Source organism: Oryctolagus cuniculus, chromosome 5 (genome assembly GCF_051225735.1).
Source record: "Oryctolagus cuniculus isolate XC-2025 breed Fujian yellow rabbit chromosome 5, ASM5122573v1, whole genome shotgun sequence".
In the NCBI taxonomy this organism is placed as follows: domain Eukaryota; kingdom Metazoa; phylum Chordata; class Mammalia; order Lagomorpha; family Leporidae; genus Oryctolagus; species Oryctolagus cuniculus.
In genome coordinates this window covers 50,548,618-50,829,395 of record NC_142871.1, presented here as the reverse complement: position 1 = coordinate 50,829,395, position 280,778 = coordinate 50,548,618, and the positions used below count along the sequence as shown (strand labels likewise).

At 38.4% G+C, this 280,778-nt stretch overlaps 1 protein-coding gene and 1 long non-coding RNA gene across 7 annotated transcripts; one reads left to right on the top strand and one right to left on the bottom strand.

Annotated features, from left to right (window-relative positions):
- The first annotated feature begins 45,442 nt into the window (after positions 1–45,442).
- On the top strand, positions 45,443–170,341 carry LOC103349875 (uncharacterized). 5 transcript variants are annotated; one of them, XR_016234516.1, is made up of 7 exons: positions 45,443–45,929; positions 131,873–133,654; positions 135,436–135,557; positions 137,796–137,855; positions 167,436–167,560; positions 167,950–168,017; positions 170,114–170,341. It is a non-coding gene; the product is annotated as an uncharacterized LOC103349875 (long non-coding RNA). The 5 variants fall into 5 exon arrangements; XR_016234514.1 differs by lacking the exon at positions 167,436–167,560 and having other exon boundaries at positions 45,444–45,929; positions 135,383–135,557; XR_016234515.1 differs by lacking the exon at positions 167,436–167,560 and having other exon boundaries at positions 45,445–45,929; positions 135,483–135,557.
- LOC100355206 (acidic leucine-rich nuclear phosphoprotein 32 family member E) lies at positions 122,502–123,718 on the bottom strand. 2 transcript variants are annotated; one of them, XM_070073658.2, is made up of 2 exons: positions 123,221–123,718; positions 122,848–123,054 (listed from the first exon to the last, which is right to left on the bottom strand). In XM_070073658.2, the coding sequence occupies exons 1-2, from the start codon at positions 123,535–123,537 to the stop codon at positions 122,898–122,900; spliced, it is 474 nt and encodes a 157-aa protein (XP_069929759.2). In that variant the 5' UTR covers positions 123,538–123,718; the 3' UTR covers positions 122,848–122,897. The 2 variants fall into 2 exon arrangements, with proteins under 2 accessions (XP_069929758.2, XP_069929759.2); XM_070073657.2 differs by having other exon boundaries at positions 122,502–123,711.
- Positions 170,342–280,778: the final 110,437 nt, after the last annotated feature.

Genomic DNA, 280,778 nt, shown 5'->3' with positions numbered 1-280,778 from the left:
AGTTAAATTTTTTACACTGAAACTTGGAAATACACTGTTTTCTTTCTCCTCATGTCTCTGTTGTATGTTATTCTTCTGCTTGAAGAGATAATTTCACTTTCCAATTTTGGCTTTTAACTACCTAATAGATCAGTTCTACAAATTATAATATATTTACTCTGTATTACAAAAGCATTCTTCAGAATAAGTGATTGGATCTATGTTTATACACCTGGAGGGCCCTCCATACTGTAATGTTTAAGAGAAAGAAAATTGCAGAGTAATACAGAAAGATTTTATTTTTGTGAAAGAAAATAAAAGAAAGTCCTTTATGAAAGATGAATCAGTGTACAAGAATATTTCAAAAGGTTTGTTGATAATGGAAACAAAAGATAAGTTTGGAAGCAGGTGGTTGGTCTAGCAGTTAAGCTGCCTGCAACCCACATCAGATTCCAGGCTCTGGCTCTTGACTCCAGGGTTCTTAGTAATGCTGATACTAGGAGCCAGAAGTGATGCTCCAAGTAACCTGGATTGTGTTCTCAACTTCTGTCTCCAACCCAGGCCCAGCCCCTGCCATTATAGGCAAGTGGAGAGTGAAGCAGTGAATGGGAGATCTCTGTTTCTCTCTCAAATAAATAAAAATACTTTTAAAAGATATTTTTATTTATTTTGGAGCAAAATATTTTGAAATCCATGCGTAGTTTTTTCATAATACACATTTTCAGGAACTTTCTGAAGAAAGTTGCATGGATCTCAAAAATTTTTTGCGTTTATAAATATTTTTTATTCAACTTTTTTCATGAATGTTAAGTTCCCTTCTATATATTTGTGTGATTATGGAGAAGGATGTGAAATAATTTGCACAATCAGCATACTTTGCTATTAATGGGAATGGCAAAGAGTAGTTGTTTTCTCACCATTTCACAGTTACAATGAATGATTATTACTTTTATAATATCAATGAATTGGTACATTAAGGGAAAAAAACAACTTTATAATTTTTCTGTTTTGATACCTATTGACTGTAAAACCACTACTCTTATTTAGTCTTCAAATATATCTGCATGAATTATTACTTTAATATTTTAAAGATGAATACTACAATTTTAATTCAGTGAATTATAACATGTGTTTTAATATTTATCTTAGTAAGAGATACATATCTATTTTCTCATACATACACACTAGATATACTAGAAGCATGATCTTAATCTACAATTTCCTCATAGATTTGTTTTTGACATTTAAATGAACTAATATATACTAAAATATTAGGACAGTGACTGGTGTCTAGTTAACACTGAAAAAATGCTAGTTATTAGTGGTAAATGATGCAAGTTTATTCTGTTATAGGGCTTGGCAAGTTGTGAAAGATTGTGCTTCTCAGGAATGGTTTAAATGCTATTTATTAAGGAAGAAGAGGGATAAGATGAGACCCAGAGGTGATAAACCAGTTTTTCTGAAATGTAGCCCCAGGCTTTGTTTTACACATTCTCTATCTTCTTAAAAATTTAGATGACCTAAATTAAGGTTCTTCAAAAAGCCCTTTGAAAATGGAAATAATGATATGTTTATTTGTGTGCAAAAAAATTGAAATCCTACATACAAGGTGTTTTCACAAATTTCAAGGAAAATACACACTGTGAAAAAACATATGTATGGATTTCAAAACTTTTGGCCCACGGGTCAACATTTTAAAACCGTTTCTTGTAGACATACCCTGTACAATGTGATCCTGCCATCACTCCACCAAGAGGTATTCTATTTCTCTGTCTCTTCACCTGAATGAGTCCTGTAGCTGCTTTAAAGAACAGAATGTAGCAGGAGGAAGGTGCTGTGCCAGCTCTGAGAAGAGCCCTTGACTGATCTGACAGCTTCCATTTTCTGTCTTTTGGTAGGCTTGCTCTTGGAACATTCTCTTGGAAGTCAGGTATCCTTCTGTAAGAAGCTGAAGCTGTAGGAAGACCACATGTAGGTGCCCCAACTGAAAGCTTCAACAGAGCTAGGAGTGGACCGTCATCATCTACATGGTGGTGTTGTTAGGCATCATGGCTTACTAAATCAGCGGCTCCTCCAAGTAACTCTAGGCATAGCTACCACCTGACTGGGACTGCATAAGACATCCTAAGTGAGAATTGCCCGCTTGAGCTCAAATAATTTTCAGAACTCTGAGAGATAATGATAGATTTGCGTTTTAATCCTTTCAACCAAAGTTGTGTTCAAATGATCTTATCAAATATACTTTTTCTAACTATAATTTATCATTTTAAATGTAGTACACAGCTTTAAACATGCTTTTATATTATGATTGCAAAGCCTAGGAAGTATTTATTTAAAATTGATTTATTGAGAGATTTAAGAGTGCCATCTCATCAGCAGCTTTTTATTTTAGTGGGGGGAGCACAGAGAAACAGTGAGCAAGAGTAAGAATCAGAGAGAGAAAGAGAGAGAGAGAAACTCCCATTTTACTGGTTCACTCCACAAATGCTCCAAATGACCAGAAGCTGGGAGCCAGGAACTCAATCCAAATTTCCCATGTGGGTGATAAGAACCCAATAAACTGCTTGAGCTACCAATGCCAACTGCCAAGGTTTTCATCGGTGGAAAGCTGGAATCAGGAACTGGAGCCAGGAACCCAACCCAGGCACTCGGATGTGGGATGTGAGTGTCTTAATTGCTAGGCTAAACATCCGCCCCTCTTCTACCAACTTTTGAAACCAGCTATTTAACTTGGCATAGTATATTGTTATTTTAAATTAGTATAATGTCTTTAACAGAACAGACCTATCTTTTGCCTTTTACATGTACTCATTCCATAGTTCACAAAAAATGTAAAACTTTTATCCTTTTAATCAAATGTGGCTCCACTAGGAATTACGTTACCTTGAAAGATACATTCCAAAAGTCATTAACTACTAGAAGGGTTTCAACAAAAGAAATTTGATACTGAGCAGGTTTAAATCACTTTTCAACTTCTATTTTAATATAATTGGCTTGTTAATTTATAGTCCTGACCCCATCTCAGACAGGGAACACATTTCATCTTATAAATCTCTTCATGCCATAGATCTTACAGCTCAAAGAGAATATGCAAGAGCACTTCAAAAAGTTCATGGAAAATGGAATTAAAAGAGAAGTTTATTTGGGTGCAAAAGTTTTGAAATCCATGCCTAGCTTTTTAATAATACGTGTTTTCTTTGAATGTTTTGAAGACCTCTTGTATGCATGGTTTTCTATTTCTTTGAACGCCCCAAATTTATCATTTAATTTCATTTTCCATGAACTTTTGGAAGTACCCTTACACATAATCTAAGGCTTAAGAAAGTAGAAACTGTAAAACAAAGCTGTGAATTAGAACTCAGAAAAACTGGTTTCTAGTTCCAAGTGGAACTAGGTTTGGCCATTTCACCCATGGGTGTTGTCTTTCTTGCTCTACAGAAAGCTATTAGCTTTTTGTTAAGGTCATTTCCACTGGATTGCAAAGTAAGGTGTTTTTATTTCCAGGCGTGGTCTCTCTGCCTGCAATGCCTCCTCTGTCCCTGGCTTTTTAGATGAGGCCAAATTCTGTGGTCTGGAGTGAACTGATCTTCAACTTAGCTCCCAAAGTGAGCCAGGAATCTTTAGTTTCTCATTGATTATGATCATTAACTTCGAGAGGTGAGTTGTAAAAACTTAAGAAAAGTTTAAATAACACAGAATTGAGAAACTGTTACTGATGAATTTTAATTGTATTTATGTACATATATAATAATTTATAAAATATTATTCACAATTTTTCCAATATTGTATTTTCTTGGTGGAAAGAGATATATACATAGAAATGTCACAAGATAATAATATGATGTTCAAAAATAGATATATGCACATTCAGGTTCTTTATTTTCTTATAGTTGTTACAGGTATGCATAAACTTTAATTTGAGCCAACCATGAAAAACATGGTGACAATCTTGCTCGTGCATTTACAGAGCTGTGGCAAATATTTTAGGACAATGCAGCTACACATGTAGAATTCAGGCTTTGGTACAAGGTTTAATACATGTATAACAGCAGCACCAATTTTGAAACATTTTAAGAAAGGTCACTCCAGTTAGCATTTTTATAAAAAATACTGATTTTACAAAGAATAGTTTAAATATATAATGGCATTAATGGGTAAGTCTGTAAAATAGAAAAGAACAAATAGAATAAGTAGAAAAATGTTCACTTTTTTGAATACAGAGACAAAAGCAAATATATATATATATATAAATAAAGGAACATTGAGTCTCTGAAATGTGAATGTTCTTTTCTCTTGCTTATTGCCTTCTGGTTTATGGCTTTCACTTTTCCATTATTTATACCAATAAAAAATATAAACTACATCCAATGGTAGAGGAATTACTACGTAACTATATAGTAGATTTGTTCTGTGTAATGTTAAGTCCTTTTAAAACCAAAATTTAAAAAGGCTTTGAAATAGCATGGAACAATATTCCTTGATTAATGCTATAAACGTAAATAAAAACAGCATTAAGTAACGCGACTGACATTTCAAAAGATACTGGGAAAACGTGTGTTGTGTGTGCATGCGTGTGTGTGTGTGTGTGTGTGTATGTTTTAAATCTATATCTATAGGAGTGGGCATTTGGTCTTGGTCTCACAGATAAATCTCTCACCTCTCACATCAGAGTATCTGGTCAGTTCTCAGTTCTGGCTGCTGATTCTAGATTTTTGCTAATGCAGACCCTGGGAGGCAGTGGTGATGACTAAAGTAATTAGATTCCTGCCACCTACCTGAGAGACTTAGATGGTGATATTGGCTCTTAGATGGTGTTATTGGCTCCCAGCTTTGGTCTTGCCCCTGCCTTGGAGAGTGAACCAGCAGATGGGAGAACTCTCTTTTTCTTACAAATTACTAAAAAAATTAAAAATGTATCTGTGAGTTGAAAGTAAGGTATATAAAGGCAAAAAGAAAATGAAATCAGGAACCCAGGAAAGAAAGTACAGAAATGAAACTGAGGTATTTGTCTAACTTGGTGAACCTGAACTTTAATTTGCATTTTGGACATAGTGATCTTAAAGCATGGCTCAAGGGACCAGAAACAAAGGTTTATCCTGGGATGGGATAATGATTAAAAACAAACAAACAAACAAAAACAAACCAGCATTTAGCTGCAACAGCATTAAAAGGCTGTATATAACTCCGCTTGGGGGTGAAATAGGGACATTTCCGACAATATGAACTGAGAAAGCTTGCCACCTCCAAAGCGTAATTGAAGGAAATTAGAAAAGTTTATAATTCAGGAAGAAGGAAAGTGCTGGATAATCTGAGATCAACAAGAAATAAAAGAAATAAAGTGGTATATGTGAAGATAAATCTAAGCAAGCATTGATTATATTACAAAAACAAAACACCTGTAGAGTTAAGAAACTAAGATAAAAATAAAATGCTTGATAATAAAGTGTGAATTGGGAGGTATAGTACAGTGTCTTAGGATCCTTGTATTGGTCATGTAGAAGGAAAAGATCTTGTTCAATTTTAAATATTGCCATGTTGGCAATTCATATTGAAATTTCTAGAGTAACCACCATAGAAGAGACATAGAATATACAACTTCCTAATTAATAATAGTATAAAACTTTCTATAACCTAAAATGAGACAAGAAATAAGATAAAGAAAAAGACAGGAAAAGTAAGAAGGAAATTCTGGCAGGAAGAGATCCAAACAATAGTTAAATGCTCCAGTTAAAAAATTAAATACTGTTGGCCAGATTATAAGCAGCACAAAGTAAAATTGCGATGAGGGCTGTTTACAAGAGACACACTGAAGGCATAATGATACAAAAAAAGTTTAAAAGCAAAAGAAAAAAAACCAGATATTTTAGATAAATCCTAGCCAAAAGGTCTAGTGTAACATTATTCTTTGTACCAAATAAAATTGATTTTAAGGCTAAAAGTAGGCGATATAAGTAAGAGGACCAGTTGTTTTCAGATTTAAATATACCTTTCTCAATGGCTGACAAATACAGTAGAAGAAAAGTAAGATAAACACTATTGAATAGCATGATTTACAATATAATGATCATAATGTCTCACAATGAAAGTTTAAATATTTTTTGAAAACACACATGGGACAACTAAAAAATTTTTATATAATGGACCCCAGAGTAAGGGTCAATTTTCCAGAGGTTGGAATTTTGCAAATTGCTGCATTTCATCACAATAAAATTAAGCTAGAAAATTCTACTAAAAAGTTATATAACAAATAAAGAAATCTTGTAGATGGAAAAATGAAGACATATTTTAAGTAACCCAATTAGACTAATAACAAAAATTAGAAAGTATATAAAATTAAGTGATAACAAAATCGCTCTCTATTGGAATTTATGGGAAATAGCTTAAGCAATATAAGAAGAAACACATAACCTTCAGGACATAATAGAAAAACAGAAAGTGAGTTATGCATGCACCTCAACAAGTCAGAAAAGGAAGAAGTAAGTAAACTACAAGAAAATAGAAGGAACTAAACAATAGAAATAAGAAGAGATATTAGCGAAGAAGAAAAACAAACATAAACCAGAAAGGACCAAGGAAATCAATAACTGGTTCTTTGTTGGACTAATAAAATTGAAAAACCTTTGGAAAGTATACTCAAAAACAAATGGGAAAAAGAAAAACAATTTTTGAAATGAAAAATATCTTGAAGATACTAAGATGATGATACATTCTAAGCAACTTTATTTCAATATGTTGAAAAGCTGAAAGAAATGAACACATTCCTAGAAATATATCATCAACTGAAATGACTCAGGAGGATTCAGAAAACCTGAATATCCCATGCCCATGAAAGCTGGGATGGGCCGACTCTGGTGCACAGGATGAATTTGTGTAGCCTGAAAGCTGAGAATGGCTTTTACATTTTTAAAGTTTGTTGAAAGACAGAGAGGGAGAGGGAGAGGGAGGGGGAAAGTGAGGGGCAGGGAGAGGGAAGGGGGAGAGGGAGGGAAGGCAAAAAAGAGTATGTAACAGAGATTGTATATGGCTCACAAAGTCTTAAAATATTTACTAAATGTCCCTTAAGAGAAAAGGGTTGACTCTTGTATTAAAGTAATTGGATCACTATTTAAAAATCTTCCCTCAAATGAAACTCTAGGCATCAATAATACTTGAGGTGCATTCTACCAACTACCCAAAAATCAAACAACTGATGTGTTATACAAATGAGTCTAGATTGTATGAAAAGAATATTATCCAACTCATTTTAGAAATCAGCATAACCTTGATAACAAAACCTGAGAAAGAAAGAGAATATGGCGGGACATTTTCAATAATTGACACCAGTGAAGAATCTTGAAATTAATATTGGCAAATCAGGTCAGCAATATGTAAAATGTGCTTTAGGTATAGCCAAGAGTATACACCTCTGCCCCTTTCTGCTGGTTGAGTTGGGAGAAAGACCTGTGTGCACTACAGCAAGATTTCCTGTTTCCAAGTTTCTACAGTTTTCATAAACAGGGATGAAAATAGCAGCACACATCCCTACTGCTCTTTATCTCCTAAACTCACAGCGTGACCACAACTATTTACATAGAAGTCACCAGAACAAATTTTGTTATGCTTGCTGTCCTTTTATATGTTAGTTCCAAAAGAGACCTGATATTCCCAGGTCATCTCCATCGCCAACTCTCTCTTCCCCAACCTATTGAACATGTTGCTTCTTTTCTCTCCCACATTTTCTCAATATCTGCAAATTTCCAGAGCGCCTTCTGGAAGTAGCAGTAAGTCCTTAGCAAAAGTCCCTATGTCCTCAATCTTCTTGTCTGAATGTCTTCTCACCTTCTTGCTTTTCTGGACACCCGGATTTTTCCAGAGGACATTGCTCTCCAAGCATCCTTATCAAGTGGTGGCTTTCTTCTCCCTTCTACATCTGTCTCTACTACCAGGAATGGATCTTGAAATTCTCTACTGTTCCATGTCATTCTTCCTCTCTCCTCCTACCCTTCCCTTCACCAACATAAGCTCTAAATGTCAGGTTATCATCCCATACAACCTCTTATTTTTGCAGGCCTGAGCTATGCATCATTATTTCTTAAAATTTTAGCTCAGATCTCATGCTGAGGTGTAGCTTGGAAAGCTATATGGACACTAGTTGGAGTCTTGACTGCTGCACTTCTGATCCAGCTCTCTGCTGTTGCACCTGGGAAATTAGCAGAGGATGGCTCAAGTAGTGGGGGTCCTGCACCCGTGTGGGAGGCCAGATGAGGCTCCTATCTTCTGGTTTTGGCCTGGTCTGGTGCTTGCTATTGCAGCCAATTGGGGAGTGATTCAGTGGATAGAGGATCTCTCTCTTTGTCTCTCTCTCTCTCTCTTTTTCTATAACTTTGCCTTTCAAATAGATAAAATAAATTTAAAAAAATTTTAGCTCCTGGCTATGTCTTGTTCTCTCCAACATTTTTACTATTTTTATTATTTGCTATTTTGATACTGATATAAGTAAGATCTTAAGAGCATCTCATCTCAGCTTCTTGACCTCCTCTCTTTTAATCATAATGTTTCTTATCCTACCTTAGCCATGCACCCCCCAAGAATGTGCATTAGCACTCCTCAGTACCAATGTTAACACTTCCCAAATTCTCAGTTTCTGACCACTTTTTTATTTTTTAAAGATTTTTATTTATTTATTTGACGGAGTTACAGACAGTGAGAGAGACAGAGAGAAAAGTCTTCCTTCCGTTGGTTCACTCCCCAGATGGCTGCAACAGCCGGAGCTTCACCGATCCAAAGCCAGAAGCAAGGTGGTTTTTCCTGATCTCCCATGCGAGTGCAGAGGCCCAAGCACTTGGGCCATCCTCCACTGCCTTCCTGGGCCACAGCAGAGAGCTGGACTAGAAGAGGAGTAACCGGGACAACCAGGACTAGAACCCCAGTGACTACTTTTTACAACTTTCTTTCTGCAATGTTCTTACAAGGTTATTTATGTTAGTGCCTAAAGTATGCTTGGAACATTGGAAAGTGCATACTGTGAAACAAATGATCAGTTTGAGTTTATCCTAGGAATAAAAGTTAGTATAAATATAGAGAATGAATTGATGTACTTTGCCATATTAAGAGTCTAGAGGAGCACTGCCATATAATAATTTCAATAGGTATAAAATGACTATAATAAAATGAATACCATTCAAAATTTAAACAAACCTGAAATCTTCGTTAAATAAACTTGCCATAAAAAGTGACTTCCTTGACATAATGAGAGGATATCTATTAAAAAAAAAAACTACAGAAAACATTATTCATCATAAAAGCTTTCACTTTGAGATTGAGCCTAAAGATGTTCTCTCTCTTTACTTCTATTCATTATAATTATGGAGGGCCTGGACAATACAAAAAGAAAAGAAATGTATGCATATTAGAAAGAAGAAACACATTGTCACAGGTGGGCTTTTGGTTCAGTGGTTAAGATGCCAGTTGAGATGCCTGTATCCTTTATCAGAGTGTCTGGGTTCTAGTCCTGGACATACTCCCACTTCCTCTAATGTGTGCCCTGAGAGGAGGTGATGGCTTAAGTACTTGTGTTCCTGCCACTCATATGAGCGATCTGGATTATGTTTCTAGCTCCTGGCCTTGGCCTGGTCCAACTTTGGCTGTTGTGGGCATTTGGGAAGTAAGCCAGTGGGTAGTAGATCTCTTTGTCTTTCTGCCTTTCAAATAAGTAAAGTAAATAATAAAATTTAAAGAGAGACCTCTTAAAAATAGAAAACAGATTATCTCATTTTTAGAAAATTGAATTGAGAAAAAATGGAAAGGAACATACTAAACATTTAGTAGAACTAATACACTCACTTAGCAATATTCCTATATCTGAAAAATCATTATATAAATATTAGTTGGATTCCTAGACAGCATGGAAAATACCTAGAAAACAAAGTTTTAAAACAAGACCGTTTTTTGCAATATCATCAAAACATCAAGTATAAAGTAAATATAATTATATGAAAGTAAATTAAAAATGTTAATTCTTCCCCTGTTGATCTATGGGTGGGATGATGGTTCAAGGAAGTTCCAAAAAGGGTTTTGTTTGTGGATGAGGGAGGTTATTACAAACAGTAATGAGCTGATTTTAAATTTTATGTAGAATTGCTAAGGACCAAGAATAGCCAATATGCACTTGAATAAAGAGAATATGTGAAGGTATTTGCTTTGTTTAATATCCACATTTTATTATAAAGTCAGAGTATAAATAGAGTGAGATACTGGCTTAGTGATAAGCATATTAATGGTGGAGAATAAGAAACCTCAAAACAGACCACATAAATTAAGGAGATTTGATATATGATAGAAGTTTCATTACAGATAGGTGAGAAAATAATTACCTTTTCTAAAAATTGTATGGCATTTCTAAAAATTGTATGATTTTACAGATGAAATAAAAAGTGAAACATATTTTTCATTCAACACAGAATTAATTCCAGGTGGAATATAGATTGAAATATGAAAGGCAATATTTTAAACTTTTAGAATAATATATTTGCAAATGTCTTTATGAACCAGGGTTGAGAAGGATTTCTAAACAGACACCAAAGTCCAAAACTAATGAGAGATACTGATAAATCTGCCTCCATTAAAATTATTAAATTTTTGTTCATGAAAAAAGTGAAAGGTAAAAAACTAGAAGACTTTGCATCTCATACAACTGACAAGGATTAGTATTTAGGTTATATGAGGAACTTCTTTCTTTCGATACAGAAATAAATAATAACATGGCTGAAAATAATGATGCTTTTTATAGAAAAGGAAATCAAAATGAATAATTAGCATATGAAAATCTGTTCAACATTATTAGTAATCAAAAATATGTTAATAAAAATTGTAGTGGCTTACAGTTTTCAAACCCATTACATTAGGAACTTATAAAGTTTCATAATGGCAAATATTGGCAAAGAAGTTGAACAATAAGACTATTCTTTCTTCTTTTTTTAACTTTTATTTAATAAATATAAATTTCCAAAGTACAGCTTTTGGATTATAGCAGCTCCCCCCACCCCATAACCTCCCTCCCACCTGCAACCATCCCATCTCCCATTCCCCCTCCCATCCCATTCTTCATCAAGATTCATTTTCATTTACCTTTATTTATAGAAGAGCAACTTAGTATATACTAAGTAAAGATTTCAACAGTTTGCACCCACACAGAAACACAAAGTATAAAGTACTGTTTGAGTACTAGTTATACCGTTAATTCACATAGTACAACACATTAAGGACAGAGATTCTACATGGGGAGTAGGTGCACAGTGACTCCTGTTGTTGATTTAACAATTGACAGCTTATTTGACACTCTTATTTATGGCGTCAGTAATCTCCCAAGGCTCTTTTCATGAGCTACCAAGGCTATGGAAGCCTTGTTCTATTGAATTCTTCATTTCATTTGGATTTCTCTTCAATATCTCAATTTCATGTTCTAAATTCCTCATTTCATTTTGATTCCTCCTTAAGATTTCATTTTCACAAGAGAGATTTTCTGTCCTGTCCTGTATGGATTTCTGTAGTTCATGCATTTGTTTTTGATAACTTCTAAATGTTCTTATAATAAATTTTTTGAATTCCATTTCTTGCATTTCTTCTATCTCATCATCTTCATAATCTTGTATTGGAGTGTCATGTTCATTTGGGAGTGTCATGATGTCTTCCTTGTTCTTGTTTCCTTGGTTTCTGCATTTATTGTTTGGCATTGTGGAGATATTCTTTGGTTTCTTCTTTTCTTCTTCTTTTTTTTTCCCCTGCTGTGGTGGCTTTTCTCCTTATACTATGACTCTAGATTAAGTGGACTGTCTTCTTTTGGTGAATCTCTAGAGGCTTGTGGTGGGTGTGGCCAGAGAGCTCTTCAGTTCTTCAAGGTTAAGGGTGTGCCAAAGGTGACACACCCAGATTTGGCATGGTAAATCTTCTCTCTCTCTCTTTTTTTATTCAGAAGTGAAGTAATTCTGCTCAGCTGAGCTCTTCTCCTTGATGGCAATCAGTGCCTGAGCACTAGCCCCAGTGGGTATAATATTTGTTCTGTCCCAAGGACCGCATAAAGGATCTGTGCAGTCCTCAGTGTAAGCTCAGATTCCCCTGCAATGTTTCTCACCAGGTAGCCAAGGCTACCCAGTTTGTGGCTTCTCCCACTGAGACTACTCATGTCTCAGCCACACCGTGAGTTCTCCCATACACACTCATTTTTTTTTTTTTTTTACAGTCCTGGTTCATAAGCTCCACAAATTCACTAAGTCTTAGTCTCCTGTTACTACTCCCAACCAGAGTCAAGTTTTTCTATTTGGCTGAGGGTGGGCGTAGCCCCGAGCTGGCACAGCTGTTATGTATGTCCAAAATGGCACCTGCTCTATTGTCTCACATGCCTTTTTAAGGTGTGTGGAGAGAATCATGTCCATACTGTCCCTTTTATTTTTTTTTCTCTCCTCTAGTTAGTCTGGTGTACTTTCCTCCACGGGCCTTCGAACCTTGTTCCCTCTAGGCTCTTCCTGCTGCTTTTCCACTAGTATCTCAGGCTACTGCAGTTTCACTTCACCTCCCTTTCCAGCGCTGGTGCCAAGGAGAAGATTCTTGGCAGCTGAGCTCCCGAGCCGTGGGGTGCCCATGTCCTCCATGTAGATCCACTATATCCCTCTAATTCCAAAAGAGTTTCCTCTGCAGTTTTTTCCCTAACTCTTTCCTGAGACTTCACTATCTCCACTTTTATTAAACTATCATTTCCTGGACTATCAGTGAGCTCCCTCCCTATTCCATCATCTTGGAGCTCCTCTTCCTTTTTTTCTAGTGGGGAATATAATGACAAAAACATGATGGAAGGGTGTGATATTAACAAAGAATTGAACATGTTTATAAAGCATTTTAATGTAAACATGACTCAAGCTCCAACTTCATTAAATTGCTTAGAAATTTCTTCTACTGAAAATTTACTTTCATCTCTTGCAAGTTCTACCTTCCACAAAACACTAGAGCATGAACACAATTCAGACAAATTCCTTATAAGAATGATGACCTTCCAGTTTCTGATAGCACGTTTCCCATCTGCGACATCAGCAAAATGGGCTTTATTGTTTCTACCAACATTCTGTTCATGATTATCCATGTGATCGCTAAGAAGATGGAGCCTTTGTGTCCAATTCTTCGTTTTTCTTTCTAAACTCTCACCAGAATCACATTTAATGACCATGTATCTACCAACTAGTCCTTTATGGAAATCTCAGCTTTTTCCAGCATGCACTTCAAAACTTCTCCAGATGTTAAACACTACCCAGTTTCAATATCACTTTCTTATTATTTTGTATTTGTTACAGTAGCACCCTACTTCATGTTACCAAAACCTTAGTTTTCTGAGACTGCTGTAACAAAATGTCATAGACTGAGTGGCTTAACAAAAATCAATTTTCTTACAGTTCTGGACATTGGGAAATCCAAGATCAAGATTCTGGCTGGGTTTGATTTCTGGTGAGGGCTGTCTTCCTGGCTTGCAGAAGGCCACATTTTTTTCTTTGTCCTCACATTAAAACAGGAGTTGGGAAGGGGGGTGGAAAGAGAGAGAGAGAGTGAGAGAGAGAGAGAGAGGGAGAGGTCTTCCATCCACTGGTTCACTCCCCAATTTGCCGCAATGGCCATACCTGTGTCAGTCTGAAGCCAGGAGCCAGGAGCTTCTTCTGGGTCTCCCATGTGGGTGCAGGGGCCCAAGGGCATGGGCCATCTTCTACTGCTTTCCCAGGCCACAGCAGAAAGCTGGATTGGAAGTGGAACAGTTGGGACTTGAACTGGTGCCCATATGGGATACTGGCACTGCAGGTGGTGGCTTTACCAGCTACACCACAGCGCTGGCCCCAGATTTCTCTTTTTGCCTCTTTTGCCTTTGTGGGGCCTTGCTTCCCCTATGTCTTCGGGCAACCAACTCCATGCTTCCTGGCCTGCATGCTCCTCCACATGACTGGCTCCTCTTGCTTGGTATGAATCCAGATTTCTCCCTCTTTTTTAGATAGGGCCATCACTCTTCTATGCATTTCTTTCACTGAATAAAGAGCCTAAAACTTAAAAGGAGATAGCAACATACAGGTGGATTGTGCCACTAGTGGACTGAGGGCAGATAAGGTAAAAAAGCCCAAGACTAAATACCAGATTATACTAATATTAGATAAACCCTTTTTTGTGTGTCCAAAAGAAGACATGTAAAAGGTTATTCCTAGTAACATTGTTCAGAGCAGCAAAGACTTGCAGAGCACCCAAAGACCCATCAGCAGTAGAATGGATAAATAGGCTGTGGATTATTTGTAAGAGAATACTTTTCTGTAGTGATCATGAATTAAGTAGAGTAACATGCAACAACATACATAAATCTCAAAAACAAATATTGAGGGGGAAAACACCTCAAAAGAATGCATGAAGTATAATTTCACTTTTTAAGAAAATTAGGCAGAATTGAGTATTATCAGTAGTATTACACTTACTGATACATTGCCATTGAGCAAATCTATAATGAATATCAAGGAATGATGAATATCAATGTTGGAGTGAGTGATGCGGGTTGTGTTTACAGAGGGCCATTAAGGGGCTTATAAAAAATGTAGATCCGAAAAAGTGATCCAAAATTCAAACTCAGGCACTCAGCTATGGGCTGCAAGAGTTTTAAGGGGCATCTTAACCAATGCATCCAGTGCCCACTCATAGATTAATTTTTTTAATTAACAAAGGTAACTTAAAATGGTTTCATGGTCTTTTATTATGTTTTTAGTAAACTTGTCTGCTTACTTTAATTTCTCTAGTCTGTCCTTCCTGAACATTGGGTAGAAATTTTGGTTTAGACATCTGTTAAGTTGGTAACCTTGCCTAAGACTTGACTAAAGTATCATTCTTCAAGTCTTCTGGTTCCCCTTTATACCTCATAATGGTCTCATTCAAAAGATCAAACTACTGAATAGGTATCAGATGAAAATGTGAAAATAAATGTGGTTGGTCCTTAACTTGCCTCTTCAACATTTTGCTTTCTTGAAATTTTCCAAAAAACTGAATTTAAACAGGCACCTTTCCACTCTTATCTAGAAGAGGGTCCTAAGTCCCCTTTTTTTTAAGAATTCCTCATAGAGTGGAGCTGTCCTGGGTTTTCCATTCTGAGCAAACACTTGGAATTGGAGCAAAAGAGGTAGACTCCATTTTCACCTCTAAGAGCTCTGAATACATGGAGGGTTATCTGAGTAAAACTTACTTGTAGCCTGTGTTTCTAAACTCCTCACCAGGACTGGCGTCATGGGTTAGTGACCTATGCAGTCACATAGGGTACCGCATTTAGAAGAGCCATGCTCTTGTTTTAATACTGTGCTACACCATAATGGAAATTCCTTCTTTCCTTCCTTTCTCTCTCTCTCTCTCTTTCTTTCTTTCCTATCATCTATTTATATATTTAAGCAAAAGCCCTTTGTTTTCATTTTCTGCAAATTATGTAGCTAGTCTTGCTCTTCAGACCATTTGCCTCTGAATTACCTGGTGTTCATATATAAATCAGATTCTTACTGTATCAGATTCTCTAGGGCTAAAACCTCTGAATCAGCATTTTGGTAAACATCTGATGAACTTTTTTGCAAAGTTTGCAAAACTTGAGAACCACTGGGATAGAGAGTTAAGATATCAAGTTTTTGGGCATCATTGCTTGATGAAAGATTTAAAACAGAATTCTTGGCTTCTATTTCAAGTGAGGGAAGGAGAAAAAAGTATTCCAAATTTAAAGTGTTCTTTGTGAAATATAGTAGATGGTTTTGTCTTATCCTATTATAAATATTCAGAACTATGCCTATGTTGTTGATTTAAAGAGTCTCATTTTCTCATGGTGGCATTATTTATATATTTACATTAATTTTTATCCATGTCCCATTAAATCATGAAAATTCCCACTTATTTGTTAAGTAATTAAACCTTCTAAATGAGAGTAGTACTATTCCGAAAATAGTACAGGTTTCCTCCAATCCTTTCAATATTCTGAAAAATGAGAAAAGATGAAACCCATACATATTACTTGTAGGTTTTTGAGAAGGGCTACTTGACAGTCCTACAGGCACAAATATTTAGATTTTGTTCCAAACTAGTTCCAAGACGGGAAACATTGTCAGCCCCCTAGACTACTTCATTGACAGATGTTAATTTGTCTCTGGAAGGCAAGGATATGGACTAAGGGCATTGGGGCATCTTTTTTGGGATTCTGAACATGAAGATAATTAGTATTAGTTGCTCTAAGATTGTCTCATTAAATATTTAATCTGGGCTAAATCACCATAGATCCATTAGAAGGACACAGCCTTTCATTACAGTGTACAGGATAACATTTTCAAAACACACCAGAGATGAAAAACTCCACCAGAAGTCCTGAACTCATCTGATTGCAACACAATTTTATGTCTAACCTTGAAATCTTTTTCTTTCTGATCCTATCAAGCTCAATCTGTGAAGGTTAAACATTTGTCAAACCTGTATTCTCAGACTCTTGCAAGTCAATAGACTTTGAACTGATTACCTGTATCCTGAAAATAATATTTATTTATTGATATTTACTTATTTTTACTTCTTATGCAAATAGAATGATTTCAAGGCAGGAAATCCAGGAAGAAAAATCTTTGTATTTTTGGGTGAACATTTTAAGGCTTTTTGAAATTTCTTTTTGTTGAATCTATTTTACTTAATACCTTAAACTGTTTATAATGTATAGTTGTCGTCTGTTGACTCACACATATGAAAATTTGTAGAAGTTAATTAGAAGTGCTATAATTTAGACATCTTAAGATGATTTTTTTCTCATCGTGAGTTTCGATTTAAAATTAAAATTAAAATCTTTTAAGATGACTTCATCTTTAAAACAATAAAGTCTTTTAACCAGATTTTTAAAAAATATTTATGTATTTATTTATTTGAGAGGTAGAGTTACAGACAGTGAGAGAGAGAGAGAGAGAGAGACAGAGAGAAAGGTCTTCATTCCATTGGTTCACTCCCCAAATGGCCACAAAGGCCAGAGCTGTGCCAAGCCGAAGCCAGTAGCCAGGTGCTTTTTCCTGGTCTCCCACATGGGTGCAGGGGCCCACGCACTTGGGCCATCTTCTACTGCTTTCCCAGGCCATAGAAGAGAGCTGGATTGGAAGAGGAGGCTGGGAGTAGAACTGGTGCCCATATGGGATGCCAGCGCCGCAGGCAGAGTATTAACCTACTGTACCACAGTGCCAGCCCCTTAACAAGATTTTTTAAAACTTTTTTTGATAACTACATTTTTAGAGAGGAATAAGGAAATATACACATGTATGTCAGATGCTACAGATAGTAGTACAGTTTCCTGGAGCTCTTACCTTTTTGTGTTTCCCTCCTGATTCCTTGGGCTCTGAGACTGGGTGGTGGGTCAGCCACTCAGACCTGCTGCTAATCATCGGTTCTTAATAGCGGCTTCAGCTGAACTTCTCCCAGAATGGCATGTAGGCATTTGAGCTGCATTAATTGCCTCGATTGCTAACAAAGCAAACCTTAAGGACCTTAAAAAATTGGAAAAAAAAAAAAAAAGAGGACAGGCATTTAGCCTAGTCATTAAGATACTGGTTGAAAACCTGCGTCCCATGTAAGAGTACCTGAAATCCACATGTGGCTCCAGCTCCCAACTCCAGCTTCCTGTTAATGTGCATCCTGGGAGGTGGCAGCAGTGATGGCTCAAGTAATTGAGGTCCTGCATTTGAACCTGGCCCAGCCCTTGGTATTGTGGGCGTGAGGGGAGAGAACCAGCAGATGAGAGCTCTCCCTCCCACTCTCTCTGTCTCTCAAAAATGTTGAATCAACCTTAGAAAGAATTTTTAAGAACGCAAATACAATCTCACAAATAGATAAGAGTTTTTTTTTTTTTTTTTGGTTTGTTTTTGATGCTATTGTCCAGTTGAATAATTAAGTGATTTGTGCACATAATTGTTCTTAATTTTTGGGAGGCTCTTTCCTTTCCCTATAAGATCTGTCTGCTTATTTAGAATATAATATTCTCTGTAAACAGATATTATGTAGTTTATAAGTATTTGGTATATACAACTCAAGTTAAACACTAGCAGGATCTTCAAGAGATATTTACCCACCCATATTCACTGTAGGGTTACTCAGAATATCCAAAAGGTGGCAACAGCCAAAATATCCACCAGTGAATGAATGGATAAAAAAAATAGGAAGTATACATACAGTGAAACACTCTGCTTTAAAAGAAGGAAATTCTGTCCAGACTACAGCATTGATGAACTTTAAGGATGCAAAGGTTAGTGAAATAAGCAGTTAGAAAAATTCAATTATTGTATGATTCCACTTCTATGGGATATCTAAAGATGAATTCACAGAAACAGGAAGCAGATGGTGGTTTCTAGGTGCTCTGGGGTAGGGAAAAGGGGAGTGGTTCAGCAGGTACAGAATTTCAGTTTTGCAAGATGGAAAGGTTCTAGAGAGCTGCTACACAGCATTGTGAATATACTTAACGCTACTGAACTGTACAGTTAAAAATGGCTAAGATGATGAATTTCATGTTCTTACCATAATTAAACAGCAACAAGAAGATAAATGCTATATAATGGTTGATTAGCTCAATTAGAGCAGGCAACAGTCCTAAACTTAAACTTAATTTTAATCTGAAACTTAACATTGGTTGTCTTTTTTTTATTTTTATTTTTTTTTAACAGGAAGAGTGGACAGTGAGAGAGAGAGAGACAGAGAGAAAGGTCTTCCTTTCGCTGTTGGTTCACCCTCCAATGTCCGGCATGGCTGGTGCGCTGTGGCCGGCGCCCCACACTGATCTGAAGCCAGGAGCCAGGTGCTTCTCCTGGTCTCCTATGTGGGTGCAGGGCCCAAGGACTTGGGCGATCCTCCACTGCACTCCCTGGCCATAGCAGAGAGCTGGACTGGAAGAGGGGCAACCAAGACAGAATCTGGCGCCCCAGTGTGCCGGCCCCGCAGGTGGAGGATTAGCCTATTGAGCCACGGCGCTGGCCACCTTGGTTATCTTTCTTTGAGCTGGTAAACTCTCTCCAACATGGTTCTCATATTACATTGGTTAGGTTGGCCAGCTATTTTCTGAATGCTTAGTTTCTCATTGCATTGCTTCTGTGCTGAAAGTTTAAATGGCATGCCTTGGTAACACCTTTACAGACAAAAAGTATACCACATTTACTAAATACTCAATAATTACTCTTTTATGACATTAAAAAGCATAACTACTTAATTTTCTTAAGTTTAAAGATAAGAAAAAAGGTACAAATAATTTTCTCACTCCTCTTTCATTTTTGCTTTCAAATTTTTGAAACTGTTTTTAACTTTAAGAAAGTATCTTTCATTTATAAACACAACAACTGGGGAATTAAAAGAAAATTTTAGTTATAATTAAACATTTTGGTTAAACTGTGCATTAGTGTTCAGTAGATAAAGTTCATCAGCAGATTGCCCATTTTCCAATTACAAGTTCATTTCTATTATCAGGCCCTGCAGGATAATTGGATTATATTTGTAGACTTTCTGTTCACAAATCTAGTAGAGTTCTTATAAACATTAGAAAGAGGTCGTGGGTTAAATGTGTAAAAATGTTTTTCTAGTGACTAATCATTCACCTTTGTTAAATAAAAATGGTTTGAATTCATGTTTGAAATGGTCCAGGAACAGAAGTGCTTTGGAGGGGTAGTGCCAAGGTTGAGAGAGTGTATCTAACAGTAAGCTTTATTGGCACAGCTATATTATTTCGTACAGTATTGCTCTGACTGATCTTTTGTCATTCTCAGTAGCCCTATGTCCTTTATAGGAATGAAACACATTTTTCTTAAAAAAAAGTACTGAGCCAATTTATTACTTTGAGAAATCTGCAGCTCAATCTTTGTAGGTGATATTAATCTATAGTTCATTGCATTACATTCTCAATGAATTATTGGGAAATTTGCACCAAAAGTTTCTGCCCAGATTTGGTCATTACTTTTGGCTTAAGAATGTGATTCCACAGAAATTCAACTATTAGCCACATATGAAATACAGGTTTTTTTTTTATTACAATATTACTCACAGAGCATATTTCAATTACCTCAATTGTATATCACCTATATTCAATCTAAGATAAATTATTGAGGATTAAATTACTTTATTTTACCATTCCTTTTTGAATAATTGAAATAAAATTAAAATTAAATGAAAGGTTAAGGGAAAATATTACAAGTGGAGTTCTATTATAATACAGTTCTTTGTTGAGCATGTAGGTACATCGTGGTTACATGGTATACCCTCCAATGTAAAACCTAAATTTACAGTTTTCCTGTTAATATAGTTTTGGGTTTGTCTTCCAACACTAGTATTGTAATGGAATTTCACTTCTTGGGAGAGAATGGAATTTATGGTCCATGTGAACATAAAGTGAATGTATTAGGGTGAACAATTTTTTGTTTATTGCAATGGTGTTGCAATTTGCCTAATAGCACATTGTTAACTGTTTAGAGGATCCTTATGTACTGGTGATACTGGCAGGGAACAAAGATTCAAATGAAATTAATAAACAAAAGTTAGGAAATAAAAAGTTTCAACTCTTTCATTTTGACAAACATCTTTATTTGTGGAATTATTTTTTCTAGTATATTTACCAATAAACAAGCAAACATATCCATAACTATTTCAGACCTTTAACATTTTCCCCTTGTTCAGATCCTACCTGCTTCCCCGTCAATCTCAGCAGATGGCTTTTTTTTACCTCCTAAGTCCCAGAGAAGATCCAGTCTCCTAGCAGGCAACCTCTTTAACTTCCTTTTCCTCCTTCAGCTCTTTCTATTAACATAGTTCCACCTGGACCAAGACACAGCCTGCTCCTCTTTTTGAGAGGAATTGTTTGTCCCATGGTCGTTTAGTTTCAGTTGTTCTGTTGATCCCACCCCTCTTCCTGTCTTTCAGTGTTTTGTATCACTGGTTACTTCCTCTTTCCTACACCTCTGTTCTCTCTGCATTTCCTCCACAGCACACCTGCTGCACACCCTGCTTCAGACAAAACCGTATTCTCCAGTTATGCACTTCAAAAACATCTACTGACTCTGTACCCCTTCTACTTACTAGCTTATTTTTTTCATTCAGTTACAACTGAGGATCCAGGGTTGTGGTGCATTGGGTAAGGCCACTACATATGAGGCTGACATCCCATATGGGAGCTCTGGCTGCTGCAATTCTGATTCAGCTTCTTACACGTGGGAAAGCAGCAGAAGATGGCCTAAGTGCTTGGGACGCTGCTGCCCACATGGGAGACTTGGATGGAGCTTCAGGCTTCTGTCTTCATCCTGGACAGTCCTGACGATTGTGGCCATTTGGGGAAGGAACCAGAGGACAGAAGATCCCATTCTCTCTTTACCTTTGAAGTAAATAAGTAATTTTTTATTTTAACTTTTAATTAGTGTTTAACTGATTCAATGTGCTTTGTAGATACATTTCTAAGAACATAATAATATTCTCTCCCAACCTTTCCCTCCAATCCTCCTTCCTTCTCCTTTTCTTTTTTTTTTAAGTTTTTGAGGTAATATATTTTAAATTTACATGATATAAATAAACAAATTTTAAACATTCAGTTACAGTTGAAATCCTCGGAAGAAGACAACATTCGTCTTTCTCTCCTTTTTGCTTCAGAATGCCTGCAATCCATTCCTGTCACTTAACTTAAATTAAAATTTCAGATGTCATTATTTTGGACTAAGCTCTTGTGCTAGACCACAACAGATGGGACTGAAAATCAGAGAGGAGTCATTCACATCAAAATTCTACCTTGCCATGCTGAAAGTCAGCTGTTTCTGTGACCTCCCGAGAAAAATTGAGATTGCAGAGATAACAGACAAATTTCCCAAAAGGCCAGTATCAATTGGCAGGCCAATGAACTTCCCTCTACAAGTAACCTGATATTAGCCAACCAGGCACTTTTCTGTTAGTTTTTCTCTTTGTCTCTGCCTTGCAAGGAAAGTAACTGAAATGGCCAACCTGAGTTTTGTTTCCGATTCTGTGCTCTTCAACCCTCTTCTGTTTATTGTCTCAAACTCCTTTGCTTGGACTATCACACACTTATTCCATTTCAAGGAATTAAGTGTTGCCTGATTCTAGCATCAAAAATAAAGCCAATTAAGACCTTTAAACTGAGTTTTTATAATTTTCCTCTTTGACAAACTAAATATTTCCCCCCAAATCATCAAGGTGCTCATTGCAAAAATCTGGCATCTTTTAACCCTTTTCTTATTCCACTTCTCTCCATGTTTAGCATTATTGGCTATTTTGTCTGTGAAACCTTTTCATTACTTGTTTTCCATTATACTAACCTTTCATGGCTTCTGAGATATCTTCTGGGCTCTTTCTTCCTCACTCTTTCCTCTGAACATGGTTATTCCCTAGCAGCCTGTGCTCAGCCCTCTCTGCTTTATAATCCATTTACTTTCTGTGAAAGACCTTTCTTACTTTGCTGGCTTCAACTATGACTTGCAAGCTCACGGGACTCAGACCCACATTTACATTCCAGATTCACTTCCTGGGCTTTTGCCCTTGACAGTATCAGAGACAACCCAAACCAACAAATTCAAAACTGAACTTCTACTGGGTCAGATCCTCTTCTTCATGCATTCTTGTTCAGTAGACCAATGGATGGTCAGTTATTCAAGATAAACTGGAGGGTGGGAATTTGGCACATCAGTTAAGATGCCACTTAGTATGCCTACATCCCAAATTGAAGTACCAGTTTGAGTCCGACCTCCACTAATGATCCAACTTCCTGTTAATGCACATCCTTGATGCAGCGGATGATGCTTCAAGTACTTATATTCCTGCCATCCACAAGTGAAAACCAGACTGAGGCCTGGGCTCCTGCATTTTGTTTTTCCCAGTCCTGCTCGTAGTAGGCATTTTGCGAGTGAACCACTGCATGGAAAATCTCTGTCTGCCTTTCAAAAAAAAAAAAAAAAGTGAAAATAAGTAAATAGAAAATTTGAAAAAAATATAAGCTAGGCTGCAGTCCTGGTTTCAACTTCCTTCTTTCCATTGTGTCTACTGAGCTACAGAATACAGTCAATTTTACATTTTTAATAGCTTCTGAATTCATCCCCTTCTCTTGTCTATGGCTTAATTTAGAAAGTCATCCTACTACTTTTTTTACATTCAGCCCTGACCTCATTAAACCCATTCTGCACCTTAAAAATAGTTTTTATAAAATAAATTGTTATTCATTCTCCAGTTTGACACCTTTAATAGTCCTTCATTGCCTTTAGGAAAAAAAATCTGAACTCATTATCATAGTAGCAAAGGTTCTTTATAATTTGGTCCCTCTTTAACTCCCCATACTCATCTCTCAACACACATTGCCATTTATTTCTTGCAGTCTTTACGCAAATTGTATTAAACAACCCTTAGTTTGTAGAAAGGGATAGGTGCTCCGGGCTCTCCTACCTCTGTATCTCTGCACATTCTATACTGTTTGGTGCTTTTTGGTCCATCTTTCCTGTCTCTTTCATATCTGTGCATCTTTCAAAACTCAGCTTGGCATCAGCTCCTCAGAGAAGCAGTACAGCTTGGTTTTGTTGTCTATCTTATGAGCTCATTTTAAATCCAGTGCTTAGCTCTCGGTGCTGTTTCATTTCTATTGAAATTATTTTCCTCTTCAAACTCCTGGAGGGCAGGAACTTTTATCTTGATTTCTCAGTGACTGGAAACACAGTAACTGATGGAGTTGGTGTTCAATAAATGAAAAAGAATGAATGAAAATGGAAAGAAAATAAGCTGTTGCATTATAGCCAAAGAAAGAAACTTAGGGTCCTGTTATACTTCATATTGAGATTTGAGAGAGCCATTCAATTTTTTTAATCTAGAAGATAGAATCAATTGTGATGATTTATATTCTTCCTTCTGACAGGTTTTGACAATAGTTTCCTAAGTATAGAATGTTAGAATTAGAATATACTCTCATATACTCTACTAGCTTCTTACAGTTGAGATTTTATAATGTCAAATCTATGTCAACATTATTAAAAACAGGATGCGAAATCCTCTGATAATTACTCTTGAAGCCATTTTGTTTATTAAAATATTTTCAGTGGTGCAATATATATGAAAGTTGATTCCTAGTAATATACTTTTTCCTAAGACATTCTCCCAGAGAATTACTATTGTGTAAGTTCTTAATTACCAAAGAGCAAAATAAGAATTATTGTAACCATAAATTCAAAATTCAAGGAAGAAAGTATCCTTCTTTTCCTTTTATTTGAAATTATATACCCAAGAAAATAAGTTTCCATTGTCATTTTCATCTGTTCCCTACCTTGTTAAAAGTAAGTTGGAAAGTAAACTTATTCAGTCAACCAAGTATTTCGTCTACTCGACCTATGAGATGGGTTTGACTTTTTGCCTGCATTACTTGGAATTATGAGTAAAACAGCCTGTAATTTTGATAGTTTGAAATTAGAGGTTAAAAATAGGTTCCACAGTTGTATGTACTCACACATCTGTTCTTTAGATATTATTGTATCTTAATGAAATGGTAAGAAAAAAGTCTTACAGTTCAAAGCAAATTTGAAAATCAATTGCACAAACTATGTTTCATTATACTTTAATACAAAATATCAAAAGAAAACAAGTGACAAAATATTAAGTTATCCCAAAACTTATAAATACCTCTAAAATCCATTGCTAAAATATTTCTCTTGTTTATAAGAATTTCTGCCTGTAACCTGGTTTATTGGCTTTTGTCACACATGCTTGTGTAGGACTCCAGCCTCTTATAAGTTCCCTCTCCACAAAATGTCTAGAACTCCCCACACATATAAATATAAAATAAATCTCTTCAATAACTGAGTAGCCTCACACATGCTCTCACATTCCCTCTCCTGTCTGTTTTCCCTCCTGCCTCCAAGATTGCTTCCAAGATTGGTCTTCTCTGAGTCACTTTGGGAGACATCCTTTCTAATGGTGTTAGAAAATCAAAAAAGTATTACTGCCTTGGGTCCAGTTGGAGTTTAGGGCAATTGGCTTTTAAACCTTTGGAGATGAGGATAGGAAGAATGTCATATTGTCCTTAGAGGATGGGTAAAATGCAAGGCTCTCCATCTATCAGCAAATTATTGAACAAGCAAATCACATGTAACTTGAGGGTTGGTTTTTACAGCTAGTTTTTAAGGCAAAATCAGAATAATGTTTGGAAATCCTTTTAATTAGCTGTAAAAGATAGTGCACATGGTTTTAAAGTTACAATTCTGAGTGGTGATTCTTTAGAGCCACTGAAGTTGACTAAAAGGAGAAACAAAGGTCAAGGGTGCAGATATGTGTGCCTGACCTGTCTTCAAGGTGATTGTTCCATCCTGGGGTTAAACATGGTGAAGGGATTGGAAATGGTTCAGCTTGACTGCTTGTTTTTTCCTTCTTCTGTAATATTAAGCCTTTACACTTTAAAAAATATTTATTTATTTGAAGAGCACAGAGGCAGGAAGAGAGAGAGAGAGAGAGAGGGAGTGAGAGAGAGAGAGAGAAAGGTCTTCCATCCACTGGTTCACTCCCCAGATGGCCGCAACAGCTGGAGCTGGGCCAATCCAAAGCCAGGAGCCAGGAGCTTCTTCCAGGTCTCCCATGCGCGTGCAGGGTTCCAAGGACTTGAGACATCTTCTACTGCTTCCAGGCCATCAGCAGGGAGCTGGATCGGATGTGGAGCAGCCAGGACTAGAACCTGTACCCATATGGGATGCTGCCGGCCCTGCAGGTGGTGGCTTTACCTGCTACACCCCAGCACCGGCTCCCAAGACTTTACAATCTTAAAACACACATTGTTGGATTTCTCCTTGTGAGGATTAATGAAATAATATTTGGGCATGGACCTAGCTCAAACCCCACTGTGTGGTAGATGCACAAAAACTGCTGAATTTGAGGCTAAATCTTGCTTAGCCAAATGAACATATGCACTGTTTCTGAAATGGGCCACCTGTTTCCTGTTTTTCCAAGTTACTTTTCCTCTTCAAACAGCTGTTAGTTTCATGACCATTGAAATAGAGTCACAGCTTTCTTAAGGATTAAGATATCAAGTCAACCTTTCAGGTAAGAGTGTGTGTGGGTTTGTGTGTGTGCGTTTGTGTGTGTATGTGCTGCTCAATGTTCCTTTAACTCCCAGCCCAACCCACACTCCTCCGTACATTTCTCTACCCACACATCATCCACCCCCCCCATTGCCCTCACCTTTATTCCATTATCTAGAAGTCCTCTTTCTCTAGACTTGAGTAACAAGCTCTCTAGTGTTTGTCACTTTTTTTGACTCTTTTCTCCAATTCCTTTCTTATCTGACATCCAGCAGGGCACTCTGAGCCAGCATTTTTTTTGTTGATTCAGTTTTTTGTTAGTTTCTTTGTTTTCCTCCCATTTCATGTTTTTTAGAACCAGCAGTGGGGTGAATATCTTCATAGCTTCACAATGTTGTTTCCAGATCAGCATTCCTTCTCATTGGAATGTTGCACCTGTGAGACGAACCTTGCCCTCTCAGGTAATAACAGCAACTAACAGTTTATTGAACACTCCTGTTGACCACTTCTGTTGAGCCAGGCAGCAGGCTGATCACTTTGAGTGGATTGCTTCATGGGAGAGTCACAATGATCTTATCAGGTAGAAACTATCATATTATGGAGAGGTTAAGGAACTTGTTCTCACCTGTATCGTGTGAATTGAAGAGTGCCTCCTTTGTGAAGTATAAATAATTATGAAGTACTTAGTCAAAACCTTTGGCGTGTTTGCTGTGGATTTTGTCCAGAGGCTATGGAGAAAGTGGGGGAGCCGGTATTCACACCATGGCAAATTGGCACTAGAACACATTTCTGTACTCATGCATGGCCAGGTGACATTCTTCTGAACTCTCCCCATTCAGGAAAGTTCTCCCTGGATCACAACCTGCAAAGTCAGTTCAGGTCTAGCTCTCCTAGGCTGTTTTGTAGTGTCTGAGATGATTCGTTTCCCACCCTCAGTCTTACCTCCCAACCTCCTCTGCTACGATTAACTTCTACCTCACTGCCACAACACACCTTGCATCCTTCACCTGCTCTGAAATCTCTGACTAGGTCATTCGCTTCTTCCTCTGGACTCTCCAACCCCTTTGCTAGAATTAGTCATCCTCACTGGGAGCTCCACGCCATGAATGCCACAACAACTATCTTTCACTTCCTTCTTGTCTGGCTCTATTTTTAAAAGATTTTTAAATTTTTAAAATTTCATATATATACTTATTTATTTGAAAGGCAGAGATAAATAGAGAGAAGGCAGAGAGAGAAAGAGAGAGAGAGGGAGACAGAGATCTATATATCTTCCATCCACTGGTTCACTCCCTAAATGGCTTCAACAGCCAGGGCTGAGCCAGGATGAAGCCAGGAGCCAGGAGCTTCAACTGGGTCGCCCATGTGGGTCGCAAGGGCCCAGGCATTTAAGTCATCTTCCACAGCTTTTTCAGTGGAAAGATGGAATATAACAGGGAGATGGATCAGAAGTGGAGCAATCGGGACAATAACCGGCACCATATGGCATGCAGGTGACACAGATGGTGGCTTCCCTTCCCTTGCCTATAGTCCCAGTCATAGCCATATTCTTGTAGCTATTCTCAGTTCCCATACTTGTTTTCCTCACAGTAATTCTCACCTACAGAACTGCAGCACTGGCTAAGCCCTGCTATCTACCTTCTTTGTACCTACACCTGAACATTTGTGTATGACTTGAGAAAAACCAGTCACTTCATTGCCTGATTGTTACAGTAAGCTAATTCATTATCATATTTAAGTACCTTAAGTAGGTACTGGACATTGTCTGACAGTTTTTCCTATAATAAACATAATCACCATTCTCAAGAGAGCAAGCTTATACTTTCTCCCTCCCCTCACATCTTGTGCACTCTCACCTCACTTCTTACTTCATGAAGAAAATAGAAGTGCAGTATGAGATGGAGACTCCTTAGACTTCTCTTTGTCAGGCCACCATACCTTAGTTCCCTCCTTTGCTTCCATTACTATAGAGATGTGTTCATCTTCTTGCCAAAGACCAGCCTCAACATGTTTTCTAGATTTGAGTCTCTACTATTTTCATAAGGACTTCTCTGCATGTCTAAGCCTCCCTTTCTGAGGACAGGGAGGGGGTCCTCTCAGCACTCAGTAATGCACCAGGATGATCTATCCTAAACCAGAAATGCACCAGGATGATCTATCCTAAACACTCTCCTGCAGCTGCTCATAGCCCTTCAATTTTGAGTTAGCTTCGATCCTAAATGAACCATTATCTGCAGTGCATCTCCACTTCTTCACCCCAGTCACATTATCCTCATCTCATCAAGCTACTTCCATTTGGCATTGGTACCACCAGTCCACTGAAACCGCTTTTGCAAAGTTCACTGATTCGCTCCATGCTGCGAGACCCAAAGGATGCTCTCCAGTCTACAGCTGACTTGTTTACAGGATGGCTCCGTATCTACATTCAGAATCCCATCTCGTTTGAGAGGACTTCCTTGTTGACGCAATCTGAAATGCCCCCCCCCCCTTGTTTGCAATGACATCCCTGCTTTATTTTTTTCATAGCGCTTATTATTTGGCTTTATCTTATTCAATTATTTGTTCATTTTTTTGCACTGTGTGTCTCATGCCTCCACCTAGAGCAGTGCCTGGCACATCGCAGATGCTCAATAAGGATTCGTTGAGCAACAGACACAATGCTATCTTTAGAATCATCTTCACCCTTTGACAACTATGCTTTTGTTAATTGGATGAATTTCGTCTGCCTGATTTTCTCTGATATCAGGATAAGTTTGCTTCTTGGAACGACCTCATCTATCAGTCAAGGAGACTTCCTGGCTGATCCCTCTCATTTTTGGACGTCTCAAATCTCATGTGTAAGACTAGCCTTGTGGTGGATCTGAGTTTCCCCTCTCTCTTATCTTCCTTTTCTATCTTTGAACCTTCATTATTTTGGCTACACATTTCTAGTTTTTCTTTTTCAATATGAGCCTAAGTTGTAACATTCCTTCTTTTTTTTTCCCTAAATACTAATTACAGGTTGCCATGTTGTTAGTGATAGGTAGATACCTCTGAACCAGTTTAAGAATGTAGCAGTCTTGCTGTACAGTCTGCAAAACTTCCTGCTTTGGGGCCAGCTGGCTAAGTTCCAGATCTTGTCTCTAGTCTTCTGAAATCTTAAGTATCTGGCTCAGTTATTTGCAGACTTGACATTTGTTATCTAGCCATTAAACTATTGTTTTTATCTTGTGAAGCATACTGGTAGTGAAATTTAGGAGTGTCCCTATGAGAAGACCAATCTGTGTGTTTTTCTGGATGTATTTAGCCATTCTGACAGGGAAAAGCAGCAACAGTGCCCAAAACAATATCCAGTTTAAAAAGAATCACCCACTGCCAGCCAGACAATTTTCTTTCCACTCTTCTATTGTTTAGCAAACATGAAAATCAAAACAAATTCCTCTAAAGTATTATTGAGGAACATTTTGAGTTGTAATTTTATTGTATACTTCTTCTGAGCAGTCACAAATATCATTTTATTTTTTTAAAGATTTATTTATTTATTTGAAAGTCAGAGTTACACAGAGAGAGAAGGAGAGGCAGAGAGAGAGAGAGAGAGAGGTCTTCCATCCACTGGTTCACTCCCCAGTTGGCCTCAATGGCTGGAGCTGTACCCATCTGAAGCCAGGAGCCAGGAGTTTCCTCCAGGTCATCTCACATGGGTGCATCCACTGCTTTCCCAGGCCACAGCAGAGAGCTGGATTGGAAGTGGAGCAGCCAGGACTTGAACTGGCACCCATATGGGGTGCTGGAACAGCAAGAGCTTTACCTGCTACGCCACAGTGCTGGCCCCTGTAAATCTCTTTTTTTTTTTTTTTTTTTTTTTTTTTTTTTTTTTTATTTTTGACAGGCAGAGTGGACAGTGAGAGAGACAGACAGAGAGAGAAAGGTCTTCCTTTGCCGTTGGTTCACCCTCCAATGGCCGCCGCTGCAGCCGGCGCACCGCGCAGATCCGATGGCAGGAGCCAGGATCCAGGTGCTTTTTCCTGGTCTCCCATGGGGTGCAGGGCCCAAGCACCTGGGCCATCCTCCACTGCACTCCCTGGCCATAGCAGAGAGCTGGCCTGGAAGAGGGGCAACCGGGACAGAATCCGGCGCCCCGACCGGGACTAGAACCCGGTGTGCCGGCGCCGCAAGGTGGAGGATTAGCCTATTGAGCCACAGCGCCGGCTCTGTAAATCTCTTTTAATCATGATTTAGTGATGATAAAAATATACACACAGTAATAAACATCTCTTGTGGCCTGGACTGAGAATGGGTATACATTAGAAATCTAATATTGAAAAAAGTCTAAGGAAATCAAATAAAGGCCACTGGCTATTTAGTGTCAGTCCTTAGTCTGACCATATCAAATAGCTATATCAAGGGTGGACACTTAATTTGTTATCTGGGACACTGTTAATTATTATGTCAGAATAGCAAGAGTAAACCAGGACAGTGCTGATAAAATGGAGGCAATATGGTCAGTCTAACCGTACCTTAGTATGATGACTGGAGTTGTCCAGTCCTTGGCAAGTTCAACAAACGCTGTGCTCCCTGCTGCCCTTGTCCATGAGTTCTGAGATGTAGAGAAGACACCAGCTATGGATTGACTTAATTGTTGCAAGTGAATTTTATTAATCTCTTCTCAAGTTAGTGCTAACAAGGACTATATCTTTTTTGATATTTTCAGCTCTGCTTTCCACAAAATGCATCAAGCCTTTGATTAGTCACTTTTATATAGAAGGAACTGAGAGAGAGGTTTGAATGAACAAACTTCCCTTTTGCCAACTGTTTAATTCAATCCATGGACTGCTATGGCAAGGCAAAATCAAGCCCCCTTTGGAGAATGTCTTACTTGCAATGCATTTTATGTTCTTAGCAGAAGAAAAATATAAATTTATGTGTGTTTGTGAATGTATCACATGCTGTTAGATATGGTGAGGTATGTGGCAAAACACAATGGAGAAGAACTAAGGTTTGAATTAGAGCTAAATTTGTCTTTGCCCCTGCCCCCTCCCAAAAACCTCATGATACATGTATGAAAAATAATAGAAGAGACTCATGAAGCATGAAGTTTCTTAGGGAAAGGTTATTATGCTTTTGGCATATATATATATATATATATATACATATATACACACACATATATACACACATATATATACATATATATGTTTATATATATATATATATATGTTGCTTTTGGCATATATATATGCCAAAAGCAAACAAAGAATCAGTTTGATAATGCTTATATTCCAACAAGATTTTTTAAAAGGTCTGGGTACCAGATTACTTTCTGTCTTCAGGGTGACTCCTGGGAGCTGATGCTGGTTATGCTCCTTTAATCAAGATCCTAAGACTGACTCTGGGAAGTGCATCAATGCTACTTTCTGTAATGGCTCTAAGTTGTTTGGAGTCAAGTTTGGGAAAAAAAAAAAAAAACTGTGACTACTAGGAGGCATATTTGGAAGTAGAGAAACTCTTTTCTTTGGGGGCTGTTGGCATTTATCTCTTTCTGCATATGCCTTCTACACGTGTGAGGTCCCAGAGTCCATAGGTGGGCACACCCTTGAGGGTCATCCATGCCTACCTCCCTCCTATTGGCAGCCTTAAGTTTAAGGTTGCATACATTTGGGCATCTTCAGTGGTCATGAAAGTGTCATTTGTCTTTGGACAGCTTGGACTCTAACAGATTCTTTTCACTGATTGGAAATCTGTCATATCAGGTGGTCAACTCTTCTGGCTGGCTTGGAGTTGTCTTTTTTTTAACACTGCAAATGTTGCATCCTGGGTCATCCCTAGTCCTGGGAAAACCAGAGCAGTTGCTCACTCTGCCTCTAATTTTCTTCTGTTGGTCTTCATCTTCATATTTTCCTATGTAGAGAAGTGCTTTGTTATTATTTTTCCATATAACATTCACAATGGCATGGTTAAGCCACTTTCTCCTGCTCAAATCCTCTTTTACCTGACATGGCTTTAGACTGTTTAATTTCACACTTGTTCAGCTCAGAAGCTGCTGCCCCTCTCCAGGAAGAGCTTCCCCTTGCTGTCCAGATGTTCTTGTAGAGGAGGAGGCTTTCACTTCCTTCTCCATGGGAGGGTGCTTGAGTGTGAACACTTGTGCTTGTCCATCTGCTTTCTCCCTTGTGCCACTGAGGGGAAGAATTGCAGTTAACCTAATTTTTGAGAACCAGACATTCTTTGGGCCAAGGATTTCACAGAGATTGGGATTCTTTTATCCCAAAAGGGATCCAGGGGCTCTGTCTTGTATTTTTTCTTTGCTTGCTTTAGAGCCTTGGCTCCACACAAAGGACACATCATCTGTCTTTCCTCTCCCTGCTTCCAGGCAGTGACCATAGTCCAGGCAGGTGGGAGCCTGACTTCTAGGGGCAGCCAGAAAATTCTATGATTTTGCTCTGAATTCCAATTTCTCTGCTTCCTTGGTTAGTAGACCAGTTTAGCTTGATACATCTGTTTTTAACTTTGAGTGCGTGGGGAGGAAGCGCCCCCACCATTTTCTTCCATTTTTCTAGGGATTCCCAACAACTTGAAGGTACACTTAATATAACAATAAATTGAATTATTTGATTTCTGGCTGAATTCCTAAAGTCTTTTCTTTATCCTTTCCAAAAGTGGAGGAAGGGTGGAGTGAATCTTTGACCTTTAAAGTCCATTAGCCACTTTACAGTGAGTGCCCAGAACTGCGTACGATAATCCAGTCATGAGTACTTTCATTGTTGTAGATATAGCACTTCTTTAATCCCCAGCCTGTGATCGCATCAGTTCATTTAAAGACTTCATTCCCAACTCCTGATTTTCTTACTGATAAGTAAAATCCCTTCAAGGCAACTGTTTTCCCCCGTACTTCTGCATTGGTTGTTTGTACCCAAGTCCAAAGGTTTGATAACCTCTGTGCCTGCCTTTCACTTCTCATCTCACTACTGTGAGGCTCCTGGCTTTGAACACTCCAGGGCAAGAACTGCCAGTAAAGTTGCTGATGAAGACTTCCCGGGTGACAAAGATCTTTATCCTTGGTCTTCTGCCTCATCACTATTCACTTCCTTCAAACCAATGACTTTATCTACACCTATATGTTGATGATTCTCATATCGGTATCCATTGTCCAGACATCTCTAATAAGCTCCATATCCATGTATCCAGTTGCCAGTGGGGCAGCTCCTCCACTGATATTTTCCTTATATCTTAAGTTCAAAATACTCCAAGTTAAAGTCATTATCTTGATATATGGTTTTGGGTCTTCTCTATTAGTATTTCCTTTTTCAGAGACTGTACCAGTATTCACACAGTCTCCTAAACTATAAATCTGAATACTATTCTTAATTCTGCACTTTTTTATTCTGTATCTTCAGCTGGTCCATTAATCCAACATCTTTAATTTTTTTTTGCAATTATCTGTTGCTTTTCATCCTCATTGACACCACTTACTGTGTCCTTTCTCACTGGTATTATTTCAGTAGCTTCTGACCTATGTTCCCTGCCTCCAGTCCTGCCTGCCTCCTTTCTCTACATTGTTGCCAGAGCAACCTTTCTGAAAGGTAAATTGTACTGTTTTTAAATGCCTTGAATTGGCCTCCATATTTTCAAAATGTAGATCAGATGTCTTTCATGATGTGTTCTTTGACTATGCCTTAGCTTCATTTTCTACCATACGCCTTGCCTCTCATACTCTCCTTCCCACCATTTTTGATAACATGCAAGTCAGAGAGTGTTATACTGTTCCACGCACAGTAATGTTCCCACATACTGTTCCTTCTTCCTGGAGTAAATTCATCTTTTTCCCCACAGTGAGTCCCAACCCGCTTGCTCTGCAGGATCATATGAGGAGTTATTCTCATCTCCATTCCATCACCACCCAGTCTGCAGTTTTGATGCTTCTATTCGAATCTAATTAAAGCTTATGCATTAATGTTTGGACATTGCAACTTCCCACTGAGATGCTTAAAAGAATTTCCTGTGGAAATTTATTTATTTATTTGAAAGGCAGCGAGACACAGAGAGATATTTCATTTGCTGTTTCACTCCCAAATGCCCACAAGGCTGGGCCAGGCCAAAGTTAGGAACCAGTCACTCCATGCACCACAAACAAAATATCTGCACCATTAACAAAAACTAGTATATATCCAATGGATACAATATATACCAAATTATTTTCAAAGGATTTTCCACTTGCTTGTTATAGAGTGTTCTTAATAGCTTGCTCAAGAAACACTGGATTGGCAAAACCAAGCACCAGAGCTTCACAGTGGAACTGCTAAGGTCCTAAGTAACCACAAAGATTGTTTATTACATTGAATTATTGAATATAAACTAACTGAAAGAGGGAATAGCTGCCTAAAACAATGATTTTTAAGTTTGGAATTATTGGTCATAACCTATTCTTTCTAGCATTCAGATGTTGAACCAGTTGTCAATTGCTGCTATTCATTTGTGATAATAAGATTCATTCATCAAGGTATGAGAGGAATATTTTTTCTTTTTCTCAATATCTAGAGAATGGATTTTCAAATATCATTAACGAGGGCTGACATTGTGGTTCAGTTGGTTAAGTCACTGCTTGGGGTGCCAACATCCCATATACAAGGGAGTGCCTGGTACAAGTCTGCTGCTCTGTTTCTGATTTAGCTACCTGTTAATGCACACCATGAGAGGCTACAGTCCCTGCCATCTGTGTGGGATACCTGCATGGAGTGACTGGTCTGATATGGAGTGACAAGGCCCAGTCTTGGCTGTTGTGGGCATTTGGGGAATGAAACAGCAAATGGAAGATCTCTCTGTGTCTCTTTGCCTTTCAAATAAATAAATACATAAAATTTTAAAGCTATATATCCTAAAAGGATTTTATTCCATTAGAATCTGAATTTAAGAAAATCTAAATTATTAATTTTTCCACTGGGAAGCTCTCTGCAGACCCAATCCTAGTGGTAATGTTAAAGAGAAGTTTCTGTGTAAGAGTTGATGAGCTGGAGGGTATACAGAATAACCTAGAGCTTCCAGCCTGTGAGTTAAGAGCCAAGGAAGGGAAGATTACAAGTTCTATTCATGCTCTTTTAGCATAAACATTTTTAAAATATTCATTTATTTATTTGAAATGCAGAGTTTCAGAGAGAGAGAGAGAGAGAGAGAGAGAGGAGAGAATCTTTCATCCACTGGTCACTCCCCAAATGGCCACAATGGCTAGAGCTGGGCCTATCTGATACCAGGAGCCAGGAGCTTCTTCTGGGTCTCCCATGTGGATGCAGGGGCCCAAGGACTTGGGCTATCTTCTGCTTCATTCCCAGGCCATAACAGAGAGCTGGATCAGAAGTGGAGTAGCTGGGTCTTGAACCGGCATCCATATTGGATGCCAGCAGTACTGGTGGCAGCTTTACCTACTGTGTAACAGTGCTGGCCCCTAACATAAACATTTTTAAAGTTCACCAGTAGTGAGGGTTATATACAAAGAGGAGCAGAGTTCTGAATAAATAAAAGGTCATTTGTTTTTTACAAATGAGACAAATATTTCACAACCAGCTAGCCAGTATCACACCTAGATTTAATAAAGACTAACTAGTACGTTCTCAGGAACTGAAAATCACAAGTGAGAACAAACTAATCCCTTTCTTGAATACAGTTTATAAAACAGAGGAAATTAAGTCTCCTGGTGCCAGTTGGAACCTGAACTTCTGCAGGCTCTACCAGAATCATGCCATAGGTGAATCTATCCTCAATGATGCCTAAATGTTTAACATTTGATTAACTAAGGTCATAAAAATTGCATTTAAGAATATTTAATTAAAAATCCATATCAAAATGTATTTTTTGAAAAGATAAAATATTTAACTGAAAAGTCTTAACAAAAGCACATGCAAGGGCTGGCGCCGTGGCATAGTGGGCTAAGCGTCCACCTGCAGTGCCGGCATCCCATATGGGCACTGTTTCAAGTCCCGACTGCTCCTTTTCTGATCCAGCTCTCTGCTATGGTCTGGGAAAGTAGTGGAAGATGCCCAAGTGTGTGGGCCTCTGCACCTGCATGGGGAGACCTGGAAGAAGTTCCTGGCTCTTGGCTGTGGATCGGCTCACCTCTGGCTGTTACAGCCATCTGGGAGAGTGAACCAGTGCATGGAAGACCTTTCTCTCTGTCTCTCCTTCTCTGTAACTCTACCTGTCAAATAAATAGGTAAATAAAATCTCTCTTTTTTTTTAAAAAAAATCATATGCAGGGGCACTTCAAAAAGTTCATGGAAATGAAATGACAAGATGCCTATTTTGGCCCCAAAATATTTGCAATCCATTTTTTCCCATAACAGGAATTTCATTAATATTATGAAGATCTTTTGAATGTATGGATTTCAAAATTATTTTATGCCAAAATGAACTTAACTTTTCATTCTAGTTTCCATTAACTTTTTGAAGTACCTTCATGTAATATGATCTTAGTTGTAAGAGATGGTACACATGCCCAAAAAAGCCTTTAATTTTGAGGATTTAAAGTGAGGAGAAATTTCCAAAACCACTTGACCATGCTTCAAAATCCATTCTAAGCTAGAAGTGAGGTATGGTGTAGTCTTGAAGAACGCAGCTCTCTAAAGTGGATATGTGAATGCAACTTTCCTTAGGCATCGCTCATGTGCAAAATCAGTTTCTGTTTTTGAGGATTTCTGATAAGGAGTTTTCTACAGGACTGCCCACTGTTGATCCTAGAAGAATAGCACCAGAGGAGATGGCTCTCTGCCACACTGACCCTGGCAGAGCATGGTACTCTGTGGGTAATTAGTCTGCAACTGTACTGTGATTGTTTGTCTGTCTTCTTCACTGTACAGTTGTGCTCAGTATTTCCAGATGAGCATGTGTCTGGAGAAGCACAGGGCTTCTGGCTGCTTCGTGGGAGCAGCCAGATACTAGAATTGATACTAGAATTGGCTTTTGGGGTGAAATCATGACTTTTCTTTTGTGGCTGTCTCTGGTATGGGGGAGCGTGGAGGGAAGGGTGGACATTCTTGATGTTGCTGCCAGCATATGTTTATGAATTTATGTGTATGTGCCTGCTCATGGGTGCACTCAATGTGAAGACGATGGAGTGGTTTGGTATACAGAACTAGAGGGTTTGAATGGTGTGGCTGGACATTGCCCTCCATGATCTCGTGTAATGGAAATAAGAAAAGCAGCGTTTTGTTGTCTCAGGTAGAGGGGACTGATGGTGGGCTCATTTGAAGCTCTGTGTGCTGTCAGAAACCAGGCAGCACACGAGGCAGAGCAGGCCCAGGGCTGGCCCTGCCAGGTCATGAGTGAGTAAAGGAGTGGGGTTGTGTGTGTGTGCTTCCAGCTACTCTTGTGGGAAACCCTTGCTGACAGGACTGCAATAGGAAACTATTAGGGATTCTAGGCCAGTATCCTTTTTAGATGTGCACGAGGAGAACAACCTGGGGAATCCACAGTCAGCTGGCAGCAAGTTTCTCTTCTTGGCCAAATCAGACCTGGGTGAAAGCTTTACTGCACTGCACAGCACTTTGTAGCGCACAGCACTGTGCACACTTTCAGCTCAGCTTCGAGGCTTTGCCACGTTGCAGCTCTTTACATGGAAGCCGATTGTCATACGGACTGCAAACGTGTTTTTGAGGCTGAACTTTCCTATTTCTTCTTTACAATTTCTTGAAAAGACTTAAAAAGGTTAAACAGTTACTATATGACCACACAGTAAAAAGCCTAACACTGTTTAGGGTAAATAAGGGAGTCTTTATGAAAATACTATGATGCATATACAGTGGTTTCTGCATGAATCAAATTGCATGCTTTCAAAACATAATTGATATTCTTAGGTGGGATGATGGCTTGGTTCCATCAATACACTGAATGGACTATGCCAGCCAGTAAGAGATAATGATTAAATCGAAAGAATGACACCAGCAGAGGAGGACAAATACTCTGTATTAGAATACTGGCATGAACTTGAGTTTGGGAATTATTTAGAAACTTGAAACTCAAAAGGGATTGCTAGGGAGTGCATATGAACACATATAGACAATTTATCTCAGCATCTAATAGAAACTGCCTTGCACGGGTTTAGGTAGATGGTAATTCTTAGGCGGAATTGTGTATATCTGTTAGGAAGATTATGATAATTTTCCTGGTTTTGGAAATAGTGAATAAAAAAAGACCACAATTCATAAATGGAGGCTCTCTTTTTTCCCTTTCCCTTTTTCTTAGCATGTATTTTTTAAAAAGTAACTATTTCAGAAAGCACAATGGATACAATTTATTGATAGAGTGTGTGGCAGGAGAATATTTCTTTCTGAGTTTATAGTTCCTGTGGGAAGGAATGCAAAATTCTTCTAGCTATTGAAAAGCATTGGAGTGTGATGGCAGAGCTTAAATAACGTCCCGTTTTTCGTCAAGGAGGGGTTTCAATATGTCCCTTGTGTACCATGCTGAAAACAAATATACAAATACTTACATGACATTGGGCTGTCTTCCTCTAAATGTTTTTGTTCTGTCACTGGTGTGAATGAAAAAAAAAAAAACAAACCTCTGGTAATTCATGAAAATCACATTTCTCCATTTCTTTTCAAGTACAAGTTTTGTTCCAGAAACATATTCAAAGTGGAGAATAGGACAAAATATGCTTTATGTTCCCATTCATCTTTAAAATTACCTCTCGACACTGTTAACTGGAGAACGGACAATTACTTGGCACATCACCCATTCAGACACCAACCTTGAAAGAATTAGAGGAAATCCTCCTTCAAGGGTGAAGTGTTCTTGAACAATCATTGGAAGCATTAGATACACATCTATTTATTCCTGCTGTCACAGGCATGCCACCTCCTTGCTCACACACGCTCATGTGTTATAAATAGTTTTGCTGGTTTCGAGTTTCCTGTTTTATTTCCACCATCATTGCTTCTCTGTGACTTAGATTGGAGAAGCAGAAGAATGAGATATTCCACACACATGGAACTCAGGTCTCCTCAGAGCATTTTTCTTGTCTGTTTTAGAGCTTGGTTACATGACATCAGAGGTAACCAATATAATTCTTCAAATGTCTTAGGCTCTACTGAAGATAAAAGGCCTTGGTTTAGCTTAGTTTTCTCTTCTTGATGAGCAAAAGATATTTTCTGAGCATAGTTTATAGATATAAAGAATAGCATTTTGGGGCCAGTGCTGTGGCTTAGCGGTAGAGCTGCTGCCTGCTGTGCCTGCATCACATGTGGTGCCGGTCGAGTCCTGGCTGCTCCACTTCTGATCCAGATCCCTGTTGATGGCCTGAGAAAGCAGTGGAAGATGGCCCAAGTGCTTGGGCTCCTGAACCCACACGGGAGACTGGGAAGAAGCTCCTAGCTCCTGGCTTCAGATCGGCCCTGCTCTAGCCATTGCGGCCATTTGAAGAGTGGACCAGTGGATGGAAGACCTCTCTCTCTCTCTGTCTCTCCCCATCTCTCTGTAACTCTGCCTTTCAAATAAATAAATAAAATTTTTTAAAAAAAGAATAGCATTTCTTGCAGTTAAAATCTAGGCCTCACCTATGCTTAAGTGATAGAATGCATGCCTTGCTTATTTGGGGACACTATTAGTTGGCATTCTGGATTCTGAGGGGCCTGGTAGAAATATTGTTTTCAGTACACATATGGGTACATACACTGACTATCTACTAAGTGACAGTCTATTAGTGAGGAGAAGAATGGGTGCAGAATCCTGAAAGCTTCCTGAGAGTTTACACATTACATCCACACTCTCACACCCGTTCCCTGTCGCCTTGTGTCAAGGAACATCTGGGACTTGGTCCCCTGAACTTACTTTCTTGGACTTGCCTCTTCTCTGTCTTCTCCCTGGCCTTGGCCTTGGTGTTTAGTCCTCCTCTTGCCTCCCAGCATGTCCGTATTCAGCTTGATTGCTCCCCTTCAATTAGATGTCCTTCCACCCTGTGTGACCTTCACCTTGGCAAGGCCTCAGCTCTCACTTCTCCTTGCTCATCACTGGTGACTGCCCTTACTCATGGGGGCTGGGCCAGGGTCAGAGCTATGGGAAAGGGACGCTGTAGAGAAAATAACATATTTGTTCTTTTCCCTCCTTTGTTCTAATCTGTGAGCTGCATGTAGAATACTGGTGTTCTGTGGGTGCCTGGAGGGAAACAGATTTAGAAGGAAGGGATTTCTTACTGATTTACCTAGAGTTGAAACTCTCTTTCCTTTCACTCAAGGCTACCATGCACTTAATCTTTAGTGTGCCTCAGTGGCTTCTGTGTCTCAGTGACAATTTGAGAAATTGAAGTAAGATCTTGTTCCTCATTTGCTATCCATGACATGCTCAACATCAAAGGCATGGCCTACAGATTATCATCCCCAAAGCAAGCCAATGTGAAGGGGGGGGGGGGTCAGGAAAGGCTGCCCCCGAGAGATGTGCTCACAGGTGCTTGCTCTTTGCCAAAGCCTCTGGTGGTTTACACCGTACCCCACCATCCTCCTCTGAGGGACAGAGGTGTATGGGGAGGAGCGCTCTGGCAAACCAACTTAGGGCGCACTTGCTGTTATTACAAAAGTGGGTTTCAAAGCTTCACAGGATTTCCAGGTTTCAAAGAGTTAGATTTTAGCATTCTATCCCTTCAAAGATTATGAATGAGAATATCTTCTGAAATATTCTAATAAGCAAAAATCTTTTGAACATATTTTGCAGACTTGAACATAAATGATGATGGGGAGGTCATTGCCTTGACAGAGGTTTTTGTTTGGAGTCTGAGAATTGTTAGGGTGTTGTGTAGTTCACATAAGTATTGAATCCACTCATTTTTGTAGCACAAGAAACAAACAAAAAAAATCCACTAATGCCTTCTTAAAGGCTCACACCAATAATTTTATTCAAGGTGAGAATACATTTAATTGTGTCATCTAAAGTTTCAGATTAATTTTGCTTTGCAAATATCTTTCAAAAGAATATTTGTTTGTTTGAAGCTTCTGGTTGATTCAAAACTCATTTTGTTATAATTTCAAAGGAGCTATCATTTTTTATTTTTTACCTTACCTGTGGCACCAAAGATATTAGCATTCCTGTGCAGTGATAGTAATGCCGGGTTTCTAGTGTGAGAAGCATACTTATGCATGATGCAGGTCCTTTCCTTCAGCTCTAGTTGTAGGATTACTTAGCAGTATGGAAACTGCTGTTTAACTATAAACTGATGCAACTCTAAAAGAGGACGGCCCCCTGCCAAAGGGTACGCTCTGCTTTGGTGTCCTCAACATGGTGAACCACACCCATGCTGGTCCAGACTTTTTACTGTAATCTAAATTTCTTTAAAGATATTTATTTATTTGAAAGGTAGAGTTAGAGAGAGAGACAGAGCAATGGGGAGAGACAGAAAGAGAGATCTTCCAACTGCTGATTCACTCCCCAAATGGGTGCAATGACTAGGGCTAAGTCAGGTTGAAATTAGAAGTCAGGTGCTTCTTCTGGGTCTCCCATGTGGGTGCAGGGACCCAAGCACTAGGATCATCATCCACTGCATTCCCAGGCACATTAGCAGGGAGCTGGATAGGAAGAGAAGCAGCCAGGCAATGAACCAGTGCCCATATGGGATGCTGGCTCTGCAGGAGTCATCCAGAAAGGGAGAAGGTAAGAGGGCGGTAGAGAAAATGAGGGAGAGAGGAAAGGAATAGCATTATGTTCTTAGAATTATATCCACAAATCACATTGAATCTGTTAAAAACTAATTAAAACTAAAGTTCAAAAAACAAAAAAGAATAAATGATATAAAGTTTAATACTATTCAACCATTAAAAAGAATGAAATCCTGTCTTCTGCAATAAAATGGATGCAACTGGAGACCATTATGCTTAGTGAAATAAACCAGACCCAAAAAGACAAATATCATATGTTTTTTTAATTGGTTGTAACTAATATATAGAGTAAAAAAATAATAAAAATTGACAATACTGATGTTTCAATGATTCCCTACTAATTTCATGGAAACTTACTATGTGATACAGGCTGTGCTAACTTCAAGAGACAGAGAAATGAACAAAAATATTAGAAACTGCACATGGGTGTTGGGTTGAGTTCCAGCTGCTCCATTTCTGATCCAGTTCCCTGCTAACACACCTGGGAAAGAAGTAGAAGGTTGACCAAGTACTTGGGCCCCTGTACCCATGTGGGAGACTCAGATGAAGCTCCTGGCTTTGGCCCGGCCCAACCCTGGTCCTTGTGGCCATTTGGGGAGTGAACCAGAGAATGAAATATGTCTTTCTTTCTATTATTTTCTCTCTGTAACTCTGCCTTTCAAGCAAATAAATAAAACAACTGCTTTTATGAACCTGTAAAACAACCATTGAGAGGAGTCAAAGCCAAGAATCAAAATCAACTGTTGATTTGCTCCACATATATCTGTATTTTCTGTTTTTCCCCAATGAACTTCTGGTTCCACATGAAAACACTGGCTCTCACCATCTGGGCCCCCTGTCATGTTTGATGCTTTTCCAAACTCTGGTCCAGGCACTCAGAGTTTCACATGCCTTACCACTTTCAGTTTTGCTCTCTTCCTTGTCTTCTGAGTCCTCCATTGCTTCAGGCTGCAACTTCATGCTGGTGACCCTGGCCCCTCAAAACCTGCACATTCTTCTGTTCCCATGTCCTGACAATCTGAGACCCATGCAAAAGTCTTGGGATGTTGCCTGTTTGGCCACAGCTTCTGTGATCAGACTCTGCTTGGAAGTGTTGTGAGAATTTTTATTTTTGTGATCTCAGGAGGGGTAATTATATGGAAAACTTTTGGGAGAGTTTTGCTGAAATATCATGATGGATATTCAAAATTGAAGAGTCAATAACCCAGGATAATAGAATGGCAGAAGAAGATCTGAAAAATGTTTGATTTGTTCTCCTGACGGTTTCATTTCTTAGAAATCAAAAGGGGAACTGCCACCCTAGACTTAATTCTGATGACGAGGGGAAGCTAACTGCTAAAGCGGAAATGACTATATTATATGTAATAGCCAGGGGGAAAACCCTGTATCTAGGAAGAGGCAGAGTTTTGTAATTTTCAAACATAAGATTCTAGAGGGGATCCAAGAAGTCTGAGTGGCTGTCAAAAATAAAATCAAATAAGGCCTGCGCTGTGGCTCACTTGGTTAGTCCTCCTGCGGCGCCGGCATCCCATGTGGGCACTGGGTTCTAGTCTCAGTTGCTCCTCTTCCAGCCCCACTCTCTGCTGTGGCCTGTGAAGGCAGTGGAGCATGGCCCAAGTGCTTGGGCCCCTGCACCTGCGTGGGAGACCAGAAGGAAATACCTGGCTCCTGGCTTTGGATTAGTGCAGCGCTGGCTGTGGTGGCCATTTGGGGAGTGAACCAATGGAGGGAATACTTTTCTCTCTGTATCTCTCTCACTGTCTATAATTTTACCTGTCAAATAAATTAAAAAAAATCAAATCAAATAAACTGAACTGAAATAAAGTTTTGATATTTTTGTGACAAATGATTCTTCTAATCATCTGCAGAAGTATGGAGCTCTCAAGTAAGCGCATATTTCAAAAATATGTGATCCAAAAGCACTGTATAAATCGATGCCTGAAATCTAAAGGGTTGATCACAAGTAGTTGTTTCATCACACAGTACCTTCTCCAATCACCTCTGTTCTGTTTCCCTTATTTGCTCTTTAATACTTCCTCTGGCTTTTGCAACCCTTCCACCTGTGAATTCACCCATGCCTTTTAGCTCCTGTATTTGTTTCTTGGAGGTTGTCTTATTGGATTTCAACCTATTTCAAACCTATATTTGCATGTGGGCTCTTCCTCCCTCATGGCCCAAGTGTACTCCTGGCTCTACACATGGACCACTTTACTTTCTTCTTCCTCTTCCCTGACCCTCCTTCCCAATTATGGTGGTCAAGAGCCTCCCTAGCAAGACTGCAACCTTGGTAGAAGTTAGAATAAACCCTCCCAAAGCTTTCTGTAGTGGTGACTTCTTCCCATCAATTCCTATCGCTCAAGCCCCAGATTTTAAAAGAAATGATGAGAGAGAGAGAGAGAGAGAGAGAGAGAGAGAGAGAGAGAGAGAAAGTTGGATTTTCCTTCTGCTGGTTCACTTCCCGAATGCCTGCAGTAGCAGAGCAAAGTCAGGAGTCTGGGACATCCATGTGGGTGGCCGAGAAACAGGTATTTGAACAGTTAGCTGCTGTCTCCAGCAGGAAGCTGGCTTGGACATTGAGTAGGGACTCAAACGCACACTCTGACATGGTATGTGCTGTTCCAAGGGGCATCTAAACCACTGAGCCATGATCCCACCCCTGCCCCAGATTTTTAACCTTAGCAGAACACTTATTTTATTTTAAAGGTTTATTTATTTACTTGAAAGTCAGAGTTATTTACCTGAAAGTCGAGGCAGAGAGAGAGAGAGGTCTTCCATTTGCTGGTTCACTCCCCAACTGACAGCAATGGCCGGAGCTGTGCCAATCCAAAGCCAGGAGCCAGGAGCTTCCTCTGGGTCGCCCATGTAGGTGCAGGGGCTCAAGGATTTGGGCCATCTTCTACTGCTTTCCCAGGCGATAGCAGAGAGCTGGATCAGAAGTGGAGCAGCCGGGACCTGAACCAGCACCGATATGGGATGCCGGCACTGCAGGCGGTGGCTTTATCTGCTATGCCACAGCGCCAGCCCCAGAACACTTACTTTAAAATTAAAAGTTACTGTTCAGGAGTGAATTCACTCACTTTACAAAGTACAGAGGGATCAGAGTCTCTTTAGGTATCATCTTCTCAAGTGTTTGTTTACAGATCATTAAATATTTAACTTAGTGAGAAACTAAAAGCTGAAATGTTCCAAACCACTGCTGATTAAATAGCAATCTGGAATTAAGATAAGGCAAATCTCAAACGCAAATAACAATAAATTCTAAATGTTCATGTTATCAGAAAATAAGTTAAAATACCTGACTATCTGGCTCGGCAGCCAAGGTCTTGCCTTTTTTGGCATCAGAGAAAAGTGTTGCACCATTTGCTAGGACCTCCCCAGGTTAGGGAATGCCTGCTCCATTCTCACACTGGCTTCGCTTCCTGTGCACTTCCAAGTTCTCATTCCTTCTTTTGTGTCTGGATACAGAAGATTGAAGGAGGAGCTCATTACCAAAGATGAATATTACTAAAGTGGTTAAAATATAATTAGCAAGTCTAAACCTCACCGTGATAAAAAAGCTAAAGACATTAGAAAATGACATTGAAAACTTTAAGTTAGAGAATCAGGAAGAGATAAGGCTTGATGGTGTACAAATGGGTGGTATCTTACTCAATGACTGAGAAAACAGAACAAGTCTACTTTTAATTTCAGCTTTGTCTTCTCTGTCTAGAATGATCTTTAAACTACAAAGAGCAGAGCAAATACAGTTAAAGAAGAACAGAAACCCTAGATAAGGGAAGTGATAGTGAAAAAATGCTTCACTGCCTCAAAGTTGTTCAAGTCTCTGGGTTAACTATATTTAAACAGAATTACAGTGCTTACTAGTGTGACTGTTGGTGCTACTCCTGATAATTTTGGAGGACTGACGAAGAGAGATACACAAATCCTGGGATAGGCAAATGTGCTGTTTATAATTAAAGGGAGAAAGCAGATTTCAGACACTAAATACTTGTGAAATTGAAGTCAAGATCTAGAAAGGCAAGTGATGACTCTGAGTAGCAGCGTGGGTATGGAAAGTAATTGACTTCCTTTTTTACACGTATTTAATTTCTTTTTATGGCAGTTACTAGACAATCTGCCATTATTTTTTTTTGATCCATGTGTTCAATAAACACATACCTATTTAGTATTTACTTGGCTCTGAGGCTGAGTATGGGAGATCAGAGATAATCAGACCCTGCTTCTGACCCTGAGAGTTCCAACTTTATTTGGGAACACACATGGAATTGAGAAAGAGGAACAGCTCTGGGTGAGTAGACAATGAGTTTGGTCTTTGGCTATGATGATTTTGAGTGTCACGGGTCTTCCAAGATGGGATATCTAGTGATCATTTGGAGATATTTGGAGCTTTCTTGGGGAATTTAGGTGGTAGTAAGTAAGACTGTGGTCATGGGTGGGTAGGAATGTGGAGGATTGAAAGGGAAGTGTACCCTAAAGGCATTCGGATCTGGCTGAAAAGCCCATGAGAGTATTTCAGGCATGGAAAGCCAAGACACTGTGGCAAAAAATCTCTGTGAGTGAGATCCCAGTGGAAAGAACAGGTCTTCAAAGTAGGAGGTACCTTTCTCTGAAGGGAGGAGAGAACCTCCACTTTGTTTTTTTTTTTTTTTTTTTTTTTTTTTTTTAACTTTTATTTAATGAATATACGTTTCCAAAGTACGAATAATGGATTACTATGGCTTCCCCCCCATACCGTCCCTCCCACCCACAACCCTCCCCTTTCCCACTCCCTCTCCCCTTCCATTCACATCAAGATTCATTTTCGATTATCTTAATATACAGAAGATCAGCTTAGTATACATTAAGTAAGGCTTTCAACAGTTTGCTCCCACACAGAAACATAAAGTGAAAAATAATAGATGATTTTTTTTAATGATGATGAAATCAGATCAGACCTATTGTCATGTTTAATCCCAGTGAGAGTCAAGTTGGGAGTTGATAGTTTCTTTTCTTTTCTTTTTTTTTTTTTTTTTTTTTTTTTTTTTTTTTTTTTTTTACAGAGGATCAGTTTAGTATGCATTAAGTAAAGATTTCAACAGTTTGCACCCCCATAGAAACACAAAGTGAAATATATTATTTGAGTACTCATTATAGCATTAAATCTCAATGCACAGCACATTAAGGACAGAGATCCTACATGAGGAGTAAGTGCACAGTGACTCCTGTTGTTGACTTTACCAATTGACACTCCTGTCTATGGCATCAGTAATCTCCCTGTGCTCCAGTCATGAGTTTCCAAGGCTATGGAAGCTCCTTGAGTTCTCCGACTCTTATCTTGTTTAGACAAGGTCATAGTCAAAGTGGAGGTTCTCTCCTCCCTTCAGAGAAAGGTACCTCCTTCTTTGAAGACCTGTTCTTTCCACTGAGATCTCACTCACAGAGATCTTTTGCCAGAGTGTCTTGGCTTTCCATGCCTGAAATACTCTCATGGGCTTTTCAGCCAGATCCGAGTGCCTTTAGGGCTGATTCTGAGGCCAGAGTGCTATTTAGGGCATCTGCCCTAAAGAGAACCTCCACTTTGACTATGACCTTGTCTAAACAAGATAAGAGTCGGAGAACTCAAGGGGCTTCCATAGCCTTGGAAACTCATGACTGGAGCATAGGGTGATTACTGATGCCATAAACAGGAGTGTCAATTTGTAAAGTCAACAACAGGAGTCACTGTGCACTTACTCCTCATGTAGGATCTCTATCCTTAATGTGCTGTACATTGAGGCTTAATGCTATAACGAGTACTCAAACAGTATATTTCACTTTGTGTTTCTATGGGGGTGCAAACTGTTGAAATCTTTACTTAATGCATACTAAACTGATCCTCTGTAAAAAAAAAAAAAAAGAAATTATCAATTCCCAACTTGACTCTCACTGGGATTAAACATGACAATAGGTCTGATCTGATTTCATCATCATTTAAAAAAAAATCATCTATTATTTTTCACTTTATGTTTCTGTGTGGGAGCAAACTGTTGAAATCCTTACTTAATGTATACTAAGCTGATCTTCTGTATATTAAGATAATCGAAAATGAATCTTGATGTGAATGGAAGGGGAGAGGGAGTGGGAAAGGGGAGGGTTGTGGGTGGGAGGGACGGTATGGGGGGGAAGCCATTGTAATCCATAAGCCAAACTTTGGAAATTTATATTCATTAAATAAAAGATAAAAAAAAAATATATATCCCTAACCATTTCAAATTCAATCTACTTGACTTATTATTCTTCTTAGGAGTATGTTCTGTTCCCACAATTATGTAAGAAATGCAGTTAATAAAACAGTACTGTTTACTTAAAAATAAAAAAAAACAATAAAAAAAAAAAAGAAAGGGAAGTGTAGGGGAGAGACCCATTCATGGGACTGAGACAGTATTAGCAGGAAGGTGGGAGAAAGACCTTGCAAGGGAAGTGAGACTGTCATGAAGGCAAAAAGCACAGCTGTTACAAAGATGGGACCTGCGAAGTCCTCTATTGTCAAAAATAGATCATAGGGCCGGCGCCGTGGCTCATTTGGCTAATCCTCCACCTGGCGCCAGCACCTCGGGTTCTAGTTCCGGTTGGGGCACCGGGTTCTAGTCCCAGGTGCTCCTCTTCCAGTCCAGCTCTCTGCTGTGGCCCGGGAGTGCAGTGGAGGATGGCCCAAGTGCTTGGGCCCTGCACCCCATGGGAGACCAGGATAAGTACCTGGCTCCTGGCTTTGGATCGGCACAGCGCCAGCCGTTAGGGCCATTAGGGGAGTGAACCAACAGAAGGAAGACCTTTCTCTCTGTCTCTCTCTCACTGTCTATAACTCTCTCCCTGTCTCTCTCTCTCTCACAGTCTAACTTTGCTTGTAAAAAAAAATAGATCATTGACAATTTTAGCAAAGCCAGGTCATTAGAGTGGTCAGGACAGTAGTCAAATGCAGCAAATTGAAGTGCAATGAGATGTGGTAAAGCAGAATAGTGGAAAAACATTTCTTACGGGCTTGGCTATGAAAGTTAGGATGGGACATAGAGGAAGAGTCTGTTTATGACGATAGAGATTTAAGCATTCATAGTAGATTGAGTATTTAAATATAAGTCCCTTTTTAATATTTAGGTGATGGCCGGCACTGCGGCTCAATAGGCTAATCCTCCACCTGCAGCGCCGGCACACTGGGTTCTAGTCCCAGTCTGGCCGCTGGATTCTGTCCCGGTTGCCCCTCTTCTAGTCCAGCTCTCTGCTGTGGCCTGGGAGTGCAGTGGAGGATGGCTCAAGTCCTTGGGCCCTGCGCCTGCATGGGAGACCAGAGGAGGCACCTGGCTCCTGGCTTCGGATCAGTGCGGTGCGCCGGCCAGAGCGGCCATTGGAGGGTGAACCAATGGTAAAGGAAGACCTTTCTCTCTGTCTGTCTCTCTCACTGTCCACTCTGCCTGTAAAAAAAAAAAAAAAAAAGAAAGAAAGAAAAAATATTTAGGTGAGGTACTTGGTACTTTAAATACATTATGTTATTTAACCTCCATGACCATTCACAAAGGAAGGTATTGTCATTGACAGCTTATAGGTCAAAATACTGAAGCTTTGGGAGATGGTAAGTCGTTGCCACACAATGAGAAGAACTCAACAGAGATCCAAATAGACTTCTTTGGCTGCAAAGCTCTGTTTGTGCTCAGTATGCTGAACAGTGGTTCTCAGGTTTTAGCAAGTATGAGAATTCCTGGGAGAGTTTGTGAATTCACAGGTTGCTGGATCCACCAAATTTCTGATTGAGTCACTCTGGAGTCAGGTCTGAGACTGTACATGGCTAACTAGTTTCAGGTGACACTGATGCTACTGGTCTGATGACCACATTTTGGGAACTGCTGGAATTTGTTAGAAAGGAAAATTCTTGGGTCCAAGTCCTTTGTATTTTAACTCACCTCACAGTTGACTGATGCATGCTGAAGTTTGAGAACCAAGATGCTAGGAGGAGGTAGGAAATGAGGCACAGGGCAAAGGTGATGCATTAAGGACCTAGAGGAGATGAGAAGTTTTGGGACTCGTGGCACAGGTGGATCTTGGCAGAAGGAATGATTCTGATTCTCAGTGGAGGAGGAGGATGGGGATGAAGGGTGGAAGAGGGGGCATAGTGAGCATGTGTATATGAGAAAGGACTGAACTGTGGAAAATTGAGAGTGGTGGTATGGCTTTCTGTGTTTGTGTGTTAACAAGACATTTTCTTGCATTTCTCTTTTTTAAAAACATTTACTTATTTATCTGAAAGGTAACAGAGAGATAGAGGGAGATAGTGTGTGTGTGTATGTATGTATGTGTATGTCTTTTACCCCCTGACTCACTTCCCAAATGCCCACATCAACCCGGGCTGAGTCAGGCCAAAGCCAGGAAACCACTGCAAGTCTCCTACGGGATGGCAGCAACTCAAGGACTTGAGCCATCATCAGCTGCCCTCTGGGTGTATTAATAGGATGTTGGTTCAGAAACAAGAGTAGCTGGGACTGGATCCCAGGCACTCTGATATGGGATATATGTGTCTCAAGCAAGGACTTAACCCACTTGTACCATAATACCCACTCCATTGCGGCCTCTATTGTAGGATGGTGAAGAAATGGGACTCAGTGAGATTGTATTAAGTTACTTTGAAGCTGGCTATCTTCTCTCTAAGGAGTATGCCTCAGCATTCTGTCATACTTTTATCAACCAGTAGCAAAAAACAGGAAGCACACTCATCACATCCGAAGATGACATGAAGCTGGGAGCAACAACTAATTACTTGGATGACAGAGTCAAGACTCAGAAAGCTACTGACAGAGTGGGATGATGGGCCAAAAGAAGCAAGATGAAATTTAATGGGTATAAATATAACCTCCTCCATTTAAGCTTTAAAAATATGAAAATTACTAGTAGAGGGGAAATTTCTGAAACTGGAGGCCAAAAGCTCAGGCAGCTCAGCATGTATTAGCATTATGGCTATCTAGTTTAGTCCTTAAGTTTGGATTTGATAACAAGATTATTGCCTTACACCAGTTGTATCCTGGTAAACTACCTCTGGTGACACACCTCTGGATTTGTCCCTGTCCTCAGGCTCCTGAGCTTGCTTTTTTCTGTCTCTAAGTTTCTCTGCAATTAGGGTCAGGCTTTACCCTTACCTGTTTTTCCTGAGCTCACAGTCTTGGCCTGGACTCCAGTGCCACACCTGTCCAGGATACCCGCACCTGATCATGGTTGACTTTCTGTATACTCTCCACACATCTCCAAGTCTTGATGTGTTACCTCTCTGTGATGCACCATGACTGTTAGCAAAATTAACTAGGGTCACTGACATTTGGGAGTACTTCTGATGCCACCTGTGCTTGTCTGATACCACTTCCTCATGTCTTCTGCTGTTCGATCTACCCCAACGGTGCACGAAAAAAAAAAATACAACTGTAGAGAATTTTAACAAAGTTTCATCTTGAATGAGAAAGCTTTAGTTTCAATTTATGTATTATTGCTGACAAAAATATAATCTTGTACCCATATTACCCTGTAAAATTTATGAAGTACTTTCATGTACTTTTTTTTTCATTTAAATTTGACCATAATCCTATAGATAGGTTTTGGAATCTTGGTTTTATAGCCGAGGAAATGGAAGTTGAGAGTGGTGAAATAACTTGCCTGTAGCCATACAGCTACTAATTGGAAGAACCGAGATGAAAATGCAGGTCTTCTGATGCCAGCTACCCTCTCCCAGCTGCACCTGTTCATCAACTTATATACAAACTCATGTTTTCTCTCAATTATTAGCCCTTTCTCCAGAAATATATTATGAGGATGTCAAAGACATAATGGCTCCAGTACATTCAAGCACTGCAAGGCTTTGAGAAGGGACTATTATGTGTAATATATCAGTTTTTCATTATTAAACACATTAGCAACTATATCACTACTTAAAACTTCTAAGTAACTTAAATAGATAATTGTCTTAAGGAAACAGAAATGTAGCTGAGTCAGCGTGGGGACATCATTTCTGTTTCTTTTATCTTTGATTGAGCCCTCATTTGTTCATCCTTAGACTCTTGTGTCAATGACTAGCTGGTGCACCTGGTTGCCTTCACTCTCCAATTCTAGTTCATTCTGTGTCATAGTAGGAAGTGATTCTGTTAAAAATTGCTTGTATTCTTGTAGCACTTTGGATCAAATGCTTACATTGGCTTCCTCTTTCCTGTAGCATTAAGTTTAAACTCCTTCCCTTGGCTCTCAGTGCCCTTTGCAATTTGACCATATCCAACTTGGAAAACAAATTCCTCAGTAGACTTGCCTCTTCTTCTATTTTACCCATGCTGGTTACTCTTCATGTTTCCTGAACTCCTGGGATATAATCTGTTTCTTCACGCATTTTTATTATCTACCAGAGGGAGCACATTGTGCTCAGCACTGCATACTTAAGTGCATATAGTGGCTGATTTAGCTATAAAAGCATTTGCCACCCAAAACAAGTTAACTGCTGTGCAAAGTCAGATTCTTGAGCATGACCTGAGAAATTTTCTTTGAAAGAGCACAGATGTGGAGGTTAAAACCAATAATAATAATAATAATAATAATAATGAAAGAACCCAATGCAGAAGAGGATATTGTTTGAAGTTTATAAAAATTGTGCCATTACAGAGATCATGGAGCTTCTTTATTCTAGATTTTGCAGGGATATGAAGTCAATTATTTTAGGTAAGAAATATAGTATAGTAGAAAGAACAGGGGTTTGGTATTAAAACATCATGTCTAAAATTTAATAATCTGTTATTGGATCGATTTTTGCCTCCCCAAACACTCGTTGATATCATCTCTGGAGTTGGAATAATGATACTTACTTAGATGTTCAGTTGTTGAAAGGAGTAGCGAGTGGAGGGAATTACCCATGTGTGTACAATATTCACCAATAGTGTGTTGCTTAATCAAGACAACTGTTATTGTAAGGAAATGCACTTCAAAATGTTCACGGAAAAATAGACTTCAAATATAAAAATAAGAAAAAATCCTTTACTTTTCAACATAAAGCTTCATCAACATACTTTTGTAAGTGATGATATCAGCTAACTGTGCATACCTAAAAACTGAGGGTTCTGGGAACTGAGCCATGCTGATTTTTATCACAACTAACTGAAGAAAAATGGATCTTCTTTTTTTATTTTCTTTTTTTAATTTTATTTAAGGTATACAGGATTCATGCATTTCATATATTCAGATTTAGGAACATAGTGATACTTCCTACCCTACCTTCCCACCTGCTCACACTCCCACCCTTCCTCCTCCTCCCTCTCCCCTTCCCACTCTTAATTTTTTTTAAAGATTATTTACTTATTTGATAGGCAGACAGTGAGAGAGAAAGAGAGAGAGAGAGAAAGTGAGAGAGAGAGAGAGAGAGAGAGAGAGGTCTTCCTTCTATTGGTTCACTCTCCAAATGGCTGCGATGGACGGAGCTGTGCCGATCCGAAGCCAGGAGCCAGGTGCCTCTTCCCGGTTTCCCACATGGGTGCAGGGTCCAAGCACCTGGGCCATCCTCCACTGCTTTCCCAGGCCACAGCAGAGAGCTGGACTGGAAGAGGAGCAACCGGGACTAGAACTGGCACCCATATGGGATGCCGGCACTGCAGGCGGAGGATTAATCTAGTGCGCCAGGGTGCCGGCCCCATCCCACTTTTAATTTTTTACAAAGGTGTACTTTCAGTTTACTTAATGATCATAAAGTTAACCCTACACTAAATAAAAGAGTTCAACAAATAGTATGAAGAAAAAAAAAAAAACAACTGTTCCTCAGCAGAAGAGACAGGGCTATAAACAATCATCTCAGAATGTCCATTCTACTCCAATACATTACAGTTTAGGCACTCTATCAGTTACCTTGGGTCAGGGAAAACATGATATGTTTTTTCAGGACTGACTTATTTCACTAAGTATAATGGTTTCCAATTACATCCATTTTGTTGCAAATGACAAGATTGCACTTTTTTTTTTTATTTTTATTTTTTTTACAGCTGAGAGTATTCCATAGTGTATATATAACATAATTTCTTTATCCAGTGAATAGCTGATGGACATCTGGGTTGATTCCATATCTTAGCTATTGTGAATTGTGTTGCAATGAACATGGGGGTACAGATAATTCTTTCATTTGCTGATTTCTTTTGGTTTGGGTAAATTCCAAGGAGTGGGATGACTGGGTCATATTCAGATTTTTGAGGTGTCTCCACACTGTCTTCCACAATGGCTGCACCAGTTTACATTCCCACCAACAGTGGATTAGGGTACATTTTTCCCTATATCCTCACCAGCATTTGTTGTTTATTGATTTATGTATGACAGCCATTCTCACTGGGGTGAGGTGAAACCTCATTGTCCTTTTGATTTGCGTTTCCCTGATGGCTTGTGATCCTGAGCATTTTTTCAAGCGTCTGTTGGGCATTTGAATTTCCTCTCTTGAAAAATATCTGTTTAAGCCCCTTCCTTTTAAACTGATGTGGATGGCCTGTCACTACAGGCATCGTGTTCATCATCATCTTGTTCCTTCTAAAAATGACTTATCTACTTGTAAACTGTCGGTTTCTTTGGTGCAATTCCCTTATAAACTTTGGGTAAAGCACTTATGATTTTACCACTCTTCCATCCCAGGTTCATCATAAGTTTGATGCTCTTATTTCATTTTTAGCATCTGTGTTGGTCATATAGGAGCTATTTTCTAACTGATGCCTTATCCTTTTTATTGCTCAGACTAGAGCCTTTTTAGAGATATTATAATAAAACAAATTCATTTTTCTGCAAAAAATTTTTGAAATCCACACATTGTTTTTCATAATAAACATTTTCCATGAATTTTCTGAAGACCCCTCATACAATTTCAGATGTTGTGGTATTTGAGAATTCAAATCCGCAGCTATTTAATCTTGTTTTTCCTTTAAGAAATATTATATAAAACAAATGACTCCCAAAATAAACACACATGGCCATTGCCTTCAAAACCCACATTCTGGCCTTTCTTTGGGAGTTCTAAGTCCTTTCCCTTAGGCAACAAGGAAGAGACCAAAGAAAGGGATTTTCCTTAATATGGGCAAATCTTTAATCTGCTAAATACACTACCCTTCCACCTTCAGTGCGGTTCTCCTTGGGCCGATGTGAGGTGAACAGGGGCAGGGCAGTGGAAGTCTCCTGGCCTGGGTGAGAGAGCTTCTAGCTTCCCTAGACCCTGCTGGTATTAACTTTTTCACAAACTTAAATTGCATAATTTTCCTTTGATTTCAAGGAAGAAATAATCAGCCTTTCTTGGGAACAGAACTTCAAACAATTTCATGTGGAATCTGTTAATCCCGTTTTTATTTATTTGAAAGCAGAATTATAGAGAGGAACCACACACATTCACATACACACACACAGAGAGAGAGAGAGAGAGAGAGAGAGAGGCCGGCGCCGTGGCTCACTAGGCTAATCCTCTGCCTACGGCGCCGGCACCCCGGGTTCTAGTCCTGGTTGAGGCACCGGTTCTGTCCCGGTTGCTCCTCTTCCAGTCCAGCTCTCTGCTGTGGCCTGGGAAGGCAGTGGAGGATGGCCCAAGTGCTTGGGCCCAGCACCCACATGGGAGACCAGGAGGAAGCACCTGGCTCCTGGCTTCGGATCATAGCGACCACTTGGGGGGTGAACCAACAGAAAAAGGAAGACCTTTCTCTCTGTCTCTCTCTCTCTCTAACTCTGCATGTAAAAAGATAGAGAGAGAGAGATAGAGAGAGAGAGAGAGAGAATCTTCCATCCATTGGTTCACTTCCCAAATGGCCGCAATGGCTGGGACAGGGCCAGACTGAAGCTAGGAGTCTGGAACTCCATCTTAGCCTCCCGCATGTGTGCAGGGGCCCAGATACTTGGGCCACCTTCTGCTGCTTTCCCAGGTGCATTACCAGGCACTGGATCTGAATGGAGCTGCAGAGACTTGAACTGGTGCTCAAATTGGATGCCAGTGTCACAGGTGGTGACTTAACCCACTGCCCCACAACACTGGCCCTGGAATCTGTTTATCTTTGAAGAATTATTGATTTGTAGATTAAAAATAATAATTTTGGGTCATAGTTATATAAAAATTTTAAAAATAAACTTTATATCCTTTTTAAGAGGACATTGTAATTGCTTAATTCTTGCAAAAATTAGAATATACTACTTATTGAATAAAACAATTGGAAATTATATGTTACAGCCTCTTTGAGAAAGAGTGAAAGGAATGAGAGAAGAAGTGAGAAAACAAGGAGACAAGGTAATGGAGAAAAGAAAGAAGTTGGGAGGGAAGAAAAAGAAGGAGAAAGAATGGAGGCCTAGAAGAGAGAGATGAGATTTGGTGGACAGGAGTGCTGGCCTGTGGGGCACAAGTGGGCAGAGTGCAGGCTGATATCTTCTTCTGCATTTTCTGTTTTAGGCAGGTTGCACTCCAACCATAAAGTGTTGTTTCTTGGCAGTTGGACTGCTGTACAGAGAACACTTCTTGTTGTGTGTAGAAACACTTTTAGCTCTTTTCTTCATCCTTGTCCACAGGTCCTAAGGTCACTGTCATATCTTTCTGACCCTTCATTCCATCATAATTTTGTCCCATTGACACCAAGGCAAGCCACCCCGGTGAAGTGCCAAAACCAGACGGCTTCTCCAGGAGACAGTTACAAGGCACATCTGCCATAGGGGAGGGTGCTGAGGTGGAGGGCGGGGTTTGTCTGGAGTACTGTGTGCTCTCTGAGGTATGGAGACTACTGGGTTTGATGAACCTTCTTGCAGCATATTAGATGTTCAACTGACAATTTTAGGGAAATTCTATGGACCCAATTAAATTAGCACAGGCTTCATCTGGCTGAGAGGTTCCACAGCCTGTCCAAGATCAGTAAGTGCACAAGTCTTTCCTGAAGTGTCAGGCTGTTCCTGGGAGCACAATGAATGGGCAGATGGCAGAGAAATTCCTGAGCCCAGAGTGGAAATCCTAGATCTGTTGCCACTATTTTGCAGCAAGACTTGGAGAAAGTGGTTTTAAATTATTCATGGCCTTGGGTTTTTTTCTTAAATTCCTTTATCTGATTAGAAAACTGGACTAGGTTATTTCTAAAATTCTGTTCAACTGTAGAATTCTATGAGATTTGATAAGTTGATTTCTTCTTTCTTACTGTAATCATTTTGGTGATACTCTATGAAGTGATTGCTTAGTCTTACTGACATCCGGGTAGAGAGAGTTCATTGTAATATGTTAACTGAGAAGACTTTCCTGCCCCATGACAGGCTAGAAAGAGCAGAGGAAGTCATAGGTCTAGAGAGAAGAGCAAAAGAAGGTGTGACTGTGACCTGCATGAAAGTGACCTGTGGGGTCTGCTGACCAAAGACCCCAGGAAATGAATGCAGGGCATTTCAGCTGGTACTCAGATGACTAGACAACATCCCAAGGGGAGAGACCTGCATTGAAAGGAATTTGAAAGCCAGCACTAGAATAAATGGGAGAATTCAAAACAGATGTAAAGTTATAGGAAAACAAAGGAAAGTGCATTGCTTTACATTCAACTTTGGGGCTTAAGAATTTGAATCCTCAATGTAATAAGTAAACATTATTAGACAACTTCCTTAAATGCACCTGTAGTCAATTGAATGACAACCCTCCAAAACATAGCTGTGTTGGGTCCACACAACACATCCCTGGACCCTGTGATGTTAATCTACTTGGGAAAAAGGGTCTTTTCAGATGTAATTAAGTTAAGAATTTAAAGGTATGGGAGATCATCCTGATTGTGTGGGCCCAATGTTCGAAGACCAAGCCTCCTTAGGAAGGGCATATGTAGGCAAGAAAGAGAAAATAGTGTCCTTGTGAAGGCACAAGTGTAAATGGCTACAAGTCCAGAAATGCAGAGATCTGGCTGAAGCTGGAATAAACAAGGGTTAGAATCTCTCCTTGAACTGCTGGAGGATGTGTGCCCCTACTGACATCTTAATTTTGGATTTCTGGTTTCTAGAACTGTGAAGGAATAGATTTCTGTTGTGTTAAGCAACCAAGTTTGTGTTAATATGTTTCAGCAGCCATAAGAAACTAATACAATGCCCAAATTCGTTTCCATAAAGATTTGTCTCTCTGAACAACCCTGTGCAAACACTCTTTGTTATACCCAAAGGTGAATGTTCTTCACATATTTGAAGGTTGACTTAGAATGACAGAATTTTAAAATAATGCAAGGTCTTTGAGATGGTCCAGTTAGTTTCCACATGAGGAAATTGAGGTCCTTGGTTTCAGGTGGGCAAACATGTCCTGCCCAGACAAAGAGGGGGATCTGTCGTCTGTGCTTCCAGGTCAGTGTTCTTTAGTCTGCCCTATGCTGCCTTCTTGTAAGGGCAAAGCTGTGCCTCACATTGCCATTCCATACAATCATCTGCCAATTACATGTTCACCACAAGCTATGGGCACTGATTGAGGTGCTAAATATATGATAAAGATGTATTCTTTTGTTTTTAGTCTATTTTAATATATGTAGGTGGTAGGGATGCTAGAAATAGGAGAAAGCTTAAAACAATTTTTTTTTGACGGGCAGAGTGGACAGTGAGAGAGAGACAAGAGAGAAAGGTTTTCCTTTTTCATTGGTTCACCCTCCAAAGGCCGCTATGGCCGGTGCGCTGTGGCCGGCGCACCACGCTGATCCGAAGCCAGGAGCCAGGATCCAGGTGCTTTTTCCTGGTCTCCCATGGGGTGCAGGGCCCAAGGACCTGAGCCATCCTCCACTGCCCTCCTGGGCCACAGCAGAGAGTTGGACAGGAAGAGGAGCAACCGGGACAGAATCCGGTGCCCCGACCAGGACTAGAACCCGGGGTGCCGGCACCGCAGGCGGAGGATTAGCCTAGTGAGCCGTGGCGCCGGCTTCAAAACAAATTTTTAAACGGAATGAAAAGCCATCTAAATCCAAGCACAGTTACCTACCTAGAGTAGGTGCTCAGATATTTGTTTATTACTACTATTAAGTTATTTCTTCATAAACTATTTTCTGAAAACTCCAAGATCCTTTTCAAGTGTAAGAAGTAAATTCTACAGCTCCCAAATCCTAACAACATTTCCTTGATGACTGACTGATTTCTTAAGAATGATTTCTTTAAAAATAATATTTATATTACACCTTAAAAATGTAGCACTGGCATTTTAAAGTCCAAAGACAGATGTAGCCTCTTTGGACTCACCCTTCATAACAACAATGATTAAGTTATCAATGTAGAAATTATGCCACACGCATGCTTGGTAAAGTAATATCCTTAACCAGATTGCAAACCAGTTGGAAATAGTCTGAATCATATGTTCCTAGGATGTACTGAATTTTAAGTCTTCTATGGTGATTAAATATTATCTCATATGTTATGTTTTATATCATGGTCATTTTTAACAGACTTCAATTGTGTGGGGTCTTGCTAACTAAATAGAAAACATTTCAGCTTTCTTAATACCACATCTAATAAAATTGTCATTTAACCTATTTATATGTGTCATTAACGCACTTCACAGTTTATTTTTGTTTTATAGCAGAGTTATCTTAGTATTCCTAGTAACAGTTGAGTCCACTGAAAGGCCATTAAAATGACTTAGACAAGGAAACTGACTATATTTCTTTTGTAGACAAATAATGAGATACCAGGAACACTAAAGGCAAAGATCCAGGCTGTAAATGCATAACTACCAAATGCCTAAATGAAAATTGAATATCAAGTTAATTTCCAGTTACCCAAATGCTTGCTAGCTTTTGGACAATATTATGTTTAATAGAATTTTAAAATGTTCTATTAAAAGCCTTTCTATTTTATAGACTGAGTATCATGAAAGCAAATCATTAAGTTTTGTCTGTGTGACTTTGGTTACTTATTCTCTTTGTGTCTCAGTTTCCCTATTTTTTAAAAAGGATTTATTATTGTATTCAAAAGGCAAATATACAGAGAGAGAAAGAGGGAGTAATCTTCCATCTGCTGGTTCATCCCCCAAATGGCCTTTCTTCCAAGAAGAAAAAGAGGAACAGTATCTGGATGAACTTCCTGCACTGGGCTGAAATAGAGAGAGTGACAACACCATTAAATCAGGAAGTGTTCCAGAAAAATAATTCCATGACTGGTTATGAAAGAGCAGTTGTGGCAGAACATGCTGCTGTGAGAGCAGCTAGAAAATCTGGGTAAATCTATTTTATAGACTGTGAGAATGCTGTGAACAAAAATCATCAGTTTTATGGTACTGGATAGTCATCCGGGTGGTCAAGAATTGGGCAGCAGAGCACAGAAAGAAGGGAAATAAACTGAGGCGAGCACAATGTTAGAAGCCAAAAAGAAAGTGGTAATGGAGAGGTCATGACACCAGCAGAACTTAAGGAGTTGCATAAGGATGCAAATAAAAACTTAGAATATTTACTACTATAGCGGAGTTTGAAAGCTCAAGATCCCAGAGAGAAGCAGTGCACAGAGAGACCAGAACTTGAGACACTTCTGATTAAATTGAGCAGGGCAAGAAGTTAAGCAATTAAGGAGAAACAGACAAGCAAAAAACCAGAGGAACATACAGCCTCATATTGTGGAGTGACAAAAAATTGGAGTGCAGTATTGACAAGGAGAAGGGCCCTAAGGTACAAATCTGGATATTGGAGTTTTAAATACAGACTCTAAAACAGCTGAGGGTAAAATATTCGGAAAAATAGATGACAAAATGGAGAATTTCACTGTAGAAAAGGAATTCTGTCAAAAGTCAAGTGGAAATTCTCAGACAAGAAATATAATATCAAACATGCAAGAAATATTAATAGAGATGTATTTCAGCAGAGATGGGATATGGCTGAAGAGAGAGTGACGAGGCCGAAATAGAAAGGTTTTTGGCAGAAAATGGTTAAAAGTAAAAATGGTGAAAAGCATAGAAATGTGTGTAAGAAAGTTATAGGACATGGCTTACCGTATGTATTGTTGGTGTCCTAGCAGGGTAGTAGAGAGAGAGTAGAAGCAATACAGACTTCAACAGAAGAAGCATTAATGACTAAGAAAATTAAAAAAAAAAAAAATGAAAGACATCAAGTCACAAAATCAAAAACACTCAGCCCAAAGCAGGATAGGTACAAAGAAACCACAGATAGATGCATCACGAGAAAGCTGTCAAAAACCAGAGATAGAGAAAATAATGTTAACATCCAGAGGAGAGGAAGCACATTATCTTCAAAAGAGTAATTACATCACTGACAGCTGGCTTCTTAACAGAAGCATCAGAAGCTGGGAGAAAACACCTGCCAACTTCGAATTCTTTACCCGCAGAAATATCCTTCATAAGTGGAGATGAAATAAAGATATTTCCAAAGTAAAGGAAATCATTTCACCAGCAGGGAAAAAAAACCCAAAAGAAATATGTAGTAACTACAGAGAGTTTTCCAAGGCAGAAGGAATCCCAGCACAAACAAAACAAAAACAAATGTAAAAGGGAGGAATGGTAACAGAAATTGTAAATATAGCCAATTCTGTTTTAATATTTCTAAAAATCACCAAACTGTGCAAACCATGTAATGAAAACCAGCAGCCTTACAGGGAAAATGGGGTTAGGTACACAGCACACAAACATTTCATTGCTGACATGCACAAAAACTAGTTAGAAACCTAGTAAAAATGGAGAAGTTGACACTTGTTTAATGCCAAAACAAAAATACACAAATTGTACCATAAAATAGCATTTTACTTTAAAAAAGCCTGGAATTCTTTTGTGGGAAGGGGTGTCAGAAGGGTTTCCTCTAGCAAATCATTGTGAAGCAGTGAAAGAAGTTTCTCTGATGTTGGACAGAAAGTTTTAGTACCAGATGTTCATGGGCGTGGCTCATACCACACAGGGAGGGCTGATAGCTGACAGATGTCTGAGATGACTGCCTGTGTGTGTTTTGCATATTTCTATGTTGTTCAGTTAAACTGAGGGTAGATTTGCATTCACCTGCATTTCTTATGATGAAATTGAGCAAAAGCAAATGCAAAATTTACATTATATGAAAATCGTTCTCTAGTATATCAATTGAAATGGAACAAATTCACATTTTTCAAAGAAAGCAATATGGAGTATCTGACATATGCATAAAAACCTAAATAAATATTAATGACACAGAACCATAAGACTGAATTTTATGACAATATGATCATAAAAAATTAGAGGAAGCAAATGATACATTGTTTTATATAAAATAAGGCCTAGGAAATGAAACTAGTACCGATTTATATTAGATTCTAATAACCCAAATGCATGCTATAATCTCTAGGAATAAATGAAGTTATAGGGTAGAAGCTAACAGAGGCTAATAAGTGAAATTATATGAATGAAAAAAAAAACCTGATTAAATCCAAAGAAAAGCAAGAAATGAAAGACTAGAAAAAAACAGATGTAACCCAGAAAATGATCGCTATAAGCTTAAACACATCAGTAACCATAGCAATGAAAGGGATCTAGATACTCCAATCACAGGACAGAGACTGTCAGACTGTATTATAAAAACCGCCATCATAAGAGATGTAACTGAGCTACAAGGATGCACAAAGAAAGACTGCGAATAAAAGAATCAAGATGACATATTAAGGGCATTATTTTTCTATTGGTGTTCTAATAAGCTGTCCAAAACACGAGTCAAAACAACATAAATTTATAGTCTTACAATTCTTCAGACAAAAACTTTGAAATGGATTTTAAAGGCCTAAAGTAGAACTATGTTCCATTTAGAAGCTCTAGGAGAGAATCCCTTCTTGCCTTTTGCAGCTTCTATAGGTGGCCTGCATTTTTTGGTCTGTGGCCCTATTTCGGCTATAAGTCACCCCCACCTTGGCTTCTCGTCATTTTCCTTTTTCTGATATTTCTATTCACCATATAGTGTCAATGCCCTCAACGTTGACACTCATATTGTTTTTTTTTTCTTTTTTTTTTTATCTTTTATTTAATGAATATAAATTTCCAAAGTACGACTCATGGGTTACAATGGCTTCCCCCCCCCATACCGTCCCTCCCACCCACAACCCTCCCCTTTCCCACTCCCTCTCCCCTTCCATTCACATCAAGATTCATTTTCGATTATCTTAATATACAGAAGATCAGCTTAGTATACCTTAAGTAAGGATTTCAACAGTTTGCTCCCACACAGAAACATAAAGTGAAAAATAATTGTTTTCAAATGCATATGAAACTAACTAAAATTGAATGTATGGTATGACATAAAGCTACAACATATTGAAGGACTTATTTCATTGAGAGTACAGCATTTGATCACATTGTAATTAAACATGAAATCAATATAAGTCCAATAAAAATCTCCCAAATATTTGGAAACAGTACCTGTCTAAAGGAGGAAATAACAATAACAATCAAAAATACTTTGAGGTGAATAATTCTGAAAATATAATATGTTAAAATTTGTGTTTTGGTGGGGGTCAGCATTGTGACATAGCAGGTAAATCCCCTGCCTGTGACACCAGCATTGTATATGGGTGCCTATTTGGGTCCCAGATGCTCCACTTCCTAAGAAAGCAGCAGAAAATGGCCCAAGTCCCTGGGCTGCTGCACCTATGTTGTCTAAAGAATTGTAAGAGAATAAGTTTGTGTTGTTTTGACTCATGTTTTGGATGGTTTATTAGAATACTGATAGACGCTGAAGAAGCTCCTGGCTCCTGGCTTTGGCCTGGCCCACCCCCGACAGTTGTGGCCATTTTGAAAGTGAACCAGCAGATGGAAGATCTCTGGTCCTCCCTCTCTCTCTCTCTAACTCTGCCTTTTGATAAGTAAAACATAAATCTTTTAGAAGAAGTTACAAAATGAAAAGGAATTAAAAATAAAATAGATTAAACTAGATAAGACTAGAAATTAGTAAATAAAATATAGAAAAATCACCAGTCAAAATACAGTTTTTTGAAACATTAGTAAACTTGATAAACCAATTTTTTTTTTTTGACAGGCAGAGTGGATAGTGAGAGAGAGAGAGAGAAAGGTCTTCCTATTTGCCGTTGGTTCACCCTCCAATGGCCGCCACAGCTGGCGCGCTGCAGCCGGCACACTGCGCTGATCCAAAGGCAGGAGCCAGTTGCTCATCCTGGTCTCCCATGGGGTGCAGGGCCCAAGCACTTGGGCCATCCTCCACTGCCTTCCCGGGCCACAGCAGAGAGCTGGCCTGGAAGAGGGGCAACCGGGACAGAATCCGGTGCCCCGACTGGGACTAGAACCTGGTGTGCTGGCGCCGCTAGGTGGAGGATTAGCCTATTGAGCCGCGGCACTGGCGATAAACCACTTTTAATATTATCAAGCAAAAAAGAGGATATAGATGATTAAAACTAGGCATGAAAGGACATAAAGATATTTCTGAGGATATTTATAAGATAGTGAAACGGTATCATGTTGTCAATATATTTGATAGTATGGATGAAATTTAGATTCAAAATTTTGCTAAAGATTGCACCAAATAGATGAAAATATTAATAGTCTCATATCTATTTATACATAAATATCTTCCCAAAGAAAAATATCCAGGCCCAGAGATTTCATTAATGAAACTGAAACATTTAAAATAAAGAACAAAAATATCACATAATCACTTCAACAGATGAAGAATAAAAAATATCAAAAGTATCAAAAGAAATGAAATCCTGTCTTTTGCAACAAAAGTAAATGGAGACTTGCTCCATGTCAGTGGAAAACAAGTTTTGGTATCACAAACATGTTGAATTCTCATGTGACATTAACCAATTTTCAATTGGTCTTTGAGTTTAATGAAAACCTAATAGATGACAATGCAGACATAGCATTGAAGAAAGACAACAATGGTTACTTCAATAAATGGAATGTTTTTTGGCTTTTCATATGGAAAAAAAGTGAATCTTAGTCTTTGCCACATCACACAAAAATCAAATTCACACATACTGCGTATCTAAAGGTAAAACATAAAACCATGTAATGCCAGTGTTGAGGAACAGAGACATAGGTACCAATTGGGACACTGGTCTCCCATATGGCTGCTGAATTGAGTCCTGGCTGCTCCATTTCAATCCAGCACCCTGCTATTGTGGCAGAGAAAGCAGCAGAAGATGATGTAAGTCCTTGAGCCCCTGCATCCATGTGGGAGACCTGGATGGAACTCCAGGTCTTGAATAACTTGAATAACAAGCCATGGCTGTGGTGGACCTTTGGGGAGTGAACCAGTGGATGGAAGATACTCTCTCTCTCTCTTCCCCTCTCTGTAGTTCTACCTTTAAAGTACATAAATAAATCTTAAAAAATGAAAGTTTTTCCACCCGCTGGTTTATTCCCCAAATGGCTGCAATGGCCAGGGCTGGGTCAAGCTGAAATCAGGAGCTTCTTTTGGGACTCCTACATGGGTGGTAGGGACCCAAAAACTTGGGCCATCATTCACAGTTTTTCCCTGGCCATTAGCAGGGAGCTGGATCAGAAGTGTAGTTGAATTGATGCCCATATGGGATGCTGGTGCTGCAGTTTGCAGCTTAACTCACCATACCACAATGCTGGCCCCAACAAATTAATGTTTAAAACAAGAGAAAAAGTAAAACAATGAAGCTCACAGAAGACAACATAGTATACAATCATGACTTTTGAGTTGGCCCTGATCCCTCAGGACAGCAGGGCAACTGCTCATGGGGATAGGAGGGGAGAAGCACATATTTCTCCATTCTCCCTGCTACAACAGTGACCTACAGCCAGTGTGTGGGAAGGCTGGCACCACTTTTGGACACAGGCAGGTAGTGGCTGCTCCAGCTTGTGTGCGTCTACCCAGCAATTATTTGGCTGGTCCTCCACCCAGTCGGCAAAGCAACCACAGCAGTTCAAGAGCAACCAACTGCACCCACCTGGCATCTGGAGGGGAGAGGGGAGCCATCCCTATGGAAGAGAAGTGCTGTCTGCAGGACTCTCCTATGCACCCAGCACAATTGTGAAGCCAGTGGCACTGTGGCTGGTGGGTATTTTACATACCTGTGATCCAGAAATCTTATTAGAGAGAAAAACCCTCATTCCCCACTGATAAAGAATCTGGTTGGAAGGACTGGACTCAACCCAGCGGACTGGAACACACATGGACAGTGGCTCTGGGAACACCTCTGTCTTCTTGCAGATGGAATGGGCTAGCAGGGAGGAGTAGCCCCCTGGCACTCTTTGACTCTGACAGTCCTGTGATCTGAAACTGAGAAAACACAGTGACTGTGTGAGAGAATTCAGGGTATAGCTGTGTTCTGAGCAAATCACAGATTGCTGCTATACACTCTCAGAGCTTCTTGGTTGCCTGGAGCAGCTCATAGCAGAGGGAACTGTGCTCACAGGAAGGACTGCAGATCATGTGTGTGGTTCATACAGCAGTGTGGATGAATGTAGACACACTGGAGGCTAGGGCATTCCTCAGCTCAGGGAAGGGGTGGTCGCACCAATAGAGGTGACCATTCCTCTTCTTCCAATTAATTAGAGGAAAGCTACCATGCCAAGCTTGAGTGTTACCCTGGATATTTGCCCCACCCTGGAGCACTGACCAGAGCTCCCTGGCCATACCCACCACACACCTCTTGGTATTCACTGAAAGTGTGAACATTCCATTAAGCCACAGAAGAATAGCTCAAAAATAAAAGCCATTAGAGGAAAAAAAAAACATTCTCCAAATGCCTAAAAATAGATACAGAAATTCAAGAAACAAGAATAAGGAAGATACTGTAAGTCCCCCTCCCAAAAGGAAAATAACATTTCAATATTAAAATGTGAAGAAGAAAAGATTGAGGAAATGCCAGAAATGGAATTCAAAGAACTAATCTTAGGATTACTCAAAAGTAATCAGAAGCAAATCCACAAACTAAAAAAAACCATACAGGATATGAATGAAAATTTTTCCCTTGAAATGGAGATTTTAAGGAGAAATCAAAATGAAATATTAGAACTGAAGAATTCAATAGATCAATTAAAAATGCAGTGGAAAGCCTTAAAAATAGAGTTGATGAGGCAGAAGAAAGAATGTCTGAGCTAGAAGACAAATCTCTAGAAATTTTACAGTCATACCAAAAATAATAAGAAATTAGAAGACGTAAAAATGGTGTTGGGGGGCCTGCGCCATGGCTCATTTGGCTAATCCTCCGCCTGCAGCGCCGGCATACCATATGGACACCAGGTTCTAGTCCTGGTTGTTCTTCTTCCAGTCCAGCTCTCTGCTGTGGCCCACGAAGGCAGTGGAAGATGGCCCAAGTGCTTGGGCACCTGCACCCATGTGGGAGACCAGGAGGAAGCACCTGGCTCCTGGCTTCAGATCGGCGCAGTGCCAGCCGTAGCGGCCATTTGGGGAGTGAACCAACGGAAGGAAAATCTCTCTCTCTCTCTCTCTTTCACTGTCTTAACTCTGCCTTCCAAAAAAATTAAATGGTGTTGGATATATATGGGATACTATCAAATGACCCAACATATGGGTTTTAGGAGTGTCTGATGGTATGGAAAAAGAGAAGGGACTAGAAGGCCAACTCAGTGAAATAATTACAGAATACTTCCCTAATTTGGAGAAAGAAAGGAATGTCCAAGTACAGGAAGTACATAGAACTCCTTCATCATGACACATTGTAGTCAAACTTTACACAGTAAAACATAAAGAAAAGATTCTAAAATGTGCACAAGAGAAATGCCAGATTCCTTTCAGAGGATCTCCAATAGGACTCACAGTGGACTTCTCATCAGAAACCCTACAGGCTGAAAGATGATGGCAAGATATAATCCAAGTTTTAAGAGAAAAAAAACTGTCAACCCAGAATACTATACCCTGCAAAGCCTTCATTTATGTACAAAGGTGAAATAAAGACCTTCCATATCAAACAGAAATTGAAAGAATTTGTTACCATACATCCAGAATTACCAAAGATGCTTAAAGATATGCTACACACAGAAACACAGAAAGCAAGCTATCATCATGAAAGAATGCTAAGACAGCAAATCTCCCACCAAAAGTACAAAAGAAATTCAAAGTAAATGATAAGAATATTCATGGAAAAATGGCAGGACCAACTAGTTACTTATCAATTGTTACCTTGAATGTAAATGGCCTCAGCTCTCTAGTTAAAAGATTCAGACTGGCTGAATGGATTAAAAAACAAGACCCATCTGTTGGCTGCCTACAAGAAGTACACCTCACCAACAAAGACACATGTTTACTGAAAGTGAAAGGATGGGAAAACATATTCAATGCTAATGGAAAAAAGGGGCAGGTGTAGCCATTCTAATGTCAGGCAAAATAGATTTTAACACAAAATTGTTAAAAGAGACAAAGAAGGACTTTATGTAAGATTAAGGGATTGATACAACAGGAAGATTTGACTATAACAAATCTATATGCACTAAATTACAGGGCACCTGGATATTTAAAAGAACTGTTGATGGATCTGAATGGAGACATAAATTCCAATACAATAGTAATGGGGGACTTCAACACCCCACTTTCATCAATAGAAAGATCATCCGGATAGAAAATCAACAAACAACAGAGGTAATTGTCACTATGGACCAAATGGATCTGACATATCTACAGAACTTTTCATCCCACAGTGGCAGAATGCACATTCTTTTCAGCAGTACACAGAACTTTCTCTAGGAAAGACCATATACTAAACCATAAAGCAAATCTCAGAAAATTCAAAAGAATCGAAATCATACCATGCACCTTCTCTGATCACAATGGATTAAAGGTTGAAACCAACAACTCAAGAATCTCAAAAACATATGCAAACACATGGAGACTGAAGAACATGCTCCTAAATGAACAGTGTTATCATAGAAGAAATCAAAAGAGAAATTAAAAAAATGTCTAAAATGAATGAAGATGACAATATCTCATATCAAAACTTATGAGATACAGCAAAAGTAGTGTAAAGGGGGAAGTTTATAGTAATTAGTGCCTACATGAAGAAACTGGAAAATAACCAAATAAATGAACTGTCAATGCATCTCAAGGACCTAGAAAAAGAACAACCAGCTGAACCCCATGTTAGTAGTAGAAAAGAAATAATTAAAATTAAGGAAAAAAATAACAAAACTGAAAACAAAAAAAAGAAAGATCAATTAAACAGACTTAGTTTTTTTGGAAAAAACAATTGACATACCAACTTGGTTAGTTGTCCCAACTAACCAAGTAAAAAGAGAGGGAAGACCCAAATCAACAGAATCAGAGATGAAAAGGGAAACATAACAACAGATACCACAGAAATAAAAAGAATCATCAGAATAATTAAAGAGAACTGTATGCCAATGTTTCTGGAAACCTAGAAGAAATATATAGATTACTGAATACTTGCAACCTATCTAAATTGAGTCATGAAGACATAGAACACCTAAACAGACCAATAACCAAGATGGAGATTGAATCAGTAATAAAGATCTCTCCAAGAAAGAAAAGCTCAGGTCCAACAACTTCACTGCTGAATCTACCAGACAAAAGAACTAATCCAATTCTTCTTAAGCAATTCAAGACAATTGAAAGACAGAACATCCTTCCAAACTTCTTCTAAGAAGCCTGCATCATCTTAATTCCTAAGCCAAAAAAAGATACGGCAGGGAAAGACCAATTACCCACAATGAACATAGATACAAAAATCATCAACATACTAGTCAATCGATTCCAACAACATATCAGAAAGATCATTCACCCGGACCAAGTGGGATTTATCCCTGGTATTTAGGGATGGTTCAATATCCAAAAATCAATAAATGTTTTAAACCACATTAACAGACTGAAAACCAAAAACCGTGTTATTATCTCAATAGATGCAGAGAAAGCATTTGACAAAATTCAACACCCTTTAATGATGAAAACCTTAAGCAAAATGGGTATAAAAAACATTCCTCAACATAATCAAAGTGATTTATAATTTAACATCCAGCATGCTACTGAATGGGGAAAATTGGAGGCATTCCCATTAAGACCTGGAACGAGAGAAGGATGCCTGCTTTCACCATTGCTATTTATTATAGTCCTGGAACTTTTAGCCAGAGTCATTAGGCAAGAAAAAAAATCAAAGGGATACAAATAGGGAAGGAAGAAGTAAAACTATCCCTGTTTGTTGATGACATGGTTCTCTTATATAGGGAACCCAAATGACTCTATGAAGAGACTATTGGAATTCATAAAAGAGTTTTTTGAGTGGTAGCACATAAAAATATATAGCCTTTGTAAACACAAATGATGCCATAGCTGAGAAAGAACTTCTAAGATCAATCCCATTCACAGTAGCTACAAAAATTTAAATAACTTGGAATAAATTTAATGAAGGATGTCAAAAAACTCTATGAAGAAAATTACAAAACATTAAAGAAAGAAATTGAAGAAGACATAAAATGTAGAAAAATCTTTCATGTTCATGTATTGGAAGAATCAACATCTTCAAAATGTCCATACTATGAAAAACAATTTACAGATTCAACATGATATCAATCAAAATACCAAAGATATTCTTCTCAGATATAGAAAAAATGAAACTAAAATTCATATGGAAACACAAGAGATCCTGAACAGCCAAAGCGATCTTAAACAAGAAAAGCAAAGCTGGAGGCATCACAATACCAGACCTCAAGACATGCTACAGGACAGATATAATCAAAACAGCCTGGTACTAGCACAAAAACAGACATGTAGACCAATGGAGCAGAATAGAGACTCCATAAATTAATCTACATATCTATAACCAACTTACCTTTGACAAAAGAGCAAAAATCAACCACTGGAGCCAAGACAGTCTCTTCACCAAATGGTGCTGGAAAACTGGATCTCTGCATGAAGAAGCACAAACAAGACCCCTGTCTTACAACTTCTACAAAAATTCACTCAAAATGGATCAGAGATTTAAATCTATGATGTAATACCATCAAATGACTAGAGAACATTGGGTAAACCATACAAGACATTGGCACAAGTAAAGACTTCTTGGAAAAGACCCCAGAAGCACAGGAAATCAATGCCAAAATTAACAAGGGGGATTACATCACACTGAGAATCTTCTACATTGCAAAAGAAACATTTAGCAAAATGAAGAGGCAACTGACAAAATGGTAGACAGTATTCGCAAACTATGCAATTGACAAGGATTAACTCCCAGAATATATAAAGAGCTCAAGAAACTCAACAATTATGAAACAAACAATCCAGTTAAGAAATGGGCAAAGGAGCTGAACAGATATTTTTCAAGAGAGGAAATTCAAATGGCCAAAAGACAAATGAAAAAATGCTTAGGATCCCTAGTCATCAGGGAAATGTAAATCAAAAACACAATGAGGTTTCACCTCACCCATGTTAGAATGTTTGTTGATTTCATACAGAACTCAAGAAACATCAAATGCTGGCAAGGATGTGAGGAGAAGAGTACCTTGATCCACTGTTGGATGGAATGTAAACTGGTACAGCCACTGTGGAAGACAATATGAAGATATCTCAGAAAGCTGAATATAGACCCACCAGCCATCCCACTCCTGGGAATTAATCCAAGGGAAATGAAATCAGCACATGAAAGAGTGATCTGGACCCCCAAGTTCATTTCAGCTCAATTTACTATACACACACACACACACACACACACACATATATGTACACATACTATGGATTACTACACAGTGGTAAAAAAGAAATCCTATCATTTGCCACAAAATGCATGCAACTGGATGCCATTGTACTTAGTGAAATAAGCCAGTCATCAAAAGACAAATGCCATATGGTCTCTCTGGTCTGTGGTAACTAATAAAGTACCTAAGATGTAATCTATGGAAGTGAAACTGACACTTTGAGATGTGAGGATTATGAACAGCCTGACACCCTGATATTGAGGAACAATTGTTTCTCATTTTTTTGGTTTTGTTCTTTTCTTTTTTATTCTTCATACTTATTGGTGAAATCTCTACTTAGAGTAGGATTAATCTTATGAGTAGAAAAATTAACTGTATATTGATCTTTGTAAAAAATAAGAATGAAAAAGGAAGAGAGAGGAGGAAGAAAGGTGGGAGAATGGGTGGGAGGGAGGAAGAGAGGGGAGAGTCATCATGTTCCCAATCTGTATATATTAAATTCATGAAATTATATTCCTTAAACAAAATAACAAAAAAGCCATTAGCCATAAAGGGAAAGACTGATAAACAGGAATTCATTAACATAAGCAGTTCCTCAGTAAAATACTGTTAAGAGAATGAGAAGGCAAACCATGGTAGTAGAGCTTTTTATAATATGTATGCTCAACAATGACTCATATCTTCAGCATAAAACCAACACACAAATTGATAAGCAAATGGACAAAACACAATTAGAAATGCACATAGCTTGAACTTGCATTTGAAAAAAGATCATATTTAAATAAGTTAACAATGGACAAACCCATCAGAATATTTTTATTTTTTTTAAAGATTTATTTTTATTTATTTGAAAGACAGAGTTACAGAGAGAGGTAGAAACAGAGGGAGAGGTCTCCCATCCGCTGGTTCACTCCCCAGATGGCTGCAAAGGCCAGAGCTGCGTCGATCCAAAGCCAGGAGCCAGGAGCTTCTTCTGGGTCTCCCATGCGGGTGCAGGGACTCAAGGACTTGGGCCATATTCCACTGCTTTCCCAGGCCATAGCAGAGAGCTGGGTCAGAAAAGGAGCAGCTGGGATGAGAAACAGCGCCCATATTGGATGCTGGTGCTTCAGGCCAGGTCTTTAACCCACTGTACCACAGCGCTGGCTCCCATCATAGAATATTTATAAAATGGTTAATATCTAGCAATGAGATTAAAGGAGTTACTGCTACCTACAGTACTGATGAATTTCACAAATATGTTTCTTGGAAGAAGCCAAACAAAGCTAACAGTCTGTGAGTTCATTTACACAAAATTCAAAAGTATGCAGAAACAACGGATGGTAACTGGCATTTGAATAATGTTCACCTAGGCATACTGATGGGGAGGTAGCATAAGGCAAGGTTCCTAGATGATGGTAATATTTCATATCTTAATCTGGAGGGTAGTTACACAAATGTGTTCACTTAGTAAAATTTAATGGAGTTGGAGGCATTATTTGTTACACTTTTCTGCTTAAATGTTACAATTCAATAAAAACAAGAAATAGTGATAAATTATCAAATAAAAGTTGAACTTAGATTTGATCTTGATGATATGTTTTTGGGATCTTTTGAGAATTTGAAAACTATCTAGATGCTAGATGATACTAAAATACTTATTACTCTTTTTTTTTTTAGAAAACTTTTACTTTTAACTACAGACTTCATAGTTACAGCTTTTGGAATAAAATGGTTCCTCCCCCCAGATCCACCCTCCCACCTGACTCTGCCCCGCATCCTACTCCCTCTCTCATCCCATTCTTCATTAAGATTCATTTTTAATTATCCTTATATACAGAAGATCAACTCTATACTAAGTAAAGATTTCAACAGTTTTCACCCACTCAAACACACAAAATATAAAATATTGTTTGAAGACTAGTTTTACTGTTAATTCTCATAATACAACTCATTAAGGGCAGAAGGCCTACACCTGGAGCAAGTACACAGTGACTCCCGTTGTTGATTTAACAATTGACACTCTTATTTATGATGTCAGGGATAACCTGACGCACTTGTCATAGGCTATGGAAGTCTTCTGAGTCCACAAAATCTGACATTATTTAGACAAGGCCATAATAAAAGTGGAAGTTCTCTCCTCCCTTCAGAGAAAGGTAACCTCCTTCTTTGATGGTCCCTTCTTTCCAATGGGATCTCATTCACAGAGATCTTACATTTAGGCCATTTTTTTCCCCACAGTTTCTTGGCTTTCCATGCCTGAAATGCTCTCATATGATTTTTAGCCAGATCTGAATGCTTTAAGGGCTGATTCTGAGGCCAGAGTGCTGTTTAGGGAGCTTGCCATCTATGAGTCTGCTGTGTGGCCTGCTTCCCATGTTGGATCATTCTTCCCTTTTTAATTATACCTATTGTTATTAGCAGACACCTGGTCTTATTTATGTGATTCTTTTGACACTTATTCCTATCTTTATGATCAGTTATGCACTTAAAATGATCACTTTAACAAGTAAGATGGAATTAGCACCTGACAACTTAATGGGATTTGGAGTCCCATGGCAAGTTTTGAGCTTTACCCTTAGGGTTATGTCCGAGAGAGCATGTGCTGAACTTTACATCTCCTCCCTCTCTTATTCCTACTCTATTTTTTAACAGGGATCAATTTTTCAATTGGATTTAAACACCTAAGAATAATTCTGTGTTAAGTAAAGAGTTCAACCGATGATATTAAGTAGAAAAAGAAAATACTAAAAAGAACAAAATAGTTAGCTGTTCCTTGACAGTTAGGACAAGGGCTGATCAAGTCATTGCTTCTTATAGTGTTAATTTGACTTCTACAGGTTTCTTTCAGGTGCTCAGTTGCCACAGATCAGGGAGAATATACAATATTTGTCCCTTTGGGCCTGGCTTATTTCACTAAGTATTATGTTTTCCAGACTAATCCATTTTGTTGCAAACGACCGGATTTCATTTTTTTTGTTTACCTCTGTGTTGTATTCCATAGAATACATATCCCATAATTTCTTTATCCAGTCTTTATCAATGTACATGGAAGATTTTTTGATTTCTTTGTATATTCTTCTATTTCTTCCTTTAATGTTTTATAATTCTCATCCTAGAAATCTTTGACAACCTTGGTTAAGTTTATTCCTATGTATTTGTTTTTCTTTGTAGCTATTGTGAATGGGATTGATCTTAGAAGTTCTTTCTCAGTCATGGCACTCTCTGTGTATACAAGGGCTGTTGATTTTTGTGTATTGATTTTACATCCTGCTACTTTACCAAACTTCTCTATTAGTTCCAATAGTCTCTTAGAGAGTTCTTTGGGTACCCTACATAATGTCATCTGCAAATAGGGGTAGTTTTACTTCTTCCTTCCCAGTTTGTATCCCTTTGATTTCTTTTTCTTGCCTAATAGCTCTGACTAAAACTTCCAGTACTATATTGAATAGCAATTATGAGAGTGGGCATAATCTGGTACTGGGATCAGTAGGAATGCTTCCAATTTTTCCTCATTTCTTGATGTAGGCACCTATGGCTATAAACTTTCTTCTTAACACTGCTTTTGTTGTATCCTGTAAGTTTCGACATGTTGTGTTGTATTTTCATTTGCTTCCAGAATGTTTCTGATTTCTCTTTTGATTTCTTCTATGATCCACTATTCATTCAGGAGCATGTTGTTCAGTCTCAATGTGTTTGCATATGCTCTAGAGATTCCTGAGTTGCTGATTTCCAGCTTCAATCCATTGTGATCAGAGAAAGGTGCATAGTATGGTTTTGATTCTTTAGAATTTGCTGAATTTGCTTTATGGCTTAGTATGTGGTCAATCCTAGAGAAAGTTCCATGCACTGGTGAGAAGAATGTGTTTTCTGCAACTGTAGGATGAAAAGTTCTGTAGATATCTGTTAGGTAAATTTGGTCTATAGTGTTGATTAAATCTGCTGTTTCCTTGTTGATTTTCTGTCTGATTGATTTGCCCATTGCTGAAAGTGGAATATTGAAGTCCCCCAATACTATTGTATTGGCATCCAAGTCTCCCTTTAAATCCCTTAACATTTCTTTTAAATAGCCATGTGCCCTGTAATTAGGTGCTTATACATTTATAATAGTTATAGATTTCTGTTGAATTGATTCCTTAATCATTATATAGTGTCCTTCTTTGTCTCTTTTAACAGTTCTTGTATTAAAGTATATTTTGTCTGATATTAAGATGGCTACACCAGCTCTTTTTTGGTTTCTGTTGGCATGGAATATCTTTTTCCAATCTCTCACTTTTAGTCTACATGCATCTTTGTTGGTGAGATGTGTCTCTTGTAGGCAGAAAATAGATGTTTTTGTTTTTTAATACATTCAGCCACTCTGTGTCTTTTTACTGGAGAGTTGAGGCCGTTTACATTCAAAGTGGGTATTGAGAAGTTATGACTTTGCCCTGCCATTTATCCAAAGATATTCCTAATTTATACTTTGAACTTCCTTTGATCTCTTACTGAGAGATTTTCTTCCTTTACCTTTTTTCATATTGATGACCTTGTTTCTGTGTTTTTGTGTGTAACACATCCTTAAGCATATTTTGCAGGGCTGAATGGGTAGTGACAAATTCTTTCAATTTGTATTTCTTATGGAAGATCTTTATTCCACCTTTATTCACAATTGAGAGCTTAGAGCTTTGCAGGGTATAATATTCTGGGATGACAATTTTTTTTCTCTTAAGACTTGGACTGTATCTCATCATTCTCTCCTGTCCTGTAGGGTTTCTGATGAGACATCCATTGTGATTCTAATTGGAGATCTCTGAATGTAATCTGGTGTTTCTTTCATGCACATTTTAGAATCTTCTCTTTATGTTTCACTGGGTGAGTTTGAATACAATGTGTCATGGCGAGGATCTTTTCTGGTCATGTATATTGGGAGTTCTGTGTGCTTCCTGTACTTGGATGTCCTTTTCTTTCTCCAAACCTTGGACGTTCTCTGCCTTCTAATCATTTCTCTCTTTCCATGCCTTCAAGAACTCCTAGAACCTGTATGCTTTTTATTTTTATAGTATCTTGTAGATTTCCTAAGTGGTTTTTAGTTTTCTAATTTCCTCTTCTTGTCTTTGGTTTAACTGTATACTTTCCTGTGCTTTGTCTTCTAAGTCCAATATTCTCTCTTCTGCTTCACAAATTCTGTTTTTAAGGCTCTACACTACATTTTTTATTTGTTTTATTTTTTTCATTACATTTTGATTTCTCTTTAAGATCTCAATTTCATGTTCTATTGAATTCTTCATTTCATTTTGATTCCTCTTTAAGATCTCAATTTTGTCTGGCGCCGTGGCTCAATAGGCTAATCCTCTGCCTGTGGCACCAGCACACTGGGTTCTAGTCCCGGTCAGGGCACCAGATTCTGTCCCGATTGCCCCCTTCCAGGCCAGCTCTCTGCTGTGGCCCGGGAGTGAAGTGGAGGATGGCCCAAGTGCGTGGGCCCTACACCCCATGGGAGACCAGGATGAGCACCTGGCTCCTGCCTTTGGATCAGCGCGGTGTGCTGGCCGCAGCGCGCTGGCCGCAGTGGCCATTGGAGGGTGAACCAATGGCAAAGGAAGACCTTTCTCTCCATCTCTCTCTGTCACTGTCCACTCTGCCTGTCAAAAAAAAATCTCAATTTCATGGGAGAGATTTTCTTTCATGTCCTGCATGGATTTTAGTAGTTCATGCATTTGCTTTTGATTAATTCTATGTAATCTTATGATCATATTTCTGAGGTCCATTTATTGCATTTCTTCTATCTCATCATCTTCATCATCTAGTATTAAAATGTCATGGTCTTTTGGGAGCATCATGTTGTCTTCCTTATTTTTGTTTCTTGGTTTATTTTATTTGTTGTTTGGCTTTTGTAGAGATACCTGTTGGTTGTTTCTTCTTCTTCTTCTTCTTCTTCTTCTTCTTCTTCTTCTTCTTCTTCTTCTTCTTCTTCTTCTTCTCCTCTTATTTTTCTTTTCCTCCTCCTCCTCTTCTCCTTTGCCTCCTTCTCCTTCTTCCTCCTGTGGAAGCTTTTATTGTTGTACTATTACTCTGTAGATAAATGCAATGTCTGTTTTCAGTTCATCTCTAGAGGCTTGTAGTGGGTTCGGCTAGAGAGCTCTGTTCAGTTCTCCAGGGTTAGGGGTGTGCCTAAATTGACACTTTTTTTTTTTAATCAGAAGGGAGGTATATTCTGCTCAGCTGAGCTTCTCTCCTCAATGGAGACCAGTGCCTAAGTGCTAGCCCCAGTGGTTATATTTGCTCAGTCCCCAGAACCACTCAAAGGATCTGTGCAGTCCTCAGTGTAAGTTCAGATTCTCCAGCAATGTCTCTCACCAGGTAGCCAGGAACCGTTGAGTTTGTGGAGTCTCCCACTGAGGCTGCTCAATGTCCCAGTCACACTGCGAGTCCTCCCACACATCCACAGTTTTTTCCACAGTCCCAGTTCAGAAGTTTCTTATAGTCACAAGCTCCTAGCCCTCTGTTATTTCTCCCCACCAGCATCAGGAGTCTCTCCTTGGCTGGTTGCTGGGTGCAGACACGAGCTGGTGCAGCTGTTACATATGTCCAAAATGGTGTCCGCTCTATTGGTTTGATACAGTATGCCTTTGTAAAGTGATCGGAGAGAGAGAAATGTCTGTGCCATCCTTTTTTTTTTTTCTCCTCTAGTTTGGCTGGTGCATTTTTCCCCAGGGGGCTCCAAGCCTGGTTCCCTCTAGGCTCTTCCTACTGCTTTTTCACCAGTGGCTTGGGCTGCTGTGGTCTGGTCTCATCTCACTTTCCAGCACTGGTGCGTAGGTTCTTGGCTGTTGGAGTCCCAAGCTGTGGGTGCCCATGCCCTCCATGCAGGTCCACTGTGTCCCTCTAATTTCTGTAGAGTTTTCTCTGCCATCTTTTCCCCTAACTCTTCCCTGAGACTACACTGTCTCCACTTTTTTTAAACTATCGTCTCCTGGGCTAGAACATTAAACTCCCTCTTTACTCCGCCATTTTGGAACCTCTGTTTTATTCTACTTATTTTCCTTTTAAGGTATAGGTGTTTTGTAGTCATTAAGGAGATTATCTTTGTTTTTAGTAGAGGTGAGGTAAAGAGATTAGTAGTAAAGTGTCATGATGTTGACAATACAGTTTCAAATGCTTCAGTGAAACAGGTATATATACATGCACACACAGAAAAAACAAATACAGTAAAATGTCAGGAATAAGTGTTTGTCCAGATTGTCAAATTTAGATAGAAGAATACAAATGACCAATATGGTAATCCTTCAACATTTCTGTATGTTTAAAAATAGTGAGTTGCTGGGGGGAGGGGTAATCCTAAAACATTAGAGTTGGTATTAAGTTGCTTGTGGCTTGTGTTCCTGGAGTTTGTACAATGACTATATTGAGCCAGAATTATGTGTACTGTTGTTCTGCCTGTTTCTTCCAAATCTGGGTCAGCTCATTTCACATTCCCTGGAGTGAGGAGACAAGGCCCAGTCCTGCTGCTGCCTCACTTGGTGATTCACATGACCAGATGTCAGGCTGCCCTTGGAGGACTTCTCACTGGGCAGCCTCTCTCTTTTTCTTTTCTGCCTTTCTTAGATATTGCTTTCCTTTTCCTCAATGACGTCTCATAGTACCAAATAATTCAGCTCCATTATTTGGGAACAAGGAAAAGATAATCAAAGTTATAAAGTAAATATATCACCCCAATTTACTAGAGGAGGCTCTACTGAGCAAAATTAGAACAATTTCTCTGTAGCCTGCACCACAGCAGGGGCTGGGCTCTCCAACACTTGAGAAACATAATTTCTGTGTGCAAATATTTTCATATTGCTTTGTTAAAGAAACTCAAGCAGAGTCACACGTTGTCCAGATGTATTAGCTCAGAAGAATGAAGGTGTGAAAGGTCAGAGATGCTAGTCTGCAAAAGAGAGAATATCTTGATGACTTATAAAGGGCAGGGTGGGTATTATATACACGAAACAGATACAAACAGATTCCCCCCAGAAAATTAAAGGAGCATTGCCGGGTGCAAGCAGAAAACATGCAGTTCCATGTAAAGTGGCTTGGCAAAAAGAAGAAAGGTTTTTTATAAAGCTATCCTGTAATATAAGAACTAGAGCCCCCCATGTATGAGATTATTCATTAATCCTAAATTCCTCTATGCATATGACTGAGGAGTACAAGAAAAAAATAGTTCAATGAAAATAACATTTTGTATCTGCCCCTCAGTCATTTTATTTTATTATGGTTTTTTATTAAAAAAATTTAAAGGCTTATTTATTTATTTCAAAGTCAGAGTTACAAGAGAGAGAGTGAGAGAGTGAGAGAGAGAATGATCTTCCACCTGCTGGTTCACTCCCAAGATGGCCACAAAGGCCAGGGCTGGTCCAGGCTGCAGCCAGGAAGCAGGAGCTTCATCTGGGTCTCCTACAGAGGTGGCAGGAGCCCCAGCACATGGACCATCCTCTAGTGCTTTTTCCCAGGTCATTAGCAGGGAGCTGGATCAGAAGTAGAGCAGCTCGGACATGAAGCAGTGTTGTTATGGGATGCCAGCATTGCAATGGTGGTCTTAGCTGCTATGCCACAATGCCAGCCCCTCTCATTCACTTAAAAATTTCAAGATGGACCTTGGAACCAGATTGCCTACGTTTGTAATTTGGACTCTACTGATTATGTGTTAATAGTGTGACCTTGGGCAAACTAATTATCCCTGAATATAGTTTCTCATTTATAAAGTAAGGATATTATCACTATGTACATTATGAGCTTCTTTGTTAGAGTTAAATCAGTTATTAGATGTAAAGCCTTGGAAAGATGCCTGGGAAAAATTAAAGAACATCTCCTTGTAAACTTTGATGATAGTGTTGGTGTCAGGATGATGATGGTGATGATGGTGAGGAAGATGGTGCTGGTGAGGCTGATGGTGATGGTGTTAGTAAGGGTGATGGTGTTGGTGAGGGTTATGATATTGATGGTGATGGTGAGAGCTATGATGGTGATAATGATAGTGATAGTGAGGGTGGTGACTGGTTGGAGGTGATGGTGATGATGAAGAAATTCTACAGGAGGAGGACTTCATAGACATTATTTTTTAAAAAGATTTATTTTATTTATTATTTGAAAGAGTTATACAGAGAGAAGAGAGGCAGAGAGAGAGGGATAGAGAGAGAGGTTTTCAATCTGCTGGTTCACTCTCCAATTGGCCGCAACAACTGGAGCAGTGCTGATCTGAAGCCAGGAGCCAGGAGCTTCTTGCCAGTCTCCCAGGTGGGTGCAGGGGCCCAAGGACTTGGGCCACCTTCTACTGCTTTCCCAAGCCATAGCAGAGAGATGGAACGGAAGTGAGCAGCTGGGTCTTGAACTGGCACCCATATGGGATGTCTGTGCTTCAGGCCAGGGCATTAACCTACTGCGCCACAGCACTGGCCCCCAGACATTATCTTTTCAACAGTCTTTATATATCAACCTTTATTGCAGAAACTGTCATTTCAGCTACAGATCCCAACTCTTGGAGTCATTGTTGATTTATTTTTCTCTAAGATTCTAACACTCAAATCTGTTTGAAAACCTCAGTAGATTTGATCTTTTGTGTTTATTGTTTTTCTTGTCCCATATCATCATCAATAACGTCAATGTAAGTTTACTTCTTACTTGAAAAATTGACAAGGACTTCATGGTTTTGTTGTCCCTCTAATCCCCTCCATGCCACAGTGTGTCTGCAGGGCTGTTAAAAACCTTCAGTGGCTGCCTCTTGCCTGTTAACTAAGCAGAAGCCTTTAAGCCAGCATTTGGGGTTTTGGGCAATTCTGACCTGCATTTCTAGACTTGCCTCTATTTCTTGATCTACAGTGAATATTCTATCTATGCTAGTTTTCTTCCAGATACCTGAAGCTTTTTTCAGTTTCAGGTTGTGCTGATTTAAGCTAAATGGTCCTAGGCAGTTAACCAGAATTTCAGTTTCCTTTTCTGTATAATGGAGATAATAATAGACTTTCTAGTTTGGTTGTGAAGATTATAGGACTTAATGTGTAAAGGATTTAGCACAGTGCCTAGCATTAGGTACTCAGTAAATATCACTTATCATGAGGGTTATTGTTTATGCTGTTCCTTTATATAAGTAAAAACTTTCATAATCTGTTTCCTTTTAAGAAAACACACGCCACCCTTCAAGTATGCAATCTTTTGTCAAACCTCCTGATTCGTAAAGTGCTTTCTTTCTCCATCCAAACATATGCCTTCTCTTTCTTCTCTAAACTGCAATGTGTTTCCCTTTCTTTTGTAAATAATATTCCCTCATATTCTACAACTATTTGTGCACTTAAAAAATCCTTGCAGAGGCTGGCACTGTGGCACAGAAGATTAAAGCCATGGCCTATGGTACCAGTCCCCGATTTGGGGATGGGATCAATTCCGGGCTGCTTCAGTTCTGATCCAGCTCCCTGCTAATGCACCTGGGAAAACAGTGAAGGATGGCCAAATTCCTTGGGCCCCTCAACCCACATGGGAGACCCAGACAAAACTCCTGGCTCCTGGCTCTGGATCGGCTCATCCTGGTCATTGCAGGCATTTGGGGAGTGAACCAGTAGATGGAAGATCACTCTGTAACTCTGCCTTTCAAATAAATAAATAAATCTTAAAAAAAAAATCCTGCAGCCATTGTCAACTTAAAAATCACATAAAAATTTTCCAAAGAGTCAATAAAGCTCTTGAATGGAGGGACTACTGATTTTTTCATCTTTGCATCATCTGCAATATCCAGGATGACCACATGGAAGACATTAATGTCTCTTTAAATGATTATTTAATTTTAATGGATAAGTATGTCACTAATGTTAATTAATAAATATACTTTGCTGGGTTACCTGCCATACTTCCCAGAAACCTTACATTTTGAGGAGATAGCCAGAGAATGAAGTGTTCAATACTTAATCAGAAAGCCTGTCTGTGTAACAATCATAAAACTGTGTCATCCTAACTTCTTTGGGAAAAGTTTCATAGTTAATACATCAATGTTAAGAAATCAAAATCAAGAGAAAGAACTGTGCCATTTTTTGCTGAGTTTAGGGTTAAATTTCTTCAACTGATGTTATTTTTCCCTCTTTCCTGTTTCTTCCCCAGTAGAGAATTTTGTTCAGGCTTATCACTGATCCTTCCTTCATTCTTCTATATCCACCTGTTTTCCACTTGCATGTGGAATAATGGTGGGAAGTTTAGGAATGAAAAGGATCCCATCTCATGAGAAGATTCTCCAAGCAATTCCATATATCCCTTCTATATGCTCCCTTTTATGATAGCCACCTGCACTCTGAAAATGTCTTAGCTGCAGAAAACCACTGATTTCAGGCTCAGCGGAAAACCAACAGGCTTCCCTAAATCAAATCTGGGATTGTTTCTTTTTTTCTTTTTCTTTTCTTTTCGTTTCGTTTCGTTTCTTTTCTTTCTTTCTTTTTTTTTTTTTTTTGACAGGCAGAGTTAGACAGTGAGAGAGAGAAACAGAGAGAAAGGTCTTCCTTTTCCATTGGTTCACCCCCCAATGGCTGCTGTGGCTGGTGCGCTGTGCCAATCTGAAGCTAGGAGCCAGGTGCTTCCTCCTGGTCTCCCATGCGGGTGCAGGGCCCAAGCACTTGGGCCATCCTCCTCTGCCTTCCCGGCCACAGCAGAGAGCTGAACTGGAAGAGGAGCAACTGGGACAGAACCGATGCCCTAACTGGGACTAGAACCTCGTGTGCAGGTGCCGTAGGCAGAGGACTAGCCTAGTGAGCCGCGGTGCCGGCCTCGGATTGTTTCTGAATGGGCTGTTACACCTGGACACCAGGGTGTCAAGTGAACCTACCTGAAAGTGAATCAGAATACCTTAGCAACATTTTGTAAAGAGAAAGTGGTGAGCTGATGGTGATATATTTATATTCAGGTTCATATGTTTTCTGATATGTAAATGTCTATCCAAGATTCTGCAAATGGATGAGGACAAATGTAGTTCAACCTAAGGAAGTGATTATAGATTCCAGGAATAATGATTAGAAACTCTTCAGATTAGGGCAAAAGCGTGGCTTAATGTGTATTGCTACTGCTAAAAGGCCAGGTCACAGTAACTCTCGCCTGTATCTGCTGTAGACTCATGATTGAAAACTGCTGACTTCCAGAGGTAATAGAATCTCTTTAAAGGTATCTCTCTAATGTATTTATTTTCCAGACAGCCAAATGCCAGGTTGGTAACAGATGAGTTGTTTGTACTTTAAAAGTTTACTGTTCCAGTTAGGACATTCTTGATGGCATTTTATATTCTCTTTGCAGTGCAGCCAGCTGATTCATGCTGTATTCTGAAGGTTATGAGTCTCCATGTGAAGTTAAGAACTATATGTCTGAACCATTAAAGAAGAAGTGTATAAAACTCAGGGCTGCTCAGTGGAAGTATATGAACCAGAAGTATTTCATTTTATGTCATGGATCTAGTTATATTTGTAGTATTTGAGAACTGGTAGTTCTACTTTCCTTCACTTTTGGAGTTATAGCTATCTTCTCTGTCCAAAAACATAGAGCAAGGTTGTTCCCAGATAAGCTCTTTATATTTATTATGAGTGCTTTCAATTCAACTTAGAAATGTCACTATTTACTGAGTTCCTGCTATATGTAAGGTCTTCTGCTGTATGCCAACAAGGCTACCAAGACAATTAAGGCACGGTGGCTGCTCTTTGGAAACTTGTAAGTACACTCATATCTGAAATGCATGGCAGAATGCATTAGAAATTATTAGGAGAGTGCAAAGCATTGGAAGGATTCAAGAAAGGTAGAGACACATTTACTTGAGAAATCTGGAAAAACTGCATAAAATATATGCAAAGATATGTACGGAAATGAGTAGGATTTGAACAGATTGAGGTTGTTTGAGGTAAAGGAATTTCAGGAAAAAGATCATTGATTCACATCTTAAATCTAGGAAAGCATGAAGTGAAGTGAAAGAATGATAACTAGTCATGACTGACACATGGGGGATTGTAGAGGTGTCTCGCTGTTTCTTGCTCCCCTCTCTAATGTATCAATATTGTCGCTAAGGAGTGATGAAATAGACACAGAAGTGATTGGTTGTTTGCAAGTCTCACTTGCTAGTCAGATATTGATTCGTGAGGTGACTTTGAGAGCCTCATACTGACATTGGTACACTCTCTACACAGCAGCTGAATAACTTGGAAGCTGAATAACTGAATGGCATAGAGCACTCCCTACCTTCCTCTCCTATTCTAAATTGAGAAAAAAAAGTACCCTTTCCCGGTATTAAGCCACTAAAATGTGGATTTTCATAAATCAGCTGGTGTTTACCTTAACTTAGGTTTTAGTTAAAAGATAATTGTAGACATGGCATATGGTTTTGATCCAGGATGACACAGAGGAAACAACTCTATACTAGAAGACATGGATATTACTTATTCATTTATTCACTTGGTCATTTATTTGCTCATTAATTCATTTCCTATTTATTGAGATTTTACAGTCTTTTGAATCCTGAGCTAAATGTTAGCAATACTCTGATTAGTAATGTATAGTTCATGACCCTATGGTGCTTAAAGTGGAGTGAAGGAGCATGCACTACAATACAGTTATGATGATATACCATAATTCTTTTATGTTCTGAAGTGCGGTCCTCCAACAAGAGCATCAGCATTACTTAGGAGTTTGATAGAAACAGAGTATCTGGACCAGTTCTCAAATCATCAGAATCATAATCTACATTTACACAAGATACTATGGTTATTTGTGTGAGCACTAAAACTTGAGAGGCACTGGTAAAATCAGTGTCAAGGTCTGAAGAACAATGGGAGCAATGGGACCCAAAGGAAGGCACTTAGTCACAACTTGAGAGTTTTCCAGAGGCTTCCTAGACTGGATGATGGCAAAGCTGATGTATGAGCCCCATGTTTTAGTCATAACAGTTGTGTGAGTTTGGGTAAGCCACACTCTGTTTTGGACCCCTTCTCTATATAGATAGGGATTTTATCCCAGGGCTGTTTTGAGCCTCAATGTCTTCCAAGGTTGTTCTGAGACTCAACTGTGTGTAAAAGTACTTTGAATGCTTAATAGTCATATTTAAATGGAAAACTTTTTTCAAAATATAGACATTGGGGAGGGCTTGGTTTACAACCAGGTGAAGCATATATCCCTTGGCAAAAACGAAAACATAGAATTGAGTTTATTCAGAATTAATAGAACTGTATAAGGTTAATAAAAATAAATAAAAACATAATAATTAATGATGTTATTGATCCAGTAAGATAATACCCACATAGAGCTTCCTCACTACTTACGAATGCTTTTAGTGTTTATTATGTTTCAGGCAGGCACTAGTGGCCAAGATCTCATTACACAATGTGCTCTATTCTATTATGCCTCTGTAATTTTGCCTAGAATGTTCTCTTTTATTGGAAACCTTAGAGCACTTGATGATTTCCTTAAAGGCTGGTTAAGGTGGTGTGAAGCCTTTATTGCCTAAAGCAGGCCATTGCGTTTCTCTGAAGTTCCATGCAGGACAAAAAGACTATATTGAGTTATACAATCTTCATCCATTCATGTGTCTAAATCACATGTGCTACTGTGAAAGCCTGAAGATTGAAGTGGGTCTTACTCATTTCCTACCCCTAGGTTCTGGCATGGTGCCCAGTACATAGCAGGTCTTAAATAAACATTTGAGGGATGAGCAGGAGAAAGGCCAGAGACTTTAATAATAAAATATATGGAGTGGATGTTTGGCACAGTGAGTAAGATATGGCTTGGGATGGGATACCATTTAGAGTGCCTGGGTTTGAGTCTTGGCTCTGTTTGCAATTCCATCCTCCTGATAATACATACCCTGGGAGTAAGTCCATTCCACGCGCATGAGATACCTGGATTGAGCTCTGGGCTGCTTGCTTTGGCGTGGCTTAGTCCTGGCTGTTGTGGGCATTTAGAGAGTAAACCAACAGAAAGAAGATCTCTGCTGTCTCCTTCTATGTCTTTCAAAAATAAATAAATAAATATTTAAAAAGAATGAATAAGTAAACAAAAACTTTCATACTTATACCAATGGATGCTTATTTAACTTGCTATGTCTTTAAGAAAGGGAAGTCTGTCAAATAATAGTCTATTATATATATAAGAGGTAGTTTTTCAGAGATCACAGATATTATATCTAAAACATACTAGGTATTTATATGCACATAACATTAAAATTCTTTAACATGGAAATTCAGCTTTAAGGAAATTAATAATGTGTGCAAAGACCTAGCTACAGAGTGTTCACTTTATTTTGTTTAAAATAACAAAAAATGTAGATGAGACATATGGCCAACATGGTATAAAATTAAAGTGCTGATGTAAAAAGTATTTATTGATTTGGAAAGATATTCATATTATAAAATAGGTAAAATAGTATATTCACTAAGTTGTCATTTTATGAAAAAGAAAAATGTAGATGCCTAAGATAGGTAGGGAAAAGATATACACTGAGATGCTAATAGAGATGTTCTCTGGTTGGTGAAATTAGGTGTCATTTGATTTTTGTTATGTTTAGCTACAATTTTTGTTCCACATTCTCACACTAAAGTGTATTAGTTAGATAATCTTTAAATTATAAGAGGAACCATAAACATTTTTGGAATAAGCCAGCCTCTACACCTTCTGTAAAGCCACTTATCTTTTAGTGTTCCTCATGTTCTTTTCCTTCACAAGTCCTCCTACTCTAGTGTATTTTCTAGAATATTCCAGGCTGTTGATGGCAGAGGATTTAAATAGGGACTAGAGAGTGAAAGAAGCTAACTTACAATACCCAGAATTAGCTGCTGAATTTAGCCAACAAAGATAGTGTTTGGGTTGGATGGTTGTCCTTTTGACAGCAGGACTTGTGGTGGAGAGGAAGGTACAAGCCAGGTATCAATGACACTGCCAAATACAGGTGTATGTGATGCAGTTTGTAGATATGACAAGGAGCAGAAGTAGTTGGTAGAACAGCAAAAACTCATGTTCTTTTAGGCTGGCCTTATGACATGCTGCTTGGGATTCTGGCATACCATAGCAGAGTGTCGGTCTCAGCCCTTGCTGCTCTGCTACTGATCCAACTGCCTGCAATAAGCCTAGGGGACTGCGAATGATGGCCCAACTGGTTGGGCCCCTGCCACGCATGTGAGAGATCTGGATGAATTCCAGTGTGCTAGCTTTGGCCTGGCCCAAACCTGGCTATTTTGTGAGTGAACCAGCAAGTGGAAGCTCTGTTTCTCTGTCTCCCCCTCTCTCTTGACACTCTGCATTATAAATAAATAAATGTCTTTTAAAAATCCCTATGTTCTTTAAAGCAACATGGATTTTCTCAAGAGGATGAGGGAGTATGAATCTCAAAGCAGCCACGAGGAACAAGACAGACACCAACCACATTTTTAGAATCTCATGAAGTGTGAGGGAGTAAGCAGATACCTATAGAGAAGGCCATGAGCTACATGGAGTCCTGGAAAAGCCAGGTTTTAGTTAAGTCAGGGGATGTTGTTGGTGTCAGGTCATAGTAGTCTTACACATCAAGGTCAAGTAGTGGTGGCTATACTAGGGATTGCAGACTTAGATGTGTAGCTTAGAGAGTTAGGCATTCTTGTGGAAAAATGCCTGCAAAGGATGCGACATAATTCCTGGATTTAGATAACTTACTCCAGCTAGGCAGCCATACATATCTACCAAACGTAAAACACCAAGAAAACATTCTGATGTTGAATCGCAGCAATTGGCTGTCAGCCCTGGCCTTCAAAACCAGTCCAGCTGGATAAAAGTTTTGAACTCATTACCCTTGAAGACAACTCCTGCCCCTCAATCCTTCCTACTCTCTTGACTAATATCTGACCCAGCAAGCTGAAATTCCATGTAATAAAAGAGGAGTCAGACTGTGACTCTCATAAAACAAGGTTTAGAGAACAGATCAGAGTGTCAGGAAGAACTGGAATGGAGATGATGCATGAAGTTGAGTTAATCACCTTTTAAAAGATGAATAAAGTTTACCTTACAGAGACTGAGAACAGCAAGAGAAAAGCAGGAGTAAGCATAATATGAATATTCTCACGTGATTTTTGTGCAATAAAATTGCTGCTGATTTTCAAAGCCCACATTTTAAAATTAAGTCTACTGAATTGTGATTTATATACAAGATTCACTCTTTTAAGTGTATGCAAGGCTGCTTAAAAAAGCCTGTGGTAATATTAAAAGTATGAGTTTATGTTGGTGTAAAAGATTTGAAATTCAGACAATTCATGCACATTTTTTCACAATACATATTTACTATATTTAATACACATTTTTGAGAGAGAGAGCAAGTGGGAGTGAGTGCACACGTGCATGCAAGAGATTGCTTTATGGTTGAGGGGTTGTGGGGCTCCTCATGGAGCTCAGTCTTTGAGACCCACTCACATTATGGGGGATAATCAGCTTTACTCAAAGTCTACTGATTTAAATGTTAATCATATCTCAAAGCTTACCTACTCATATTTTTGATTAAGCAATTCCACTTCTGGGGACATGCCCCAAAGAATCAGAGGCAAGGTCTTAAAAAGATAATCATACACCCATTTGCACAACAGCATTACTTATAGTAGGTAAAAGATGAAAGCAATTCCAATGTCCACTGAGAAATGAATGAACAAAAAAATGTGGCATTTACCCATAATAGACTATTGACAGCCTGAAGAAGGGATAATTTATGACATATTCTACATATAGATGATCCTTGAGGCCATCATGCTGAGTAAAATTAACAAATACAAAAAGCCAAATACTGTACGAAACTACTTACATGAAGCACCTAGAACAATCAAATTCATAGAGATGGAAGGTAAAGGTGATTCCTAGAGGTTGGTGGGGAAGAGAAAGGATAGTTACAGGCAATGAGTGGCGAAATGGAAAAAATTCTGGAGATTGGACATGAAGAACCTGAGTGTACTTAACACTACCAACCTATACACTTGAAAATGCTTAAGATGGGAAATCCTTATATCACATGTATTGTGTCACAATTAAAGAAACATCTCCACAGCCACATGAAGATTGATGCTTGACTAAAAGTAGGTACCATGGTCTAGCCAAGCTGATGCATAAAATTAATCATCACACTATAGTACTCTCCTTTCTAGAATGTCAGATAAATGGAATCATAAAGTATGCAGCTTTCTGTGGCTGACTTCTTTCACTTAGCCTAATGTGTTTGAGATTTATCCTTGTTGTTGGATGTATTGGGAGTGAATTGCTTTTTATTACTAATATTTCATTGCATGAATGTACTATAATTCCCTTATCTGTGCATGGCTGTTTGGATTGTCTCTACTTTTTGGCTGTTATTAGCAAGGTTGTTATGTACATTCATTCACTTTGTAGGTCTTTGTTCCCACTTTGTTTTAAAACTGGCTGCTTGTAACAGAAAAACCACCTCAAATCGACTTAAAATAAAATAAAGGAATGCATTCTATCATTAGCAAAATCTGAAAGATTTTAGGGTGATTAATTCAACTGGTAAACAGCAGTACCAGACTCAGATCATTGCTCTCTTTCTAGGCCTTCAATCTTCTATGTATTGCTGTTATCCTTGAGCTAATGTCACTCTCAGTCACATGATAGCTGTGTTAATCTGTTTTGTGTTGCTGTCACAAAATACCTGAGGCTGAGAACTTTGTAAAGAAAAGAGGTTTACTTAGCTCACGGTTTTGGAGGCTGCAAGTCTCCTGTGTGATCGATCAGTGCAGAGAGCCTTCCGACTGCATCGCAGCACGGCAGGGAAGCAAAACAGGAACTGACTACATGCAGAAGGTGCCAGCCCTGTGGCGTGGGCTTGTTTTACAACAACCTGCTCTCATGAGATACGCGATGTTGGATATCCTTCCAACAGGGTGGTGCCTCCCTTGCTTCCTCACTTGGTACCAGGCCCCACTTTTTAAAGATCCACTTCCTCTCAACATCATTACACTGGGGACCAACCTTCTGGCACAGGCACATTTAGAAGACATGCTCAAACTATAGCGAAACCATAGCAATAGATGTGACAGTGTCGGGTATTAGATTCAGATGGGAGAAAGTAGAGAGGAACAGGATGGAACTGTCTTTTCCTCATGTTTGATTTTTAAAGGTTGCAGAATCTTTCCCTGCAGTCTCCCAATGGACTCCCTTCTAATTGGTTAGAATTGTACCAATTGGCAAGAATTGCATCCGATGACTAAAGCAATTGATGGCAAGGACAAGGGGGACTACCTTAGTTACTTAGAGTTCTCAGAACCCATTCCTTAGGGATGAGGCTTATATAACTGCCGAAAGCCACAACTGTGCAGAGGAGTGGACACTTGGAGTTTTCGGGGTGGGGGGGGATGCCAGGTTGTTTTCCAAAGTCCTTTCACATCTGTTATTCCATTTCGACTAAAACGAGAACAAAAACCAAAAGAAGCCACAGTCTCTTCCTTTAGAATAGGTACATGAAAACTGCACTTGTTCCTCCTTCAAACTCTGTTCCAAATCATTTCAATCATTTATTCAGCAGTCATCTGCTGCACCCTTATTTCATGGGAGGCAAAAGAAGGAGGGACAAAATTAAAACTTCTTGTTCTTATCACTTTACAATGCAGTTTAGAAGACAAATGCAAAGTGATAAGCTAAATAACCACAGAAGATATAAACAGTGGTTCTACATAACTGTGCAGAGCTGGCACCAGCAGGACAATGATTAATGGGTGGATGACAGTAAGTACCGTAGCAGTTCAGAGGAGGACAAGGTAACTGCAGGCTGGAATGGGCTATGAGAGCTCTCCAGAAGAGGAGGGATTATAGATGGGTCTTGACAGATAGACTTGCGGAGGCAGGCTGGAGGGAGAGGGCCCTGCTGCAGCACCAGGAGCTGTCTGAACAGAGTGGTGGAGCAGCACAATACTTGCTTGTGTCCAGGATATAGAGCAGGCTGTTTAAAGAGATTTTCTTCTCACTCATTCATTAGATAAATTTTTTTTTGGTGTGTGCCTATTATGCTTTAGGCCAAAGGGAATACTGCAGGCACAAGGGGATACTGCAGGAAACCAAACAGGTAAAAACTCTCGTCCTCATATAGGCTGTGTTTCATTGGGGGAAGATCAGCCACCATGTAAATAAGAAAAGGGTTTCTAATGTCAACTATCATAGAGGAAAGTCAGGAAGAGGGAAAGGCAGTATGATGGGGGAGCATTGAGGTTCCAGGAATGATTCTAGAGCTGGGGATCTGCATTAGCTTTTCTGACATTTCTGTGCAAAGATACAGGGCAGGGTGAGATCAGCCTCAAATATTTCAAGGTAGATGGTGGCGACAGAGCTGAAGGTGATAGGAGAGAATGGGGTGGAGGTCTTGCCAAGAATGTGCAAAGGTTGAGGGTCCCTCCATCCTTTCATCTTGCCAGTGGTGAGAAGGAGTCTGGTGGAAAGCTCAGACTTATCTTGAGTTCTTGGAATGTCCAGATGTTGTTTGTACTTATGCCATGAGAGAGGGGCAGGAGGGAGGGGGACCTTACTCTTATGAACAGTGGAAATTAAGGCTGGAAAGACTGGTTGGCGACAGGTTGTTGAGGGCATTAAAAACTGGGGTAAAGAGGTTAGATGTGGTATTAATGAGCTAGGAAGTTGCACAGATCCTGTTGGTTTGCGTCTTTGTCAGCATGAAAAAATAACTGTAAAGAATGGATCCTTGTAAGTACCCCTTACGGAACTTTAAAAGGTTCTGAAGCTCCTAGTATATTACAAAGCAGAAGACAATCAGAAACAGGCTAACAAAAAGTGGTAGTCTATTTAAAATGTTTACATTTAATACATGAATGTTTTTGACAGATGATAATACAATTGTACTGTTTGTGAGATGTTACAAGATTTATTAAAAAATTATGCCCTTCAAAGTGCACTTTTGATCATACCTTCAATCACCAAGCTGTTCTTTAGAGTTGTGTGACAAGTGCTTTCTTTCAATCATGTCAGCACATTCTGCATCTCTGTGTGTAACATTATTTGGGCATAATAGCCCTCAACTTTGGGCTAACCCTGAACTTTTGCTGGTTTGGTATTTGCTCCTTGTTGGGCCTTTTATCATTCTCTGTCCTCCGCTGTCAGTGTCCTTTTGACTTTTGCTTTTATTTGTGCAATGACTTCTGACTAACCCTTTTGCCGTTGTGACCCTCATGTTTTGTCTGTATCCCAATTTCTGGGTTCTGGCTCTTTGCCTGGTTGCCTTGACCTGTTGCCATTCACAGCCTGGTGTGACAGATGGCCATAGGCTAATGGCAAGGGCACTCCGTCAGAGTCTTGGCACTGTAGTCACGAAAGACACGTGACAGGCAGCAGAAAGGAAAACATGAGCAGGCAGCGTGATGCATTCCACACCTCCTGTATGGTGCCAATTTTTGGATGGATTGCTTGTTGTTCACCCAAACGAATCACTGTCACTGAGACGTGGGCTAAACAGAGCCTCCCTTTGGGCCATGCTATGCATCATTTTAATTCAGTGCATGCTTTTTAAAGGCCAGTTGTTCACTAAGCTGTGCTGGGTACTATGGAGGATACAAAATGACATGATACTGTTACTGCCTTCAAGGAACGTACAGTCCAAGAAAGGAGATGCCCCTGTAAATCAAGATGGACAAAGTCCTATGGCAGACACCCAAAGCCTAAGGAAGCAGACAGGACAATCTATGGACTTTGGTAGATTGTAGTCCTAGTGAGTGAGGGAAAGGGAGAGACAGATCTTCCGTCCGCTGCTTTACTCTTTAAATGGCTTTAACAGCCAGGTCTGGACCAGGTTGAAGATAGGAGCTAGGAGCTCCATCCTAATCTTCTTCATGGGTGGGATGGGGCCAGGTTTTGTCAGTCTTCCAGTGTCTTCCCAGGTGCATTAACAGGAAGCTGGATGAGAACCAGAGCAGCTGAGGCTCGAACTGGCACTCCATCATGGAATGCCTGTGTTGCAAATGACAGCTTAACCCTCTATACCACAATGCTAGACCTTGTAGTTCTACTTTTGATAGGTGCATTTCTGGCTTGTAGGAACCACATACGTGACAATCAGTTTTTGCTGATTGTTTTGAATAATTTATCAGCATTTTGATGTCAACTTTAGACATGATTGCTAAAATGAGGAGTTTATTCCATAGATGAGATTCAAAACTGAGTCATATTTATAGAAAGGAGATTACAATGTAGAAAGAGCAAAAAAGAAGCAGGTTATTATGGTAAAATCATGGCACATTAATCAATAACTGCTAATGTCCAAGGTCTAACAGTAGGTAGACTATTTTGACCATTCCATTACTATGGACGCATTATGTCAAACTTCAATAGTCATTTGTCATTTAACTAGTTTAAGCTATAACTTTTTCACTGAAAAACAAAATTATCTTTTACTTATTATATGTGACCAATATGGATCCAGAAAGTCTTCAAAATGCTTCGAAGTTATGGAAAAAGATTTTGCTCTTTGGAAGTAGACTATTTGAATGTTCCAACTGATATTAATAAAGCTTATCTTAAAATAACATTTATCAGAACAAACCACCTTGCCTTTTTGATGAAAACAAACAAAAAATAATGACAATTTTAATTTCACAGGAAAATGTACAGAAAGTTTTTTTTTTAAAGTATAGGTTTTTTAAATACCAGTTTGTATTTTCCTTATCAATATTTGCCCAGAGAAATGTGGCACATACATGAATTCATGTAGGTAGGCATATGCATGTATCATGTGTTAGCTTGTTGAGCATACTTATGGGAAAAATCATCTTCCTGCATTTTATGAACTTGAAGATGAACCCAAGCATACAGATTAGGGTATGCGAGACATAGAGCTTTATTTTCCCAAAACTGTACTTGCACCCCATGGGAGACCAGGATAAGTACCTGGCTCCTGCCATCGGATCAGCGCGGTGCACCGGCCACAGTGCGCTGGCTGCGGCGGCCATTGGAGGGTGAACCAACGGCAAAGGAAGACCTTTCTCTCTGTCTCTCTCTCTCTCTCACTGTCCATTCTGCCTGTCAAAAAAAAAAAAAATAAGAAAGTCTCCGGTTTCAGATCTGTTCTCTCAGATGACAGCCACAAGGGGTACCTCAGGAAACTGCCAATCAAAATCCTTGCTGGCATATTGAGCTTTATGAATGGCAAAAATTTGTTACTTGTCTGGAGTGGCATCATTTTTAAGTTTTATAAGCACAGGAAGGAATTATTTGAGTTAGATATATACTTTTATATGTTAACTTGCAAATAGTTCAGTGATTTTTTTTAAATACAGGAAAATGCAAACTTTGTAGCTTTTTTTTTTTTTTTTGACAGGCAGAGTGGACAGTGGGAGAGCGAGACTGAGAGAAAGGTCTTCCTTTGCCGTTGAGGGACATGCTCAATCGGACTTGCCCCAAATGGTGGAGTTAGAAACATGCCAAGGGACTCCAATACAATCCCATCAAGGTGGCATGTATCAATGCCATCTCACTAGTCAAAGTGATCAGTTTCAATTCACAATTGATCACACTGATAGGTCTAAGAGTCAAAGGGATCACACAAACAAGACTAGTGTCTGCGAATACTAAGTGACAGAATCAAAAAGGGAGAGAATGAACGATCCATCATGGGAAGCGGGATACACAGCAGTCTCATAGAATGGCAGATGTCCTAAATAAGCACTCTGGCCTCAGAATCAGCCCTTAACACATTCAGATCTGGCTGAAGAGCCCATGAGAGTTTTTAGGCATGGAAAGCCAAGACACTCTGGCAAAACAAAAACAAAAACAAAAACAAAAACAAAACACACCTAAATGAAAGATCTCTGCGAGTGAGATCCCAGTGGAAAGAATGGGGCCATCAAAGAAGGAGGTACCTTTCTCTGAAGGGAGGAGAGAACTTCCACTCTGACTATGACCCTGTTGGAATAAGATCGAAGTCGGTGAACTCAAAAGGCTTCCATAGCCTTGGCAACTCATGACTAGAGCCTAGGGAGATTACTGACACTATAAACAAGAGTGTCAAATTGTTAAGTCAACAACACAAGTCACTGTGTACTTCCTTCTCATGTGGGATCTGTCCTTAATGTGTTGTCCAATGTGAAGTAATGCTATAACTAGTACTGAAACAGTATTTTACACTTTGTGTTTCTGTGTGGGTGTAAACTGATGAAATCTTTACTTAATATATACTGAATCAATCTTCTGTATATAAAGAGAATTGAAAATGAATCTTGATGTGAATGGAAGGGGAGAGAGAGCGGGAGATGGGAGGGGTGCGAGTGGGAGGGAAATTATGGGGGAGGGGGAAAGCCATTGTAATTCAAAAGTTGTACTTTGGAAATTTATATTTACTAAATAAAAATTAAAAATAAAAATACAGGAAAATGCAGAGGATAATTCTTAATCATATATCCACCATACAGAATTAACAAAGGCTGGCATTCTGTCATGCTTTCTTCCAGTCTTTTTGTTGGGATTGGGAGGATTGAGGTTTAACTTACATATAGTAAGATACATAGATTTTAGGTGTACAGTGTGAGGGATTTTGCTAATTATATAAAACCACTTAACAACCACACAAAGCATGAGGTACAACCATTCCAGGAGTCCAAAAAGTTTTCTCATTTTAGTCTCTGATTTTTCTATCATCATAGATCAGTTTTGCCTGATTTGGACTTCATAGAAATTAAATTATCTGGTGTATATTCTTTTGTGTCCAGCTTGTGCTTTTTTTTTTTTTTTCTTAGCTTCTGAAAGCCATCCAAATTGGTATCTATTCTAGTAATTTATCTCTTTTCATTTAGGAATAACATTTTGTTGTATTTGATTGTTCATTACCTCTGTTGATGTGTGACATTTGGGTTGTTTCCAGTTACGGCTAGTTTGAAGATTCTTGTACAAATCCTCTGGTGGAACTTTGTTTTGTTTTTGTTTTGGGGGGTTGAGTGGTGGCTGTGTAAATACCTAGAAGTGGTGCTGCTGGGTCAGAGAGTAGGTATATGCAAAACTTTATAGGAAAATGCTCAGCTGTTATGCAAAGTGGCAGCAGCATTTTACATCCCCAGCAGTAATATGTGGGCGTTCTCATTGGTTTCCATCCTCCTCAACATTTGCTACTGTCAATCTTTGCAATTATAGCCCTTCTAGGGGTTTTAATTTGCATTTTTCTGATGACTAAACATGCTCAATACTTTTTCTGTGCTTATCGGACACTTGTATAGCTTCTGTTTTGAAATGTCTGTTCAAGCCTTCTTTTCCCTTTTTGTTGTGGTTTTGCTGCAATTGTCTTTTTATTACTGAGTTGTGGGAGTTCTTTATATACTGGATGCAAAGCCTTTGTCAGATATATGTTTTGCAAATATTTCTCCCAGTCTATGACTTGACATTTTTGTTTTTGTCTATACTGATTCATAAAGATATTCTCCAATGTCTTCACTTAAAAAGTTTGAAGTTTTAGCTTTTACTTTTAGAAGTGATTCATCTTGAATTAATTTTGTGTGTAGTTTTAAGGTGTTTTTTTCCTCCAGTATCTTGTGATCTTGGAACCACTTATTGAGAATCTTTTACTGTTAATTTGCTTTGGTGTTTTCACTGAAAATCAATTTATTTAAGAGTAATCTATTTCCAAATGCTCTGCTCTGTTACATTGATCGATTTGTCTCTCTTTATACCAATATGGTACCACTCTGTCTGGATTACTGCAGCATGTTATTAAGTCTTGAAATTAAATGGCCTAAGTCCTTCAACTTTGTGCTTATGCATTTATGATTGTTAGGCTATTGAGGACCATTGTATTTGTAAGTGGAGTTTAGAATTGGCTTATGCAGTTCTGTAAGAAGATCTTCTAGGACCATGTTTAGCATTCAATTGAATCTATAAATTGATTAAGGGAGAATTTAATCTTAATAATGTTGAGTCTTGCCATCTACCACCATCATATATCTCTTCATGTATTTATATCTTTTCAATATTTTCTCACAATTATTTGTTGTTGTCAATGTAGAGATTATTTTTGGTGCTATTATGAATGAAATTATTATTTAAATTTCACTTACTGTTTGCTGATCATGTAGAGAAGTATATTTGAATTTTTCATATTGATCTTGTGTTTTATGAACTTGCTAACTTCCCCTAGTAGTTTCAGTAGTAATTTTTTAGATATTTTAAGAAGTTTTATTAGTCAAACATTTCATTGGAAATTAATACAATTCCACAGAATCCTGTTCAATCACAATGTATTTCTTTATTGCACAAATGGCGTAACTTCATTATACTGCTTCAGGTCTTTTTATTTTTTTTCCTTTTCATTTATACACACTAACTCTTACACCTTGCTTATTCCCAAATTATGTATTTTTTCTACCCCCAAAACTCTTCTCATTATTAAGGTGCCCACATCCACATTTCTCTTTGTAGGTTAGTGATATTCTCATTTATAACCAATTAACATTTTCAAGTTTCATGTTGATGCAGCTCAATGAGGTGCCCTTTCAACTATGACTAATAGGAGAAAATTAAAACACACATTTTTTTAGGGAGGGCTGTACCTCACAGCCAGGAAATAGCAAAATTCTAAGTGGTGAGTGAATTCTAAAGCAGGGAATTTAGTAGAAAATTACCTGAACAAATAAATTGCAAATAAACCCAGAAGTGACTATTTATTACTCAGAATTACCAGGCTATTTCTAAGGACACCTTGACATTGCCTAATTGTGAAGATTTAGAAGTCCTATAAATTACAAGTCATTGAGATAACGGTTTTATTTGGTTCATTTAAAATGATACATTGACATAAAAATTTTATTCATTGCAGCAGATGCTCCCTCATATTACAGCAATTATAAAAAAGACCTCTCCGTTCCCACTCAAAAAATTACAAGTTGATCACCACATAAAACTTGTAATCATGATTTTACCTTAAAATTTAAAAAAGATTTAGTTAATCAGTTCAGGTTTGAAGTGATCCTTTTCCTAAATTAATATAACTTTAGTATAGAAACGAGACCATTGAAATTGTTTTACCCACATGTTGTTCATGAAACAAATAGAAATCTCTTTGCTGAGAAGAAAAGCCTGCTAAACTGCTGAGAGCTCATCAGTTTTATGAGCCTGTATCCCTATCCATCTATTTGCTTATCTGACAGTCCACATTTAACACATAAATTAATAGAAGTATAAATGTGGTAATTTTGAACCTTTAGATCACATTACTTTCATATCTTAAAAATTAATGGGTAATAATGAAAACTTTGTTTCAAAGGAAAATACATTCTACGTCTTAATATCTGGTACTAATACTGAATTGTTAATTATATTGACAGTGCTCAAACTGAGGATCTGGGACCCTTCATATATAACATATAACCTCCAGGACAAAGATTTCTATTATCAACCCCACATTAGATTTATCTGTGGTGCTTCCAAATGACTTGATGTCCATGCCACACTTTCTCTTCCCCTATGAATCCATGTCATTTATCTATGTTAAAACCTCTCCCTCCTGATTACTGTCACCACCATATTAGTGTTTTATTGCTACAAGACTTAGTGGCTTAAAACAACATCTATTTAGTAGGCCCTAATTCTGTAGGCCTCACTGTGGGTGGGCTTGATTATGTTGTCTTCTCAGTGTTTCTTAAGGTCAAAATCAATGTGTCACTGGGCTGGACTCATTTTTTAAAGGTTTGGCAGGAAAAATATCTGCTTTCAGTCTCATTTTGTTGTTAGCCAAATTTGCTTCTTTGCAGATGTAGGCCTGTGGTCCCTATTTCCCACTGGCTGTTGGAAAGAGCTTGATCTCACCTCAGAGGATCTGTGTTCTGGTCCTTTCCATGTGCCTCCCTCTTACTTCAAACAAGCAACGGAACACTTCCCATGCACTGAACACTTTTTGTGTTTCTATTCTCTGACTTTCTCTTCTGCAGGCAACTGGAGAAAAGTCTCAGTTTTTGAAGGCACCATGTGGTTAGGTTTGGCCCACCCAGTTAATCTCTCTGTTTTAAGATTGACTGATTGACAAGCTAAAATACAATTGGTAGATGTGTTATTCTATGTAATATAAAATAACCATGGGAGCAACAGCTGGGGTTAGATCATGGGGGATCATTTTAGAATTCTGTTTACCTCACCCACCCACTTCTAGGCCATATCTCTGTACCCACTGACAACTTGTGTATCAAGCTCATTGTCTTCCGCTCTATCACAAATATTACAGGGGAGCCAGAATTCATGCAGGGCACTTACTTGTACATTTACTTCCAGGTTCCTCGACTCTGCTGAAAATAGTCATCTCCAGAACTTACTGTTTTTATTCAGAAATACTGTGTGTTTGGAATCTGAAGCTTGTCTTCCGCTTTGGAACAATGATTTTCTCTTAATCTTTTTGTTAGGATCCATCCTGACATTACCACGAGAAAAAGCACAAAGGAAAAGCAGGAAGTTCATCATAGGAGGAGCCAGGGCTGTGGACACTGACTTTGCAGGCATGATGGAGGATTTAGGTAGCCGGTCATATGTAATGTTCAAGGAAGCAAGGCTTGGTGTTGATAGCTTAGAATTTTAACCACTGGCTGGGGCCCAACAGTTGAGTTTCTGGTTTCAATGATAGTGAGACCAGTGAGGTGGTCATCTTTAGCCTGGAGGGTCCATATGGATTGAAGCAGGATCCTAGGCCAGCCTGGTGACAACATTGCAAGCCACTCCCACACTGGGTAAGAGAGGATGCTCAGGGATCAGACATGTTTTTTCTTTATAGAAAGCTTTTATTTAATAAATATGAATTTCATAATTACAAATTTTGGATTATAGCTGTTCTTCCCCCCCTACCCACCCTCCCACCCCCACACCATGTCATTGTTAGCATTGCTGGCAGTTCTTTGGCCATAGGGCATGTCTCCACTTCCAGTTTGCAACCTGCTGAGGAGATTGAGGTACAAAACTGAGCAGTCATGGGATAGTTGGTGGAGGGCTGAGGCTGAGATGAATGTGGAGTATTGGCTTTAAGTAGCAAACTCACTACAAATCCCATGTGCTGGAGTGATGAGGCTTCTCATACTTTTGAACTGAAAGGCTACACAGAGTTAAGGTGCACTCTCTGAATTTTAAATTCCTGGCTGGACGGGGTTAATGAAGGCAGGATCAGTATCTTCTGGCTCTCCTGGTCTCACTGAACTTCTTGCTCTGTAGCCTCCTCCCAAGCACTTTCTTCAAGGAGGAAGTGGAGAAGTCTCCTCTTCCTGTTGGTCCATTGGACTCAATGGGATGTGAAGTCCTGGATGTCTTTCCCCTGGTCGTTTTTTTTTAACTTTTATTTAATGAATATAAATTTCCAAAGTACAGCTTATGGATTACAATGGCTTCCCCCCCATAACGTCCCTCCCACCTGCAACCCTCCCCTTTCCCACTCCTTCTCCCCTTCCATTCACATCAAGATTCATTTTCGTTTCTCTTTATATACAGAAGATCAGTTTAGCATACATTAAGTAAAGATTTCAACAGTTTGCTCCCACACAGAAACATAAAGTGAAAAATACTGTTTGAGTACTAGTTATAGCATTAAATCTCAATGTACAGCACACTAAGGACAGAGCTCCTACATGAGGAGTAAGTGCACAGTGACTCCTGTTGTTGACTTTACCAATTGACACTCATTTTTATGGCATCAGTAATCACCCTAGGCTCTTGTCATGAGCTGCCAAGGCTATGGAGGCCCCCTGAGTTCACCGACTCTGATCATATTTAGACAAGGCCATAGTCAAAGTGGAAGTTCTCTCCTCCCTTCAGAGAAAGGTACCTCCTTCTTTGATGACCTGTTCTTTCCACTGGGATCTCACTCACAGAGATCTTTCCTTTAGGTCCCCCCCCCCCCCCCCAGAGTGTCTTGGCTTTCCATGCCTGAAATACTCTCATGGGTTTTTCAGCTGGATCCGCATGCCTTAAGGGCTGATTCTGAGGCCAGAGTGCTGTTTAGGACATCTGCCATTCTATGGGTCTGCTGTGTATCTCACTTCCCATGTTGGATCATTCTCTCCTTTTTTTATTCTATCAGCTAGTATTTGCAGACACTATTCTTGTTTATGTGATCCCTTTGGTTCTTAGTCCTATCATTATGATCAGTTGTGAACAGAAATTGATCACTGGGACTAGTGAGATGGCATTGGTACATGCCACCTTGATGGGATTGAATTGGAATCCCCTGGTATGTTTCTAACTCTACCATTTGAGGTAAGTCAGCTTGAGCATGTCCCAGATTGCATATCTCTTCCCTCTCTTATTACCACTCTTATATTTAACAGCGATCACTTTTCAGTTAAGTTTCAGCACTTAAGAATAATTGTGTATTGATTACAGTATTCAACCAAAAGTATTAAGTAGAACAAACCAAAAAAATACTAAGAGGGATAACATATTAAGTTGTTCATCAACAGTCAGGGCGAGGGCTGATCAAGTCACCATTTCTCATAGTGTTCATTTCACTTTAACAGGTTTGTTTTGTAGGGGATAAGCAGGTGGGTGACTAGTCAGGTCCTCAGGTCCTCAAGTAGGCAATTCTGAAACTCCAACACAGGGAGTGAATCCAAACTTAAAGGCTTATCAAGAGGAGTTAGCAGAACAACAGTATCTGGGGCACAGGAAATGAAAGGGTTAAAGAGAAACAGGACAGCAGGAGAATGGGAGGGAGGTAGAAGGTTAAAATGCAGGCCAATTCTTTCATTCATTTCTCCCCACCTTCGCCTTCTGCCTCTTTCTTTTTTAAAAATTTTATGTAAGTTAAACAAGTTTCATGTATTTCATACATACAGATTTAGGAACATAGTGATACTTCCCACCCTACCCTCCCTCCCACCCTATCCATCTTTCTTATATTGTCAGTTCATTTTAGCATGAGCCAGCCAGAATGGGTGGGCACATCTTTCCATTTTACTCTGTTCTGAAGCACTTTGTATATACTGTGTTCTCTAGTGCCTAGAACAGTTGTTTTTTGTTTTGTTTTCTTTTTGAGTACTTAAAGGTGATGCTAACTTAAATAAAGAAGATAAAAGTACAATGAAATTGAGAAACAAAGATCTGGTTTACAACCATGGCAGAAACATTATGCTAGCCTTGAATGGCTAAGATTTTACCACCAACGTCTTGAAAAATGGCCTCTAACAATAGGCCAAAATTACCATGGGTCTTATTTGTACTTAGCTTTGTGAAGTCATAATTGAGAGTGAATAATGCTAAATATAGCCAATTTATTCTACTGCAATGATGAAAAAATTGTAGTGCATCTGGGTCTTGTTCTTACAGAATTTCAAGATAAAGAAATGTGCCTTAAACCTTGTCAGAGAATGCTCTAACAGACAGAGCCCAGCTGATTGTTGTGGTGTCTCTCTTGACCTCCAGAGCAGTCAATCCTCTCCCTTCAGGGTCAGACTTTGGAGATGTCCATGAAGTAAGAGTCACAAGATTGTTCTATGCACCTTTAGAACTAAATGAGGTTTTAGGTCATTGGTAATGCCCAGTCATGCTATGCCCCATAGGGCACTTAATGTTCCATTAAGGGTATTAGAAGGTTTAAAGAGCTGTCCAGGTTGGACCAGTCAATTAATGTTTATTGAAGGCTTTGTTGTTACTTTTTTTTTGTAGAACAGATTATTATTTTTCTAGAGACCTACATGTGACTTAGGGCTCATAGCTTCAGTGCCCTGCTACGCTGGATGCTTGCTTGAACCTGGCCAGGTCAGGAGAGCTAGTGTGAGAGCACAGTGGCATTTAGCGCCACTGTCAGGTAGTTGCATGTCATCAGTTCTCTAATAATTCTTGAGAGACTGGTGCATTTCTGCAGAGAAGCCTGATTTACATGGTATGACTCCAAATTAAAAAGATAGATTTTGTTCTGCCTTGTTGAAATCACTCTTGAGAGACAGTATTTGAAACAAAACTGATCAAATGGTCTGTGGTCTGCTTACTTCTAGATATTAATCTCTGCCTACACTGCTGTGAGGCTCTTTTCCTAGTGAAAAAAATTCCTTTCTTGTGAATTTAGTCCATTCATGTGGAGTCAACCTTATAAGACTATTATTGCCTTCGCTTTTTTGAGGGAATAGGATGAGGAAAAAAAAAAAGAAGAAAAAAAGGCATTGGTAACTCATTGTGTGGCTCGGTTCATAGAAAGAGAGACGGATTATCTTTTCTCATTCTTTAAAAATATACAAAGCTCTACTAAAATAGAACTTTATATTGCAGGTTGCAGTTATTAACTTAGGAGGTAATGGGGTTTCTACTTTCTCATGATAAAAGCTTCCTATGCTAACACCACCTACTGAATAATGTCTTGGCATGATGTACAGAACTTTCTTTGTGATGTAGTTAGTGAATGATAACTTTTCCCTCATGCGTTCCAATTTTTAGGCAAAGATAACTCCATGCGTTCTAAGAATGCAAGCTTGTGCTCTCTTTACAAATAGTGAGGCAGTAAAACAGAAACTATATTTAGATTCCTTGTTAATTTCCTGTTTTATTATATACTACGCACACATTATTCAGAAAACTTTCCTAAAACACGAACACGAATAAATGCTATAATTCTTTACCACCCACCTAATATTTCTAGAAAAATATATGGGGGAAAAAGAGATTTGGCATACAGTTCTTTTGCCTTTCTTCTCAATCCTCCTGACTCCATACTTGCGATTTCCACAAACCTGGAACTTCACTTAGAGCCTGTTACCTGTTCGCTTGGGAAGATGGAAAAAATGGATGTGAACAAGGGGTCCCATGTTTTTGGAGGCTCCCAAAACTTCATGTACTGGTGGAGGGAGGGAGTGCCGAGGAAAGGAAATGTCTCTTTAGTGTGGGAATTAGTTTGAATTATGGATGTGAAACCCAGGAATTTGTTCTTAATGTTTAATAATAGAGACTTAAAATTTGTGCATAGTGTCACATTCTTTTCTTTGGCAATCTGATGTTGGTTCCTATGAAGGATAAGATCTCACACCTGATGGTACAAATTCTTCCCATCTGTCTTGAATTATCTACTTAGGGATGATGGATTGACAGGGCCTAAGAGTAGTGGCAAATTATTTCCAATATACTAGTTCGCTGTGATTTGAGATCCAAGAAGGAATTACAGGATAACTAGATTTCCAAAACAATTTGAGTGTTTTAAGTAGTGAGAAGTTTTCTGAATTTTTAGAATTTTCAGATTTATGTTGTATATTAAGTTAGACTTATGGAAATATTGTGTTAACTTAAAAGCCTAAGATTTAGTTTGAATCCATTTAATGTAGAATCACAGATCCCTGAGATTCAGATATCATAGAATAATAAACTATGTTTTTACCTTTAAAATATGGGAGCCATATTCCATTCTGTTTGTTATAGAGTAAATGGAAGGAGAAAACACTGAGAAAATTATGAAGTCTGTGTTTCTAACAGGACACTGTTCAGAATACTGATTGTCATCCACATTTTATGTATATGAAACAATATGAGTTTTATAAAATTACTAAGTTTATGAGAGGATTAAGCAGGTTTTACTTTTATAGTCATAACGTGTTCAAATGCATTTGCATCAAATGGTAGATATAATTTTTCTTTGTAATTGAAATTTAAATCCCAGCATAAATATAGTGCTTAGAAACCTATTTTATGAGCTTTTCTTTTATAAGGATGCTGTACAGAAAGAAGGTTACACAGCTGGAGGTTGTTTAGAGACAATTAAGACTTATTGGTTTTTCAGCTGGTGATAAAGGCAGGGCTCTGACTCTTGGAATCTTGAAATTGTCACCCAGGTGAATTTTCTTTTCAACATTAAGCTCTTTAGTATTGTCAAAAAATTGTTTAGCAGCAGAGACTTAAAGGATGATCTATTGGAGTTTAAGCCTGTGATAGATGCAAAGTATGCATAGGTCTTTAACATGAATCATGCGGGGTGAACCTGAGCCCCTTGCCATCTTTTCAAGACTATTACTTATTTCTTTCCCTGAGTAAAATATTGAAGTACAACTTTAATATTTTAGCACGCTTTGCCTTCTGTGAGAGGACTTCAAAAAGTTTGTGGAAGATGAATTAAAAGATGTTTATTTTGGGGCATAAAATTTAGAAATACATGTGTAATTTTTCATAATACAAAATAAAGATATATTTTAGTGTCATTTTCCTTGAAGTTTTTGAAATATTCCTTCATTACTTGTCCCTCTGAAGTGGGACCCCAGCAGATTTTAACATCTACTTTCCTCCCTCCTCTTCCCATGTCTGCAAAAGAGGCTACCTGAACCTACCATACTAATAAGTAAATGATTTGTTATGATATCTGAAATACTGGGGATAAGGGCCAGGACTTTGCAGGTGACTCTTCTTACTACGAAGGAGTTCTCAAAATCTGTTGGTAAAATGTTTTTCATTGAATGGACCTTTTGGCTCACAAATCAGGCCACATATGGAATACTTACTTTATGAATAAATTTGCCTATTTTTCACAGAAACACCAGAGGATATCATCTTTCATAGTTAAACATTTTAAGTCAGTGACTGGCTTAATTCACTTTTTAGCCAAATCACAGTGGTTGCAACACTCAGAAATGAGTAGATAATTTGAAGTGATCAATGTTTTGAGTCCTTTCATTTATTTAACTAGTAGGAAATTGGCTTGACTAAGTTTCATTAATGTGAAGGTGGAGATTACACATGTAAGGATGATTCTACGGTACAGAAGTTTGATTTTCAAATTGAGATTTTTACCCTTTTTTGACTTAAATATCTATATTTTATATGACAAAATTTATTTCTTGATACATGTTTCAAGACAGACTAAACTGTGAATTAATTTGTCCTGTTTTACTAGTACTATCTGTTAACTTTCAGGGTGGTCATATTGAATTTGTCTTTGATTCACTGTTTCATGCAGAAACGAATGATGGTGTCACAAATGCTTCCATCTCTGTACTTCACTTCTGCTTGGCATGGTTTTGTTCTTTTTGACAGACATTCAGTGGTAAAAAGTAGGGTAATTATTAATTTCCCACTTGACATTGTGAAGATTTCAACGTTAAGTTAACAGGTAAAAATGTCACAATCCATTTCTTTTTTTTTAACTTTTATTTAATGAATATAAATTTCCAAAGTACAACTTATAGATTACAATGGCTTCCCTCCCCATAACTTCCCTCCCACCCGCAACCCTCTCCTTTCCCGCTCCCTCTCCACTTCCATTCACATCAAGATTCATTTTCAATTCTCTTTATATACAGAAGATCAGTTTAGCATATATTAAGTAAAGATTTCAACAGTTTGCACCCACATAGAAACACAAAGTGAAAAATACTGTTTGAGTACTAGCTATAGCATTAAATCACAATGTACAGCACATACAATCCATTTCTAATATATCTAGCCACTGAACTTCAAAGGGTTCCAGCAATTCATTTTTGAACCAGAAAGAAGACTGTGCATGCAGCTACCAGATAAAATTAACTTTGTTTATAGTACTTGACCTTCCTCAATTATATATAAAATATAAAAATAAAATACCCAATTATGTCACATACTTTCTTTATGATGGTAGTTGAAAAAAATTAACATACATCATTTTATATTGCTTGTGTTAACTTGACAGAAATTATTGTAGCAGCAGATATACATTGGTCCCTCACACACTGAGCAAACACTACTCTCTGGAGCTATAATAACTGCCAAGCTACAGTAGGTACAGGGAAATACCGGTCTACTTTATTGAAATGATGGATGGTATGGGACAATTGCTTCTTCCAAATGAACTACTGATTAATTGGATACTGTGCCATCCCATTAATTTGGATGTTACTGCAGTAGTGAGGAGCACTGGGCACAGAGGCATGTATGGGGTTCCTACTTTTAAGACTGTGATTAATCTTACGCTATGTTCAATAAAATATAACACTTGCTGCAATAAAAAAAATTCTAGGACCCATCTAAATATTCTGCACTACAGGGTGTGATAATTTTTTATAATATATTTGATTTGATCCAATATAGACAGAATATATGTATTCTGCACTCTACACTAGCCATTTCTCCACTGCTGTATAACCACCTTTGGTTGTTGTTTATCTTATTGACAAGCATAGCTTCAAGGAATATGGAGCTTCAAGGTATTTGAGTTGTCAACTCTGCAAAACTTACTCTCTAAGCCAAATCTAATGTTCCTGGAAGAAATATTGAAGTATTTACTACACATTATAAATATTGTATTTAATCTTTTAGTGACAATTCTAGCTATTATTTAATTATTTGTGATCTAGATGGAAAAAATGATTTATTGGAATCAGCTAGGTGGTTGAAAGGGTCATGGGACAATAGTTAGACAACTCTTATTTGTGAGAGTCATTTACCAGTGATAGGGATGATTCAGACTAACCTGACTAGGATGTAATTTCATTATCCAGAAAGTAGAAATCTTAAAATCTATCATAGTACCATGTGTAGGTAGGCATTTGAAAGGACTTTAAAAAATTAATTATATGAGGTTTGCCTTTGGATTAGGGTTAAGATGTCCGTGTCTCACATGGGCATACTTAACTTTGGTCTTTGGCTCTAGTGCCTAACTCCAGCTTCCTGCTATTGCAGGCCTTGAAAGGTAGTATTGATTCAAGTAATTGGGTTCCTGCTAAGCAGCTGGGAGATCTGCACTGAGCTGCTGACATTTGGAGAGTAACTAGCATATTGGAGCTCTCTCTCCGCCTCTTTCCCCCTCAAATAAATAAATAATTAAAAAGAAAATTGTAAAGATCTAAGTAATAAGTTATATTTTTTGGACTAAAATTATTTAAGAATTGTTAAAGTAATCCTTTGGGGAACCTAGACTGATGGATCCATGCTTGAATCTGTAGAATTCTTTGTTATGAAGCTACTTTGTGTCTTTGATTCCTGACTCAATTGCTTCTTTAAACTTCTGAATCAATCCCCACTACACTTCAAATCATTTATTTTAATTTTTGTAAAAATATTCTGTTTACCTGATATAAATATTGGATTGAATACTTTGAAGGCATTATCTTGTTTAATCCTTATGACAACTCTATAGATTTTGCTTTATTTTATGGAAAAGATTGAAGCACAGAGAAAGCATGTAACTTGCTCTGCTGAAAGTAAAATGCCATTTTTGTCCTTTGAATCAGGCCATTCAAATGCAGAGCTCAAGTATTTGTGCAATACCCATTGCAGTTGCTGATGTAGTGTGCTCCTAAGTCATAGTAGGCTGGACATTGTTGGTTAAGTCTTGGTAAACTTTTTAGCAAATGGTGTCCCCACTTAAAAATAATTTATTTTTTATTTATTTGAAAGGCAGAGAGGGCAAGTGAAAGAGAGAGAGAGAGAGAGAGATGGAGAGAGATCTTTACCCATTGGATCATTTTCCAAATGCCTACAATAGCCAAAGCTGGGTCAGCTTGAAGCCAGCAACCTAGAACTCCATTTGGGTCTCCCAAGTGAGTGGCAGGGAGTGGCCCTAGCCTGATGTCTCCCAGGGTGTGCATTAGCAGGAAGTTGGATGGGAAGCAGAGCAGGGACTTGCACCCAGGCATTCTGATAAGGAATTCAAATGTCTTAACTACTGAGCCTAATACCTTCCACATAGTGATAAACTTTTGAGTCAAATTTTATCATACTTTTGTGTTTTTGTAATGGGGGCATGGATAACAAGATTGTTTGCAATACCATACAAATGACTGGAGATTTTCACAAGGTTAGTAAAGACCATCTATAGAGAATGAAGGAAAATTCTATATGTCATTGAAATATTTGAAGAGAGAAGGCTTTTCTAAGATTTCTTTAGGGACTTGTCAAGTTACAGCCAAAGTGAAGTTTTTAGAGATATAGTAAGATTGAAATTATGGTTGTTGAAATGTCCATGAAAAACAATATTTGCAGAAAGTATGGATGTGGGTGGTAGATGTGAGTTTAAGACAGAGTGAGGAGGAAAAAGCAAGGCTTCAGGATATATTGTTGTCTAGCTGATATGTATAGAATAAAATTAAATTAACATTTATTAATTACACACACTTTTTAGTGATCTATTGGGTATACTTATGTGACAATATCCAGGCACTTCCTATCTTAACTAGGGAACTAAAACACTACATGAAAATCCAGACAATGCAGAAAGGAATAAAAGATGTGAGATAGGATTCTTAGCTAAATGGGAGTTAGGCAATTTTTCTGTAGTCAGGATGAGGTGAGAGTGTTTAGCTGGGAGTATAGTGGTAGGGACCACAGTGGCACCTGGGAAAGATGAGAACCAGAGTGATGGTGTATGGTTGGAAAGTCAACAAGGAAAGGAGAAGCAGCTCAGAAGCATAAGAATATATGTGACTGAATGTTTCCCTATTTTAAAAGTGTGATAAAATTCACATAAGAAACTTGCCATCTTAACCAGTTTTTATACAGTTCAGGGGTATTAAATAAATCTTGTGCAATTGTTACCACCATCCATCTCTATGACTTTATTCTTTTGAAAACTGAAGCTGTATACTCATTAAATAGTTACTCCTCATTTCTCCCAAGCTCTGATACCAGCATTCTATTTGTGTGAATTTGACTGCTCTAGATATCTCATATAGGTGGAATCTTGCAGTATTTGTCTTTTTGTGGCTGTTTCTTTCACTTAGCAGTGTCTTCCTGGTTCAGCTGTGTTGCAGTATTACAGTTGACTTACACTGTTATGTTTCAATTAGGGCATGGGAAGGAAGGCAGAGGAGAGATAACTGATCTGTGTGATCACTTAAACTTTTTTTTTTTTTTTGACAGGCAGAGTGGACAGTGAAAGAGAGAGAGAGAGACAGAGAGAAAGGTCTTCCTTGCCATTGGTTCACCCTCCAATGGCCGCCGCGGCTGGTGCGCTGCGGCCGGCGCACCGCACTGATCCGATGGCAGGAGCCAGGAGCCAGGAGCCAGGAGCCAGGTGCTTCTCCTGGTCTCCCATGGGGTGCAGGGCCCAAGCACTTGGGCCATCCTCCACTGCACTCCCTGGCCACAGCAGAGAGCTGGCCTGGAAGAGGGGCAACTGGGACAGAATCTGGCGCCCCGACCGGGACTAGAACCCGGTGTGCCGGTGCCACAAGGTGGAGGATTAGCCTAGTGAGCCACGGCGCCAGCCCACTTAAACTTTTATAACTAACATGACTCAAATGCCTCCAAATGCCCTGGCTGCTCCTCTTCTGTTCCAGCTCTCTGCTATGGCCTGGAAAAGCAGTGGAAAATGGCCCAAGTCCTTTGGCCCCTGCACATGCAGTTGAGACCAGGAAGAAGCTCCAGGCTCTTAGCTTTGGATGGGCCCAGCTCTGGCTGTTGCGGCCATCTGGGGCATGAACCAGCAGATGCAAACCTTTTTTCTCTGTCTTTCCTTCTCTCTGTCTGTAACTCTACCTCTCAAATAAATTAATAAAATCTTTAAAAAAATAGAAAGAAATGACCCTTGTCATTAAAACATGCCCTTGGTAGGATGTGAAAATATTGAGGGCATGCTGAGGCACAATGACGTTATTGGCCTTGTTGATCTCCATGCCCTCCTCGTGCAGTGATTAAACGTTCTGAGATGAGTAATCTCCATGGCTATCTTCACCTGGAACTCTTCCAGTTGCTGTTTTCTGGTTTTCCCCATTGGTGTGTTAGTTTTAGTGCATATACTTGTCACAAATTGAAAGCTCAGTAAAATATAAGAAGTGATTGAGGTTGCAGATTATAGATAGACAAACTTTATTTCACAAGCCCAAGGGGATAATTTACTTTTCATCTCCTCCCTCTCTCTCAAGATAAAGAGCCTCCAACAAATGGTATATAAAGGAAAACAGAGCAAACAGAAGAGGGAAACTTTGCAATTTATTAACTCAAGCATGAAAGTACAGAAAATAAGCAGGGCTCAACTTATTTGGAAAAATAAGTCTGGACCTATTGCATTAAAACATGGTGTTGCGTTAATCTAATGAGTTTTCCGGCAAATGAGGCATGAAACATTGCCAAAATATAAAGTCAGTAAAATATCCAAATTACCCTTTAATGCTATTATATGTTTTATATTATTGGGAACTGGTAAAGAATAGATTATTACTAAATCTGCATTCCTAGCAAAATAAATGAGATTATTTTAACAAGAATTTATTCTTGTTGATAAGTGGTAGATCAAAGGCAACTGAAATTCCAACAAAAGACACACACAAGCCTAATTCATAAGAAAGCATTAACAAAACAGAGCACATTTTTACTTGAATTATTTAGTCCCTAGGAATTCAAGAAAATACTGTAGGAGATGAAAGACAGTAATATATAAGCAATCTTGAGGCTAGCAGGAAATAAATAAGGAATGCAATATAATTTTCTTTTAATCAAAGAATAAGGAAAATATCTTTATCTTATTCTACTACATTCTGAATATGGTTGAGTACAGCATTTCCCCTGGCTGAGCAGGATTAGTGAGAAACTTTGGATTGTGATTTCAGTAGTAAAAAAATGGAAATGATTTATTCTAGAAACCCTGATTGTATTATAGTGCTGTCAAATTATTAAAATATTGCCAAATTATGTACAGTTTTGTAAGGGCTGGCAGCTCATGAATTATTAAAATCCTTATTTATGTGGTTGTTTGAATCTATGTACCATTGTAAATATTTCTACTGATTAGTAATATAGGCTATTATGGGACAAAACCTTTTTCAGAGAGAAGCCTTATAAAGGACTTAATCTTGTGTAGATTCCGCCAGGTAAGACAGGACTAGCTTCACACTCTTTATGCTTGCCAGCTTTACCTCATCCGGAGGGTATTGACACACGCTTGTTTGGTTTCGAATGATGCCAAAAGATTCTCCACATTTGTGTCGCTGTGCTTATCTGTGAATCAGCAGGAATTTTGTGTCCTTGTTTTCATCACATTGTGCTCTGGAATCACATGACAGGGAGGCTGTGAGAAAAAGGAGCCAGACTAACAAGAAAGAGAATTCGGAGTTCTGACTGGAGTGAGTAGTCGCTCATTTGGTCACCATACAGCCAGGCGCCCAACCAGAAACTCCTTTATCTCCTGCAGTTCTTCCTCACTCCTACAACCAGGCAATACTTACCTGATCTTTTGTATTTGTTCGCTTGTCTGAATACTCACAGGAAATTTCGGAACCTTGTTCTTCTTGGCTTGCCCTACTGAGTTTTGCACTTTGGTGTCTTGTCAAATCGAGATTTTCTCATGTTCTGAATGAATTGTATCGTTTCCTACATCTTTTCCCAAGACAAAGCTAATGCCAATGCAGAGCATGCATTCCATCTGACCACTCAACCTTTAAAGATAAAATTTCCAATTGATCACCTCCAATAAATTACCATCCCATTAACATACAACTAAGAACATAACTTGAATAGAAAAGAATTGTGCCTGGACTTCTTCAAAGACTGCTACAATTTTTGGTACTGGTGCATAGAATTTAATTTGCCATTCAGTCTCCATGACAAGAGACTGGGTGAAACTACATAAAAATCTCTAGTCTATGTCTGCACTGCATGCTTCCCTTACTGGTACTAAGGGCAAATTGCCTTGATGCTGGCTAATAAACATGGGAAGAACAAAACAAATCTATTCCTGTGCAAAGAAGTTTGTTTGTTTAGGTGTTATACTAAATTAAGCAGATTTATTTACTGATACTATTCTTAGGTGTTAATACACTTGTGAATCTGCAAGAGGAAAACTTTATTAGGCAGAGTTTCCTAAGCTTGTGTGACCATGCATATCTCTTCTCAGAATAGTCTGTGAAACGCTGCTCTACCAAGAGGCTGGTTCTGGGGCTTGTCATTTTGTCTAACGCATGGTAAACCATAAGCTCTGTCTTCCTAATCTTTAATTGTCTGTTGTGCCAGATCAAATATCCATAAGAGTATAAATGATACCAAAGTACATCCTGTGTCATCAAAGCTTCCTTACTGTAATTCACTTTCCTATCCTGCTGAAAAGAAGGCTTCTCCCCAATTAATGATGTCATAATCATCAGGAAAGGCGCACCCACTTTGCATTACTATAAAGTGGTGTATTTTCCCACTGCTTTGGGGGAGAAGCAGGGGTTGGGGGCTCTTACTAGATAATTTGTTAGTTATGTAACGGGTTCTTTCCTTTACAAATGTTGTTCCCTCAGCCTTTAATGCTATAATTCAGGGTTCTTGGCAGAGACTCGACTCGGAAAAACCGGGGGAGAGAAAAGGAGAGCATTTATTGGCTCATATAAAATTGAGCAAACCAGGGAAGGGCAGGAATACAACTGGAACCCTGCCTTGAATATAGCAAGAACTCTCCCCAGATACCTCTGATCTCTGCTTTTGTCTGCCTGTTGGCTGCATTCTTCTTTCTACAGCTCCACTTTTTTTTCCCACATGGCCTTGAAAGTGGCTGCCAATAGATTATTGCCTGACATTTTCCTTGCTTTGCCACTAGAGAGTTAAAGACTCTATTCTCTTTTTCTAATTCAGAAAAAATCATGAAGGATGATCAGCGGCCCATTTTGGATCACTTACCACCTGGACCAACCACTACAGCAGGAAGAGCCAGACCATTTAGGAAGATGGCAAATCTTTGCTTGAGCATCCCTATTACAGTCAGAACCCTGCTCTGTAAGGCACAGGGTACACTTCGCCTCTCTTTGCTGGCAAAGCCCGCCTCATTTCCTGGTCTCATCTCAGGGAATGTGGCTTCTGTGAACCTTCCCCAGGCTCTATGCAGCCCCAGCCCTTGCACTATAAACCTTTAGAGATTTCAGTGAGTGAAGGGGAAAGAAAGGGCATGGAAAGGATAAACAGAGAAAAGAATATTTATTTCATTTACATACGTTAGGTTGGCTATGTCTTGGGCAGCCTCCTGTACAGTGTTGGTGTGTGTAAAATAGGAAAACATCTGTCATTTAATCTTGCTACTTGCAAGGGAATCAGTTTACCAGGGATGATTTGTGTCTGTCTGAGATGATTTCTTAAATCTTTTCCAGTCCAGTGATTCTGATAATTGTCCTTGTGTCTGATGTCCTAACATTTGTGACATTCAAGCTCAGTTCCAAATTAGTCTCTTCGGGCTGCTTCTGGAAGAACGAAGAGGAGAAGGGGGCGGAGGGATGAAGTTTCTGTGTCTTTTCTTCTGTCTTAACATTGCCAGTGGATCTCTCTAATTTTATTGAAATTTTGAGCATTATGCTTCTGCTATCACTAATTTTTTTAGTCTTACCTAATGTTTGTGGGTAGACAAGAACTTTACAATTATGGTAGATTTAAAAATGAAATTCTGCTATCCAGCTGTTATGTTGAATTCAAATTAACACACAAATCAGATAGTTTTTACATGTTAATTCTACTAATACATGCAGCATGATGATTTTCAATGAATATTTCATAATGTCAGAGTGTTAGGGGTAGGTAGAAATTTAGAAATCACCCAAATCAATACTGTCTTGTTTGAAGATGAGACAATAGATGCCCGAGCAAGTGAGACAGAGGGGCTAGTTGTGGAAGTAGTTATTTTGACTGTCTTCAAGCCAAGGACTTTCTACTTTATATTTATGCCTATTAAATTTTAAATCAAACAGGTAATCAGAAAACTTATGTTTTATCAATTTATTTAGATTAGCTGGTATAGAGAAGTATTGATTCCTGAGCTCCAAATTATGTAAATGTAGAGAGTATTAAAAGAATTTTCTTTTGAAATTACTTATTAAAATCATTTTTATTTTTCTCTTCTTTATTCCCCTCCTTCTTCTATAATTATTATTTTATTTTATTTTCAATTTTTATTTACACAAGGTGAGCGAATTTCCTGTATTTCATATATACAGACTTGGGAGCAGAGTGATACTTCCCACACCCCCTCCTGCCTGTGCTCCCACTCTCCCTTCTCCTCCCGTTCTAATTCTTTCTTTTAATTTTTACAATGGTATACTTTCAGTTTATTTTATAATCATAAGCTTAACCCTCTACTAAGTAATAATTCAACAAATAGTGAGAAGAAAAAAAACATTGTTCCTCAACAAGGGCTGTAAACAATAATCAAATCTCAAAATGTAATGTCAATCTCATTCATATACATTACATTTTTTTGTTCTCCATGTAGTAAGTATACATCTCGGTGTCCAGTTGCCTGGAATTAAACATGTTTCCCAGGAAATTTATTTTTATTATAAGGAAGAATGTTGTTTGATTTAGGAAAAACAAAATAAATTCACTAAGCAAGATTTGTCAATAATGGATGAAAATCACAGAAACCTGACATGAAAACTTCTCTCATAATTCATTCCAAAGCTGTAATGGATTTTTTGAGGACTAGCGCTTACATTTTTTTTTTTTTTTTTTGACAGGCAGAGTGGACAGTGAGAGAGACAGAGAGAAAGGTCTTCCTTTTGCCGTTGGTTCACCCTCCAATGGCCGCCACGGCCGGCGCGCTGCGGCCGGCGCACCGCGCTGATCCGATGGCAGGAGCCAGGAGCCAGGTGCTTTTCCTGGTCTCCCATGGGGTGCAGGGCCCAAGCACCTGGGCCATCCTCCACTGCACTCCCTGGCCATAGCAGAGGGCTGGCTTGGAAGAGGGACAACCGGGACAGAATCCGGTGCCCCGACCGGGACTAGAACCCGGTGTGCCGGCGCCGCTAGGCGGAGGATTAGCCTAGTGAGCCGCGGCGCCGGCCGACTAGCGCTTACATTTTTTATAGGGCCTTTTATAGATGGCAAAACCCTTTCATACGTACATGATCTTATTTAATTAGAGTTTCCAGGTTTAGAAGAAAATAGAACTCTCAGTTAAATTTGAAGCCTAGCTATATAACAAATATTTTCTAGTGCCGATATGTTCCCAATGTTGCTTAAGACATGTTTATACTAAAAATTTTCATTGCATATCTGGAATTTAAATTTAATTGGCCATTTTGCATTTTATTGACAATCCTGTAAAGTTGATAGGACAGTGTCCCCATTGTACAGATGAGGACATTGCTCTGAGTGTCTTCCTATGCACCAGCTGGGTCCTGGGCTGTTCTTGAGCATGGCGTGATTCATAAATTGTGGTTCTTTCCCTCAAGGTTATTACAGCCAAGTTGCCAGGAAACCACTCATCAGTTTAATGCATGCAATGATATGGAAAGGTACCATAGAGTCCTATAAAAAGGACACCTCATCCAACACTGGCAAATTGGAAGGTTTCCCAAGGTGGTGACATCTATGCTGAATTCTGACTGTTGAGAATTAACTCTAAAAGAAAGGAAGAGGAGAAAAATTATTCTGGTATCCTTCCAGGCACCGGGTATTGGTCTGCATGATTGGGAAGAGGGTGTAATATGAGTGGGGAGTGCTGATAGGTGAAACTGGAGAGGTGAGCAGGGTGTACTTTTGCTCTAATATGCCAGTTACTCTTCAGTGTTACATGAAATGATTCAATCTGACCTTTAGTATGACCACTGTGTCACATTTTAGGGAATGAATTGAAAGAGAAAATTAATTTATTGAAGAAATTTTTATTGAGTACTAACTCTTAAGTAGGCACAAATTGGATACCTCCAGTAATTCAGGTGACAAATGAAGGTATTTAAAATTAAGACGATGACTGCAGAGATGGAGAGAAGTGGATCTCTGGAGAGACAGTTCAGGAGATGAATCAACAGTAATTGGTTATTAACAGGATTTGGTACCTGAAAAGAAGTGAAGTGGAATGGATGAGTGACATTTTTTGCTGATGCAGGAAAAAAGGTCCCATGGAGAAGGGAAGAAAATACTTTTCAGTTTTGGATTCAGTTTGATGGGCCTGTGGGCTTCCAAGGAGAGATATTAAGGGAGGCAGTTTATATAAACATCAAGCCTTGCCAAAGGATCTGAGCTGAACAATCTTCATGATTTATAAGCTATGAGCATATTAGAGCTGATTGTAGAAATAACAGAAGAGAATGAACACACGGGTATTATTTGAAATCAAAGCCTTTGCCAGAATCCCCAGGGAAAATCTGTATTTAAGGAGCAGAATGGACAGATGAAGCTAACCAGGCAGCAACCAATGAAAAGGAGGCTAAATGAGAAAACGGAAAAGAACCAAAGAGGCCCTTTTCAAAGATGCAGTGGTCCAACTTGTCAGAAGCTTAGGACAGAGATGAGGGCTAAAATAAAAATTGCTTCATGGGGATGGTATGTAGCATAGCAGATAAAGCTGCCTACGACACCAGCAACCTATAATGACCACTGGTTTGTGTCCCAGCTGCCCTGCTTCTAATCCAGCTCCCTGCCAAGGACCTGGAAAAAGCAGCTGAAGATGGTCCCAGTCCTTGGGCCCCTGCACCCATTGTGGGAGATTTGCAAGAAGCTCCTGGTTCCTGTCTTGGCCTGGCCCGACAATGGCTGTTGCAGCCATTTGGGAGTGAGCTAGCAGATGGAAGATTCTCTCTCTCTCTCTCTCTCTCTTTTCTGTCTGTGTAACTATTTGAAATAAATAAGTAAATCTTTCAAAAAAATTACTCCAAAATTTAGCATATGACAAAGGTTGTTGACAATTTTTGGCTTAATGAGAACTCGTTTGGGGAATAAGGTGTTATCATGTTTTGTGTTGCTACGACATAATACCACACACTGAGAAATTTATAAAGAAAAGATTTATTTTTCATAGTTCTGGAGACTGGAAAATTGAATATCAAGATGCCAGTAGTAGTTGAGAGCCTTCTCACCTTCATCACATGATGAAATGTGAGAGGGTGAGAAGGAGGAATGGAGAGAGAAGGAAAGAGAAGAGAAGAGAAGAGAAGAGAAGAGAAGAGAAGAGAAGAGAAGAGAAGAGAAGAGAAGAGAAGAGGAGAGGAGAGGGGAGGAGAGGTGAGAGAGAGAGAGAGAGAGAGAGAGAGAGAGAGAGAGAGAAGGAAGGGAGCTGAACCTGTGCATTTATTAAAAAACTTCCTCCCAGGATAAGGGCATTAATTCATTCATGAGGGCAGAGTTCTCATGACCCACTCACCTCTTAACACTGTTACATTGGTAATTAAGATTTTACCACATGTGTTTTGGGGACACATTCAAACTCTAGCATGAGATGAACTGTTCCCACAGGCAGGGCCTGCCTGTGAACAAAGTTGGGAGTTTAGTAAGATCACCATAGGTCACAGAGCTTGCCTGCTCCATTCCTTGGAGCACTAATACAGTGAGGAACTTCTTTAAAAAATTGAAACAAAAAAACCTAAATGAAAGATCTCCGTGAGTGAGATCCCAGTGGAAAGAATGGGTCATCAAAGAAGGAGGTACCTTTCTCTGAAGGGAGGAGAGAACTTCCACTTTGACCATGGCCTTGTCTAAAAATGATCAGAGTCAATGAACTCAGGGGACTTCCATAGCCTTGGCAGCTCATGACAAGAGCCTAGGGTGATTACTCATGCCATAAACAAGAGTGTCAATTGGTAAAGTCAACAACAGGAGTCACTGTGCACTTACTCCTCATGTGGGATCTTTGTCCTTAGTGTGCTGTACATTGAGATTTAATGCTATAACTAGTACTCAAACAGTATTTTTCACTTTATGTTTCTGTGTGGGAGCAAACTGTTGAAATCTTTACTTAATGTATGCTAAACTGATCTTCTGTATATAAAGAGAATCGAAAATGAATCTTGATGTGAATGGAAGGGGAGAGGGAGTGGGAAAGGGGAGGGTTGCGGGTGGGAGAGACGTTATGGGGGGGAAGCCATTGTAATCCATAAGCTGTACTTTGGAAATTTATATTCATTAAATAAAAGTTAAAAAAAAAACTGAAAAAAAATTGAAACAAAATAAAATTAGGAAATATAATATATTGTGTTAGCATATTTAATATTCTGAGAAGTTCTGATGTCATAAAACTTGCTTGATTTTTAATTATTCTATTATTTCATATATATAAAATAAAAATGTCAAGAAACATAGTTTAAGAAATTGCAGACTAGCAGAAATGAGTGAATGGATGTTAAAAAAGATGTAATACTAGACATAGGCTTTTAGCTATGGCTGTTTTGGCAAGGATTCATTTTGACAATTTCTGCAAATTAACCGATGAAGTGATCTCCACAACCCCAATGAAACTTCAAAGAGCAAAATAACAATATGACAAAATACACTTAAAAAGAACAGTATTTTCATTTTAAGTATAAAGGAGTCAGACAATGTCATGAATTATTTATAGAGAAAATAAGAATTACCTATAACCCTACCACACAGATAATAGTCATTGTTAATACATCTTATAAATGTATACATAAAAAAATCAAAAAAAGTGAGAACACACCATTCATATCACTTGATGATCTAGATTCTGCATCCTCATCAGCTAAGGCCTCATGGCCAGGATTCCCTTGTAGAGACCAGAATTGCCTTTCCGGCCCTTAGTCATGTGATCATTGTGCTACTTTTGGAAAGCTTTGGCTGATGAACTGATTCTCCTGTTTCTGGATGTTGGCCATCACTGTTTTATTTTGTGAGATATTTTATATAAATTACAAATTGGGATGGTATCAGAAACAAGAAGTATTTTTGCAGACTCTATTATCTCTTGTACTCTGTCCTAGAAACTTTTGGAAGCTTACTATATTGTAACTTTTCTTTTGGAAAGTTGCAGTGACTTGACTTCCCATGAAGTTTAGCTTTAGGGTTAAACTTTACTGATATTAATAGAAGTATATACTGATATAGTATATATATATATATAATAGAAGTATATACTGATATTAATAGAAGTAAATCATTTTGATAAAAATGAGTCTAAATGCTAGAAGAATGGAAAAATACCTGCTCTGAATCCTGATCTCACCATCATTTGTAAATTTAAAAAAATAGTTGAAGTAGGCAAAGAAAAAGCCAACATTACCTAAAAATACATGGGCATCTTTTTAAGTCTGCATACAGCAACAGCATCATCAATCAAATTTCTAGGATATCCAGGTTAGAGAATGATTTTAACTTAATCAATTCCTTGTTATTTAGACATTTACAGAGGGGTAATTATTCAGTATTATACATAAGCAATCCCTAAAAACTTTTACACATTGTACATGGGAAAATAGAGTTAAAATTTAAAATCATACATATTGCCAAATGCCTTTCCTGGACGGCTGTACCAGTCTAGTTTCTAAGAGCAGGCAAATGTTATTAAGTATTTTAATATCTGCCAATGCAAGTAAATGAAATATTGTTCAATTTTTATTTATTTGATTACTAATGAGTCTTAACATATCTTCATGTGCCAATAGACTATATTTATTTCTTTTGGAATTATCTTTAAATATTATTTGATCATTTTCTATTACTATATTTGTCATTTTCCTATTGATTTGTGCAACCTCTTATATTAAAAACACAACTCTTCTGTCCATGATATATGATTCAAATACTTTTTTAATTTTCCATTTTCTTCTAACTTTATCTATGGTAATTTTTTGTTGCAATGGTTGAATCTTTAAATCTTTGTAATTTTTGGCTTTCATATTTTGCTTTAAAATATTGATATTCCAAGTTCATAGCTTTGGAAATATTTACCTGCCTTTCCTTATAGTTATTTTATTTCTTATGTGTAACCATTGAGTCTTGTACAGATGAGACACTATGAATTCATTCTGACACTTCACCCATTGCCCGGGTTAACCAAGAGCAAAGTTGGCAGATGGGATAAAACCCAGAAGCATCCTTTTCACTTAACACTGAGAAAAACAAAGCATGTAACTGTTTTTGCTTCCATTGGTTATCACTTTAGTGCAGGCAACTCAAAATATCCATGTTTCAAAAGGTAAGTCAGGGAATAAGGTTTGGCATAGCAATTAAACACTGGAACACTCACATCCTATATCTGAGTGCCTGGGTTCAAGTCCCAGTTCTACTTCTGATTTCATTTTCCTGGTAATGTGCTCTGTGGGGTACAGCCATGTTGCTCAAGCAGTTACGTACTTCACATCCACATTGGAGATCTGGACTGATGTCAGCTCCAGCTAGGCCCCGTCCCAGCCCTGGCTCTTGTGGGCATTTGGGGGATGAACCACTGTGTGAGGTAACTCTGACTGTCTTCTGTCCCTGTCTCTCTCTCTGTTACTCTGCCCTTCAAAATAAATTTCAAACAATTTTAAAAGATAGTGTGGTTCAATTTTCAAGGTGTGTTGTTTTGGGATGAATGGGGATGTTTTTCCAAAGGAAATTTTACAATTCATAATAGCAAGTTAATTACACAGTAGGCATAATCTCTCCCTAAATCCTATATTTGAATTTTTCAAATGGCTTTCAGTTTTCTTGAAGGTCCACAGCATTAATATTTTGTACTGCTATACCAGAAAAGACTTGAAATACACATTCTCTTTGCCAGAAAACCTCTGCTGAGTCCATGGGTAGAATTAGCTACAATGTGTGATGACAAAGGTTAACAGCTGTTGTTTTGGCTTGCTCACCATTTCTTTCTCCCTTAGTACCACTGCACTGGTTCTTTTGGGAAATATCCTCTCCTCCACTCTGTGCAGTCTGTGAGAGCTGGGTGTTAGGAGGCACTGTTCTTTGCTCTAGGTTGCATTCAAGGCCACAATGACCAACTGGATCACATGTTCCTTCTATGGGTTTTAGTAATTCAATCATGTGCACACATGATCCAAACCTGGGGTGATAAATTTTCCCTAAAATTTGAGACATCAGCCCTCAGGGGTGATAAACTATTGAAAATGGCAGTTGGAGCTTGTTGAAGTCATGTTTTTTGTTTCTTCTGTAAAGGAGATTGAGGTCAATTTGTAAAGCAGCAGAAGAAAAGATCAGGAGTAAAAAAACCCAAATCTAGCTGAACTTGATGTCAGTACTAAGCCCTCTGGTTTTAGATACTTATTTAATAAATCAATTACTCCTCATGTTTTAAAAGCTAGTTCAATAATTATTTTTGATCACTTGAACCTAACAGATGCTTGATTAATACCTCAATATAGCCACAGCCTTACAAAGGCTAAGATTATTATTACTGGGTAGAGATGCGACTCTTCCTTCAAAGATAAAATCTTATCAGTCCCAACAAACCCACGGACTACATTATTGAACAGAACCTCCACACAACCCATGAACTGGACTGCTGAGTAGAACCTTTACTATTCTGCTCCTCCTTTCCAAGTTACTCTTGTGACAGAGAAAGCACCCAAATGTCCTTAGCCCAAAAACAAGCCATTTCCTTCAGCTGAAGATCTCTGGATCACCTCTAAAAAATAACCAGCTTATTCAAACAACGATTGTTATTTCATATTACAACTGACTGTAATCTTAGTTAATTTATAAATAACTTTAAAACCTTATGAATGAAATGCACCAAACTACACCTGTGTAAAAGCGATCATGTTTTAATTATGAGCTAAAAATGACTAATACTGTGAGCCTGAATTAGAGAAATTAAGATTCTAAATAAACTGCTAGGGAATTTCACAATGGGGGCCAATGAAAATTATTCTCTACATACAATAAGATCATTAACATACTAGTAACTCTTATTTGGAATGATAAGGCAAAAATAGTAAAACCAAACTTCTCCTATAAAAAGTTACACAATCTCTTCTGAAGGGGCAGCTATTGTACACAGAGAAACAGAGGAAGAAGTGATCACTCCATTGCACACCCAGGAACATTAGGGCCTCCGTCTCAGAATGATCTAGTCATCTTCTTCCTCTCCATCGTCTTCAGCATCTCGTTTCCTCTTCTCCCCTCGAAGACACTCTTCTTCTTCATCTTCCTCTTCTTCCCCTTCTTCGACATAGTCATCATCATCTTCTTCATCCTGAATTTCATCTTTCATTAAGTATGAGAGGCCCACTTCTTCTCCCTCTCCCACTTCTGAGCCTGCTTCATCCTCATCCTCATCCTCATCCTCCTCTTCTTCTTCCTCCTCTTCCTCAAATCCTTCAGGTGGACCGGCTTCATCTTCTTCTTCATCATCATCTTCATTACCATGCTTGTCATCCTCTTCTTCAGAGTCTGGGGCTTCGTTATCCTCCTGATCAAACCCATCCAAGTATGTGGTTTGCTGCAGCAGTTCAAAAATGCTTCCTCTGTAATCTTCCAGGTTTGTGATCTCACAGTTAAACAAGTCAAGACTTTTCAAATTTTTAAGATTTTGCAGAGCTTCAACCGTACTGAGATCTTTGATTTTGTTTCCACTCAGATTGAGGTAGGTAAGATTTGGGCATTTCTCTGCCAGGACTTCCAAGCCTCCAGAAATTATATTGTCCAGCTTTCGAAGTTTATTTAAACTGGGAAGCTGGGCCAAAGAACTGAGTTCCACATTAGCCATACTCAGAAACTCCAGTTCTTTAAAAGTATCATTCAGACCTTCAATCTCCCCATTGACACAAAGGCAGTTATCAAGGACTAACTCTGTCACCTCCTCCGGGGCTCTGTTCCTTAACTCCAGGTTAATCCTCTTCTTCATCTCCATGTCCTTCTCCTGCTCTTCTGCGACTACTCTCCTCCCTACCCCTTTCCTGCCTTTCCCACTACCCCCAACCCTAAAAAATTTTTAAAGATTTGGAAATGAATGAAAAGAAATGCAAATATAAATGCCTACTACCACCAGATAGGTGTGAAGGAGAAAGAAAAGTTCAGCAAATGGAGTCCAAGGAGTTGGGACTCTAACTCAGCTGCCCCCACCTCCTTGTCCACACACCCGCGCGCGCACACACACGCTCCCACACATACACACATACACACACACACACGCACACACATGGAGCTGCAGTTCCTTCCCCTTCAATGGCTGCTCAGAGACTCTTCCCTTGTTCTTACCTGAACCTGTATGATTCTTGCTTTTCTAATCTAAGTTTCTCTCTGATGGTTCCCAGACTTATTGTTTTCTCTTCATTTCCAGATGCTTTGATTCTACTCTCATGAATTTTTATATATTCTTCTGTTCATGTTCTGTAATTACAGGATATACACATACATTCATAATTAGTAGACAGCATGTTTTTGGGTACATATGAGGGTCCTTCATAAAGTTCAAAAGGGGCAGCTGTTTGACCCAGTGGTTAAGAAGCCCATGTCTGGAAAGCCAAGACACTCTGGCAAAAAAAAAAAAAAATATGACCTAAATGAAAAATCTCTGTGAGTGAGATCCCAGTGGAAAGAACGGGGCCATCAAAGAAGAAGGTACCTTTCTCTGAAGGGAGGAGAGAACTTCCACTTTGACTATGACCTTGTCGAAATAAGATCGGAGTTGGCGAACTCAAAAGGCCTCCATAGCATTGGTAACTCGTGACAAGAGCCTAGGGTGATTACTGACGCCATAAACAAGAGTGTCAATTGTTAAATCAACAACAGGAGTCACTGTACACTTACTCATCATGTAGGATCTCTGTCCTTAATGTGTTGTCCAATGTGAAGTAATGCTATAACTAGTACTCAAACAGTACTTTACACTTTGTGTTTCTGTGTGGGTGCAAACTGTTGAAATCTTTACTTAATATATACTAAATTGATCTTCTGTATATAAAGATAATTGAAAATGAATCTTGATGTGAATGGGATGGGAGAGGGAGCGGGAGATGGGATGGTTGAAGGTGGGAGGGAGGTTATGGGGGGGAAAAGCCACTGTAATCCAAAAGTTGTACTTTGGAAATTTATATTTATTAAATAAAAGTTAAAAAAAAGAAGCCCATGTCCATAATGGAGCACCTGCCTCTTGGCTTTGCTCTTGATGTCAGTTTCCTGTGAATGTGTACCCTGGTAAGCAACAGGTGGGTCCTTGCTACCCACAATGGAGATCCACAGTGAGTTCCCTGCTCCTGGCTGCAGCCTCAGTGAACTGGCAGTGAGAGAGAGAGAAACAGAGAGAAAGGTCTTCCTTCCATTGGTTCACGCACCAAATGGCTGCTATGGCTGGAACTGCAGCGATCTGAAGCCAGGAGCCGGGTGCTTCTTGCTGGTCTCCCACGCGGGTGCAGGGGCCCAATCATGTGAGCCTCCCGGGCCACATCAGAGAGCTGGACTGGAAGAGGAGCAGCTGGGACTAGAACCTGGCGCCCATATGAGATGCCGGCGCTGCAGGCGGAAGATTAATCAAGTGAGCCACGGTGCTGGCCCTCCATAGATACAATTCTAAGATTATAATGATACTTCCCTGTTTACTTGTTTTTGAGTAAAATATGTTATATATAAACTTTTTAAAGACCTCTCATATCTATGAATTCTAAAATTTTCTCATAAATAGCAACATGGTGTAAATATTGTTATGCGATATTTTCCCCCATTAATGATTACATTTTGGGGATATTTGCTTTGGTGCATATATGCCTTGTTCATCATTGCTTTTACGAAGTCTAGGGTATGCCATTACATAAATATGCCGTACACATGCATCTGTTTTTCTAACAAGATTTGATTGCTTTAAAGTTTTCACAGCTGTTCATCACCTACAAAACTTAATCGATTAGCTCTCCTCCTTGCCTTACATTGTGTTTCCCTATAGAAGATGGTTAATCCATTCTTCCTCTTTGAACTGTGCACACTGCTGGCTTCCTCAAAGAATATTTTACAAAGCAAAATCCAGTCTGGGACAATACTCTCTTCTCACCCTCTTCACACTAAGTCTATATCAACTCTCTTTCCGTCTGGTTGCACTGGAACAAGTGTACCACCTCCAACTGCCTCGAAAAAGCTCTTGTTCTCATTTTTTTCCTTCTCTGTCAAGACACTGCTTCTTTTAGAATGCCTTTCTTAGAAATATATGCCAGAATACAATAAATCACCTAATTTTTTTCCTTCTCATGATTCTGTTTACATGAAGTATAAAATCAAGCAAACTATTGAAATCTTTTTTTTAACTTTTATTTAATGAATATAAATTTCCAAAGTACAGCTTATGGATTACAATGGCTTTTCCCCCATAACGTCCCTCCCACCCGCAACCCTCCCCTTTCCCACTCCCTCTCCCCTTCCATTCACATCAAGATTCATTTTCGTTTCTCTTTATATACAGATCAGTTTAGCATACATTAAGTAAAGATTTCAACAGTTTGCTCCCATACAGAAACATAAAGTGAAAAATACTGTTTGAGTACTAGTTATAGCATTAAATCTGAATGTACAGCACACTAAGGACAAAGATCCTACATGAGGAGTAAGTGCACAGTGACTCCTGTTGTTGACTTAACAAATTGACACTCTTGTTTATGGCATGAGTAATCACCCTAGGCTCTTGTCATGAGTTGCCAAGGCTATGGAAGCCCCCTGAGTTCACTGACTCTGATAATTTTTAGACAAGGCCATGGTCAAAGTGGAAGTTCTTTCCTCCCTTCAGAGAAAGGTACCTCCTTCTTTGATGACCCATTCTTACATAGTATATATTAAATTGATCTTCTGTATATAAAAATAATTGAAAATGAATCTTGATGTGAATGGAATGGGAGAGGGAGTGGGAGATGGGAGGGTTGAAGGTGGGAGGGAGGTTATGGGGGTGAGGAAAGCCACTGTAATCCATAAACTGTACTTTGGAAATTTATATTTGTTAAATAAAAGCTAAAAAAAATCAAACAAAACTAAACTGAGTCTGGAGATTGGGGGTGGAAGGGAAGTCAAGAGTACCCCAGGATAATGGGTGTTCTTGTTTTCCACCTGGCCAACACTTGCTCTGTGATGACATATGGGGTCTACATTTGGGCTGTGTGCATACTTCTCTGTATGGCTTACGCTTCACTAAATGTTACACTCAAATTTCATTTTCAAGAGCAGTGGATGGAAGATTTCCGTCTCCTCTCTCTGCCTTTCACAGATGAAAATATAAGTACATAAGCATTTAAAAAAAGAGTTTTTGAAGAATTGTCAGCACATTCCATCTGTACTTCCTTCCTTCTTGTTCACTATTTGTCCCTCTCAACTGAAAGGTCTGTTTAAGGCTAAGGATACCAAGGCTCTCAGCTCTGCTTTTTCTTATTTTGAGATGATCCTCTCTGTTTCCACATTATAAATAGTGCCTCAACTTTCATAACTTCTGAATGTACTGTTGTGACTTAGACCTCTGAGTTCAAATTATGTCTGACCATCTACCTGACCTCTTCATTTGGCTATCTCGTAAGCATGGCACCCTCGTTTGTATCAGAATTCCTATGTTCCATTCCACCATAAAGCTGGAAATCAAATCCCATTCCTTCCTTGTTTGAAACATTTTAACTTTTCCAATTACACTTAAGGTAAAAGTAAGTCTCCTTAAGATGACCTAAAAGTCCCTGCCTGGCGAACCTCTCTAATCTCTTCTTATTCTGCTCTACCTTAAGTTTCTAGGATTTGGAAATTTGGAAGCCTAATCATTCTTTTACTTCCTATTTTCCTCTGTTGCCTTCCCTTCCCTTCCCTTCCCTTCCCTTCCCTTCCCTTCCCTTCCCTTCCCTTGTGTTCCTCCTCCACCTCTCTCCTTTCCTCCTTCCCAACCTCATGGCATACTTAAAATATCCAGGAAAATTGTAAGAAATTTATGACAAACCTGTATATACTTCTCATGTAGATTTTTTTGATGCTGTCTACTTTTTGTGCAAAACATGACAAACTCATTGCTGAACTCTCATTGGTCTTTCTCCTGTATGGAAAGATTTTCTTGGCTCTTTACGAGGGTCATTGTTAACTCAAAAACCTCAGTTACAAAATATCCTGGTTCCTGTAAACCCCACACACAATATGGAAATAAATACCCCAATAGCATTATCCTTTACACCACAGTCTGCTGATTTCCTTCATAGCAGTGATTATACTCTGTAATCATAGCAATCATTTGTCTGATTCCTTGTTTATTATTTTCCCCTAAATTTTTTATTTAATCAACATCTGGCATATAGTTAGCATTCATCAAATATTAATGAAATAAATATATTTAAACAACATTTAGTTTAAGGATGAAAGAATGCATATTCAGTGAAAAATTTGTAACTGACATAATTAATATATTTCTTTACTACCCACTTTTTGCAATGGTAAGATTTAATATTTACTTTTGCTTTCGCTGTGTCAGAAAGTTCTCCTAAGTCCTTCATAGACATTATTACATTAAAACATATATTTTGAGTATGTTTGTCTACAACGCAATTTGTGATGACTGAATGGTATATATTTTAAGAATCTATCATACATTATTTAATAATGTTCCATTGTTTTAAAAAAGGTTATTTATTTTTATTTATTTGAAAAACATAGTGCCAAAGAGAGAGGGGTGGGGTGGGGAGAGGTTGCATCTAGCAGTTTACTTTCCAAATGACCACAACAGTTGGGGCTGGGACAGGCTCAATCCAGGAGCCAGGAACTTCTAGGTCTCCCACATGATTGGTAGTGACTCAAGTACTTGAGTTATCATCTGGTACCTCCCAGAATGCATTTTAGCAGGCAGCTGTATCAGAAGCAGAGGTAGTACTCTGCTAAGGGATGTGAGCATCCCAAGTTATAGCTCAACCTGCTAAGCCACAATGCTCACCCATTTTTAATTTTAAATAATTTTTGCTCTCTTTTTCTCCATCTCCTGATCTCTCTGTCTGTCTGTCTGTCTCTTGATCTCTCTCTAGATCTCTTTGTTACACTCTCCTTCTCCCTCTTTTTCCTTCTTTGCCCCTTCCCTCTGGTCTGTCGGAATTCCTCCAATAAACCCTTTCCCTTAAAAAAATAAATAATTTTGAAATAATTTTCCACTCTTGAACATTAGCTTGTTTCCAGTCCCCCCCCCCCTTTTTTAATGTTTTAACATGTACATTGCCTCATATACTTATGCTTTTTCTAGGGAGAACATTTAAAATCTATTCCCTTTTAGCAATTTAAAAACACAATATATTGTTATTAACTACTCACAATTTAAGTGTACTTAAATTTTTACTTCGTTAAGTAACAAATCAAAAAAATTCCATATATGAGGGCACTTCACAAAGGTCTGTAGAAAATTGAGTTAAAGGATGATTTTTTTGGATGAACTGTTTTAAGACCCCTATAACTTTGATGGTTTCTTTAGGGTAAAGAACTAGAGCTATAGGGTCAATGAAGTGTTCACATTTTTAGCTTTCAAGTTTGTTTGCCAAAATAAACTTCAGAAAGTTTTAATACTTTGGAATTTTCACCAGTAGAATAGGAGCTGCCTTAAGACAAAGAAATAGATTTGTCTGGATGTAGAGAATAACATTTTCACACAATATCTATTCCAGCAGATGTTGAGTGAACATCTGTCAGGAGTGCTAGAAAGGGAACTCAATTGGGTAACAGTTGGTTTATAAATTTTAATGACCTTTTCAACTCTCCAATTTGTAAAGATACTATTTCCTGTTTCTCATTCCTTACTGCTGAATTCTCTCAAAACAGCATTATAATAAAGACTTGTTGATCTTAATGCCAGGATTACCTTCTGGTTTCTATTTACAATTCTCATTAGGTCTTATGTTTGCATTTCCAAGTAAACAAAACGATATCTCTTCATTATTTTCTTCATGAGTAATCTCTTCCTAAAACAAGCAAAGAAGCATCAGCATTGCGTCTATAACAATAATCTTATGGGGGGAATTCTTTTTTAAATTCCGTGTTTGCACCTTGATAAAACCGTTTTTCTCGTGTGTGTGTGTGTGTGTGTGTGTGCTGGGAGGTGGAATACATGGAGTTAATACTTTATCCCTATGAAAGTAAAATCTTTGTGAGAAAGTTTTCTCATGTGTTCATAGTGGGAATAAAATAGCTTTATAAAAATTACAAGGTAATATGCTTAAGTGAACTTTATATTTTCACTGTGCTTTTAGATTACAGACTTCCAAGACCAGCATGATTATTTATATTTTAGGCTAATGCAAGATAAAATGTTTCATCAGAGGATTGATTATTTCATAATTAAATTGTCATTGAACACAGTGGTGCTGAAGTTCATTTGGGGAAAATTATTGACATGGATATTGTGCCACAATATCATGCATATATAAAAAGCACACCAACATAAGTTCTTTGTCTGAACACTGTACAATCAATATTCTATTACCACAATGCTGGTTTTGCTGCATTGTAGCTAAATTAGTCTGTCAGGTATAGAGATGGTTAAATCAGACACTCAAGTAACCAGGATAACACAAGAATTCTAATTATTTTCTAACCTCACAACCTCACATACATCTCTCAAAATTTCTCCCAGTGCATTTCAGAAATACCTCTCAATTTGAATGGCATTAAGATATTTACAAATACCTAACGGAATATGTTAATTTGTATTATTATCCAGGAAATTATGTGACAAAAACCACCTTTCAGTAATGATGATAATAACATTTGTATGAGTCCTCACAGTTAATATCCAGTGGCTAATAGCTTTTGACTTGGTATAAATGTAATTAAAACCTTAAAAGTATGAAAATGTAAGCTATTTCAAAAACGTAAATGGAGTGTGGAAATGTTCCTGAAATACTAATAAATTTCCACAGTGAGAGTAAAGTATCTAATGTGTATGTTATATGTATAATCTTTTAACTGGAAATTTATTAGGAGAAAGAGAAATATAATCCACATACATATGTTATGACAAAATGTAACATTGCTATCTTCAGAAAGGCATAGAAACTAAGAAATATTTTGACCTTATCCTAAGTGGTCTTACACCATTTTGATGTTTTTATTAAATAAAATCCAAATTCCTAATGGCTACTGGTCTTCACGTTAAAAAAGTTTTATTTACTTATTGGAGAAACAGAAAGAGACAGAGAGAGAGAGAGAGAGAGAGAGAGAAAGAGAGAGAGAGAGAGAGACAGAGATCTCCGATTTGCTGGTGCACTTCCTAAATGCAAGCAAAGCCAGGGCCTGGGCTAGGCTGATGCCTGGAGTGGGGAACCCAGTCCAGGTTTCACATGGGTGGCAGGAACCCAGTTACTTGAGTTGTCACTGCTGCCTCCCAGTCTGTGCATTAGCAGGAATCTGTAGTCAAAAGCCGGAGCCAGAACTCTAACCTATGCACACCTAGGGACATGGGCATCTTCCAGCCCAAACACCAACCTCTTGTGTCTTCTTTTTTATTTATAAATGGGAATTGATGAGCTTGTGTATATTGTCATGATAGATTTCTTAACATCTTCAAGACTTACTTGCAATTTTGTCTACTTTTTTTGAGATTTTAATTTTTATTTCATTCTGTGATTTTAGAATAACCTTAGGAATTAAGGTGTGTGTGTGTGCGCAGGTGTGTGTGCATTTATGAAAAACAGGACTGGGTTGAGAATAGCAAATTATTTTTTAAAGATTTATTTTATTTATTTGAAAGAGTTACAGAGAGAGGTAGAGACACAGAGACAGGATTCCATCCACTGGTTCTCTCCCCAGATGGCTGCAATGGCTGGAGCTGAACTGATCCAAAGCCAGGAGGCAGGAGCTTCTTCCTGGTCTTCCACGTGGGTGCAGGGGCCCAAGGACTTGGGCCATCTTCTACTGCTATCCGAGGCCATAGCAGAGAGCTGGATTGGAAGAGGAGCAGCTGGGACTAGAACCAGCACCCATATGGGATGCCGGAGCTTCAGGTCAGGTCTATAACCTTCTGCACCACAGCGCTGGCCCCGAGAATAGCAAATTTAACATATGTTTTTGCGCAACTGTAAAGTAAAGCTGGCATTCTGTTTTTCTTTTTGTTATAAATCATGATTGAATTAGTGTGGCTGAATGGTGGCACATTAGTTTCAAAAATTCCTGAAAAGATTCGAAGTATTTAATCTAAATTGGTTGAAACATATTTTGCAATGTCTCCACAAATTACAGACTGTATTATACAAATTATACATTTGTTTTTGTAGATCTGCAAGTAGATCTGTGAGGACAGCTTTGGATGCATTTGTGGAAAAATGCCTGGTTGTTCTTCAGGAGCTGCTTTTCTTTCAAGCTAAGTAGCGTAACAATGTTTTGGTTCTTTTTCTTAATTTGTGTGTGTGTGTGTGTGTGTGTGTGTGTGTTTATGGTTGCAAAGAATAGAGATTTGACTTGTCCCCACTCTTGGTAATTCAGAGTAAAATTGTGAGGGCACAAACCGTAAGAAAAAGCCAAGCAATTAACGTTACAGAAGGTGAAATTTCCAGAAGGTTGCTGAGGCTTCAACCACAGAATCAGGGAGGTTTGCTCTGGTCTTGCCCTTTTAGCATGACCGGGCTACTCCCCAAATGCTTGCTTTTCTCTTTACCATTTGGTTTTCAAATCTCGCATTTTATTATGTCCCTCCTGATTTCTTCTTCTCTTCTTGAAATTTGACTTGAGAAATCGACAGAGTGAGATCTTCAGTCGTCTGGTCGCCTGGTGTCCCTCCCCCTAGCCCCGCAATGCCCATAACATTCAGGGCTGTGTCAGGCCTAAACCAGAAGCTGGAAACTGAATCCAAGTCTCCCCTGTGGTTGGCAGGGACCGAAGAATCTGTGGCATCACCTGCTGACTCTCACGGTGCACATTAACAGAAAGCTAGAATTGGGAGCAGAGCGGGGACTTGAACTTGGGCACTCTGAAATGGGAGGCAGGCATCTCGACGAGTATCTTAGCTGTTAGGCTGAACATCCTCCTCCTAATTTCTATACCTCATGATATTGAGTTTTATACAGAGGAGTCTATACAACCTCACAGGTGTATGGGGGGAAACACAACATGTCACCAGCACTGAGACTGAGAGGGTTGATATGCCAAAAGGGGACACACGACCAGGACAAGAAATGCTATAGGTGATAACCAGACAATGAAAGACCAGAAATGACAAGGTACCCTGACTTGGTAAGATTTAGCAAAAATAGGTGCCTGTGAGGTACTCAAAGTTTAATCATAAACATGTGAGCAAATGAACATTTCATGACACTTGAGTTTTGAGACTGAGTAAAATTCAAACCAGCTACACAGGAAAATCATCTAAAATGGGAGTTCTCTGTCTATCATACCTACTTGTCTCAGAGAGGGCCATCCACGCTAAGCCAAGTCTCAAGTATTCATTTATTTATAAGAATTCATGGGACTCTAGCATAGTGTGAAAGCATGTTAAATCCCAATTTCTGCTTTCAATTAATAAGTAAAGTTGTCTGCTTAATAATGGATTTTGTTTTCTATCAGAGAATCTGTGGCTTGGACACATTTTCTTTTGGCAGCTTCCAAAATACATTCTCTTCTCCTCAGTTCCAAAATGTCCGACACTTCGATTAACTCTTATTGATCTCTCCTACTGAATCTCCAGGATTATTATTATTTGGTGGAGAGATAACATAATCTTTAGGGGCTCACTTGCTTCTCAAAGATAAAAATTAAAGCAATTTATGGCTTCTCTTAAAAATAAAATAAATATGATATTTTACAATTATAGCCAGTGAACACAAAAACTTTAAAGAGTAAAAATGTCCTTTACTGGAGGTGAGAGGTTAAGAGTAGAGTTGAGTCAGAGACATGGCTCACATGAGTTTCTTGGCAATAAAAAGCGTGTTTTACATTTTTACACACTGCGGTGATGGATGACATGTCATCGACATGACTACATCAAAATAGAAATGCCAGACTCTTCCCATCGGGAGGTTGCTGGAGGAACACGGGAGTCCAGAGGCTGACCTGTCGAGAACGTGAGTCCATTGTACAACTGTGATTTCCTTTAACAGCAAGGCATCAAGCGAGTAAATAAACCTTTCAAAATAGATTATGTATATTTGAGACTATGCAGTTCTGCTTTGTGGCAAATGGTATCCAAATGGCTGGCACAATATATCAGCACCTTTTCAAAAATCATTTTCTGCAGTGGTGTCAATATATTCTCTCAAATTAACATTTTCATTTGTCATCTTAGATTCCGTGTGAACACGGTTACTGTGTAAGTACAGATAGGGAGGGAGAGGGGAGTGGGAGAAACATTTGCAGTTTACCAAATCTTGAGTTTATGAAGTACTGAATGTCACCCATTTGTGACCACCTTCTGACACCCAACTTATAATCCTGCCCTGAAAAATTATTCCAACCTTCATTAATCATGAAAGGAGGAGGAAAGATGAAACGAATTAGCAAAGCAGACTCTGATTTTAAGTGGGGTAAAAAATTATTTGACACATGTAACACGATCCTCAGCAAAGGGCAAAGCAATTTTCAGTCTGCAACCAAGCTGTGCCAGTGTGCAGTGAGTAAGAGGATCACATAGGCAGCCCCCTCTCCTCCTCGATCCTGCTCTAGGGAATCCTCAGGCCGTTCTGCTATAAAATTAAATTAGCACTTTCGGATAGGAAGAAAGTTGGGTTCGAATTTTCTTTATGATGAATACTTTGAGGGATTTGCTCTGTGAGAAAGCTTAATTACTTTTTTTCCCATAAAAATGTCTCTCTCGTGTTCTAGCTCCAGGGAGAGAACTTTAAAAAGGAGGGAGACTTTCTAGAAGGTGTAGTAGGTCCCTCAAATATAGGTACTGAATAGCTGAGGGAAGAACACCCTTTTCCCTCCTGGTTAAAAAGCAACAGTGTTCTTTTTACTGAATGCTGATGACAACTGATGGCTTGCTGTGGTTAAATTCCTTTATTGTGCCAACTCAGCTCTATACTCTCTATGTCACGGATATATAATCATGACGGGGCTCCGTCTGTGTTTCTCATTGTTTTAGGACTGCAGGTGGCAGGAGAAGGGAAAATAATGTTGAAGAAAAGCCTAGGTACATGTCTAGATTTTACCATTCATTGGCTGGTGAATTAAAGGAAGAGTGGAAACCCTTCTGAGTCTCATTTTCTACATGTCTCAATATGGAGAGAGCAATGTGTACTAGAGAAGTCTCTTTTGTGATATATAAGAGAGTTTGATAAACTATAAATGCCATTTAATAATTATTGTAGAAATGAAATAATGATGTGGACTCAGAGCTCTTTGTTAGGTGTTTAGAGTTAGGAACAGTGACACAAGAAGTCCCCAAACAGCATGGGTTTCAGGGATTAAAACCTGAAGCCTTTTGAAACATAATTCTAAATATCGTAAAAATTCCCCGTAAATATTCACTGTGCTATTAAAATAAAAGGTAAATGTTTTCTTTTTAATAAAACTGAAACCTTAGATGGACATCAAATTATCTCAAGATTTCAAAACAAATTATATGATTGCTCAAATTGTTAATTTTGTTTGGTTTTGTTGTTATTCAGAGTAGATAAAGCATAGGTGCATATTAATGTTGGCTTTAAGGAAGTTTACACAATCTTTCTAGAAAGGAACCTATAATAAATAGTTATTATAGGAGTGGAGTGCTCACCATTTGAGAGCACTAGGAAAATACTCTTTCTAGCAAGAGCAACAGTAATGTTTATTAGGTGCTTTCTCTCCAACAGGCCATGCTTCGTTTTACATGTGTTAATGCATTTTTTTCTTGCATTAATCCTAGGATGTTGGCACTATGAGATTTTGTTGTTGCTGTTGTTGTTGTTCTAGAGATGAAACTGAAACATCCGGAATCTAAGTCAAGATCACACAATTAGTCATTGGTCAAATGTGAATTCAAACCAGGTAGATTTTTTAATCATTATGCCTTATGAAAATTATATATCACCTAATCTTCTTAGTACTTCACCTTATGAAGTATCATCCCTGCTCTGCAGATGAAGCCATAGAATCCCAGAGAGGGCAAATAATAAGCCCAAGGATATATATATATATTGCATACTTCTGATGGAAGCAGGGTTCCACCCATAATATGTCTGGGTTTAAAACTTCACGCTTTTAAACAGGATGCTATTAGCATAACATTAAGAGTTCTAAAATGTTAAAGCATTTTGACCTAGTAATTGAACATTTCTAACTTTTTATTGAGGAATGACCAGAAATTTTGATAAACTTGAATGGACAGAAATTTTTTAAAGATTTATTTTGCTTATTCTGAAGGTAGATCTGTATATATATATACATATATATATATATACACACATTACATGTAATGTGTGTATATATATATGTATAGAAGGAGGGGACAGAGAAGGGGGAAGAGAGAGAGAGAGAGGGGAGAGAGAGAGGGGAGAGAGAGAGAGAGAGAGAATCTTCCATCCACAGGTTCACTTCTCAAATGGCTGCAATGGCTAGGGCTGGGCCAAGCTGAAGCCAGGAGCCAGGAGCTTCTTCAGGGTTTCCCATGTGAGTGTAGGAACCCAAGAACTTGAGCTATCTTCTGCTGTTTTCCCAAGTGCATTAACAGGGAGCTGGATAAAAAGTGGAGTAGTTGGAACTCTAACCAGTACTGGCATCCCATTATGCCAGCAGGCAATGGCTTAACCCATTATGCCACCATGCTGGCCCATGAACAAAAGATTTGTATAAAAAATAAACTATTGGTAGTATTCTAACTGACCATGGTTAAAGAAATTATGTACATCCATATAATATTATGGCATTATTGAGGTCATGTTCACAGAGTTTTAAATTATATTTAGAGTGACCATGTTATAATGATGTATTGGAAGAACACCATGATATAAAATTAAATTGTTATGTATTATAAATACTTTCAAAAGTCAGTAGAGAAAAAAAAAATGGAACATCAAAATGTTAATGAGTAATGCAAAATTTGGATGGTTAGATTATGAACATTTTGATGTTCTGAGTTTTACATGCCAATTTTAATTTTCCTTTGAATTTTCCAAGTTATTAGAAACTTTGATTTAAATATGTAAAGATCAATGTCAAGTTCGCTTTTTTCTGTTTGCTTCAGTACAAATTTCTCTCAAAAGTGCAGCTCTTTACTAGAAGTTTAAAAAATATTTACTATCAGTACATTCATACTAGGTGAGCCAAAATACAGCAAATTATTCAAGTTTGCTTGTTACAGCATTTTTAGTAGTTAAATACAATTCTTTCCATGTTGATCTTCTGATGGAAGCAAATTAAATTTGGTATGTGACCTGTGTACTTTAATAACATATGTTCTACAGCTGACCAAATAGAAAGCATAACCTCTTTTGTTTAGAGACAAAATAAGTTGAATTCTATCCTGCATCAATTGTATATATAAATTTGCTTCACCCCAAGTCTGGAAGATGATGGGTCTTGCTTCAAACCCTAGTGATTGATAAAAGCAAACAGCTGTCAGATTTCCTCTCTTAGTCCGAGGCAGTGCCTGCCCCTGTCCTGTATTCAACACCGGAATCACAGAAGCAAATTTTAGGGAAACATCTCCAATTCCAAAACACATTGCTTGACAATTTCTGGTTACATGTTTACTTGCATTTTGTGATTATGGGCATATCAGTTGCTTTTGAGAGTTTAATGTGTATGTAAGGTTTGTTTGAAGAATAATACTACACAAGACAATATAGTAGGACCATTGTGCACCTCAAGTTTGGACTAAAGTCATTTAGTACAAAGATAAAGATATTGAAGACATAGTCTATCCTGAACTAACCTGGGGAGAAACATCACTGGAGGAATTCTCCTTGAGTGAACACATGAAATAACTGTGGAAAGACAGGATCAGGAGGCAGGACGGGGCTAGCAGGGCCCCCTGCCATCTCTGCCACTTGTATAATTATGACATTTCATTTCATTGAATGCGTGATACACTACCTTAAAATTTTAAAAAAAGTTTTTTGATTATTTGTAAAATGTTCCAGAAATGAATCATATGGCATCTGGGAAAGTGCCTCTAGGGGCTTTAAACAAATCCTCCATTAGTCATGAGCAATAGGCTGAGTTATAAAATCACATCTGGAGAATTACATTTCAAAAGACTCATCCTTTCCCTTTTTATATCACCAGGTGCTGAGCCAGGTGTTCTACATAAATTATCTCATTTGTTTTCTCTGACAACATAATAAGGTAAGTGTTATGAATCCCATTCTATAGATGAGGGAATGAAGGCGCAAACAGTTGACCAGTGTTGGTGAACTCAGGATGCAATTTGGCACTGGATCTGCCCAAACACCACCACCTTTGCTCTCTCTAATCACTCAAGGGAAGGCAGGTCACTCTATTTCAAGGTGCATAGAACATGAAAGGCAAGTGGCAATGAACTTACACAGGGTAGTTATTATGTGACCAGAGAATAGAGAATATGCAATAGATTATATACTAGGATCAATTTATGGTAATGTCGTACAACAAAGAGGTGAAACCATGTTGCGGGTGTGTATGGGGATGAAATTGCCTAGGCAAAGTTATAGAAGAGACCAGGAGGTTCAAAAGCAATCCAAATAGTCCCAGGTGAATTACAAGATCTTGGAAGATTATAGGTGTGGTTTAAGGGCCTTTTTTTCTGGCCCAATTACTTTCTGATGGATGTAGTTTCAAGTACATGCAGGTTTAAAATAATTTAGCTTTGATTACCTGTGGATGGATGTGAGTTGTGGAGAAACAAAATATATTTTCTTTCCTCTTGGGAGTTTTGTGCATTGCATCAAATAGCCTAAATTAAAGGAATTTCATTGGCTTGTACATGTTGATAAAATTACTACTTAAAGCAAGCAGAGGACTTCAATTTTTTAGAAGAAGAGGGAATTAGAGAGGAAATCAGTAAGCTGTGACACCTACACAGAAGTCTTGTTTGAAGTTCAAAAAGGAAATAAGCTATGTAAAAACTTGTTTTTTTTTTTTTCCCTCAAGATCTGAAATATTCCAGTACTATAGTCTAAGTCATTAGAAGCAGGAATGTGAAGATCTAATTAAGTAACATGGTAGTTTCCATACAGTACAGTTTTCAGGAAGGAAAGAGACATTTTACAGGAATGTTAACCATATGGTGATTCAGACAAATGAATTTAGAAATATAGGACAACACGGAGCAGAGATGACTCCTATTGAGGGCTCAAAATTAGCTAGGCAGGGACAAGTGCATTATGGGGTTTTATGCTTCTCTTCGAAGGGAATGTTGAGCTCCTTGGATGTTGATGAGAAGAGTTGTGGCAGAATATTTGCAAATTTCAGATGCAGCTTGATGTTAACTGTTCCTCTGGAGACTGCCGGGGCATGGAATCTGGAAGGTACTCTGCGACCGGCAGCTTGTACCAGATGGACCAGGCCAATAGAGGCATATCAGTCAGAAACCACTCCAGCTAGTTTAAGATAAAGGATTAATTACAGTAATTACAATTACTACATTGATTATAGGATCAGTGGGAAAATAGAGAAAACAGAAAATTAAGCATCCAGAGATTACTTTGAGCTCATGTTACAGAGCCAGCAAAAAGAGCTACCACCTTTCCTATGATCAATTCAGTCGCCATGATCAGGGAACAGCCACGCATGATCTGGAATACCAAGAGAAGCCGTGGAGCTACAGCTTCGTTTTCAGTTCTTCCTTTTAATTACTACACAAGTGGAACCTGTGACTGGAGCCTCTGTGCTCTGTGGAGCACAGAGATGTGCTCTGACTTCAGGAAAGCGTATCAGAAGGAAGCTGCGGGCGCCGCGGCTCACTAGGCTAATCCTCCGCCTTGCGGCGCCGGCACACCGGGTTCTAGTCCTGGTCGGGGCGCCGGATTCTGTCCCAGTTGCCCCTCTTCCAGGCCAGCTCTCTGCTGTGGCCAGGGAGTGCAGTGGAGGATGGCCCAGGTTCTTGGGCCCTGCACCCCATGGGAGACCAGGATAAGTACCTGGCTCCTGCCATCGGATCAGCGCTGTGTGCTGGCCGCGGCAGCCATTGCCAATGGAAAAGGAAGACCATTCTGTCTCTCTGTCCACTCTGCCTTTCAAAAAAAAAAAAAAAAAAAAAAAAAAAAAGGAAGCTGGATGGATTATGCACTGGTTCACCACATCAAGCACAAGAACTATCACGTGTTTGGAGGCACCACCTCTGGTTGGGATCAGATAGTTCCTGGAGATGGTTCTCCTCATCTCTAATTATCTCTAATTCTTTTTATAAGCTTTTTTCTTGACAGAAAGCTTGTTATGTCCACATGATCAAATAGCCAAAAGAACTTAGTTGTTGGATTTACAATTTATGTAACCAAAAGATCAATTCCATTTTCCCCTTCTCTGGAAGAAAAGATATGACACTGGGTTCCTTTCGGTAAGGGTCATACAAGGAGGAGTGCACCTTGCCGTTTCCTTTAGAGGGGTTAGTCCAAATTCTCTACTCTAGCTGGATGGTTCTTTAGCTGTTGATTGCCCAGAGAAAGTGTGCTCTGATTCAGGTCATGGAAGCAGAGCCACACAGAAGATATGCTGTCTGAATAAAGGGAGGAGTTCTTTTGATCTAGGCAGTTTTCTATTTTATATAATGTCCACATCTTTCCTTCACAGAAGATTCTTAGGAACCAGGGTTGCAGACATTACTTGAAATCTGCTTATACATGCAGAAAACCACATGTGTTCTTTGTTTCCTGAACTCTATTCAGGAGAAGTAATCTATGTACCTTACATATATTTTTAGATGAATATAATTTTATCATAATTTTATATTATTGCAAAAGATGTTCCTTTTGGAGGGTTGTTATTGATATTTTAGAAAAAATGTTACATCACTTTGTAAACTGTATCTAATATAATCTAAAGAGAAGAACAAAATAACTTCAGAAAAATCTTATGGAATTTTTGAAATGCTCTGAGTTAATGCTCAGGATCTACAAATTCTGTTCTCCTCCCTGGCCCCCTTTCTGTGATGCTGTTGGGTGGGGGTTAAGCATGTGTGGAATGGGGGTGACTCATTCAATCTCCTGGCAGAGAGGTGGAGTCATTTCCCAGAAGGCCAGTTGGTGAGAGGGGAAGATAGCACCCTGCCTCTCATGGATATTAACATACTTCCTCTCTGAGTAGGTCCAGTAATGCTGAAGGGGCGGAAATCAGGACAGGGCTGGCTGTTTTACACTTTTTACACCAAAAAAAAAAAGACATTTTTTTCTTTCCTGTCATATCCTACCACAGAGCTATATCTTTTAGAGCTCAGCTGTGATGATTTTCTGCTTTAAAAAGTCTTTTAATTTTTCACTTGAATGACCTCAAAATGATTTTCAAAATCTATAAATGTTATTGTACATTTCCAAGTTAGTTCCTAAAATGTATCATTCTAACTTTAATAGCTGTAAAGGTATAATTTCTGGCATATGGTAAGTATTGGTATATTTAAAGAACTTGTTAAAACACTTAAAAATGTTCCCAATAGAATCTAAATATTATTGTGACTTGCCTTTGTTAACATGCAGTTAAAAAATATGGGCAAGCGCCTTTTAAACAATTTTTCAGTGCTTTTTTCCCATTAATTTGTATTTCTATGCAGTTTATCCTACCAGATTTTACTCCACTCTTGAGGGTAAAAATGTTTAAGCTTACTATTATAACTTTATCACATATTATTATAAGAATATAATATTATACATAAAATGCTACATTTATAATCAAATATATAACTTGAAATTTATTTTATTTCCTAAGAACTGAAGTTTCATTTTGATATTGTTTTATTATCAGTGTAACACTGGACTTTATGGAATGAGTTTTCCTTCCTAGTTTTGGAATTAGACCATTAACTTTTAAAACAATTATTTGAAATGATTAAAGTCTACCATTGTATTATTTATTTCTGTCCCCTTTGTCTTTTGATTCTCAGTTATTACTCACATCACATGTGAGTTTCTGTCTTATTTTAGATAACTTGAACATTAAGTTTTTGATTATATAGCTTCAAGCTACATTTCAGTGATTTTAAGGATTACAACATAAATGTAAACTTTCATAGTCTACCATGATTAATATTATGCGAGCTCATGTGAAACACAGAAAACTTGCAAACATAGTTCTTTTCAACTGTCTTGTCTCTTTTGTTTGTTATCATATGTATGACAGATGTACTTTGAAAATCTCAGTACAGCATATTATAATTTTTGCTTTCAGCAGACCTTAAAAGGAAAAAGTAATCTTGTTTGTTTAGCTAGGTATCTATCTTTTCTATTGTTCTTTTATTTCTAAAGAGTCAAGTTTTCTTGTTATTTTTCCCTTTTGGTTTGAAAAATTCTAGTCTGTTATTTCTTACAGATCACATCCATTGATGATGAATTTTACTAGCTTTCCTTCATCTGAGAATATTGTTTCTCATACATTTTTGAAGGAAACTTTTTTTCTGGATAAGGAATTCTCAGTTGATAATTCTTTTATTGTAGCAATTTAAAGGTACTATTCCACTGACTTCCAATCTCCATAATTTCTATTCCAAAATCCATGATGATTCAAATTGTTCTACAGGTATATAGCTATGTCATTTCATTTCCTGTATGTTCTTCAGTAGTTTTGTTCAGAATTTAGGTTATAGGGAGTTCAGGATTTACTTTAAGTTATCTTATTTGGAGAATTGTGAAGGATCTGAGATTTTTACCCTACTTGGAGGCTGATTTGTTAGTTTCTATAGTTTAGCAGATGCTGGGAAGAGATGTGATGCTACTCCTAGATGAGATAAATGACTTTATTACTCATGGCACTGCAGGTAATATGAGTCTTATATTCACATTGGTTTACCTTTCTCTCGTATCTCATGGTACAATGTCCAGAAAAGTGCTGTATTAGGTTTGAACCATTGCTTTTGGATAACCCATATTTTAAATGGACTGAGAGGAATTGTTGTCATACATTTTGCCTGAAAGGACACATTATCTTTTTATATAATGATCAGGAAACAAATCTGCCTTCTGTCTTAAAAAAAGTTATTATCTCCATCACCCCAGATTTTTTTCCTAGACAAATATGCTTGAATACATAATCTAGAAGAAAAGCTGTTGTAAAATGTCATAAATGTCATTGAGAATTGTCCTCTAATAAGGAAATGCTGGACTTCTTGAAATCTGCTAACACCTAACCTTTAAGATTTAAATAATGCTTTGCCAACTTTTTTTTTAAAGATTTTTGTTTAAATTTATTTGTAAGATAAAGTCACAGAGAAAGAAGAGAGACAGAGAGAGATATTCCATCTGCTGGTTCACTCCCCAAGTGGCGGCCAAAATGGTCTGGTCCAGGCTGAAGCCAAGAGCCAAGAGATTCTTCTGGGTCTCCCATATGGGTGCAGGAGCCCAAGGACTTGGACCATCCTTCACTGCCTTCCCAGGCACATTAGCAGTGAGTTGGATGGGAAATGGAGCAGCTGGGACTTCAACCAGCACACACATGGGATGCTGGTGCTGTAGGCTGTGGCTTTAATGTACTGTGCCACAAAGCCAGTCCCCTTCCCAACATTTTTTCAAATACACCAATCTTTTTCTACTCTCTTTTTGGGACTCTAATGTCATGTATGCAGAAGTTTTGGTAATGTCCCATGGGACTAAGGCTCTGCTAATTTTTGAGAATATTTTTTATGTATTTTATTCAGATTGAATACTTTCTATTAATTTAGCTCCAGTTTCGTTGAGGTTTTCTCTGTCATCTCCAATTTCCTATTTGGTCCATTTAACAGATTATTATTTTAGATATTGCTTTTTTCAGTTCAAAAATTTCCATTTGGTTAATTTTTTTTTTGATGTGCATTCATCTATTGATCTAAAAATGCTTATCCTTTCATTCATTTCAAATATGTTCCTCTTTAGTTCACAATGTATAGCTATGATAGCTGCTTTAAATTCTTCGCCTGGTTATTTCCAACACTTAGGATATCTTGGGAATGTCATCTTTTAATCATATCTTAAAAATTGGTCATATTTCCTGTTTGCAAGAATATTATATTGTATTGGCTCTGGATCCAGTTATGATCTTCTGAAGGATGTCAATGTTTAGAGGGCAAATAACTTGAGTTGGCTAGCACCAAGTGTTCTTTCTTGTCTTTTTGTGGTTTATGTCTCAGTTCCATTTTCAAAGCACTTTTATTGCTAGATTAAATTGATTCTCCACATGAGTAATTCAGGTGTTAGTCTGAGATATGGGCTGTGGTTTAAGTGTCAGTTACTTCTCAAAGCCTTTACTCTGCTGGTTTGGGTCTGTTCCACACATGTACATATGAAAATAAAGGGGGAACCATCTCCCAGTTTCTTTTCCAAGTTTCCACTGCTCCCTGCAGTCTGCTTGGTTTCATTTACTTTTCAGAGCCCTCAGTACTTTTTTGTGGAGTTCTCAGTTGACAACAGATTTTTTGCTGTAGTTGACTACAGGAATGAACTGTGAAATGTTTATATCTAGTGCTGCTTCCAGAACTGCTCCCATCTCTTAGTTGTTTCAGAGAGGATGATTATTTTCCCTGAATGCTGTCCTGAGATGGAATGTCTAATATCAGTCTTAGCAAACATAGTGATTCTTTGCTTTTTTTTCTGTTTTTTTTTTTTTTTTTTCTTTCTCTTACCCCAGAGCCTCTCTTCTCCTAAAATACACAATTTCCTCATGTTCACTCTTGGCTTTCTAGTGCTGCTATCAATAATTTTAGGCCAGTTCTCATTGCTTAGTTTCTCAACTCTTAAAAATCTCATTTTCTCAGTAACCTACTGGATCCTGGTTATCAGGTGAAACTCATTTGATAAACTAATTCTCTTTAAGGTTCTATTGTCTGATAATGGTTATCTTTCTACTCAGCATTCCAGTATCTACTTTATTTTTTTTTTAAAGATTTATTTTATTTATTTGAAAGACAGAGTTACAGAGAGAGTAGAGACAGAGAGAGAGGTCTTCCATCTGCTGGTTCACTCTCCAGATGGCAGCAACGGCCAGAGCTGTGCCGATCTGAAGCCAGGAGCCCGGAGCTTCTTCCGAGTCTCCCACATGGGCGCAGGGGTCCAAGCACTTGGGCCATCTTCCACTGCTTTTTCAGGCCATAGTAGTGAGCTGGATCGGAAGTGGAGCAGCCAGGACTAGAACTGGCGCTGCAGGACAGGGCTTTAATCTACTGCGCCACAGCACCTGTCCCCCAGTATCCACTTTAAAGTGTTTTTGGAAGGTGACTTTGTACTAAATCTAAAGTTGCATCTCTATTAGTAGAATTCTGCTTGGTTATCAAGTAATTATAGAGGTACTCTCATAAGGATAAATACCAAAATATTAGAGTAGTTATGATTGGTTAGTTATATGAGATAATTCTTGGGTTCGTATTTTATAATAGGAACTCATATGGTAAATTAAAAATCATATTAATAAGAATATGTAATTATTAATTAATAATTTAGTTTTTTTCTATAATTTTTTCAACAAAAAAATAGAAAACCACTCAGGAACAGCTGGGATTATCTTTTTGTTATTACCCTCATGATGACCTTTAAGATGTCATTAAATAATTTTTATAAATGAAAGGAAAATGGTAAATATAATGAACTGTGAAAAATAGATAAGGTTTAAATGTAAGTTTTAAAATAGTAAAAGCTACATAGATATATTTTCTACCCTTCCTTCTCTCAAGCTGCACATACCTGCCTGAGATATTTGTAGAATTTAAACCTAATCTTATAAGTCTTCTTCATACTGCCTAAAAGTAATGTACGAAACATTGCTCAATAATACAGGATTTGGGCAAAATAATTGATAGCCTTCAAAATTTAGTCTAGGCATCATATGCTTTATAGAGTTTCCCTGATTCTTACCAAAAGAATGAGCACTTTACTTATCATATTGTGTTCTCATGGCTTAATTGATAGTCTCCCTCAGTGGATTCTGAGTCTTCAAGTCAGAAACTCTATGTTCTTCCATCTTTGCTTCTTCAGAGATATAATAAATACTCATATGATATCTACTTAAATGGAGCATGGAAAGTTAATAAAGAAAATAACAAAAGAAAGAGGATGGCTCCCACTAAGGTTGTTATGATCCAGAAATGACAGGCGTGGATTAGACAAGTGTCAAACATGCAAGTAATTGGTCAAAGTTAGAGGCAAAAAATCCAGAGTTCCAAAGTTCTATTACACGGGTAAGAGGAACCCAGTGCATTTGTGGTTACTTTGGGTTAATTTATAGAGGATTCATCCAATCAGAGAGGCAAGATAGGCCAGGAATGAATCTGCCGTGGCCCAGCGTAACCAACTGGGGTAAGGTCCCAGTGGTCAGAGCTCAGAGGTGAGCCAGGCATTCGATAATGACGGCAAACAATCAAAATGAAGAAACTTTGATTTCAAGAGCATAACCTAACCTGATACAGTAGTTGAGGAGGAGGAGCGATGGCCACAAGCATCTTTTCTTTGGTGCTGTTTCACAAACAGCCTTTAAAATGTCATTTCACCCCTATTCTTGAGGTATTTGGAAGCTTTAGGACAATAAACCACATAAAACAATAAAGTACTTATTAAGTTCCCATTGTGCACAGATACCTATGCAAGGTGCTACCTTCTGTGCTAAGGGAACGCTCGGTAAAGAATTTGCTTTAGGCCAAAGCAATATGAACTGTGTGTGTATGTGTGTTTGTGTGTGACTTCAACTGGGCTGAAATAATGTGTTTCAAGCTTGGCCTTGCAGAAATCCATACTGTGAAAAAGCCCTAAATAATATTAGGGGAAAATTCAACAAAGACTTGAAAATCAATTAAGATTTATAGGTTAGGGTAGGTGAAGCATTTTTCCCTTGTGTTTTACACTTTTTTTTCTTTTATCCATCAAGATACTGGGCTACATTCTCCTATGTAATAAATAGAAGTTCATTAACCCCATTTGGGAAACTGGTCATTCCAACACCTGAGTTAAATAAGTACTTTTAGATACCCTTCACGTATTCAGTGCTTTGCTAAATGCTATTGAGGACAAAAGAGAGTTCTTGGCATTATTGTGCCTTTGAAAGTTTATTAGAGATGACAAATGGAGCAGTATGGGAAGATAATAAGAAGGCTTACAGCAAAGATCTTGAATGCATTTAACAAGAAAATCATCAATATGTTTTCTCCTTTGGATTCCTCAGATTATACCAATCATGGGGATAGTGAAGGACTTGGAAGACCACTTCAATTACTTTTGAGTCTAGGTCCCTGGTTGGCTTTGATCATGTTCTTGCCATTCTTTTCTTTCCCCTGGGTACCCTTGGCTAATTTGGTATCCTTCTGTAGTTTTTATACTGGTGCTCTGGGTATGGCAGAACTGTAGGCAGTCTTGGGCTAGAATTCCTACTCTCTAATTGGCAATATGAAAAGAACAGAGCAGCTAATAAGCACTATGTGAGTACATTTGAAATAGCTGGAATGGGCATAGGGAGGAAGCACAGACTTTGTAGCTTGTATAAGGCTGTTATAATTGATTCTGTTTCTCTTGAATTTGAGAGGAGACAGGTTTGCCTGATCCACTGGCAGCTCTTATGGTCAACCTTAGGTCTTATTTTAGGTGACTTCAGCTTGGTGCTTGAATTCACAGTAAGTGCTACCAAATAACCTAGAACATATCCTTCAGAGATAGTGTACCAGACTTTTGATTGCAAGGGACAAAGCTAGCTCAGTGAAAGGAAATTTATTTAATAGAATAAACTTGTAAATAAGCTGGGCCTTTTCAGAAGGGAGTTGGAAACTGGAAAACCGATAGGAATGGAGGCAGCTATTCTGTACTCTGTGGGTTTCTGGGTTTTGCTTTTCTTTTTTCTTTTTCTTTTTTCTTTTTTTTTTTTTTTGACAGGCAGAGTGGACAGTGAGAGAGAGAGACAGAGAGAAAGGTCTTCCTTTGCCATTGGTTCACCCTCCAATGGCCGCCACGGTCGGCGCACCGCATCAGCACCGCATCAGCACCGTGCTGATCTGATGGCAGGAGCCAGGTACTTCTCCTGGTCTCCCATGGGGTGCAGGGCCCAAGCACTTGGGCCATCCTCCACTGTACTCCCTGGCCACAGCAGAGAGCTGGCCTGGAAGAGGGGCGACTGGGACAGAATCTGGCGCCCCGACCGGGACTAGAACCGGGTGTGCCGGCGCCGCAAGGCAGAGGATTAGCCTAGTGAGCCGTGGCACCGGCCTGGTTTTGCTTTTCTTGCACATCTGTTTCAGCCCCTTGTTTCTCTGTAAATTTTGACTTTTTCCAAGGCATTTTAATTCTGTAAATCTCTTTCTCTCTTTTTAATTTAAAATAATTTTAAAGGAAGAGAGAGAGAGCGAGAGCGAGAGAGTGAACGAGAGAGAGCGACAGAGAGATAGGAGATCTCATCTGCTGGTTCACCCCTCAAAGGCCCATAACAGCCACAGTCAGGTCAAACCAGGAGACTGGAACTCCATGCCAGATCTCCACGTCAGTGACAGGGACCCAAGTAATTGAGCTATCACACTCTGCCTTTCAGGATGCATATTTGCAGGAAGCAAGAACGGAAAACAGAGCAGGGACTCAAACCCAGGTTCTCTGATATCATACATGGGTATCTCAAGTGGCAGCTTAACCACCACACCAAATGCCTGCCTCGGCTTGGATGGAGGGAGTATGGACTGTCTTGGCTCAAAATCTCAGGGAAGGAGCTGTGCTGGAAACTGGTGACCACATTTTACTCAATCACTGTGGCTATAGGAGCAGAGTCAAGTGGTAACTATGGGGTCACCAAGCCTGCCTCCATAGTATTTTCTGTGCTACAATAAAATATGACATCAATTTTGCAGGAATCCCCAACTTACCTACAAAAGTACCTATGAGTGGCATCCACCCACTATGCAATCTTTCTTTGCCAGAGTCAAATCACTTTCCTAGTTTTTAGGGAAACAGGATGATTCACTGCTTTTCCAGAGTCCAGAGAGTCTGAGAGCTCTCCCTGCTCCAGGGCCTAAGGGATACACCTGCCAAATCGAAATAGTTACCATTTGTGTTTCCTTAAATAAATGTTCAGGGAAATGCGCTGTCATATGCAAGAAGCTCTGGTGGCCTGCCTGGGTAGCCCAGATTTCTGAATTGAACACCAGCATTATGTGATTTGGACACTAGTGTTTTCCTGATCACACACAGTATGGGTGAGTAAAAGGGGGAAGAGACTAAAATGCCAAATTGAATGGGGAAGGATTTTCAGTAGGGAAGATTTCTTCATGTGATCATTCTCCTTTCAGAAAGCAAATTATTTGGTGCACACTAAAATATCAGAAACTAGGGAATCATTTTTATTTCAATCATTCAGTGACTATTCTCTGTTTGGATTCTGTGCACCCAACACTGTATTACTTGGCTTTTCATATGCACAATAGCTACAAAATTTAAAGCATCCAAAGTAAAATCAAAAGGCAGGTTGCTTCCATCAAAAATTCTTTAAGATTTTCAAGATGGTGACTAGAACATGAAACCAAGTGTCTTACCCTTCTAAGTGTGAGGCCCTGTGCCAGATGCAGCTTGTCTGTTCCCGAAGCCAGCTCTGACTTATGTGCCTGGGAAGCTCCCTTTTAATTCTTTCCCTGATCATTTCACGATAAAAACAGGGGGAACCTTATTTACTTTTCATATGTCTTGTTTTGTTGTTGTTTTTGTTTTTGACAGGCAGAGTGGACAGTGAGAGAGAGAGAGAGACAAGCAGAAAGGTCTTTCTTTGCCGTTGGTTCACCCTCCAATGGCCGCCGCGGCCAGCGCGCTGCGGCCGGTGCACCACGCTGATCCGAAGGCAGGAACCAGGTGCTTCTCCTGGTCTCCCATGGGGTGCAGGGCCCAAGAACCTGGGCCATCCTCCACTGCACTCCTGGGCCACAGCAGAGAGCTGGCCTGGAAGAGGGGCAACCGGGACTAGAACCCGGTGTGCCAGCGCCACTAGGCGGAGGATTAGCCTAGTGAGCCGCGGCGCCGGCTTTTCATATGTCTTATGGAACAGTTCTATGAAGGAATTTCAAAAAGCCTATGGAAAATAGAATTAAAAATAAATTTATTTTGATGGAATAAAATTTGAACTTCATGTATAATGTTCTTGAAATGCACATTTCCAAGAACTTTTTTTTTCAAGATTTATTTATTTATTTGAAAGTCAGATACACAGAGAGAGAAGAAGAGGCAGAGAGAGAGAGAGAGAGAGAGAGAGATCTTCCATCTGCTGTTTCACTCCCCAAATGGCTAAAACGGCCAGAGCTGTGCCGATCCGGCGCAGGAGCCAGGAGTTTCTTCTGGGTCTCCCATATGGGTGCAGGGGCCCAAGGACTTGGGCCATCTTCTACTGCTTTTCTAGGCCATAGCAGAGAGCTGTATTGGAAATGGAGCAGCCAGGATACAAACTGGTGCACATATGGGATGCTGACACCGCAGGCGAAGGATTAACTTACTGCGCCACAGTGCCAGGCCCTCCAAGAACTTTTTGAACATCCTCAGGGTAGGTAGCCCTGGTGATTCTTCCCTGATATTCCTTCCCTAGACTGTTATTGAGCCACAGGTAAAACAGCTCACAGTTTGCACTTTTTTCAAAGAAGAAAATTCATTACTTTTAATAATATGTTATAATGTAGTTATAATATTGGATAGTCTGCAGTCATTAAGTAATTAGTTAATTATAAAGGTATTTCCCATAATGATTTCCATGTTAAAATTTTCCTTTTTCCTGTGTTTTCTTATTATTGTTTCAAACTTTCAGCTGGTAAGTTTATAAATTCTTTTGTAATAGATGTTGCATGCAGTTAATTTTGACTTAATTTGCGTCCTGGATTATAATCATCTACAACATAGCAATTCAATGTACTTAAGCTGAGGAAGACAATTGGCTGGTAGTGTTTCAAAGGGATACAGTGATTTTTACAATGCCTGAATTTGAGAATTGCAAGTATTTATTATGCAAAACCAGAGGGAATTGGTTTATCCTGAGGGGAAAATGGCAGTTTTCTACAGGCTGTATAATGTACCTTAAAATAATTTAAGTAATAAGTTTCATCCCAGCATTTTCATTAACTCAAGCAACATGTATTATAAAATACTTCAGGCTGATGAATCATAAAAATTCTATTTTTTTTAAGAAAGAGGAACTTACATAAAATATTTAAATGGAAAATGTTCTATAGAGAGAATAAAGATTTCTGAGAATTATTTGTAAAAATTATCCTTTATAGCATCAATACTTTGTCTGAAATTTAATGTATGATTACACTGTGAAGGTCATCTCTTTTTCAAGAATAAATGTCTGAAGTGATTTGTCTTCCTTTGTGGATTCCTTTTCCCACTTTGGTGTTCCCGTGGACCAGACTCCTCTGCAGGGCTGTCTCTCACTCTCCCATTTGCAGGTGTCACTGTGTCAAGTACAGGGACAGCCCTGTGCCAGGTGCAGGCGGCCACTGCTGCTCTGGACTTACAGGCTGCCATCCACAGGCTTGCTCAGGGGCACTTGGTTCTTGAACCAGTAGAAATCTGACTGGCAATACACTGAAGCTTCATTTCTCACCAGTGGGAATGATTAGATAGTCTATTACTCCGCACTCATTATCTGGTAGTAAGTGGAGATCTGCATCTTTACCTCTACTTACCTTGCGGTCTTCTTATTAGGTACAGCCAGTCTTCCGTAAGCTTGATGCACTCTGGTTTCCATGCTAGCTTTTTCCTGGAAATGAATAATGGGTGATTGAGTTGGCTGATACTGAATCTTCTGTCCATGTTGCTACTGGGTGCTTCTCTCTGGGCTGTATCTTACTTCAAAGATACTTGAAGAGAGACTTGAATGTCTACCAAGCATAATTTTTTCTTTAAGATTTATTTATTTGAAAGAGTCAGAGTTACACAGAGAGAAGGAGAGGAAAAAAGAGAGAGAAAGAGAAAGAGAGAGAGAGAGAGAGAGAGGTCTTCTATCCGCTGGTTCACTCTCCAATTGGCCGCATCGGCTGGAATTATGTCGATCCAAAGCCAGAAACAAGGAGCTTCTTCTGGGTCCTCCAAGTGGGTGCAGGGGCCCAAGGACTTGGTCCATCTTCTACTGCTTTTCCAGGCCATAGCAGAGAGCTGGATTGGAAGTGGAGCAGCCGGGACTCGAACTGGCACCCATATGGGATGCTGGCACTGTAGGCAGAGGCTTTATCCGCTACACCACAGCACCGGCCCCTATCAAGCATAATTTTACTCTGCTTTCCACTTCACTAGACAACTCTTCCATGGACTGGACAAGCTTCTGAGGAAACATGCATCATTTTTCCAAGGATTGCTTTTTAGAAGTAATTATACATATTTGTGTCATACAGTGTTATGTTTTGATCAGAAATGCATACTTTAAAAAGGAGAGCTAATATTATTATGTGATTTTATTTATATATCTACGAATCTATATTTACATCTAGGACCAAAGGAAGCTATTTATGACAGAAGTTTATTTTGGTTCACAGTTTTGGAGGTTCACAGTCCAAGTTTGGGCAGTCCCCTTGGTCTGGTTTCTGAAGAGGGTGGTGGATGGTGGAATGTATGTAGAGAGAGGATCACATAGTGAGTCAGGAGCACCAAGCACAGCTGGGCTTGCCTCAGGCCAATCAACCTTCTCATGAGAACTACCTTGAGACAGCATGTCCTCAACAACCTGAAAAAACTTTCCTCTTGTCCCACCTCCTAGCCACCACAACTGAACAACCAAATGGTAGCTACCTGCTTCTGAAATTGTGCAAGTAATAAATTGAGCCCTCAAGCTACACTGCTATCCTTTAGTGAAGTCACTTTGGCTTTGAAGCCTGTGTACAAAGCAGTCATTGTTGGTAGCTATTTGTGACTGATCTTGATTTTGTTTCTTTAGCACTTATTTTGTACTTCAAGGTGGTCACACAGACATATTTGTTGTTATCCTAAAGACTGATAGATGCATTCTCTACATGGGTTTAATGACATAGCCAGATAGGCATTCTTTTAGTTATCAAAGAAACTCTGAGTGAAAAGTTAATTTTGGCAACTTTAAAGTTATTTTCTGCTTGCTTTCCATTAAGATGTGAATACTTCATTGAAGATTTCTTTGTTTATAGTACTTTTCTTCTTCCAATACCAAATAAGATGTTGTTAGTAGGATTTTCTGTTAGAATACATTTTAATCTGTGTACATGCATATCTCTTCTAGGAAAAGACAAAAAAATATTCATTCATTATAGTCCAGGGATACATGAAAATGAGGAAAAGGCTCTCATCTAAAAGATAGTAAGATATTAATATCATAGAGTATCAGGCAATATGTAGAAATAAAAATCAATAGTATTCTGCCACTATTTAATTTTTATTGTATTTATGATGAGCTGTTAAATATAGTCAACCATGAAGTAAGAATTCAAAGAACTTAGACTTTCAGAAGTATTTTACTTGGGGGTAAAAATAACTTAGCAATAGGTATGATTTCCTTTGGTCCTCGAGTGCTTATGTAACTGTGCCCACCTGTGTAAGCACACAGTTCTGAACAGATAACCACAGCTGTGACATTCCTGACTGTTCTGCCCAGAAATTGTTTCTGATATTTTCTGTACTCTTTCTAGACCTGCTGCTTCCTGCAGTCATGTTTTGGGTGGCCCCTAACTTTACCTGTCTGTTCCAGGCACCTACCTTAACAGTACTTGTTCTTATGGAAAAGTTATTCAATCTTTATCTCACCACCAGATACAATATTTTCTTATTTACCTGCTGCATTCATTATAGCAGTAAGAAAGAAGTTATTCCGTTCCTCAGTTAAAAAAAAAACCTTAAAAATGTAGCTGTCTTACCTAAGTAAGTAGAGTGCATATAAGAAGCATCCCTAGCACCCATTTTATTGAGTTATTATTATCTTCAGAGCATACAGGTGAAAACTGTAGGTTTCTAACATACCTGTCCTTCTTTTGATGTTTCACACTCCATTTAGAGGAGAATTATGGAACAGGAATGTTCATCATATATTTAGAGACAAGCTATAAAGGACAAATGTTCCAGGAATATAAGAAGTTCACCCTAAGTCCTACATGACTGATCCTGATCTTTTTTCTAATTATCTGGTTGGTAATGAGTGGAGAGAGGGAGGGAAGGATGGAAGGGGGGGGGAGAGAGAGAGAGAGAGAGAGAGAGAGAGAGAGAGAGAGAATAGTTTCCATCTGCAGGTTTACTCCCCAGATGGCTACAACAACTTAGACTGGGGCAGGATTAAAGCTAGGAGTCAGGAGCTTTGTCCTGATCTGCCACATAGGTGCAGGGGCCCAAACACTTGGGTTGTCTTTTGCTGCTTTCCCAGGAGCATTAGCTGGGAACTAGATTGGAAGTGAAGCAGCTGGGATTTAAATGGGTGTTCATATGGGTTGCTGGCATGGTAAGCAGTGGCTTAATCCACTACACCACAGCTCTGGCCACTTTTGGCTTTAGAAGAAAATGTAAAGGCAATGAGGAAAGGGGATTTGGGATGGCATGGGGAAGCTACAAACCAAGAGGCTGAGAAGCAACAAAGATTTGATCTACTTCAACAAGGTCCTGAAATCAGCTCTGCACTGATCACAAGTAGGCTTGGGACTGCACTTCTCATTACTTGCCCTCTTTGGCTAAAATGATTGAAAGTGAACTGTATGTGCAGATTTGGGAGTAAACTCTAAAGATCAAAGTGTGTAAGATTCTGTCCAGTAGTCAGTCTGCAGTGTGCTGTAGGCACCAGTGAGTCCCGATTTCCTTCCCAGTCTCATCTCTGGCCCTCTTTTGTCTTGGTGTTCCTCTTCTCAGTAAATGGTATCTTTGTTTACTTTGGTTCTATATTCTTCTATCTTTGGTCATCTTTGGTTCTATCTTCTATTTCTCTCAGGCTATAGGGACACCATAAAATGCAAATTCATTCCCATAGCCTACTGGCCTATAGGACCTGGCTGCTGGCTAATCCTTGACTTCATCTCCTTTATCCTCCCTTTCCACATTTTCCATGTGGCACCCAAATGTCATTAACTCTTTGCTGTTCCTGAAATACATACACATGTTTCACCTCAGAGCCTTTGCACATGTGGGTCTCTCAGCCTATAGTCCTCTCTTTTTGCATATCTGTTATCCATTCGGTTCACCTCATTCAAATCTCTGCCTATGTAGCACTGCATTAGGGGGCCTTCCCTGGACGTGTTGTATAACGTCACACTTCCCATTATTGTATATCCTGCATTATTTTTTCCATTTTAGCGCTTAAATGTCATGATATAATAATATGTACTATTATGTTATGCTATGTATATATATATATGTATTGATTTATTATATATCTTCCCCACTAAAGTATGCTGTATTCATTTTCTTGTATCTATTATTTTTCTTTCTGCTATTCTAGATTTTCTTTTATCTATTATCTAAAGATTTGTTGAATCGATAAGTAAATCAGTGAACAAGCAGGTGAACTTCTTAGGAAGTATCCATAACTTGGAACCATGTACAATAAAATAATTTTATGGCTAAGGCAAAGGGAAATAGCTACTGTGAACTATATGCCCATCTTTTAGAGAAGTGCCTTGACTATGTGGCACTGTAACTCTGTTGGCTGGAATGTCTTACACTTTTTTGTGTGATCTGGTGAAACTGATCTCTATTTTATGGCAGGCACCTCCCCTGCCTTTCTAGAAGAGTAAGAGCTTCATTTTCTTTGCTTCATTGGTGTTGTCATTCGTTTACAACATCACTGTGCCACTTTGACCCACTGTGGTACTTTCTAGACCTGCTCCCCTGATAGCTTGAGATTTTTCATAAAGACAAGTGTTGCTTTATTCATTCCTGTCTTGGTGTGGCACAGAGTAGATTTTTCTGAAAATGTCTCCATCTGTACATGATCTTTCTACTGCTCCAATTTTAAAGTAACCTTTGTTTCTATCTGCTTTTTTTTTGGTACATCTTCCTGCTGCGTTATCAATGTGTAGCATCTTAGAACATCTTAGAACTATGTGGGAGGCCCTTGTACCACAATAGCTTGTGCTTAGGGAATGCTCAGATATAATTTTTAAGTTGCACTGAAGAACACATTGTCTTAGGCTTCTAAATGAAGACTTCTTATTATTTAAGTGAGAAATTGCCTGCATGTGATGACTGTTCAGCATTGGTTTAGAGATCAGAATATGATGTCTAACTTATTTCCCAATGATTATATAATTAAAAATGGATTACGTTTGTATCTTCAAAGAGGGAGGAATAAATGCCATGACTTACATGTTCGCTTATGTCCTATTCAAAATCTAGTACATTTCCTATAGTTTCATATGTAATTTTCAAAATCATCTTACTTGATCATTTTAAGTATGCAAATCCAAATCTACATGTGAAATTTTGCAAGAAGAGAAATTCAGGAATGCCTAAGTATATTACAACCACAACATGATGGGCCACAAAAGACCACAGTACATTAAAAACCAAAATCCTATAAGATTCAAGAGACTGAATTGCTAATAGTGGCATCTGTGGCACTTAGGATTAAGTGGATAGGTTTGATGGTGAGACTACTTTCTGGACTAGTAGGAAGGAATCCGATTATGCCATCTTTCTTTACATGAGATGAAAGTGCTTTCTTTGGGAGGAATCATGACTAACCTAAGAAAATGTAGAGCAAACTGTGGAGTCTCTTCTGAATTCTTGCCTGCTCTATTTTTTACTCATCACAAGTCACTCAGTCACTCTTACTATATGGTTATATTATGGGCTCTGCTCCTCTCTGTAAGTGAATTTAATTTTTTAATTTTTATTTCATTCTAATTTTAGACTAATGTTATAGCAGGACAGACTTTGCAACTGGAAGAATGTGAAATACAAGTTTCATGTGTGTGGGGCCATTGAGAAATCCCCTCCTATTCCTCATGTGGTGAATGGTTTACTTGAAGTGAAAAGAAAGTCAAGGAAAATCTCCCCTTGGTTATTCATTTTGTGAAAATCTGAATCAATGCGGCTAAAGTTTCTCGCTTTATTTTGTAGCTCATATAAATGTTCTTTTCCTCTTAGTCCCATTTGGCACATACTCTTTAAGATATTATATGTATTGTCCGTGATTGAAGGCAATATCCAGTATTTCTTCAGGGGAGAAACAACATTGACTTTTTTGTTAGTTCTTTCAAGTGGAGGTTTAAGACACTTCAGTATTTTGGAATTATATGAACTATAAACCAGGGCTTCCTCGAGGCTGTTCTTATTTTAAGGAGATTATTTTTGTTTTTGCAGATAGTAGATTCTAAATTAGTTAGCTGGCAGAGAAAATATTGCAGAAATAGATTCATTTTGGAGTAGCAAGATGAGCTTTCTATTCTGTAGAGGGCTCTGTTTACTAATCAGTCTGAGTTCCATAGTTTTACTGAAAAAAGATTGTTTGAGGGAAGAATTTAGCCTAGCAGTTAAGACACCCATGTCCTATACTAGACTACCTGGGTTCAATACCCAGTTCTAGCTTCTGACCCTAGATTTCTGCTAATGCATGCAGACTCGGGGAGACAGCAGTGATGGCTCAAGTATTTGGACCTCTGCCACCAAGTGGTAGACCTGGATTGAGTTCTTGGCTTCTGTTTTTGGCTTGATTCATACCCAGCAGTTTCAAGAGTTTGCGGAATGAATCAGCAAATGGTAACTCTCTCTCTCTCCCTTTCCTCCTTCTCTTTCTTGCTTTTTCTCTCCCTCTCTGTCTCCCTCTCTATCTTCCTCTCTCTCCCTCTATCTCTCTCCCCCTCTGTTGTTCTGACTCTTAAATAATAAGTAAACAAGTTTTGTTAAGAACTGTGCTAAATTGTAACTCAGATTCCTTTCATTGAAATAAAACTACTCTGGAAACAACAGGATGATTCCAATCTTTGCTTATTCTGTATCTCCATAGAAAGTTCATGAACTATGGGAAGGAAAATTAGAATATAAGCTTATATTCTAATATAACAGGTTATATTGTTCTTATTGTTTTTCCAAGAGTCTAAAATAGCTTGCAGCATAAATATAAATTTAATAAGTTCTCATTAAATGAATGAAGATTAGTGGGTTTTGCATTTATAATCTTATTCTTTATGTTGAAGATGTCCCTTGCAGCTCTAAAACACAATGATTAAGAACAAGCGTTTTGGCAACAAGGAGTCCTGGATTAACTATTGATTTTGGCGAAGTTACTATATATTCCTTTAGGCCTCAATCTCTTTATCCAAAAAGTTGATAAATGGAGTGCTGTATATAAAGCCCTGTGGAGTATTTGGCAAATAATAAGTTATTGATAGATGGGCTTTATTATGAATAGTGGATTTTGTAGGACATTTGCTTGTAGTGAAGAGAACAAAAAATCTACTTCAACTAAATAGAAAGGATTTAAATGACAAGTCAGAATTTTTTTATCCTGACTTTTTATGTTCCCTGCCTGAACCAGAGCTATAGCTTATTCTTGACTTGAGGCCTCTCTTTATTTGTCTGGAGAACTGAGTTAGGATATTAGGGGTCTATAATGTGAGTACTTAATGTTTTTGCAAAAGATAGAATTGAAAAAAGTTCATATGGGGGCAAAAAGTTTTGAAATCCATATATAGATTATTTTTTCACAATATGCATTCTCCATGAACTTTGGAAGTATTCTCATTAAAGATAGTGATTGCAGGCAAGGTTGGGGGGAAAGGTAACCATGAACACAGTTGGTAGGAATGTAAATTTGGAAGGCAGTTCACTGCAACGTTAAATACATAAAAATCTTATGATCCTGAAACCCACATCTGTATATGTATCTGAAGGTAGTGAAATCAGGATCTTGAAGATGTATCTGCACTCTTATATTCATTGCAGCATTATTGATGATAGCCAAGATACAGAAACAACCTAAGTACCTGTTTGTGGATGAATGGATAAATAAGATATGATACATGCACACACACACACGCACATATACACATGAGAATACTACAGGAATTCATGTAGAAGTAAAAGACAAATTAATTTTGGTGCAAATGTTTTTTCATAACATACAATTTCCAAGAACTTTTTTTTTTAAAGATTTATTTATTTATTTATTTGAAAGTAGAGTTACACAGAGAGAGGAGAGGGAGAGAGAGAGAGAGAGAAAGAGAGAGGGAGATCTTCCATCCGATGGTTCACTCCCCAGTTGGCTGCAAAGGCTGGAGCTGTGCCGTTCTGAGGGCAGGAGCCAGGAGCCTCCTCTGGGTCTCCCAAGCGGGTGCAGGGACCCAAGGACCTGGCCATCTTCTACTGCTATCCCAGGCCACAGCGAAGAGCTGGATCAGAAGAGGAGCAGCTGGGACTAGAACTGGTGCCCATAGGGGATGCCAGCATTCCAGGCCAGGGCTGTGCCACAGCACTGGCCCCATCCGGGAATTTTTTGAAGACTCCTTATATTTATCAGGCACGATTGTGCTTCCTGGAAAGGGCCATCATGGTAAAAGAGAAAACTTGAGGCATATTGCCTTTGTCAAAGTCAAAAGTAAAAGAAGGTCATGTTGAGTATGCTGCGTATAGCAGGTCAGTTAACTCTGAGATTGAGTTTTAGTATAGAGATCTTAAATAAGAGTGGAAAGGTACTAATATAAGCTAAAAATGAACACCAGAAACACCATTTAACTAAAATACTCTTCAGTCTTTGAAAACTTATGCTATCATTAGCATCATTGGTTTTAACAGCCCTGGTAGTTGCAGTGATAAGAAGATGACTTGGGCAAAGATATCAGTAGCAGGACACAGGATGCCTGGCTAGCCACAACCAGCAACCTTAATAGACATATCTTCAGCATCTTTAGTCCACTTGGCTCCCTTGGTTGCACTGTTAGCATTGCCACAGCTGTTTGCAATTACCAATGGTCTCAAGAGATTAAGTAAATGACATTGAGATGGACAAGAGAGGAAAATGTTGGTGTCCAGCCACGTGCTACCAAATTACATCTGATGGGTTCCCAAACATATTTGTGAGAAATTTGAGGGGAACTCATTCTCATACCATTGTAAGTAAATACAGATAAAATAGAGTTTTGGAATTGTTAATATAATTTTATTTTATTTTATTATTATTTTTTACAGGCAGAGTGGACAGTGAGAGAGAGATAGAGAAAGGTCTTCCTTTTGCCGTTGGTTCACCCTCCAATGGCCGCCGCGGCTGGCGTGCTGCGGCCGGGGCACCATGCTGATCTGAAGCCAGGAGCCAGGTGCTTCTCCTGGTCTCCCATGGGGTGCAGGGCCCAAGCACTTGGGCCATCCTCCACTGCACTCCCGGGCCACAGCAGAGAGCTGGCCTGGAAGAGGGGCAACCGGGACAGAATCTGGCACCCCGACCGGGACTAGAACCAGGTGTGCCGGCACCGCTAGGTGGAGGATTAGCCTAGTGAACCGCGGTGCCAGCCCAGCTTTATTTATTTATTTTTTTTTTTTGACAGGCAGAGTGGACAGTGAGAGAGAGAGACAGAGAGAAAGGTCTTCCTTTGCCGTTGGTTCACCCTCCAATGGCCGCCGCGGCCGGCGCGCTGCGGCCGGCGCACCGCGCTGATCCGATGGCAGGAGCCAGGAGCCAGGTGCTTTTCCTGGTCTCCCATGGGGTGCAGGGCCCAAGCACCTGGGCCATCCTCCACTGCACTCCCTGGCCACAGCAGAGGGCTGGCCTGGAAGAGAGGCAACCGGGACAGAATCCGGCGCCCCGACCGGGACTAGAACCCGGTGTGCCGGCGCCGCTAGGCGGAGGATTAGCCTAGTGAGCCGCGGCGCCGGCCGCCCAGCTTTATTTTTTGACTGTAGACTGCGAAGGGTGGTCTACTTTGAGAAGAAATATGTCAACATTTGCATTGTTGTTACAGAAAGCTCAGAAGATGATGTTCACTTGATAGAAATTCATTGTTATATGAATTTCTGCATCTAAAGAAAGTGCTTGATTATCATTCCTGAAAAGATATTATTTTGGAAGAAAACAAGATTCATATTTTGGGAATTTCTATGTATTTCTGATTTTTCTGTAGAATCATTATAAAACTCCTTTTGAGAGTTATCCAATAGAAATCTGATCTCTCATTTTAGAAGGAGGAAGGAAATTATACATCAACTACACTTAGTGTTGCTCTATTTCCTCTTAGGATTATCTTTACTAGACAATGCATATGAAGAATGAATTAAAGTGTGTTGGTCCTAAGGATGGGAAAAAAGATGACATTATGCCATACTTTTTTTCTCTTTTCAAAGTTTAGAAAATATAATGGCATGTGTGTTTTTATTTTATTAGATTTTTTCTATCAGTGAATATGTTCATTACTATTATTATTGCATTTCACAAGCTATATTTTATATTTTGATTTAATACAATAGCAACTCAGTATATTTATTTAAAAAGAAAGTTGCTAAGTGTCAGTTCTATCTAAACTGAATGAATCTGAATAAAATGACTAGGGTTATTTGTTTTGTAATGTATTGTGAGCCTGGCAGCCACAAGTCCTGATCCCTTCATACACTTGACTAGTATAATTCTAGATAACTCTCTGTGTAAATATATATGCAATGATAGAAATAATTTTAGAAATACAGAAGTGGTTACATATATGACTTCAAAAATGAAAAGATTGTTAAATCTAATGTTGAAAATTTAATTTTACAGAACTAAAACAGTGATATAATTATTACCTAATTCCAGATTAATCTTTATTTGTTAGATATATTGGCTCCTGAGAGGTCTCTCAAAAATTTAAATATTTGTTTGATGTTTATATCACAAATTTTTAAATATATATTTCAAATTTATAAAATATGCATTGATTCATTTTAAGGGAGATGGGGGGTTAGATTATAATTGAAGATTTAGATTGTTGAATGCAGAGAGAGAGAAAGAGAAGGAGAAATTGACTATGAGTCAGATATTTGGTGCAGAGATTAAATTGCAGCTTGAGATCCCTGCATTTTCTATTGGAGTCCCTGAGTTCAAGTCTTAGCCCTACTTCTGATTGAGCTTTCTGGTAATGTACACCCTAAGAGGCAGAAGGGGATGGTTCAAGTGCTTGGATCCTGGCTATCCTTGTGGGAGAGCCAGATGAGTTCTAGGATCCTGGCTTTGACCTGGCACAGGCCTGAACATTGTAGGCATTTTTAGAGTCAACTAGCATACTCTTTAGCAATCTTTCCCCACTGTCTCTGCCCTGTAAATAAATAGATAAGTAAAAAATAGTAATAGAATACATGGACACTGTTTAATAGATGTAGTTACCACAGACCTAGAAGTGATAGAAAGACCTGACATTACCCCTCTGATCTTCCTAATAGAGGGTAATCTTATATTAGTTGGCTACTGATGTGCAAAACCATCTAAAAGTTAATAATTTAAACAATAGTTAGTGTTCATGAACTTGTAGTTCAGATGGATGATTTTCTGAACTGCATAGGGTTTGTCTGATCTTAGTTGAGCTCACTCATGCCTCTACTGTCAGCTGGCACATCTGACATGTTTGGGGTCCAATAGATTACTGTCTAAAATGACAGGAATGGCTAGGCTAATCTAGAGGGATATCTCTCTAGAGGGGTAACTCCAGCTTCTTTTTGTAGAAGCTTGGGAGGAAGCTAGACATGGAGGGGAGTGGAGAGGAGGCTATTACTGCATAATAAACCAGACCAAAAGGTAGTACTAAAAGCTCTTTTACTTTGTTATTTTTCATGAATCTAGGGGTTGCCTTGTCAGTTTTTATCTTAGCTGGGCTTGCACATGTCTGAGTCACTTAGCTGAATGGTTGGGTTCTTCCTGGAATAGGATATCAGGAGGTTGGTTGCTTTTGGCCAGCTGAGTGGCTTATTATTCCGCAGACTAGTTTGGATTTGTTCTCATAATTCTGGACCAAGTTTCAAGAGACAGAAAGTAGAAATGTTTAAGACTTTGAATATCACAGCTTAGAAGTGGCACTCTGCCACTTCTGCCCATTCTATCAGCCATATCAAATCATAAGAGCAACCAATTTCATTACTTCCTGAAAGACACTACAAATTCATATTACAAAGGCATGGATAAAGGTTGCCGGCGCCGCGGCTCAATAGGCTAATCCTCTGTCTGGCGGCACTGGCACACCGGGTTCTAGTCCCGGTCGGGGTGCCAGATTCTGTTCCGGTTGCCCCTCTTCCAGGCCAGCTCTCTGCTGTGGCCCGGGAATGCAGTGGAGGATGGCCCAAGTGCTTGGGCCCTGCACCCCATGGGAGACCAGGAGAAGCACCTGGCTCCTGGCTTTGGATCAGCATGGTGCCCCGGCCGCAGCACGCCAGTCGCGGCGGCCATTGGAGGGTGAACCAACGGCAAAAGGAAGACCTTTCTCTCTGTCTCTCTCCCTCACTGTCCACTCTGCCTGTAGAATAAATAAATAAATAAATAAAAAATAAAGGCATGGATAAAGGGAAGGGTGGAGAAATGGGGACATTTTTCACATAAATATTCCACAATCTAAAACCCTGAGTAACTGGTTTCTTAACAATAGTAGAGATGGCCTTTGGGGTTTTGTGGAGTCAGTTCTGTGGATTATCGGCTGAGGCCTTACTTCTTCCATCTTCTCATGAAGGGAGCATACTGGTACTCAAGGCATGTATTAGAATGTGGCTGATGACAACATTGGATAATTCCTAAAATACACTGGACTTTATCTCCATTGCTGCCCCCTACAATTCCAATATTTAGGATAGATTCATCTCCTTGAAGCATTGTCCAATGCTTTGCTAACCCTGCATCTTCTGTAAAATTTGCCAGTCCAGCAAATTGAAGTCAAGGTGTGGTGTGGTATAACCCTTTCTGGTATTTCAGGAAGAATGTGGGCTAGGTATTACAGATTTACTATTTTAGTGGTATAGTATTTTGGCATATTAACCAATGTTTCTTTTTCTTATACTACTGCTTGGCTTCCCTGTTCCTTTCTCCTCATTTTTCCTAATCCACTCTGTACAGGGCTAGGGATTACATACAACAACAACAACAACAAAAAAATCAATTCTTAGCATTTTAAACTTAAGAGGGATGGAGGACCTTATTACATCTTGAAAAGCCATGAGTGTGGCGTAAATGGTAGGTTATTTTTACTACTTAGCCAGATTATCCTGCCTTTGGAAATAAAGAGAATGTCAGTCAGATTGAGGGAAGGAGTGAAACTGAGGAAAGGGAAGAGTAAGTGGGTTTCTGTGAGTTCCTGAGAAAGGGGTACGTACCTGGTTTATCTGTAGGGTTGAAGCCCTCTGTGTTAAGGGAGCACTAGAAATGCTGAAAAGTTTGAGGTCTTTATGAGAAGAGACACTGATGCTTTACTATCCAAATTATAATCAGGAGAAACTAGATTCCCTTGAGAGAAATGGGTCTAACATGGAGCCAGAGCTGGATCATGATCCTAGATTAGGGTGATATATAAACAGGCGGGTCCTATATCTCACTGTAAGGCAGGAAAATGGGTAGATGTGTCTCAGGTTCCTTAGTCATGGTCACAAGGGCTGGCAAATCTGTAGACACCGCGGCCTTCTGGTCATGCTGCACAAAGAATACATTGGCCAGGACAATAGAAGTCTTGGAGTGTCTACTGATGTCCACAGCAGATTGGCTTCATCTCAGCCCCCCCCCCCAATACTTGTGCTGTGACCTAAAAAAAGATGACTGTGGTATTCCCTCTTATCAAATTAAGGCAGCAGCCCCTCACCTCTGAACTATCTGCAAGATAATTCTGAATTTGTTGAGCATTAACCCAAATGAGACTAAATTAAATTCAGAAAAGACAGTTTATTTCTACCTGGCAAGATTAATGTTTCTGTTAGTATTAAACAGGGTTTGAGAGTTAAATACACTTATAGAAATACCTCACTTCATTGATTCCAAGACATTCACTTTTTCATATTTTAACATCTGAAATTGAGCTGTAGCTCACAAACTATGGCACATCATAGTTTAGTTGGCAGTGATTTTTCTTTCTTAATGGTACATAAAACAATAGTGCATCTTACAAATGGTGTCTTAAATTTAGTGAAATATGGTATAATGAAAGCTATATCTTTGCATACTTAGGATTTGTAAATGCCAGTAATTCAAGACCTACAACTCATTACTTCTTGACACTTCTCTCTTCCTTTATGTACAATGACACCTTTACTTACAATCCTACTTCAAAATTACGTTGAGAACTTAAAATTGTGATGGCAAATAAAATGGAATGAGCTGGTAGCTGTTGCTCAGAGTTGAGCTGAATGTCATTTCAAAACAGAGTGACAATGACATGGTACCATAGGTCTGTTTCCCAACTGTCATTAGCATTGTCATATTTTATTAAGGGGTTTTCTGCCATTCACCAGCACATGTGGTTCTTCTCTGCATGGGTAGCAGACGGTAGGAGAGCATCCCTGGTGGGCCTGTTCTCGAACACCATGAAAAATCCCAGGGTCTGCTGACCCTTGAAAAATCCAATGACAACTTTATTGAAAGCTAGTGTTCTCTGGAGTACAGGGGTAGAACAATGCCTCCTTAATATTCTCCCATGCATTGAAATTTCCTTTCTTCAGAGATTAGCCTAAAAATTCATTCAGTACTGCAAATCTCAACTTTCTTGTTCTAAGTTTTGTTCCCCCAGAGTGACCCTATGTTTCTTTTTTTAAGTTTCTAATCTTATTTTTTTAACTTTTATTTAATAATTATAAATTTCCAAAGTACAGCTTTTGGATTATAGTGGCTTTTTCCCCCCATAACCTCCCTCCCACCCACAACCATCCCATCTGCTGCTCCCTCTCCCATCCCATTCACATTAAGATTCATTTTCAGTTATCTTTATACACAGAAGATCAATTTAGTATATACTAAGTAAAGATTTCAACAGTTTGCACCCACACAGAAACACAAAGTATAAAGTACTGTTTGAGTTCTAGTTATGCCGTTAATTCACATAGTGTAATACATTAAGGACAGAGATCCTACATGGGGAGTAAGTGCACAGTGACTCCTGTTGTTGATTTAACAATTGACACTCTTATTTATGGTGTCAGACCCTATGCTTTCTTCATGTCTGTCTCCACCAAGTTGTTTTCCCTCTGCATAGGCACTCTTGTCAGCAGGCTTGACCAAGCTGAATGCACGCCCATCCAAAAGTGACACCTTTGGAAGTATAGCTTCCATGGTGGAGTGTCCTAGAATCTGCTTTGTGTTGTGATTCTATTTGAACTTTGTCAGCCACTGTCTATATCTCAATAATTCTGGATATTAAATCTTCATAGCCACATACAGCCATATATGTAATCATACATCTGTCTCATACATGTATGTAATCATACCCACAACATCCCAAAGAAGGTGCAGATATATCCATTGCCAGAGAAATAAAATAAGACTACTAAACAATCATGAATAAATGGGGAGCAAGAGGAGGAAGCAAGACATTAATATTTGCATTGAGTTGTCTTTAAATTGGGAGACTGTACCTCTGGGTGATGCCCTGGTGCACTTTCATTGTAGGAGCATGACATTAAGTTCTCAACGTTCTCAGGGTTTCTCCCAGGACTATTCTGGAAACTTAATATCAGAACCTTACCATGAAGAACTAGAAGAAGTTTTAGAACCTTCAGAGTTTCCAAAGTGAAGGATATGCAAATAAAAACATAATTTTTTTGATAATATTGCCTGTCTCTTTAGAATACTAATCAGATTCTTAGGCTATACAAGTATCTAAATGTTACTGTGTTTTACCCAAGAGTGCCCCCAAACCATCTGATAGGACCAAGAAGAGTGTGGGCTTGAGTGCAAAAAATCCTTTTAGAAAGTTATTCAAATTTGCTTGTGATAAGCATAGTACCACCACATCTTTTTATCTCCTTACCCAGGAAAAATATTTTAAATATTATAAATAACCTTCCTCTGTAACTCGTGGTTTTTGTTCATTGGTTTCTACAAAGAAAATACATTTGATTAGATTAGAATTGCATTATAAATTATTCACACTACAGAAAATTAGCCATGGAATTTTCCTCTTCCAAGGACTCCAAAAAACAACAGAATTTTACAATAGTACTTCGTCTACACTTGGTTGGATTTAGCATAAAAGTGGTGTGTCATAGACCTCTTCAAAGAGGCCTAGCTACTGAGAATTCCAAAGGACCTTGTTCTCACAAAACTGCTTCACCTATAAGTATGGTCCTCTCTCACAGGCTCTAAGGTTAATATTAAAGTAAAAAAAAAGACCACATAAGCTGACAGAATAAAAAGTTATGGGATATGTATTTCTGGTGCAAGAGTTGCTACAATAGTTTTACAAAATTCGGCAATATATATTAAAATCCTTAAATATATCCATAGCTCTTGTATTAATTATAGGAATTTTTCCTAAAGAAATCACTAACTAGTACACATAGAGTTTCTTATACCAAGGTACACTAAAAGGTTCATAGGAAAATGGAATTAAAAGATGAATTTATTTTGGTATAAAATAATACACATTTGACTTGAAGTTTGTGAAGACCCCTTGTGGAAGATGGCTTCTCACTACATTATATTTATTTGCAAAGATCTGAAAACCACATGGATGTTTGACAAGAAGTATCACATCTTTCTGGGACTCACAAATTCTTTGCAGCATCTCCCACAAAAAAGTGAAAGCCATTTTTCCACCCCTTGAATATCACCTGTCTTTGTGAATTGATTTGACCAATAGAATGAAGCATCGATGACACATAAGTTCCATGTGTAGATGTCAAGAGAACTTCTGGCTTCTGTTCTCTCTCTTATGTCCTGCTGCCATGTGAACAAGTCTGTACTAACCTCTTGACCCTGCAGGTGTCTGACATGTCAGTGGATCCAGCTGACACTACATGGAGCCTTACAGACATCCATACTGTTCGTCCACAGAATTCTGAGCAAGTCTTGGGACAGGTTGCTGTTCATCAGAAACTAAATGATATGTAGGAGCATTTTAACTCAATGGGTCCTACAGTATGCTGTAAAATTTACTAGTATCTCACAAGGCATCAATAGAGATTTGGGAATATACTATATAATAATGATCAAATAGGTATATAATCTAATATAGAGCTATGATAAATAATTTGTATACTAATATATTATAAAATAACAAGAGAAATCATGAAAAAGAATACTATCATTAAATAAGCATTGGAAAACTTATAATTACCACTCCTGCTTAAAATGCAGTCATACATATTAACATATTAAAAATGAGCAATTATGCAGTAAATAAAATTTTGAAGAAGATCTTTTCATTTTTACATGTTTATTTTTATTTATTTGAAAATTGGAAAAGATAGCTTCTGTCTATTGGTTCACTCCCCAGATGCTCACAACAACCGGACTTTGGCCAGGATAAAACTAGGAGTCTACAGCTCCATTGTGATCTCCCAGGTGGGTGGCAGGAACTCAAGTGCTTGAACCATCACCTGCTGCCTCCCAGGATGTGCATTAGCAGGAAGCTGAATCAGATGCAACACAACCAGGACTCAAACCAGGCACTTGATCAGCTCTTGTCCTGACGGTTGATGTACAATGTAATACTTTATCCATTTTAGTATTTTTTTTGTTTTAGTACCATTGGTTGAACTCTGTAATTAACACACAATTATTCTTAGGTGTTTAAATTTTAACTGAAAAGTGATCCCTGTTAGGAATTTGGAAAACATTATGCTGAGTGAAATAAGCCAATCCCAAAGGGACAAATACCACTTGTTCTCCCTGATAGGTGACAACTAACTGAGCACCAAAAAGGAAACCTGTTAAAGTGAAATGAACACTATGAGAAACGGTGACTTGATCAGCCCTCACCCTGACTGTTGATGAGCAACTTAATATGTTATCCCTCTTAGTATTTTTTTTGTTTGTTCTACTTAATACCTTTGGTTGAATACTGTAATCAATACACAATTCTTCTTAAGTGCTGAAACTTAACTGAAAAATGATCGCTGTTAAATATAAGAGTGGGAATAAGAGAGGGAAGAGATGTGCAATTCGGGACATGCTCAAGCTGACTTACCTCAAACGGTAGAGTTAGAAACATACCAGGGGATTCCAATTCAACCCCATCAAGGTGGCATGTACCAATGCCATCTCACTAGTCCCAGTGATCAATTTTGATATAATATGCAGGTATTCCAAGCAGTAGCTTTACCTGCTGTGTCCCATTGCCAGCCCCAGCAAATTTTACAAATAGTGTTTCTCATATATTTTTTATAAAGACTACTTTCTTTTCCCCTGTAAATCCTTGGATAGCAGACCAGATGCTACTGCTCCAAGGAACACAGTAGAGGAGAAGCAGTTTAGTATTTACACTTTACACCATTAACCATTATTTCATATTTGCAAAGTTTGTACTAAAAGCAAATGTTTTTATAGGACATAAACCATGACTTCACTTTGTAAAATACATTTCACATTATATATGCTATACATACTGAAACAGTTTGGAAATTAATTTTGATAGGTATATATATTGGGATAGTATGAGTGTGACTTATTTTAATTTTTTAACTTTTATTTAATGAATATAAATTTCCAAAGTACAGCTTATGAATTACAATGGCTTCCCCCCCATAACTTCCCTACCACCCTTTCCCATTCCCTCTCCCCTTCCATTCACATCAAGATTCATTTTCAATTCTCTTTATATACAGAAGATCAGTTTAGCATACATTAAGTAAAGATTTCAACAGTTTGCACCCACACAGAAACATAAAGTGAAAAATACTGTTTGAGTAGTCGTTATAGTGTTAAATCACAATGTACAGCAGATTAAGGACAGAGATCCTACATGAGGAGTAAGTGCACAGTGACTCCTGTTGTTGACTTAACAAATTGACACTTTTGTTTATGGCATGAGTAATCACCCTAGGCTCTTGTCATGAGTTGCCAAGGTTATGGAAGCATTTTGAGTTCACCGACTCTGATCATATTTAGACAAGTTGATAGTCAAAGTTCTCTCCTCCCTTCAGAGAAAGGTACCTCCTTCTTTGATGACCTGTTCTTTCCACTGGGATTTAAAAAAATTAACTTTAAAAAAATTAACTTTTAATTAAACTTTTAATTAAAAAATAAACTTTTAATTAAAAAATTAACTTTTAAATAAAGGGAACAGATTTTATACATACAATTCAAGAGCATCCACCATACTCCCCCTCCTCTTTCTTTTCTTATTTTAATTTTCACAACAACATACTTTTAATTTTCTTCATAATCATAGGCTTAATCATCCACTAAATAAAGAATTGAGCATGTAGTAAGTAGAAGAAACACTGTTCTTCAAGACTATAGACAAGGGCTATGGCTTTTTTTTTTTTTATAATTCTCTGTTTAAAAAATTTAGAATGAATATATTATTTCATAATTTGTTTAAAAATGATGGTTTTAGGGGTCAGCACTGTGGTGCAGTGGGTTAAAGCCCTGGCTTGAAGTGCCAGCATCCCATACGGGTGCTGCTTCTAGTAACGGCTACTCCTCTTCCCACACAGCTCTCTGCTACGGCCTAAGAAAGCAGTGGAAGGTGGCCTAAGTCTCGGGCCTCTGGACCCACGTGGGAAACCCGGAAGATGCTCCTGGCTCCTGACTTTGAATTGGCTCAGCTCTGGCCATTGCAGCCATCTAGGGAGTGGACCAGTGGATAGAAGACCTCTTTCTTTCTCTACCTCTCTCTGTAACTCTGTCTTTCAAATAAATAAATAAAATAAATCTTTAGAAAATGATAGTTTTAAAAGTACAATGCCAAGGTCTTATGGAAAATTTCCAAGTTACTGCTGCCATTGCATGGAGCACTGACAGAGTCTTGCACATTCTTTGCACTGCTTATGCCTTTAGCGTTTCATGAGCCATTCCTTTAGAGAGCTCACGTGCAAATACTATTTATTTCATTCTTATTATTCTTTAACATCTCTAAAGCACAGCCTAAGTGCTAGTTAATCGGTCAGCCAAATAGTGGAGTCCCTTTTAAGAAATTGAAAACATACCTCTAGAGAATATACTGGGCATCACAATATTATTATGTAATTTGTTCTATAATTTTAGTAATTGAAATCTCAGAATACTAAGCATATTACATCTAAAATAGGATTTACTTCCTTTGAGCCCAGCTAATTACTTTGCGTTATAGGTTGTTTAATTCTTGATCAATAAATTACAAAATTCTAGACAAGCCCTTATAAAATACTGTCTGATTAACCATGTTTGTAAAATTTCAGGGTGAAGGATTACATGCACCTTCAAATCTATGTTTCACAGTGTTCATGCTTTTATTATTGTCTTCTCACGTGCTATATATTCACTAAGCTATTACTGAACAACGTGCAATGTCTAAACTAAAACTCCACGCCATAAAATAGCATTATACATTATGCCATAATGCTGGAATTTTATGCCCCCATAAAATTGTTTTAGGAAATGATTTTTGCGTCCAAGCTTTAGGCCTTTTTCCCTTGAGCACATCTCATTTTTAAAGCAGTTTAGCTGGCATTTATTTTTCTTAAAAATCAAACACCATGAAACATGATAGAATATTGATCACTAACACTTACTGTTTTCAGAATCCATTATCTCTGTTATGACAGAGAACTGCATGGTTTGCTAGCTCATGATTCACGGGAAAATTTCAGCAGAGGTCTCCCGCAGTGCACAAGATGGCATCGAAGGCCCAGAGAAGTCCTTGGAGCCCTCTCTGAACCCCAGCTCTTCTTTGCTTAGAGGATGACTTTAGAGTCAAGGTTTTGGCCTGCTCCTAAATACAAACAGCTGTGATGACTAGCAATAACTTTCTTAACCTTCTTTCTCCACATACGACAGTGACATTTTACATTCATGAACTGGAATTTATTTATGATATTTGGAGATTTCCCTGAAGCTGTTGAGGAGAATAAAAAGCATCAAGCAAACAAAATGATAAATCACACAAATCATGTGTTGGTATATTATTAATGCTAGCTTTAACCCAAACAACTCCTCCTCGAAGAGCTCAAAGGGTATAACAAAACAAGGGGAAAACTTGGTATCTTTATAAGAAAAAAAATTAAAGACTATCTTGTTTTTCTCTAAATTTCTAATTAACAAATAATATACATAAGGATAGACCAGAAATATATGCTCCATATATTACTGAAAAAAAAAGCAAGAATATACTTTACAATTTAAGTCTTCTTAAAAATTGAAGAGAGGTGAGATTTCATGAAAATTGACTTTTGTAGTTCAAAGTATACCATTGATAAAATGAAAAAATGACTTATGGAACTGGGGAAAATATTTGTGAATCATATACCCAACAACTTGATTGCATCTAGAATTTATAATGTACAATGAATCTTAAAATTCAATTATAAAATAACCAACAGCCCAACTAAAAACTAAAATTTTTAGCCCAACTAAAAATTGAGCAAAGGATCTGAGTAGACATCTCTCCAAAATATGCATACATTTCCAATAAATACATGAAAAGATGCTTAATATTGTTAGCCCTCAGGGACAAGAAAATCAAAACAGTACCCACTAGGATGACTATAATAATAAAAAAGTCAGATAATAGCTGGTATAGGAAAGGATGTGGAGTAACTGCAAGGTTTTATGCCATTGGTGGGAATGTAACATGGTAAAACCACTTCTGAAAGCTGTCTGGCAGTACCACCAAAGAAGAATAACAGAGTTATTATGAGACCCAGCACTTCTCCTAGGTACAACTCAGGGAAATGAAACCAGGAGTAGGCGTTGTGGCACAGCAGATTCAAACACTGCTGGATGCCTGCATCCCATATCAGAGTGTCTGGATTGAGTCCTGCCTCCACTTCTGATTCAGCTTTCTGCTGATGCTCCTGGAAGGCAGTGGACAATGGCCTAATTGCTTGGATTCCTGCCACTCATGTGGGAGACCCAGATGGAGTTCCTGATTCCAGGGTTTAGCCTGGCCTGTCCCTGACTGTTGCAGGAAGTGAGGAATGAACCAGCGGATGGATGATCTCTCTTTTTGCCTTGCCCTCATTCTCTGTTGCTCTATCTTTCAAAAACAGAAGTGTTAAAAATTAGTAAATAACAATGTTTTAAAAAGAAAAATAAAAACATGTCTGCACAAAACAAACATGGGAATAAATGTTCTTACTATTATTATTCATAAAAACCAAAAAATAGAAACCCTTCATATGTCCTTCAACTGATGAATGCATAAAATATATCCATACAATACATTTTAATTTACATGTATTAGGGAATGGAATACTGATACATACTACACCATGGATGACACTTGAAAACATTATGCTAAATGAAAGCAGCCAGTAACTGAAGACTGAGTTGTGTCACTGCCTTCACATAGAATGTCTAGCATATACAAATCTATTGAGACAAAAAATAGATTAGTGGAAGTCTAGAGCTAGGGAGATTGGGAGAAAAGGGAGGGTGGCCACACACACACACACACACACACACGGTTTCTTCTTTGAGATGATGAAAGTATATTAAATTATATTTGGTATAAAGTGTTACATGCCATATAAAGCACTGGAAGACAGGATCTGGAAGGGTCTGATCAGAAAGAAAATATAAGAAAATGGAAAGCTAGTTGCCTGTTTTGATCAGCTTATGGTACGTATGATTTCTTATTTATATAAAGGGAACAAATTTCATGTATTTCATATGTGCAATTTTGTAAGAGCATAATAGTACTTCTTACCCTACCCTCCCTCCCTCCATTACTCCTTCTTCCTATCTTGTTTTTCTTTTTAATTTTTATAATTACATACTTTCAATTTACTTTATAGTTGCAAGCTTAACCAACCACTAAATAATGAAATCAACAAGTAGTAAATAGGAAAACCACTGTTCCTCAAAAGTATATACAAGGGCTATGAAGAATAGTCAGATCTCAAAATGCCAATTTTTCTCATATACACTACTTTTTTATATTCTGTTTATTATATACCCCAAATCAGAGAAAACGTGATACTTGTCTTTTTGGGATTGGCTTATTTCACTAAGTACAACGGTCTCCAATTGTTGTGAAAGGCAGGATTTATTCTGTTTACAGCTAAGTAGTACTCCATAGTGTATATATACCACAATTTCTTTATCCAGTCATCAGTTGATGGACATCTAGGTTCATTCCATATCTTAGTTATTGTGAGTTATGATGTGTATTTTTTGAAATACTTAACTGTCCTCCATAAAATGTAGAAAAATTACATATTAATAAATAAATTTTAAAAATAATAGAAACCTATTGTGATAGTTGTCTATTTCTGTGACTATACTAAAAGTTTTTAAATCATGCACTTTTAATGAATGAATTAAGTGAGGTATGAATTATATCTTAGTAAAGCTGTAAATAAAGAGAAGTTAAAGGAAATGCTCTTGGTTTTGCCAAAAGTGATTCCCTGTTCTACTAAAAATAAAATAGTCCCACCATTCCTCTCATATTCTCCTTACTGATAAAAACTGTAGCTATAATTCAGCAACAAGCAGAGGAGTGCTCTGAACAGTGGACATAAGAAGGCAGGAAACCTACAGATCACAGGACTGGAAGAGAGAAGTGGTGGTGAGTTCTCCAGTTTTCCTTATTGTCTTCCAATATGTCTGATACATAGCACTACAGGAGTCTCCCACATGGACTGGCAACACACACTTACAGACAAAAAAAAAGGTGAAGAAAATATTTGCTCTTTAGGCAAAGGATCAAATATATGGGGTCTAACAGCAAAAAACCTGTCTAACAATACCTGCCCTACTCCAGCCAAACACCTTTGGAAAAGTCATTTCCCGCCCCCCACCCACACTGCCTTCTCTTTCAGCTGTACCCAGCGGAAGTTAATTTTTTCACCACCCCTCCCATTATCTGCCCCAAGGAAGAAGGCAGCATACTGTGAATCCCACATTGTGCTGGTAGGACCCAATTGGGAGTTGTTTTTCCATCTCTTGCTCAGCAGAGGCAGACAGAAGTTATTTGATTTCCCTGCTGATGCATTATCAGCAGAATGGAGGGAGGGAGCTGGTGTTCCATACCCTACCTGGCAGAAGCAGGCAATCCTCTGATTGTTCTGCCAGAGCAGAATTGAAGAGGCTGTGGGAAATGGATCATGTTTTCTCACATGGTGGAAGCATATTATGCACAGATTCCCCCTGTCAAGTTAACGTTGAGAGCATCTAGTGCTGAGCTGAACCCCCAGACCCCGCTCTGCAGAGATAAGCCTTATAGTGCAGTGCAAGATGAGGCTACTTGGCATGAAACTAAGCTTCAGCACCTGCCATGATATGCCAGCAAGACCTTCTAGGGAGCAGAGATGATACTCCTACCTGGAATTAGGAGGTAGAAAGATTTGGTGGGAGGTAGAGTAGTTGAGACCCTGCTTTGCCATCTCCTCCCCTGGTGTCAGTGGTATCCAATAGGGAGCTGAGTTTCTGACTCTACCATGTAGCACAAGCACATATAAATCAGCTCACATACTTTCTCTTTAGTGACAGTGGAGCCCAAAGGGGAGGTGATCTTATAACCCCCCTCAGGTCCAACAAGGTACTGAAAGTCAATGGTAGGGCTCAGAAGAAAGCTGATCGCACACACTCATCCATTCCTATTCCTGTAGCTGAAAAGGTGGACTAGATGCTGAAAAAAGATTCAATATGATATATCATTTCATAATATATCCAAAATGTTCAATGTATAATAGCATTAGTCACCATACCAAAAAACAAGGAAGATAATAACACGAATGGGAAAAGGAAATCTAGACATCAGTACTGTATTGAACTTATCTAACAAGTTAAAGCAGCCATAATAAACATGCTTCAATAAGCAATCATGGATTCTTGCAAAAATTGAAAATAGAAAACAGAAATTCTCAGTGAAAACCTAGAAATTATAAGAAACTGAAAAATACAGGAATCAAAGTGATAAAACTTTCTGGACAGTCGCAGTAGTTGAGTGGAGATGACAGAGATTAGAATCAGTGAGCTTGAGTAGAGATCAATAGAACTTAGCTAATCTGAAGATCAGAGGGAAAAAGAACTAAAAGTAAATGAACAGTCTCAGAGACTAGTGAAATAATAACAAGAAAGCTGACATTCATACTATCAGATTCTCAGAAGGAGATGAGAGAGCGAGTCTGAAACATTGGTTGAAGAAATATACACTGAAACCTTCCCAACTTGACAAAGATGTAGCCTAAGGGGGAAAAATAAATACCAAATTTATTAAGCCCAAACAAACTACAGATCCACCAATGGATCTTATACATATTTTTACTTATGAAAACTAAAGACATAAACAAAAATAAATCTCAAAAGTAACCCAAGATAAATAATACATTATTTGTAAGGTGATACCAATTTGAATGACAGTGTGTTTCACATCTGATATCATGGAGACCAGTAGAAAGTAGCCTAACTGTTTTTCAAGGACAGAAAGAAAATGAATGTCATTCATGAATTCTATATTCAGGAAAAATATTTTTTATAAATAGAGAGTAAAGATTCTTAAATGAAGGGAACCTAAGGTGATTTCTTTTTAAATTTGACAGGTAGAGTTACAGACAGTGAGAGACAGAGAGAAAGGTCTTCCTTCCATTGCTTCACACCCCAAATGGCTGCTGTGGCCGGCGCTGCACCTATCCAAAGCCAGGAGCCAGGTGCTTCTTCCTGGCCTTTCATGTAAGTGCAGAGGGGCAGGCAGCCTTTGGACAAGTTAAGGCCAATCTTGGCTTGTGGAATTTCGGAGATAAGAAAGTCACATACTCCCATCCTGAAGGAGGATGTTAATAAAGAACGCCCTGTTAAAATTATCTGTGCTACCAGAGGCCCCAATAAGTTGCTTACATATGTTGTTATCTTTTGTGCTTCTTTGTTCTGCAGCTGGTTATGTATAAATACTGCTGGGACTTTAGAATAAATGAGCCTTGATCAGCCTTGTTGTCTTGGCTCCATTCTCTGTGCTCTTGTCCCTCTTTTCATTCCCACTCCCTCCTTCAGGTTCTGTTCGACTGGTACGGCTGGCCCGCACACAGAGGCCCAAGCACTTGGGCCATCCTCCGCTGCCCTCCTGGGCCAAGGCAGAGAGCTGGACTGGAAGAGGAGCAACTGGGACTAGAATCTGGCGCCCATATGGGATGCCGGCAGAGGATTAACCCACTGCGCCACAGTGCAGGCCCCAGACTTATCTTTAAGAATGACTAAAGAAAATTTTTTCAATAGAAAGGAAATGATTAGAGAGGGTTCGAAGCTTCCAAAAGGAATGAAGAACATCAGGATGTGTAAAAATAGAGGTAAATATGAGTACAGTTCGCAATCCGATTTCTCTTTCTTACAGGAATTTATTAACACAATAGATTCTCAGGATCACAGCACATGTATTATAACTGCCAAAACACAACTTGATATGGGCAGGCAGATAGGATAAAATCCATTAGGTTTGTGAGCTGGAAGACTGTGCCCCCTGTGTGATCTCATGCCCCTACCTGACCCCACCCGTACACCCACTTGCCAACCAGACTATGTAACCACTTGCCCTTTGGGAGTAAATAAAAGGCCTGGAGCATGGTGGGCACTCCCCTTGTTGCCTCCTGAGTACATGGCCTTTGGGCTGCCCACTCTCTGCTTTCCTGCCTGCATACTTGCTCCATATGGCTTGTGGCCTGCTCTCTGCCTGGTATGGATCCAATGTAACTTCTAGACCTCTTTTTCTCTCCTAATTAAAGTCCTCACTTTCCTGTGTATTCCTTGCACTGAATAAAATCTTAAAACTTACCATGTTACTTGAGCCAATATTCAAAATTCTTCTCTGAATAAGTGGCAAGAACCCAGAGGGTTATTAATATTTAAAATTATTAATAAACAGGCCAATATCAAACTCTAATCTGTTCTTTTAGTATTTGTATCACATTATCATGAATTTCTTAAATCATACATGATGCTCTTAAATCAATGTTCTTTTGATGCTCAGTATTTGTGGAAGCAATTATGAAAGTTGTATGAAAAACATAGGGAGGCAAAGGGACCTAAAAATAAGTTTCCTATTCTTCACATGAAATGGTTAAATGTTGATATAAGTAAACTGTGACAAATTATGTCTGAGGGTACCTCAAAGTTCAGGGACAAACAGTATTAAAAATAATGTTTATTTTGTGTAAAAAATCTTAAAATAATAAATATTTTTCATGATATGCATTTTCTATAAACTTTTCAAGGGTTCCTTTTATGTATGGATTTCAATTTTTTTACACCAAGGTAAGCTTCTTTTTCTGTTCCATTTTCCATGAAGTTTTGGAACTACTTTGTATAACGCAATACCCAGAGCAGTGACTAAGAAAACTAAACAAAGTAATGTAAATTAAAAGTTATAAATAAATCAAAATGTAATCCTGAAATATGTTCAAATAACCCACTGAAAGATAAAAAGGAAACAAATAGGATACAAATAATTAAATGACAAAATCCTAACATGTGCCTGATTACTGCTATAGATTGAGTACCTCCCCCCTTTGTATGCTGAAGGTACAATGTGATGGTATTTGTAGGTGGGGCCTTTTGGAAGTAATTAGGTCTTGAGGGTAGAGATCCATGCTGGGATTAGCATCCTAAGAAAAAGGGGAAATAGGCAGAGTTACAGAGAGGCAGAGGCAGAGAGAGAGAGAGAGAGGGAAACTTCCATCCGCTGGTTCACTCCCCAGATGGCCACAATGGCCAGAACTGTGCCAATCCAAAGCCAGGAAACAGGAGCTCTTCCAGGTCTCCCACACAAGTATAGAGGCCAAGGATTTAAGCCATCTTCTACTACTTTTCCAGGCCATACCAAAGAGCTGGATTGGAAGTGGAGCAGCCAGGACTTGAACTGGTGACCATATGGGATGGCAGCACTGCAGGTTGTGGCTTTTCCTACTACACCACAGTGTTGGCACTAGGAAAATAGGCTTTCCCCCTTCTTTGTCATGTGAGAATACAATGAGTACAATGAGAAGATGGCCATCTATCGTCCAGAAAGAGTGTTCTCACCAGTCACTAGATTTCCAGCATCTTCTTTGATTTTCTATCATCTAGCACTTTGAAATATTAGTGTTTGCTGTTTAAACTACTCAGCTATGATAGTTTTGTTACAGCAGCCTGCACTGTTTGAGACAACTACCATAGGTATAAACATTCTAAATATAGACTCCTGTTATCTGCATTTTCATTTTCCATGGTTTTCATGGTGGTTAATCATAGACTGAAAATATTAAATGAGAAATTTCAGAAATAACAATTACATAGTTTTTTTTTTTTTATTTGACAGGTAGAGTTATAGACAGTGAGAGAGACAGAAAGAAAGGTCTTCCTTCCTTTGGCTCACTCCCCAAATGGCTGCCACAGCCAGCGCTGTACCAATCTGAAGCCAGGAGCCAGGTGCTCCTTCCTGGTCTCCCGTGCAGGTTCAGGGGCCCAAGCACTTGGCCCATCCTCCATTGCCCTCCCGGGCCACTGCGGAGAGCCAGACTGGAAGAGGAGCAACCAGGACTAGAACCTGGCACTCATATGGGATGCCGGCACTACAGGCGGAGGATTAACCACGTGAGCCATGGTGCCGGCCCCTCCATAGGTTTTAAATAGCATAATGTTCTGAGTGTTATGACTGACATTTCATATTGCTCTGTTTAGTTTTGGCTTGGTTGTGAATCACCTTTTGGTCCAGTGTATCCATGCTATATATATTACCCCCTCATTAGTCACTTAGTAGTAAACTTGATTATTAAATGAACACTTGCAGAATTGCACTTCTTCTACAGGAAAACACTGCACATATTTAGGGTTCTGTACTATCTGAAATTTCAGGTATTTGAGGTCTTGGAGCTTATTCACCAAAAAATAAAAGGGGTCTATTATATAATTAAAAACTATAAATTACCACAATTGATTAAAAAACAAAACCTTATGTACCATATGTGAACAAAAAATATATTTCCAGGATCTCCACATCAAGTACAACCATAGTAGATAGGTTGAAATGAAAGGTTATGGGGCCAATGCTGTTTTGCAGTGGGTTGGGTTATTGCTTGTGATACCAGCTCCACATATCAGAGCACCAGTTTGAATCCCAGCTCTCCTCTTCCAGTCTAGCTCCATGCTAATGTACTGGGAAATGCAACAGAAGATGGCTCAAGTTCTTTGTTCCTTGCCACCCACATAGGAGACACAGTTGGAGTTCCAGGTTCCTGCCTGGTCCAGCCTCTACCAAATCAGCATTTGGGGAATAAACCAGTAGATGGGATATTTCACTCCCTCTGTCTCTCTCTCTTGATGCCCCCACATACTCTCTCTCTCTCTCTTCTTTTCAAATAAATACATAAATCTTTCTTATTTATCTGAAAGAGTTTCAGAGAGTGACACACACACACACACACACACACACAGCTCTTTCATCTCCTGCTTCATTCTGCAGATGGTTGCAACAACCATGAAAGGGTAAAACTGAAGCTAGAAGCCAGGAACATTATCTGGGTCACCCATGTGGGTGGCAGGAGCTCAGATACTTGAGTTATCTTCCATTGATTTTCCCTAGCCATTAGCAGGTGCTCTGCTTCTGATGGGAACCAGCACCTATATGGGATGCCAGAATTGCAGGTGGCGGCTTTGCCTGCTTAAAAGAATGGGAGACTCAATAGAGGGGCTCACTAGAGGAATGGCTTCTGCTTTGCCAGCTTGATGGGTTAGACATAGTCTAACCATCTGGGAGAGAATGAAAGTGGGTCTTGAGCTGGTGGATGCCATAGCTTTTCTATTGGCTCAGCACAGAGAACAGATGAAATATCCTAGCTCTCAGCTTCCCCTTCATCCTGTGTCCAATGGCGCAGCCTTTATTGAGCTACTGAGAACTGGCATCTGTATTGCCAGGATTATGGTTCTGATTGGTGTGGAATAGTCTAACTGATGTTGCAGTAATGGGCTGGTAAATGCCATGCATAGTTTCTCCTCCCATAACAGCACACACCAAAGTTGCAAAACTTGTAGTTATCTGCTTCTCTCTGGGAAAGAAAGAATTTTCCAAGCATCCAATACACAAATAACCTAGAGGCTTCTGAGAAGACTGATTTCTGACTTGTCTACCTTTGGGTGCTAACAGAACCTGAAACAATCTAGCCACCTGGAGGAAAGTTATAACCAAGGTGGACATTTGGAGTGGCAGTCATTACAGACCTCTTCTTAGTTTAGCATTTAGAAAAGGTGGGGACAAAAAGAACACAGCTCTCAACCTCTCTCTGGGGAAGAAAAGAGCTGGGAGAGTATCCAATAATTCATATTTTCTGGGAACAGTCCAAGGGTGCCACTTATTCTGATGAACTGACAGAAGCCAGCAGAGGACAAAAGAAGTGGGATGGACTACTATGAAAGTTTGAGAAGCCTATGAAATCTATAGCTGTGGTGGTTGGTAAGGGTCATCTTTATTAAAGCAGGCCAGGAAAAGTGACTGCTTTGTCTAATGCATAGACCCCAACACAGAGTTGAGAGAAATAAAAACGTCAGTCAAAGATGTACCAAAAAAGGGAAAAGAAATTTCCAGAAGCAAATCCTAATGCAGTTGTATGCTATATTTGACAGAGAGTTCAAAATATCTGTCACAAAGGTGCTCACCATGTTCAAGAGGATACTGGGGCTGGTGCCATGGTGCAGTAGGTTAGTCCTCCGCCTGTGGCACCAGCATCCCATGTGGGCAATGGGTTCTAGATCCGGTTGCTCCTCTTCCAGTCCAGCTCTCTGCTGTGGCCTGGGATAGCAGTGGAGGATGGCCCAGGTCCCACCCGTGTGGGAGACCAGGAAGGGGCACATGGCTCCTGGCTTTGGATCAGCGTAGCTCCGGCCGTTGGGGCCATTTGGGGGGTGAACCATTGGATGGAAGACCTTTCTCTCTGTCTTTCTCTCTCACTATCTGTAACTCTACCTGTCAAATAAATAAATAAAAATCTATAAAAAAAGGAGGGCACTGCATGGACAAACTGGGAATTTCAAGGAAAAGATGGCAAATATAAAACGTACCTATCAGAAATTATAGATGTTAAAAAAATGCAATTCTCAAGAACCCTGAAAATTTCACAAAAAAGAGTTCAATGGCAGATTATATCAGTTAGGAGAACTCAAAGACAGCCTACTGTAAATAATTCAGTCAAAAAAAGGAAAAAAAAAGAGAAAACTTAAGGAACTTATGGAATATTATCAGGTGGACCAATATATACATTATGAGAATTTCAGGAGAGGAGGATAAAAGACCAGAAAGCCTATTTTAAAAAATAATCTCTTAATAGATCTGAAATCTGGAGAAAAGAAGTGAGCATTAAGATTCAGGAAGACTAAAGGGTACTAAATAAGATGAACCTAAAAAATTTACACTGGGACATAACATAACCAAACCTAAAAATCAAAGGCTAAGAGACAATTTTGAGAGCAGCAAGAGGAAAGTGACTTGTCTTGTACAATGGAACTCCTATAAAGCAATCAATGCCAGAAGGAAGTGTGATAACACATTTAAATACTGAAAGTAAAAAACCTGCCAACAATAATATATCTTGTAAAGCTGTTCTTTCTAAATGAAGGAAAGAAAGATTTCTCAGACAAACGAAAGTTGAGGAAGTTTATTACTGCTAGGCTTGACGTGCAATAAATGCTAAAGGAAGTTTTTCAAGTTGAAATAAAAGGACAATAACATAAGAATGTATAAAAGTCATTGGAAAAGGTAAATATATCATAAGAAATAGATGAATACAGAAAAATGTATTAATGTAATGGTGGTGGGTAAATTACTTTTTATGATGAAAATATGTTAAAGAAATTCAATATGTGTAGATGTAAATTGTATCTACAGTACAAACTGTATATGAGGGGAAGAATATAAAGTGTAGTTCTATTGCAAGTGATTTAATTTGTCTGCTTAAAAGAAACTTATACCCATAAGACATTTTATGTAAAACTCAATGTGATCCCACACATAAAGAAAAACTATAAAAATCAAGCACACAAGTAAAGGAAGGATTTAAAGCATATCAATGTAAAAACAAATCAACAAGACAGAAAAGAAGACAGCAAGAGAGAAAAAGAGACAAAAAACTCCAAGACTGATATAAAAAAATAAATAGAGGGTTTCCAAGATGGCAGAATAGCAATGGGTGGCACATGAGGCAAAATTAATAATCAAAAAAAGGATAGAAACTACATGACTGAGATAAAGCATGGGGAATTTGCAGTGGGAAACCTAGTGAGAATAACAGAAACAGTCAAGGTCCACTCCAAAAGAGCAAATAAGGAAAAAAAAAAAAGAGTGGAGGTTCAGACCCCAAGAGGAGAGCACTTCCCCAGTTGGACCACATGAGAGGAGAATTGTGGGTCCACAGAGCTGTGAATATCAGTGGGAGGGAATGCTTGAAATGCTTTTGAAGTTCCATATGGGGGAAAAGGTAAATGAACAATTATGGAGGTGGCACCTCCTACCCTCTTTCTCTACCTTCCAGGGACCAGTAGCTGGCCGGCCTGGAGAAACTGCTCTTTTGGTTTTTTTTTTTTTTTTACTTCCAATTTTTGGATGCAGGCAGGTGGCATATGGCAAGGGGAAGCCCTGCCGATTGAAAGCTTGTGGCATCCCACAACCATTGAGAAGTGAACTGGGCTCCAGTATGTGGGGGCTCCACACACACACCTGTGACCCACAGACCTATAGCAGCTCATAACAGAGGGATCCATGCTCACGAGAAAGACTTCACAGATCAACCATGCAGTTTATTAAGCAGTGCATACTAATGCTGACAACACCTGGGACTAACACAAGGGCATCCCCCAGCTGTGAGGAGAAGGGTGGTCACATCAACTGAAGTGAACACCCTCCTCCATCCAGATAACCAGAGGAGAGCTACAAAGCCATATGGGGGCCTCACCTTGGATACTTGCTCCATCTTGGAATACTGAACAGTGTATGCAGGCCACACCCAGCACACACCTCTTGGTACACACTGAAAGTATAGACATCCCGCTAAGCCACAAAGACATAAAACAAAGATAAAAGCTACCAGACAAAAAAAAAAAAAAAAAAAAAAAAAAAAAAAAAAAAAAAAAAAAAACCACACACACACAAATGCCAAAAAAACAAATGAACAAACTTAAAGAATAAGGAAGACACTATGAGCCCCCAAAAGGAACTTTACAGCTCTTCAATAGTAGAAGGTGAAGATGAAGAGATTGAGTATATGCCAGAAATGGAATTCAGAAAATTAATCATCAGATTACTCAGAAGCAAATTCATGAACTAATGAAAATTTTTCTCATGAAATTGAAATATTAAAGAGAAATCAGAATGAAATAATAGAAAGGAAAAAATCAATAGATCGAATAAAAATGCAGTGGAAAGTCTTAACCACAGAGTAGGGGAGACAGAAGAAAGAATATCAGAACTAGAAGACAAAGTTTTGGAAATTTTATAGTCAGTGGAACAAAAAGAAGCAGAAATTAGAAAACTAAAAAACACTGTTGGAGATCTACAAGATACTATTAAATGACCCAACAAATGGGTCCTAGGAGTTCCTGAATGTGTGGAAAGAGAAGAAGGGTTAACAGTCATTTTTTTGAATAATAGCAGAAAACTTCTCTAATTTGAAGAAAGAAAGGGACATCCAAGTACATGAAGCATGCAGAACTCCTAATAGACATGACCAGAAAAGATCTTCACCATGACACATTGTAGTAAAACTCTCCACTGTAAAACGTCAATAAAATATTCTAAAATGTGCATTAGAGAGACACAGGATCACATTCAGAGGAACCCCAATTAGAATCACAGTGGACTTCTCAGAAACCCTAAATGCTAGGAGACATTGCTGAGATATATTCCAAGCCTTGAGGGGAAAAACTGTCAACCCAGAGTACTATACCCTAAAAAGCTTTCATATATGAATAAAGGTGAAATAAAGATTTTCCATAACAAACAGAAATTGAAAGAATTTGTAACTACCCACCCAGCTTTAAAAAAGATTCTCAAGTATGTGCTATGCAAAGAAATGCGGAAACATGAGCAGCTCTATGAAAGAAGGTGAAAACAGAAAATTGCCCAGTAAAAATACAAATGAAAGCCAAAGTAAAAAATGGGACTATTAATGGAAACATGGCAAGGCAAAGTTATTATTTAATAATAGTCACCCTGAATGTAAATGATCTCAATTTGGCAGTTAAAAGACACATTTTGGATGAATGGATTTAAAAAGAAAACCCAACTATTTGCTGCTTACAGAAACATATCTCACCAACAAAGATGCATGCAGACTGAAACTGAAAGGATGGAAAAAGATAAGCCATTCCAACAAAAACCAAAAAAGAAATGGTGTAGCCATCTTAATTTCAGATAAAACAGACTTTAACACAAAAACTATTAAAATATACAAAGAAGAGCTTATATAATGACTAAAGGATCAATTCAACAGGAAGATGTGACTATTATAAATGTATATGCACCTAATTACAGGGCACCTGGCTATTTAAAAGAAATGATAATGGATTTTAAGGGAGACATAGACTCAAATACAATAATAATGGGGGACTTCAATAACCCACTTTCGGCAATGGACAGATCAACCAGACATCAGCAAAGAGATAACAGACTTAATTGACACTATAGACCAAATAGACATAACATATAACTACAGAGCTTTCCACCCTACCACTACAGAATATACATTCTTTTCACCTGTGCATGGAACTTTATCTAGGATTGACCATGTGTTAGGCCAGAAAGCAAGTCTAAGCAAACTTAAAAAAACTGAAACCATACCATTCGTATTCTCTGACCACAATGGAATGAAGTTGGTAATCAGCAACTCAGTAATCTCCAGAACATATGCAAACACATGGAGACTGAACAATATGCTCCTGACTGACTGGTGGGTCATTGAAGAAATCAAAAGAGAAATCAAAAAATCTCTGGAAAAAAATGAAGATGACAATACAACATATCAAAACTTATGGGATACAGCAAAAGCAATGATAAGAAGAAAGTTTATAACAGTTGGAGTCTATATAAAAAAATTGGAAAGGCACCAAATGCAAAACAAACCCAAACCTAGTAAGAGAAAAGAAATAATTAAATTAGACAAAACAACAAAATCAAACATCAACAAAATCAAAACCCATAAAACAATACAAAAGAACAGTAAAATGAAGAGCTGCTTTTTTGAAAAAAAAAAATAAACAAAATTGACACACCATTGCCCCAAGTAACCAAAAAAAAAAAAAAAAAAGAGGGAGAAAATGCAAAATAACAAAATCAGAGATGAAGAAGTAAATGTAACAACAGACACAACAGAAATAAAAAGAATCATAAGAAATTACTACAAAGAACTGTACTGCAACAAAACAGAAAATCTAGAAGAAATGGATAGATTCCTGAACACATATGGCCTACTTAAATTGAGCCATGAAGACATATAAAACCTAAACAGATCAATAACTGGCTGGCGCTGTGGCTCAGTGGGCTAATCCTCCACCTTGCGGCGCTGGCACACTGGGCTCTAGTTCCGGTCAGGGTATCGGATTCTGTCCTGGTTGCCCCTCTTCCAGGCCAGCTCTCTGCTGTGGCCAGGGAGTGCAATGGAGGATGGCCCAAGTACTTGGGCCCAGCACCCCATGGGAGACCAGGAGAAGCACCTGGCTCCTGCCTTCAGATCAGCGCGGTGTGCTGGCCGCAATGCGCCAGCTGCGGCGGCCATTGGGGGGTGAACCTACGGCAAAGGAAGACCTTTCTCTCTGTCTCTCTCACTGTCCACTCTGCCTGTAAAAAAAAAAAATCAATAGCCAAGAAAGAATTTGAATCAATAGTATAGATTCTTCCAACAAAGAAAAATGCGGGACCAGATGACTTCACAACTGAGTTCTACCTGCCATTTAAAGAACTAGAACCAATTTTTCTGAAGCTCTCAAGCTTTTCAAAACAATAAAAAAGGAGGGAATCTTCCCAAATTCTTTCTATGTGAAGCCAGCATCACCTTAATTCCTAAACCTGAAAATGATGCAACAGAGAAAGAGAACTACAGACCAATCTCTCTGATGAATATAGATGCAAAAATCCTCAACAAAATACTAGCCAATCAAATCCAACAACACATCAGAAAGAACATCCACCTTTTCCAAGCGGGATTTATTCCTGGTTTGCAGAGATGGTAACATTCTGACCTCAAAATCAGTCCTAAAGGCATTCCAATCTAGTTGGAAATCACAGGAGGATCATTTGAAGCATGGAAAGCCAGGACACTCTGAAAAAAAAAAAAAAAACAGATCCTACATAAAGGACCCCTGTTGGTGAGATCCCAGTGGAAAGAAATGGCCACCAAAGAAGTATTTACTTTTCTCTGAAGTGAGGAGAGAACTTCTACTTTGCTTATGGCCTTGTTGGGCCAGTGGATACATAAAGCTTCCATAGCTGAGGTAGCTCATGTCAAGACCCTTGGGTGATCACTGATGTCATGCATAAGAGTGTTATTTGTTAAATAAACACCAAGAGTCACTCTGCACTAACTTCCTATGCAGGACCTCTGTCCCTAAAGAATTGTATCCTGAGACTTAATAGTAAAACTTGTTCTCAAGAATCACTTCCATTTAGTGTATTACATGGAAGATAATATTATATTGCATAAGTTAAAGTTATGTCTAAGAGCTCACAAGAGATGTACCATCCTTGGGTTCTTTTTTAAAGATGATTAAGCTTCTAAAAGGAAAGAAGGGGAAGAAAGAAGGGAAAATAAGAAGGGGAAAAAAAGTGAAATCATCTTTGAGAAGCAATAACATAAAACAGCCCTTGTCTAGACTGTTGAGGAACAGTTCTCTTAGTTTTTTTTATTCCATTCATTCTTTTTTTCATTTTTTCTGCTTCTTTTTCTTCCTTGGGAGTTGGTGGGAGGGCATGTAGGGTGGGAAGAATTACCATGTTCCTAATTTTCTAACTTTGTATTTATGAGATACACACAAACGAAAAAACTCAACCAATTTAAAATAAAAGTAAACAAAATGGCAATAGTAAATCTTTCCCTATCAATGATAATTTTAAATGTAAATGAATTATCCCCCCAATAAAAAGAAATGGAGTAGGAGAATGAATGCCAAAAAGAAGACCCAATTTTATACTGTTAATAAAAGATAGTTTTTAGATTTAAGTATACACATAGGCTGAAACTGGAGGTGTAGAATATATACTACACAAAAATGGTGACTAATAGATATGGATGGCTATAGTTACATCAAACAAAGTAGATTTAAGTCAAAATATCATGAGACAAAGAAAGATATGACTTAATGAATAAAGGGTCAATCCACCCAGAAGATATGACAATTATAAGAGTGAATGCACCCAACATCGGGGTATCTAAATATATAAAGCAAAAACCAGAACTGAAGGAAGAAATAAACAGAAATACAATAACAATATGAGACTTCAGTACTTCACTTTACATAATGGTTATGACATCCAGACAAGAATCAATAAGGAAAGAATGTACAGAACAGCTCATTAGACCAAGTGGGCTCAATAGCATATATAGAAAATTCTATCCACCAGTTTGTAGATAATACATTCTTCTCAAAAGCTCAGAGTAATTCATCCCAGATAGACTAGATGTAGGTTACAAAATGAGACTTTACAAGCTTAAGAAAATTGAAATCATGGGGCTGGTGCTGTGGCATAGTGAGTAAAACCACCACCTGTGGTGCCAGCATCCCATATGGGAAAGCAGTAGAAGATGGCCCAACTCCTTGGTCCCCTGTGTGGGAGATCTGGAAGAAGCTCCTGGCCTCAGATTGGCACAGCTCTGGCCAATGCAGCCAATTAGGGAGTGAATCAGCAGATGGAAGACCTCTCTCTCTCCGCCTCTCCTTCTGTCTCTGTGTAACTTTGGCTTTCAAATAAATAAATAAATAAATTTTTATAAAAAAGAAAATTGAAATCATACTAAGTTCCTTTTCTGAATGAAACTAGAAATCAACAGAAGGAAAACTGAAAAATTCATAAATACATGGAAACTGAACAACACATTTTTGAACACCTGTTGAGTCAGAGAAGAAATAAAAATAGTTTAGAATATACCCCAAAACAAACAAAAGAAAACACACTCTACCAATACTTATAGGATATACCAAAAACAATATTAAATGAGAGATTTATTAGGATAAAAGCTTACATTAAAAAATAAGATTGGATACAACCTAACATTATACTTTAAGGAGCTGTAAATAGAACAAACTAAATCTAATGTTAGCAGAAACAAGGAAGTAATAAGAATTACACCAGAAAGAAATGAGATAGCAAGTAAAAACAATAGAAAAGATCAACCAAACTGTTTTTCAAAAGTAAACCAAACTGATAAACCTTATGTAGACTATATTAAACATTCAGAGGACTCAAATAAAATCAGAAATGAAAGAGCAGACATTACAACTTATGCCACAAAAGTAAAAAGGATCATAAAGGACTGTTATGAATGTTTTAATTATACACTAACACACTGGATAATACAGAAGAAGTAGATAACATCCTAGAAGCATACAATCTAACAAGATTGAATCACAAAAATGTGGAATGGCTGAACAAACCTATAACTAACATGAAGATTTAATCAGTAATCAAAAGCTTCTCAACAAAGAAAATCCCTACCCTGGACCAGATGGCTTCATTGGTCAATTCTACCAAACATTGAAAGAATTAAAGCTAATCCTTTCAAATGCTTCCAAAAAACTGAAGAGAAAGGATCATTTCCAATCTCGTTTTATGAGGTCAGTACCCTGAGGCAGATACCACAAGAAAACTACCCTTCATCCCATGGTCTGTGGGGGGATTGGTTCCAGGTTCTGCCCCTGAGGATAACAGCATCCAAGTCCCTAACATATAATGCCATAGTATTTTCAAATAACTTGTGTGTCTTTCTGTATAATTTAAATAATATCCAAATCACTTATAATAACTAATACAAAGTAAATAGTTGGTATATGGTGTTGCTTAAGGAATAATGAGAAGAAAAAATTGTAAATACTCAGTACAGACTCAATCATCATAGACCTAACTACATAGTACATGAATAAGACATGAGTCAAAAAATGAGTGCTTATAGAAACTGAAGATCACTGAAAAGGTGAGTGTTTATGGCAGAGTATGCACACACATTGCTACATTCATGGAGATTGAGCATAGTTTTCAGATTGTGGCTGGTCCAAGTTTTGTTTTTTGGAAGTTTTAGATTAAAAACAGTATTTTCTTTAGCTTTGCTTAATATATACTATTAAGCTTTACTTATTATATGCTTAATATATGCTAAATTGATATTCTGTATATAAAGATAATTGAAAATGAATCTTGATGTGAATGGAAGGGGAGAGGGAGCAGGAGAGGGGAGGGTTGTGGGTGGGAGGGAAGTTATTGGGGGGGGGAAGCCATTGTAATCCATAAGCTGTACTTTGGAAATTTATATTCATTAAATAAAAGTTAAAAAAAAAACCAGTATTTTCGACTGGTGGTTGGTTGAATACATGGATGTGGAACCCATGAATAAAGAGGGACAAATTTACAGGCCAATATTCTTGATGAATATAGATAAAAAAAGAAAGCCACAACAAAATAATAGCAAACAAAATCCAGCAGCATATTCTAGGTACATACACCAAGATATATGGGGATGTATATTTAAGATGAAAAGATTCTTCAACAAATGAAAATCAGTTCATAAGATAAATCACAGTAACAGAATGGAAGTTAAAATCCACATGATTGGTTCAGTAGATATAGAAAAATGTTTGAAAAAATTAAATATCCTTTTATGTTAGAAACTCTCAATAAATTAGTAATTGAAAGAAATCTCCTCAACATAATAAAGGCTGTGTATGGGAAACTCACAGCTAACATAATACTCAATGGTGAAAAATTGAAATCTTATAAGATAAAGAGCAATACATGTAGTTGACACACAATTATTCTTAGGTGTTTGAATTTTGACTGAAAGGTGATCCCTGTTGGGAATTTGGAAAACATTGTGCTGAGTGAAATGGGCCAATCCCAGAGGGACAAATACCACTTGTTCTCCCTGATAGGTGACAGCTAACTGAGCACCAAAAAGGAAACCTGTTAAAGTGAAATGAACACTATGAGAAACGGTGACTTGATCAGCCCTCACCCTGACTGTTGATGAGCAACTTAATATGTTATCCCTCTTAGTATTTTTTTTGTTTGTTCTACTTAATACTTTTGGATGAATACTGTAATCAATACATAATTCTTCTTAAGTGCTGAAACTTAACTGAAAAGTGATCGCTGTTAAATATAAGAGTGGGAATAAGAGAGGGAAGAGATGTGCAATTCGGGACATGCTCAAGCTGACTTACCTCAAATGGTAGAGTTAGAAACATACCAGGGGATTCCAATTCAATCCCATCAAGGTGGCATGTACCAATGCCATCTCACTAGTCCAAGTGATCAATTTCTGTTCACAACTGATCATAATGATAGGACTAAGAACCAAAGGGATCACATAAACAAGAATAGTGTCTGCAAATACTAGCTGATAGAATGCAAAAGGGAGAGAACGATCCAACATGGGAAGTGAGATACACAGCAGACCCATAGAATGGCAGATGTCCTGAACGGCACTCTGGCCTCAGAATCAGCCCTTAAGGCATGTGGATCCGGCTGAAATGCCCATGAGAGTATTTCAGGCATGGAAAGCCAAGACACCCTGGGAGAAAAAAAAACCTAAATGAAAGATCTCTGCGAGTGAGATCCCAGTGGAAAGAACGGATCATCAAAGAAGGAGGTATGTTTCTCCGAAGGGAGGAGAGAAGCTCCACTTTGACCATGGCCTTGTCTAAATATGATCAGAGTCGGTGAACCCAGGGGGCTTCCATAGCCTTGGCAGCTCATGACAAGAGCCTAGGGTGATTACTCATGCCATAAACAAGAGTGTCAATTTGGTAAGTCAACAACAGGAATCACTGTGCCCTTACTCCTCATGTAGGATCTTTGTCCCTAGTGTGCTGTACATTGAGATTTAATGCTATAACTAGTACTCAAACAGTATTTTTCACTTTGTGTTTCTATGTGGGAGCAAACTGTTGAAATCTTTACTTAATGTATGCTAAACTGATCTTCTGTATATAAAGAGATTCAAAAATGAATCTTGATGTGAATGGAAGGGGAGAGGGAGTGGGAAAGGGGAGGGTTGTGGGTTGAGGGACTGTGGGGAGCAACTCGGACTATAATGTTACTGGAATTAAGACTTATTCTATGCATCTGCTTTCCCACAATATGGCGCTGAGAAGGGAGAAACAGCTTCTACACAGCTGCCTCCAGTTCAACCAATAAACTGTAGGACCTACTCCTGATTGGAGGAGAGCAGCGTACTCGGCGTGTGGGTAGCAGAGTTGGGATTGGTGGAAGAGGACTATAAAGGAGGAGAGAGACAATATGCATGAGGAACATCTAAGGGGAACACCTGTGCAGCCCCCGAGAGAGCCGGCCAGCGGTGTGCCGCTCCCCCGCGGAAGTGGGGAAAAGCGGCAGGGGGAACCGCCCTTCCACGGAGGTGGAAGGGACAGTAGCCAACCTGGGAAGAACCAGCAGCAAACCCGGGAAGGGCCGAGCAGACGAAAGAACAGCGCAAGGTCCTGTGTTGTTCCTCCACGAAGACGGGGAGCGACAAGGGACGTTATCGGGGGGGAAGCCATTGTAATCCATAAGCTGTACTTTGGAAATTTATATTCATTAAATAAAAGTTAAAAAAAAGAGCAATACAAAGGTGTCATTCTTGATATTTCTGTTCAACATAATACTGGAAATCCTAGAAAGAACAATTAGGCATGAAAAAACTAACAAAAAAAATCCCCAAAAATCCATTTTGGAGAGGAAGAAGTAAAATTGTTTTTTTATGTAGATGACATGATATTATATGTAGAATATCCTGAAGTCTCTACATTAAAAAAGTTTATGACAAAAATAAATTTTGTAAAGTTTCAGGATAAAAAATTAGCATACAAAAATAATATGCATTTGTATATACTAATAATGAACTATCTGAAATGAAAATTATGAAAAGGATCCCATGCACTAAAAGTAACGAAGTGCCTAGCACTAAATTTTAAATAAGGAGGTAAGAGTTGTATAGTGAACAACATAAAACATTGAAGACAGAAATTAGGAGAACACAATTGGCAAGATACCCCGTGTTCATGGATTCTAAGATTTACTATTGTTAAAATGTCCATAGTAGCCAAAGAAATGTATATATCCAGTACAACTCCTATCAAAATTTCAGTAGCAGTTTTTATAGAAATACAAAAAAATCCTAAAATTTATGTAGATCCCCAAAAGATCACAAATTGACAAGTTGCTCTTGATAAAGAAAAACAAATCTGGATATTTCATAATTTCTGATTTCAAACTACATTCCAATGTTACAAGAATCAAAGTAGTATAATACTGGCAAAAAAAGACAGACATGTAGGCCAATGGAACAGCATAGAGAGCCCAGAAAAAAATATGTGTGAGGAATTCATGATGAGGTAAGGAAAGTGTCAGGATCTCCCCCTTCGGGAACTGGCCGGGTTACCGCGAAGGAAGAGTGGAGGAGACTGAGGAAGGTCAAGCTAAACACACTTTATTGATACTCTAGGTGACTAGGAGGAGAGATGGCTCAAGCCTACTCCTGCGGGCACTAGGCACTACGGACCAGGGAGAGAGGCTGAGCAACGTCTGGTTTACAGCCTCTGAGTGTCCCCTTATATACAGTTGCTAGAGGCTAGCTCTGTCCACATTCTGACCCCCCAGGGTCCCGTCATCATGGCAACGACAATTTGTGGTTAGGCAGGCTAGTTAGGCCTTTGGTTTTCAAATCTTACCAGCTAGGGTGGTTACCACTCTACTTTTCTTTCTAGCTGCCTGCTACTGCGACTGCCCAATTACTTTCTTTCAAAGGGTGCTACAGTTACTTTGTTTCAAACGGCGCTACAATTACTTTCTCCATGAATGGCTCCCTAACAGAAAGTATGTTCAAAAAAGCTAAAATTGTGTTGGGCAAGTAGGATATACACATACAAAAGAACTCAATTGGACTCTTGTCTTATACCCCACACAGAATCTATTCTGAGTTTAAAGTAAAGCCCCAAATGGCAAAACTTGAGATAGTGCTTTATAGCATTGAATTGGCCATTATTTCACAGCTGTAAGACCAAGGCATTGAAAACTGAAAGCATAAATAGATAAGTGAGACTACATGAAACTACAAAGCTTTTGCACAGCAAGGGAAACAAACAACACCTCCAAAAAAATGAAAAAAAAAATAAAAAGCAATCTATGCAATGTGAGAAAATATTTGAAAACTATGTAACTGATTAGGAGATAATCTCTTATACCTATAAGGAACTTAAACAAATTGCTAATATAAAAAAGGTAATAACATTAATGAAAAATGAGCTAAAGACCTAGAAATTTTTCCAAAGAGGAGATACAAATGGATAGCAGGTATGTTACATCAATGAAATGCAAATCGAAAACAAAACACATCACTTCAAACCTTTTAGGATGTCTATTATAATAAAACAAAAGATAATGAGTATAGGCAAGGATGTGGAGAAACTAGGACTCTCAGAACCCAGTTGTTGGGAATACAAAATAGTACAGCCAGCATTGAAAACATTATGGAGGTTCCTCAAAATATTAGAAAGTAGAACTTCTACAAGATCTAGCAATCTAACCTCTGGGTATTTATTGAAAAGATTCGAAATGTGGATTTCAGAGTTATTAGCATTCCCATTATTGATGATAGGATGTTGTGAACAACCTACATGTCCATTGACAGGTTCATGGATATGGAAAACATGGCATAAGTATACTTTTAAACATTATTCAGTCATGAAAAAGTTAGAAATTCTACAATATTTGACAGCCTAAATGCACCTTCAGGTCATTATGCTAAGTGAAATAAGATAGTGACAAAAAGATAACTGCCACATGAGTCCTTCTATATGAGTGTAGAAGAATGGTGATTACCAGGGCCTGGGCAGGAAAGGAAATGGGAGTTACTGTACAGGGGCATACAATTTTAGCTAGGCAAGATGAGTGAGTTCTAGAGGTCTGCTATACAACACTTACTATGGTCAGCGATGCTGTATAGTATATTTAAAAATTTATTGAGAAGATGAATTTCATGTTAAATATTCTAACCACAATAAATTAAAATTAATAAAACAGAAAACTAAAACCACAACAATTCCAAGAATAAATAAACAAAAGTCTAAACTATAAAAAGCAGAATTTATTCCAGGAATACAAGATTAGTTCAACATTTGAAAATCAATCCATATAATCTAATATATTTAGAGTTCAAGTTTTGCCAACTTAGAGTGACTTTCTATTGAAACAAAAGCTAATCATACCTGAAAAGTCAAGGGCAAATCAAATAAAGACATAGCTAAAAAAAAAATCCTAAAACCAAGTCTCCACCATCCTAAAGTGATCTCTCAGTATTTTAGTACCTGCCAGAACAAAGTAAAAAAGACAAATCTTACAAATATATCAAGCAGTAAATAAAAATTATTTGACAATACCAAATAAGCCTTCAGGATAAAGATTCTCAGCCATCTAAGAATAGAGAGGAACCTTGAGAGGTAGCAAGTTATGACTTAAATATTTGAATTCCTGGCAGGCATGTTGGATTGAGCTCCAGGCTCTTGGCTGCAGCTTGACCTAGTGCTGGCTGTTACAGGTATTTGGGGAGTGAACCAGTGGATCAAAGATTCATCTCTTATTTTCTCTTTCTTTCTTTCAAATAAAATGAAGATAAGTAAAATTTTAAAATGTGGAAACATGCAGTTCTTAGTATAACAAACATATCTTCAAATAGAATAATAATATGGGATAAATCCTTACACCTAATATTAAGGCCTACTATTTAGAAGCCCCAATCATGATTTCATGGTTTTGGGCTATGGCTGGACACATGGATGAGTGGAAAAGAATAAAGAATACAGAATTCAGAAGTAGAGATACAAAAATATTCAATTTTTTTGACAAAGCTATGAAATCAATCCCATGAAGGAAAGATAACTTTTAACAAATGGCACTGCAATTACTGGAAATCTTCAAAACAAAAAAACAAAAACCCCTAAAAATCTCAGCCTGAATCTTATGCTTTTTCGATACTTTTATCAATTTTTATATCAGGGCAAAGCTCATTTGACAAAATAATAAATCTTGATAAGTCTTCCTCATCTTTTTCTTTTCTGAGGTAATATAAGATTGGGTTTCTTTCTTAAAAGTATAATATAGCTCACCAAAATCGTCACCTGGCCCCGAATCTTCATGGGATAGCTTTGCTTTATGAATAAATTGCTGAAGTTATATGAGACTGTTTAGGTTTATTATTTCTTTTTTTATTAATTTTGATAATTTATTTTCCAAGAAATTTGCCCATTTAACTAAGTTGTTGAGTTTAATTTTCATATTTTTTCTTTATGATATTTTAATGTTTCATTGGTTCATCAATGACATACTCACTTTCATTTTTGGTAGATAATTTGTATCAATTATTTTGGTCTTTTTTTACTTTAGAGATTTGGCTATGGATTTATGAAATATATATGATTTTGTTAGAACTAATAATGACTTTCTTGAATTTCTGTTTACTAATATGTTATTGATTTGATCTTTTTAGCTTTACTAATTTCTTCATCTTACTTTGAAATTATACATTTTACATACTCTAGACAGCATTATCTTTCTCTGACTAGTACTGAGCTTTGTTCTGACAGGTACTAAATACTGAGAGAGCATGGTGGAGACTTGGCTTTAGGATTTGTTAGGTATGTCTTTATTTGATTTGCTCTTGACTTTTCAGGCATTGTTAGCTTTTGTTTCAATAGAAAGTCACTCTAAGTTCATGAAACCTGAACTCTACATCTGTTTCTGATGCTATGGGAAGCTTCAGAGATTTCTGTTCAGCTTTTTCAGGTTCTCAGGTGTTGCTTGGAGTAATGTTGCACTGTGTGTTGTTTTGGAGTTAACTGGATTAGAGGGGAGTATCTATACAGATTTTGTTATTCCCCATTTTGAGTATCTCAATTTTTATTGGCTTTCACTTTGCCAACATATGTCCTTTTACCTCCTGGGGCAATCAGAGTGCAACTTTCTTTTTGATCTCTATTATGTCTTCCACTGGGGAACATCCTTAGGGAAAAGCTAAATGATCTCATTTAATCTGTTTACTTTTTCTCAAAGGGTGAATTCCTCCAATTTTAATCTCCTATTGGTTGGTTTCCAGTGCCTTTACACAGTTGCACTTTATACTTTTAGTATACTTTGCATGGGCAAGAGAATCAATCTGATAGCAAACTGTTCTGCCATAACCCTTATTCAGAACATAATAAACCTCATTAATTAACATTACACTAGAAAATTTGCCAATTTTTTATTTGTAAATTGTTGTTATTGTGAACATTATTATTATTGCCAGTTTCACTTCCAAATCTTCTTCATCATCACTTTGTCTTTGATTTTGTCAATGTAATATGCTTTTATCAAGAGCAGTGTTTTGGCATCATTCTTAATTGGGTGCAAACCAGATATAAATTTATTATAGACAGTTTATTCAACCATTATTTTCCTTGATAAAGTTTAATCCATGAGTAAGATAAAAAAAACCATCAGAAGTAAAAATTCCAGAACTCAGAAGCATTTAATACCTATATTATTAATGCATATCCGTGACTTGATAGCTGTCAAATAATGGTACTTATATAGTATCTCCCAATGTGGTCAAGAAGCGTTGCATATGAAGATGTCATCATGAGAGATTATACTGGGTTTTCATTTTGTTTGCCCTTTTTTTTTTTTGCTTTGACTCCATATGCCCATCTCTACAACTGATTAAAAAATTTTTTTGTCTTCAGTGCTTCAGTGAATTCTGTTAATAAGTAAGTGAACAATGGAGGAAGAATGAGGGGTAAATTAGGAGGTCATAGAGGAGGAGGGAGTCTATTCTTGGACAATTATAAATTGCTCATGGGCAATGGTTGAATATATATTAGTGTGCTTGACTTTTGGCAACACATTTACTGAGAAAATAGCTCCTATTACTCTACAATGAGAGTGTTCAACAAGTTAACAGCTCAGAGCTCCACTTCATTTTCTTTTCAAATTAATTTCCTCAATTCTTTCTTCAAGAATCCATTAGTAGGTCAGGAGGCCTAGCATCAGATTTGTTCTCTACTATTCTTTTTTTCTCAAGGCTTTTTTCTCCCCCTCTCCTTGACTTTGTTTTTCCTTATCCATTTAGAACCTATAAAATATATGAGATAATTTTTTCCTTCAACTTAGAATTCAGAGAATTAGAAATTATACACATCTACTACTTAGCAATGACATGATCATCTTTTATTGGAAAAGTTATTTATAAAGTAAAAAGCAATGTTAATAACTTACATATGGATTTTGTAAGTAATCCAGGGCATTTGCTGGTATAAATGCAAATATTTTCAATTGAGAAAAATATTTGCAGGAAATGTAAATTTTCAAACCACTGCTTCTCCATCAGAGTTGTAATTTTTTCTAGACCTGTTGAAAAATTAACAGGTGTAAGATGCGGCACTCTAACTTTTTAAGTTCTGTGCACATGGGCTGTACTTTTGATCCATTTGAAAAACTGAACAATAAAAGCCATATGATTATCTCAATAGATACAGAGAAAGCATTTGATGAAATATATTTCATGACAAAAACTTTAAGCAAGTTACAGAAGGAACATATCTCAATAAAATCAAAGTAACATATGAAAAACCCACAGCCAACATCATATTGTAAAGGGAAAAGCTGGAAGCATTTCCACTAAGATCCAAAACCAGACAAGGATGTTGTTCACTTTCACTGTTGCTATTCAATACAGTTCTGGAAGTTTTAGTCAGAGCCACTAGGCAAGAAAAAGAAATCAAGGGGACACAAATTGAAAAGATATGATCCTATATATAGGGAAACAAAAGCTGCATTGGGAGACTACTGGAAGTCATAAGAGAGCAGCACAGTTGCAGGTTATAAAATCAACAAAAAAAATCAATAGCCTTTGTATACACAAACAATGCAATGGTAGAAATAACTTGTAAAATCAGTACTATTCACAATAGCTACAATATAATTTAAATACTTTGGAATAAAGTTAACCAAGGATGTGAAAGATCTCTACAAGGAAAATCACAAAACATTAAGGAAAGAAATAGAACACACACACTCACACACACAAACACAAACACAACATGGAAAAATCTTCCATGTTTATGTATTGGAAGAATTGATATCATTAAAATGTCCATACTACACAAAGCAATTTGCAGATTCAATTTGATTCCAATCCAAATACCAACAACATTCTTCTCAGATCTGGAGAAAAAGATGCTAAAATTCATATGGAAAGACAAGAGACTCCAAATAGCTAAAGCATTCTTATATACCAGAAACATAACAATACCGAATTTCAATACATATTACAGGGTGCTTGTAATCAAAACAGCCTGGTGGGGCTGGTGCTGTGGTGTAGTGGGTAAAACCTCTGCCTGCACTGCTGGCATCCCATATGGGTGGCAGTTCAAGTCCCAGCTGCTCCACTTCCAATCCAGCTCTCTGTTATGGCCTGGGAAAGCAGTGGAAGATAGCCCAGGGAGACCTGGAGGAAGCTCCTGGTTTCTGGTTTTGGATTGGCACAACTCTGGCCATTGTGGCCATCTGGGGAGTGAACAAGCAGATGGAAGACCTCTCCCTCTCTTTCTCTGCCTCTGCCTCTCTGTAATTCTGACTTTCAAATAAATAAATAAATTCATAAAAGAAGCCTGGGGTTGGCACAGAAATGGGCACATAGACCAAAACAGAATAGAAACCCAGAAATTAATCCACAGATCTACAACCAACTAATCTTTGACACACAAGCTAAAATCAATCCCTCAAGAAAGGATGGTATCTTCAACAAATAGTTCTGGGAAAATTGGATCTCTGCATGAAGATGTATGAAACAGGACCCCTCTCTTACACCCCATATAAAAATCAATGCACAATGAATCAAGGATCTAAATCTAAAACCTGATACCATCAAATTACTAGAAGAAAACATTGAGGAAACACTGCAAGACATTCATTGGCATAGGTAAAACTTCTTGGAAAAGACCCCTGAAACACAGACAGGAAAGCAAAAATAGACAAATGGGATTACATAAAGCTAAAAAGCTTCTGTACAGAAAAGGAAACACTCAATGAAGTGAAGAGGCAACTGAAAAAATGGGAGAAAATATTTGCAAATACACTGTTGGTGGGAATATAAACTAGTACAATTATTATAAGTGACAGTATGGAATTTCCCCCAAAATCTGAAAATAGATCTATTATATGACCCAGTCATCCCACTCCTGAGAATTTACCCAAAGGAAATGAAACCAACACATAAAAGAATTATCTGTTCTTCCAGGTTTATTGCAGCTCAATGTACAATAGCTAAGATATGGAGTCAACCCAGATGTCCATCAACTGATGAGTGGATAAAGAAAAAGTGGTATATACACAATAAAATAATACTCAGCCATAAAAAAAATGAGATCTTATTTTTTGCAACAAAATGGATTCAACTGGAGATGATTATGTTTTGTGAAATAAGTCAATCCCCCAAAGACAAATATCATATCTTTTCTCTGTTATGTGGTATTTAATATAGGATGTAAACAAGGTATAAAAATCAATTTGACATCTTTTGACTTGATTTTTTTTAGCTCTTGTCTATATTCGCATGGAACAGTGGTCTTTCTACCTTTTACTTGTTGAACACTACAGTTAGTGATACATTAAGCTTTGGACAATAAAGTAAATCTAATTATATTATTGCACAATTAAAGGGAAAAATGGTAAGAAAGAGGAAAGAAGCCATGATTATGTTTTTTTTCAAATTGTATCTATGAAATCTATTCTCATTACATTAATAAAAATTGCAAAAAAGACCTTATATTAAAGATGAAATGTGAATGATAGCAAAGAAAGAAAAAAACTGAACAGTATTTAAATGTTACTGTGGAAAAATACTGCATTTAATAGTTTGTAAAAGCTGTAAGGCAAATCCTCTATTAATCTCCTAATGTTTCCTACCTAATATTTACCATCTGTCAATAAATATAAATAGGAAAAAAAATAAATATTTGTTGATATAAAAGAAGGCTAGATATTATTGTATGTACAGTTGCAAAGATGTGACCCAGAGTTTTATACCTTGAGATATGCTCTACAATGAGAATGTAAGTGAAAGAAAGAACTCTTCTCAGAAACTAAATGACAGACCCAATAAAAATGTGAATATCTACACAGCCAAATAAAAAGCATCAGCAAAGAGGCTAGCTCGGTCTATTGGCAGATTCTTTATGCTTTACTGTCATGCCTCAGTGGTTTGTACTAAAAGAGGAAACAATTCCTTAGATGATTTGATCTGTAACTGAATATATAATATTCTAGTTTTTATAATTGCTCTGTTAATATTAATATTTTATACTAACACAAAATAATTTGTAACCTTTTTTTATTTATTTGACAGATAGAGTTAGACAGTGAGAGAAAGAGACAGAGAGAAAGGTCTTCCTTCCGTTGGTTCACCCCCAAAGTGGCTGCTACGGCCGGAGCTACACCGATTTGAAGCCAGGAGCCAGGTACTTCCTCCTGATCTCCCATGTGGGTGCAAGTGCCCAAGCACCTGGGCCATTCTCCACTGCCTTCCTGGGCTACAGCAGAGATCTGGGCTGGAAGAGGAGAAACTGGGACTAGAACCGGATGCCCATATGGAATGCCAGCACCGCAGGCGGAGGATTAACCAAGTGAGCCATGGCGCTAGCCCCTGTAACCATTATTTCTAAGGAATCATAAATAACTAAAGGTGATGCGGCTGCTACTGTGCCAAACCCATGGATATACCTTTGATTGATTCTCCTTTGTGCCAGGCTTCCTCCCTCACTAGTCCCTGTGGATTTCTCCCATAGAAGTAAATTTAAGTGCAGATGACTACCTTTCAGAGAGTTTCTTTCATGAATGATATGTGGGTAATTGTGCTTTATTGCTAGACTCTCAAAGATAGCACAGCATACTTAGTTTTCTAGTTACTAAAATTGAAATGATTTTTTTTAGCAACATAAGGTGAAACTTAGTTTTATGTAACAGCTAAAATTTGAAATTGTAATGAGGTGACGAATTCACCAGCAAGCTCTCACCAGAATGTCTCCTGAGAAAGTAGTGGTACCAAGTAAAGTGAGGCATGAGGATGTAACAGGAAAACATAAGGTAAGAGGCACCTGTAGTCACCCTCAGCAGCTGGCAGGCAGGAAATGGTAGCCCTTGGTCTCTTCTTCTGGAAATGTTGTTAATTGAAATAGGAGAAAGTCCAGGAGGGATAAGACATAGAAGGGCAGGGGGCTGGGAAATGTTAGTAATGTCCTTCAAAGTTTTCTGGATTGGTAAATGGGGGAATAGAGAATGAAAGAGGAGAAAAGGATAATTTTTATAATACTGTAGTGGGTGACAAATTAAGTCACTTAAAATTTTATTTGATATGCAAGCAAAGACTTCAATTCTTCTAAAATTACTTTTAGTTATTCAGTTGTGCTGCCCTGAATGTGACTTTGGGATGAGGCTGAGCAACGCGGAGTCCTCAATTTATCTTGTTCACAAGAATTCATGGTTTCTAAGTGAGAAAAGCTACATTAAAAGCTGATTTATCTTTTAGAACAAGAGACACAAAACCTGGAATAGAAAGAACAACAGACTCCTCCAGTTCTTACCCTTGATCTCCCAAAAATTATCTGTATGACTTCAGAGAATTTTGAACTGTTCTGGGCTACATTCTTTTTATTTGCAAAATAAAAGATTAGATGAAATAATTGAAAGATTAACTTTCAGCTCTGAATATCTATGTCCCTTGAGTTAAAAATGTCAGTATGAGTAAATATAATTATTTTATTACTAATGGCTTTTAGAATATTTATAAAGTGATATTGCCAGTGATAATACTGGAGGAGCCTTAGTGAACCCGTTCTTCCTGTCAGGACTTACCTGTGTATCATTGAACTATGTCACAAACAGTCCTTCAAGGTAACTATTATTATTCTCACTTTATAGTTGAGGAAATGGATACTTGGGAGTTAAATTGACTGAGATCTGGAAGTTTCACCTACCTGATGCTAGATGTCTCCCTGATTCTGAGGCCAGGCTCTCCCACAACTAATGGATGTATGAATATGTCTACAAGTTAAAGACTCGACTCCTCGTCTGAGTATTGGAAATAACAATCAACAAAGAGCATCAGGGTAATTTTCTAGCATTCCCAGATCAGAGCATTTTACGGAACTAATATCATTCAATCAGCTAGAACCCTAGAGTGCCATCCAACCTGGAATTTTTTATGTTTACAGTATTCACTGGTGAATAATTGTTCATGTTTGCTTCCTTCATTGAAAACACCACTACCCATTTTCAACGCGTGCCTGCTCAGAAGTTTCTGTGCCAAGTTAGGGACCAACAAATTCTGGGTTCTATACGGAGAAGTATACAAGGGCATTCTGACAGGCAGCAGGCTGCTTTTGTGTGTGTGTGTGTGTGTGTGTGTGTGTTTTAATTTTAACCTCAGGGCTAAATCATCTCTGCTTGTGCCTATAGCTACGCTTTAAAGTTCTTATTGGGTTTTACTATTACCTCTTGCTTAGAATATCAGTAAGCATCTTAGGAAAGACAATTCTGAGAGTCTGGTGCTCTTTCTTTTTAAATATAATTTAAAATCAATTCACTTGCCACATAGCCTACACATAAATTATGATCCACTTCAGCTTTCCTCTGCCCTCTCTCTTTTCTGAGGCAAACACACTTCCCTATTTTCTTTACCAAACCCAAGCTCAAGTGAAAATCTAAGTCTTCCTAGGATGGGGAAGAGGAGTAAAGAATCATTTGCATCTATTTTAGGCAGCCAAATTCCACCTTCCAGCCAAACCAAATTTTTGGAGAAAATATATTCAGCTGGGTCCTAGACACAAATAACTTGTTTTGACGTCTAAATCAGGTCATGAAATTTTAGGCAATGCATCACAATCTTCTTCCACGTAAATTTTTATGCATAATTATGATCTTTCAAGGTAAGAAGAATTAATTGCTTCCTCTTCTGTGGACCTAGACCCTATTTATTTGTAACCTTATTACAGTGTAGATCTTAGATTTTTTTGCATCCTTGTGACTTATGTATATGCCTTATCTCTGTTCCTAGTTTGTAAACTTCTTTTAAGCTCATCTAATATATTTATAAGTATGAACTGAATATATAAATTTGCAGAAGCATAGCTTAAATCTTTATGGTATTCTTCTGCTATATATCTATGAAACATCTAAAATTAAGATTCGAAGTTCAGAGTAGTGTCTTTAATTCAGAATTCAAGGTTGGCTAAGGTACTTAGGATTATTTCTTCATAGTAAACAAAATTTGAGGAAAGAGGATTATTAAGATATATCATGTCCTTACCATTTAGCCAGATCAGGTCCTAAGAGCAGGAGAAATTATGTGAAACAGAAAAAAGGCATAATCCTTTCTATACTGACAAACAAGCTCCCCTCATGATGTAGTTTCTTTCTTTCTTTCTTTCTTTCTTTCTTTCTTTCTTTCTTTCTTTCTTTCTTTCTTTCTTTCTTTCTTTCTTTCTTTCTTTCTTTCTTTCTTTCTCTCTTTCTTTCTCTCTTTCTTTCTCTCTTTCTTTCTCTCTTTCTTTCTCTCTTTCTTTCTCTCTTTCTTTCTCTCTTTCTTTCTCTCTTTCTCTCTTTCTCTCTTTCGACAGGCAGAATAGACAGTGAGAGAGAGAGACAGAGAGAAAGGTCTTCCTTTGCCTTTGGTTCACCCTCCAATGGCTGCCGCGGCCAGCGTGCTGCAGCCGGCGCACTGCGCTGATCTGAAGGCAGGAGCCAGGTACTTCTCCTGGTCTCCCATGGGGTGCAGGGCCCAAGGACTTGGGCCATCCTCCACTGCACTCCCTGGCTACAGCAGAGAACTGGCCTGGAAGAGGGGCAACTGGGACAGAATCCGGCGCCCCGACCGGGACTAGAACCCGGGGTGCTGGTGCCGCAAGGCGGAGGATTAGCCTAGTGAGCCGCGGCGCCGGCCCCATGATGTAGTTTCTTAACAGAGTGGTGCCCCTACAACCAACCCAGGAGCATGAAATTATAGTTGTATCCCCAAGTGGATAAAGACATATAGATAAAATAATACAATTCAAAGTGGGAGAATTGCTTTATTAGATTGTATATGTTGTTAAAAATTTTAAGATTTACATTGGTTCAACCAGAGAAGATCAGTTTTATTTCTATTTCAAAGCACTTTGGAATTATGTTTACTGCTATTTTGTTTTGTTTTATTTTTTTCAGAATATGCTTCTCTCTCTCTTTCGAAAAAAAAAATCAATGTATGCAGCTTTAAAGGTATCAGCTGATAATTTCCAAAAGGTCAGTAAATTGTCATTTAGACCAGACATCCTAATAATTAAAATTATGTCAGGCCTTTTTACCATGTCTGTCTGTCTGTCTATCTATCTATCTACCTACCTACCTACCTATCATCTATTATTTCTCTCTCTTTCCAGCTATCATCCATCTATCCATTCATCCATCCCATCAACTTTTCCAGTCCAAGAATATTTGATAATAAAGAATCCTTTAACTTTTCAAACATATTTCCTACTTTTTTCCCTTGTTCCCACCTTCCTTGTTCCTTTTTTCATTCCATCTTTCCTTCCTTGAGTTCCTACTTTGGCCAGGCATGAAATGCAAGGGAAACACATAAATCCTATTATTGTCAATATTGGAGGACTTCAATAAATAGTCATAATGCAGATTGGCAAACAAGCTGACTGTCATGGATATACTCAAAGTCAAATGAGAGCAGACAGAAAAGAGCAAGCAAGAAAAGGACAAAACAAATGAGTTGAAATTTGAATAATGAGTGAGTAGGAGTTTTTATACAGACATCTCAGGCAGAGGGAATTGTATGTGTCAAGATTATAGGATAAGTGTGAGTCAACAGGACTTTTTTTTTTTTTTTTTACAGGAAGAGTGGACAGTGAGAGAGAGAGAGAGAGAGAGAGAGAAAGGTCTTCCTTTTGCCGATGGTTCACCCTCCAATGGCCACTGCGGCCGGCGCACCACGCTGATCCGAACGTAGGAGCCAGGTGCTTCTCCTGGTCTCCCATGCGGATGCAGGGCCCAAGCACTTGGGCCATCCTCCACTGCACTCCCTGGCCACAGCAGAGAGCTGGCCTGGAAGAAGGGCAACCGGGACAGAATCCGGTGCCCCGACTGGGACTAGAACCCGGGTTGCCGGCGCTGCAAGGTGGAGGATTATCCTAGTGAGCCACGGCGCCAGCCAACAGGACATGCTTTGAATACTAGAGACATTCAGTATTGCTTATGAGACAAAATGTATAGGAGGAGTGGGAGGGGATGTGAGAGAGGACCTTGGCTATCATGCCAAGCAGTCTGTTCTTTATCCCTAAGACTCTCAGACCCATTGGAACATTTTCAGTAGGGAATTACAATCTCAGATCTGCATTTTACATGGATGGCAAGGCAAGAGGGTTTAGGAAAGTAAAGGTGGCCCTTCTCCTTATATCCTCCTGCATCATTGCATCTCCCTTCAGTTGAGAAATGCTTGAGGGACTTAGAAAGGACAGTAGCAATGCCAGAGGAAAATAGGGAGAAGTTAAAGACTTATTTAGAAGACAAAATTAAGGGAGGAGGTAAAAGAGACTGGATCATTGTTTAACCCTTACTACACTCTGTGTATTTCTCATTGATTTCATTAGGCATTGAACTTTGATATTTCATGTGTTGTCAAGTAATCTATTAACCTATTGCCCAGGATAGCCTATTAGCTTTAATTGAAAATGTTACATTTTGAGATCTACCATCAAATCATGTAGCAGGATTCACTAAATTCATGAGGTTTTATTTTTAGTGTCAGAGATTTTACTAAAATTTTAAAAATATTTATTTGAGATGCACTTATAAATAGATACATAGAGGGGTGTGTGTGTGTGAGAGAGAGAGAGACAGAGAGAGAGAGACAGAGAGAGAGAGATTTCAATTATTATTAACACATGAAACTTTTTGGCAAGCTTAAAAGCAAAAATTTTTTTTGAGAAAATGTAGTTGGCGTGACTCCTGTTTCTAACTTGTGTTAAATATTCTCCTTTTGTTCCATCCTGAGTAGTTGGAGGAGTGCATGATTGAGCCTGTCAATTTGAAATATGGTTTTTAGGTTTTAAGATATGGTAGGATTTTTTTTCTCTGCTCTTCACATGATACAGGAGTTAAGAAGCTATTTTGGAAGATATTTTTGTTCCATTTGGTGAGCCAGTCTACTAAAAACATTCACCTCTTTTTCATTCCAATATTATTAATGCTGCTCGATAAAGTTTATTGAAGTTCAGGTATGTGCTGACACTACAAAATTTGTTTTATATGAATTATTTCATGTAAAATTCATAGTAAGTGTAAGAGTAAATATTATGCCCATTTTATAAGTGAGGAAACGGGTATAGAACATTTAAGAAATTTCTTTGATGATAAATAGTTAATACAGCGCTAAGGCTTGAAACCAGTCTGTCTGATTCTAGGGTCTTAATTACTTTACTAAATCATATCCTTTATAGCTTTTATTTACTATACTACATTATATCATCTATTTTAAAAGGAACATTGTCAAGGCTAGCTTTCAGATAAATTCACATTGGACTTTCTTGTGTTTCTGATTAGATGTGTCATGTTAAGGAGTCATTGATAAGCTCGCAAAAATACTTTTTATTAGGTGAAAGTAATAACAAGTGAATATATATATGACAAAGTCAGTCTTAAGGAAATAGATTCAATTTTTAACTTTCATAGTTTTTGGGTAGAAAAGAGTTCTAAAATGTGCATTCAATATAACAAAAACCTTTTAACAGTGACAAGTCTGAAGTTTTCAACTTACATCCACAGATCTATTGAAAACCTCAAGCTCTTTTCTCATTTCATTTGATATTGCATAAAACTTTTTAAAAAGTTAGGTGTATCCTGACAGGGGAACTTGCTAATATCCATTTTTTTTTTCAAAAACTTGAACTACAGTCTAACTCTTAAACAAATGAAACCTATGGCTAATTCAAGAAATGTTCAGAGGGCCAGTATAGCAGGTAAAGCTGTTGGCTGTAGTGCAGGCATCCTATATGGGTGCTTGTTCAAGTCCTGGCTGCTCCACTTCCAACCCAGCTCTCTGCTATAGCCTGGGAAAGCAGTAGAAGATGGCCCATGTCCTTGGGCCCCTGCACTCACAAGGGAGACCAAGAAGAAGCTCCTGGATCCTGGCTTCGGATCAGTCTAGCTCTGGTTGTTGTGGACTTCTGGGGAGTGAACCAGTGGATGTAAAACCTCTCTCTCTCTCTCTTGCTTTCTCTCGCTCTCTCCCTCTCCCTCTGCCTCTCTTTAATTCTGCCTTTCAAATCAATAAATCTAAAAAAAAAATGTTCAAACAAAACAGTAGTATTCAAACTTATAAAGGGAAGAATCTCACCAAAATGCAGGAAAATTAGGGACAGAAAGCAAAAGCAAGCAAAGTTGTGAAGGAAATTACTTGTTCTCTTCATTTACAGCCTTCCCAGTTAACATTCTTTTATTTTTGGTCTAGGTCTCACATCTATATAGATTGTCTTCCTGAAGCTTCATAGATCTCACTTGAAAATGACTGAAAATAAATTATAGATAAGATGCTCTTCCAATGACATTTTCATTTTAAAGTGTTCAGAGATTTTATCTGAGGATTTTATCCTGGACAGGAGCAAGGAAATGGGAGCAGTTATTTATGCATATAAGGCCCTTCTATTCCTTGTAGGAAGCACAGCAATAATTGTTCATATGCAAAGCTGACCATATCTTTTAGGCTAATTTCACCCTTTCTCAGATTGAGCTAAGTCGGATGTTCTCTCCATCAGTCAAACAAGACACAGTCCATCACACTCAGAAGTCCTGTGTTACAAAAGACATTATCCTAAGTATTCATCTACTTTCATTCCAACCTAATAATAAAGGAATTCCAGATAATACAACCACAGTTAACATTTGTTTACTGTGCAATAGTTTACAAAATGTTTTTTGTATACACTGTCTCATTTAATTCTCACTGCAACTCTGAAAAATAGGCATTTTCATTATTTCTTCCTTACAGCCAGGCACTAAACTTTACAGAGGATCTGAGCCAGTATCAAGTCATCTGGCTATTAGGCTGCAAAACAAGGGCTTGAACCCATGTCACTGCCTTGTACAACTCTTGCGCCATGGTAGCTAAATAAATATTGATTTTCTTTCTCATTTTTCCACTTGCTTGCTACCTTCCTGCCCTTATTTGTTGTTCCCTTTCTTTTTTCTTTAAACTTGTCAACCCGCTAATTCCTCCACATGGAAATAAATCATATAAATGTGAAATATCAGTAGTGTCACATAAATGAGTTTTAGTCATAATTTGTTAAGAAGACTGCATGTGGGATAAAAAAGTATGTGTCCAGTCTTTGAACAACAAACATTTGTTGAATAAAATTATGGTGAATGAATGAGCAGTGTAGGACCGAAGAAAAATCTATGTGAATTTAGAGTTTTCCAGCCCCCCAAAAAGGAATTACGTGGGCATCTGGAAGACTTCTAGGTTTTTCTTCCTTTCTTACTGCATGGCTGATCACTGTCTAGTGATTATATAGTTTACTTTGTCCTTTAATGGCCAATTTACACAAAAACAGTGTTTACAAATAACATCTCTTTTTTAGAAATGAGTTTCTTACATGATTTGGTTGTGAGGAGTCATAAAAATTCGGGCACCATCCATATAATCAGAAAATAGTCTTCAGATCTATCCCCTCCATTCTGCTGTGTGCTCATTGTGTGGTGGAGTGGGAAGAAAGAGGCTGCTGCTGTATGTTTTGGAGAAAAGTCCACTCTCATAACCCAGGGCATGCTGAAAGTGACCTGCCAAGGGGTCAGCATCTTTACATTGTCTCCATGTGGAGCAAGAAGTGGGAGAGAGAGGATAAAAATGATGAGGGCAGGACTGGAAGGGCCATGGCTATGGGTAGAAGTGGGGCAGCAATAAGATGGGAGTGTTGTGTAGACACGAAAAACGTAGAAAAGTGCCAACTTCAGGGAGGCAGAACAATTGGATGTGTCCCACAAGTGCTAAGCAAGCACAGCAAACAAGGCAGGTAAGAAGAGTCGGAACGACTGAGCTTATGGCTCAGCCACAGCATTCATTTCTCTTCTGGACTCAGCAAGTCCCTTACATGTCATGAACTCAGAGTTTCTTGCAAAAGAATAAAAGAGGATATTTATTCCTTTGCTCCTTCGTCATGGTGATGCACTCAAAATCAAAAGTGTAATACAGTTCGCATTTGTTCACCAAGACCACTTGTAATCAAGGAGTCTTATCAGTAAGACTGGGAAAAGATACTGTGCAGGAAAAACCAGATTATCTACCAGGGAACCTCAAAGTATGCATTTCTTTGATACAGTCCCATGATTTATAAGAGAATTGTGAAGGTGGTGTATCAGAAAATGATCACCAACTGCCTCACACACATACACACACAATTATATTCTTTTTTTTAACTTTTATTTAATGAATATAAATTTCCAAAGTACGACTTATGGATTACAATAGCTTCCCCCCCATACCGTCCCTCCCACCCACAACCCTCCCCTTTCCCACTCCCTCTCCCCTTCCATTCACATCAAGATTCATTTTCGATTATCTTAATATACAGAAGATCAGCAGTATACATTAAGTATAAGTAAGTATTAAGTAAGGATTTCAACAGTTTGTTCCCACACAGAAACATAAAGTGAAAAATAATAGATGATTTTTTTTAAATGATGATGAAATCAGATCAGACCTATTGTCATGTTTAATCCCAGTGAGAGTCAAGTTGGGAATTGATAATTTCTTTTTTTTTTTTACAGAGGATCAGTTTAGTATGCATTAAGTAAAGATTTCAACAGTTTGCACCCCCATAGAAACACAAAGTGAAATATACTGTTTGAGTACTCGTTATAGCATTAAATCTCAATGTACAGCACATTAAGGATAGAGATCCTACATGAGGAGTAAGTGCACAGTGACTCCTGTTGTTGACTTTACCAATTGACACTCCTGTCTATGGCATCAGTAATCTCCCTATGCTCCAGTCATGAGTTTCCAAGGCTATGGAAGCCCTCTGAGTTCTCCAACTCTTATCTTGTTTAGACAAGGTCATAGTCAAAGTGGAGGTTCTCTCCTCCCTTCAGAGAAAGGTACCTCCTTCTTTGAAGACCTGTTCTTTCCACTGGGATCTCACTCACAGAGATCTTTTGCCAGAGTGTCTTGGCTTTCCATGCCTGAAATACTCTCATGGGCTTTTCAGCCAGATCCGAGTGCCTTTAGGGCTGATTCTGAGGCCAGAGTACTATTTAGGACATCTGCCATTCTAAGAGTCTGCTGAGTATCTCACTTCCCATGTTGGATCACCCTCCCCTCTATTTATTCTATCGGTTAGTGTTAGCAGGTAGTAGAATTGTTTATGTGCTCCCTTTGACTCTTAGTCCTTTCATTATGATCAATTGTGAACTGAAATTGATCACTTGGACTAGTGAGATGGCATTGGTACATGCCACCTTGATGGGATTGAATTGGAATCCCCTGGTATGTTTCCAACTCTACCATTTGGGGCAAGTCAGCTTGAGCATGTCCCAAATTATACATCTCTTCCCTCTCTTATTCCCACTCTTATGTTTAACAGGGATCACATTTCAGTTAATTTTCAACACTTAAGAATAACTGTGTATTAATTACAGAATTAAACCAGTCATATTAAGTAGAACAGATAAAAAAAACTACTAAGAGGGATAATGTATTAAGTTGTTCATTAACAGTCAGGGCTATGCTGATCAAGTCACCGTTTCCCATAGTGTCCATTTCACTTCAACAGGTTTCCTTTTTGGTGTTCAGTCAGTTGTCACCGATCAGGGAGAACATATGGTATTTGTCCCTTTGGGACTGGCTTATTTCACTCAGCATGATGTGTTCCAGATTCCTCCATTTTGTTGCAAATGACTGGATTTCATTGTTTCTTACTGCGGTATAGTATTCTAAAGAGTACATATCCCATAATTTCTTTATCCAGTCTACCGTTGATGGGCATTTAGGTTGGTTCCAGGTCTTAGCTATTGTGAATTGAGCTGCAATAAACATTAGGGTGCAGACTGCTTTTTTGTTTGCCAATTTAAATTCCTTTGGGTAAATTCCAAGGAGTGGGATGGCTGGGTCCAACGGTAGGGTTATCTTCAGGTTTCTGAGGAATCTCCAGACTGACTTCCATAGTGGCTTGACCAGTTTGCATTCCCACCAACAGTGGGTTAGTGTCCCTTTTTCCCCACATCCTCTCCAGCATCTGTTGTTGGTAGATTTCTGCATGTGAGCCATTCTAACCAGGGTGAGGTGAAACCTCATTGTGGTTTTGATTTGCATTTCCCTGATTGCTAATGACCTTGAACATTTTTTCATGTGCCTGTTGGCCATTTGGATTTCCTCTTTTGAAAAATGTCTATTGAGGTCCTTGGCCCATCTCCTAAGTGGGTTGTTGGTTTTGTTTTTGTGGAGTTTCTTGATCTCTTTGTAGATTCTGGTTATTAACCCTTTATCTGTTGCATAGTTTGCAAATATTTTTTCCCATTCTGTCGGTTGTCTCTTCACTCTCCTGACTGTTTCTTTTGCAGTACAGAAACTTCTCAATTTGATGCAATCCCAATAGTTGATTTTGGCTTTGACTGCCTGTGCCTCCCGGGTCTTTTCCAGAAATTCTTTGCCTGTGCCAATATCTTGAAGGGTTTCTCCAATGTTCTCTAGTAACTTGATGGTGTCAGGTCGTAGATTTAGGTCTTTAATCCATGTGAGTGGATTTTTGTGTAAGGTGTAAGGTAGGGGTCTTGCTTCATGCTTCTGCATGTGGAAATCCAATTTTCCCAGCACCATTTATTGAATAGACTGTCCTTGCTCCTGGAATTAGTTTTAGATCCTTGATCAAATATAAGTTGGCTGTAGATGTTTGGGTTGATTTCTGGTGTTTCAATTCTGTTCCATTGGTCTATCCATCTGTTTCTGTACCAGTACCATGCTGTTTTGATTACAACTGCCCTGTAGTATGTCCTGAAATCTGGTATTGTGATGCCTATGGCTTTGTTTTTGTTGTACAAGATTGCTTTAGCTATTCGAGGTCTCTTGTGCCTCCATATAAATTTCAGCACCATTTTTTCCAGATCTGAGAAGAAGGTCTTCGGTATCTTGATTGAATTATATTCTTACAATATGAAGGTATGTAGCTCAAAATTTACAAAATAAAATACTCTGTATTGCAAATTTTATGTAGTTAATTGGCTTTCATATAATGCTTTCATTGATTTTTGCCGAATGTTCATATCATAGCCAATTTTTGATTACAAATGACTGTAGTTCCACCAAAAAGGAAACCTGTTGAAGTGAAATGGACATTATGAGAAATGGTGACTTGATCAGCATAGCCCTGACTGCTAATGGACAACTTAATACATTATCCCTCATAGTATTATTTTTTGTCTGTTCTACTTAATATGACTGGTTTAATTCTGTAATTATCACACAGTTATTCTTAAGTGTTGAAAATTAACTGAAATGTGATCCCTGTTAAACATAAAAGTGGGAATAAGAGAGGGAAGAGATGTATAATTTGGGACATGCTCAAGCTGACTTGCCCCAAATGGTAGAGTTGGAAACATACCAGGGGATTCCAATTCAATCCCATCAAGGTGGCATGTGCCAATGCCATCTCACTATTCCAAGTGATCAATTTCAGTTCACAATTGATCATAATGAAAGGACTAAGAGTCAAAGGGAGCACATAAACAAGTCTACTACCTGCTAACACTAACCGATAGAATAAATAAAGGGGAGGGTGATCCAACATGGGAAGTGAGATACTCAGCAGACTCATAGAATGGCGGATGTCCTAAATAGCACTCTGGCCTCAGAATCAGCCCTAAAGGCACTCGGATCTGGCTGAAAAGCCCATGAGAGTATTTCAGGCATGGAAAGCCAAGGCACTCTGGCAAAAAGATCTCTGTGAGTGAGATCCCAGTGGAAAGAACAGGTCTTCAAAGAAGGAGGTGCCTTTCTCTGAAGGGAGGAGAGAACCTCCACTTTGACTATGACCTTGTCTAAACAAGATAAGAGTCGGAGAACTCAAGGGGCTTCCATAGCCTTGGAAACTCATGACTGGTGCATAGGGAGATTATTGATGCCATAGACAGGAGTGTCAATTGGTAAAGTCAACAACAGGAGTCACTGTGCACTTACTCCTCATGTAGGATCTCTGTCCTTAATGTGCTGTGCACTGAGGCTTAATGCTATAACGAGTACTCAAACAGTATATTTCACTTTGTGTTTCTACGGGGGTGCAAACGATTGAAATCTTTACTTAATGTACACTAAACTGATCTTCTGTAAAAAAAAAAAAAAAAAAAAAAGAAATTATCAATTCCCAACTTGACTCTCACTGGGATTAAACATGACAATAGGTCTGATCTGATTTCATCATGATTTAAAAAAAATCATCTATTATTTTTCACTTTATGTTTCTGTGTGGGAACAAACTGTTGAAATCCTTACTTAAGGTATACTAAGCTGATCTTCTGTATATTAAGATAATCGAAAATGAATCTTGATGTGAATGGAAGGGGAGAGGGAGTGGGAAAGGGGAGGGTTGTGGGTGGGAGGGACGGTATGGGGGGGAAAGCCATTGTAACCCATGAGTCGTACTTTGGAAATTTATATTCATTAAATAAAAGATAAAAAACAAAACAAAACAAAACAAATGACTGTAGTTCCAACTGGTATGTTGGCTATTGTTTTCAATTATGTTAATGACCAAAATGAAAGTAAAACTGAAAATAAATGTTGGAGGTTTATTTGTTCTTCAATGACATTAATGAATTCTTTGCTGAATTAGATAATAGGTTTAAATTACTGGAAGAATATTTTCTCAAAACATGATCTTTTTAAAGATTTATTTGTTTGTTCATTTTTTTATTTATTTGAATGGCAGAAGGGCAGAGACAACAGAGATATGAGGAGGAGACACAGAGAGAGAGAGCTTCCACCCACTGATTTACTCCTCATATGGCCACAAAAGCTGTGTATCGGCTAGGCTGAAGCCAGGAACGTGGAACTCCATCTTGGTGCACTAGTACTTGGAATATCTTCTGCTGTCTTCCTAGGTGCATTAGTCCAAAGTTGCATCATAAGTGTAGCCGCCACGTCTCAGACCAGTAATCCGACATGGGATGCTGCTGTGGAAAGCAGCAGGTTCACTTACTGCTCCACAACACCAGCACCTACACTTTTCAATACAGTCTGCTTTAGTACTTGGTTTCTCTCACTATCTTCTATGGATTGAATGGCATGCCCTCAAAATTTATATATTGAAGACCTAACCCATATATGACTGTATTTGGAGCAAAAGCCTTTAAGGAGACAGTTAAGTTTAAGTCACAAAGGTGGCATTTGATATCATAGGATTAGTGTCCTTATCAGAAGACACTCAAAGAGTGCTGCATCTTGCTTTCATTTTTCTCTCCTTCCCTACCCCACACTTCCCCCTAACTCTCTGGCTCTATGTCCTGCTGTCATGAGAGTACACAATGAGAGCACTGTCATCTCTGAGCTAGAAGAAAGCCCTCATCAGAAACCAAACTCTGCTCCATCTTGACCTTGGACTTACTAGCCTCTAAAACTGTGAGAATATAAGTTCTATTATTTAAGTTACTCAGTCTATGGTATTTTCTTAGGGTATACAAACACTTTAATACACTTTCTTAAGTCTGGTTCAGGTTTTGGCCAATTGCAACTGACAGGACAAAACTGCTCCACCATCACTGAAATCCTGCCATGCCCATACACTTACATGCATCAAGTCTTTGGCTACTTTTGTGTAGCAATGACAGAAATGAGTAGTTACAGCAAAAATCACATGGTTTGCAATGTCTAAAATGTTTGCTACGTGGCCCTGTACAGAAAAAGTTTGCCAATCTTGATGTAGGCAATGAATAAAAAGTAAATCAATGCTAGTATCATTTACTTGTTTCCCTGGTGTGAATTCAACCACCATGGCTAATTTCAAGCTGCAAATACAACTCTAGACTAAATACAGAGTTGGCATGACATGTGCAACTATAGTATTTCCATCATTGTTACAACAGATAAAAATAACTTTAAGAGCACATAATAGTACTATGTTTTAAAATAATTGGCAATTCATGACTTTAGACTACTTACTACTTTTGTTTTTAATATAATTTATTTACTTTTAAGTTTACAATATAATTGTTAAAAATGGCTGTGCTTTATAACCAGCTCACAAAATTCTTGATTATAAACTGACTTTTGTGAGCCAATGTGAACAGCTCCAGTTCACCATAGAGTTCACTTTAAATCCCAGGTAGTATTTAAATTTCCTTTTGGTACAACAGAGCAGTAACAATAAAGCTTTATGTGTAGGATAGTACATAATTTTTCTTTTCAAAAACAGAGTAAAAATAATAATTTTGAAATAAACTTCTACTTGAGTAGTATTTTGTTGATACAAATAACTTTCATATCTTTCTTCCAATTGTTTCCCAAACTTTTGTGACTATAACTATCACTTGGAAAGCTTTTTAAAAAGATATAGATGCTCAGACTCTTCTGTGAAGATACTAATTCTGCAGCCTTGGCTTGGGACCTGGACATCTTTATTTTTAACCAATAGCCTTGTTGACTCCTGTGATTGCATTGAGAAACCTTAATATTATAGTGTGTCTTCAACAAAGGACTTATGGGTAATTGTTAGCCATTTTCAAGAAAATAAGGTACTTTCCTTGCACCAAAATATTATCTAGGTAAATCAAAGATTAAATTATAAAAACTAAAAAAGAATAGAAGAAAGACATAAACATTTTAAAATCTTGAATAGTGTCAAGCTTTTTAAAGCACTTATAATATACAAATATTAAATCTACAAATGAAACAAATGATAAACAGACAAAATTATTGCTAATTTAAAAAGAGCTCCATGGAGTCAATTAGAGAATGCCATCACTTTAATAGAAAATGGATAAAGGATATGAACAGTCAATTCAAAAAAGTAGAAATGGAAATGGCCAATATACAACTTTTGCAAATAAAAACTTCCCTTGTCAGATTAACAAAGAGAAAGGTAATTTCAAAAGTTTAATTCCATTAAGACTATGTGAAAAACTTTCAGATGGTGAAAGAGTAAATTAAAAAAGAAAATACTTCTTCTAGAGGATTTCAAAGTGTAAAATCTTCGTGGCATTTGGTTCAACAATTGTGTCTCAATCATTTTTTACTTTATTTTATTTTAAAAATATTATTTATTTGAAAGTCAGAGTCACACAGAGAGGGAAGAGGTGCAGAAACAGAGCACTTTCACCCATTGATTCACTCCCCAAATGGCTGCTATGTCTGGGGCTGGGCCAGGCTGAAGCCGGGAGCCAAGAACTTCCTCCGGGTCTCTGTTGCTTTCCCAGGCTCATTAGCAGGGAACTTGATCAGAAGTGGAGCAACTGGGACTCAGTCAGTGCTCTGATATGGAATGCCAGGTAGCAGCTTTACCCACTGTTCCGCAACACTGGCTCCTGAAGTGGTATTTTATTAGAAAAAAGCATTGGAAGAGACTTAAAAGCCAGTGCAAAGGACACATCTGTACCAAAAAGCCATTAAAACAGATATTTACATTATAACAGATACCTTCATTAAAGTGACCTAGAGCCTGCTAATGGTTATTACAGCTCCAAATAAAATCTAGTGCTGATGGCAGAAGATTTTAAGTATGGACTTACAGGTCATTAGTCTAACTGGAACCAAGTGGTGGACACTTATAGGAACATTATATTTTTTATTTAGAGTATTTGCTTTTTAGTATGGTTTTGGGAAAAAAAATGCTTCTGGAGATCATTAGTGCTACTGACCAATTCCAATTTACTCCACATTCTCTAGATTCAATTTTACAAAGCAAACGTTTACCATGTGTTGACTCCTTGTGTGCGCAGACACTTTCAAAGACCCCCACAGGCATTAATCATATTTTATAGGCCCAGTAATTTTATCCTTGTAAATATTTTAAATTCCAAGTGGAAATTGCACTCTCCCTAAAACTGATCATATCCCATTTAACCCCCTCATGCCCAGTCAGATGATCTAGAAACAGTGATCTCTTGATCACTTTAGCAAACTTTTTCTACACTTATGGTGAACTTTTAATTTTTTTTCTCCAAAAACATATTTTTAAGGACATGGTTATACCTTTTATATATTACCTACCTCACCTTTTTTTCTTAGATTCTGAGTTCAAATAGGTAAGAGTCCTAATGGGCAGTTGAGTATCTTCAGTGCACACAGAATAAACACACCAAGGATTTTTTTCCAATGGAAAAACAATCTTCAACTTAGTTTATATTACATGCTTGAAAGGGTGTATTATGTACTCCTATTTCTATTGATTTTTATGCTAAACTAGACATCAAATGCATTTTGAAGTCACTGCTAAAAGAACTTAGGGGTCTTTCATGATTTCTAGTCACCTCACCCCCACCTGGATTATGGCAAATTTGTATTATTTTATTCTTTTCTGCCATTAGGGAGTTTTTCCAGAATTTCTGGAAAAGTACTGTTTTCTAGGTTGTTACAGTGCAAGCTAATTTACAGTAGAATGGCTGGCTCACCCATGTTGATGCACTTAGGCTTACTCCATGACACATCTCCATAACCACAGAGCAATCTTTAAATTCACATTTAGGACCTGTTTGGGGTAGTGATGGTCCCTGTGTGAGGCTTGTCCAAAGATCTGTTTTGAACATCTACTAGTATTATAAGCAGATGGTTTCTGCAAGATGGGTAGCCTCTAGCCCCTTTCAAGGAAACTAATGGAAACACCGGCACCCAGTATGCCTTCCATCCTTGTTCCATGGTTGCTGAAGAGCAATTCAGAGTTAGCAGCCACAGCAGTCAGTGGAACCAATAGCAGAAACTGACAGTATGGCTTTAAATATTTCCCCTCTGGGGACTGCTAATCTTAAAGAAGACTTAAAGGGCATGAGAGTTCATCCACGATTACAGATACCTGCCAGAGACTTAACCTGCCCATCTGTGACACCAGCATAGGTGACAGTCCTATCTTCACTCTTATCACACTAGCAACAAGTTTTTATTGATTTTTTTCATGGTTTGGAGGATAGAGTTTAACGGTGAGATATATCTGTGTCCCCATGTTGCTAGGCTATTTGGATTGGAAGTCATGGGAGCAGAAAATCTTGGTGATGCTAAAAAAAGTTTGGTTAGCTTTCAAGTATTTCATTCAGTGGGTGAATCAAAAAATCATTTGGAATCTGAAGGTTACTCATGTAATAATTAAGATGACACATTTTTAGCTCACCCTTCCTGACAAATGTTTCTTTAAAGAGACACTGATGCCCATGGAAAACTTGCAAGACGTGACACATCAGCAGAAATTGTTTCTGCACAGAATGTTTTTCAAAGGTTTTTCCTGAGTAATCACTGGCATTTCCCCTTTTTTTCTATAGTCTTTGCAAAACCTTCTGTTACTTCATGCTTGTTATTTTTTATGCTGTTAGTAAAGGTTTCATTTTTAAACAACTTCTAAAATCACAGTATATGTAAAATTGGGTTTAAAATAAGGCAAGCACTCTGATTTGAATACTGATTAGGACGAAGCACTCTCATCAATAAACATGGAGCCACAATGACCTCTGGAGGACAAGGAGCTTGTGATGTGCATCAATTGTGTTTGGGAAATAGCTTTTACTTATGACTCCAAAGTCTCCTGAAATCCAGGTCCCCAAATGCAAAGGACACAGTGCTTTCACTTCACCTGCCAGCACTGCATTAGGCACGGCTTCTATTTTCGTCAGGAAGTCAGGCAGCATAATAACAACATAGTCAGTTCTCCAGCCCATCTTTTCTTTTCCTCTATTCCAAATTGCTTTTTAGGGGTTTGGGGAGGGGCTATGCATCCTGGACATGCACTTAGGGAGGTAATGAATCATCATTCCTAAGCCTTGTTCTCATTCTGCTGTGGAGATTTAAAAACAGAAAGAAAAAAAATCAGAACGTATTAATTTCCTGTCAGAGAAACAGGATTGTTTCATGCAATGTGACTAGAGATTGATCCGGTAATAGGTGGATGAAGAGCAGCAACTGGGAATTCCATGCCATTCCTGTGGTTGTGTCAGGAAGGACCTGTTTGGACGCCTTGCAGTGGAGCCAGGGAAAACCTCAGGGTCCCAGCGTTTCCTCCTCCACTTGAGGAGCTCCTAGTACAACTCGTGTAGGGTGCCCTTCTGGGCTTCTCTGGATTGCAGAATCTAAGTCGTTGGTCAGCTTCTTTCATCTTGGAAGCCCAGCTCTTGTTGAGTCTTACATTGTGTGCTGTGGATTAGGATGGACACCAACCCGGTAGGAAGAGGGCTCCGTGTGGTATAGAGGAAGCAGCTCCATTCTGTTCCACTGGCAACACTGAGCTGTGACTGGAACCCCAGGGGGCTTGTATGGGGGGTAGCAGGTGACACCAAGTTTGTGTACAGGAAAAAATTTGTGTAGATGTTTGTGCCTGAGGGTGTTCCTCTTGCACTTACACTCACTCAACACTCATTTTACACCTGGTCCTCCCTTACTTCTATTTGCTGAACCTTGTCTCCTACAGACCAAGACTCAGAGAAAACTTTGCTTTGCTTTTTACTGTAGAAACCTTTCCACCATGTATCAATTGGAAACTGAAGACAAACTAAAATGCTTGTGAGGAGCAAGTGGGGAAGAGGGTGGAAAGGCAGAGAAAAAGGAAGCAAATTCACACACTGCACCAGGATAGAGGGATTTACAGCGCAACTGATGGTTGTTCAGCCACACATCTGAAAGATCTCAGGTGGGTTAATAAGCTCTGACAACTGGTGGCTCTGCTTCATTTTCCCATAGTGTTATGGAATACTCTACAGATCCCAGCTTATTGATATTAATGTTGGAACAGCTGCACTGGCTCACCTGGTGTGTTATCCCATGCTCTGCCATGTGCTCCGTGCCCTTCAGTCGCTTCCTATTCCCCACACAGACTTCACTCTCAGGAACCACCCTGCACCCTCTGTAGGTGTCCAGGGAAAAACCAAAAGCATAGATGCCTTTGTGTCACTTCTGAGTTGGGATCCTGGCTATATCTTCAGATCTGACACAATTTGCGTTGATTTCAAGGTGTTAAATGTGGTGAAACACAGGTGCTAAGAAAAGATGCGCTTTGTTTTAGTCCCAGACAGCTTTTTGGAATCAATCTCACAAAGGAAATAACTCATGGGGAAATAATTAGATGGGTCTGTCTGGTTTAGAAATACAGAGGTGAGAATATCTTTTTTTAGCAAGAGCGATAGGTGTGGTTGGGACACATGAAGGGATGTTTCACACTATAAACACAACCCAGAGTTTACTTTTAAAACGTGAGCATTTTCCCAGGCCTGAGTTTATTACTGAGGTTTTAAGAAATAGCAAATTTTATTTCACTCATTAGAAGTTACTTATTAGAGAGACAATGGAGAGATGTAGTACTGCTGGAAAATAATCAGAATATTGATTTTTGGTGTGTTTTCTAATGGAAAATAGCTGTAATGAAATGCAATAAATATTGATAGGCACAAAAAATCAGTATTGGAAAGATCATTACAGCTTATGGGTGCAATGATCATAGATTAGTGATCGTTCATGATATCAACAGCAGCCAGTAGCAAGTAGACAGGTGAGGAACAGTTGCTGAGGATTATAGCTAATAGTGGCTCCAGATGGAGCACTCAGAAGTTTTGAATTATCTTGACCTTTTCTGTGGAACCTGGTATACCGTGTACCTTTTGTTATATAAATGGTTGTTTTTGACACACACATGTAAAAGAACTTGTTTATATAATATACAGAAATGTATATAGTATACAGAAATACAGATAAAGTTAAGGAAAAAAAAAACCTGATTCCAGAGCACTCTTTGAAGAAAGGCAGAAATGTGATGGTATAATAGATGTGCTACTGGCAAGATCTCCCTCTCCCAGAATAGGTTTTTGTGCACCTTCTTACTGTTGCACTGTAGTTCACTCTCTCAGGAAGAAGTATCAGGCAGGTTGGTTTATTATTTGCAAGGATTTCCTCAATTGGTGGAATGTAAATAATCAAATTTGTCTAACTCTTAGGGTCATTATGCTGTGCAAGTAAGGTAATGTGGGAAAATACCTAAAGACTTTTATAAATGACAGGGCTCTCTTAATCACTTTGGCCGCTATAGTACAATACATTAGTCTAGGCTATTTACAAATAATGGAAATTTATTACTCATAGTTCTAGAGGCTGGGAAGTCCACGATCAAAGCTCCAGTATATTTGATATCTGGTGATGGCCTGCTCCTCAGAGATGATGCCTTCTGTGTGTATTAATATGGCAAAATGGCTAAGCAGTTCTCTAGGGTCTCTCTCTTTTTTGTTATAAAAAGATTTATTTATTTACTTATTTGAAAGACAACGTTACAGAGAAGAAGCAAGAGACAGAAAAAAAGAGATCTTCACTCTCTAGATGGTCACAACTGCCGAAGTTAGGCCAGTCCAAAGCCAGAAGCCAGGAGCTCCTTCCTGATCTCTCACATGGGCACACAGGCTCAAGCACTTGGGCCATCCTCTTACTTTCTCTGGTGATTTGTAGGGACCTGGATCAGAAGTGGAACAGCTGGGACAGGAACTGGTGTCCATATGGGATGTGGCACTGCAGGAGACAGCTTTACCTGTTACACCACGATGCCACCCCCTCTGGGGTCTCTCTTATAAAGGCACAATTCTATTCCACTAATTCCACTAATCACCCTCAAAAGGTGCCGTCTTCTAATAGCGTCAACATGATGATTAGATTTTAACATACAAAATTTGGAGGAACACTGAAATACAGATCATAGAAAGGACCCTTTTATAAAGAGTCACAGTGTGTGTACTGCCCTGAATGTGCCCATCTGTAATGGGATGATGCAATATGACAATGGATGTTTGTTGGATAGTCGCGTAGCAAAGAAAATGAGCCATAAAACAACATACTTTGAACCATTAACTAGTCATGGAGCAGTAGGCAAATGATTTCCTTAGGTTGGTAAAGAGTAATCCTTGAAGAATGAATATAATTTCATCTGGCACTTAAAAGAGGTAAGAACGGTCAGGACATTAGAACTCTTTTTATGTTTTTAAAGACTGGCATGCCTGTGCTAAAATCAATGCCTTTAGCAAAATCAATCTCTTCCACTTTTCCATCTTTTCTGTATCCTGTGTGAGATTTTAATATCACCTTTTAGAACTTAGTATTTACACATGTTTGATGAGCTCTATTAGTTGAGCTCTAGAAAGTTGAAGGATTTGGCTTATTTTTAAGTGGACAATTCCTAGTACAATGCCTGGCATGTTATATGGTTGCTTCTTGAACAATTAATAAATGAAGTCATCAAACACATGGGAGCCTAAGGAACCAAGATGTGAGACTGGCACATTCATGAAACTGTGCAGTTGCAGCAACTCCAGTTTATAAAATGCTCAGATTGTGGGAAACAGAGTTGTGGATAGGAATTTGTAGGAGATAAGGGTAAAAAGGGAGGAGGGATAAGATTGTAAACTCATAATTAAAAAGGCAGGATTTAATCCTGTGTTAAAATAGTGGCATAGCAAGATCAGAAAATCCTGGCAGCAATGAAGAAAATGGATGGGAGGGAGAAAAGTAGAGGTGAAGAGACTAATAGGATGCTATGGCAGTAACCATGGGAGAGAGAAGGAGTATTTGAATCAGAGCAGTAGCATCATAGAGAACGAAGCAGGAAAGGACAGAAAAGAATTAATTTGAAAGTCATTCTAAGATGATCTGCTTAATTTTTGTTGGGCTTTTTCTTGATTATCATAACACATAATACAGCCTTTTAATAAAAAAAAAGGTAAGTATGGTGTTACAGATGGACTGTGTTATCATTCCAGTTCAGTCTTAATTCCCAGCACTTTGGAATGTGAACTTGTTTGGAATGGGGTCTTTATAGAGGTAATCAAGATAAAGCAAAGTTCATTAGAATAGGTCCTGATACAATAAGATTGATATCTTTATCAAAAAAGGGAAATTTAGACATAGAGACAGACCCCAGAGAGGGAAGATGGTATGAATATACATAAGATGAGGATGGCTATGTGATGGGAGTTATCCTTGAACACACCTAAGAATGCTAAGGGTTTCCACAAACCCCAGGGACTGGAATAGGCTGAGAAGCTTTCAACCCCTAGAGTAGTCAGAGGGGGCACAGCCCTGATGCCACCTTGATTGTGGACTCTGGCATCCAGACTGCAGGACCATATACTTTTGTTAAGTCACCAGTTGTTGGTACTTTGTTATAACAATCCTAAGAAAGGAATGCATCTACACTAGTAGGAGGAATTTGGAAAAAAAAAAAAAAAGCTTAATGCCAACTCCCCAGTAGAATTTTGCTATTAATATTTTGGTACATTTCCTTCAAAAATTTTAATGTTTCTACCAGCAGTAAATGAGAATGCTTGATTTACAACATTTTATTTAACATTAATCATATAGTTTGTGTTTATTTTACTTACTTTATGGATAAAAAATTAAGGTCATTTTGACTTTGGTGCTTTTGGTGTAGAGAATGACAGCAGATAAAGATCCTCCTTCAGACAATTCCATATTTTTATGTCAAGTATTCTCAATATTATAACATATTTCCTTTTAGTTTTCTGTAAATTTTTTTACAGTTGAGTTCATAGTATATCAAAAATATGAATTATTTTAAAAAGAAACATTAAATGATATTTATTTTCCATGTTTGGAAATTTCATAACTTGCTGTTTCATAAATCATCCTATTTCATCGATAGATGTAACAACATATTTAATCAATTCCTGAATGGTAGGCATTCCTGTTGTTTCTGTTTTCTGACTATCATTAAAACATACTGTAATAAACACCCTCTGCTTTACAAAAACGTGTCTCTATTTTTGATGATCTCTCTAGGGCATTTTTACAGAGGAGTAATTATTTAGCAAAAGATGCATGTTTCCATTTATGATTTTCTGTGATGGTTGTACTAATTCATCATCCCACAAGCAGATATGAGCGAATATATGTTATTCAATATCATTGGTTACTTTTGCTTCTTAAAAATTTTCATTGATTTGGAAGGAAGAAAACACTATATTACTGTTGCTGTAACTAGTTTGGTGCTGACATTGTGAGTTAAGCTGCCGCCTTCAGTGCTGGTATCCCTTATCTGAGTGCCTGTTTGAATACCAGCTTCTCTGCTTCTGGTCCAGCTCACTGCTACCGCACTTGGGAAGGCAGCAGAGGATGGTACAGGTGCTTGGGCCCTGGCCACCCTTGTGGGAGACCCAGATGGAATTTTTGGCTCCTGGATCTGTCCAGCCCTGGTCATTGCTGCCATTTGGAGAGTGAGCCAGCAGATGAGAGATCACACTGTCTCTTAAACAAACAAGCAAACAAACAAAATACCTTACAATTTTATTCTTTAAGAATGAATTTGGGCCGGCGCTGCGGCTCACTAGGCTAATCCTCTGCCTTGCAGCACCTTCACACTGGGTTCTAGTCCTGGTCAGGGCGTCGGATTCTGTCCCGGTTGCCCCTCTTCCAGGCCAGCTCTCTGCTGTGGCCAGGGAGTGCAGTGGAGGATGGCCCAAGTGCTTGGGTCCTGCACCCCATGGGAGACCAGGAGAAGCACCTGGCTCCTGCCATTGGATCAGCGTGGTGCACAGGCCGCAGCGCGCCGGCCGCGGCGGCCATTGGAGGGTGAACCAACGGCAAAGGAAGACCTTTCTCTCTCTCTCTCTCTCACTGTCCACTCTGCCTGTCAAAAAATAAATAAATAAAAAAAAGAATGAATTTGAATATTTCCTCATATCTTATTTAGACATTTGTGTTTCCTCATTTAAAATAATTTGTTCACATTCTTTGCCTGTTTATGCTTTGAATTTTTAGGATTTTTATTATGTACTTACTTGAATTTATTGTAAACTTAAGAGGTTATTGTTTTATTGTTATTGTTTATTGTTATTGTTTTATTGCACTATCATTAGATACTATTACTTTATAATTTTTTTACTCGATGGAGTTAGTGCTTTTCAGAATTTTAAAAATTTTCTATTTCTTATTGTTCATGCATTCCTGTCTCAGGTAAATGTAGTAGGGTCTTCTTGGTAATCTAAACTGTGGTTCTGTGGATATCTATCGAACTTGGGAGTGGAACTGCTTCATGTATGGAGCGTGTACTTAATAGAGCTGATATGCCTCACATGAACTAGAAGCTTATCTTTGTCAGAGATAGACTCACTGGGTAGTTCAGGAGGGAGAATTAACCAGCACTGATTTCTTTTCTCCTTTTGAGATTGAGTAGTAGTCCTATGGAGTGAAGGTTGCGCTGGGGGAGGGGGGCGGGTTCTGAATGATGCCATGACAGCCAAATGCCAGTAAACCCACCTTCAGGTCAGGAGGTGACTTGCAGCCTTAGTAGGGTGGAAGGCCTTGTCTTCACTTGCACATGAAGTCAGACATGCCCTAGTCTCAAAGTGCATGGATTTGGGAACTTGGAGGGAACACTCCAGATAGCTTAATTTATTTTCTGACTATCAGCAGTGGCGATTATGAAGCACCTAAAGGTAGCATCCTGGGCAGAAAAAGAATTGAAGTAGGTTTGTGAGCATGTGTGAGATGCTCCTTCAACAGACCAGGGACACTGGAAGACCCATATGTGGAGGCTGAAAATACAAAAGGAACATGGGTTAAGTCAGTGTGATTGCATCTACAGGTGGGTGAATCCTAGAACACACAGTTAACATTGTGGATTGACTCGATCAAGTGACTGACTAGTTCTGAGCAGTAAGGAAAAAGTAGCTTCATGAGACTATCTGTGCTTCAGTTTCTAATTTGGTCAATTGGATGAGATTCTTGTCTAAATCTTTTGTTGTGATCCAATAATTTTCCCAGATAGAGAGTGTTAGAAAACCCTTAGGAATACAGGGAGTTGAGTTTAGGGGAGAGATGGTTCCAGAGATACTTTTGGAATTCATGGAGCATGGCTGAAAGTTAAGCCATAAAAGTAGAGAAGATCCAGTGGGGAGAATGTCATTTATTCACGTCTTTTGTTCCAGGATTCCTTCTTTGGCTGTTTCAGAAAAAAGTTAAGTCTGTGAAACTCAGATCACTTGGGAGTCTTAGTTTCATTTGTGAGAGATGTTTCAGTGGAGTGAATAGGGAGAAGCCAGATTGCAGTGGGCTGAGGAGTGAATGAAAGGAGAGGAACTGTGGGCACAGAATTCAGGGTTTGGAAAGAAGAGAAGAAAGCATATTGTGGTCAAAAACGGGAAGCAATAACTTTAGAAATGTTTTAGTTTCAGATTCAGAAGAAAGGAAAGGAGTGCATATTTATTTATTTATTTATTTATTATTTTTTAGAAAATTTTGATTTAATGAATACAAATTTCATAGGTACAGCTTTAGGAATATAATGGTTCTTCCCCCCATACCCGCCTTCCCACACCCACTCCCGTCCCACCTCCTACTCCCTCTCCCACCCCATTCTTCATTAAGATTCATTTTTAATTATCTTTATATACAGAAGACCAACTCTATACTAAGTAAAGATTTCAACAGTTTGCACCCACAGATGCACAAAATATAAACTACAGTTTGAAGACAAGTTTTACCATTAATTTTCATAGTACAACTCATTAAGGCCAGAGGTCCTACATGGGGAATAAGTACACAGTGACTCCTGTTGTTGATTTAACAATTGACACTCTTATTTATGATGTCAGTGATCACTGGAAGCTCTTGTCATGAGCTGCCCAGGCTATGGAAGCCTTTTGAGTCCACAAACTCCCTCAGTATTTAGATGGGGTCATAAACAAAGTGGAAGTTCTCTCCTCCCTTCAGGGAAAGGTACCTTCTTTGATGGCCCGTGCTTTTCATTGGGATCTCACTCACAGAGATCCGTCATGTAGATCATTTTTTGCCACAGTGTCCTGGCTTTCCATGCCTGAAATTCTCTCATGGGTTTTTCAGCCAGATCCAAATGCCTTAAGGGTATTTCTGAAGTCAGAGTGCTGTTTAGGGCATTTGTCATTCTGTGAGTGCTGTGTGGCCTAGGAATGCATATTTATTAAGTGAAAGTGTAAGTGTAAGGGATTGAGCTGAGTGCTTTAGGTGTACTACTCATTAAATTAATTAATGAGTTAATAATTTTAAACATTTATTTATTTATTTGAAAGGCAGAGTTAGAGAGAGAGAGAGGCAGAGGCAGAGACAGAGAAATCTTCCTTCTGCTGGTACACTCCCCAAATGGCTGCCAACAGCCAGGGCTGGGCTAGGCTGAAGCCAGGAGGCAGAATTTTCATACAGGTCTTCCACATGGGTGCTGGGGCCCAGGCACGTGGGCCATCTTTTGCTACTTTTCTCAGGCCAATAGCAGGGAGCTGGATTGGAAGTGGAGCAGACGGGACTTGAACCATCAACCATACGGGATGCCAGTGATGCAGGCAGCAGTTTAACATGTTACATCAGAGCGTACACCCTAATTTTCCTTTAAACCTTGGAGGTCTGAAATATATTCCTCTTTTGTAAATGAGGAAACTGAGGTTAGAGTACTTGTCCAAGTACTATGATATCATAGCTAGAATGATCTCTGGGTTTCAAAGTTCTCTGAGGCAAGACAGAAAAAGGAAAGTACAAGAATAATGTGACTAGTTGATGGAGAGAAATCCTGGAGGATGTTGAAAGGGAGGGAATCTGTATATAAATGGAAAAGAATATGGTGCTTTCCTCTGGAAAAAAAAAGAAGAGAAAAGGATAAGGATAGAGTTAATTAAGAAGGCAAGGAAATGAAAAGAAGAACGAAATGGAAGAAATTTAGATCTGATGTCCTCTATTTTTTACTAGAATATTATGACATATGTTGGCAGTGAGATTTTGGAAGTGATTTTAGGGACTCACGAAGTAACAGCTGCATGGAGGATGAGGACAGGTTAGGCAGTGGGAAAAGTGATAGAATCGCAGTCCCAGAGTGATCGGAGACCGTGCTTCGAATGGATGTAACCAGCATGCATATGTGATTATTGATCAGCAGTGTCAAGGGGCCTGGGAACAAGAAGAGATGTTTTAGTTCTCTCAGTTGAATTTCATTTTCACTTTTTGAGTACCAGAAGTTGTGCTAAGTGCTTGGGGTATATGCACAAATGAGTCAAGAGTCTATCTTTTGTGAGTGCACCGCCTATGGAGGGAAACAGACGTAAACAGTTACATAATCAAGCATTAAGCACCAAGAGGAACAATACTGCAGTAGAGAAAGCTGTCTGAGAAGCAGGAAAAGACCTTGGAAATGCACTTGTTCAAGGGGGATCTTGAAAGCATTCTAAGAATCCATTATTTCTGGGCCTCCTGGAACTCTGGTGTTGCCTTGGATGATGACTGTCTCCTTAGCTCTGGAACAATGGAGGAGTTCCAAGTGGACTGTTGGGTTCTGTCTATTCCTCAACCAGCCAAAACAAAAAAGCTCTTCCTAAGTACACTTGGTCCTACGAATGGGAAAAATCTTCTTTTATGAGACTTCCATTATATGTTTACCACAAAGGATGCAATAGACCAGATAAGACATATCCTAGATGTGGAAGGGCTAAATCAGATAAAGTACTCACCATCTTTGAAAAATACCAGAGGGTTACCCAGGAAACTAGAACGAATTTCCCCTCACTCACCTTGGTGATTTGTTCCTTAATAGGAGGCTCTGCAGCCTAAAGTAAATGCCTTGTAAGGGTATTTGAGAGTAAGCTGGGGCAGCCAATGCCAGCTTGCCTGGCTGCTGGATAGCTAATGTCCTCCAGTGATTTTTATAGCCTTCAATCAGTACGTTCTAGGCAGAAGCTATAGAACTGTGGACTAACATACTTCTCTGGGTCAGACAGGCAGAAAACATTCATTCTGTCTCATAATAACAAAATGTCCTTAAAACGTGGCCTTGGAATGATGGAAGGAGGCATTGAGTGGAATAGTTATTTCTTGCTTCCCTTAAATACAGTGCTAATATTCTCAAAACTTTCCACATAAAGGCAGCAGTATATTCTTCCTCCTCTTTTCTCTGAGAACGAGTATTTTCTAGGATAATCTTTAGTGGTGAAATTGACTTTAAGCTCCTCATTTGCATTGTTGTATTATGTTATGTTCTTTCATAGCTTCATGAACAATAACCTCCCACTTCTCCACAGGCTGATGGGATAATTTGCTCTGCTGAGGAGATGAAAACCAAAATGTAGACTTTTTTCTAGGACTGTTGTTCAATGGAAAAGCTTCCTGCAGTGCAGGTAGTGGAGTTTTAGGTCTCTTAGATTATAGCTTGCGATAAAAGTTCTTCCGGTTGGGAAGCCTATGTATATTCCATGTGATTGATGCTTTTAGACTTAAATAAAATCCTTGAACAATACAGCTGCTTCTCCTGTGGTTTCCTGGCAATGATGCTGACAGAGAGGAACATATCTACCAGGCTTGGTTTCAACCTTGCCTGACGCTGGAATCATGATGGCAAAAATCAGTTTCCAGTATTATTTGCATATGGACTGGTGTTTTATAAACTTCATTATGATTTGCAGTCTTGATTAGAGAAAGGTGTCTTGTGGAAGAGAACCCCCAAGACAGATAGCTAGCCCCAAAGGGCTTGTGCTCCAGTTTCAGGGATCAGAGTCTTTCCTTGAGCGCCCTCTGTTGGTGGCAGGTTGGGAGATGCACCATGCACCTCTGTTCATTTGCCTTGTACTCTGAAAGCCACTTTTCACAAGGGCACTGCGAGCATGGAGGAAAATCTGTGTAATTCCTGAGGTCCTGCCTAGAAATGTGGTCTGTGTTAATACATACTGGCTTTTCTGTGCAGCCTTTGCCTCTGAGACTAGTTAAGAATTGTCTGATGGGAGACCCTCTGTTCACACATCTACTTTCCCTAGTGACTTGCGGTTGACAAGGAGAGCTTTACCTTAGTTTTTCGAACATTGTCATTTTTACTTCTCCCAGAGGAAGGAGAAGTTATGATTTCCCCTTGAGATCTATTTATTAGTGTTCACAGGGGATTCTAAGCAACCCCAGGAAAGCATAATGTCAACAGGTAGTAATAAAGGATCATGCTTTAGATTAACTTTGGGAATTCAAGATTTGTTTTTCTTCTAAGTGAATGACTCATGAGGTACTCTAATGGGAGTATTCTGTAATCGTTACTGTTGTGTTTTTTTGTAGGAAATGCTATAATCTTAACAGATGCTATTCATATTCATGAACATGTTTAATGCTTTTTTGAGTTTCACTAAGCCACATACCCTGTAGCAATGAAATCTGCAGGTGAACACAGGGCACAGCGGGCATCCCTGTGGTAGCACTTCACTCCCTGGTGACCCAACCATGTGTCTGAAGGCAGAGAAAATTAATTTGCACTGAAAACTACCAGTCAAAAAACCATAATAGTTCAAGAGATGTAGACAAGGCGTATGGGACAACGCACATACATCTTTCTGGGAAAAAAGCTACCTCAATACCTGGAAACACCTTTTCTCCAGAATTACAGTAGACTTCAGACATTTTAGTTGGAGTAGGCTCTGCTGGAGTAACAAATATGTTTGTACAATAATTCCCTGTAGTTATGTCTGTAAATTTCAAGGCTATATTGTTAAGAAGATAAAATTTTGTCTCCTTTGTCATTTATAATTTTTAGATAAGTTGACCCAATTTCTTTCTTTTTTTTTATTTAGTAAATATAAATTTCCAAAGTACAGTTTATGGATTACATTGGCTCCCCACCCCCATAATTTCCCTCCCACTCACACCCTTCCCATCTCCTGCTCCCTCTCCCATTTCATTCACATCAAGATTCATTTTCAATTATCTTTATATACAGAAGATCGATTCAGTATATATTAAGTAAAGATTTCATCAGTTTGCACCCACACAGAAACACAAAGTGTAAAATACTGTTTCAGTACTAGTTATAGCATTACTTCACATTGGACAACACATTAAGGACAGATCCCACATGAGAAGGAAGTACACAGTGACTCCTGTTGTTGACTTAACAATTTGACACTCTTGTTTATGGCCTCAGTAATCTCCCTAGGCTGTAGTCATGAGTTGCCAAGGCTATGGAAGCCTTTTGGGTTTGCCGACTTCGATCTTATTCCGACAGGGTCATAGTCAAAGTGGAAGTTCTCTCCTCCCTTCAGAGAAAGGTACCTCCTTCTTTGATGGCCCCATTCTTTCCACTGGGATCTCACTCACAGAGATCTTTCACTTAGGTCTTCTTTTTTTTTTTTTTTCCCCAGACCCACTTTATTTCAAGTAGGGATTTTTTCTGACAGCCTATCTTGAGTTTGTAGTATATATAGCCAAACATTTATGTTTCCTTTGGCTAGTTTGTGCTTCACTTTTCTGTCTTTTAGCATTCAAATTCTGTATTCCTGTGTTTCAGATTTGTCTTTCATTATGTTTAAGATCCTGATGATTGGTATGGTGAGTTATGTTTGGTTGAAATTTTCACATTTTGGGTACTATGTAATGAGATACTGAACACTGATCTGGTAGATGTGTAAAGGTGGTACAGCCTTGCTATTGCAGAGTGTAGAATAAAGGTAGAATCCCAGATTGCCATTTTGCTTTGGTTTGATACCAAGGTCACATGCTCCTTGTTAGTGCTATGTTGGAGTAGAGGTTCTGGCTCCCCTAAACCTACATGGATATGTTCCTGGCTGGGAGGGATAGGAGTGCCTTGTTGCTACTTCCCAAAGCTAGGCTATTGGGCAATGGTGAAAATTTTAGTTCTCCACCCGTCCTCCCTTGATACCACCCCAGCACAGGGAGGCAAGGGTACTTGGTTACCCTTGGAGGTGGAATTACAGGCTCTCCCTGTGGTTTCTGAAACAGAAGAGTGGGAGTCTCCTTACCACTCAGCAGGAATAAAAGTGCCAGCTCCCTCTTGGATCTTCAGGGTGAGGAGACTAGAGCATCCCTCTATAGCCTGGTAAGGGTGGAAGTGTAGGGAAACCATGCAGTCTTTGCTGGTGTGTGTAGGGCTACAGTTCTGTGGTATCTGCCTGGAGAGGAAGAGTTATTGTTTAAAAGTGCATTTTCTGCCAGTCTGTCCTGCTGCCAGTCTATCCTTTTCATGGTCATTTGACTTGAGACAGCAGCTTTCTGTTGGGCTTTTTGTTTTTTCTGCAATTGGTGTGTCCATGTTGCCAGCTTCTATGGTATAAAGTCTGAGATCTAGAAATTAAAAAGGGAAATCTCTAAAGTGGTTTTCTTGGGCTCTTGAGGTCCCCAGGCAGTCTGCCTTCCTTTCCCCACTTTTAAGGGTCAATTTATTTTTTGTTTTATATATGATGTCCAAACTTTTTAGTTGCATTTAATTGGAAAATAAGTCTGATCCGTCTTCCTCCAATTTGTCTTTCATAAACAGCATTAGTACTTTTCAAAAAAAATCCTATATGAAGAAAGCTTTTTTAAAATGACTTATTTAATTTATTTGGAAGGCAGAGTAATAGATGGTGGAGGAGGGGGGAAGAGATCTGTTGCTCCCCGTCTTCGTGGAGGAACGACACAGGACCCTGCGTTGTTCTTTTGTCTGCTCGGCCCTCCCCGGGTTTGCTGCTGGTTCTTCCCGGGTTGGCTACTGTCCCTTCCACCTCCGTGGAAGGGCGGTTCCCCCTGCCACATTCCCCACTTCCGCGGGGGAGCGGCACACCGCCGGCCGGCTCTCTCGGGGGCTGCACAGGTGTTCCTTCAGATGTTCCCCTTAGATGTTCCTCGTGCATGTTGTCTCTCCTTTATAGTCCTCCTCCGCCAATCCCAACTCGGCTGCCCACACGCCGAGTACGCTGCTCTCCTCCAATCAGGAGCAGGATCAGCTCCTGGAGGTCATCACTCAAGTTGGCAAGAGGCAGCTGCGTAGAAGCTGTTTTCTCCTCTCCCAGCGCCATATTGTGGGAGAGCAGATGCATAGAATAAGTCTTAATTCCAGTAACTTAGTCCAGTCCGGGTTGCTCCCCACAAGATCAATCTTCCATTCGCTGGCTCACTACCCAGATGGCTGCAACGGCCAAGGCTGGGCCAGACCAAAGCCAGGAGCCAGGAGCCTGGGGCTTCTTCTGGGTCTCCCACATGGGTGCTGCGGCCCAAGGACTTGGACCATTTTCTAATCTTTTCCCAGGCACATTAGCAGGGGCTGAATCAGAAATGGAGCAGCCAGGACTCAAATTGGCACCCATGTGGGAAGCCGACTTTGTAGGCAGTGTCTTTGCTGGTCTTTACTGGCTATACCACAATGCCAGCATCAGATATGTGTCTTCCAATTGGAGCATGTAGTCCTTTTACATTTAACAAAACTCCTGATACAAGTGAACACAGTATACTACCTTATTTTTGGCTTTCTGTTTGCTACTCTCATAAATTTTTTCCTTCTTGCATTTTTTAATTGATTTTTCTCTTTTTTTCTTCTACCTGTTTAGAAATTTTATATTTTATTATATTATTTTATTTGCTTTTGAAAAGATTTTATTTATTTATCTGAAAGGCAGAGTTTCAGAGAAGCAGAGGCAGAGAGAGAGAGAGAGAGTCTTCCATCCGCTAGTTCACTCCCCAGAGGGTCACAATGGCAGGAGCTGAGCTGATCCAAAGCCAGGAGCCAGGATTTCTTTTGTATCTCCCGCACGGATGCAGGGGTCCAAGGGCTTGGGCCGTCCTCCACTGCTTTCCTAGCCCATAGCAGAGAGCTAGATCAGAAGTGGAGCAGCCAGGACTTAGAACTGGCACCCATATGGAATGCCAGCACTGCAGGTGGTGGCTTACCTGATATGCCACAGCGCCGGCTCCTATAATTTTCTTGTAATAATATGCATGCTTAACTTCTCAAAGTCTCTTTTATTCTTGTGGACAACACAAAAAGACTCAAAGACACATTAAATTTATTCACCTGTTTGTTAATTTTTTGGTGCCTGTTTAGTTGGGCTTATTTATGCTATAAAACATGCTATGATAAATAGTTAATTTCTATTGAGCCATGTTCATCAATTTCTATAGTCTTCATTTCTTCTCAGAGTTTGGGTCTTCCCTCTTGAATTATATTGAATTGTCTACCTTCTTGAATTGTCATTTGCCTTCTTCTTAAAATGCATCCTTCCAAGTTTCATTTAATAAGGAGTAGCTAGACCATAAATACTCCTTACTTTTACATTTATAACATGTAATATTTGTTCTTATCCTTGATAGATATTTTTGCTAAATATGTAATTCTATAGTTTTATTCCAACATATTAAATACATCAATCTAATTTTAAGGCTTCCATTTTTACTGATGAGAAGCCCACTGTCAATCTGAGCTGTTGTACCTTTGAAGACATTTGAAACTTTTCCCTTTTTCTATTTTTAATTTGTTTTGTTTTGCTTTGTTCTTCAGATGGTTTACTGAAGAGAGGTAAAGAGAAAAAGATAGATAGGTAAAGAACTCCTATCTACTGGTTCACTACTCAAATGCACACAATTGTCAGGGCTGGGCCAAGAGAAAGCCAGACACTGGGAGCTTCTACCACGTGGGCAGCAACTTGAGCCATCACTTGCTGCACTGGAGGATCCATTAGCTGGAAGCTGTAGTCGGAGCCAGAATCTGGTACTGAATCCAAGTACTCCAATATGGAATGTTGGCACCTTAACTACTAGGCCAAATGTCTGCACCTAGGAAAGATTTTAAAGCCAGTCAATACATACAGAAGGACAAGCATACTTAAAAATAAATATGATTTCCAGAGATAAAATAAATGAAAATTTTAAAACACAATGGATATATTTAACAACAAATAAATAAACTGAAAGATAGATAGGAAGATATTATCCATATTATAAGTGGCATAGAAAAAGTGGATGGAAAACATGATAGGAAGACTAAAATTAATGTGAGAAAATATTACATATATCTACATGTGTTACAGAATGACAAAAATATGAGAAAATATTTGAAACAATAATAGTTGAAAATTATCCAGAACCATTGGATCAATGTAATTCACAGATTCAAAAAGTCCAACAAAACCCAAAAATGAAAGGAATATCCTTTTTTTCTATGTTACCTATAATTTGGATAATTTCTTTGTATCTGTTTTTCCAGTTGTTAAACTTAACTATTATGTTTTTTAATATTTCAATTATTTTATTTCTAAAAATTATATGCCCTTGTTTTTAAAAGTGCTTTGCCTCATGTGTGTATTTTCTGACTATAAAATTTTGTTTAGGAGCAGGGATTTGCACTAGCAGCTAAGATGCCAGTGTGCCATAGAAGAGTACCTTGGTTTGGTATCTGGCTCTAGCTCCCAACTGGAGGTTCCTGGTAATAGATACCCAGGACAGCAGGTGATGGCTCAAGAAGTTGGCTGTCTGCCACCCTCAGAGAAGACCTGGCTTCAATTTGCAGCTCCCAGCTTTGAGTGTGAGCCAGTCCCCAACAATTGTGGGTGTTTGGGGGAGTGAAGTAGCAGATGGGAGATATCTTCTTTTGTCTGTCTCATACTTTTTTTAAAACGTTTTTTTTTAAAGCGTATTAAAAGTGCTCAATAGGCTAATCCTCTGCCTGCCGCGCCAGCACAGCGGGTTCTAGTCCTGGTCGGGGCACCGGATTCTGTCCTGGTTGCCCCTCTTCCAGGCCAGCTCTCTGCTGTGGCCCGGGAGTGCAGTGGAGGATGGCCCAAGTGCTTGGGCCCTGCACCCCATGGGAGACCAGGAGAAGCACCTGGTTCCTGCCTTCGGATCAGCGCGGTGTGCCGACCGCGGTGGCCATTGGAGGGTGAACCAACGGCAAAGGAAGACCTTTTTCTCTGTCTCTCTCTCTCACTGTCCACTCTGCCTGTCAAAAAAATTAAAAAAAAATTAAAAAAGTATTAAAAGTGATTATTTCATTGTCTATATCTGAAAATGAACTTATTGGAATGAAGTCATCTTAGATTCTGTGTTCATTTTGGTACCTCTCTTTTGCTTTTTGATTTGTGTTTGTGAGATGATGATTTTCTTTGATATGAGGGGAGATTCTTTTGAAAAGATTGAAATTTATTTCTGTGTGACAAAGGGGAAACATCTGTTCCAGGATACTACTTTTAAACTCTTAAAGACAGTGTGCATTTGCTCTGAGGACTTTCGTGAAGGTGGACTTGAGTTCCAAGATTCTCACTGAGGATGTTTCCTTCTTCAGTACTAAGTTTTGAAAAGCCAAATTTCCTTGAAGTTCTCTGGAGTTTGGGGGCAGGGGATAGTTTTGGTTGACTGTTACACCAAGGGTTACAACCTCTAAAAGCTTATGAATCTATGGAAAATGAAACTAAATTTTCCCTAGTTAGGCAAATGACCTCAGGGTGAAATGTGGCTTGAGAGGTCTGCTTGTGACTTGGAGTTCTAGTGCTCAATTAGATTTTGCTTTATAATTTGAGAATTTCATTTAGCCTTGCCAGCTCATTATTTCTATTAAGAACATCTTACATATTTTTAAAATCCAGGCTAATTAGTTATTTTCAACTAGAAGTTGTTCCAGATACTAAGCTCACTGTGTTATCAGAAACAGAAGTGAAACTCTAGCTGAACCTGGACCATAGCAACACTATTGGCCCTAGTTGGAGCATATTGGTATTGTTCTTTTCATTGGTTGAGCTTTTTTTTTTTATTACATTCCATCTTTGATTATGCAAATCCTTATATTATTTTTCTTTTTATTGCTCAATTCAAGGGTGGAGAATATCCAACCCATGGGCTGTATAAGGCCTGTGAAAAAATTTGGTCTTTCCCTGCCAGGGAACTGCAGGCAGAATTTGACATTCAATAAATCTTTAGAAGATTAATTTTAGGTTGATAATTGTTCATGGCCCACAGATGATGTTATATGGCCCTTGGCAGAAAATAGGTTCCCCACACCTGAAAGTCTACCAATTCTAATACATTAATGTTCTCTTTGTGTATTTCTTACATCTAAGTCTATGTTGTAACACCAGAAGAAACAAGATAGTTATTTTTGTCTTTCTAATTCTGTTTGGTTAATAAAAAGGATACTTAATAAATCTTTGATTTTGTATATATTTGCTCAGTGTCTTCTACAAGATTATAATAGTATTGTTCCAGCAGTATTCCTGACCAATGATGAAATTTACCAAAAATTAATACAGTATTTTTAAATAAACTAACATTTAGCTTCCCCACTAAAAAAACTTTGAAAGAGTTGATTAAAATTTTAATTTGCAAATTTTTAAAATCTATTCAAAACACTAGAAATATGTATGTTTTGCTTCACTGTAAGGTTTTATACAAAACACCTGAGATATGAGCCACTTAACCAGACTTAGATTTATATTTTATAAGAATCTTGCTATAACTTCTGAAAAGATGGTTATTCAAGAACTCATCCACCACTTAATGCTCAGAGTTAATTCATCATGAGTACTTTATGTCATTCTTAAAAAAATAAGAACTTTATCAGAGATTCAAATTTCTGCAAGGCACATTGTGATATGTCCATATGGTGTATTTTGCATCTAACAAAAGAAGAAGGAAATAACATTCTAATCTGTTTCATTCATTCATCTGCTCTCTTTATTTCATTCAGGAGGATTTTCAACAGAAAGAGCTTCAGTGATGGTGGAAGCTGCAGAAATAATGTAGGGAATGCATTATTGGATGCAAATTTTGGAGAAGAGAGAAAAGCCTAAGTAACTCTTCCTGTTTTCCTATTTTGCATTGCATAAATAGGCTGTGTTCCTATCAGAAAGAGAGGCTTTTCCGTAACGTTTTCTATAAGGAAGAAAGAACACAGGTGTTTTATTTTTTGTGCTGGTGTCCTCAGGTTAAAATACTAATGAAGTGTTGGAGGGGTAACTCTTATAGAAAATTATATAACTTTTCAAGTAATTTAAGGCAATTTAATGAGCACAGATGGTTTAGATCAGCACTACCCAACAGAAACACAATTCAAGCCATATATGTATTGTTCAGTTGTCTAATAGTCACGTTAAAAAAAAAAGGTAAAAAGAAATAGATGAAACTTAGTACTGGTTTGTTTCACCCAATATATCCAAAATATTATAATTTCAGGTTGTAAACTATTAATGGCATATCTTACTTTTTGGTGTGAAGTCTTCAAAATCCAAAGTATAGCTTATACTTATGGTGTACCTTAATTGTGGTACTAAATTTGGAAATATTTTGTCTACATTACATTTCTTAAAATACGCAACAGTAAAAGTAGATTCATGTACTTAAGTTGTTGCAAAGATACTTAAATTTTCCAGTAAGTTAGATGAATGTCAGTTTTTAAATTTAAATGTCAATGTTAATAAAGGTTATATAAAATCAAAATGACACTAGTTATTTCAAGTGTTCAACAGCCCCAGGTGGCTAGATACTGTGTTACAGAGCATAACTCTTAGCTGATGGTAGATTTGAGAAATGAAACCTTATTTAAAGCATACAAATAAGATTTGGGCTAATACTTCTGCTGATGACTTGATAAACCAATATAATTTACACAAAATTATAAATTTTACATACATTATATAGCAGTTCATGTAGTGATTTTTATAGTTAACTTGTCCTCAAGAATGAAAAAGCAATGGCTAATTTAGGCAGCAGCATAGAGGCAGTCGCTTGTTCTAGATTTGTTATTTGCAGGCTAATCAGAGTCAGAACTCATCATCAGCAACAATAAAGTAAAATCTAGGTTGCGTGCTGGGCATGGGTCAGAGCCGAGAGTCGGGAAGTGTTGGGGAGAGTCGGGGTCCAGGGAGCGGCTATGTAGTGGCAGCAAAGTAACAGAGAAAAGGGATGTGCCTTCCAGCCAAGAGGGTCCAAGGCTCAGTGTCAACCCCGATGCCAGCCAGCCTGCTGCCCTGTAAGATCCTGAGAAGTACCTGCAGCTGGTAGGCAACCCAATCATCAGGACTGTTTATTAATTGATTGATTAATTAAATGAAGAAATATACTGTGCTTCCTAGCTTCATGTTAGAGGTAAATTATTCAAGATCATTCAGTGAGATATGTTGATATTGCAATACTGCAGGTTAGGTTTTGAATGGGTGAAAAGAGAACACACTTCTGGTAAATGTCCCAATTTGTTTCACCAAACAACCTGATTTGTTTAACATAACACGAGTGAGGTTATTAGAGGGAGCAGAAACAGAAGCAGCATACCTTTGTGTCAGTTTTTCCTTACCCCTTGTTCTGTGTGGGGCATGCTACAGCTGGTAACCATTTCTTCTTAGCTCAGATCTTGCCAGAGTGAAAGAGGAAATAGATATTTGTCTGCCTCTGCTCTTCTGATGGAAGCTTGTCATACTGTTTTAGAAGAATTATTCTATCAATGTTCATAGTTCCACTGACGTATACTAACATCCCTCTTTTCCAATTCTGGAACCAACCTAATATCCGCAAGTTTCCATCCTCGTCTGGTTTTAGGCACTCCTGTATACTCTCACTCTGCTCACTACAGGGGCCTCTGCAGTCTGTCCCCCCACAGATACTATGCAGATCTTGTTGTCATCTCAGTAATTTATGTTCACTCTTTGACCAGAACAGGGAATGAAAATCAGGGGAAAAGAAGGTGATAGAGAACCTAAGTTGACAAAAACCTTATTTCTATCTCACAGCAGAATGGGTGCTCAAAATATGAACTAAATTGAGCCATGAAAAAGAATTATCATTTTTCTTGAACCCCTGAGATTGTTCCGCAAAGATTACCCTTGTGACAAGCAGTAGCTTGTCTAGAATTTCCAAGAATCTTACTTTTCACTAATCTCTGAATCATAGATTAATTTTAAATTTGAGTCCTAAGTCATCTACAAGCAGGTGGTGTTGTCTGTAGGATATAGTCTGTAAGGATACGGTCTGTAGACATGAGGGAAATTCTGAGATTACCACAGATTTCAGTGAAAAAGTTAGTATGAAACAGAACTACAAATTGTCCTAAATTTTCTTTCTAAATGAAATCCTAGATACTGGAGAAAGGCACAAGGAAGGAATATATGGAGGGTGAATTTTAAGGCCATCATGGACTCCGACTTTCTAAAATAGCAAAACCTCTTCCTAGCAAAGAAAGATCCTTCCAGAGACATCAGATAAATTGGTCAACCACTGAATTTTCTATAAACACACCAGCCTGTATTTATATGGAGAAACATTCATTGTATATTGTTTGCTTCTCCCAAATTATTTTCCATCTTATTCTTCTTCCACTGTTAAAGCATCTGCTATCACAGGGCAGAGTGCCTAATCAGAGAAAAGAATTTTTGGGTCTTGAAAATCTATGTTACTGAATGTCAAAAGTTGGGATTCTCTAGGGCTGCGCCAAACTGCAGATTTGGAAGAATATGCATTTATTAATAAGAAATTATTTTCCAACATAAAAACTATATATATTTCCAAATGAAAGGCAAGGATAAAAAATAATTCTGTATGACTACAAGACAATGTGTTCTTTTGGGTCTCTGTGAGAGGGCAGAGAGTCTGTTATATTAAAGTCCTGGGGGTAAGACACAAGACAACAGTGGCTTGAGTGGTATGAAAAAAGATTTTGGAAAAGGGTCAGATATTGGATATATTTTGAACTAGGGAACAATAGAATTTGCATAAATATCGGAGAAGTATAAAAAAAAAGGGAAGATTCGAGGATGATCTCAAAGAATTTGACCTGAGCCTTAGCAAGGAATTGCTATCTTTTGTCACAAGAAAACATATATTTTTGGTGAGAGAGTGAAGATAATGATTTGGGGCAAGTTAAATGTGAGCTGGCCATTAGGTTTCCAAAGGGAGTTGTTGAATAGATAGTGAGGTTGAAGTCTGAAATGGAAATTTGAGCCCCATCATCGTATAGATGTTGATTAAGTCTCTGAGATTGGGTAAGATATCCAAAAGAGTAAGTGTAGATACAAAAAAAATGAGGAGCAAGTCACAGATGTTGAGAATTTCACCATTTCGAGGTGTGTGGAAGAAAAGGGTCTGGTACAGAGGATTAAAGAGGAGCCATCAATGAGATAAGAGGAAATCCAGGAGTCTCTGAAATACACACTCACCCAACAGTCCTGACACACAAGCACATTTGTGTTTTGATGGAATCTGCTTTACTTGAAAAGAGGTCATTTTATACAGGGAAGGAGGAAGGAAAATGAAAAATGATGTCAAGTATCTATACTCCCATTCCCAATGCAGTGTTGCTTTCCTGTGAAGGTGCAAGGTTTGGTGGGTTGACTGTGTCCACACAAAACCCTCAGATGTGTTTCAGTGTCTCTTCTTGGTAGATTCAACTTTTAGTCCCCTGCCTCCCATCTCCAAGAATCACTAGGATAATTTTCTTTGGTCACCCAGAGATTTACTCATAGTTTAAATCTTAAGATAAATCCTTTCGGGGCCTGTGCTGTGGCGTAGCAGGTAAAACACGACCTGTAGTTCTGGCATCCCGTATGGGCTCCAGTTCATATCCTCTGCTTCTGATTCAGCTCTCTGCTGTGGCCTGGGAAAGCAGTGAAGGATGGCCCAAGTCCTTGGGCCCCTGCAGCCACATGGGAGACCCGGAGGAGGCTCCTCACTCCTGGCTTCAGATCAGCTCAGCTCCGGCCATTGTGGCCATCTGGGGAGTGAACCAGGGGATGGAAGACCTCTTTCTCTCCCTGCCTCTCTTTCTCTCTCTGTGTGTAACTCTGACTTTCAAATAAATAAATAAATCTTTAAGCAAAAAATAAATACTTTAATCTCTCATATTCTAAAATCATCTCAATCTACTATTTCCAGAAAGCTTTGCAGCTCTGATTTTTCAACTCTTTATCAGCATGAAGTGTTCTAATCATATCTCAAACAAGTGTCTCCCGTTCTTGATGGAGACCCTGCTTCCGAAATAAACTTAATTTCCTAAGACAGTATTTCTCAACCCTTTCCCATGTAGAAATTCCCTGTTCAGCAATGTTTGAATTTACATATGAATAGCCCATGTTACAACACATTAAATCTATTGATTTAGTGTCTGAATTGAATATTAAAAATAGAGATTATTTAGGAAGTAAATGGTATTTAGAAGTAATCCATTTTCAAGTATATATTTTTTGAAGATTTACTTATTTATTTGAAAGTCAGAGTTACACACAAGAGAGAAGAAGAGGCAAAGAGGGAAAGAGAAAGAGAGAGAGAGAGAAGTGTCTTCCATCCACTGGTTCACTCCCCAGTTGGCTGCCAATGACCGGAGCTGTGCCAGTCTGAAGCCAGGAGCCAGCAGCTTCTTCTGGGCCTCCCATGCAGGTGCAGGGGCCCAAGGACTTGAGCCATCCTCCACTGCTTTCCCAGGCCACAGCAGATTGCTGGATAGAAAGTGGAGCAGCCAGGACTTGGACTGGCGTCCATATGGGAAGCCAGCACTGCAAGTGTTGGCTTTACCCACTACAGCAACAGTGCCGGCTCCCATTTTCTAGTATATTAAGGAGGAACACATTATCTGAATAAAAGAGTTCTTGATCTAATGGCTCAAGTGGATATGTCAGGAGGCTTAAAGGTGATCAAATGGGTTCTGAGACTCCGGAGAAGCCAATGTCCAGAAAGCATAATGCCCTTTTCTGGCTAACTGGTGAGGTAAAACTGTAACTATCAAAGACATTCCCTGCCCGTGAAGTCTTTTGAGTTTCCTCCATGCTTTCTCTTGACCTTTTTGACATTGGTGAATAGCAAATTTAAGAGCTAACATCATTTCGCAGAAGGACAGAGCCATTCTCTTGTTACGCAAATTCAGTGACCAACATAAACATAATACAGATAACTGACTGAAAATAAAGAAAATAATATTTTATACATTTCCTAATGTCATCTGTGTGTGTATAATACAGATGCTTGTCTTTCAGTGCACACACTGGCATGCGATGCCTTTGAGCTCAGGAAAGGAAAAGATTATGTCTCCTTCGTGTGATTTGTATAATACATAAGCACAATATTCTTTTACTGGGATTAAAATATAATTTAGTGACAACATTATGCTTGTATACATTAATGATATTTAACACTACATTGACTAATAATGGGTATTTACCTGTCAGATTCAGAGAAGTTTTTTTAAAATCACTATTTCTATAAAAATGAATCATTAAGATGATTTCTGCATTTTTTTTTTAAATTACTTTCAAGCCTTCAAGTCTTAGTTAAATCTTTAGCTGTATGTAGCACACTGTGACATAGTCTATGGCACTATAGTCTGACCATTATGGTATTTGCCAAGCAGGGACAAAGGTTAATTGAAAATCTGTAATAGCTACAATAGTATTTGGGCAAAATCCTCATAGCTATTTTATTCTTTTAAAATGGCTTAAGCCTGTCTTACCATTAATGTCAGAAACACAAATGATTCCTTTGAAAGGGATTTTAGAACACACAGTTTGCAAAGAAGAAAGTGTTGATGCATGTGGACCACTTTACAGGGGGGCATGCAATTCCTTTCTAGGCTTACTTTAAAATGCCTTACATCTGTTCAACACATACCAATACAGTAGTCTTCCCTTATCCATGGGGAACACATTCCAAAATCCTCTAGCAGATGCTTGAAGCAGTGAATAATAATACCAAGCAATCTCTCTCTCTCTCTCTCTTTCTCTCCCCAAAACCCAAAATGCTCATGGTAGAGAAAACATGTGAAATCCATGTATATGGGCAGTATTCAAAAAATTCATAAAGAATACATATTATGAAAAACTATGGAAAAAAACCTATGATAAAATTTAGCTTATAAATTAGCCACAGTAAGAGACTAATAACAACAACTAATAATAAAATAGGCTAATTATTACATTTACTATAATAAATGTTACACCAATGTTGTCTCTCTGTCTCAATGTATTTTTTGTGGTATACTTACCCTTCTTGTGCTGATGAGAAGATTCAATGCCTAGTTGATGAGACGAAGCGAGGTGAATGATGTGTGCATGTGACATGCATTAGGCTACTAAGAACAGGTTACCTGAACACAAGTGCTGTAATGTGATAGTTGATCTGATAACTGAAACAAGTACCAAATGTCTAATAGGCAGGTAGTGTATACAGTGGGCTGGATAAGTTTAATTTACATCCCAGGTGGGATGCCATGAAATTTCACCATCCTAGTCAGAGTGGCATGCAATGTAATACTTACAAATTATTTGGTTTTGGAATTTTCCTTCTCTTATTTATTACAAAGAACATTACAATGGCAACAGTTAAAAGGATGCCTAAAGTATGGGCGAGAGCAGACAGAGAATCCGTGCCTTTTCTCTGGTCAGAATCTCCAGGATCATCATCACCCTCTATGCAGAACCTTTTTGAATTCTGTCCTTTTGGGCTTCCATGGAGGCTTTACTACACAGCCATTCTTGATTATATCATTGTCAATTTGTGATGAGCTTAATCCTCAGGCCTCTTGCCTCCTCTGAGGTTGGGGAGTATGGCTGAAAGCCCCAAACCTTTAATCCTGCTTTGGTCTTGCCAATGGCCATCACTCATCCTTGGAATTTTCCATTTAATACTGTCAGACTGTGTTTGATCATGGGCAAATGAAATCATGGAATTTCAGTTAAAAGAGGACTACTGTACATATGAAGATACTTCAAAGAGCTCATGTGATAATGAAATAAAAGGTAAGTTTATTTTGAGGCAAATGGTTTGGAACATACATCACTTTTTTCATAATAAGAACATTCTGCATGAATTTTTTGAAGATTTCTCATGTTGTTGGAGAAAAAAATCAGTTATAAGACTAATATGAGGGATAAATGAGTCAGATACACTTAGGAATTTTTTTTCCTCCCTGAAAGCAACCAATTTTAGTTAGGGTTTTCAGATGATTTTGTAAGTTTAATATTCTGTTTTTGATATTATGTGACAAACAAATAGAATTAAATTGAATGGCCACACACCTAGAGCTTTAATGCTCTTGTGTTATTTTTCTCATGTAACACTCCAGAGAATTGACCCTGTGGGCTGGGACTGTCAATTGAGGCTTGAAAGGCTCTGATTTTGAGATTGTTTACTTGCTGACATTTGATCTTGGCTAAATCTCAGAACCAACTGGCTCTGTTCCATTTTCTCGCGAGTAAAAAAGAGATAACTCTTGATACCTACTCAGCTCCTAAGAAGCTACTACAGTATCTTTGGTTAACATGGTATTAAAGAGCTTTTTTGATATCATAAAAATTACTATCTAGGGAAAGTATTTATTACTGTTATGTCATTGTTATTGACTTTTTGTACTTAAAAGAAGAATTCACATTAAGTCTACACTGTCTCTTTAGTTTTTGGATAATCCATATTACGTTATTCCCTTTGTTTCATAAAGAATAATTGAGCAGAATATTCAGTTAGTAGGAATTGCTACTTGTTGCAGTCTATTAATTATTATCATTCTGCTGCAATTTGAAACGTATTTGTTTCATTTCAAAGGTCTAGTGAGTGCCTGAGTTCCTGTCATCAATTTGAATTAGTTTTTAACTTCACAGCAGAGAGCCTGTCATGTAAATATTTCCAGTCCTAAGTTCCCATCTTACAATGGGAACAAATGATTATACTCATGGTAGAGCTACAAATGGCTTCTTAACTAAAGATGCTTTAGGTGACTTTTTCTGTTGTTGAGACATAAATGTAGAAGAGGTAGAAGGATTGAATAGATGAGATAATCACTTGAAGAAGGGATAAAAAGGAAAATAAATAAAACCTATCTGAGAACTAATCTCAAGAATTCTCAAGACATCGTTTAATTCACCTTGCAATTTGAAACATTATAATGCCTGTGTACTATTACTGCCCATTTTGAGTGTTTTCTAAGATTTTCCGTTCTTTGCTACTGTTTTACTGCTGAGAATTGCTTTCTTCTGTGATACTAAGATTATTTTTCATTGTGCTTTTCCTTACAACTTCATAACTGTAGCATTTGTTCTTCTCAGCGGAAACTAGTTCCTTGTTATTTTCCCATCTTCACTTATTTCCAATATAGTAGTCAGCCAGGCAACCAGTAAAATGAAAGGCCTGTTGGCATCATTATGTGTGAGATTTTCTATGGGAAAAGATTTTCTTTCACTTACATTTTTATGGTGTCTGAGATGAGGACATGAGGCAAAAGCTCAAATTGGATTTTTAAAAATAAAAATATAGGAAAAGGCACCAGCTCACAAACACAGGAGGCTAAAATGCCATCTTCATTCTAAGAACTGAGTATAGCTTTCAGATGGAATTCAAAGACTTCTTTTTGGGGTCAACTCAGCTTAGAGAACAGAAGGCGACATATGGAACAGGCTTTAAAGCAATTATACCAATAAGAATTTATAATGAAAAGATTTAGAAATAGTAAAATCCCGATTAACTAGGACCCAGTTAACTAGAACTTTGAATTATCTGTATCTTAATCTGGTTTTCTCTTTTAGAAGAATAGGTAAGTGATGATAAAACAAACTTACAGAGTTAAAATTCTCTCTTTGCTATATTGGAGGAAAAGGAAGCTACTTTCTGGCTAAATTCAGAGGTCTAACAACTGTCTTTTTGGAGATATGATGAGAACAGGAAAACTTCTCATTTGCAGATTTCAAATACCATTATAATGTCATTCTACTTTTTGGTAGTTCTCACAGATATATCTATTGTATTGTAAAGAAAAGAATAGACTAGATGTCAAGACTTGATCCACAATCTACCCATTTATAGAGGAAACAATAACTCAGAGAGGTGAGGTGACTGAACACTGTTCACGTTGCCAGTTACAGCACCAGGTTGGAATGAAGGCCCTCAGCCTTCAGAGTTCAAGTGTTCTGCACAATGTAAATGGATTTATCCCAAGGGTTCCATTACATTTTAGATTTCAAAGTGGAAATTATTGTTTCCTCATAACCATAAACTGCAGGCCAACCAGAAATATTTATTGCTATCCCAGGAGTTTGATCTAAAGTTTAAGAATTGCAGAAAATATGTAAATTAGTTAGATATGAATCAAAACACTATATAATATGATAAGCTTTCATAACTTATTTAATTGCAAAGATGCATTTATATAATTTGTGTATTCAAATATGTGTAAATTTATTCTTCTGAATTAGGATTACTTATTTCATTGCTGATTGTCATACTGTTAGAGAATTGTGTCTAAAGCCAGAAACACATTTAAAAAGTCAATCTTGAAAATGATGTCTCATTTTTTAAAGATGGATTATATTTCAGAATTGATAAAATGCCAAAAATGCTTTAAAATTAATATACATCAGCTTTATCTTATATCCCACAGTAGGCATCCTAGTATTTTTTAATCCACAGTCAATAAATAATTTTAAAATTTGATTTATTATTTTTACCATCCTAAAGTGCGGTATGAACTTTGTGAAATTCTCACTTTGAATGGATTTGTAAAATTGACTTAGAGGAATTATTTCAGATAGGATTTGTTGCTTTTTGTTTTGAATACACTCAGAAATACTCTAACAAACAAACTGTCAGTGACTTGAAGTTTGTTATATTTGATACTTATGTCTGGATTCACAGAGACAGTTCTCAAATGCTTGCATCACATAAATTGTTTTTTATTGGAAATTTGAGAATGATAATTTTTGTTTTCAGCGCTTCAGGTCAGAGTTGTGGAGTGGAACTCAGCAATTTTTCTATGATCACTCAGATGAAAATTGTGCAATATAAAATTAAAACCAAAGGTGTGGGCCTACTCCAGGAAGTCGACTTGCCTTGTGAAAGTTCTAAGGATGACCTGAGCAAGGCTTGACTGTAAAAACTATGTTTGTGGTTGTTACATATGACATCAACAGTGACTGTATCTATTTGTATTGGAATGTGATTTATAACAACACTCTTATGTAATCCATGGACCACACCAGCAATTCAAGTCTAACCCTGTGGGAAAAGGCATTTTTCTTTGATTTTGATCACAGTAGATATTCTACCTTCATTTTCTTCTGTGCAAAACAAATATAGTTGCATATTTTTCATAACAGTCTGATACTTTTCAGATTATTTATTGCAGACATGAAATATCATACACAAAGGCACAACCTATAGAGACCCCTTTGAACTTAGAAGGAGAAGAACTTTTAGGGATAGAGAACATCATACTCTTTGCCACTAAATGACAATCATGCACTGAAGTTATTTTTCAAACTGAAAATCATATGCCCATTACTTTATGTGAAGGAGTCTGAGAATGGGTAGATTTTCCCATGAAGATTTGTCTTTCAGAAATGGAGTTGGAAGGGAAAGAATTGCTAGGGCAGACAGGCAGATTCCGGTTTTCATTCCTCCTGCTCGTGAATCAGCACATTCTATTATGTTTTAAGGATTCACATTTTGCTGCTTCTGCATTCTTGCAGAATTTCTAATTAAAAGTGCCTAGCCTACTGAACAGGTTTTGTAAACTTTCAAAGACACTTTTGTGTTTATTTCACTTTATTTGTGTTTTTTTTTTGATAGTGCCTTTAGCAAAATAAGAATATGGAATGTTTAGATGTAGTGTTGTTAAAGTACTTATAGAAATAGTATCTGGATACTTACATAAATAGATATGAACATCTGTTGGAACACAGGAAGTGTAACTATACCAGTGTTTTTTTTTTTTTTTTTTTTTTGACAGGCAGAGTGGACAGTGAGAGAGAGAGACAGAGAGAAAGGTCTTCCTTTTGCCGTTGGTTCACCCTCCAATGGCCGCCGCTGCAGCCGGCGCACCGCGCTGATCCGATGGCAGGAGCCAGGATCCAGGTGCTTTTCCTGGTCTCCCATGGGGTGCAGGGCCCAAGCACCTGGGCCATCCTCCACTGCACTCCCTGGCCATAGCAGAGAGCTGGCCTGGAAGAGGGGCAACCAGGACAGAATCCGGCGCCCCGACCGGGACTAGAACCCGGTGTGCCGGCGCCGCAAGGTGGAGGATTAGCCTATTGAGCCACGGCGCCGGCTCTATACCAGTGTTTTTGAGGGTAGCCTCTTGGAGTGAAGGCAAGTAGGCTGGTCTGAAAATTAATCCATGATATATTTTATTTTATTTATCATTTTTATTTATTTGAAAGGAAGAGGAATATAGAAAGAGAGAGAACCAGAAACAAAGACAGACCAAGTGATCTTACATTTGGTGGCTCATTTTCCAAATGCCCACAGTAGTTAAAGCTGGGCCAGACTGGTGCTAGAAGCCCAGAACTTCACCCAAGTCTCCACATGGGTGGAGATACATTTTTAAAGAACTTGGAGATATTTAAATTTAATTCAGGAGGGAATAACAGTTAGGGTTGGTGAGATAAAATAAAAGGAAAAAAGGAGTAGAGAACGGGGCTGACGTTGTGGCATGGGGGGTAAAGCTACTGCCTGTGACACCTAAATCCCATTTGGGTGCCAGTTCATGACCTGGCTGCTCCTCCACTGATCCACCTTCCTGCTGATAGCCTGGGAAAAGCTATGGAAGAAGACACAGATGTTTGGGCCCTTGTCACCCATGTGGGTGACTTAGATGAAGCTTTTGGCTTTGTCCTGACCCAGCCGTTGCCATTGTTACCATCTGGGGAGTGAACCAGTGGATAGAAGAACTCTGTCTCTCTCTCTCCTTCCCACTTGCAATACAACTTTGAGTTTTAGGAGCAGAGAAAGGAGTGGAATTGTAAAGGTCCGACTGCAGGGAGACTCAAGGAGCTGTGACTGAATTGAAACATCTGCCTGAGATCTGATCCTCTTCTGGGTGTCACAATGGAACACAGAGAGACTAAGAAGATTTCTCCAAATCCTTTCACTAGAGAATGATGGGTATGAAACTCAAAAGCAGTAGGAAACAACAATGTTACTTTCACTACTGAAAATGCATTCATGGGGCCAGCGCTGTGGCGTAGTAGGTAAAGCCGCTGCCTGCAGTGCCAGCATCCAATGTGGGCACTACTTCAAGTCCCGGCTGTTCCACTTCTGATCTAGCTCTCTGCTATGGCCTGGGAAAGCAGTAGAAGATGGCTCAAGTGCTTGAGTCCCTGCCCGATGTGGGAGACCCAGAAGAAGCTCCTGGCTCCTGGCTTCAGATCAGCGCAGTTCCAGCCATTGTGGCCAACTGGGGAGTGAACCAGTGAATGAAGTCCTCTCTCTCTCTGCCTCTCCTTCTCTCTCTGTGTAACTCTGACTTTCAAATAAATAATAAATAAATTGTAAAAAAGAAAATGCATTTGTGATATATGTTCTGCATTATGTCATCTCTGTTTTAGATACTAAATTTTTTCATGGTCACACCATTATTTATTATTATTATTATTATTTTTTTTTATTTTTTGACAGAGTGGACAGTGAGAGAGAGAGACAGAGAGAAAGGTCTTCCTTTGCCGCTGGTTCACCCTCCAATGGCCGCCGCGGCCGGCGCGCTGCGGCCGGCGCACCACGCTGATCCGATGGCAGGAGCCAGGAGCTAGGTGCTTTTCCTGGTCTCCCATGGGGTGCAGGGCCCAAGCACTTGGGCCATCCTCCACTGCACTCCCTGGCCACAGCAGAGAGCTGGCCTGGAAGAGGGGCAACCGGGACAGAATCCGGCGCCCCGACCGGGACTAGAACCCGGTGTGCCGGCGCCGCTAGGCGGAGGATTAGACTAGTGAGCCGCGGCGCCGGCTCTCACACCATTATTTATGTCCCCTACTGACAGAAAAGCTTCAGTAGGTATTTATATTTGAAATTATCTCTTAACCTTGGACACAGTGTGGGTATTCAATCACTGATTTTGCTTTCTACCTAACCTGAGCTATGGGATGATGGCCCATTGGTGATTGTCAAAATTTTAAACTCACATATTACTTTTTTCTAAAGATTCATGTATTTATTTGAAAGGCATAATTAGAGAGAGGCAGAGGCAGAGAGAGAGAAGGGGTGGGGGAGAGATCTCCCATCTGCTGGTTCACTCCCCAAGTGGCCGCAATGGCCGGAGCTGCACCCATCTGAAGCCAGGAGCCAGGAGGTTCTTCCAGAAGTGGAGCACCCAGGACTCGAACTGGCACCCATATGGGATGCTGGCACTGCAGGTGGCAGCTTTACCCGCTACACCACAGCACTGGCCCCCATATATTACTTTTTACAAGAGTAATGAACCCGAGACCTTGCTTCTTAGCTCAAAACTCTGGTTTCCCCTATTTCTTCTGTCTCTTTTCTGCTCCAATCCCAACTCTTGTAAGAAGACATTAGAAAACATAGTTGTAGACACATGGTTTCAAAATAACCATATTTGCTTGCAGAGGGGACTAAATTCATGTTGAAGACCAGCATTATTTTCGCCAGGTTGATTTTCATGTATTTAACAATTTTCATGTGTAGGAGTGTTATTTAGTTTGCCTTTGAATACCCCTGGGTGCTCTTTCACCTTAAACTACTTGTTTGATTATGTCGACTTGGAAAGAAAAGATATTTGAACACATTAATGCTGAAATACTCTCATATAAAAAAACAAGCAAGCAAAACAAACTATGTGTTATTACATTTGTAAATCTCCTTATTTTGAGTCACAATAGCTCCTCATCAGTGACCCGTGATTTCACCTAATTCATGCTTTGAGAAACATATAGAGATTGCTATTTATTATATAAGAGAACAAAATACATTTATTTGTTTCAACAATTCATTATCATAAACTACATAATGAGAAGTAGATTGTCAGAATCACCCTGTTGCAGGTGAAAATTGTAAGCTCTGAACAAAATGAACACACACACACACACACACACACTCACACACATCTCAAAGCATGGAGAACAACCCTAAGCAGGCAGCAATGGGAGGGGTATTGTCCTTAACAGAAGAAAAGCACTTTAAGAGTCGTCCATATTTATGAAGAACTTTCTCTTGAGAATATGGTATCTAATGTGGCCTACAAGGAAGCTAGAACCCCAGTAGGAAATTGCAGTTTTCTTAGCTTCACATATCAGTTGGCAGACTTTGGAAATATACCAGGGACCAGAGATTGCAGAAGCAAAGCTAAGAATGAATGAAGTCCCCAGAGCCATGGATCACCTAAATTCTTGAGTGAGCCCAGGAACACACTTTTAAGGGACTCCAAAAGCCCATCAGAAAACCACAGCTGGAGAGCAGAGAGGATTTATGTGGGATTTTAGCAGATAAATACTACAGATAAGAAAAAGCTTGGCTCTTGAGTCCCATCAAATTACAGGAACTTAAAGTAAATCAAGACTCCACATGTTCAATGTGATTAACTATAATCCTGCTGTCTACTAGAATGAAAGTGAATACTTCTCACAAGAGGAAAATAGAATTCAGAGCATCTAAAACGTTTACTATAAAATGTCCAAAATATAGTAGAAGTTATAAGACATAGAAAGACATACATGATTCTTTTTTTTTTAAAAAAAACAATGGTCTAAAGTTAGCCAAGAAGTTGGAAATAGAAGATGGGGATTTTAAAGCTATCATTTTAGGGGCTGGCATTATGGAACAGTAGGTTAAGTCATTACTTGCAATGCCTGAATCCCATATAGTTGCCAGTTCAAGACTTAGCAGCACCATTTCCAATCCAGTTCCCTGCTAATGTGCCTGGGAAAGCAGCAAAAGATGGTTGGAGTCTTTGGGCCCCTGCCACCCATGATAGGAGATCTAGATGAAGCTCCTGGCTCCTGGGTTTGCCCTGGCCTATTCCTGGCTGTAGTGGCCATTTGGGAAGTGAAGCAGCAGATGGAATATTCTCTCTCTCTCTCTCTCTCTCTCTCTCTCTCTCTCTAATGTTGCCTTTCAAATAAATAAAAATAAATCTTAAAAAGTTATCATTTTAAATATTTTAAGGATCTCAAAAGAAAAGAGATGATAATGATTGAACAGATAGGAAAATTCAACTGTAGAAGTACAATAAACTATTCTATTCTGTGGGAAATTTAAAAGAAAAAATGTAATACATAAAATAAAAAAATCACTAGATGGACTTAAATGTAAATTATAGAGAGTTGAAGAGTCAGATAACTTGAAGAGCGATCAATGGAAATTATCAAATGTAAAAGACAAAAAAAAAAAAAGAGATTGGGAAAAAAAACCAAAACTCCTCTAACATATGAGATAAATAAGTAATCTCATATATTTGCAATTGAAGTTCCAGCAGAGATGCATAGATTTTTTACTTGAGGTTATTCCCTTTTTTTGGGGTACCCAAGTGGCAGAACCAAAATAATTGCAGTCAAACTTTGGACAAGATTTTATTTACACATTTGTTCAAAAATAACACTTTAAATAAATATTAAGAAACTCAGCAAACCTCTACATGTACTAAATACCAAGAAAAACGAATTACACGCATGTGACATGTGACATATTGCTGAAAATCATTGATGCAGAAAAAAATCTTAAAAAATGATTAAAGAAAGAGACACTATATATTGCTAAGCAACAATACCAGACACAGTGGAAGCTAGACGCCAATGACATGGCATTTGCAATGTGCTTAAAGAAATGTCAACTCAACATCTATATCCAGTAAAAACACTTATCAAGAATAAGATTTTCAGGCTCATGAAAGGTGAGAAAATGCATTTCCAGAAGAAATGCTACAAGAAATGTTAAAAGACTGTCAGAAATGGACATGAGATGCAATTGATCTACCAAATGAAAGGAAAAGTGTAACTAAATAGTACAACTATTTATAGTATAACTAAATAGTTAATAGTATAGCTAAAGAGCATAACTAAATAGTACATATATACAAAATATAAATGACTTTTTTCTATCTTTAGAAGACAGAAGAAAACTGAGTATATAAAGTAAAATCCATTACATTCTGTTGTGCAGTTATGTTTATCTTATCTGTAATAACAATAAGAGAACATCAGTGTTAGGGAAGGATTTCTAATATTCCAGGCTTTTTTTTTTTTAAAGATTCACTTATTTATTTGAAAGTCAGAGTTACACAGAGAGAGGAGAGAGAGAGAGAGAGAGAAAGTCTTCCATCTGATGGTTCACTCCCCAGTTGGCTGCAACGGTTGGAACTGCGCTGATCCGAAGCCAGAAGCCAGGGCTTCTTCTGGGTCTCCCGCACAGGTACAGGGGCCCAAGGACTTGGGCCATTTTCTACTGGTGTCCCAGGCCATAGCAGAGAGCTGGATCGGAAGTGGAGCAGCCGGGTCTCAAACTAGCTCCCATATGGGATGCCGGCGCTTCATGCCAGGGCGTTACCCTGCTGCGCCACAGCAACAGCCCGGTATTCCAAGCTTTTAAGGTTTTCCATGCTGTGGTATAATAGTTTTAGTTAGATCGTGGTGGACTAAGGGCACATTATAATTTTTAGAGAAAACATTAAAAACAATAAAAAGAGATAAAAATCCAAAATGTAAAACATAGTGGAATATTTTTGGAATTAAATAACTTAGAAGAGACAGGAAAGGAGGAGTAGGGAATGAAAACAAATGGGACACACACAAAAAAATCAAAATAAAAATGGTAGACCTAAATTCAAACATTTGAATAATTACAGTACATATAAATGGCTTAAATACATGTATTAAAATTCAGAGATTGTAGGACTAGATAATATGACTATAACAAGAACAGAGAGCAAAACTTACTAACACACTACACACTTTAAATCTGGAAGCTACGTCACATTGCAGGCCCAGCACAGATGGATTTAAAGTCAGAAAATGGATAAAGTATTACATTGTACATCAACATTCAGGACAAGAGCTGATCAAGTCACTGTTTCTCATAGTGTACATTTCACTTCAACAAGTTTCCCCTTTGGTGCTCATTTGTTGTTGCCAATCAGGGAGAACATATGATATTTGTTCCTTTGGGACTGGCTTAATTCACTCAGCATGATGTTTTCCAAATTCCTCCATCTTGTTGCAAATGACTGGGTTTCCTTGTTTTTGACTGCCATATAGTATTCTATAGAGTACATGTCCCATAATTTCTTTATCCAGTCTACTGTTGATGGGCATTTGGGTTGGTTCCAGGTCTTAGCTATTGGGAATTGAGCTGCAATAAACATCATGCTGAGTGAATTAAGCCAGTCCCAAAGGGACAAATATCATATGTTCTCCTTGATTGGCGACAACTAACTGAGCTCCAAAGGGGAAACTTGTTGAAGTGAAATGCACACTATGAGAAACAGTGACTTGATCAGCTCTTGTCCTGACAGTTGATGTACAATGTAATACTTTATCCATTTTAGTATTTTTTTTGTTCTAGTACCATTGGTTGAACTCTGTAATTAACACACAATTATTCTTAGGTGTTGAAATTTTAACTGAAAAGTGATCCCTGTTAGGAATTTGGAAAACATTAGGCTGAGTGAAATAAGCCAATCCCAAAGGGACAAATACCACTTGTTCTCCTTGATAGGTGACAACTAACTGAGCACCAAAAAGGAAACCTGTTAAAGTGAAATGAACACTATGAGAAACGGTGACTTGATCAGCCCTCACCCTGACTGTTGATGAGCAGCTTAATATGTTATCCCTCTTAGTATTTTTTTTGTTTGTTCTACTTAATACTTTTAGTTGAATACTGTAATCAATACACAATTCTTCTTAAGTGCTGAAACTTAACTGAAAAGTGATCACTGTTAAATATAAGAGTGGGAATAAGAGAGGGAAGATATGTGCAATTCGGGACATGCTCAAGCTGACTTACCTCAAACGGTAGAGTTAGAAACATACCAGGGGATTCGAATTCAATCCCATCGAGGTGGCATGTACCAATGCCATCTCACTAGTCCCAGTGATCAATTGCTGTTCACAATTGATCATAATGATAGGACTAAGAACCAAAGGGATCACATAAACAAGACTAGTGTCTCCAAATACTAGCTGATAGAATCAAAAAGGGAGAGAATGATCCAACATGGGAAGTGAGATACACAGCAGACCCATAGAATGGCAGATGTCCTAACAGCACTCTGGCCTCAGAATCAGCCCTTAAGGCATTTGGATCTGGCTGAAATGCCCATGAGAGTGTTTCAGGCATGGAAAGCCAAGGCACTCTGGGGGAAAAAAAAAACCTAAATGAAAGATCTCCGCAAGTGAGATCCCAGTGGAAAGAATGGGTCATCAAAGAAGGAGGTACCTTTCTCTGAAGGGAGGAGAGAACTTCCACTTTGACCATGGCCTTGTCTAAACATGATCAGAGTCAGTGAACTCAGGGGGCTTCCATAGCCTTGGCAGCTCATGACAAGAGCCTAGGGTGATTACTGAGGCCATAAACAAGAGTGTCAATTTGTTAAGTCAACAACAGGAGTCACTGTGTACTTACTCCTCATGTAGGATCTTTGTCCTTAGTGTGCTTTACATTGAGATTTAATGCTATAACTAGTACTCAAACAGTATTTTTCACTTTATGTTTCTGTGTGGGAGCAAACTGTTGAAATCTTTACTTAATGTATGCTAAACTGATCTTCTGTATATAAAGATAATTGAAAATGAATCTTGATGTGAATGGAAGGGGAGAGGGAGTGGGAAAGGGGAGGGTTGCGGGTTGGAGCGACGTTATGGGGGAAGCCATTGTAATCCATATTCTGTACTTTGGAAATTTATATTCATTAAATAAAATTTAAAAAAAAGTCAGAAAATGGACAAATATATGCCAGCACATTAAACAGAAGATAATAGTTCTTAAAGAGATACTAAGTAAAATTGAGAGAACTATAAAGAAAAATAGGAAAACTCACAATCATATCTAGAGATTTTAATACCTCTGTAACCATGTGTAGAGTTACAGAAGCAAATGATTTCTACTACTTAAATGTTAAGCCAGAAAACGGATGCTTCAGGGCTGGACTGATGACATCCTGCTTGCACATATTCTCGTTGTCTTGCCTTGCCTCTTATCTCAATTTCTTTGGAAGAACAGGAGGATCTGGTAGGGTTAGTCTAATCTCATGTCTTGTAGACCTAAAGGCTCACCATGGGGAGAGAGAGAAGGTATGTATTGCCATAGATCTAGTGACAGGTGTTGGGGCCTGACACCAGATACTTGCAGCTCTTTCATGATTTCTACATACCCAAACCTTCTTCCTTATAGCCTTCTATAAGCCCCCAAACACCTTCATCTAGCAGAACAGTAGTCTGTAAAACCCAGAAGCCTGCTACCCTGTCATCTGTCAACTAAATATTCTCTTTCTTTCATTTCATATCTGTCCTGTCCTGGGACCGTGAACTGAGCTTTTGGTAAAACTTATAGAAAAAATACCTGATTTATAAGAATGTAGATAATTTCAATTACATTATCAATCATCTTGACCATTTTGACATTTACAGAACATTATATCCAACAATGCAAAGTATGCATTCTTTACATTTGCAACATTCAGTTAAATATATATCATGTTATCAGCTACATAATATCCTTTATATATAAATATTTAAATATATATGTATTTAAAGATTTGTTTATTTTTAGAGGCAGATACATAAGTAGAGGAAGAAACGGAGAGAGAGGAGAGAGAGAGAGAGAGAGAGAGAGAGAGAGAGAGAGAGAGAGAAAGTCTTCCATTTGCTGGTTCATTCCCAGATAGCTGCAATGTTAGTGCTAGGATAGAACAAAGGCAGGTGACGGATGCTTCATCGGGTTTTCTACATTGGTGGCAGGTGCAAAACATTTGGACCATCTTCCACTGCTTTTCTGAGGCCATTAGCAGGGAGCTGGAATGGGAGATTAGCTGTGGACACAAATGGATGTTCACATGGGTTGCTGACATCACAGGTGAAATGCTGACCCTGCCTTAAGATATTTTGAGAGAAAAATATTAGAGCATGTTCTCTGACCAAAGAAGAATTAAATTATTATTTAATAACAATATCTAGATAAGCCCCAAGTACTTTGGAAAAAAATCACTTCTGCCTAAAACATGAGTCGATATAGAAATCACAAATGAAATTCTAAATTATTTGACCAGATAATTATATAGATATATGATATATTAGAATCTCATATGGAGGATGGTACCAGATGGTCCACTTCCAATCCAGCTCCCTGCTAATATGGTTGGAAAAACAGTAGAAGATGGCCCAAGTTCTTGGGTTCCTGAATACGTCGGAGGCCCAGATAAAGATTTCTGGCTCCTGGATTTGGCCTGGCCCAACCCTGACTATTATGGCCATTTGGGGAGTGAACAAGTGGATCAAATATTCTCTCTCTCTGTCTCTCCCTCTCTGTAATTCTGACTGTACCCACTGTGCGCTAACCCCAAGCATTGATAACCTTGGAAGAGACAAGGTGAGGTTGTGAGTGTGCCAAGACGTGTGATCTTATTCTCCCCCTTGCTGACAATAGTATTCCTAACTTGGATGTCACGCTGGATTCTCACTCCAGCCTTGAGCACTGAAGAGAGCTCCTGGGCCACACCCAGCACATGTCTCTGGGTACTCTCTGAAGGAGCAGACACTCCACCAAGCTGCAGAGGAGTAGTTCAAAGATAAATCTCATCAGAGGATAAAACCAGCAAGTGTTTCCACAAATGCTTAAAAATAAGTGCAAAAACACAAAAAATAAGAACAAGGAAGAAAACATAGTGCCCCAAAAGGACTCAAGTGCTGGGGCCCCTGCACCCACGTGGAAGACCTGGAAGAAGTTCCTGGCTCCTTGCTTTGGATCCGCACAGCCCCGGTAGTTGCAGCCATTTTGGAGGTGATCCAGAAGATGGAAGATATTTCTCTCTGTGTCTCCCTCTCTCTGTTTGTAACTCTACTTCTCAAAGAAATAAATAAAATCTTAAAAAAAAGAAAAAAAGATGCTGAAATTCATATGTGACACAAGAGACCCCAATAGCTAAGCAATCTTTTACAACAAAAACAAAGCTAGAAATATTACAATATTAGACATACGACAGGGCAGTTATAATGAAAACAGTCTGATCTTGGCAAAAAAATAGACCTGTAGACCAATGCGATAGAATAGAAACCCCAGAAATCAATCCACACATCTACAACCAACTTATCTTTGACAAAGGAGCTAAATCCAATGCCTGGAGAAAGGACAGTCTCTTCAGAAAATGGTGCTGGGAAAACTGGATCTCTGCATGCAGAAGTATGAAGCAAGACCCCTATCTTACATCTTACTCAAAAATCCACTCAAAATGGACCAAAAACCTTCACTTAGTGTAACGTTAATATTATGATTACAAAATAAACTGAAAGTATGTTGTGAATAAAAAAGAAAATGGGCAAACAATTGAGAGAATCAAGAAAATAAAATGTTGATTTTTTTGAAAACATTAATAAAATTAATAAGCTACTAAATCAATTAACTTAAGAGAAAAACACATATTACTAATGGCACTAATGAAAAGGGAAGCATCGAGGCCAGTGCCGTGGCTCACTTGGTTAATCCTCTGCCTGCGGCGCCGGCATCCCATATGGGCACCGGGTTCTAGTCCTGGTTGTTCCTCTTTCAGTCCAGCTCTCTGCTGGGCCCAGGAGGCAGTGGAGGATGGTCCAAGTGCTTGGGCCCTGCACCCGTATGGGAGACCAGGAGGAGGCACCTGGCTCCTGGCTTCGGATCGGCACAGTGCCAGCCGTAGTGCCCATTTGGGGAGTGAACCAATGGAAGGAAGACCTTTCTCTCTGTCTCTCTCTCTCACTGTCTGTAACTCCACCCTCAAATACAAAAGAAAAAAAAAAGGGAAGCGTCATTACAGAAGCACATATATTAAAGGATAACGTGGAAATAAAATTTTATGCTAGTATTTGACAACATAGATGAAATCAACAGGTTCTTTGAACCATAACTGGCCAAGGCTAGTATAAGAAAAAAATAGAAAATATGAAATCTTTTAATGTTAAAGAATTACAATATATAGTAAAGAAATCACATCTTCCTACCAAGGAAATACAGACCCAGTGCGTTCACTGCTGAATTCTGCAAACATTTTAGAAAGGACTAATGAATTTATCAAACACTCCCAGAAATCTGAGGAAAGAATGTTTCAAAAGTCATTTTATAGTGACAGAATAATATTTAAAGTAAAATTTGATGAATATATAAGAGAATTACCATCTTTGTGTTTCAGTGGGTTAAGGCACTACTTGAGATGCTTGTAACTCATATTGTACCTGTCTGTTGGAGACCTCACTACTCCACTTCCAATCTAGTTTCCTGCTAATATGCTGGGAAAGAACAGGATGATGACTCAAGTACTTGCATCTCAGTTATCCTTGTATGAGACCTGAATGAAGTTCCTGGCTACTGTCTTTGGCCTGACCTTGTGGGTTTTGGGTAGTGAACCCACAGATGGAAGATCTCTCTTTCTTCTCTTTCCCTGTCATTCTGCCTTTGGGGTAAATAAATAACTAAATAAAAGTTGTTTTAAAAGGTTATACATGATCAATTTGATTTATCTTAGGAATGCAAGATTGGTCCAAAGTTTTAAAAGGATAAAGAAAAATGTGGTCTATATATAGAAAACTATGGAATACTACTCAGCTGTAAACAAGAATGAAAACCTGTCTTTTGGAACAAAATAGATGCAACTGGAACCCATTATGCTTAGTGAAGTAAGCCAGTCCCAAAGAGACAAATATCTTATGTTTCCTTGATATGTGCTAATAGAGTATAAAAAACGTATGTGAGTGAAAGTGACATTTTGAGATTGGGTTATTATTTACAACCCTTGTCCTTGTTGTTGAGGAAGTGTTTTATTCTTCTTACTATTTGTTGAATTCTTTCATTAGTGCAGTGTTAATCCTATGATTATAAAATAAACAGACTATATCATTGTAAAAATTAAAAGAAAGAATAAAAATGGAAGTAGGAGGGAGGGTGGGAGTATGAGTGGGACTGAGGGAAGGGTGGAAAGCATCACTATGCTCCTAAATCTGTATATACAAAATACATGAAATTCGTCCACCTTAAATAAACAAAAAATAAAAAAATAAAGTGATCTCTGACACATAATTATCAATTAAATTATAAAACTATTTTAATATCTCAAAAGTGCAGAAAAGCATTTGATTAAATTATATGTCAATTCAGGGAGTGAGCATAGAAGGGAACTTGCTCGATGCAATAGAAGACAGTAACAAAAATAATACCTAACTTTTCTATCCAATATTAAATTGGAGGGTGTAACTAGCATGTTACAAAAGAAAAAGGAAATAAATATTATACATATTCAAAATAAAAATGCAAAAATAATCTATCCACTGATTTTTCCACATAGAAAATCCTATCAAAACAACTAACAAAAACTCCAAACAAGCAAATAAAAACCACCTTATGTAAAATCATTCTGTGACTTGTAGTTTAGCAACTTCTCAGAATACAAGATTAATATAATGAAAAGTGCTCCTGTGTACTAAGTCAAATAATTCAAATATTTCATTTACAATATATTAATAAAAAATTTATAATTATAAAAATATGTAATAACTCTCTAAACTGAAAGTATGAAGCTTTTCTGAGTGAAATTAAAGACACTCCAAATAAATGGAGGGAATTACCATGTTCATGTAATCCCTATCAAAATCTCAGCCAGCTTTTTAAAAATAGACATGGATAATCTGACTCCAAAATTTGTGTGAAAGAACTGAAAATATCCAAAGCGATTGTGAAGGAGAGAAAAGTTGGAGGAAGTAAACCACAATGTTAGGTGCCACTATTAGCTGTTGCAATTAAAACAATGTAGTGCTACAGTAAGTAGAAAAGTGCATCAGTGTTAACAAAAAGAGACTTCCAACAATAGGTGGTCCATAGGTAAACAGTCAAGTGATTTTCAGCAAAGCACTAATGCAGTTAAATGAGAAAGGAAAAGTCTTTTCTACTACTGGTGCTCAGGCAAGTGGATACACACATGAAAATGAGTGATCTTGGTTCCTACTCACAAGCTGTATAATGATTTATTCAAATTGGATCAAGATTTAACTGTAAAACTAAAATTAGACTCGATTTTTTTCTAGAAGAATACATTGACAAGTATCTTTAAGATCTTGGACTAGACAAAGGTTTAGGATACAAAATTTAAAAAAAAAAAAAAACTAAGACCAAAATTAAGAATGTATAAATTCTATTAGAATTGAAAATGTTTGCTCAAAATACCCTAAGATAAAGAAAATAAGCCATAAATTTGGAGAAATGATCTGGACACTTCTAACCACCCAAGACTTGTATCCAAAAATAAAAATAACTCTTGTAAATGAATTATAAGCAGAAAAAATATAAAAAACAGATAAGAGGCTTGGAAAGATTACAAATATATTATAATGGTTAATGAGAACCCACAAAGATACTAAACACCATTAGGTGACAGGACACACAAATTAAATCTAATAAGAGTTACTATTTCATGCACACTAGAATGGCTAAAAGACTGACAGCTGAAAATTTTGGCAAAGGTATAAAACAACGATATAGTGCTGGATGGAGTGTAAAATACTATAGTCACTTTGGAAAACTACTGTGGCAGGCAGATTTTTAAAAAATGAAATATGTGTTCCAGCAATTCCTTGGTATTTACTCAAGATATGAAATCACATGTCTATAAAAAGAATTGTGCAAAAATGTTAGAGCAGCTTTATTCATAATGGCCAGGCAGTAGAAACAAAATTGTCTGTTAGGTGTACATAAATTATCATTATATCCAAACAATGGAATACTACTCAGATATGAAAAAGCACTAATACATATGTGACAGCATCTCAAAAAAGTTGTTGGATTTAAAAGTTAATTTGATATGAAACTATACATAGATAAGAGCTATAATTCCATATAAATTATTCTCAGAAAGTAGCAAAATCCATGGCTTTTATCCTTATAGAAATCAGAACAGTGGTTAGTTATGGGCATGGGGATTAACTGGTAGGGAGTGTACATGAATTTTCTGGAACAATGATAATGTCTTATAGTCTTGATTTGGGTGGAGATTACACAGAGGTACATATTTATTAGAACTCGTTTTTACATGCTGAAGTACCACATATTTCACTGTATATAGATTATAAAAGAAGATGTAATTGCTAATTTCCTGAGTGTTTACGGTCAGTGCCAGAGTGGTATTTAATTTTTCTATCCAGCCTCATTTCAGTCTGTAGTACTTCTGTTTGATGTGTAGAGACCATATTTAGCACTAAGGCCTAAGGATTTTATAGACGCTTTATAGTGTCATTGTTATGATTTCATGAAATGGGAATGGTGGCAACTTCTTCATTTGACTCTGTCTACATCTGTTTCCCAACCTGGGCCTCTGTCACCTGATACTATTTCTTGTACCAGTTTTCCTTCAATCAGTGAAACTCTAAAGTTAGCTGACAGCCAATTAGGCAAAATATGTTTCCTTCTGTGTTCAATCCTCATGAATTCTAAAGGCCTAATTTAAGGGTCTACCTCCATTGAGTGCTGACTTGCTACTGTCCAAATCACTTCATATTGCTGTCCCTCATTTGTTCTGGTTTAAATGAGGAAGAAATACATCCCTATGTGAATGTCTGAAAGTGTGTGTTGAGGGACTCAGAAACAATGGCTTTCAATACTGGGATGAAAAATTATATTAATATCTACAAACATTTTGAATTATAGAATTTATTCATAATATTGATTTAGTTCATTGTCTTCAACACCACATAGCAACAAATTATAATCTAAATAAATATTTTGTTAAAAAGGAAGACTGTTGTCATATAAAATTACAAAATGACTTCATGATCACAGAATGGACTGCAGCTCGATGGGATGATTTCTCTGGAAGCCAAATCCTAGGAGATCATTGAAGAAAGAGAAAGACTTCTTAAAGATTATAGCTGATCAGCAGGATGGAAGCAGGGCGACCAGCTCCATACTAATGGCTCCTGATGCATAGAGAAAACCAGCAATTTTCCATCTCATTGAGGGGAGAAATAGGCAACTGGTATTATATTCTCCTGTGTTTAATCACTGAACTAAAATAGTAAAACTTAAATGTTCTCATCAGGGAAGCTGTTGGGTGGTATGGTTGGTGAGGGACAGATTGTGACTTTCAAAAGAGAGAAATTTACAAATGTAGTAACACAAAGGTAGTGACAGATGCAGAACTGAAGAACCACAGGGTTGAGGGAGGCTTTTAGCGGTTGCTTATTAAAATACTGTGTGGGAAGTGAGAAACTTTTCATTCCACACCAACACATTCATCTAAGGGTATTTGTTATTGTGATGTGAAGGAAGCAAAATCCTGTGATTCTTAAATGTTTTCTACCAAAGTGCTCGGATAGCAGATGAAATCACACATTTACCAATTAATCTAAGGTGAGGGTAATATATAGAGAGAGGAGATAGTAATAAGCCTTGGTGGAGAAAAATGATACAGCCTCAATGGTCTTATGTAAATAGGAAAACTTTTAACATATTCTATTTATTGTTAAAAGATTATGCAAATAGAAGAGTTAGATAATACTTTAAATTATTCTCAAAGTTAATGTGACACATTAGTCATGTAAATTTTTTTTTACTGTCTACTTTGGGAAACTAGATAAATATATTAGTATTATGAGTGATCTTGATTTTCTTGATAAGCTTTCTCATGCATTAAGATGCCATAAGTAGTTGTTGTTCCTTTTTTTCTACACCCATGATGTTCCCAGCCTTGGACAGATGGGGGTGGGTTAGAGGTAAGGGTTGGGAGGACAGGCAAGCAACAGAAAGTAGGCATCCACTTTCCTCCAGTTGTGAGTTCTTGACATTTGTGTTTTTCTTCCAAGCATGAACATTGGCAAGTGGGCTGATGGAGACCACATGGGAATACTTATATATCTCTGGGATTATTGTTTAATTCTGATGCCAATCAAAGTCATTGGAAGGAGCCCCAGATCCAGCCTCAGGATACTTTCTGCAACAACAGGCTCAAGGAAATCTTTTATAAAATGTTATATTCTTTTCCATGGCTTCATTTTTATCTGGCACATGAATTATTCTAAAAGTTCTCCCCTGATGGTTCTTGAAGACACCATTAGTAGTTACACTTATTTTTTGTGTATTTTATTGTACTAACGTGGGTGTCATGGGATGTATGTTGTGGGTAGAGAAACCACCAAGGCAGATGCATGGATCAGCTTTACTTAAGACTTTATCTATACCTGATCAGATTCTCATGATATCCTGTCCTTCTCTCCATCTGCAATTTTAAAAAATGAGAATCACTTACCTGCTCTCTTTTTTTACTTTCCTTTTTATTACATTCCCTCTTCAAGGTCTGTCTATAGACTCACTCTTTCTCTGTTCACTTCAGCTCAAGGTTGTCCTAATTGGAAAAAAAATCCTAAATTTACTAATTTAACTTCTATTTCTATAATCCAATGTTGATAACATGTTCTTCTTATTCTAATATATGTATTGTGCTTCTCAGGTCAATGTTTCCACACAACGTCTTGCATGGGTTACAATGATAACAGTAATAATAGTATCTTCTGTTTATAAGACTTTATAGGCTTAGAGTGCTTACAGATACATTATATTAGCAAATAAATGGATAAAATGAAAATAACCAACACATACACAGTTTTTTGTAATATGCCAGATGCTCATTACATGCATTTATTTAATGCTTATAATTTATATTTAATTTATATTTTAAAAATTTTAACTGACACACTAAAATTATACACATCTGTGGGGTACCATGTGATGTTTCAACATATGTATAGATTATGTAGTGTTCAAAGGGGGTTTAACATAGCTACCTTCTCAAAAATTTATCATTTCTTTATGGTGAAAACATTCAAAACCTTTTATTCTAGCTTTCTAAAAATATGAAGTACATAATAGTTATATGGACCCTACTGTACAATATAACACCAGAACTTCTTTTTCCTTCTAAGCCTAATTTGATACTGTTTGAATTTACAATAACTATTAGCATATTTTCAGATAAGGAAACAAATACAAAGGATTTTGCAATTTGCCAAAGATCACAGTTCTCACAGCAGTAAGTGTAGAGCTGAAATTTGAATGTAAGTCAGTTCAGTTCAACATCTATTGTGATGCTGCCATCAGATTAATTCTGAATGTTATGATGATGGCCATTTTGATCACTTTCTTTTACAAGGACTTGTTTTAATAGTCAACAATGGGTTTGATGTTCATGTACATTTTAATTTCTCTATACATTTCTCATTGTGAATCAGTCATTTGTAAAGCAGAAATTAGAGTCAAGAAAAGTACTTACGTTAATAAGAATGCAGACAGATTATCAGTGTTGACTTGGATCTTCAAGCAGGAGTAGATGTTTAGAGATTGATGATGCTGCTGACTGTGCTGGCATAAAGTCATTGACTCCTAAGCCCAAAGGAATTTTAGATAATAATGATAATAGCTATCAGTCATATCAACAATAACTATGTTCCAGGTCTTTTACAAAAAACATTATATACGTTTCTTACTTTATTAAATTCTCAGAATAACACCATGAGTAGTTTAGTATTGTACATTACAGTAATTTTGTAAGTGAGAGAACAGAGTTGTTAAAGTTAGATAATTTGCCTAAGCAGTAATTGGCAAAGTTGAGATAAAGATACTAGATCCTGTACACTCATAGATTTTTACAAATGATGAAATTGAAGTTTAGAGAAGTAACTATGTTTTCAAGACTCCACAGCTAATCATTGGGAGTTAAGGCTTTTAGTCAGGGCATCTTCTCATTGCTGGTGACATTTTCTTTTATGTCACCTTCTTTTTTCTATGAAGTTTCAACTATTCACATTCTTTTTTTTTTTTCATTTATTTTTTAATTTGCTTCAATGTGCCAGATTTATGCAGAGAACAAAGTGCAATGAAGCATACGGAGATGAATATGCCCTCCAAGATCTTGTAACCTAACGACGGTAAAGAGGAATAGTATGTAAGCCATCAATAATGTTTCAAAGCAGAAAGAATTATGTACTATATTAAAAGTATAGGGGCCAGCACTGTGGGGCAGCGGGTTAAAGCCGTGGCCTGAAGCGCCAGCATCCCATTTGGATGCTGCTTTGAGTCCCAGCTGCTCCTCTTCCAATCCAACTCCCTGCTGTGGCCTGGGAAAACAGTAGAAGATGGCTCGAGTCTGTGGGCCCATGCATCCACATGAGACACCCAGAAGAAGCTCCTGGCTTCGGATCGGTGCAGCTCCAGACGTTGTGGGCATCTGGGGAGTGAACCAGCAGATGGAAGACCTCTCTCTCTTTGTCTCTACCTCTCTGTAACTCTTTCAAATGAATAAAACTAAATCTTTAAAAAACAGTATAAGCAAAGTGTTACAGCTCTGTTATCTTAAGTTGAAATAATAAAGAGTATTTAGAAGTTGTAGAATTTGAAATGAATCTGGAAGGAAGGGTAGGGGATTTGAAGGTAGGGTATTTCCTCCAGGCTGCAATGTATGAGAGCTGGCTAGGTGCTACTAGAGGTTGGCAGGCAGTGCAAGGAACCATCTCGTATTGTGAGCAAGTGAGTGCTACCTGAAGAGGCAAGACGTGAGCATGTGAAGTGAAAATGAACAATGAAATGTTAAAGAGCTGTTAAGAGGGCTGTAAGAGATATGGAGAGAAATACCTGGGAGTTGAGTAGCTAGGGAAGGTTTGTGACAAAAGAAGAACCTGAAATGGACTTTGAAACCTTGAAAGATGAGTAGAAAGTTTAAGGGAGAGAAGAGGCAGTGCAGACAAAGGGAGGGTCCCTTGTACAATCAGGAGGAAATGCACAAAGGTATTGATGACATAGTGGGGAGACATGCAGTAGGGTGTGTATGAATGTACTTGAGCACATGCATATGTGGTGGTTAAGAAATTGTGTTAGATAAGAGAAATTGGACAAGTAATGCCAGCAAGTGGTGTGATGACATTCAACAGCTGGAGATAAGGGGCCCAGCATAGTGTCCTGTGTACTACGGAACGGTGACAGGCTTGGAAAAAGCGTCACATAGCACTGAGTGATTAGAGCTCATGCATCAGTCATGTGAGTGTCCTGGCTGAGAGGAATCTTGTTAGAAGCTTCATGTTTAAATATGAAGAACAAAAATAGTTCATGGAAGTGCAAGTAGTTTATTTTAAAAGTTTTCTTTATTTTACAGGGAGAGAATAATATTTGTAATGTGCAAAATCTAGACAAATACTGCAGAAGTTTGCATCAACTTTCATTCTTTTTTCATAACTATTCATTAGAGTGTTGTCTGATATATTTGTATGAAGATTTAAATTGGATTTCTAAGGATAAAGAAATTTGAATCCTGGCAAATAGAAGTAGTAGGGTGGGGGAGACAACAGAGAAATAGAACTGATTTAGGTTAAGAACCTGTTACAAGGATGTAGTGAGGTGACAACCTCCAATTGCAACATTTTTGGGATCTGTGGCAGCATTCACATCAAGGCTACACTCCTGATGAGTTACTCCTTCCTGATGGCTGAGTGTTGCAGGCTCTCTAGGGTCTGGCACTTTCTGCTCAATGCGAGTCCCCTCTATGATTAATCTTTAAACTGGAGCTCTCCTTTGGGCTAGCTACAACTTCTTCAGAGCTATGTTACTGTCTGGGGGACTCTGATGAATTCTCCTTCTTTTCCTCTCTCCTTTTGTTGGTGTCAGTCTGAAGGCCCCCCTTCACCACTGCTGTCTTTCCTCCCAATAAATCTTTTGCCATTCATAAAAATTTTTAAAAAAAATTCTAGACTATAGAATATGAGTCAGCAAACATGTTTATAAAAGAATAGAAAATAAGTGTTTTAGATATGGTGGGCCACATATGGTCTCTGTCCCATATTATTCTTTTATTCTTTTTCTTACAATCCTTTAAACATGTAAAATTCATTATAAACTTCTGAGCTGTAAGGACAATTGGGCACAGTTTACTTTTTCATGCCCTAGGCTGTAGCAGATCTAGTTATAGATGTATTTGCTTATTCATTGTATGTTTTCATTTTAGTATTGATAAAGTGAGGCAGACTCCTGCCCTCTAAGCTCGCAGGATTGCATTTAAGCTTTGCTTGTGACACTGAATAATTCAGCTTGGCTTTCATATCTGAGGGAGGAGGAGACTAAGATGTGACAGAGGATCAAGAAGTGGAGGTGGATTCTAATGAAAATATATGGGTCTGAGACAGAAAGTGTCTGATGTGAAGACAAAAATGATCAGAGGAGCAATGGGAGGAGTCCTGCCATCCCCTCCTTCTGTAAAGTCTGGAATTCAGCTGTGCATGGGAATTTTGGGACAGAGGAAAGACAGGACAAAGCTAGAGACTAAGCACACGTGGAAAAGAAAGGCAAAGAGGCAATGAAAAGAACAGGAAAAGGTAAAGAAAGGGAAAACTTTCATCTTTTTTATTCTGCATAACAAAATAGTTGAGAAAAGATGGAAAAGAAGTACATAACCTAAAATTTAAATGAAAGAAGCAGTCATCCAGAAATTGTGTTTTTCGTGGCATAAAGGTACTTCTCCAAGAAGAGGAGTGTGCAATAGAACCCTGATTAGAATCAATTCTGATGAAGTCTAAGAATATACTCTTAATAATTCAGATTCGATGTTATGCTAGCTTTCAGAAAATTGGTGTTATTTTAATGACTGCTTTAGAAGGAAAGGGATTTAGATCTCTTAATAGAACAACTGTACAAAGCAGTTATGCTCATTCCCTCTAGGAAAATGTATAATTCAGGACTTAGGAAGCTTTGTTCTGTATTAAATGTCCTAATGAAAGGAACATTCTGGTGTGGTTTTGGACTAGAGAGTGTTGGTATGAAATCACATTAAGGGGAGAGTCTAGATGGGATGCATTCTCCGGGGCAGGTGGCTACTGTTCTTTATCATGCCTCTTCTTTTTCCTGACCACATTCACAGTTGAGCTGGGGCAATATTTACAATTTTTTGCACAGTGTAGTGAGGGCAGATATGTCTCTTAAAACATCCCTCACGAGCTCCTAGTGCTTTCTCTACTTCTGCAGTGCCCTTGAAGTCCAAATGTTCAGTTGGAACTGCTCAGCTACAAGTTGAAGGAGGAAAGCCCAGTTCATGTCATGCTATGCCTCAATGAGAAATCCACTGAAATTAGGCTAAACCAATTATATTAAAAAAGATTTATGCATTTATTTTAAAGGTAAGACAGAGAAAGGGAGAGAGGGAGAGAGGGAGAGAGAGAATTTGCTGGTTCATTCTCCAAATGGCCGGAATGGCTAAGGTTAGGCCAATCTGAAGCCCAGACTCAGGAGCTTCATCCATGTCTTCCACATGGGTGCAGGGACCAAGGACTTCCACCATCTTCAGCTGCTTTCCCATGCACATTAGCAGAGAGTTGGAGAGGAACTGGAGTAGTCTAACTAGAACCGGTGCTCTCATGGGATGCTGGTATTGCAGGCAGCAGCTTAACCCACTATGGCACAATGCCAGCCTCTCAACTGGTAACGACTTGCTGTATATAGAGCTCAGGGAGACATTTGAATGTTGTGTTTGGTAGGTAAGCCAATTTTGTTGTAGAGGCACGTGCATGAACACATTCTGTGGAAGAATAGATAAAGAGGAAAACAGATATTGCTTTAATTATCTTAAGTTTATAGAATTCAGAAAAAAGAAGAGCCCACTGAATGACATCTTGAATTCAAGCAAACCTTTTAAAGCTGTAGTAAAAGAGGCAAGTCTGATCTGATATACAGCAGATATCAATATTGAGGCAGAGTATTGTGGCCATTGTTGGTGCTGTTGGTTATGGCTGAATGGAGTATCAAATTCTGCTTTCCAATGTTTACAAATTAGTGAACATGAAATATTCTCCTGAAGAGAAATTATTGTTGAAAATAGAGTGGGTAATAGGTATGTTATAGGGCAGATATTTTCATAGTACATACTTCTTGCAGTGTTTATCTGAAATATAGCTCCTTCCTGGTCCCTGTTTAAAATTGCAGTGCTACGTTTGTCTTTCCTTTTAGGTACCATGCAAGCTTGTCATACTGAATTATTTACTGTTTCCCAAATAAACCTTCAATTCACAGACTTCTTTACCACCTTTGCCTGCTGGAATCCTAGCTCATTTTCAAAGCCCAGACCAAATGCCATTTTCACATAATGGATTTGTTGGTAATTCTAGTCTATGACTTTCTCCCTTAGTTCTCCTATAGAACCTAATAACTTTGTGATACCACTGTCTTTCTGCCTTTAATATGCTTGTTTATATTTATGTCTTTTCTCCTCGACTATTTTGTAAATTTCTCAGGATCGTGTTGAAGTTATTTTTTTGCTTACCCCATAGTAAATATCAAAGATTCTGGTCTTAGTGTGTTATAAGTAAATGTTCAATTAAATTGAAAGTAACTGAATAATGAAAAGGAAGTCATGGAAAGCGGCATAATCTTAGAAGTCATCAAGGTTCTCAGGTTCTTCCTGTTTGCCTTGCACTGTGATAGCTGTATCATTGTTTTTTATTATATTCTTCATAATAAACCATAAATGCTCACTGTGTTGGCTCCTCAACACAGAAAAGAAAGATCCTTCCCCCAGACTAAGGATAATTCCCGGGTATACCTTCAATGCCCTTATGTGATGCGGGGGAGCATTGAGGGTCCTCTGAGCACGCAGTGCGCCACTGGGGGATGGCTGAGGCTAAGAGTAAGATGTGCTTTAGTAAGTTACAAAAGTTCAATGATGGATCAAATCTGAGTTATCACTCAGAGGAAAGGTAAACTCTTAGAACCATTGCATACAGAAATGATCTAATGAAGACAACTGATTTATAGATCTAGAAGACAGTGGAGGATGGCCCAGGAGCTTGGACCCCTGCACCCGCATGGGAGACCAGGAAGAAGCACTTGGCTCCTGGCTTCAGATCGGCGTAGCTCCGGCCGTAGAGGTCATTTGGGGGGTGAACCAATGGAAGGAAGACCTTTCTTTCTGTCTCTCTCTCTCACTGTCTAACTCTGTCAAATAAAAAAAAAAGAGATCAGAAAGTAAAGTGTACACCAAAAGAAGGACTTGGATCTTCTGGGACTAGCTTTGGTGTGAACACTCAGTGTCACTATTATTACAGCCACACAAGCCTTGGTTTGTTTCTGAAAGGACTCAGAGTACCTTCTCAACAATTTAAACCAATTAACAATGAGGCTAAACTTGGCTTCACAACACCTTGGAGGCAGAAGCTTAAATGATGTTGAAGAATATGTGGGAAATGATTATGATTGTGCTGAAGCATTCTATGGAACAAAGTCCAAGTGGGTAGTAAACTTTCGGGATAATTAGAACATAAGATATGTCATCTTACTGGTAGACCTGGCCAGCAGCATAAAGAGCTTGAAATATGTGATGTGGGAGGAGTATAAGGAAGGAAGAAAGAGGCTCTGACTCATTGCAAAGGCCACAGTGACCTGGAAGGTGAAGACCTGCTGATAATGCAGGTATATAGGGCTAGAGCTGAGGGCAGAGGCACTTTCTAGGATTAGAGACCCTGACTATGGATGTGAGGAAGTGCAGCAGTCTGAAGAATTCTTCACAAAGGCTAACACAGCAATGGCCCAGGTTTTATCCTAAAGTTTCCTCCATAGACTGTTGGTATTGAAGACCTTGTTCCCTTGCTAGTCCTAATGCTTGAGCCAGGTGCCATGTGTCATGAAGACTTGGGCTGAGAGACCCCTTGGTGCCTCTAATTCTTGAGGAAGTAGCTGCTGGAAATGGAATGTGTGAATGGTCAGTCCTGGGTGTAGGCTGGTCTCTGAATCTTGCTGGAGCAGGGAGTTGGCCTTGAGCAGCTGAAAACCTGGGCACAGCAAATCTGTGGGGTGATATCATCTGCTGGGAAATCAAAGAATTCTTGAGCAAGCTGAAACTGGCAGTTGATGAGCTCTGCATGCAAGCCCTTGATGTTTTCCATCTGGGCAGGGGACAGTCTGCTTAGCAGAGCTCCATGGGAGGGACAATTGCTTCGGAGGCTGAGACTTCCCAAAAGCTCATTTTGACAGGACTGGTCTCAAGTGACTCTAGGTATTCAGATCAACCACACAATTGGTGCCACTGGATAACTTCAAAGGCCTAGTGTACAGATACTCCTGAGTTGAGAATGAAATCATTCTGTCCTAATTGCAATACTGTAATCAAAAACTTTTTGGACTAAAATTGGATCTGGACTTCTTTTGAGTTATAACACTGTTCTGAAACTTCAGATCATATTGGAAAAAATGTATTAGATGTTCTAACATTTTTCCTGTAATGTTTTTTGCACCTTGTATTGAATGTGGGTCCCTGCCAGTTGGTGGGCTATATAAGCTAGGCTAAGTTATGTTTTCTGAAATCAACAACCTAAATCTTGAAGGCCATAGGTAGGAGGGTACTTAAAGAAGTTTGTTGAAAAGTGGAAATTAAAATAAGTTTATTTTGGTGCAAAAATATTCACATTATCTTCATAATACACATTTTTCATGTAATTTTTGGCAACCCTGTGTGTGTACGCATTGAAAACATTTTGCAGCAAAATAGATTTTTAAATTTTTTTAACTTTTATTTAATGAATACAAATTTCCAAAGTACAGAATATGGATTACAATGGCTTCCCCCCCATAACGTCTCTCCCACCCGCAACCCTCCCCTTTCCCACTCCCTCTCCCCTTCCATTCACATCCAGATTCATTTTCATTTCTCTTTATATACAGAAGATCAGTTTAGCATACATTAAGTAAAGATTTCAACAGTTTGCTCCCACATAGAAACACAAAGTGAAAAATACTGTTTGAGTACTAGTTATAGCATTAAATCTCAATGTACAGCACACTAAGGACAGAGATCCTACATGAGGAGTAAGTGCACAGTGACTCCTGTTGTTGACTTAACAAATTGACACTCTTGTTTATGGCATCAGTAATCACCCTAGGCTCTTGTCATGAGTTGCCAAGGCTATGGAAGCCACCTGAGTTCACTGACTCTGATAATTTTTAGACAAGGCCATGGTCAAAGTGGAAGTTCTCTCCTCCCTTCAGAGAAAGGTACCTCCTTCTTTGATGACCCATTCTTTCCACTGGGATCTCACTCGCGGAGATCTTTCATTTAGTTTTTTTTTTTTTTTTTCCAGAGTGTCTTGGCTTTCCATGCCTGAAATACTCTCATGGGCTTTTCAGCCAGATCCGCATGCCTTAAGTGCTGATTCTGAGGCCAGAGTGCTGTTTAGGACATCTGCCATTCTATGGGTCTGCTGTGTATCTCACTTCCCATGTTGGATCATTCTCTCTCTTTTTGATTCTATCAGCTAGTATTTGCAGACACTAGTCTTGTTTATGTGATCCCTTTGGTTCTTAGTCCTATCATTATGATCAATTGTGAACAGCAATTGATCACTGGGACTAGTGAGATGGCATTGGTACATGCCACCTCGATGGGATTGAATCCCCCTGGTATGTTTCTAACTCTACCATTTGAGGTAAGTCAGCTTGAGCATGTCCCGAATTGCACATCTCTTCCCTCTCTTATTCCCACTCTTATATTTAACAGTGATCACTTTTCAGTTAAGTTTCAGCACTTAAGAAGAATTGTGTATTGATTACAGTATTCAACCAAAAGTATTAAGTAGAACAAACAAAAAAAATACTTAGAGGGATAACATATTAAGCTGCTCATCAACAGTCAGGGTGAGGGCTGATCAAGTCACTGTTTCTCATAGTGTTCATTTCACTTTAACAGGTTTCCTTTTTGGTGCTCAGTTAGTTGTCACCTATCAAGGAGAACAAGTGGTATTTGTCCCTTTGGGATTGGCTTAATGTTTTCCAAATTCCTAACAGGGATCACTTTTCAGTTAAAATTTAAACACCTAAGAATAATTGTGTGTTAATTAAAGAGTTCAACCAATGGTACTAGAACAAAAAAAATACTAAAATGGATAAAGTATTACATTGTACATCAACCGTCAAGACAAGAGCTGATCAAGTCACTGTTTCTCATAGTGTCCATTTCACTTCAACAAGTTTCCCCTTTGGTGCTGTTAGTTGTCGCTGATCAGGGAGAAAATATGATATTTGTCCCTTTGGGACTGGCTTAATTCACTCAGCATGATGTTTTCCAAATTCCTCCATCTTGTTGCAAATGACCGGGTTTCGTTGTTTTTGACTGCTGTATAGTATTCCATATAGTACATGTCCCATAATTTCTTTATCCAGTCTACTGTTGATGGGCATTTGGGTTGATTCCAGGTCTTAGCTATTGTGAATTGAGCTGCAAAGATTTTTAAACTTTTATGTATTTATTTAAGAGTGAGAGTGAGAGAGGGAAAGAGAGCTCGTGTCTACTGGTTTACTCCCCATATACTTACAACAGCTGAGGCTGGGCCAGGTTGAAGTTGATAGCCAGGAACTCAATTTAGGTCTTCAATGGGGGTGCCAGAGATTCAATTACTTTATTCATCACCTGCTGCCCACCAGGTCTGCATTAGTAAAATGCTGGTGTCAAGAGCCAAAGGAGGGCATCAAATCCAGGTACTCCAGTATGGGACTTGGATGTCCTACCACTGGGCCAAATGTTTGCTCCTCTGAACTACTCTCATAGATTTATGTGACTTTTCAATTGCCCTCTGGGTTTGTTCCTTCTGTCTGAATTTTCTGATATTCCCCCCAGACACCAAAATAGCATTCATATGCCTGAGTCCCTTCTCCATTTTAGAAATGGAGAATCCAAGAACTTGAGGGTTCTTGCTACTCTGGGAGAAACTGCCCATTTCTGTGTCCTTGACAATGATGCATTTGAAGACCACACTTTCCTAGATGTTGGTTGTATTTCCGGTGAAAATCATCTATAAAGACTTTTGGCACAAAGTGATGAGCGTGAAGAGCAGCAGAGCCTTTAAGAATGTTGATGGCCCATTCTTTCCACTGGGATCTCACTCGCGGAGATCTTTCATTTAGGTGTTTTTTTTTTTTTTTTTTTTTTTTTTTTTTTTTTTTTTTTTTTTTTTTTTTTTGCCAGAGTGTCTTGGCTTTCCATGCCTGAACAGCAGGAGTCACTGTGCACTTACTCCTCATGTAGGATCCCTGTCCTTAATGTGCTGTACATTGTGATTTAATGCTATAACTAGTACTCAAACAGTATTTTTCACTTTGTGTTTCTGTGTGGGTGCAAACTGTTGAAATCTTTACTTAATATATGCTAAACTGATCTTCTGTATATAAAGAGAAATGAAAATGAATCTGGATGTGAATGGAAGGGGAGAGGGAGTGGGAAAGGGGAGGGTTGCGGGTGGGAGAGACGTTATGGGGGGGAAGCCTTTGTAATCCATAAGCTGTACTTTGGAAATTTATAGTCATTAAATAAAAGTTAAAAAATAAAAAAATAAAAATTAAAAAAAAAGAATGTTGAACTTTGACATGAGATTGGGATGCAGTCCAGTGCTAGCAACGTTAACATGAGAGAGGTGTTGGAGTTTCCAGTACCCACGGTGCTATGTTGTCTTGTCCCACTTTCAGCGACCTTCCTAACTCTTTCTTCTTCCCCATGTTTTCTTTCTTGTACTCCCCTCTACCAGCCCTCATCTAAGCAGGAAATAGGTAATAGAACATGGAAGAGGGACATGGAAGCAATGGCCTGAAAGAGGTACTCTTTGAAGTCACAGTTATTATTTTGTTTAAAGATTCATTTATTTTATTAGAAAGGCAGGGTGATAGAGAGAGGGAGGGAGGGAGGTAAGAAAGATGAGAGAGAGAGAGAGAGAATCTTCCATCTGCTGGTTCACTTCCCAAATGGCCACGATAGTCAAGGTTGGGTTAGGTAGAAGCAAGGATCCAGGAGCTTCATCTAGGTTTCCCTTTTGGGTGCAGACTCCCCAGGGACTTGGGCCATTTCTTGCTGCATTCTTAGGTGCATTAGCCAGGAGTTGGATTGGAAGTGAAGCAGCTGGGACTTGAAGTGGCACCCATATGAGATGCAGGCATCACATGCAGCAGCTTAACTCATTATGCCTCAATGGGAGCTCCCATAGTTATGTTTTATAAAAATGAGTTATACCAACTTATTGTCCTGCTCCCTATGTATGTGGTTTTGCGTAGATGACTTATAATCCAGTGTCTCTGGCACTACTGGAAGATGCAATGTGCCTCCATCACAGGCAGCAGCTTATTTCAATTGTGCTTCTTGTTTTGGGTTGCATGGCAAGATATTGTTAGATATTGGGAAAATCAGGGAATATCTTATTTGAAAAAAATAACTTCCCCATTCTAATATTGCCCATTTCAGAGTCATTGTCTATAAACATTATGGAAGATTTTAAAGTTATAAAAAGCCATATTTACTATTACCTAAATATTATCCAGTGAGCTCTCAAAGACTCATACCAGACCACTGGAAAAATCTGGTTATTTATCAAAATAAAAAGCTAAGTTATTAGAAACTTTCTAGGCAAGGGAGCCACTGATTGGATAAATTCCATCTAAGAGACTCCCCTAGGGTCTTAAACTATTGAATTCTATGTTTGGCTAATTAGTCATAGAATGGTTTAGGGCAGAAGTTAATAATTGAAATATAAACTGAGTTTGGTCAGGATTTGTGAACTACTACTAGAATTATTGAAAGGTTTTTACTTGAGCAGTTTATGTATAAGTATATTTTTCTAAAATTTTTGAGACCACAAAGAAAAGTGGTGCTCATATTGAGCTTGAACAACCTGCGTGTATTTTAAGCGTATAATCTCCATAGACTTTATCTGTTTGGAAAGTTATAATTCCTTTACATTTCTGTCTGTCACACACAATTGTTGGATTATATTACAACTGCCTCTGTGGATGTTCACATATTTGATCATTGTAATACAAATGCAGACAAACAACTGTGTTTGTAGTCTACTTCTGAGACAGGAACAAATGTGTACAATATAAGCAACAACAAAACAAGAAAACCCAAACTCAGATCCTGTCTCCAATTTGAGAACTTGAGGAACCAGTTATGTGAGTATCAACTAGATTACTTAATTTTCTGATGTTTTTGTGTGGCAGATTTCTTTAATTAGCATTAAAAATTATAGAAAAAAATGAAAAAGATGAAAAGACAAGACTAATTTTTGGCACAGCTAGATATTAAAACACATTAAAAGTCATATTTAAATTGACAACATATTGTTACAAGAAAGGAGGAGAGGGCCGACACTGTGGCTCACTTGGCTAATCCTCCACCTGTGGCACCGGCATCCCATATGGGCACCAGGTTCTAGTCCCAGTTGCTCGTCTTCCAGTCCAGCTCTCTGCTGTGGCCCGGGAGGGCAGTGGAGGATGGCCCAAGTGCTTGGGCGCCTGAACCCGCATGGGAGACCAGGAGGAAGTACCTTGCTCCTGGCTTCGGATCGGCATAGCTGTGGCCATAGTGGCCATTTAGGGGGTGAACCAATGGAAGGCAGACCTTTCTCTCTCTCACTGTCTAACTCTATCTGTCAAATAAAAAAAAAAAAAGAGGAGGGTTGAGACAACATGAAAAGTTGGTAGCCAATCAGTTCTTAGTAAATACAAGCTGATGTAAATAATAAGCTATCATAAATCAATGATGTTGCAGTAGTTGATTTTGTATATGTAAAAAAGGGAAAATCAATTAAGTGCCTTACCTAAAACTCTACCAAAATAAGTTACAAATAAAATTAAACATTAAAAATATTAAGTCATTAAGTACTGGGGAAGGTTCAAATTGATATTGTGTCTTGATTTGGAGGGAGTTTTAACTTTAAAAGTACTGGATAAATCATAAAGAAGGGGCCAGTGCTGTGGCACAGTGGGTTAAAGCCCTGGCCTGCAGCACTGGCATCCCATATGGGCACCGATTCAAGCCTCGGCTGCTCCACTTCTGATCCAGCTCTCTGCTGATGCACTGGGAAAGCAGTAGAGGATGGCCTAAGTCCTTGGGCCCTTGTGTCCATGTGGAAGAACCAGAAGAAGCTCCTGGCTTCAGATCGGCACAGCTCTAGCCATTGCAGCCAGCTGGGGAGTGAACCAGAGGATGGAAGATCTCCCTCTCTCTTTGCCTCTCTTTCTGTCTCTGTGTAATCTGACTTTCAAATAAACAAATAAACCTTTAAAAAATCATAAAGAAAAGGCTGCAATTGATTTAAGAAATTGATTTAAGAGATCAATTTAAGAAATCAATTAATAAATTGATTTAAGAAAAATTCTAGCAACTTTTGTTCTTCAAAGCAAACAATGCTAAATGTAATTTAAAGAGAGGTATCAATTTAGGAGAAATATTTGCACAAAATCCAATAAAACAGTGTATGAAATATTATTTGATAAAAGGGAAATAGAATGTCCAGCTCCATCATAAATTAAATATTGAAAATTAGAGCAATGATAAATAATTTTGACTTAAAGATAATATCAATTATTTAACAATTAATAGTACTGAGTGTTAATGTTGGTCAGTGTGTCACTCTTTATATAATACTTATGAAAATATAAGCTTTCAGGAAAGCAACTTATAATACATGTCAAAAGAATAAAATAATCATAACCACTTATTAATTTGACTCAAGAATAGCATGCAAATATAGACAAAGTTTTATGCACAGTGATGTTTATAGCAGGGTTATTAAGAATGGTGAGGCTGGTGTGTGGTGTAGGAGGTAAAGCCAATGCCCTCAACACCAGCATCTCATATGGGTGCCAGTTTGATTTCTGGCTGATCCACTTCCATTCCAGCTTCCCGCTAATGGCTTGGGAAAGCAGTAGAGGATGATCCAAGTGCTTGGGCCCCTACTACCTTTGTGGGAGACCTTGATGAAGCTCTTGGCTCCTGGCTTTGGCCTGGCCTAATTCTGCTTGTTGTGGCCATTTGGGGAGTGTACCAGCTGGTGGAAGATTTCTCTCTCTCTGCCTCTCCCTCTCTCCCTATAACTTTGACTTTCAAATAAATAAATATATCTGTAAAAAAGAATGGTGAATATTATAAACAACCTATATATTTAGTATGAGAGGATTAGTTTAGTAAATTGTATTTAGTGGAAGAATTTTTAAAAAATTTATTTTCATTTTATTTGAAAGGCAAAAAAAAAAAAATAGAGATAGATGTAGGGACAATTGGAGAGAGAGCTTC

Excerpts from the sequence above, each read along its gene's own strand:
- LOC100355206 (XM_070073657.2), bottom strand. The coding sequence starts at position 123,537 with ATGGAGATGAAGAAGAGGATTAACCTGGAGTTAAGGAACAGAGCCCCG.